At 43.2% G+C, this 260,567-nt stretch overlaps 1 protein-coding gene across 6 annotated transcripts; it reads right to left on the reverse strand.

The window, feature by feature from the left end:
• Positions 1 to 24,068: 24,068 nt before the first annotated feature.
• Positions 24,069 to 218,739, reverse strand: CHN1 (chimerin 1). Of its 6 annotated transcripts, XM_040971744.1 has the most exons (14): positions 218,578 to 218,739; positions 218,265 to 218,448; positions 160,845 to 160,883; positions 154,009 to 154,068; positions 142,013 to 142,040; positions 139,583 to 139,696; positions 107,288 to 107,576; positions 71,522 to 71,599; positions 49,167 to 49,251; positions 39,741 to 39,914; positions 38,963 to 39,040; positions 32,619 to 32,756; positions 26,646 to 26,751; positions 24,069 to 25,405 (listed from the first exon to the last, which is right to left on the reverse strand). In XM_040971744.1, the coding sequence occupies exons 2-14, from the start codon at positions 218,281 to 218,283 to the stop codon at positions 25,234 to 25,236; spliced, it is 1,380 nt and encodes a 459-aa protein (XP_040827678.1). In that variant the 5' UTR covers positions 218,284 to 218,448; positions 218,578 to 218,739; the 3' UTR covers positions 24,069 to 25,233. The 6 variants fall into 6 exon arrangements, with proteins under 6 accessions (XP_040827678.1, XP_040827679.1, XP_040827680.1 ...); XM_040971745.1 differs by lacking the exon at positions 71,522 to 71,599; XM_040971746.1 differs by lacking the exons at positions 32,619 to 32,756; positions 107,288 to 107,576; positions 139,583 to 139,696; ... (3 more) ...; positions 218,265 to 218,448; positions 218,578 to 218,739 and having other exon boundaries at positions 71,522 to 72,357.
• Positions 218,740 to 260,567: the final 41,828 nt, after the last annotated feature.

Consider the following 260,567-nt stretch of genomic DNA (forward strand, 5'->3'; position numbering starts at 1 on the left):
GCGCCACCAGTGTCATGTCTGAGAAGCAGAGCCCTGAGAGACACCCATGCCAGGGGAAGGACTTGGTTCCCCAAGCCATCCTTCCACGGGGCTCTTGCGCATCACAGGGTCATTAATGTGAGGTTTGCTGGGGACAGCCTGTACTTCCAACCAGGCCAGTTCTAGACCTGTTGCCACTCGTTCTAATGAAGGAGGAAGCACCTGATCCTTCAAATGTTGCCTCTTAAAATAACAAGCACCCAGAGGGGCAGGCATCTGGGCACAGTGGTTAGGGACATCATTTGGGATACCCCACATCCCATATCAGAATGCCTGGCTTGAATCTCTGATCCAGATTTTTTGTGAACCTGTGTCCCTAGAGGTGCTGGTGATGGGATGGCTGGAAAACTTGGGTCCCTGCCACCCACATAGGATGGAATTCCTGGTGCTGGGCTTCAGCTGGGCTCAGCCCTGGCTATTGTAGCATTTGGAGAATAAACCGGTAACCAGAAGACCTCTCTCTTCCTTCTTTCTCTCTCTCTCTCTGTCTCTTTTTCTCTCTCTCTCTCTCTCTTCCTTCTCTCTCTCTCTCTCTCTCTCTCTCTCTCTCTCTCTCTCTCTTTCTCTCTGTCTCTCATTAGCATGCAATTCTAGCTATGTAATTGCCCAGAGGCTGATCTTTGGCTTAAGTTTCCTGGAGTAAAAAATTTGGCAACGTGGAGGATTATCCTTTCGTGTTCTATTTTGGAGGCTGATTGGCAAGATCTTGAAGATCTTGTCTTTTGTTAGAACACGGATGCACCCCTGGTGCCTGGCCCTGCCCGTTTACAAGGCTGTGCATCCCTTTCCTTCCTAACCCAGGGCAGTCTCGTGTACCACATGCGTGATGACTGCGACTGTGTGGATGAAAATGCCTCCGCGGGAAGCAGACAGATCACCTGCCCCTGGCCAACCCCCATCTGGCTCAGGAAGGGCAAAGCTAGACTCAGGAAGTAAGCAGAGAGTGAGAGCAGGGAAGTCAAACTAGGTGAATTGGAAGCAAGAAGCAGGAAGGAGTGAGGGTTTGCAACCCCAGGTCCCAGAGACACAGTGTGTGTGTATGTGTGTGGGTGGGGATGTCAGTGCCACCGGCACCATTGTATGGATCCTGACGTCTGCCAGAATGGGAGGGCCAGGGCTGGCTCTGGCTGTCTGCAAAGGTTGGAGTAGGGATGCAGAGTAGGGCTGGGAAGAACTAGGAAGAATAAGCAGCCTGCAGTTAAGGGGCGAAACCCAGAAAGCCATGCAAAGCTCTGAGACCACAGCCACAGGTGCTGGCAGTAAGTGCGCAGCTCGGCTTCCCAGTGCAGGAGCCGCTGGACCGTGTGGCGTCACATGTTCAGGCAGACTCTGGGATCCTGCGAGGGCAACTGCATGCCGCCTGGGCTAGTGCAGCCTCTCCCTTGCCCCTGGCATCGCCCACAGTCTGAGTGGAATCCCTCCTCACCACCCTCTAACCACAGCCTTGGCATTGCCCTAGAGGTCACTTCCTCTGGGACTCTGGGGCCCTGGGCCTTGTAAATAGAAGAATGTCTCTGGGCAAAGGTTTGGATTTAAAAAAAAAATGGAGAGCAAAGGGTGAAATTAACCCACCAAATTGCAAAACACAAAATAGGCTCAGGCCTCAAGGCCCCGAGTGACCTTAACTGCAGTCCCGGCTGTCATCCCCCACCAGCCAAATGATGCTCTAATCACACCAGCTTTTCTGAGACGTCAGTGTCACCTCCACCCCCACACAGGATGTTAAAACATTTGAAGAAGGATTTGTTCTGGACCAGAAAAAGCCAGAGAGAAGTCCAGCAGGAAGAGGCCTGTGTCTTCCCCCAGGTGTGTACCAGGTGGCCCCGTGATGAGGGCAGAATGGGGGATGGGATTGGATTTTGTAGATGGCTGCTTCCTGCTTCCACCTCATTTGCCACGTTTCAGCCAGTGCTGGGTATTGGACTGCAAGAATCACAACTGTGCCTCGTTGCCTTGGAGGGGACAGGACAGCGGCCCTAAGGCACCTGATTGTAGCCAGCTGCTTCTCCCCCACTCCCCCAGCAGGCACTCCTGGGAGAAGGGGGAGGGCCGGGATCCTGCTTGGCCTCTAGTTCCACAGGAGGCACCACAGGCGAGGCATTCAGGGCCCATAATGTCCTTTGGTGCCTTTATCTGGGGCAGCTCATTAAGGTGGAGGCTAGGACAGTCCCCACCTGTGTGTTCCAGAAGACCATAATTAACAGCAAAACTTTTTTTTCTTCTTTTTTAATGTCATCACTGCCAGAGACAATCCCAATTAGCAGCAAAGTTAGCTCAGGGAACACAGAAATACCATGTTTTACAGCTACTCAGACCCTGGGCATGGCGACACCTCTGGGTGTTGGCACAAAGAAGGGGGGGCTCCAGCGACCACAGGGGCTTGGTAACCAGCCCCTTCCCCACCCCGCCCCACCGGACTTAGGGGATTACTGATCGAGGATCTGCTGCTGCCTGCTCCAGGCCTCTGGCTCTAGGGGTGTCAGTTTTAGTCTGAGGCCAGAGAGAACCCAAACAATCACCCAGGCTGAGGCCAGCACAATAGCTCACTTGGGTAATCTCCCACCTACAAGTGATTTGTATCCCAGCTGCTCCACTGCCCATCTAGCTCTCTGCTTATAGCCTGGGAAAGCAGCAGAGGATGGCTCAAAGCCTTGGGCCCTTGTATCCACATGGGAGACCTGGAGGAAGCTCCTGAGTTCTGGCTTTGGATCAGCTCAGTTGTGGCCATTGAAGCCATTTGGGGAGTGAACCAATGGTTGGAAGATATTTCTCACCTTCTCTCTGTAGATCTTTCCAATAACAATAAATAAATCTTAAAGAATCCCCCAAGCCTTGTTTCCAGAGGGGAAGGACCCAGGTCCCTTCTCCAAATCCCTGCGGGCGGTAAGAAACCCTTCGTTTCTGGGTGTGCATTACCCCCTCCTTCCTCTTCCTGGGGACCAAGGAGTGCCGGATTCCTGCTCCCCTGAGAACAAAGCAGACAAGGGAGGCAGTGTAGGTCCACACCTCCCTCAGCTGAAATCACCATCAGTGCCCAGCAGGTGCTAACAGCGCTGGCAGAGGGCCCATTGCCAAGGCCAAGGGGCAGGCACCACAGGATCTACCTGCTTGGTTTTTGACTTGCTGTCGAAAAGGGATCATGTTAAGGGATCATGTTAACTGGAAGGGTGCCAGGTACCCTGGACAGCTTGGTGGTGTGAAAGTTACCATAGAAGTTACCAGGATGGGTGGGCTTGATGCCACGGCTGGTGGGGCTTCCTCCCTGGCCAGTGCAGCCTTGGCCTGCATGTCCTCACTGGCCACCACTCCTTGTGCCACTCACTGGGTGGCCCGAAAGGGGGGTACTGCAGGGGATGGTGCAAGACTAGGAAGCATTTGTCCTTTTGATCTGACACAATATGTGCCTAACTGTGGTGAGTTCACTCTGGCCTTGGGCAAGTAGGAAGTGTTTGGAAGGAAATATGGTGGAAATTGCTGGAAGGAGAGCCCCAGGCCTGGGAGATTAGTTCAAACCTGGGAGCAGCTGAAACCAACTGGTCTGATTAAGGCAGACAAACCTGTGCTGAGTAGCTTAGAGGAACAAAAGGGCTGGGTGCTCAGCCAGCCTCACGGCACCGTCTGTCCTTCCTGGCAGCCCAGCCCCTGGCTGCACCCCATGTGTGGGGGCCGTTGCAGTCCCCTGGTGCTGGAACAGCTGCCCCCACAGCCCCTGCTGACATGGGACCCCACCCTGGGCTGCGGCTGCTCATATCCAGGTGCAGGTGGCCAGCAGGCCCAGGCCTGATGCGGACACCTCGCTTTCCAGACGGGAAGCTGCTTAGTGCTGTTTAAAATCAACAGTGGGCCATTCTGAAGATCAAAGGAAACGACGTCCTCCTCTCCCCTGGAGATGTACCCCCTTTCCAGTCGGCCAGTTGGCTTGTGCCCACACCTTGGTAAGTATCTGAGCCCATCACTACTCTTTCTTTTCAAGGCTGTAGCCATTAGGCTGTCTCCCTAGATTCTGTCTAGGGAGCAGAGAGTGGGAAGGAGCCTAAATCCAATGTGCCTTTGCTCTGGACAGTGTAGAGGGGGACAGAGAGGATCTAGTGACCAAAAACCATGGCCAACTAGTGACCAAGGCAAAGGAGGTTGCCAATTAGAAAATGTCAGCCACCTGTCAAAGTTCTCCGTCCCCACAGGTGCAGCAAATGCTCCACCAAGGAGTAGAAAAGCACCCCCACCCTTCCCCCGTGGGTCAAGAGGTCGGCTTCAGAGACACGCAGCCTGGAGCTGAGCTGGGCGGAGAGCCAACCCCAGCAAGGTAGGAAGCGAATGGAGTGGGCTTCAGAATGCGAGGAGGTTTTGGAAAAATGATTGCACGGCTTCTTTGTTTATCTCCTCCCCGGCTTCCGCAGTCGGTCTGTGAGCGAGCGAGTGAATTCAGCACAGGAGGAAGAAGCAGCACTTCCTCCCCCTCTCTCCTCCCATTTTAGGTGAGAGGAGGAGGTGGCATGGGGGTAGAGAGAAAGAGCTGGTGCGCTTGTCAGCTGCTGCGGTGTGGGGGCTGAGCATAGCGAATTTGCTCTGCGCCCCCACGCAGCGGGAACCCAGAAGCACCCGGAAGCACCCGGCTACTGCTTCATCCCATCCCCACTGCCCAGAAGGCGGGTTGGCCTTGGGTGCTGAGGGGGCCAGAAGCCCCTCACATGGTGTGATTGAGGAGCCCCCAGCCTGTGCGTGGAGATCTGAGTGCTGGTGCCAAGCCTCTGGGGGGGGAGTGCTGATCTCAGAAGCACCTGGTTGGAATGCAGTCCTGGAACAGTTGACTACCCAGTTCTCTCCCAGCTGGATGAGGAGATTGAGGGGTGGGGAGGGCGTGCCAGGCTAGGAGACCTGGAGAGATGGTCCCTATGAAGGTCTTGGATAAGAAGAAACACAGGAAGGATGTGATGCTGAAGGGCCTAGTGGCTTCGCACCTGGCTTCTCAGCTGTTTTTTAAGGCCTTCATGCTTCCAGCTCTGAGCCAGAGATGGAGAAGGGGTTGGAAGCATGGAACCCATTTATCCATGGGGAGGAACAATTCCAGGAGCTGACCCCAGGGACAAACCTACCCTTCCCCTTTTAATTTACTGTGTCCTTTTCCCAAATGCTTTGCTTTAAAATTTGGTTCAAGCCCCTATTGCTATGGAGACGAAGTACTTGGTGTCCAATTGGGCTCCTGTTGTGCTTTTTGGGAGGATGCTCGCCCAGCCTTGCTTCATTGGCCCTGAACTTCACTCTGAACTGCAGGTCTGTGCTCTGAGAGCATGCCTCAGGAGGTGAGCTAGGTCCCCTGGCGAGTGAGCAGCCTTTGGGGATGCGTCTCCCGGTTAAGTCCGGGGGCATCCCTGGGTTGTTTCCTCTCTCTGATTCCATGGGTCCCCGTCTCTGCTCAACTCAGGTTAAACATGACTGGAAGTGTCCTCTTGTACCCCCTCACTAGGAGCAGTCGTTTGCTCAGTACCCACGGGGATGGGGTTCCAGCACCCCATAGGTACCAAAATTCACAGAAACAAGTCCCTTAGGTAAAATTGTGTCATGTTTGTGGTATACTTGAAATCTCTGCCAGATTCCTTGTAATCCCTCATGCAATGCGAGCGCTATGGGCGTGGTTATTACGTGGTACTGTGTGGGTACGTGGATCCTGCAGGTTAAGAGAGGGCTGTCTGGCAAGGAGAGCAGCTCATAAAAGCTGGGGCCTGGTGGGCAGCCTGGGTGGAGTGGCTATACCTTCAGCAGTGCCTGGAGTGAGTACCGGCTGCTGCTGCTGTCTGCAAGACTCCACCTTATAGGACTGCTGGTGTCCTCTGTCACCTGGGTGACAGAATCCCCGCGGCAGTGTTGGCCGCTGCGCTATGCAGATTCTTTGGATGGCTTACCACCCCAGGGATGGTCACAGTTGGCGTGATTTTGCTTTGGGCACATTCAAGTTTGTGGCTGAGAACCAAAGTGCTGCCCCCTACCAATTGGCGTTGGTTCCTTTTTGTTGCCTGTTGGGCAGCAGGAGATGCCATGACTGGGAGGACAGGGTCAGGCCTGTGGAAGGGTCATTGGCTGTTTGAAAAGGCCTGCGTGGTCAAGGAGTCCTGGACCACTGGGCAATTTGGAGAGCTGAAGAGGGGATGCGGGGGTGAGTAACGGAGTGTGCAGGTATTGCAGTATATGTTGTGGTCATTTTTCCCCCTGGCTGCTGTAACAATAAGGTACAGAAGGTAGCTTACACAACAAATTCATGTTCTTTGAATTTTGGTAGCTGAATATACAAAATTGCAGTGCTGGTAGGATTGATTTCTGGGGAGGGCTTTTCCTCCAGTGCAGATAACTACCTCCTGTGCACAAGGAGCGCACACAGGTTCTGCTGTCTTCCTCCAGTATGCTTGAAATCCCCTCCAGCTTCAATGCAAGCGCTTTGGGAATAGGTGTTCCATGGCACTCTCTAGGGAGTAGTCACGGGGAAGCTTGGTGTGGATGTCTCACAGAACATCAGTCCTGGGGCCAGTGTTGTGGTATAGGAAGTAAAGCTGCTTCCTGCAGTGCTGGCATCCCGTAGGAGTGCTGGCTCATGTCCTGGATACTCCACTTCCTGATCCAGCTCCATGCAAATCACCCAGGGAAAGCATCAGAAAATGCTGAAAATTGTTGGACCTCTGCTGTACATGTGGAAAACCCAGAAGAAGCTCCTGGCTGGGGCCTGGTGCAGCCACAGCGTTTGTGTTAATCTGGGGAATGAATCAACAGATGGTTTGTTCTCCCTACCGCTCTTGGCCTTTCAATATTATCTGTTTTGTTTTTAATGATTATCATGTTGAATCAAGGCCCTGTGATATTTAATTGTCTCATTCATGGCTCTATGTCCAAGTGTAGTCACATTGGATGCTGGGATTTCTGCGTGCTATAGTACAACCCCAAAATTAGAGGAGTTACCAGGACCTCAGAACCAAGACTCCTTACCGGACTCCTAGAGCAGTAGAAGAAAGCAGTGCATAAAGCAAGGACTTGGGCAGCTACTGCTTTGCCAGAGTCCTAGAGGGTAAAGGTGGTGTGACTTAGAGTGGAGGGGGATGAGCAGTGTGTGGGCTTGTGTGTGGGTCTATGATTATTCCCCAGCACTCGTGGTCTTCCTTTGTTTTGAGAGTTATTGACATCAACACTGTGGTATAGTAGGCTAATCCTCCACCTGTAGCATCAACATCCCATATGGGTCCCAGCTGTTCCACTTCCAATCCAACTCCATGCTACTGGCCTGGGAAAACAGCAGAGGATGGCTCAAGTTTTAGGACCCCCGCACCCATGTGGAAACTCCAGTAGAAGCTCCTAGCATTGGAGTGGCCCAGCTCTGACCATGGTGGCCATTTGGAGGGTGAATCAGCAGGTGGAAGATCTCTCTCCTCTCTGTAACTCTGCTTTTCAAGTAAAAAATAAATCTTTAAAAGTTCCTTATTTGAAAAACAGAGCAATAAGAACCAGGAACTCCATCTGAATCTTCCACAGGGGTGGGACCCTAGTACTGGGGTCATTAATTGCTGCTTCCCAGGTACATCAAGAGCTTGGAGCAGATGTGGAGCACCTGGGACTTAAACTGGCAGTTTGACACCAGATGTTGGTGTTGCCAGTGGTGGTTTTGCCTGCTGTGTCATCAGTGGTCTTTGGTCTCTGATGGGAGACCAGTATACCTTATGGAAGATGTTTGTATGGCACAGTAGGCTCCAGCTTCTGGGGCCTCTGGCACGATTGGTTATTGCTTTGGGTTTCAAGTTCCTGGAAGATAGGCACACACTTGCACACTAGCTCTAGGGATGAGGAATGAGTGAATTTCAAGGCCTGAATTCCAGTGTCCAGCAGGGTCAGCCCTCACTTAGCAAGTTTAACCTTAGAAAGTTGACTTAGTAGCACAGTGAAGACCGAGGGAACTGCAGGTCCAGGAACAGATAAAATCTACATCAGAGTTATAGGCTGGGGCCTGGTTACGTGGGGATTTGGAGATGAGACACATTTTAGGCTATTTCATATGTATATCCGTAAGTGCAGATAATGTTAGCAAGTAGTCTTCTGATAGTAGGATGTGAATGAATTTTGTATTCTATAATTTCATAATTTCTGCATTAAGAATGTCATACTTAAGTACAGGGGAAGAAACCTGAGTTTTTAAGAGGAATATGGAGCCAGTGTTATGACACAGCAGGGTGAGCCCACAACAGTGGTATCTCCAATGAGCAACAGTTACTGGGGCCCTGCTACCTGTGTGGAAAACCCAGCTCTAGGCTCCTGGCTTTGGCATCTCCCAGCACTGGCCATTTTATCCAGTTGGGGAGTGAACCAACGGGTGAAAGATCTGTATCTCCTTTGTATTACTCTGCCTTTGAAATGTATAAAATAAATCTTAAAGAATATGTATTATTTTTTCTGTTTTAATTTGAAAGGCAGGGAGACAGATTTCTCCTATCTGCTGGCTCTGCAAATGCCTGCAATAGCCAGGATTAGGTCAGGGTGAAGCCAGGAATACAAACTCAATGCCTAAGTGCTTGAGCCATCACCTGTTACCTCCCAGGATGCATATTAACAGGATAACTGGAGTCAGAAGTAGAGCTAGGACTCGAAACCCCAGCACCCGGACATGAGATGTAGGAGTTTGGATCAAATGCTCACTGCTACACTTTATTCTACAATATGTAGAACTTTTCTAAAATTACATCCAAAATTGTCCAATTGCCCTTCTGCCATCCCGGAGAGAAAACTGAAGTGATGTTGAGGAAGGTTGTGATGCTTATTTCATGATTTTGTTTTAAGTGGTATTAAGTGGTGCTGCTCTCTTTTACTTGAAATTTGTAATAAGGTACATGTGCATTTTTGTAACTGAGCAGAGAAAAGGCATTGATAACCTTTATTGGCTTACACATACTTGCTCACTGGATTCCAATCTGGTCTAAACAGATTCTTTGCTACTGAGCAGGAGTCAAAACTCCTAGCTGGCAAGGCCAAGACCAGAACAGCTGACCCCAGCTTAGGTCAAGGCTGCTGCTGCTGCCAAGCCAGGATTGGGAATGGCAGCTGGTGGCTGGTGAGGCAGGGAGCAGGCTCAGCAGGAAGCAGAGTTTGCAGGAAACACTTGAGCTCCAGTTAACATCAGAGCCAGTGGCATCTGATGTGTGTTTTATGACCTGCTGGCTGCCTCTGTAGCCAGGTGGGGCTCTGCAGTTCACAGCTCCAGGGTGACACTAATGTGCTCTTGGTGGTGTGCTTGGATCTCCCAGAAACTGGGACAGGGGCTCCTGTAGGTTTCCTGGGGTACCTGGGACTGGAGGTCATCAAGATGAATGGTGTAGCTGTTAAATAATGGTTTTAAAATTTTTTTTAGCTGCAACAGAAAATAATTGGGCAGCCTTCCCTGTGTTTGTGGGTTGCAGGACATTTTTCAGCATAAGAGAGCAGGTGGTGGCAGGCATCTTCTCACCGGAGATCAGGGTGAGGATGACACAGCCTGGCCGACTTTCATGACCTTGCAGGAGTGAAGGTCTACAGATGCTGGCCCAGCAGTCCCTCTGTGGGGCACATGCTCTGGATCTAGAGATGTGTGTGGGAGGTCTGAACAGCTCCATTCCCAGAACATCCATGCCCATCAATGCTTATCACACCTCTGTCCCCAAGCTTATTGAGCTGTATGTATACACTGGAAACTTGCCATGGTGTGGTGCAACCCCCAAACCTGACGCTTGGTAAATGAAGCAAATTCAAAAAAATATTAACAGCATTATTTCATTCATGTAAATTTTCAAAATCAGCAAAACTCCACCATATTCTCTAAGACCTAAGTAATAAAAATGAAAAATCAATGTGATAGGAAATGACAAAATTTGGCATTAGAACTGAACTAAGGGGTGAAAGTTAGGGGTGGACAGGGACTCCTGGTGTGCGTGGCGGGGTTCTCCTGAACCTGGGGAGTGATGACCAGGTGTCTGCTTTGTAACTCATATTACACTGTTCAATTACATGCACTTGGAATCTATATTCTGTTTTACGATGAACTTCTCCGAAGGAGCAGGGAGGTTGCCCAGCCTCTACGTCTGGAAGTCACTACTTACAAGTCTAGACGTTTGTTACTGCAAGGACCCTTAGCAGCATTCGTCCAAGCCTGTGGCCAGGGTCATGAATCTGTGTGCTCTTGTTTCTTGAGTCCTATGGGATTAGTCTAATCCTAGATCCAGCCAGTGTATGTGTGTGCAGGGTGGGAGGTGGAGCAGAGAATGGGCCACTCTAAGAACAGTGAAGAGGCAGAACAGTGAGGACAGGAGTGGGCTGTGAGTTCCAGGGGTAGGATGTCCTTGGGGAGAAGAGACACAGGGAAGGCTTGTGAGAACCCAGAGCTGGAGACAGGAGTGGGAGGGCGAGCAGGGGTGTTGTGATGAAGGCCCCCCGTGAGTGAGTGGCAGAAGCCATGTATTGCTGAATACACAGTGGGTCAGGAGGGTTTGGAAAGCAGGATAGTTGTCCTTGCTTCTCACCTTGTTGCTTTTAAGTCAATTTATTATTAAATTCAGGGCTGCTGCCAGATGCCGTGTGTCTAAACAGTCTGTGGAAGGAAACTAAGACAATTCATTAATCAGATTTTCATTGTCACTAAAAATATTTGAGGCAGCTACCTGCTGAGCAAAGAAGTTTATTCTGGTTTTGACCTCTAGAAGTGAGCAGGCATGGGGCATGGTAGTTCAGCCTCTGGGAATGGCATCCTTGCTGGCACAGTCCAAGGTGACATAGGGCATCACTCAAGCAGAGACAGGGAGTGCGTATGTTTGTGTCTGTCATTCTGCTCTCTCCCTTTAGCTCCTGTTCCAGATCTTGTTATTGTACACCCTGGGAGGCAGCAGGCATTGGCTCAAACAGTTAAGTTCATGCATCTGATTCAGGTGACCTGGTTGGATTCCTGGCTCCCAACTTCAGCCCGGCCCAGTTCTGTTACAGGCACTTGGGGGAGCCCTGCCGGCCAATTTGAGAGGAGAAAGAATAAAGTTTGACTTTTAAAAGTTTTTAAATTATTAAGAGCTCCCATCCACTGGTTTATTCCCCAAGTGCCTACAATGGAGAAGGCAGAGCTAGAAGCTAATAACTTGGTCCAGGTCTCATGCAGGTATTGGAGATCCATGCACTTGAGTCATTATCAGCTACCACCCAGGGTGTATTATTGGGAAACTGGGATCAAGAGTGGGACCGGGACTCAAATCCCGACAATCTCATATGGTATGCAGGCATCCCAAGTGGGCACCTTAACCTCCAGGCCTGTCACTGGCTCCAAGAATGGGATAATGATCCATACAACATGGATGAACTTTGGATACAATTTCTCAGTGAAATAAGGCAAATGTAAAAGGACTAACATTACATGATTCCATTTATATGAGGTTATGTAGACAAGCATGTTCATGGAGATGAAAAACAGTCCCAGCTATAGGTAATTGTCTAGAATGCCTTGTACCTAGGCAAGTGTTAAACTGCCACGAGAAAAGCAGCCAGTAGCTGGTGGGCATCCTGGGCATGGTTGATGTCAATTTTGTGTTAACTCTATTGGTGTGCCAGCGTAGTTGGTTTTTTAAAGGTTCTGTGGGGAAGGCGGACCACCCTAGCCTCCAGGCGGGGTTGATGCAGATTGCTCAAGGAAGGGGTTCTGGGGATGTGTTGGAGTGGGAGCAGCTGAGGGCATGTTGACAGGGGAAGAATGACTTCTGGGGGCTTCCATGGACTGGGCCACTGCACTCATAGGTAGGCGAGGGAACGAAGACTGGTGGTTTGCAGAGGGGACCCCGGAGGGCATGTCTGGATAAGGCCAAGGCACCTGCCCACGTGGGAGACCTGGGCTGGGGTAAATAGTATCGCCTGCCACTTGCTGGCACACACAAAGCTGGGGTCAGGGTGGAGGGAGCATGCCTGGCTGGGCTAGGCCACAATACCTGGCCACACGTGTTAGAGTATGGGGTGGGCCACATCAGGCTGGACCACAGCATTCACCAGAGTATGAAAGAGCCAGATCTTGGGACAGATTCTGTAGGGGACTTGCGCACTCACCTCTGGGACTGCAGCACCCTCCAGTTTAGTGGAGAGCTGCAGGTAGTGACAGCAAAGTCAAGGTCAGTCTGCAGAACTCACCTGATGGAACACACCTCACTCTGGGAGCTGGATGTGGGAGGAGGCTGGCCAGGGCCAGGCTGTAGCACCTGCTGGCACATGCAAAGCCTGGGACTGAGAGCAGACCATGCAAAGCAGGGCTTCTACATATCTACTACATGTGGAACCTGGTATTGGGAACAGGCCTGGTAGGGCAGCTGGGGAAACTCCCCTGCTAGGCCATAGGCCCTGTTGAGGAGCACAAGAGCTGGGGCTGGTGGTAGGCCAGGCAAGGCAGAACTACAGCACTTGTGTAGGTTGGGTCTTCGGACAGGCTGGGCTTGGTTAGGCTGCACCACCTGCTGGCATGCAAAAGAGCCAGGACACGGTATGGGCTGTGTCTGGCTGGACTAGGTTGTAACATTCACCAGCAAGAGCTGAGAGTACAGGTAGGTCATGCCAGGCTGGATTGAATCACCTGCCAGTGTGTGTGAGACCTGAGCTGGGCCAGGCTAGGCCACAATGGAGCTGGCATGGTCCTAACTAGACTGCAGCACTAGGTGGTGTGCATGAGGCCTAGGTACTGCAACAGCCTGGGATGTAATACTCATCAGTGTATGAGGTTTGGAGCTGGGGCAGAACTGACCAGGCAGCTGCATCCACCAGTATGTGCAATGGCTGGTATAGGCAATAGACTGAATCTGATCTTTCATTGGCTGGTACACACTAGTCAAGTCTGAGGTCACGCCAGAAGAGGTTTTGTGGAGGACTCCCTGGCTGAACTGCTGGACTTGGGCCCCAGTCACAGGGAAAATCACAGTAAATGTGGTCTGCCCTTGGAGTACATATATTGGGACTGGGCCTCCTCAGTTGCTGATGACTGAGTGGTGGACAGCATGCTCAGATGCACAAGGAGACATGGCAGCCAGCTCATCTAGGCCAGCAGGGAACAGAGACCTCAACTGCCTCATCAGAAAATGGAAAGCAGAACAGGATGGGAAATTCTCCTGGCCAAGCTTTGCAACACGTTCTTGGGTCTGTGATGCATTTAGATGACTTGGTCAGCCAGTAGACTTTGGAAAGATTTTTCTTAACCCTGGGGCAATGAAACAAATAACTTGTCAGAACCATCAAAACCACCTAAGTGACACATTCAGAACACTATTCCCCACATGGGGGTCTCTAATTCTTCACAAAATGATTGTCCCCAATCCCCAGGTGCTAATGTAGTTTGACAGCAAGGAGCAGCCTCCTCCCCCTGGTCCCCTGAGGACACAGGAGAAAAGAAACAGAAACATTTGTCCCACCCAACTTCCTCCATATCTGACTCTCCCCACCCGATCAGAGGCCCACATGGGTGGACATCCCTTTCAATTATGTAAACAATATTAAAAATAACTACTCTTTACTTTTCAAATTTTATCAGGTGTTTGGGAAAAGGAATGGAAAATTTTTATTCTGTTATGATGGAAAAATCCTCAAGACTGATGGTTGCAGCCTTGTGAATGTACTTAATGCAATAACTGAAAGTAGTCAGAATGGTAACTTTCAGGCTTTGTGTATTATGCCACACCCCGCAAAGCCCACAGGGACTCACAGCACTGTTCCCAAATGCTGAGAGACTGGGGCTGTGGAGTCACTTGCTGAAGAACAGGAAAGGTAGAAAATAAAGTCCCCACTGAAGAAGAAACTGCTGCCATTGGCTTACCTTTAAGGTCTCTCTCCTCCTCCTGAGCTAGCACCTGGGAACGTGGCACAGGTACCCTGAATGAACTGGGGAGACCTGCCTGCTCCCTACCCGCCCCCCTCAACAAAGGCTGACCTGGAGCCTGCTAAAATGCTTCCTTTCATAGACCAACCTCCCCTGGAGGCTGTTTGTGAAAGGACTCAAAGATCTGCAACGCGTTTCTACGGGCACAATGGAAAATTTGCTTCGGGAACAGCTTGAGCAGAAAGCCTCTCATCCCCATGGCAACCATATTCTGCTGCGTCCATGCATCCCTGTGCAAAAAGCCTTGCTTCCCAGTTCCTGTCAGCCCATGTGTGGAGCCAGATGATACCGCCCACGACAGCAGAGGTGGCTCTGGGCTCTAAAAGCCTTTCCTGGAGGCCCACCTAACCAAGGCAGGGGCCAGTGCTTATTGCTTGAAAGCTAGGTGCTATCAGCCGAGCCATTGCGCAGGATGATGGAAGACCTGTGTGGCCTGTGCAAGGGTTTGGGGGTCCTGAGGTGAAAGGGTGGGATTCAAAACTGCCTTGTTCTGGCCATTGGGAGACTAGGCCCGTGGTCCTGTATCTAATAGCATCCCAATGCTAATAAGATCTTTAGTGCCTCCTTACTTGGGGTAGTGGGGTTTCTGTCATCTCCTCTTTGATCTCAGAGATCAAACACTTTTTGGTACTATTTCCAATAGCATTCAGAATGGCTAATGTATAAGATCACCTGCTCTGTCCTCAGTTTCCTGATGGCGCTCTTCCCCGAGTGTGGATGTGGTGATGTCCACACATCTGCAAAGGCCACCCCTGTCAGCTTTGCAGAGGTGAAGGGTGTGAAGACCTGCCCTGAATGTGAATCATGGCCCAAATCACTGCAGGTGCCCAGCACTGTCCTTTCCTGCAATGTTGTAAAGGCAGGCAGCTTTTTTTTTTTTTCTTTTTCCAAGCCTGAAATCTTTTTCCCAGGACATCACAGAATGCCTCAGGCACTCCGAGAACTAATTTTGACCTTTGGATTAGCTTTGATTGTGCCAGGCTTTTGGTACAAGAAAAACAGCTCTGGAAGAAAGGACCCCCTGTGTTGCCGATGGATCCAGGCATTTGTACTCTGCTCGCTCTTGTGTATGAGCAGGTCTGAGGGCAAAGGGAAGGCAGTTCCCAACAGGCTCAGTGTCTGAGCATCTTGGCTAATGCTAAAGTGGGCACATTCTCTCCTGAATCACGTGGAGGCTTCTTGATGCCCCATTGGAGAGCCAGCCAGGTGTACTGGGCACATGCTAGTAAGAAATTATCTGCTTCTTAGTATAGAGTTGGAATCAGAAAGAAGAGTGGCTCGTGATGTATAGAGAAAGCTCTGCTGTCATCCAAGGACAGTACAGTAGGTCTGGAATGGCCTGGATTTTGCAGAATGAAATATTTTGGCTTGTTCTGTAAATGGGTAGCAAGGCAACCTGAGAAAGCAGCAGCAAGCTGGAGTGGTGAGCCAGCAGGACCAGGGCGGGGCAGATGAATCTGTGTCCCAGGGACTTTGACCTAGGGGCCCCTTCTGAGCAGCCTCAGGTCATGCTCCCGTTCTTTTCTCTCCTCCCTACCTTTTTCTAAGTGACACAGTGAGCTACTTCCTGTTGGCAGCTTTGTTTTATCTTGCCACACCCAGCCAGAACATACAGACATAAATCTTGTTTCATTGATGTTCCCTTTTATTAACTTATTGACTTATATGAAAGGAGAGAGCTTCCATGTGCTGGTTCACTCCCTGAATGGTTGTAACAGCCAGGGCTGGGCCAGAAGCCAGGGAGTCCATCTGACTCTCCCATGTGGGTAGCGGGGGTCCAAGTACTTGGGACATAGTCTGATGATGCCTTCTCGGGTGCAGTAGCAGGAAGCTGAATTGGAAGCAGAGCAGCTGGGATTCAAACTGGCACTCAGACTGGGATGCTGTTGCCACAGATAGTAGCTTGTAACCCATCACAGCACAATATAGGCACAAGATGGTTCTTTCTTAATCACTACCATCACTAATATTAATGTGATTAATTTCTGGAATGAGAGTATTATGGAACACACTTGGAAAAATGAATGATCTTTGTCTTGTGTAGCCAGCCATCCTCTTTGCTTGACCACCTGTTTCACACACAAGTGGTTGGATATTAGAAATTCCGTTGATTTCTTATTAACTTCTCCAAGACTTGGGAGGAAATCGGGGGGTTCCAGTGAGGAAGTAAGGAGATAGCTGCCTTGGCTGAGAAGCTGTGTAGGTGCAGGATGGAGATTTCCTCCTGCCTGCTAGCATCACCATCAGGAGTAGGATTGGTTTTGTTAAGGTGTCATCCATGAAGCACTCCTAAACACAGCCCAAGTCAGGCCACATGAAAGCGCTCCAGTGGCTTTGCAAAGCCAGGGCAAGACAGCATTGTCACTGGCTGTGATAAAGTGGATGAGTGCCTGGCTGAGGGTATGGGGTGGAGGGGCTCTGAACAGCTATGTGTAGGTAGACAAGTAGATCCTAGCAAACTCACCCTCTCCTGTGCTTGGTCTTTCCTCCCTCCCTACTGGCTGGAAGTTGTCAAGGTTGTTAATTTCTCCTAAGTCATTAATGAGTTGGTCTAAGTCAATTTTTGCAAGCCTAATCGGGCAAAAAAAATGTTCCTAGAGAAGTAACATTAAACTAAGATTAAGAATTCTTGGTATGGAGGGATATCTGAAATAAAAGGCTTTATTGCACCATAACAGATGCTTAGAAAGGAAGGACCAGCTCCTGGGGCAGGTTTCTAGAAAATAGTGGCAATAAGACCATTTTTCCCATAAGTTGGACATGGAGCTGACAGTATTTTAATACAATGTGAGGAAGGAAAGCATTGTTTGCAATGAACCTATGTTGGCTTGGCAGGGGGAGGAAAGTCTAGGGGTGGCAGCACAGTTTAAGGAGATGTGGGTGGTTGGGTAAAAAGCCTGGACAACCCTGTGTCAACAGTGAGGGGTTCAAATCCAAGCTTCATTCAGAAACCCATTAACTGATTTTCCATCTCCTGGCCAACATTGTGGCACAACAGGTTAAGCTGCTGCAGCATCCTATGCTGAAGTGCCAGTTAGAGTCTTGGCTCCTCTAGTTAGGACACCCATCTTGCTAGTGTATCTGGGAAAGCAGTGGATAAATGCAGAAGTACTCGGGCCCTGTGGGAGACCCAGATGGAGCTCCTGGCCTAGATCTGTTTGTTGTAGCTTTTTGAAGAATGAACCAGCAGATGGAAGAATTTTCTCCTTTTCTCTGTTGCTCTGCCTTTCAAGTAAATTTCTTAAAAGATAAGCATTTCTTACCCATTCCATTCTCCAGCCCTGGTAATTAAATTTAGAACATGTCAGAATACTTCTTTTATCATAAGTGTGCGGGAAAAAAATCTTCCCAAGCCCAAGTTAATCCCTTAAATTTATGTTAATACACAATCTTGAAGCTTTGAGATGCTGACAAGCCTGAAATTTCCACAAAGGTGGAACTGATGGGGAGTCTCTCCCAGGCTGTTTGGATTATAAGGCCCTTTGCTCTGGAATTAACTGACTTCCCAGTACCCTACCAGACCACCTGCTCATAGAGCAAAACTAGGTTAATCAGGACTAGGGTGGCCAGAGAATGGCAGCATGTAAGTATCGTCTCTGGTTGCTAAATCAGAGGAGGGTTTTGTAGTATTGGTCCTTGACGCAAGTTGGTTAAGATGTGTCTATCAAGGCAGAGGATCTAATCACTTCAGACTAGGGAGTGCAGCAGAGCCTTGTGGGAGTTTGGCTAGGCGAGCTACTTTTGGTAAGCAAGCTCTTTGCTGCCTCAGGTAAACTCAGCTCCTGAAAGTACTTGTTGCAAAAATGCCTGTTGGTTCCTGGGCTTCTCTTCCTTGGACAACATTTCCTAGAATAAACGGCCATGTGACATCGACACAGGCGGACTCGGTTTTCAGGCTTCACAGCTGTGTCAGCTGGACGCACATTGTGAATCTGAGGCTGTCCTTTCAGAACCTGCAGGGTAATCGACATCAACTATCGCTAGATCCGCAGCAGAAAGGCCTTCACAGGGGTATTAACGTGTGTGAACACCCAGCTCACAGGCCAGGTATGAAACTCAGGGTCAGCCAGATAGTTGATGCTTAAATATCTTCTTCACGTGAAAGAAGGAAAGCAATGCTAGAGAGATAGTAAATGGTTATTAGGAATCCAGAAGACAGAAATTATTTGTGAACAATTTCCTGTGGGATTTGAGCCAGAGAGGAAGCCCTCCAGGTGTGGTTCACTTCCCATTCGTCTTTCTTACAATAGCGAGACCAGGTAGGGACAGAAGGCAGTTATGTTCTGTGTCTTGCCCAAGACCACAGGTAGGTAAGTGATCCAGAGAGCCTGTCCTTGAGCTTGGGTGGACACGGACCAGGTGAGAGGGGCCTTGATCGGCAGGCAGCACCTGTGGCCTCAGCCCGTCAAAGTGCCAGGCTTTGGGGTGGGTTTTGTTTCCTCCAATCACAGTGCTCAGAACAATTGACAGTTCTCATATTTGGTGACTGTTACTCTCATCAAATGCATTCTGAGCAATGCAGAATCCCTCTTGAGGTTATAGGATACTTCCAACATAAACTACTTATTGGGGGACCAAGTCCTTAGTTTAGTACCTGTTGGTTTTCATGGAGCCAGCCTATCTTCCTAGTTGAGAATTTTGGCTAATAGGTGGATGTTCTTGTAATTCATTCTTTGTGTGTATGTGTGTGTGTTTGATAAATTCCCATTTCCTTCCTCTAACATCTTAGATTAAGCCCTGCAATTTAGTGTACATTTTTAAAATTAAATCTTTTAAGATTTATTTTTATTGGAAAGTCAGACATACAGAAAGGAGGTACCAAGTGGCTGAAATGGCCGGAGCTGAGCTTCTCTGAAGCCAGGAGCTTCTTCCAGGTCTCCCACAGGGATGCAGGGTCCCTAGTCCTTGGGCTGTTCTCAGTTGCTTTCTGAGGCTACAAGCAGGGAGCTGGGTGGGAAGCTGGACTGCTGGGATTAGAACCAGCACGCAAATGGGATTCTGGTGCATGCAAGGTGAGGACTGTGGTCACTAGACTACTGCGCTGGGCCCAATTTAGTGTAAAATGTAAGTAAGAAAAGAAAGTACTGAGGATAGTCAGACTGAGATGGTAAACTGGCAGATGGCTGGAAGGGAAGTGGGGGCTGTGATTACTGAATATATTTTCTTATTTTTGGATTCTCAAAGCTCTGGCACTTGGGGGCCTGACCTTGGGGACAGACACTGCCTCCAGGAGCTGCCTAGTTCCTAGCAACAGCAGAGAACCCTGTTAGCACACTTCCAACATTCAAACCAGTGACTCACAACCAACATTCCCTCCTGCCTGTCACCCAGGCTTGGGAAGGGTAAGGAGCCATCCAACAGCCGACAAACCACCAGAATGGTCAGAGCAGTCAGTCCCACACTTTCGGTTGTATCTCCCTACCTCACTCACCCTTTCCCTTGAGAACCCCAAGAAAGCTGTGGCCTGTGCTCTGCCTCCAAACTGACCCTACCTGGTCCTTCATCATCTAGCTCTGAGTGCCTTGAGTTTTTTAGGTCTGTGAGTATAAACTTGTCATGATTGTCATTTCTGTCTTCTCATACTTACACAAACCTGAGTACATTCTATCAGCAACAGGATATAAAGTTGAATTTAATCAGCACAAGGGCAACTCCTGAGCATCCCCTGGGAAGCTGTCTGTTCAGGCCTGGCCTATAGAGCCATCAGTTTCACTGTCCTGTAGAAGGGACTCATGCTGTTCTAACATGCATCAAGGGGAGGACACCCTGGGCCTGTGGTTCCCAAAATGTTACCTTGGGACCAGCAGTGATATCACCATGGTTAGATGTGCAAATTCTTGATCTCTACTCTGAACTTAATTCATAAGTTCTAGAAATGGGGCTCAGCAAACTATTCTGCCAAGTTTTTGAGCTGGAGTTTATAGATGCTAGAGTTTGAAAACCATTATACAGAGCAGGGTAGTGTTGGAGAAGCAGGCTAGCAGCAGGCTTGAAGTTTTCCCATGATGGCTAAATTCATGCTTGGTTCTGTGGCTTGCTGATGATGGCTTCTGTTCCTAGAAGTCCAGGACAGAAACCTGATGCTGATGTAGCTGAACTTAACCTTTATGTGCCCATGCCCTCTCCCTTCTCACAGCCTCAATATAGTTCCACAGAACCTTGGACACATCATTCCTATTATTTACATTTCTTTGGTAAGAATGAAAATTCCTTCAGGAAAGTATTCACTCATGCTGAAACTTGCTGTTTTTGTCTGTAAAAGCTTAGGACAGTGCACAGGTTGTCCTCAAAGACACTTCAGGGGAAACCAGCTCCTCTAAGTTTGCTCTGCTGACAGTTGAACAATTTCTGTGTGTCGACGGCATCTCCGGCTTAAGGAGTTTTATCATTATAAGGCCTTTGTTGCTGACTGCCTTGAGTCTTCAGTTTCTACACTGTGATCACCTTTGCTTTGTAATATCCAGTGGTATGGATGGCTAAAAGGTTATGCTCTATAACTGGAAAACAATCCTAAGATTTCTAGCTCCATACACTGACTTTTTCTGTCACAAGGTAACCCAGAGTGTATCTCAGAAACAGTGCAACTCTCAGTACCTCCAAGGATTTACCAGAACTCCAAAAATGAAGTCAGCAACGTAGTGCCTTCTACCTTTTTGGTACTGTTCTGTGCTGTTCAACTGAATAAATAAGCAATATGAGAAAACATCTACAATGTGAAATGTTAGGATTAGAACAATACAACTCAAATCAGGACTTTCCTTAATTTTTTTTTTTTTTCGCTTAGCGCTCTCTTGATCTGTTTTAAATATACAAATGTCACCTAAGTCATAATCCCAGTTGTGACACATAGGACTAGTAAGATAGAAAAAAAATTAAAATTATGTTTGCATTTGCTGAGCAGTTCTGATGTCTCCGACTAGGTGGAACAGTGCTAAAACCAAACCGTGTTGGTTGTAAACCCTTCACTGATAAGGAGAGATTCCATATCCCACAAGAAGACTCTGGGTCATTAGGGTGAGACTGTTCCTTGTTTCAGAGTGACACCAACTGTGCTAAGAATTGACTGAAACAAAGGAAATGTGGCAGGATGTGGCAGGACTGACAGCATCGTGCAGCCATGTCAGATGCAGGGAAGTTGGGGGCCAACTGGTGAGTCCAGGGCAGAGGATGGTGGGCCTCTTCAGGCGATACTGTCCCCTTCAAATGACAACCACCCCAGAGGGAAAGCTAAGTTGTCATGCTTTGATGCTTCCAAACCAACTCACCCTGGAACCATATGAAATCACTTTCATGTCTGTCTCCATTCCTCATTGGTCAAATACACATCTAAGAACAAATTATTACACGGAATTGCAGGAATGTGACTTGAGAGCTCCCCTTACCAAGAAAGTGTTGTCTTGTAGCTCTCTTGATAACTAGTGCTGGGACTCACAAATGACAAGATGCACAATGAGAAGTCTAGAAATAATGATGTCAAACTGTCCTAGAAAGTTCCTTGAGAGCTGAGACTGATTGTTTTAAGCCCTAGCACAGTGCATGGTGCACAGGGAGCACATAGGAAATGTGGATTCAGGTCTTCTTTCAACTTGCATAGCATGAGGTCATTACCATGACCTCTGAGAATTCCCCTGAGAGACCCCAACAGTGGTGAACTCTTCTTAGCCTTCTCTTTCACCATAGGCCACAACATCCAAAGGCCAGAGTGAGTGACCCGGGCGTCCAGGGAAGTGCAATGTGTAGCAGGAGGGATGGGGAAAGGACACAGTTGCTTCACCTTCTTATAAGGAGATGCCTTGGATGAAATACTAAGGAAACAAACATAAAGACCTTAGTGTTACTAGAGGCAAACCATGTCATATAAACTTAGATTCCCATAAGAAGTTGACTTTCCAATGGATATGTTTTAGGTACCCTGATTTTTCCAATGTGATTTCAACTTTTTTTTTTTTTTTTGCTTCACAGACTTGCAAGTCATACCTAACTCTGTAGTGATAAGCTCCAAAGTATTTTGTTATGTGATGATTGGAACCCTGAACAAATTTAAGGGTCTCACATTTAAGCCCAAATAACCACAACAATTTCAGCAAGCATCAGTTTCCCACTGAAAGGCACCTTTTACATCCAATTCAGTGGTGTACTACTCTTGTCTGCTGGCCTCATTGGTATTAAAAGCAAAACAAAACTAGGAAGGAAAAACCTTTCATTTCTCAATTGTTCTTTTTTTTTTAATTGTCCTTTTTTTTTTTTTTTAAAAAAAAGATTTATTTGAAAGGTAGAATGCTAGAGGAATCTTTCATCTACTGGTTCATTCCTCAAATGGCTACAATGGCTTGGGCTTGGCAAGGCAGGAGCCTAGAGCTTTATCTGGGTCTTCTGCACCAATTCTGCTTTCCTAGGTACACTAGTTCTCATCCAGCTCCCTGTTATAGTAGCCAGGATACAGGCCAATGCCTATATGGGATGCCAGTGTAGCAGGCTATAGCTTTACTTGTAAACCTTCTCAGTAATTCTTTGAAAATCCTAGATGAAAAATGGAAAAGCCCTGGACACTTTGCAGTGAGGGCTGTGTGTGTGTGGTGGCTGGCCACCAGGAGACTACTTGGCTCCTCCTCCCCATCCTGCCTCAGCATAGAGGGCACTGACTTCAATTCTTCCACTTAAGAGAAAGGCATGGAAAAAATTCTGGTTATTTCCTGAGGGAACTGCCTTAAGTGTCTGGGAATTTTCTCTTCATTTCAAGGAAGTGTCACCCAACTGTCCCAGCATGGTCATAGCCAAGAATGTGTCCTGTACACCTTAAGGGCATGACCCACACATCCGACTCTTTAAGAACAACATCATGGTCCAGTACCATAGTCTAGGGGCTTAATCCTTGCCTTGCAACAGCAAGGATCCCATGTAGGCACCGGTTCATGTCCTGGCTGCTCTACTTCCCATCCAGCTCCATGATTGTGGCCTGGGAAAGCAGCAGAGAATGACTCAAAGCCTGGGTAATCCTGCTTAGGAGACTTGGAAGAAGCTCCTGGCAACTGGCTTTGGATTAGCTCAGCTCTGGCTGTTGGGGCCAGTTGGGGAGTGAACCAGTGGATGGAAGATCTATCTCCTTCTCTCTGTAAATATGACCCTCCAATAAAAATCTTAAAAAAAAAAAAAACACACCACCAAATAATCAACTACAGAAAACAAAAACAAAAAACCAAACACCAAAGGTGCTCTCACACAACTTGTCAGCAATAACCTTGCCTAAAGCCAGCCCCAGCGTGTGGTGTCTGTGATGCTGCGGGGACGTTACTCCCTCTGGAACCACACTTCTGCTCCAGGTGCAGTCCCTACTCCAAAATTCTGCTCCCCACTCCCTGCAAGGGCAGGGTGAGTATGCTCAGGTGAGGCATATTCCTTTACTACAGAATTTCTCCTTTAAAAGTAAGACCACATACAAGACCAGCAGTGAACACATGAAATTCTTCCAGGTTTACCTAACCGAGGGGCAGATTCACTGGATCAGCCCTGTCTGACAAATGTGTTCTATGAGTCAAAAGCAGTTGTGTCCAGTGCCTTATAGTGGCCTCCACTGTAGAGAGAATTTCCATGTTCTGTGAAACAAATCTTCACACTTCAGCAATTTCAATGTTTGGTGCTTTGCCTGAGAAGTGAGCTGGGGGACAACCGTTCCTGACTAAGCCACTTTCTCAATAGTTAACAGGAAGCATAGAGACCTAATACTTCCTACTTAGGGGCAAAACCAGGGAAAACTAAAGATTTTTCTATGTGCTTCTATCTGAGAGTCTCAAAAGGTTGGAAATATGTCTTCAATACTGCTTCACTTTGAAAAGCTGGCTGGAACTTTAGTTCTAGGAGAGTGTTGATTTGACACAAGGACACAGGTCCTAGAGGGCCATTAACCCAAAGCCCCCAGGGTGGGTGGTGAAGGTCCAGCCCTGGACCAGCGTGCAGGCATCCAGCTACAGACCCTTTTTCCAGTGCACACTGGAGCACGCAAAAGGATGTGAAAGAGTTACTCTGCTAGCTAGCTTCTTGTGCTGCCTACAGGAATTCCTGTTGACACCACCTCCAAAAGTCAAGAAAACATTCCAGATGTTGGCCAGGGCAATACAAGAAGAAGAATAAATCCAATGACTGAGTGTACTATTTCTTAGCACTTTATTTTAGGAGCTCATCACAAAACTGAACATTGTTGAGAGGCAGGAAGAGCATGTGTATGTTTCCCATCTAGTGTATACCCTAAATGCCTGCAAAGCCTGGCGCTGGGTTGGACTGGACTGGGCCAAAGCTGGGAGTCAGGACCCTCAATCCACATCTCCCATGTGGATGACAAGAACCCAACCTGCTACTTCCCCAGGGTTTTATTTTGGCAGAGAGAGAATAAGGCACTAGAGCTGGGTACCAAATTCAGCTATTCTAATACGGGACATGGACATCCTGACCAGTCTTAGCCAGTGGGCCAAGATCCTGCCCCAAAACTTTTAAATCAAGCCTAAGAGGTGAGAGGAAGCACTCAAAGTGAAGTAAATTACCAAACATTTTGTTTTTCCCCAATCTCAGTTCTGGGAGGAAAAACAGGTTATGAATTTTTCTTATTTTCCAAGGGCCAAATTTAATAAACACTTGCTGGGTTAAAATGCAAACCTAAGAACCCGAAACCCATAATAATGTAACGGCAAATGGCTCTGTGTTGTACATTTTTTATTGGTAGAGCTAATTTAATAAAGATAGCAAATCCAAGGACACATTTTGCTTTTGCTGGAAAGAAAGTACTATGTAGAGAACTAAGAGGAACTGAAAGTCAGCCATTTGTGAAGGGTAGGCATATGATGTGGTCTATGGGAATGCACAGCCAGAGGTGCTGTTTTATGTGTGCATGTTTGTACGAGCATCACAAACCCATGACACAGACCCCAAAGCGAAGTCACGAGAGGCTCACGGTGTGAAACATGCTGGGTTACAACCACAGACTACCCGGGACAGAGATGCGGTGCAGGTGCAGGTGCAGGTGTGTGGTTTCCTTGGCATGGGAGTTTTGTTGCCAGATAGGGGGACTAGTCATGCAATAGCTGGAGTTTCTCTTAACATGATAAATACCCAGGCTTACTAGAACTGGAAAGCATGTGTTCACTGTTTGACACGGACAGCTGAGCAGTGCTATAGAAACAATAGAAAGTTCCTTCATTTTTATCTGGTAATGTGCCCATACTCGATCCAAGAAATACTTTGGCTGTGGGAGCCAATTAAGTTACTATAAAACATTTCCTTCATCTGTAAAACATCTCTTTTTCCCTCAAATTAAAAGGTTAAAATAAAATGTCTTCATTTTTGATGAGCAGCTCCACCACCAGTCTCTGATATCGGATATCATTCAAGGCGGCCATCGCGTCCAGCTCGGGAGACCTCATGAGGGTTGGGCCGAAAACAATCCCAAGGTTCTCTGCATTCATAAGGTTCTCCTTTTCGTGCAGGGTCACTCTGAAAAACACAGAAGGGCAGCAGCACATGACTTCCTGGAAGTTGCAGGGGTCCTCCCTGAGCCTGAGAATTAGCCAAAGGCTAGAATGGCCAGGGTCCCACTTCGCACTCATCCTGCTGAGCTGTTTCACTGTATTTCCCCACACTTCAAAGAACTGGCTTTCTCTGGAATAATCTGAGCTCTGATGACGGTCAGGCAGGGTTCCTGGGCTGGGCTGTCCTGCCAAGGGCGCCTTGGTTACTCCGCTCCCCTCCCCCTCCACATTTGCCGCATCATTTACTCTGGGGTTTGCCGAATTGCTTGGGGAAGGCGGATAGTCATGGCAGTAGTGGGAAGCTGCTGGGGCTAAGCCACGGCATCAGGCAGTCAATGTTCATATTTTTTTTTTACTACTGCAGCAACAGGATTATTTGTTCTGGTGAGGACGACTTACATGCAAATGTGAAGCACTCAGATGGGAGGCTGATGATGCATGTTAAACAAAGCCTTTAGCTCTGGTGCTTTTAAAATGGGAAAATGTAAACATCTGTGAATGACTCAGATCTCACTGTTGGGAAGTCGAGGCTTAGGGCACACTCAATTATTTTCTGATTGGTTTTCTGTCTTGAAATCCTAAAACCGCTAAAACTTGGTCACAGAATTTTGAAAACAGCATCAATTGATAGAAACCAAGACTGACTCAAGGGAAATGCTATGTTACTACCCATTGCTTGGAAAACCAAAACTAATTGAGACATTTGGTTTTCCATTCCTCCCTCTACCCTGTATTTCATCACATTTTATGTCAGCTTTTGCTGATGGCAACATTAATTCAGTAATCTAAAGATCTCACAGAGCTCGAAGTGCTTGCTTTGAAGCAGAGACAAGGAAAGGAAAGGGAGATGTCTTGCCAGCTGCTTTGCTTTTGCTTTATGACGCAAGTGCCTTTAAAGCCCCAAGCATGTCCTTCCCACAGACACCGATGCGTGTCCCTGGTGTGACACCAGTGTTCCTCACGAATCTGCCACTGTACACCGGAACTGCAAATCCTGCTTATGTCAGAACCGTGTCTGTGGTCCCATCCCAGGGCAGGCTATTTTTAGTGTCCTTTCTCAACCCGTGCAGCGTCACGGGAGAAGGCAACACAGCTGCACGTTTATTCATTTCCTCCATGGATCACTTGTCCTGTCCTTCATGTGTTGTTGTGTGAGCCTTAAACGGTGGGATGCGATGGAGCAGGAATCCCAGTGTGTAACTTGCCTTTTTAGATGCGCCATGAGGTAGCGGAGGGTTTCGCAGTGAGCAGGGGGCAGTAGTTTCAGGGCTTCGTGAAGGGTTTCCAGCTGCTCATCTGGATCCATGATTTCTAAAAGGGAAGGCAGAACACCACAGAGAAAAACTTTTACCGAAAGTGGGCGCACATGGTACCCCACCCTCTGCTCTGTGGCCATCTGAAATGGGTCGCTCAGGTGCTTCCTTAAAGTCCCTGCCCAAGCTTTCGAGCAATCTAAGGGGCAAGGCTCGGGTTTCTAAAGGGGCCTTGCTTCAAGGCAGCAACAGTGCTCGCCTGGGCTTTGGTGGGGGGGCAATACTCAGCTGTCCTTGAGTTTGGCAACTGCAGAAAGCATATGTTAAATAGGAAATGTAACTATGAAGACATCCGGACACATGGACCCAGAGAATGACTCATGTTCAAGTGAGTTTCTCTTACAACACCACCGGCACACTTCAGAGATGGCGTGCCACTAAGATCCTCTGCCAGGCCCCTTCTGGTGACAGAATACAGGACATGCCACCCACTGCCATGTGACTCCTAGTTAAGGCTTATTAACTGACATTCATATATATTTTTTTCATTTTTAAGAATTTGAAATCTTGTATGTATATATCCTAACTATTTTTCAAACATGTATATGTTTTAGACCAGGATTTGCTATCATCCAATGGTTATTTAGGAGACTTGGCCTTAAGCACTTGGTGTTATCTATAAAAATCAGATCTGCCCTCGAAGTACAGGCATTTTCTATACTTAGGGTGTTCAGAATGCATTGCAGCCTGAGGGCAGTTTTAAGTGCGGCATGTGCTGGCGGGTTCCCTGAAATAGCTGTGACTTCCGCAGTGCAAGCTTTGAAGGGGAGGCATCTCCACTTGGATATTTCAGTTCTGCTGTGTTAGCCACAGACCAGCTGGACTGACCTGGCCTGGCCTTTCAAGGATGTGGAATCCACTAAGGTTACCTCTCACTTCTACAGTCACAGACAACACAGGCCTTTGGAGTTCTGTGCCTTCTACAGGAGCACCGCAGAGCATTCCTGCTCCATGCACACGGGTGCTGGAAAGATCGGGTGGGGTTTTGGGCAATCACAGCGGGACCCTGGGCTGGCTGCTCAACCATAATCAGGAGGGTGGGTAAGGCTGGGAAGGCAACATGTGGTTTAATGTAACATGTGAGGGGGAAAAAAGAGCCCTGATCTTCCTAACTTGCAAAGCAAACCAACTTGATGGTAATGTAATATACTCAGGTTAAGAACTAGCCTAAGATGAAAGGGACAGTTCTGTAGCACAAGCAGAACAGATTTGCTAAATTTCATAATGTGAATGGTGACTGCAGCTTTCTCATTCAAAGAAACCGATTTTACACATTCTATGCAAAGCTGCTTCATGGTTCTGGCTCATTTTTTCCCAATGAAGAACCTGTCATTTGCCTCTTGCTGTGATACATAAGGCATGGTGTCTGAGGCTTGGGTGTCTTTCGACAACGACAGGTTACCAGCCCAGGTGCAGTGCTCAGGTTCAAGGCTTTAATTTCCAGAGATAAGGGAAGGAAATTTCATTTGCTATGGAAAACTGCTACTTAGTTTTAGCACAGGACTAGTTATTGAATCCATACAATTCTGAAAATTGAAAACAGAGCAACTTTGCTGCCTTTTCAGCTTATACTACTAATCTTAGCAGGGAGAACCTTGTGATGAGTAGAAATGAAGGGTGGTGGGGGGGGCAAGAAAATAAAATGTGCTTCTCACTAAAGCTTGCTATCTACTGGGCGTTGACTGACCATGAAACCCCACTGCGTATAGTGCATCAGAGTGCAGCAAGTGCTATGGAATGGAAAAAATATCCAGGATAAGTAGGACTAGGAGTTCTGGAGTTGCAAGTTTAAACAGGGTTGTCAGGATAGGCCTGAGTGAGGAACAAAGTCTCCAGGAACAACCTGGAGGGAGAGAGAATAAGCCACGTGGAAGTCTGGGCAGGGGGAAGTTGGCTCCTGGCAGAGGATAGCTGTGCTCAGAACCCAGAGGGAAGTTTATGATAAAGTGGGGAACAGTGTCTCAGGCTGCAGGCCCATGTAAGCATGTGGCATTTACTGAAAGAACTGGGAAGAAATGTCATGAACTGACTCAGTTTTCACAGCTAACACTCCTCTGACTGCCTTGTGGAAGACAGGCTACAGAAGGACACAATAGAAGCAGAGGGGCAGTTAGAGGAATTATTAGAAAAATCTGGTGGAAGGGAAGATGAAGAGAGGTTGTTGGGCTCTGGGTAGATTTTGGAGGGTGCCTGGGACTGCCTGCCACGGGGTGGATGAAGAAGACAAGCATCCAGGTGGCCCTGTGGTGTTGGACTTAGGCCCCATGGAGGATGGGGCATCTGTGAACTGCAACAGGAAAGATGGAGCATGGGGGAGGTCAGAGGGGAGTCCGTCGGGCATCCCAGTGAGCCAGCTCACCCAGGGTCAGTTTGGTGGTCAGAAAGAGGACATCTGAGAAAGACATCAGGAAACACATGACATGCATCAGATACACCACAATCAAATGAACAGTCCTCCTGGAGTCTGTCACTCTCCTCCTTCCACTTCCAGAAGTGTTCTTGGTTCTTATCATAGGTTTGTTGGAGGGGATAGTGCTCCAGATGAAAGCAGCCGAATGCAGAGGGAGGCAGACGCAATGGCAAGCGTTTGGAGATGAGTGGGTATCATTGGCTGTTGTCAAAAGCGCAAGGCCTGAGTGTGGAGGAATCTGTCAGAGGGGGGTGGGGTGGAAGAATGCTGTTACATAAGCAAGAGGCTGCCATAGGCACTGTGAGAAAACAGACTTGTGTGAGAATTGCGACCTTCAGAGGAATTCCATGGGAGGAGATGCAAGACCTGACCTTGACTGGACTTCAAAAGATCTGTGCAAGTGGAATTAAAAGATGTTTAGGTTGGTGTGAAAATTTTTCAAACCCATGCATAGTTTTTCTCATAATTATGCATTTTCCATTAGTCCAAATGCATGGATTTAAACTTTTTGTACCCAAACATTTAATTTTCTTTTCCATGGACTTTTGCAAGTGTCCTCAAATGACCTTAGTAGTGTGAGGGGAAAGAAGATGGACAGAGAACAGACGGCATCTGAGGAAGGTCTGGGCAATGAGGACCTGGTGGGAACAGGAAATGAGCACTGGGGACTGTATCCAAGTCGAGTGGAAGGGCTCCTAAAGCATGTCCTGTTACATCTTTGAACAGGCTGTCACAAAGGAGGCACCTAGGATTCAGTCGAGCAAAAAAAAAAAGGGTGACTTGCTTCGTGGCAGGCGAGAAGAAAAGCCAGCAAACTCGCCTTTCCAGCATTCTCTCCTAGAAACTATGCCTTTGGGATGTAGGACTGTTGCTTTTTACTCAATCTGACTTAGCCAAGGCAACACACTGAGCAAGCCCTGTGGCCTTTCTAGGGTCTTCAGGGAAGACGGTTCGTAGGCTGCTTGCCCAGGGCAGATCGGCTAGGCTCAGGCCCACCAGGAGCTCTGGGTGGCAGAGCTGTTCCCGTGTGGCTGGGGGACAGGGGAGGGCTGGGTGTGCGGGCTGTCTCTGCAGCCCCTGTATTCGATGGCAGCAATGTCTATGCTATGGGAAGAGGAGTGAGGGAGTAGGAGTGGGCACAGCTAGACGTCTGCAGGGCACGGGCAGGTGGCTCAGCCCTTTGGAAGGGTTTCTGGCCTTTCCCCTGTGTGTCCCTTTTTTATTCCTTGTAGTCACTTTTGCCCCAAAAGTCTGTGGGAAATGCACATTAAAAAAAAAAACCGCACAAATTTTAAAGTTTCTGTGGTAAAAGACACTTCTTGAATTACGTCCCCACAGACTCCCTGAGATGTGACTCATGGTCACGTCTGCGCTTCTACGCTGGAGCCCGCAGGCTCCACGCAGACAGAAGGGGGCTTCAGGACATTCTGACTCTTGTTGGCCAGTGACAATTTTAAGAATTGATGATGACATAAAAAGCTGAAAAGCTGCATTGGGAAAGGTCCTCCAGCTCTTGTCTTCTCTGTGCATGTCTTCTGTTCCCTGCTCCGTCACATGAGGTAGGAAGTGAGGCTGAGCGGAGAGAGCAAGGGCTCTGACATTAGGCAGATGTGGGTTTGAATTCTAAGGCCACTTCCCATAGGGATGTGACCCTGCTCAATTTACTTAGGCTCTACAGCATGCACTTTCTAAGTGACAGCATGCATGTCAAGTGCTTCGCATGATCCGTGACACCTTGTACAGGTGCTTTCAACATAAAAGACCCTGCTCTTCCTTCAGCAGGCCCCTTCAAAAGACAGGTGTATCCACACATCAAAATAAAGATTCTACTGCTGCAAACACCGTGTGCAAGGACCACAATGATGCTGTCATTGGCAAACACCACCACCACAGGGGGATGTTAGTTTATGCAGACTGGGGTCTCTGGTACCACAGAACCCTGGGTCAATCTAGTTAACTTGCGTGGAGGTGGCATTTACACTGAGATATGGGGAAATTTCTTACGATGCGATTTCAAAAAGCCCTCTGAATCAGGGGTCTAGCTGATTTCTTAGAGGGAAGCTGTTTCAGAAATAAACTCACGTGAAAAAGATTTGAAAAAAGAAATGCAGGAGACTTTTTTTTTTTTTAAATTTCCATGAACAGGGAACAGTAATGAGACCTTCTGGAGGAGTAGGGGCCCAAGGGCCTGCGATCCAACAAGAGGCTTGGGTTTGGCCTCGAGGTGGTGCTGGTGCTCAGACCTTGCAATGAGTCGCTGCTCTATCCTGTTAACTGGGTGTCCATGGATCAGGTCTAGAGCAAACTCCATTCCCTGGCACTGTGGGGACAGCACACCTGTCCACTTGGTCTCAGTGCTCGAGACCGTGTATGGAAAACACTTCGCATGTGAGTGGTGGTTGCATTGATGCACTCTGGGGAGATGACATCTGTCCCATGAGACATGGTCTGCAAGTGCCCTTGGCCAGCTCCAGGGGAGGGGAGTTCTGTTCCTATGGGTGGGACCTCAACTTTTCAGGCTCTCTTGTTAAATCATTTGTGCCCACTCTAAAACCAGCGTAATCCTCCTGCCTGTTCTCTCCACACGACCCTGAGCTGACTTCTAAGCAGTCAGGGTTCCATGGAACTAACTACCAACATCTTTTTAACCAAAGCTCTGAAAGGGAAACAAAGTCAGAACAGAGAATATGTGCTACATGAGATTTTAAAGTCAAAAGGGTAAATCAGAGTAACTAAAGAAGTGATGTCAGTATGTAAAGACCAAGACAACATTTGGTTTTAAAGGCAGAAGCAAAATGACAGAAATAGCCCATCTTAAAAAAAAAAAGTAATGCCAACACTTAAAATCTGTTAAGAATTCCCTTTAAAAAAAAAAGAAGTGTGAATTACAGGTATAATTTTTGGCCGCATAAATAAAATTGGGCAAATGAGCGCTTTTCTCATTCTCATTTCAACCAGGATTGAGTTTGACATTTTGATCTAAAATAGTGCTAACTTAAGAGCCACGAGCCAGTGCCGATGTGTGCAATGTTTGTGAATGGTCTGTGTGAACCTGGACATGCACAGAAACTGATAAGAAGGCAGAAACTTCCAATAATCTGACAACAGATCTGATGTTTGCTAAATCTAAGGATTACAGTTCCTCTCATATTTTTATATTGCTTTCCTAGATAGTCACTAGTACTTTTCCGAGAGTGGTAAACCACATCTAAAGAGCAGGTGTCGGGTTTTTTGTTTCTTTTGGAAAACAAGGATGGGTACATCCTGAAAGTTCAGATGGCAGAAGTCAAATGGAAACTGCTAGAGAGGGTGAAATGCTTGTGAAGGGAACTGTGGGGACAGGTGAAGGGGGAATAGTTTGTAAAAACACATTAGAGACCCAGCAGGAAAGCCTGGAGGAGCAGCGACAGGGAGAGAGTCTGGTGGCTGCTGGGGACACGTGCATTCATACTCACTGGCAGACTCTATGAACTTGGGGTAAGCATCGTACGTAATAAGTGGGATTGGCAAATCTCTGAAGTACAGTTTCAGTGCGCCAGTGATAATGTTGATATCTTCATACATGTTCACGGAAATATCTGCTTTTTCACCATCTTTGGAGGATATTAAAGAAACACAAGTCAGCATCTGAATTCCCATCATTGTTAGTAAATGAAATGATTTTGTATACAGACAAACTGGAGAGATTACCAACACTTCATGATGCCCAGGAATGTCCAATTTCCTGTGAAAAAGCAACACCTTGTTTTGCATTTTCCTAGCTAAAGCTACTTAAATATTCTAATTACTCAAGGGAGAGGCAAGAGAGCATGCCTTCAACAATATTTTTCAACTTCCTAAAGCTCTTCCTATAGAAACTCAGGGGTAGGGGAAGATGCAAGATTGCATCTTTGTGAATAAACAGTTGGTGTGAAAGATAATACAGAGGTACTCTCAACTAAGCATCCTAGCACCATGGGTCCTCTCTGTTTTATCCCAGGCACTTTGACTCTATATCTTGAATGTGCCTGCGTGTAGGAGGTAGGGGAGGTAGAAAGAGGTGACCAAAAAAACAATGAAACACAACTTTAGAATGTTGAGGGGACATTCTAAAACCAGAGTTTACAGGTGCTGTGCCCTAGGACCCTCAGACAAAGGTGGCCTCCATCCGAAGTTTCCTTCTGCACTTGCCTGCATGCAGGACTTCGCTTGGTTCACACAAGTTTTCATCTACCGATGGTTAGTGTCTCCTCAGAGTTTGGGGAATGATTTCTATAGATTAAAAAGGTAGCCTCCTTATATGCACAGTTAGCTGAATGGCTGAAGTCTAAAATACTGATGACATCAAACGCTGGTGAAGCCAGAGGAACTCTGATTCATTGCTGGTGGGAAGGCCAAGGGTATGGCCCCTTTGAATGACACGTGGTTTCTAATAAAACTAAACATGATTTCCATATAATCCAGCAATGTATTCCAAGGCATTCACTCAAAAGAGATGAAGATGCATGTCTATACCTATATAGCGACAATCTTAGCAGCTTTATTCATAATTGCTAAAACTTAGAATTGGCCTTTGATACATGGACAAACTGTAGTATATCTATACACTGGAATATTATTCAGTAATAAAGAAATGTATTCTCAACTTACAAAGAGACTTGCTGGAACCTTAAAAGTCACCCTGAAAAGGCTCACCAAATATGTGATGTCAATTATAACCTAGAAAAGCTCAAATAGAGAACAGAAACCTAAAACTACTCAAGTCCATTAAAAACAAGGAAAGCAGCCACTTTGAAAATGTCAGTACTCAGCCTTTCAGACACATTCCACTGTGAACTTGGTCATCAGTGTCTTTCAGGGTTTTGCATTCTATGCAGTGGCAGTACAAATTGGGACAGAGTGCTTTCTGGAAGGAAAGGGCAATGTAGAGTCCTTCGGTGGGGACCTCTTCAGGGAACAGGGCATATACTGGGGACCCATGAACCCCAAGAAAGGGGATCAGGGCCCGAAGGAAGGTAGAACAAGCAAGGCAAGTCAGCATCATTTCTGTCACATTTCCTTTTCCCTACAACATGGCTTCTAAGAATCAAATCCCAAGTATCTTATTTTCTTCATAGGCTATGTGTCCAATTTTTGGTTTGAAAAACATACTCCTCATTCTCAGAGTCCAGCTACATGATGGGGCAAACAATCTGGAGGTTGGTCTTATCATTCAGATCCTTCTTTTTATGGTAAGGTAGTATTTATTGCATCTTAATCTACTCCTGTCATTGTAACTCCCTGAGCACCTTTCAGGGCCTTAGACTGGCTTTGGGGCCTTTGCATAGAAACCAGGAACCTTTGCCAGTTCCTGTTAATTCTTAAAGTTTCACTACAGTGAGTACAGATACTTTCTTGGATAAAGTTTCTTCTTAGCACCCTCACCTGCTCTGCTAGACTGTGACATTCTCCCATTGCTAGGACTCACCGTTTCTTTCAAGGAATTTATTAAAATACAAAAATAAAGACAAACACCATTTTCTGGTAGTAGGCCATGAGCCTTTCATGAATGCAAGGACTGCATGGAAGTGTACATGGCTGACCACTGTACCTAAGGAACATGGTGCTTTAAAGCAGCTGCATAAGACATGTTTGAGGAAATAAAATAGATTTTAAATATAGCCTAACGATTCACACTGTATGACTTGCTCTGTGTGCTATTATTAACCTGTTCTTTTAAATCCTGTTTTTAGTTAAAAAATACATTTAGATTCTTTTCCATCTGTTTCTTTCTGTTCTATATTCTAGATTGAATATCCAGATACTGCATTCTAAGCAAGGCTATTGCATATCAGCAGTCTAACATTTTTGTGCCCAATTGTCATTTTACATTGTGAACTTCATCTAGCGCAGTTAAAATGTGCTTCATTTATTAGGAGTTCTCTTCACCTCAGTCAACAAATCACACACGTTTCCTTGAAAGTCAATTCACACGTGTGTAAATACTGCACATCCTCGAAGAGAGGTCCTGTGTTTACGAGCTGCAGGGACGATGGATCTACCAGGGCAGCGAGCAAAGGCAGTTCAGACGCGAGCATGGTGCTGAGTGAGGCACTCACTGGACTTGGGCCTAAGAGCACTGCATGGGCAATGTGTTTTCTTCCAAGTTATTCTGCTTCTTAAAAATTTTGGCTTCAACCCATATGAAGAGTGTAAGCCTACCAATCCAGGCAACTCACATTTCCCTCTCCTCACTCTTGCCTTTGGAACCTACGAGCTCCTTTCCAGTTCTTACGTAAATACAGTGTTGTGAACTGTGTCAGCTCGCTATGTGCAACAGCACACTTGGTTAATTTTGTGTTTTGGCGCTTCTTACTCAATTTCCTTCTATAATCCTCACCCCTCTGTCTCTTGAGCCTCTACTAATCAGACGGACTTCAAGTAGGTGATTTGACATCCTTCCAAGGAGTTATTGGACCACTGTATTTTCAAATTCTATTCATGTATCTGAAAGGCAGAGTTAGAGGGAAGAGTGAAGAGTTAAGGTCTTCTGTCTTCAAATGGCATCAATGGGCAGGCCTGAGCTAAACTATAGGAGCGTCCTGTGGATCCGCTATGTGGGTGCAGTGGCTCCCAAGCACTTGGGCTATCTTCCTTTGCTTTCCCAGGTGCATTAGCAGGGAGTTGGATTAGGAAGTGGAGCAGCAGGGATCCAGATAGACTTAAAGCTTTCCTGTGTGAGGGAGAATATGTGGCATTGGTCTTTCTGTGGTTTATCTAATTTTACATGATGGTTATAGTTTGATCCATTTTCCTCCAAATATCAGGATTTCACTTTATTACGGCCAAAGAATATTCCATTGTGTATACATTCACCCTGTTTCTGGCCATTCACCTGCTGATGGACACCCAGGTTGATTCCATGCCTGGCTATTGTGAACAGTGCTGCAAACAACTTGCAGTGCAGGTGTTTCACAGGCCAACTGAGTGACCTTCAGCTCTATACCCAGAAGCAGGATCGCTGGATCACGTGACTGATTAACTTAGTTTTCTGAGGAAACTATACTTACTGTTCTCCATTATAGCTGTACTAGTTCAGTTTGTGTTCCCATCAAGAGCATGCGATTACTTTTTTCCTCTATCCAGCATGCCACTTTCTTAAGAAGACATATTTATTTGAAAGTCGGAGTTACAAAGAACAGGACAGAGATCCTATACCCAATGATTCACTCTGTAGACGGCCGCAGTGGCTGGGGCTGGACCAGCTGAAGCCAGAGGCTTCCTCCAGGTCTCCAACAAGCATAACAGGGGCCCAAGAACTTGTGCCATTTTCTGTTGCTTCCGTCTTCGTGCTACTTGTGTCCTTCCATGAGTACCTGAGCATCCTGCAGATCAGTCAGCTCTATCATTTCCAAACGGTGGCTCTTATGGGTGGAAGGCTTTTTCCTAAAGCATCTGGCAAGCTTCCAGTCTGTGGCTGCTCTGACTTGAGCTTCAGCTGCATGCTGAGGGGCAGCTGGGATCTTCCTCCACTGTATTCAGTGGCAATGGGAGCACAGCAAGGGGGGGCGATAAGGTTCCTCTCAGTCCCAGCAAGGGATGTGGGTCCTGGTGGTTGTTGGTGGGGGTGTGACCATGCCAGGCTAGAGCAAGTTTGTGCAGTTGCTTGTGCCCACCCAAATGGGAGTGGACGGAGTCTCTGTAAGGCCAAACCAGTGTCCAGGGCAGCCCTACAAATCTTTCTGGGAGAGTTTGTGGAGACAACTTCATGCCTGCAGAGTCAGGCTGTAGAAGCAGCCCAGGTCTTTCTGGCCTTAGGCTTCCCGTGCTGCCCTTGCTGAGTTCAGCACTCTCCCATGAACACTCACTGTGAAATGCAGTTAGTCACTCTTGGTCTTCCCTGTGGAAGAGGAGATGAACGCTTGGCATCTCTTTGCAGCCTTATTGGAGCATCTCCTGATGGATTGTTCACCATCAGTTCTTGATTTTAGAAACCTGTCACTGTCCTGGGATAAGGCTCAAAGACATTGATTTGCTTTCACTCACTCATCACATAAGTGCTCTGAGCAAAGGTACGACAGTATTGATGCTGGCCTGGTCCTCTAGGCAAGGGCTTTCTGCTAAGTTAGGGAAGACTCTCCCAGAGTTACTCTTTACCTTGATGTTTGAACAAAAAGTAAATTCCAGCAGTCCATGGATCCCTTCTTCTCGAATCTCATTATTTGAGGGTTAAGACTTCCAGAAATGATCACCCCCTTAATTCTTTCATACTTGTCTTGCTCTGTTTATCTGACACTCTGCATATACTTGCATGTAGGCAGAACTGACAGTTTGGTTTCCTTCATACTCTGGTTAATGTTCTTCATTGTCATTCCTACAAACCACTGCTGGAACACATGGGTGTGGCTACATGGAGACAAGATGAGCACTCAGGGAGTTAAAAAGTCTCATCTGTGCTTTCAGAGCACCAAAAGGTAGTCTTTTATTTTTAATGAAAGAGAACTGACATCTGCTTGAGTTCTGGAGTCCATGGGAGCATTCTATTTCTTTGACATTGTGAACTGTTTGAGAATTGTGGCCGGGGGCTGGGAAAGGATGTGTTGGTTCCTAGCTTCCAGAGAAAGTGATGCCCCTTGACATCCCATTTTGCATGGTTTCTGCATTATGTTTCTTGACTGATTTGGATCCAGCATACTGTTAATTCACAGTATTACTCTCCTCAAATGCCTGGGTTGGCCTAGATTTTTCTTAGGTCAGGTTAGTGAAATATTTAACTTACTTTTACCTTCAAATGGCTGTAAGAGGTTCGTGAATGGGAAAGGAGTGTGACCGAACTAGAAACAGACTTGCAAAAAAGGAAGGCTCTTTAAAAGATCACTACTCACTCTTCCATTTTCTGCATTCAAAACTGTTGCTTTTCTGTGGTACCAGCTTAATCTTGCACTTAAAACCAAGAGAAAATAGAGAACCATGCAAACAAATCCTAATGTAGATGTTGGTAAGAACAAAGTGTTAGATGCACTGAACTTGTCTTTGGCTAGGCTCCTCTTTCCCCAGTAGGGCATGACCTAAGCAGGGGTCCTCAACTCATCTCTGCTTTCTAGTTCTGATCTCCTGGCCGTGACTTGGTTCTCGGCTGAGTTGCACCTTGCGATGAGGATGTCTGGGAGCCATAGGACAGCAAAGCTGGGTGGGAAACTTGAAACATGTAATAAGATTCTACCTCCATCTCATCTTTACTCAATGCCTTTGGTAAATAGCATTGCTCTGCATGTCTTCTGGCAAATGATCCAGAGTTGGATAGTCAAATATTGATAATTAAATGTTACGCTTCTTTTTCATTCAGATTCTGAAATCTGACAACTGTAATACTTAAAACTAGCACAAATTAGCAACCACAAGTCCTTTAATTGGATATAAGAATCATCAATGAATGATTAAATAATGCAGAGGGGACCAAGTACAATGGCTCATGGACGAAATCCTTGTGTTGCACATGCTGGGATCCCATTTGGGTGCCAGTTCGTGTCCTGGCTGCTCCACTTCCCTTCCAGCTCCCTGCTTGTGGACTGGGAAAGCAGTGAATTATGGCCCAAAGCCTTGGGACCCTGCATTCACATTGGAGAACAGAAAGAAACTCCTGGCTCTTGGCTTCAGATTGGCTTAGCTCTGGCCATTGTGGCCACTTGAGGAGTGAATCAGTGGACAGAAGATCTTTCTCTCCAACTCTCCTTTCTATGCATCTGACTTTCCAATAAAAATAAATCTTTAAAAAACTAAATGCAGAAAATAATTTGATGTAGCAAACAGCATGACTGTCTTAACATGTAGAAGAACATACCTCTGTCAAAAGCCATCTTGACATCTTCAATTAGGTCACTGAATCCTGATACTCGGTACAGTCCTTCAGAGTTAAGACCTATAAAAAGTAAGCATGGGAACAAATTGGTTTCTTTAGAATTATTCCCTTTCTTTACATTTACAGGGCCTTCCCAAGCCAGGAGTAAGTGAATCTCAAAGAATGAGAAAATAGACATGTTTAGAAGCCTTTTCACACATTTTCCTAAAATAAAACAATTTCATTCACAGTTCTTTAATTCTGACCTTTTGTCACCTGAGCATTTATAATTTGGTTTATTCTGTCTAATTAAAAGCAAATATATTAAATCTTAAGGAAAATAGTTCATCACCTCAATTACACCATAAATTCTTTATGTAACAGATGACTCAGTTGAGCTTTATTAATAGGTTGCAGCAGTTTTTCCCAAGAGGGCAAGAATAATCAGGTGCAGTTGTGGCTTCTCCATGGAGAAGTCATCACAGCTTTGCTTCCTGGATGAAAGACAAACACTGGTGTTTGTCTCTACATGCCAGCCTTTGTAGAATGGAAGTACCAGCTATCAATATTTTTAAGTATATTTTCTACAATTGGTTAAATCTGCCTCAAAATCAAGCTGCTTGTGTTAACTAATGTTTCTCACTTGAGATACTTCACACTGGAAGCCATTTCCCTCCACAAAACTGCAGAGGAAGACAACGGTGTTGTGTAGAGAGGCACCAGGTCTTGAACTGGGGTGGGGGGCCCCGGAGTTCCAGAGCCCACCCTGGAGGTCGCTCACCTCTGGCTTCGATCTCCCTGATACACATGTCCACCACCATTGGCCGTGTGGTGATACGCGCTTTCACGAGCGTGGTCAGGTCACAGCTGTACACCTTCTTCACGTGCTTCAAGTCAGGTTTACAATCATTGGGGACCATCTTGGAACACTGCTTATGAACATTCAAGCCACAATCTGTGCAAAAATAGAGACAAAGATAGTCTGGATTTCGAGCCTCCTGGTGCGTGTGTTCTAGCTAAAGACACCGCAGCATGACTTTGGTTTTAAACAGTTAAGCCTCCAGTGTTCCTTCAGGGTAGAGAAAATTTTTCTCTCAAATCCTTGTTATAAGCTAGGAGACCAGAATTCTGTGTTGCTTCATCATTTTATTTGCTGTAGGATTGTAAGATACTCCCTCCCGTTACAAAAGTGCTTGGTTAAATGTTTCGATCAGATAGTATGATGCCAAAGAGCCAATTCTATGCTTTGTGCTTGTTCTCTTCAAAATTCATGTGCCAGGAACTTAATTCCAAGGACAAGAGTGTTCTGGGAAGTGCTTGGGACTGGAGAGCTCTGCAGCCTCAGCCCCGGCCTCGCAGGAGCGGCTCCCTCCTCCTGTGCCATGTGGGGATGCGGCAGGAAGCCACGGCAGGTCCTGCCATCCCGAGGAAGGACTTCTCAGACCTTGGAACTGTGAACACGTTTGTGTTCATTATTGACCACCCTGCCTGTGGAATCCTGTTGTGACTGCACAAAATGGACTAAGGTGGCTAATTGAAAATCAGTTTCCTGTAAAGTTATGTAAAAATTGTACTTAATGTGAGAAGTAATTCAGTATGTTTGCTAAGAAATACAAATCTGGATCCTAAAGTAACAGAATCTAAGACCCTCTTACAGCAGCGATGTTCATACTTAGGTCTATTTATAAGCCCTTCTACAATAGAAAAATTATCCAGTACCCTCAAACAGCTTTCAGGTATTACCTGTTCCCACCATCACTGGTCAGCAAGGGCTCACTAGTGCTGGGCATTGTCCAAGGTCTAGACATTTCTTATCTCATTTGAACTGGCAAAGTTCCATGAAATAAAACAGTTTTACAACTGAGCAAATCAGGTGCACTTTACCTCAATTTACACAGACAGGGGATTTAAGCTTTTGGGTGGTTTTCTATCTACTCAGTTTATTTGCTCTGTAATTTTGCTGTGTTATAAATTCTAAGATGTCAACATCCAACCATTTTTTAGTTACTATTTCGAGATAGCATTTTCCCCATTAAGGGAGCACTGAAACAGTTTAAATGGAATAGAGAATACAAATATTTGGTTAAATTAGAATGGAGCAATTACATGAAAGGATAAACCATAACTAATAATTCAACCAAAAGAAATGTAATCTTTGCTTTAAAAAGCACAACCCATTTGTCTTAAAGCTCGAGAAACATGATGTTGACTTCTTGCAAATCCAGTCTAAGTGGAATGTGTGGTTTATGTAAGGTCAGTGGTCTTAAGGAAACCCATGTGAGCATCGGGTAGGGCTGTGATGGTTATCCGGGGATCTGTGGGTAAGCCTCAGCTGTGCTTGCAGTTCTGGCGGAAAGGAGAGCATCCTAATCACCTCACAGAACTGTTAGGTTGAAGAATGAGACTGTGCATTAAGGCTTGGCATGTGGCAAACTGTTCGAGAAATGCTGGTGGTCGTCATCACTCTTACGACGTTTGGTCAAGCTTCACAGCTGTAGTTTAGTTACAAAGGGTGGTCACTAAACAGAGATGGGGAAGTAAGCCAGCACACCGATAGACTCCTTTATTCAGTACGTGCATAGACACTGCCAACTTGAAATAGGCTCACCCCACAGGCTGTAAGTTCTAAGGGAGGAGTCCATATGTACTGAGTACCGTCCATGTGCAAAGACAGGCCAGATGTAGGGGAGGAAGCTGCGTGTGCACATGTGTGAGCACTGGAACACCCTGGGAATGGCTACCTCCATGCTGACCATGTCCACACATCAGTGTCACTAGGGAATAATGGCTCCTTTGAGTGAGAGAAGCCTCTGGGGCAAAGAACTCAAGCCATGCTATCTGAAAAGATGCTCAATGATATTTCTTGATAGCTAAATAATGTCCAAATAAACTTGAATTCCTCTTGAAAGCAAATATTTTTGACTTATTTATAAAGCAAATCAATGGCAAAATGGTCCCTTCAAAGAGATAATAATGTCTTGGATTACCTCTTCAACTTTGGTTTGACTTTGAATGTATTAGCTGTGATTGTGAGTTACTCAACTTCACCGCACTTAATGCAAAGCAGAAATAATGTTTACTGGGGTTCAAGTGAGGCCTTAATGTTAAAATGCATAAAATGCTCATACATAGTAGATTGTTTACGAAGACTGTTATTGTTTAGAAGAATAAAAAAACCTTTTGAGAGACCTGTATAATGTGGTATGCTATACATGGTTATTTGTATGCCATGGCCATAATCAGTTAAGGTCAGAATCTAAGTTGAGCTTGAAGCCAGTTGTGTGTGTGTGTGTGTGTGTGTGTGTGAGTGTGTGAGAGAGAGTGTGTGAGTGCCAGGCCCCAAAAAGGACCTGCAAAAATGGGTCAGCAGATACTTCCATATTTACACTGCTCTTAATGCATTCAGTTTATATAAAGCTATCCCCAGGCATGAGGAATGTACCATTGCTGATTGCTCACACCACATTTGAGGAGCTTTTAGTCTCTTATTCTCCATCCCTGTCTGAGGTCCCAAAAATGCAAACATTAAATCTTTTTGCTATTGTCTTACAGCTCCCTGAGGCTCAGTTCACTTTTAAAAAGTATTTTCTCTTGCTTGTCCGAATTGGCTAATTTCTGCTGACCTCTCTGTAAGCTCACCCCTTTCCTCTGTTGTCTCCATTCTGCTATGGAGACTGCCACTCAGTGAGCCCATCTGACTATCATACATTCTGGTTCTGAAACTTCCTTTTGGCTCTCTTTTTAAACTGTTTTTGATTCCCACCCCCTCCATTTGACTGAAGAGTGTATTCGCTTACTGGAATACTTCTATATGATACCTGCCAACATCTATGCCATCTTAATGTTTCTTAGTTGCCTTTTTTTAATTTGAAAATTTCTTGGTTTGGTTTTTAGTAACTCTGACCTGTATCTTGGATGTTTTGAGTGTTATAAGACTGTGGCTCCTATTTAAATCTTCAATTTTAGCAGAAAGTCAACCAGTTTTAGATTTAGAACTCCATGACCTGGCTCTCTTTTGCAGACTGTGGCCCAAATATCAACCTGGTTTGCAAAGCCTTTGTTATGCTTACACATGGCTGTGGTGCTGGCCTCCCCTCCTTGTGTTACCCAAAGGGCAGGCCTCTAACCCCACTGCCCCCTTCTCTAGGGTGTATGTGGCAAGCAGAGGGTCCCAGCCTAGATGCTGCATGTAGACTACAAATTAGGTCTGGGCCCACAGACTTGGGGAGAAACATGTTATGCACCTGGCAGGAGGCAGGCACAAAGGATCATTCCGATGATGGTCCCAGTAGCTACTCTTAATGCAGATCAGGAATGAAAACAGGACTCTGCTCACCCACACGGGCCAAGAGGATGCTGCTTCTCCCATAGGGTAAAGCCAAGGGATTCCACATGACGACTTGACCGAATAGGGATGCTCCATTTTTACTGCTACAGGTAGGGCTGGAAGCCATGGGCTCTGCCTACAGACTCACAGGAGAGAACTAATCCCTTGCTTATTGCAGGGTAGGAGTGGGCAACAGGCTGCACCCATACTCTCTGCTTTAGCAACATCTGATGTAGAGATACAGCCTTTCTCATGGTGTCTACCTTGAGGTCAGAGGGCATGACTAAAAGTTCCCATCCTGCTTGGCTGTCCTTTCTCAGTGCTTAAACTAAGAAAAGCAGACTTTCTTCAGGCTGTATGTCTTTGCCTGTTGGATTTTAGGAGTTTTTGCTTTCGGTAATGCCCAGGCTGGGAAACACAGGAGGTAAAAATAAGTACATACATGCTGTGCCACTCCTCCCGCCTAGCCCCCAGAAAATCACCAGCTTGCCTTTTCTCTGATGTTCAAGCTTGAGGGTATTTTGTTAGAGTTATTGGGAAGAATAAAAGGAAGCATTTTTAAACATACCTTGTCCAGAAATAGAAGAACCTTTACATCGTGCATTAAGTCTGGCATTTAGTGCCGCTTCCTAATCTAATCAGGGCATTGATGTGCTGTTTATTTTACAGATGTACACACAGGCCGCAAACTCAGGGAGTAAGTGTTCATTTCACACATGACACAGAGTAGTGCTATGACTCCTAGTTACTTGGCCAGGAAGTGGGAGAGTTGAGATTCACTGGATCCTGGGTCCTGAGTCGCACAAGGCAGTACATGGTACTCGGAGGGGCTTTTTGTTGTTGTCTTTCTCTTTTCAATCTCTTATTCAGTAAGTGTACTGCATCCTTTATTACTTACATACACTTGGGTTTTTACAACACTTGCATTTTGCTCAAATGAAACTATTGCTGACCTGGTAGGACTTCTAAAAAGCAGTAATAAAACATAAGAATATACATATTCTTTCCTTATGTATAAACTCTAAATGGAAATCTGATAGCTAAACAAAAAAATTCGATGCATCCTCATATCTGACCATCTGAATACCACTTACGGTGTTAATTTTTTAAATTTTTATTGTAAAATTTTAATTTTATTGTTTTGCTTTGAGAGTTTGAAGTTTTCTCATTTTAAATATTGGTAGGATACTTAACTTGTGACCTGATGAAAACTAAAGTCATGGCTGAAGTCAGAGTTAGGTATTTAAAGAACAAATATTTTTAAGCATTATTTTATCTTGCATTTGAGTAAAACCGGACTATAGGAAATATATTTAATTTTACCAATAAATGGCAAAGGCCACATTTTTAGCAGGAATGCATATGAAGTCCCACAGAAGACCAAAGGAAGTGGCAAAGTCAGGAAAGCATCTTTCCATCCAGGGAAGCTCACAGTGGAGTATGCCAGCCTTGAGCTTGTTCTCAAATCTGCTGCTTCAAGGACTAGCAGTATATCAATGTTTCATTTTTCCATTAAGACTTTATTGGGTTTTCACATTTATTTATTAAAGTCATATAATTCCTGTGTGGTTCCATTTCTCCCAGAGAAGTCCTACACTGTGAAGGAGGGTGGGGGAAGGATGCTCATAAAACAGTCTTTCTCCACAGCTTGCTTTGGTAGGTCCTTTTTTGTTAGTTTTACAGCATGCTCCCAATCTCAGTTTCTCAAGTTAATAAGCAAAGGATAAATACATAGGAGGAATGAGAAAATCAATTCACATCTAGTCTGTATTTTCTCGGCATACTTGTTCTACTCAAACTACTAAGTTTATTCTCATTTACTAAGTCTTGATTTCTCTAAAGCACATTGATGCTTTATGTACTTAGGAAGCAATGGAAACCTATGTTTGAATGACCAGCTGATACTATTCTCTATTGACAGGATTATGGATGACAGTTATGCTCATATGTTTTGAAAGGCAGGACATTTTTCCTCCCAAAGACTTACTTACTTGAAAGACACTTTATGGGGGAGGAGGAAGTGAGAGAGAGAGAGAGAGAGAGAGAGAGAGAGAGAGACAGACAGACACACACACACACACACACAGCCATATCCTCTATTGATTCACTCCCGAATAGTCTGAACAGCCAGGGTTGGGCCAGGCTGAGACCAGGAGCTTCATCCAAATCTCACACATGTGTGGCATGGGCCCAAGCACTTGGGTCATGCTCTGCTTTCCCAGGCACATCGGCAGAGAGACAGGTCAGAAGTGGAGCAGCCAGGACATGAACTGGTGCTCATCTAGGATTTTGCATTTTCAGGCAGTGGCTTTACCTGTTATATTACCTGCTGTCTCTAAGACGATCACTTTTTCTATGAGTATTCATAATCTAACTAATTGGAAATATGTCTTATCTTTAAACTTCTTGGTTATGTTTCCCTCTAGAAATGCCATAATATGTGTTAGAAGTCACCATTTTCCTATGAAAACTTGCGAATACTCTGTTTTTCTGAGTATGAAAACACTGCTTTCAAGTAAAAGGAGCTGCTTGAAGCTTCTAAATAGCAGGACAGAAGGGACAGCTTATCTGTTGTTAGATTCAGTTCAATTCCTCATCAACTCTGCTAATGTAGTGGTTGGAACACCATTCAGTACTTTTACAAATGATTAAAAAAAAAAACCAGGGGGTGGAGGAGGAGGGACTGAGTGAGTGATACAAAATGGCTTCATCTAGCAAATAAAGCTTCAACATTCCTGAGATGCTCTCTTCTGCCTTGGGGATCTGAAGGAAGATAACTCCACCTCTTTCTGAGCCTACCATTTGCCTCTGGAAATGTCTTTACTGTTTGGCTAGTGTGTCAATTTCCTACTGTTGCTGTAACAAAGGACCACATAGTCTTGGTGTCTCACACAACATGTATGCGTGGTCCCACATTTCTTGGGGCTCGAAGACCAAATCCGTGTCACTGTTCTAAAATTGGGGCTTATCAAGCTGATGCTCTTCTGGGTGCTCTGGGTGGGGAGAATCTGTCTTCTACTATTCCAGCTTCTAACGGCTTCCTGCAGTGCCTGGTTCGTGGTCCCTTCCTTTTATCTTCAAAGCCAGCAGCATGGCATCTTCTCGGGCCTCTGCTTCTGACCTTCCATCTTGCCAGGGCTCTCATCCTCTTGGTCTTGTCTCACAAGCATGCTTGTGTGAACATACTGGGCTCACCGGAACAACGGAGGATAACGTCCATTATGGACATCTTGGCTGCATGACTCAGTCTACCACACTAAACACATTCTTTCAACTCTTCACTCTGTCCTTCTGTTTTAGATAAAGTAGATGGCTCAAAGGCCACGGGAGCCTGAGTCACTTTGTTCCTAAGAATCCACTGTCCTGTCAATCCAGACTTAACTAGTTGTCATAGAAAACCAAACTAATTTGAATCCTAGGCTTCCACATCTTCTCCCCCACCCCCAAGGGTAAACTGTGCTTATATTATGCATTAATCTGGTTCAAATCACGCAGAGCATAATGCTTCTAAGGACAGGATAAAACAGCAATGAAAAAAGTGTCCTCAAGGCCTTTCTCTCTATCCCTGACCTTTATTCTCAGAAATAGATGGAGGCTACTCATGTGGGTGGCTGCGAGGATGGGAGTGAATCATTTCCTTTCTCCTTTTTTCTCACACTATTACTGTAATAAATGTTCCAAAACATTTCTTTCAAACATGATTTGGGATTGCCACATATTACCAGACTCTTCCCAAGTGCTCTCGTAATAACTGACTCAGAATTCTTACTGAGCTGGTCTTCACTCTTGAAAAACATAAATGATTAGTGACAGTCATAAGATGTGGGATACGCTGGCCCAGGCTGTGTCAGAAAAAGCAAAGCCAGCTCGCTTGAGTCCCTCCTTTCTAGAGCAGGTGATCTGTGCTTTGGACAGGGCACTGTATGGGCCTCTGAAAAACCACCATGTCGGGTGTCCTATTTTAGTGAGGTTCTTCCTATTGACATTCTGGGACTGGACTCTGAGCTGAGGTTCTCCCAGGGGAACTCAGCACAATTCAAGTCCCTGCTTGTGGAATTCTTACCCCAGTCCTCCCTAGAGTGAGGAGGTACTTAGAGGGTCTGTTTGGAGACGATGCCTGGAGCCTCACTGCACCTTAGTGATGCCAAGAGAATAATTCAAACAAGAAGAACTTGGAACATTCAGAACGATGCATATTCCATCTTGCTATTCAAAGCAAACATAAGTTAGAAACTGGAAAAGTCAGATCTGACAGTGCTATGCATAATGGACAATAAAAATAATCCACTTAAAAATCATGTCACAAAAGAAACATGGGGATATAAGTAATGATAAATGACAGTTAACACAGTTACCACTTTTAAATACTTGATATACTTTTTTAGTGTAAGGCTCCATGCTAAAAACATGCGAGAAATTTTAATTTTACAAATTAAATAGAAAAGCCTCTAATGAACTGTATATTTAGAATTCAGGTTTTTCTTTTTAAGGCTATGACAGAATTTGTGGTACTTGGTAAATGGCTAGTATTCAATGCAGAAATGAATTTCACATGGTGCAAATAGCTTATTTCTGTATTTTGGTAAGTCTTAGATTGGGTATCTTATGTTTGTTCTGTTTTTTTTTTTTAGATTTATTTTCTATCAGAAAGGCAGATTTACAGAGGGAGGAGGACAGACACAGATTTTCCATTTGCTGGTATGCTCCCCAAATGGCTGCAATGGCTAGAGCTGAGCTGGTCTGAATCTGGGAGTCAGGAGCTTCTTCCAGGTCTCCCACCCAGATGCAGAGACCCAAGTATGCTGACTGTCCTTGGTTGCTTTCAAAGGCCTATTAACAGGGAATTGAATTGAATGTGGAGCAGCACTGCAGATAGAGGACTAGCCTGCTGTACCATGGTGCCAGCCCCATGTTTCAGATTTAACATCTCTGAAATTAAAGCTAAAATACCATGATTACATTTATAGAATGGATTTGGAATGGTCATGATCTCAAAACACCACAAAGGAAATATCAGTGATTAAGTGCTTTTTCAAAATTTGGTGATCATGTTGGAAAGATAAAATCACAGAATTTTCTTTTTTTTTTTTTTTTTTTTTTTAAAGATTTATTTTTATTATTTTTTCATTGGAAAGGCGGATATACAGAGAGGAGAGACAGAGAGGAAGATCTTCCGTCCGATGATTCACTCCCCAAGTGAGCGCAACGGGCCGATACTATGCCGATCCGAAGCCAGGAGCCTCTTCCGGGTCTCCCACGCGGGTGCAGGTTCCCAAAGCCTTGGGCCGTCCTCGACTGCTTTCCCAGGCCACAGGCAGGGAGCTGGAAGGGAAGCGGGGCTGCCGGGATTAGAACCGGCGCCCATATGGGATCCCGGGCGTGCTAGGCGAGGACTTAGCCACTTGCGCCACCGCGCCGGGCCCAAAATCACAGAATTTTCAAAAGCTTCAATTTCATGCCATAAAGATTTAGTGAGAACAATTCACTTTGACAAGTGGCCTTTAAAATTCAGTTTCCTAGGCAACAATCATAGGTCCCTGTAAACTGCATTGGTAAAAACAAAAATTTTAGTTGCTATAACATCAAAGGCAAGCATTAAATATAACTGCCTTACTTTTATCTTTTTATCAGACTTTTATAAAAAAGGTGAACTTGTCTCTGTGCTGACCAAAGACCAGATCCTTAGTTTGCTGCCCATCAAATGCAAGGAGGTTACAGGCAGATAAAAGCGTTCCAAAGTGGCAGCCTGCCAATCCCGTGCACTGTGTATGCCTGGGACCAAACAGGACCCCGCCTATGGAGCATGCACAGCAACACGTTTCATCCCCTGCTCCTCATGATTCTATCGCAGACTTGGTTAGACGCAGGAGGCTCTCTTACCTGCACATTTCACTCCCTGAGCAATGAGGCCCCACATGAAGTTGGCACAGTATTCACACCAGTGTGGTCCTCGGAATGTGTGGACCTGGAAAAAGAATGGAAGCCTGGTGAGGAAGAGGGGAGATGGATGGATGGATGAGGACACTGTTTGGTACCAGAGCTCTGACATACAAGCCACAGTGAATACTGAACATGAAAATGAAATATAGCTACATTTGGAACGACCCCAGCTGAGCAGAACAGTTAAACTTTTTTTCAGTCTGACTTCTTCTTATTCCCAGGAGCAGGAAGCTGGGTTGGACTCAAACCAGCACTGTGATAAAAGATGCTGGCATTCTACTCTAAGCGGCAACTAAACCCATTGTGCCATAATGCTGGCTGTGAAATACCTGCGCTTAACAATGAGAAGCTATGGGGCTGGGGTTGTGAGGTAGTGAGCTAATCCTCCGCAGGCAATGCTGGCATCTCCTATCAAAGTGCCACTTTGAGTCCTGGTTATCCAGCTTTTAATCCATCCTCTACTAAGGTCCTCGGGAAAATACTTGGGTCCCTGCCACCCATGGGAACGTATATGGAGTTCCTGGCTTCGGCCTGGCCCAGTCTTTGTTGATGCAGCCATTTGGAGAGTGAACCCATGTTTAGAAGATCTCTCCTTTCTTTGTCACTCTCCCCTTCGTTCAGAATATAACACATACATAGAATAGCATCATTTTAAAAAACACATAGAATATCTTCATTAAAAAAATATGTTGGCTCACATGAAAAGAATTGGAGAAGCAAGTAAATCCAAACCTCAAACATAAAGAACAGAACTACAGCTTTGAATAGTATCATACTGTCTGAAAATGCACTAGAAATAAAAGGGTGCATGCCAGAAGTCATCTGTATAACTTAGATCTACTTAAGATAATTTCATATATATGTACATGATTTCCTACTGCAGCAACGTGAAAACCATAAAATATGACTTAATTCCACTATGAAAATCTGCCAAAATTACTATTGCAAGTAACAAAATCCACAGCTAAGATTGTCATTTTACAACAATAGTAATATGTTGACTAAGACTTTGAAAGAAAATGAGTTTAAGGTAGTAAGTATGCTACAAACAGAAGATACAACATCACGTGTTCCATTTAGAAAAACTGTGAATTAAGTTATGACAGGCCACTAATACAAAATCCAATTTCAGAGATGTTGAGATGCAAAATGTATGTTAGAACAACTGAAATATGGTATATCAGCACTCAGAAACATTACTACTGGTGAAAATATACAAGTAAGGATAATTTGGAAAGCCTTATCATGGATGACTGGGATTCATTCTAGTAGGTGTGTGCTGTCCTGCTCATTGTTACCAAGGGGGCTTGAGTAGACTTGACATTGATTTTGAAAGTATGCCATGGGCCCAGCACAGCAGCCTAGTGGCTAAAGTCTTCTTCGCCTTGTACACGCTGGGATCACAGATGGATGCCGGTTCTAATCCCACCGGCCCTGCTTCCCATCCACGCCCTACTTGTGGCCTGGGAAAGCAGTCGAGGACGGCCCAAAGCCTTGGGACTCTGCACCCACATGCAAGACCAGGAAGAAGTTCCTGGCTCCTAGCTTAGGATTGGCGTAGCTCCGGCCGTTGTGGTCACTTGGGGAGTGAATCAGTCTCTCTCTCTCTCTCTTCCTCCTCCTCCCCCTCTTTGTATATCTGATTTTCCAATAAAAATAAATCTTAAAAAAAAAAGGCCGTAGTGCCATGTGTTTCTCCCAAGGAAAAGGGTCAGGGCTGCAGACCCAGATGTGCCTGGAGGCTTAGTGAAGCTCAGAGACTAAAACTGCAAGCAGAGGCCAAGCCCACCATCAGATCAGATACTCAGTGCTGTCTGGTTTGTCTGCAGTCCCATACCACTCTGATTGGAGACCATAACCCAGCACTACCAGTTACCTTATGATAGAACATCTGAAAGTCACATGGGGAGAGCACAGGCAGAGTGGATGGTGTTTGTTCATGACTCAATAGGGATTCTGGCAGAATGCCGAGTTCTGAGATGGTACAAGAGCAATGATGCCTCGCCTTTCTGAAGGTGGCAGTGGAGAAGGGATCACCTCATGTGACCGAGGCTCAAGAAAGGGCTTTAACCATCAGAGCCAAGTCCCGTGTTCTCTAGTTAAAACATACACCTGCAGCTCAGGAATCATGTTTCATTCTTGTGCAGTTTCTTTTTTTAAAGGTAAAGGTATTCTAAGTCAGCCCAGGCTGCTTTATTTTTGCTATTTTTATTTTTCAAAAAAGATTTATTTTTTTATTGCAAAGTCAGATACACAGAGAGGAGGAGAGACAGAGGAAGATCCTCTGTCTAACTCACTCCCCAAGGGACCGCAATGGCCGGTGCCAATCCGAAGCCAGGAGCCAGGACCCTCTTCCACGCCCCCCCACGTGGGTGCACCACCACGCCGGGCCCTTTCTATTTATGTTTAAGGCTGAATTAGAACTGTTCCATCCACTGGTTTACTCCTCAAATGGTCACAATGATTGGGGCTGGGCAAGGTGTCTGAAACTCCTTCCAAGTTTCCCACAAGGAGAGCAGGGTCCCACGTATTTGGCCTGTCCTCTGCTTTTGCAGGCAAGGAGCTGAACTGCTCACCAGTATTATAGGCAACACCTGATAACTTCGATTACCTTGGATATACACTCAGCAGTGGGTTGCTGGGTCATGTGGTGGTTGAACGTTCAGTCTGTGAAAAACTGACACTGCTTCCACAATGCCTGTACTAATTTACATCCCAGCCAGCAGTGGGCCAGAGATCACTTTTTTGATGCACGTGTTGGTCATTTGTATGAATTCCCCTGAGATTCCTACTTAGAGCCACGTTTCATTTTTTAAGAAGCATTTCCCTTATTTTTTCCCCCCCTAGAGGTCTCAGGTTTTCCATTTAGGTCTGAGTTGACTTTTGTGCATGGGGAGAGACAGAGTCTAATTTCACTCTACGCGCGGTTATCCAGTTTTCCCAGCGCCCTTTAACTGAGAAGACTGTCTTTGCGTCAATGTGTGTTATTAGCACCATTGTCCGGGTTCAGCTGACTGTAGACATGTTGGTAATAAGCCACACAAAGACAGATACTACATGATCTCATATTTGTGGAATCTAAAAACCAAGTTGATGTCAAAGAAATTGAAAGTATAAAGGTGGGTACCAGAGGCTGAGGACAGCAAGGGAGGGCGTAGGGTTGGGAAAAGGGATTACTGGATGTTACGCTTAGAACGCTAAAACATCCTTGCTTAACTATCACATAGTAGGCTGACCACAGATAATAAGTTACTGTGCATTTTTCTTTGTTAAATTATTTATTTGAAAGAGTTGGAGAGGGAGGGAGAGAAAGACATCTTCCGTCTGCTGGTTCACTCCCTAGATAACAGCAATGGTCAGGACTGGGTCAGGGCTGGGTCAGGAACAATCTAGGAGCTTTCTCTAGATCTGATGTGGGTGTCAGGAGCTCTGGCAGGTGGGCCATCTGGCACTGCTTCTCCCAGGCCATCCCTAGGAATCTTGATTGGAAGTGGAGCAGCCAGGATATAAACTGGCACTTGTGTGGGCTACTGACATTGCAGGCTGTAACCTTCACTGCTACACCACAACACATGCTGTATATCAAAGAAAATAAACTAAGACGAAGATGTAAAGGAAGGATTTTGAATGTCTTCAGCTTAAAAGTTAAATATTTGAGGAAACAAGTATATTTTTCCTGAGTGGACATTATCACATGATACCCCATGGGTAATTTTATGTTAAAAATTTCAAGACTAACATTAACAAATGTTTTGCCCTTCCTCACATACCACAAAAGCAAGCAAGCTGAGAGTCCTGACAGCGCATCTGCAGTTAGGAACAAGCGACAGGAATGGGGACTAGGACCTGGAATCGGCCAGGCACTGAGCAGGATTGCTGGGCTTGTAAGCATACTTCTGAGCTGCCTATCACTAAAATACTGCCAGTTCTTTAAGTGGGTAATTAACCTATATTTGAGCTTTATGTATTTTCATTTTACAATGTAGTTTATAGTATCAATAATGTTTACACTATCTACTCAACAGAGAAAAAGATACCAAACAAAACGGCATGACAGGAGTTAGAATAGTTCCTCAGTCTGGAGGATGTTATGTGAAGTAAATGGAGCAGTGTTGGTGTCTTTCTGAGCAGTTCTCACCTGACCAGTGGAAATTAGGACAGGAGAGCTCATGCTACTGAGGAGTGCAACTGTGGCTCCCAGAGGGTGGGGAGGATGAAGAGAAAGGGCAGTAGAGGGAGTGGATGGGGCCTGGCACCAAGGCCTAGTGGCTGAAGTCCTTGCCTTGAATGCACCCGGATCTCACATGGGCGCTGGTTCTAATCCCGGCAGCTCTACTTCCCATCTAGTTCCCTGCTTGTGGCCTAGGAAAGCAGTCTAGGATGGACCAAAGACTTGGGACCCTGCACCCGTGTGGGAGACCTGGAGGAGGTTCCTGGCTCCTGGCTTAGGATCGGTGCAGCACCGGCTGTTGCGGTCACTTGGGGAGTGAATCATAGGACAGAAGATGTTCCTCTCTGTACCTCTGCCTTTCAATAAAAACAAATAAATCTTAAAAAAAAAAAAAGAGTGGATGGCCTGGGTACAGGGCTGTAGTTAGGACTAGTATTCCCAATGAAAAGAAATATCTTGGAGGTGATGGATATACCAGTTACTGATGCAGTTAGCCCACACTGTCCCCCATAAATATGTACAGTTGCGTCCATGACATAGTTCTTCACTTGTACTGAAATCGAATCAGGTGATGTCTTCTGCAGACAATTTTACAGGCACTGATACATGCTGATATTTTTGTTTACCAGATGTGGTTATATTTGAGTAATTGGGCTTAGAAATGATTCATATCCTGAGGAGGATATATGCTAAGAAACAAACAGGTGGGGTATCACGGGAGGCAGGCCTGGAAGGGTTAACAAGAGGTACAGTGGCTTAGGTCCAAAACCCGGATCACCTCTGCGTCACCTCTGCCCAAGATGTCCTATACACAGCGGGCACAAAAATCTTCCAATGGTCGGCATCCAGGGAAAAGAACTGCTGTCATTCACAACAGACACAACTGATGCACCCATTATGGGAAACTTCCATGTGTCATTTTAAAACATGGCATTTATATTCTAAACAGCCCTCAAGTTTTAGTTCTTTTATTCAAGACTGTTACTACTTTTCTGTCTCCCTCACTTTTCTTCCGGTTCAAATCACTACTATTTGTTTCACACATATATATTATCCATTATATATATATAATTTTCCCCCCAGTTAACTTCAGAGGCTGAAATTGAGTTCCAGCTGCTGGCTGGCTCCCAAGAAGACCACACAACATTCAGAGATGGATGGGGTCAGGGGCTGGGAATTCAGAGTTTACAAATGTGGGGGGCAGGGAGTCAATCACTATTGCCACCAAGGGTCTGCACTGGCAGGAAGCTGGAATCTGGGGCAAGAGGCAGAGTGGGTGTCTTACCATTTCCTAAATCCCTTTGCCCTTATCACTGATTCTTTGACACGGACTAGGAAACAAGGTAACAGCATTTTGTCAGTATGGAATATATGGCAAGAAGATGTGTCATCAGACTTCCTTTTGAGAGCTTTTTGAAAAGGAAACAATTTTTGCCTTTTAATCCATTTCTTATCTAGGCTGATGGGCAGTGGGGCTTGGGGCATCTGTATGACATGTATCCTGTTGTTAGTTACTCACTTCTTAGAAACAAGCTGCCTTCTGCTGTCCATTCTTACTGTAAGACCTTCAAAAAGGCACGTGTTGGCTTTGTAAGGTGCGAGAGTGACCCATTCCTTTCGAAGAAGCCCTATCTTACCCTTATTTGATCTTCTGCTCAGTTTACAAAAAAGTGTTCCTTGGGAAAGGTGTTGTAATAAGACAATTTAAAGGAACCATCAAGTTTAGCATGGGACATTATTAGTAAAATAAAGGTCGTCCCAAGAAAAGCAACTTGGTAAGTGGACCACAGATGTTTTTCTAGGCCACCTCCCATGTTCTTGGTCTTTCCTAATTGAAATAGACAGAATACATGGTATGAATTGCACCTTAATGCACAAAGGGCGTGGTCAGCTACTTTTAGAGTTTCTCTTTGGCAACTGGAATAAAGTAACTTTATTTGCCATGGCAGTTAAAACTGCTTTTCACTTGTTCACAAGTTTTTGCAAGTTAATCACTTTCCTAAAAGATAAAACAGACTGGATTAATCCTGGATCCCAATATAGTCTCGTCCAATGAAGGCACTGGTTAAACCAGGATGAAAAAGACAGAGAGGGTGGGAGAGAGGTGGGCTGTTGAGGGGTCCATGTAACACAGGTCATGAGTCAGGTGTCTTCTGGCCGTGATGTAGGGAAAAACTGAAAGCACACTCATTTGGATCATCTGTTACACAGACCAAAACCCTGGCTTCCACGAGAAAATTAACACCCGCACATCACATGTTGGTGGCATTCACATCTCCAGCGTGAATGCCAATAACCACACCACACAAAATCCATCCTACAGGCAGATAAGGAAAAATTCAGCACTAGCATCATTATGCCTCCAAGCCAAAATATACAACCTTTAGAAACGAGCTTGAAGGAAAATGGTTAATGAGCATGTCTGCAAAGCCTGCTGCAAATGTAAGCCATGTTGCAGGTGATAAGGACATGAGAGGAAATGAAATTTTGCTTGGGAAGGTGGCAGTGACATTTCAGTGGCAGCTGAAGTTGGAAGCTCTGAGTCAGCTCTCCTGCATGGTATTGGGTGATGAAAGAAGAGAACAGATGAACACAATCAAAACAACAGCAACGTGGGTAGGCGGCCAGCTGGGCAAGAACACCTCCCACGCCAGCCCCCCAGGTATCTTTTTATCTGGAGGGCAACTGGAGTGCATTCTTTTAAAATAGGCAGTGCTACTTTTACTGAGATAATTTTCAGCATTTTGATTATTATGACATGAAATTTAGAATTTTAGTCCTTATGTTACCATTTCTATTAAGAGTATTTTTTTTTTTTTGAAGATCAATTTATTAGAGGGAGAGTGATACTCAGAGATCTCTTATCTGTTCGTTCACTCACTAGATTGCTAAAACAGACTGGACTGGGTCTTACCTAAGCCAAGAGCCGGGAATTCCACCCTAGTCGCCCATGAGTGTGGCTGTGGGCAATCCTCTGCTGCCTTTCTGGACATCTTGGTGGGAACCTGAATCCAAAGCAGAGTAGCTAGAACTCAAACTGGCATTCCAAATTGGTATCCTGGTGTCACAGCCCTGGCTTACCCCACTGTGCTACAATCTCAGTCACTTTAGTTGAATTTTAATGCAGTGAAAAGGCGATGCACAGCACTGGCTCTGCTCATTAGCACTGAATGTATTAAGCCAGAGGAGTTCACAAGGCAGTGGGGAAAAGAGGTACTTAAAGCAAGATTAGCTCTAGTATTAAGGCGATGCTTTCTTACTTCGTTCAGTTACATCCAGTCAGAACTCCTAGCTGCCTTTAAACTGCTGAAGAAAATTCAACAGGAAACAGTGAGATCTGGGTTCAGTTAAGAAATTGGCGCGGACATTCTGCTAGCTGCGACTAGTCCTGTTGTTCCAAAGGAATGGATGTGTAGGAAAGTAGAAGAAATGCACCAGGCAGTCATGGAGACAGCGCTCAGTAATGGTCCGAGCTGGTGAGCGCCAGGGTAGGAGGTGGGGCACAGCTGCTGGGATGCAGTGAGGGAGGCAGAGAGCTGGGCAAGGCATGCAGCTGCGCCACACTGATGGGCCAGGGAGAGCTCGAGTCAACCTCAAGTACTCTGCGGAGTGCGGAACATCACTTTCGATGAGAATGGCAGAAAATGCACTACCTGATGTTTCAAGAGGCAGAATGCTTTAACAATGAGAGCCACAAAAGCCCAACAGACACCTACCGGGCCAGACCACAAATGATGCCTTTTTAATTATGGAAAGTGACTACTGGAAAAAGCTGATATAATATAGTTAGACAGTAACACTGGTCTTATTTTAGTACCAGGGCAATACTGTAATTTAGTTCTGCTTCCACAAAGGTTTTTATTAACTGATGAATAATTTTTTAAAAGATTTGTTTATGGGCCCGACACGGTGGCGCAAGTGGATAAAGGTCCTCACCTTGCACGCCCGGGATCCCTTATGGGCGCCGGTTCTAATCCCGGCAGCCCCGCTTCCCTTCCAGCTCCCTGCCTGTGGCCTGGGAAAGCAGTCGAGGACAGCCCAAAACTTTGGGACCCTGCACCCGCTTTGGGACCCTGCACCCGCGTGGGAGACCCGGAAGAGGCTCCTGGCTTTGGATCGGCATAGTATCGGCCGTTGCGGTCACTTGGGGAGTGAATCATCGGACAGAAGATCTTCCTCTCTGTCTCTCCTCTCTGTATATCCGCCTTTCCAATAAAAATAATAAAATCTTTAAAAAAAAAGATTTGTTTATTTGTACCTTAATAAACTTAGATTATTAAAATTCAAAAAAAAGATTTGTTTATTTTTGTATTGGAAAGGCAGATGTACAGAGAGGAGGAGAGACAGAGATGATCTTCCATCCGATGATTTACTTCCCAAGTGGCCTCAACAGCTGGTGCTGCACCAATCCGAAGCCAAGAGCCAGGAACTTCTTTCCGGGTCTCCCACACGGGTGCAGGGTCCCAAGTCTTTGGTCCATCCTTGACTGCTTTCCCAGGCCACAAGCAGGGAGCTGGTTGGGAAGTGGAGCTGCTGGGATTAGAACCAGCATCCATTTGGGATCCCAGCATGTTCAAGGGGAGGACCTTAACCATTACGCTATTGCACTGGGCCCTAACTGATGAATAATAAGAGAACAGATTATTTCCGCTCAGAATAGTAAATTCACCATAATTCAATACAGGGCCTCATAAGGAGCTTAAATTTCTTTAATTCCTTTAAAAGCCACTCAGCCGTCCTTACTCCATGACTATGTGTGAAAGAAACATCTCTGAATTGCAGCTGAGTAGATGCAGTGCCAACAAGTCAACCTACCGGACATAACCACGTTAAGGTCAGAATACAGACCTGTGTTCCATCTATTCCAAGGTGGAAGAGTGACCCTTTATGTAGAAATATCTATTTGAAACTCAGGAATCAGAATGTGAAAACAACACTGTTCTTAAAGCAATCCATTTTATTTATTTTGGCATGTTGCCAAGCACAGGTTTATAACAAAACATATAATTGGTAATTAAATAATTTCCATTTCAAAATAAGGTTCTTCGAAGTATTACAAACTTGCAATTGTGTGTGACAGCTTATTTATAAGATTTATACTTTAAATGGCTCCTATTCTCCTGATTTCAAGCAGCAGTTATTGATGCTTTTGTTTTTGACTCTTCCCTTTTTAAAAGAGCAGGGACACAGAGCTTTCCTCTGCAGGTGCACCCCCAGACAGTCACAACAGCCAGGGCTAAGTACAGGAACCAGGAGCTCCTTCCTGGTGGGTGCCAACGCTCAAACGTTGAGACATCAACTGCTGCTGTCTCGGGGAAACTGGCAGGAGGATACCAGGGAAGTAGAATAGCTGCGATTCAAACCAGCACTCGATTATGGGAGGTGGGCATCTGAAACGGTGGCTTAACGGACTGTAACCACAACACCTGCCCTTGAGATAGCTTTACCTCAAACTGAACCAAGGGCGAGATTTAAAACATCAGATATCATCAATTAAACTATTTCTACCTTGAAAAAGTGGGTTTTATTAAAGAGGACATTCAAGTATCAGTACTAAAAAAAAAATCACAGAGGTCAATACTTCAAAATATCAGTCCCTTTAAGTTCTATTACACAGGCATAATTTAAAAATAAGACAATTTGCTGATACAATAAAAGCTACTTTACAATTTATAGCTGAATGACAGAAAATCCCTCTATCCAATTTCTAAATATGTAAACTGAACACAGGTAAAAAGTATTATCTTGGGAGCCACAGTCACTGTAAATTTATTTCTACACAATCAGGTTTTAATTTCTCTTAGCACTTCTTTAGATGACACTTTTATAGTGAAAGCTAACATTACAGTATGAATGGAAGCATTCCTACAATGCATCAAGAAAAAGGTTTGAGAAAATTGCACGGGAATTGTGGTTAAAACCTGTTTCAAACCCTGTGTAAGTGATCCTGGTTTTTTTTTTTTTTTTTGGATTTTTTTTCACTGGTCACTACTCTTACCTTTACCTTTTAATTTTCTTCCTGCTACTACTTGGTCTAATTGTTTTTGTAGTCTCTTAAGATGGTAGCTTTAGCTCACTGAATTTCTGATAAAAGCATTAAACTGTAAAAATTTTCCTATAAGCATTACTGCAGACGCACTCCAAGAACTGATATTGAAGGAGCTTAAGATATTTCATAATGTCTCTTGTGATTTCTGCTTAAATCTATGGGTTATTTAGCAGTACACTATTTAATCAGGTGGGAAAGTTTACATATATCCATTACTGATGGCAAATTTTTATTGTGGTAAGAGGATATACTTAGTACAATTTTGGGCTTTCTACATTTGTTGATGATGCTTGTTGCATGACCCAGAATAATCCACCATGTTCACTTAAACTATGAATATTCCATTAGGGTCAGATAGGATATGAAAGACTTAAACAGTACTAACCAAACAGTTTGCTACTTTATCACAGAATTATTGAAACCTTAGCCTATAACCGTTTTTTTTTTTCTATTTCATTTTTAGTTTGGTCATTGCTTCATATGTACCTGGTAACAAGGTTTAATATATAATTTTTCAACTGTCTTCTTGATGAGTTTTACCCTCTTTAGCCCTAGTAATATTCCTTGGTCTAAAAACTGTTATATAAATATAGTCACTAGGAAGACAGAAATTTTGCATCCACTCCTCAAATGACTGCAACGTTGGTTCTTTCGACTTTTAAAAAATTGTGTATAAGACCTGTTTCACTTATTCGTTACATTTGAAAGGCAGATAAATAGATGGAGAAAGCCTTTCATTCTGTTGCTTTACTCTTCAAATTTCTCCAGTCAGGGCTGTGTAGGGCCAAAGCCAGGAGCCTGACACTTAACCTGGGCCTCCCATCAGTTCAACAGGAAGGGATGCAGGCATGGGAGCCATCACCTGCCTCCCAGGCATTGGCAGTAAGTGGATTTGAATTAGTCACTCTGATATGGGATGTGGGGATACCTTAACCACTCTGTCCAGCACTCACCCCTGTAGATTTAAAGTGGAGTTTGGACCAAGATGTAGTTGTGTGCTTTCCACCAGTTTGTGGTATCCCATATACCCTAATAAAACTCAAGGTATTTTTAGTTCACATACACTTTTCACCTGCAGAGATCTGATGTGGATTGTTCTGAATATTTTCAATTCCTCCCTCTTCCTCCCCCCTCATCACTGCTTTTAGTCTGCTGTTGATTTTGGTCATGCTACCTGGGAATTGTTGTTACTTTCAAAGATAGAGAATGAGATGCAAAGAGTGAGCAAGAGAGTGACGGAGAGAGACATGTGGAAAGGTACTGGGAGAGAGAGGGAAGGAGACAGACAAGAGATCTATGTAGTCTGTACTAATCTGTCTAGATCAGTCTCTTCAATCTGCTGGTTTACTTCCTAGTGCAGTAGCCCAGAGTGGGTGAGGCAGAAGTCTGGAACCAGTAACTCCATTACTACAAAGTACTTGGACTACCATCTGTTGACTCCCAGATGTACTGGCAGGAAGGAAGCTGGACCAGAAGCAGAGGCAGGATTTAGTCTCAGACATTCCTAGTTCCCACAAGGAGTAGCAAACATTCCTTACAATATTATTTTTGAAATAATTCATTTCATTGGGAAGGCAGATAAAGAGAAACTTCTTTTGTCCACTGATTCACTCCCTAAGTTGCCACAGCCATAAGTACATCTTGCTACTAATACAGTGTTCAGTCATTGGTCTATTAGAATATTTCAATTGGTGATTGTCACTTACTGATGCAGAGGATATTTTTAATATGAACACACATACAATAAATTCCTTAGCTTTGAATAACAGCCATCAATACAAGTGAAATGTAGGGAGCTGGCCACCTCCGAGCTACAGGATAGGGCCTAGTTTTGAGCCAATCAGCACATCCCTTTCTCTAGATTCTGGCTGCTAATGTAAAGATGGACATAAAATTAACTTAGTGGACGACTGACAGGCCTAGAACATTTACTCAAACAAGTTTCTTTGTGGCTGACTAGCAGGTGGGGCCTTTCCTGTCACTACAGGCAGCTTACAAGTGAAGACAGAGTTGGGAGCTAGGGTTCTGGTGAATCAGAGGAAAATGCCCTTCAATGTTATTTTTTCTCACTGTGTGACACCATACTCTTTTTGCCTCAGCCAGCACAGGCTGACTTTCAGACCACTTGTGATGGAAGCTCCTTCAGTTGTTTAGGAAATGTTGTAAACACAATTCATGGATTCAAAATAGATTTAAAAATTAAGGCACTCTGAATTAGTTTCTCTGATCATTCCTTAGTTGTTGTATGATACTATCAAACTGAAGTGCCTCTGACAGGGGGACTCTTCATGGAGAAAGGGATGTAGTACTAAAAATGGCCACGGTATTCCCATGGACAGCTCAGATGTCTCCAATCTATAATAGACCGAAGGAAATCCCCCAATGTGACCAAAAAACCCTGGTTCCATGACTAAAATGAGTACATCCTTTTTAATTTTCATGTGAGTAACAACTAATACCCACCAGGGAGAAGCTATTTTTATACTTCAAAGAATATCAGAACACAGAAAATAAGCAACTAATGCAGTGTTCTTTAAAAGTGTAACAAGGCTGGGCTAGTGCTCCTGTATCTGTTTTCCTAGTCCGCCATGCAAGATTCTTCAGAAGAGAGAGATTAGGTAAAACGTGGTGCTTATCAGAAAAAATAATCCACTAAGGTTACTCAGATTCCAGTTATTTGTGGCAAGGCAACAGCAGTATGGTGTTATTTGGTAGCCTACATGCCATTTTCCTTAAGGTATGTACACATCTCATTGTTGCTCTTTGGGCTAATGAAGGCTATGATATTTGTGTTATATAGTACTGTTTTATATTTGTGTTGTATAATGAATGCAGATCAGTAATGGTAAGTTCATTCAAATATGGAGAACTTCACAGTTTAAGCAGTGTCAGAAGTTTTAAGAGTTATGTTGTGTACATATTCCTTAGATAAATGCCTTAACCATCCCATTCATGGTAAGATAGGCCCCACTCTTTAGTAAGATTGTCCTCTTGGGAATATTTACAAATAGGTCACCATTTGTCAATCAGGGTTTGAAAAACAGGCACATGAAATGCTGCATTTGTACATCTCTTGTATAAAACAGGCAAAACAAAAGTAACACACACCCCTCAGTTAAATCTTGAAAAAAGGAATGAATTATAAGATATAAAACACTATATACAAATGTAGTCTTTAGGCAATCACCATGCCTCAAAGCAAAGTTTAAAAGCTAATGAATGGACATATGTCCTAAACTGAGAACAGAACTTAGGATGTGGCTTGAAATGTGACAAAAACTGAATGTTATGTATAACGTTGTTTTAAAATCTAATTACATTGTAGAATGCCTAAATTAACCTCATCAACATACATATTTTGAATGTAATTTTTTTATCGGTCTATAATTTAAAATATATTTTATATAAACATTTAGAATTATTACTTCATTAATTTTTATAAGTTATAATCTTAACTTTCATAATTTTCTAAGACTTGAGACAGATTATTTTTAAAATTTTTTTTTATTGATTACATTGCATTATGTGACACTGTCTCATAGGTTCTGGGATTCCCCCAATCCCTCCCCCAATGGTGGATTCCTTCACCTTCTTGCAGTATTACAATTCAAATTCAGTCAAGATTCTTTCATTGCAAGCATAGAGTCCAGCATCTTATTGTCTAGATAAATTCAACAGTTTCTTGGGGAGACCATCTCTGGTCTGAAAGCAGAGCTGGCAGAATATCATCCTGATCAATTAAAAGCCACAACATAACATCAACATCAATTTACAACATTATGGAGTTAATTGACATGGTATTGAGTAACAAATATGTTTAAAAAAATGCAAGTTCTGAACCACATCCTGTGACTACTTCATTGACATTTCAATTTTAATTTATACACAGAACCGGTTGCTGTACACCTTAAAATGGCTATAGGGTACTATTCAGTTGTCTCGTGCCTATTTTCATTTTAGCATTCAGCAGTTTAGTGTTGAAGCTTAATTGATGAAGTTGGCAGATTTTGAGATAGTCTAAACTGGCTTATGACTAACAAGGCATATGTCAACAGTTGAAGTTCAGAAGTTTTAGGAGGGGTGTGCAGAGACATCTTCAATACCTTAGTGAGGAGTAACTAATCCTTGTGTCCTACCTATTAAGGCATGTGTTAGTCCACGCTGACCATTTCCTGTCTGGTTCTAAGCTTTCCTTGTTGTTCTCTATCTATTCCAATTTGTGTGTGTGTGTGTGTGCGTGTGTGTTTTGGAGTGGGGAGCTCTGGAGTGACCTGCTGGTCATTGCAAAATAGGGTGGGGATCCAAAGTTGGAACTAAGTGAGGACCAGAGAAAGCTCCTCTCCCTAGTCCAGAAGGGAGTTTACTTTGTTTCGGTGGACCGCTCAGGGCTCCTGGCTGATGACCTTGGATCCTGCAAGGAAGGATTTGGGCTTCTTCCATCCCATGTGGTAGATCCAAATGGGGGTGGATGACCTCAGAGTTCTTGGCCTCCGAAGGCATTCCAGTTCCCTGTGGTCTCCTTGGCAGTTGGGATGTAGTCCTAGGTGAGGATCCGGGAGTCCCCAGGGTTGGGCTACAAGCCTCCACTCTGGGGTCTCCCCCTACTTTGTGCATATGACCTGCTGTTAAGAGGTTGTCAGGATTGCTCTTGAATCCCCCTGTATGTCTTTGTAGTTTTACTATTGTCTAGAAGTTATCTTCTTGATAGGTTATACTTTGTCTTCCTCACACATTCTAAGGAGATGGAAGATTTCTCTGCTCTCCTTCCCCATTTCCAAGTAACATAGGGTCTTAAAAGTATATTAGGTTAAAAAAAAAGTATATTAGGTTTTACAATTCTTTGATGTAGATAGACTGCATTGCTCCTAACAATAGGAGGGAGTTACAAAATTTTGTGTTCCCTTTATCAATCAGGATATCAATTTTCCATATTCTTTTAATTGGCCTTGTTTGCTAGAAGGATGAGCAGAACCTTTGTCATGGGGAAAGAACGTTGCCTGGCTGCTTTTCTAAAACACTCAAGATACCATGTCAGAGATGGACACAGAAGCTACAACTAACTGTTACTCCATTAGGGCCTGGTTTGTGCCAGAGTAACTCAATCATGTTTCTGCCAAGAAGAATCAGGATTGGCTAGGGTAGTGGGGAGCTTCAGGGTCACTCAAAGTGACGTGACTACCCTCTACCTTGTTTTCAAAGGCAGCCCTAGGTAAGGACAAATGTACAAATCTCTATCCAAATGCAATAAAACAGGTTACTGGTCAAGGTATAGAAGTTGTACCTCAAAAGCAGAAAAAAAATACCTATTTAAAAAGACTTGATACTTTTCCAAAGATATAAATGGCTAATAAGTATGTGAAAAGAATGTTTATCACTAATCATCAAGGACGTGCAAATCAAAACATAATAGAATATTAATCTGACAAGTTGGATGTTATTAGAAAGCAAACCTGAGAGATGTGGAGAAAGTGGAGCCCTTGTACACTATAGGAATATAAAATGTTACAGCAACCATGTAAAAAGATGAGGGTACTTTATAAGTTCACAAGAAAACATAAGTGTATTTTGAACATCTCTCATACTTGCATTCTTTTAAAAATTCTCTAGCCTCATAAGATGGCAATAAATTGTTCGTTTTTTTTTTTTAAAGATTTATTTTTATTGGAAAGGCAGAGAGACAGAGAGGAAGATCTTCCGTCCGATGATTCACTCCCCAAGTGACCGCATCGGCCGATGCTATGCCAATCTGAAGCCAGGAGCCAGGAACTTCTTCCGGGTATCCCACACGGGTGCAGGGTCCCAATGCTCTGGGCCATCCTCGACTGCTTTCCCAGGCCACAAGTAGGGAGCTGGATGGGAAGTGGAACTGCCAGGATTAGAACCAGCGCCCATATGGGATCCTGGTGCGTTCAAGGGGAGGACTTTAGCTGCTAGCCCACGCCGCCAGGCCCAATAAATTGTTCTTAAGGTAAACCTTTGGTATCACCACTGTCAAAGACCACAACTATTTCTTAAAATCTATATTTACTCCTCAAGTATCACAACTTTTCCATGATAATGTTTTGTTTATCCAATTTGACGTTTTAAAAACTACTAGGAGGCTTGAAAAGCTGGAACAAAAATTGAAATCTGTGCTTAAAATCATCTTTAGAAAGTTGATACAAACTCAAAGCAGGGATTTAAAACTTTTTTTTGCATTAAACTAACCTTGCACATGTAAGCACATTTGAATAACATAACTGGAGGCAGTACCAAGGATAAAACACCAGTTTGAAAATAATTCCTATGAGAGCAATATGAATTCTGTTAGAATTGGAGCATAGGCAACATTGGAAAAAATGGTGAAACTGATGTTTTATAAAAATAGTTCCTCTGGGGCATGGTGCAGTAGAAGCCTTGTGGGCTGGCAGCCCTGCTTCCCATCCAGCTCTCTGCTTATGGCCTAGGAACACAGTGGAGGACAGTCCAAAGCTTTGGGACCCTGAACCCATGTGGGAGGCCCAGAGGAAGCTCTGGCGATTGTGGATGCTTGGGGGGTGAATAAGCGGACAGAGGATCTTCCTCTCTGTGTACCTGACTTTCCAATATACAACATAAACCGTACCTCAAATCAACAATTTACAAATGTATAGTTTTAGTAAGGGATGAGATGATGAAGATAAAGCCTGTAGAACAAACTTTCTGCTCGATGTGTATGCCTAAGACAAAAAGAAAGCTTTCAACAGAAATTTGCAACAAATATTTAAGAACTAGAGCAGAAACAACAGCTTTTTGATAGAATCCTGAAGATAAGCAGCAATCAAAGCTCATGGCAACAGTTTTAGTTTTTTAGATGCTTGATGCATTTCGCTTGGTGACTTTCTGGAGGGCCAAAAGATAGCATGCCTAATTTACAGTGTTTTGAGAAAGCCAGATTTGGAAGAAAACACTGAGGCGAGCTTAAATCCTTTCCCCATGACAAAGGTCCTGCTCATCCATCAAACAAAACCAATTCTGTAAAAACTGGAGGGGGAAATTGACAGCCATCCATCTTATAGCCCTGAATTACTTCTGTGAACATTGAAGGTACCCATTTTAACTGCACTGACATGCTTATGTTTACAGAAACCCGTTAGAGAGCTTAAACACCTGAAAATCACCATTGAACAAAAGTCTTGAACTTAATGGAACATGTTAAATATCCTATATTTTTAAATCTTAATTTTTTCTTCAAGTCCTTGCATGTATATAAACAAGAATCACATGAAATATTTTGCATTAATGTTTCCAATTGCGCTAATGATCTAAATTTGCACTTGAAATGTCACAATCAGTTCCAAAGTCATTTTGTGAAAGGACAGTGAGGTTGAGAGCCATGATGTTAGTAGTGTTAAAATGCCTGGAAGGAAGGGCACCATCAGACAGTTATGGTTCTCATTTCCAACAGCACAGACAGAGGTGAAAAGCAGATTAGTTACCTGCCATTTTTGGCTTTACGGTATCTTGTAAGTACTATGTCAGCTAGCAATGGAAACTGCTTACAGATGATCCTGTCTAATGTACTAGTCCCTCTCCATACTTCAACAGCTCTCCCCAAGTCTGAATGCCCTAGGGAGAGAGAACTCATGCTATACACTTGTCTTTGCTATTTTTGTCTTTTCTTCCAAATGGCCTACATTTAGAACTGAGGAGAATGTGAATGTGTGTGCATGTGTGTTTATAATAGAAATACATAGTTTTACTTAATCTCTTAGAAAAACATGATTTAAAAATATTTATATTGAACATCTCACATTCACAGCCATGGCAGAAACAGTGAAAAGTGATCGAACTGCAGAAGTTTCATTTTGTCACACTGCATTGACCTTCTTTTACAACACCACTAATTCAAAACAATTTTCAGCATTTAAAATGTTCACACAGGGTTGGGTGTTAGGCCCACCAGTTAGGATGCCCTTGCCTTACATCGGAGTACCTGGAGTTTTGATTCTTGGCTCCTAACTCCAGCTTCCCATCAATGCAGACCCTGAGAGGAAAGGTTGATGGCCCAAGTAGGTGGTTAACTGCCACCCACAGGGGACAGCTGGATTGAGCTCCCAGGTTTAGCATGCTCAGCCACAGACTGAGGTACCTGCAGAGTAAATCAGCAGATAGGAGCTCTGCTTCTGAAAAACAAAATGCTTAAAGATTCTGCAACAAATCGAAGATGCACTCAATTAATAGACACTTCTTAATCTACTAGTTATACATTTTACTGGTTTTGGGGAAAGGAAAGGAAGGTGGTATTGTGATGACTGGTGAGGATAACATAGGGAGGTGGTAGGCATGGTCCCTAAATATGACACTCTATGCTGTTAAGTCAGTTAAAAAAATGTTTTAAAATAGTTTTTCGAGTATCAATTTACTTTCCAAATCAGCATATTGAAATTTGTCCCTATATGGACTTAAGGTTTGATTATCAAACATGCAGTAATTATAATACAACACAATATAATTCAGAGAATTTCAGAACTGTAACAACTTAAAAATTAAATTATTGAACTATATAATTTATTTGTTGGTTAATTCCTAGTTATTCCCCAAACGTGAATCAGGTGCAGAAGCAGAGGGCTTGGAACTGCCTGCATCTTATGGCCACCCTGCAACTTTTCCAACAGCAGAGCTACTAGTCTGCTGGACAGGGCTGCCAGTTCTAGTAGCTTCCTGAATCAATACTTTTCCTAAACATTGTAGATTCATGTTGTAGCATTATTCTAATTACAGTATTATTTCTAGTTTCAGGATTTATTGCTTGCATAGTATCTTGGGAACATTAATTCTATTAAGATACTGTATCTTTCATGGCAATGCAGAAGTCAAGTACCTGAAACAAATCCAATTCTAAACTGACGTTTTATAATTCTCAAAACATTGAGTATTTGATTAGCCTAAATAACCAGGCTTCTGTATTATTAACCTAACCTTGAATTGATGAAGTGCCTAAGTGAAGCAACAGACTATGTGAAACATTTCCTAGGTGAATTTGGAAAGAGTTAAAAAGGAATTCACTGTGTCCTTTGGTGCATGAAAGATGCCACCACTCTTACGTAACACCTGACTCTGCCTGGGAGCTAGGAAAGAAGCAAGAGCTTCCTTCATCCCCCACAGTCACGCCAAGGTTCTCTAGCCACCATGCCCTCCACAGAGAAAAATGGGGTTTTAGGATCAATACATTCATTGGTGCCGATTCACAAGAAAAATACTTTAGGGGAGTTAGCAGTAAGGAGATAGTGTCTTCCAGGTACCTAGATGGACTGGCTCCAGAGGGGAGAAGGCGGGGTCTCCATCCCTGAAGCGCCTCAGCACAGGATGTACCTGGTGTGGGGAATGGGGGTGGATCCTGTGTTTTATTCTGATCAGTTTTGTCTTACTCTCCCTCTGGAATACTTAAAATGAAGAGACTGATCTAGGACACAGTTAATATTCACTAACTTATACTGACACCTTACATAATTTTGAAACAATGTAGTGCATTTATGTGATTATAACTTCCCTAAGTGATACAATTTTGACCATCTTTCTTATAAAAGATCATGTTATATAACAGCAAAAAACAAGCTGTCCTGTTTTTTGTTGTTGTTTCTCAGTAAAAGAAAAAAAAGAAGCCCCCAAGGCAGGGCCCACAGGGCTTCTGGGGTCTGCAGCGAGGTCCAGTTGATGGGTTGGCTTTCACCTCGAGCCTTTTCACCATAAGTCGAAAGCCACTCCTTTAGCCCTGAAACAGCGCTGCTCGGTGGTGGTGAACAGCTGGCAAATCTTATGTAACGAGGCTGTTCAAAAAGTAAGAGAAACCCGTATCGCAATGAGGCTGTGGTGAGTGGGCAGGCAGTTAGATGGAATATGCTTTGTTACTAACAGAAAATAGTCCCTGGCACGGCCACGTGACTCATTACCATCATGGAAATGCTCCAGGTTCTTCCCACAGAGTCTGAGCAGCAGCCCCTTCCGCACCACAAGCAGCGCCCTTCTAAAGGCGTTTGTGTGGGAGAAACTGCTCTGCCACAGATTGAATGGTTCTTGGGATGTTCTCGGAAGTCAAGTATGACTTTTCCCCCACCCGCTGCCTTTCTTTTCTTGTTTTTAATAATGCCACCACATAGAAACTCCTAATAAGATTTCTGACTTTCTTAGCACCTCTACAACAATATGTAATGTAATACTCTAACATGAGCTAAGAACTTTTTTAAACAGCAAGCTCTGGCTGTTTCACCTTATCTAGCTCCAAAGAAGGAAGAAGCCAACCATATTTTTGTGTGCTTTTTAAAAACAGTATCTGTAAAGCAGTCTTGAATAGTAGGCTAAGAGTCACAATTGGTCCAATCACATTTCCTGACTACAGGGTTCGTTCATTACAGTCATGAGTTCAATTAAAATGGAGAAATTATTGGAAGATGCAACCAAGAAAAAAAGACAATATGCTTTGTTATGCAAGTCCTTGAACAGGCCTATTACTATTGAACTAACTAGTCCAACCAACTTGGCACTAAAATGGCATCCTCAATAGGTCTGCTGAACAAATCAGAGGAGTACATCTTTGAAGATTCATTTCTAAAAGTATGCATGTAATTTCTTATTTAGGAAACCAAAGCAGCTGTTTGTGATCTAACACATATACAGCTTTAGATTTGCAAAAGGACTGAGGGTCATTTTCCTGATAAAAAGCATGTAACACCAGGTTGTATATCATGTGAAAAATACTCAGGCCTAGCAGCCTGCATGTATTTAGCCTTATACAGGAAGTAGGTAGTTAAAACTGGATATACAATTTTGGCTTTCTATTAAGTATTTCATCCACAACTCATCTCATTTTCCATCAATAATGGTTGAAAGATGTAATCATTACTATGTTTGAAAAAGGAAGAAAATGCTGTTTACTAGTATTTCAAGGTAAATCAATCTTTGCATAGGCCATATCTTTTAGAAACTTTCTAAAAAAATTATCTTTATCCTAAAATGATCTGATGATCATAAGGGTCTATTTCTCACTATGGAAAATGCAGAGCATATTGGAGTCTTGATATTTTAGTATCCGGGTAAAACAAATGCTGGTGTTGAAAAAATCAAGATGAATTGCAAATTCGAGATGAAATCACCTAGTACACAGCCTGGTATATTCTATATACTGAATCAGTGTGTAAAGCCAGTTTATTGAAGGTCAGAGTTTTCAACTATATCCTCTTTTGAAATTAACAGCAAAAAATTTTTTTTTGTTTTAACTGAAAATATTCAGGTCTCAGGAAATTATGAAAGTTATCTTAACTACTAAGAAGTTTCTACACAAATGCCAGCCCATCTGTGTATTAAGTGTAACTAGGTTTTCTTATGCATGACTTCACATTGTAGTTTCTGAATTAGGTTACAAAGGACAGAACTTCAAGGCCTTAACATCAGGCAAGAACTACAGCCAGCTTGAATACATACATCAGCCTCAGAGAAGATTTAAGTGCAGTTGATGAAATATATGAACACAACAACTTAAGATGAGACACACACAAGGTGAAAGTAACTTCTCCCAAGTGAGGAGAAGGTGCTAGCATCAACAGTAGTCCCCGGGCAGCCGTCCTCTTTTCATCACGGTCAATTCATTAACAGAGGAGAAATGACAAACTATGGGAAACGCAGACCATCTGCTACATCCAGATGCAACAGCACATACCTCTTGTAGCCAAAGCTTCTTACCAGAAATTAATAGAGATAATATCCAATTCACCCATGAAATAGCTGACAAAGGTATTTAGATATATTTGCATCACAAATAAAAAAAGCCAAAATCATTAAATGAGGTCCCCCACTTTTTCTTTTCTTACACTCAAGACAATCAGTAAGCACATATTGATTAAATATTAAAACAGTACTAGAGAAAACGGGGTTGGATTTCTGCTAGCTTCACTCAGCTGTTCCTTAAGTCAGATTGAATGCATCATTCTTAAATAGCAAGAACATTTTTGTCAAGTCATCCTAGTTTCAAAAAGACATCAGAAGGCATTCCTTTAATACTGAATATTTTAAGCAATGAGTACTTCTTATAAGAGCAGGCTAAAAACAAAATCTTCTTACCTTGAAATTGTGAACCTTTTCATATTTTGGAATTTGTTCATTTTCTTTCAGAGTTGCTCTTCTAACAAGTGATGTCAACTGCGAATAAGCAAAGAGTTTCAGAGGTTGCCAGATTGTCACAGACGACTTTTGAGAACCCAGTTTCATCCCCAAGGCAGCTATCAATAAATCTTGCTGACGGCCCTCTTGTTTTGATTTGTGAACTGCAGCTCTATTAGTTTTCTTCCCCGACCAGGACTCTTTGGATGGCATTTTGGAATTCACAGGGAAGCAGGAAACCCTATATTGATCTCTGTCTGTCGGTGAACTCTCTTCTCTGCTACCACATGAGCATTCTGCCAGCCGGCACAGACCTAACCTACAGAGAGCTGCAGAGACACCACGGGCAAGTGGAGGAGGGTGATGAAGCACTTCTCAGAAAGAGGTCGACTAACAAGGCAAATTCTTCTTTTTCCTTCTTCTTTTTTTTTTTTTTTAAAGGACTCTATATTTAACCTTCTGAAAACTCAGTCTGAACAGAAATAAAAAGAGTCGGTGCTAACATGCAAAACATTCAGCATCTCTTGCTATTCCTTTAAAAAAGACAGGCAATTCTGACAAATGATGCATTTCTAAAAGCTTCCTGCTCTATTCAATGTGTTAGTGTCCATTCTGAAGGAAAGATGCCTACATCCTGCCTGCAATCAGTTTCTTGCAACAGCCACCCCGTGAGGCCCCTGGCAGGGAGCGGGTGGAGGGAGGGATGGCAGCGAGGCTGGATTAGACTGGCCCAGGCAGGAAAGGCGAGGACCAATGGCAGTCAAGCAGCAGTGTTTAAGTGCTGTTCCCCAACTCAGTTTCTCCCTCCTCTCCTGTAAGATTTTCTTGCTGGCTCAAGGCAAAAGGGAGAAAAAAAAATTCAGTGGGAAGATAATGAGCAATGAATGAGTCATGCATTATTACAAAGAGGATTAAAAAAAACTATTTAAAAAAGACAAGGAACACACAGCAGCATCAGTTTTTGAAATGAGTTTCAGGTCAGTTATGAAAGCCTGATCTATATCCTTCATGTATATGGACTGAGGTTAACTAAAAGTCAGTGTTCAAGCAAAAACTGATGGGCAATTCGATAAGACGGAATGTTAATTTTTTTTTTCCCCACACAGGTTAGGGAAGATACAACAGTGCCAACACCCTGGAATGGTCATTGCGTCTACTATAGGTAGAGTGATTTTCCTGTAGGTCTACACTTAAAATTCTCTATTTGTAACTTTTTGTTGTTGTTGTTCAGAGGCACTGAAGCCAACTGGGAGTCAGAATAATCCCATAGGCCTGAGATGCAGCCTGTTTCCAGGGCACCCTTCATGGTTTTGTGTTTGTGTCGTTTACTGACATGGAATGGGAGGGAGCTGGGCGAGAGTGTCAAACCTAGCTCTGCCTAAGCACAATCCCATCTTTTTCACCAAGTTGCTATCAGAAGCTAAATCTTCCCATTTTGATTCCTGAACCATCACTGCCTGATTCCTCAAGGCTATAGTAATTAAGTTGAATCTATTAGTTTTGTTAAAAGGAATCCAAAACTCTGCATTTAAATGAATTTAGTCCATTTGCTAACACAAATATTTTCACCCATAATTCATAATCCTTAGGGATTATGTGTCCAGTGCATACTCCAGATTCATTCGGGCATCAAGTAGTGCCTAAACTGAACTAGTTGATGGAAATAATTGATCTTGGGTATATAATTTCCATCCAAGAGACAGAAAGTACTTACATCCACAGAAGTTCTAGTTTCACAACTTTGTGCTCCTATGATAGACAAGGTGCTCCATTCCAACAGGAAATGTAATAAAAAAGTTTACTTGGCCAGCCTACCTTACTCTAGCAAGTTTATATGAGGACTAAAAATACCAAGGTCAACCAACTCTTTAAACACGTACAACCTCAAGTGAAATTTATCCAATTCTCAGTACAAACCAGAAAAAAAAATTCCCAAGTCAAGCTCAGCCATGAGTGGATCACTTTTTCCCCCTCAATAATGTGTAATACCAATTTATAAAGCAAAAAAAAATCTAACCCGAGTAGCCTTTTTTGTTTTCCTGCATATGTCTGATTAAAGTCCCATATTAAAGAGAAACCCCAGGCTTGTTGTAGTTACTCTAAGTCAGCCACAAATAAAATTAGTCCTCCTAGAGGAAAGAGCGTTGTGGCACAGTCACAACATCTCCCATCAGAACAGCAACTCAAATCCTGGCTACTCCCCTTCTTATCCAGAACCCTTCTGATGTCCTGGACCCCGGCCAGCCATGTCTAACACCCAGATGGAGCTCTAGACTCCTGGCTTCAGTCTGATCTAGCCCTAGCTATTACTGACATTTGGGGAGTGAACCAGCAGATAGAAGATCCCTGCTTTGCAGCTTTTCAAATTAGTAAGACATTTAAAAGTATGTTCTAGGGCCCAGCGCGGTGGCGCAGTGGTTAAAGTCCTCACCTTGCACGCCTGGGATCCCATATGGGTGCCGGTTCTAATCCCGGCGGCCCCCTCTTCCCATCCCGGGACGGCCCAAAGCTTTGGGCCCCTGCACCCATGTGGGAGACCTGGGGCTCCTGGCTTCGGATCGGCCGTTGCACTCATTTGGGGAGTGAACCATCGGATGGAAGATCTTCCTCTCTGTCTCTCCTCTCTGTATATCCGCCTTTCCAATAAAAATAAAATAAATCTTTTAAAAAATATGTTCTAGCTGAATAATTCAGAAAATTCCTAGCCAAATGCAAGGGAACACTTTGTCACTGAGAAGTAAAATTGCCTATAGACCCTGTAGAGTTGTGCTTTCCCAAGGAATTTTTCTACTTTGAAAAATGTTTAATTACTCTCAAATAGTGATGCACTCTTACACCTTCACCCACATTTCTGCATTCACTTTGGAGACCTTGCAAATCACCAGAACTGCTAACTCTAGGACATTAGGATGCTAATATTCCTTCCAAATTTTAATTTTCAAATAAATACTAGTCATGTTTACATTTATATAACTATGATCTATGCTCTTAGTTACAAACTGTTAAGTACTCAGTAACAAATTATAGGCCCCCCAGATAAACACTTTACGTATAGAATTCCGTTAACTCCACAGATAAACCTAATATTATCCTCATTTCATAGCTGAGGGAATTGAGGCCTACCGAAGTTAGCCTCCCCACACTGCACAGCTGGCAGCAGGTGTGAAAAAGAAGAGGGAACTATGGAAGTCTGAGTGGCATTTTTCATCTCATTTTACCCATTACTCTACTCCATTCAAAATTTCTGTTGTGTTTATTTTCACCTAATTAGAGAACTATCTTTTTGCTGATTCACTCCCACAAATGTCTACCAGAGCCAGGACGAGGTCAGCAACTCAGGAAATCCATCTGGGCTTCCCACACGGCTGGCAGGGGCCTACACACGGGATGCATCAGAAAGAAGCTGGACCAGAATAGTTGGAACTTTGACCAGCAATCCTATATGGGATATGGCATCCCAAGTAGCAGTTTACTCTGTTGAGCTGTAACACAATCTCCTGTACAGTTTTGTAAAGGAATAATAGTGACATAGCAATAACAATGGATGGTAGGAAGAAGTCACAGTAACTTGGGTCCTAAGATCTCAGGTTTAGCTTGCAGCACCTGTGATTAAACTGCAACCCTTGGGCCTGGCACTATAGTGTAGTGGTTAAAGTCCTTGCCCTGCATGTACCAGGATTCCATTGGGCACTGGTTCATGTCCCGGCTGCCTTACCACCCATCCAGCTCCCTGCTTGTGACCTGGGAAAGCAGTAGAGGACAGCCCAAAGTCTTGGGACTCTGCACCCATGTGGGAGACCAGAAGAAGCTTCTGGCTCCCGGTTTCAGATCCGCTCAGCTCTGGCCATTGTGGCCACTTGGGGAGTGAGCCTGCAGATGGAAGATCTTTCTCTGTGTCTCCTTCTCTGTAAATGACTATCTAACAAAAATAAATCGAAAAAAAAAAAAAAACCACCACAAAATAAGTAAAATTCCGCTCTCATGGCTGCATTCAAAGTGCCCTCCTTCAGGAAGCCTTTGGTTAGGTATGCTCTCAGCTGGGAACCTCAGAGTATTCCATTTTCCATTAATTATAACACATATTAGTCTTCTATTTTTTATCTGTGTAGCTAGTTATATAGCATTGAGTGAAAAAGAAACTAAGACAACTATTTTTACTGTGGGGTTACAGAATTTTCAATCAGACAAACTGATTCTTGAATGTTTTGCTTTTGGAGATTTGCTTGGTGGGTGCCTAGGATACCTGATGTATATAGTTTATGGATTACACTGTGCACCTGAAAGGTTGCTGAGACATTCAAAGATGATGACATGTGAAAGTGAAGTCACTGTTCAATCAATCTGAGCATTCTGGGTATGCTGTGCCAAATGCTAGCAGTGTAGGTATAAAACCCAAGTGCCTGCCCTCGAGGAGCCTGTCACCTGCCTTTGGGCTACACTGCCCACCCCTCTGTACTTTGGTCTCTGCACTAGTTCATGTATTTGAGCTTGAGTCTTGTTTCTTACAAAGGAGCACAATGACATGTATGTTGGTTGGGGCTGTCCAGATCACCTGTGCATGATGTCATCACGCAGTTGTCCTAGGTATTGCTCAAACCAGCCGAGAGGCATGTGGCTTGCTGGTCACTTTGCGGATGAAAAAACAAGCTCACGGGGTTACCTGCTCAAGATCAAAGTGTCAGAATGTGGACACACAGACCTGAATTCATGGCTTAACTGCAATACCTGACAGTTCTTTCTACTAATTTCTAAGGAAACTAACGGGGAAACATGAAGTATTAGAAATACAGCACCTCTTCTATCCTGGCTCAATAAAACTGAAGAAAATGACTGCATTGAGCAGAGGTCTTAACTGGAAGGGTACATATTACAAGGCTGTTCTTGAAATACCACCAAGTTTTAAAAAGATTTATCTGAGAGGCTGAGTGACACACACAGTGTTCCCATCTGCCTACAATGGATAAATCAGATAGAATTCTGAGCCAGGAACTTGATCCAAGTCTCCAACATGGGTGAATGACTCTATGCACCTGAACCACTAGATCAAACACCTACCCTCAGCTATATGCTGACTGGGAATCCTGGCCTGTTTTCAGACCTGATTCCACTCATTTCTCTCAGACCCTGTAAAGGAACACATCCACTGTTCTATAAATAAAGAAATTTCCACTGACCCTACTTTCTGTCTGTTCAGTAATAATTCTGCATTGTGCTGAGGTTTCTCAAGTATAATAAGAAACTCACAGGTTCCACAGCCAGACACAAGTGCTAACTTGAACCTTGTCATTTCTGTGGCCTACCCGTGGTCAAGCCACTAATTTATTTTGGTCTTTGTCTCCTGAAGTATAAAGTGTAGCTAAAGCTAAATACAATACAGAATTGTTAAGAATTAATAGGTGGGAAACGTTCTGCCTTATTTCTGGCACAGAAAGTCATTAACCAATGAGTTTCCAGATGATAATTTTTGCATCCAAGCACTTACATTTCCAAGATCAGGGTTAGTATTATATGATTGAAGACACTGCCCTATGTTATAAGAGCTTCAAGTAGAATCGTAGCCAATGTTCAGGGACACTACAGAAGCATTACTATTTGGCAATTTTTACCTGACCCTGCCCTGGTAATTTCATAGTTGAGAAAACACCTACATTCAGGCCAAGTCATCCCATTAAATCCTGCTTACAATCAATTTATTTACATGAAGGACAACTCCTTTTGCCCAGGCATCTGGTCTAGTACAGAGGAACAGACTTAAACCAAAGAAATAAGTCCCCAGCTGCTGAATGTGAGGGTTTTAAAAAATGTTTTTATCAATTTTTTTTAATGTAAGCCTCTAGGAAGCTGGGAGATCTGCAATCCAAACAGCGCCCTCCTTTATAACATGACAGTAGCATGATGCTTCAGTTAGCTAAACTAAGCCCAGTTTCTATCCAGAAAGTACCACAGACCCATGTCCCAACTGCCTTGGGGCTTGGGGATGATCAGCATCTGGATTAACTCTGGGGTAATTAGAGTTCCTGGTTTAGAATCAGTGAAATTCTGAAAATTTCTATAAAATGCAACAATTGACGGAAAAAACAAACATTTCTGAAACTTCCAATATCAAGTTATAACTGAAGTTTTCTGAGTCCAAGCAAATTCAATGCACTCTCAAGAACAGATTACAAGTCACAGGATGAAAGAAGGAGTAATTAGTAACCAATTTTTTCCTCAATTAGCCAAGAATAGAGGGATATAGACCAAAGTATGTAACAACAGGTCAGCTTCCAACCAATAGGCACTGCAATAGTCGGAGCTTTACATGTATGAAGCAGTTTAGCTGTCATAGAATCAATAAGATAGATATGGCAACTTATGGTTTACAGGTGATGAAACAAACTCAGAGGAAAAGTTTGGGCAAAGGTCTGTAACCAGCACTTGGTGAAAAACAGGACCCGAATCCAGTCTATATGATTTTAAATTCTCTTTACACTAGACTACACTGTCTCTCATATCTATTGTTAACAGTCAATTTCAAAAAGTTATCATTTGAATAAATTTCTGGATCAGTTATATTCCAGGGCCTCTGAGATCACCAGGCATTTTAGTACTGCTATATCTGAATTTATAGTATCTGCCAGATTCAGCACTTACTCAAGATTTCCAAATGTATTTTAAACCAAACATTAGAGACTTCTGTATCAGAATTCAAATTTCTCAAGTTACATTGGGATAAACTTTAATGTTGCATACGAAGTTCTTCCATTCTGCTATGGCTCTAAATTTTTATGCTACTGGCAACAGTCACATCGTAATTCCTAAGTCAGTTTCACCACACAGTCCCTCTAGCATTAACATAATGTCTATCTAAATGAATAACAATACCCATCAATGCATTCAATTCAGTGTATACTAAATTACAGCATCTTAACACTACCACTACTAAACCTTGAATACTATAATGTGCTCCATGACAAAGTCATACACAGTAATATTTAAACATCTAAACATAAGACATTTGAAAACACAATGCAAACAAGAAACTATAGCCCTGGTATATCCTTTCAAGAAACAACAGAAATATGACAAATTCTTTGAGACAGTTTTGAGAGAGCTTTTCACGCTAAGTGAACCTCACATCGGGGGGAAGGGCCATAGTGCTTCATTTATCCAAATCACAGCCAGACTAAACAAACTCTATCGTCCTCTCTACGTTTTTAATAGAAATTCAAAAGGAAAAAGAAAGGCTCATACTCATTGAGTTCACAGGGAGGTCCTAAAAGGATCTGGGTCTGTCTTTGTGAGAAAAGCCTCTGGCCTTACAGTGAGAGTTTCCCCAAGGTAGTTCTGGCAAATTTAAAAAGGGCTTTTGTCTGGCCCTCAATTTTGTAGGCTCAGAAACAGAATTTGTCAGCACCTGGAGATTTTATCTATTTCTAAAGGGAGACTGACTGGCAGAATCTCAAGCTCAGGAAACTGAGAGGTAGAATCAGAATGAGAGCTGGTTAGTTTGCCATGAGACAGAAAAAGACATTACCATCATGAAATGGGTAACCAATATGCTTTTTTTTTGGGGGGGGGGTTGCTAACACACCTATGGCTGGAAATCCCCTCACACCCCAAATTAGGAAGTTGGTGAGAACAGAAGCAGAACCAGTGCAGTGGGCTGATGAACTGAGTATTTAATGACAGAGCTAAGACATGTTGAATTCTTAATAATTAGGCTAGCTAATGGATGGGAATACTCGGCATCAATTCAGCACTCCTACCCCAAGAAGTGAGTGCTTAGATGAGCAAAGCAATAACTTCCTTTTTAAGTCTCTTTTCAGTATGTAGTTGTGATTTTGCATATCTCTGCTCATAGTCTTTTTTTCCATTTGCAAATTCTCAGAAGGTGGTATCCCTGATATATTAATAATTTATATAAGTGTCTGCAATGAAGAAAGGGAAGAGGCTGTCTTACCCTGAATTATGTAACCTGTGTTAATAATTAAAAATTACGTAATCTTGTCTAAAACTTCCCAGTACACATGGGGATACTGGCAGTGATGGCCAAGAGGATCATCCTAGGAAGAAGCTCTGATTGATCTCCATGGCAACTGCCTCTCCATCCCTCCACCCCCAGTCACCAGCTGACCCTGAGAGGCCACATAAGAAGATGGATCATAACATTTAGGCTTTTTATCTAACTTTTGATAACTAATACCTTCCAGACTTAATCATGATTACTCCTTTCTAATCATGTAACTGGTGAAATTAGAAAGGCTCTAACACTTCTGCAATAAAGACTTTACATCCAGAACAAAACTCTCGAATTGGAAGCATTTCCACTTTTTCAAAAAAGCTTAAGAGTTTTAATGTATATTTGAAAAAAACGCAACTGAAAACCAGGTTCAGGTTTACAGAGTCGGAGTATTTTCAGATTTTAAAATGTCAGATGGGGTTATTTCAAGTTACTGCACCTCAGTGAACTTCTGCACTCGCCAATTTAACAGAGGCTATCCAGTGTGCCAGAATAAAAGCTAAGCATTATATTTTTAGTTTTTTCATCCCTCCAGTGACTTCTGTTCATTAGGTGAGGAGGAAGCCTACATGATTTGGTTACTTAAAAGACTTGTTAGTTATTTAAACTCCAGTTACAAATACCAATTTTCTATATCTGGCAAAAAAAAATTTGAATATTTAAACTAATTTATTAAAAATTCATTAAAGATAAATGTTGACATGATATGACATACATTTGTGAAATTCTTTGAAAACCTGTTCTTATTATTTGGAAATGGCAATAATGGCCTGAAAGCAAGAGATTGAATTTTCACAATTTGGGAGCAGTAAGTTAATTAAGTATGAGCAAAAATCACAGATGTATTAACCATATACCTCACTGCCAGGCACTGACATTTAAAAAAAATTTACTTATCTTGAAAGGCACAGTTACAGGGTCAAGAGAGAGAAAGATATAGAGAGATCTTCTGTGTGCTAGTTCACTCTCCAGATAGCTGTAAAGGCCAGAGCTGCGTCACACTGAAGCCAGGTGCTTCATCTGGGTGTCCCTTGTGGGCAGCAGTGTCCTAAACACCAGGTTTAGAAGTAGAACAGTTGCGACATGAACTGGTACTGCCATGTGATGTCAGCATCATGAGAAGTGACCTAACCTGCCATGTCACAGTGCAGGCTCAACTTGTCTCTTCTTTGGAATGACACTTCTACTCTGCATGTTATTCACTCACCCTCACAAAAAGTTTAAAAAGAAAAGGGCTGTCATGAGACGATTTCTGAAACTTTTATTTGATCATGTCCACAGCATTTCATTTGATGCATTTCCATTAATTCCCACTCCTAATGAACTGGACAAAGAAGGTTAACAATCCCAAACTTAGACTTTTCCCCTCATGTAAGAGATAATCGATACTTTTTAAAAAATGAATATACTGTATCATAAATGGAACTGAACATCTTCAGAGTGACTTGAGCGGCCAGTGTTATGACTCAGTGGCTTAGGCTGCTGCCTATAATGTCAGAATTCCATTTGGGCACCAATCAAGCCCTGGATGCTCCACTTCCAATCCAGCTCCTTCTACTATGCCTGGGAAAGCAGAGGAAGATGGCTGAAGTCTGCTCCTGCCACCCATGTGGGAGTCTGGGATGAAGTTAGAGGCTACTGGCTTTGGCCTTGCTCAGCCCTGGCTCATATAATTCTGCCTTTCAAATAAATTTTAGCAACAAAAAAAGTGACTTGAGGCATCTGGACACACTGTACAAGTGAGCAACAGTGCATTATAGAAGATGACACAGACTGACTGTAAAATGGGCAAATCTGAAGAAGAAAAAGATGAAAGGGTGACTTAGCATCTGTTTTATAGTATAGTGGCATTGAATGGTATTGAGAAAACCTCAACGTATTGATCTTGTCCACAAAGGACAGGAAAAAAGGAGATAATTTAGTAATGTAAGATCTAAGTTGACAAAGTCAATGCTACGTAAGGTTATCCCTCCAGCTGAAGGTAGTGCTTGAATACCTTTTTCAGCAAAATACTGCTAACACCAACAGACAGCACACAGGGATGGGCAGGCACCCTGGGGTATCACACTTGTTTCATCTAAAAACGTTTTTAATTATTACTTAGTGAAGTTGATGTTCTAGGAGACTATGTTGTATTTCTCTTCAGGCTTAGTGTATCTCTCTAACCGCAGAGAGATGCATTATCTTGCTTCAGGAGAACAGGCCTGGGTGCCTTGAGGACATGTTAGAAAAATCTCTTCCATTCCTAGGCCTGACTCTATAACATGTGATGCAGCATTAAGTAATGTGTGAGATATGGTTTCATAATCTTTTTCTAGTCCTACTTTACAGTAACTTCAATGACTGCATTCACCTGCCATTTGGCTTTAAAAAAAAAATCCAGGCCTAGTCTTTACACTGACCCCAGAACAGCAGCATTTATATGGAGCTCTGCCACCTCACTTTGAAGAAGAAAACAGCCAGGGGGGCTGATCATCAGAAGGCAAAGCCATTATTATGGAAGGCCAGGCCTCCTGAGGATGTACCAAGTCCTCTGTCCATTTGCTGGGGATTATGACTGCTGAACATGATGAAAAAGACTATTAATCCTAAAGAAAGCTCAGGTGTCCAAAAGTCCCAGGACCATTAGCCAGCAGAAATGTTCACATTGAAAATGCAGCCCCCAGTTCAGTTCTAACATTGGAGAAGTGAGGTCAGCTGTGGTAATTAACTTGTGGCATTTTAAAAGCCCGTTTCATTATTCTGATGGTAATGGGTAAGGTGACAAGTTGATCTTACTTCCCCATAGGCAGTCTTTTGTCAGAAGTCCAGCAGGGCTTCAAGGCGAGTTACTGGGCAGGTTGCCTTTCTGGTGTTGTTTGTTTTGCACTGGCATTTCCTGTTTCTCAAATAAAAGGAATCAACATCTCTAACCAGTGAAGTGAGACAGTAGTCTCTTGAGCAACGAATTAAACTGTCTGTACCAACAGGTAATTAAGCTTTCCATTAAAATCCACCAAACGGACATATATAATTTACAAAGTAGAAAGCCATCCTCATCTCTTGGGTAGAAAATTAATGAAATTATGTTCATAACGGAGATTCCATATTGGCCAGTGCAATGAGTAGTTATATAATTACGATGTACTTCTATTTTAAAAGAATACAACACGGTCCCAGTGCAGTAGTCTATTGGCTGAAGTCCTCACTTTGCATGCACCAGGATACCAAAATGGGTACCAGTTCATGTCCCAGTTGTTCCACTTCCCTTCTATATCCCTGCTTGTGGCCTGGGAAAGCAGTCAAGGACGGCCCAAAGTCTTGGGACCCTCCACCCACGTGAGAGACCAGAAGAAGCTCCTGGCTTCGGATCAGCTCAGCTGCAGTCATTGTGGCCACTTGGGGGAGTGAACCAGCAGACAGAAGATCTTTCTGTCTCTCCTCTCTGTAAAATCTGAGACTTTCAAATAAATAAATAAATAAATAAATAAATAAATAAATAAATAAATATTTAAAAATAAAAACAAATGCAACACTAAAAAGATATGGACTTGGGATATTGGACACATGGCTTGAGAAAGCATAAATATTTATATACTCCACAAAGTTTCTACATGAAAATCTGAAATGGCCAAAGTATACATGCATAAATCTAAGTTCTCACAGATTTTGTACAAATTTTTTTTATTGAATATCTACTATGGGCTTTGGACTTTTAGGCACCAATGAAATTTTAAATTTTTCTAAGGGCCAGATATTAAATATGTATCTCTAAGAATATGTATTTATTTGAGAGGCAGAGAGAGAAACAGTGAAGGAAAGAGAGAGAGAGAGTAGGCGCTCCCATCTGGTTCACTTCCTAAATATACAAAGTGGCTAGGAATGGGCCAAGCTGAAGCAAGAAGTCGGAAACTCAACCCACATCTCCCACATGGGCAGAAGGAATCAATTACTTAGGCCATTACTGCTGCTTTCCAGGATTTGAATTAGAAACTGGAATCAGAAGCCAGAAATTGGTAATAAGCCCAAGTACTCCAATTATAGAACATGAGGACCTTATTTATTTGAAAGGCAGAGCAACGGAAATTCAGAGAGGGAAGGGAAAAAGGAGGGAGGGAGAGAGGAGATAGAGGAGACAGAGATATCCACAATCTTCTGGTTCACTTTCCAAATGGCGGTAATAGCCGGGTCTGGGTCAGGGCGAACCTAGCAGCCGGACACTCCATCCTGGTCTTCCACAAACACTGTGGCCTCCGCTGTTGCCTCCTAGATCCATTAACAGGGAGCTGGATGTGAAATGGAGTAGTTGGAACTAAAGCCAGTGCTCTGATATGGGATGCCAGAGTAACAAGAGGCAGTTTAACCCGCTGTAGCATAGACTGAGCCCTATAACTACAGTCGTAATCTGTCCCAATTCTAAATACAATGTGTAAATTTCAGCAGGAGGTGTAGCAAAATGACAGTCAGTTAAGATTCTCCATCAGTCACCTCTCCACAGAAATGCCAATTTGAACAATTACTTGCATTATCATATGAGAGAGCACAGTGACTGGTTTGCATAGTGAACAAGAAGGCAGGAAACCCAGTTGCCTGTGTCACTCACTCCTCCCTGATTTCCAAACAGCACAGCAAGCAGACAGATAATCTAACCCTCGTCCCACTCACCCTCAGTGGGACACAAGTCCAGTCCTTGGTGCCAAGTCTACCAGAGTGAAATCTAGTGCCAGGCCAAGTTCCCAAGTCCCTGCCCCCATGCCAGTATACGTGAACTGAGGCTCTGAAGTCACGTCACCCAGGTGGCCAAGGCACGCTGTCACCACTATGTCTCCCCATTTTGGGGGCAGCCCAGGCTGGAAGATGACTCCACTCACCAGAGAGCAGGGGAGGAAAGCGAGAACTGTGGAGCAGGGAGCTGTGCCATGGCTCATGAAGGGGACCAAGCACAGAAGAGCTGCTACCCCACTGCTGGAGGGACCTGAACCAAGAGGGACTTTGCTTGGTGGGAACAGGGCAAACAGGGAGCCCTGGCCACAAACACCTGAGGTCTTCACCACTGGAGAAGCATGTGGCCCTCTCAGGCTGTCTTGTCTGGCGGTTGCCAGGTCACCACGCTGCTACACCACCCCTCAGAAAAAGCCCAACACACATTTCCCTCCCCTTTCACCCTCCTGCCTCCTACCACATGCAGCCTTGAGACCCCGGCCTCTTTGGGTCCTGCAGCAGCAGTTCCCTGTAAATCCACAGATCCTGGGGGCCACCTCAGCTCCCTACAGGCCTGGGAAGAATCTGATGGCACATCTTGAAGGCCCTCAGAAAACAGGTGACTGTCTGCCTTCCTGCAGTCCTAGAAGCTTGCCCACTTGAGTACCTCACATTGGGAAGCAAGTCCTCAGCCCTGAGCATCTGGAGCCTATCACAACGACGGGAAACTGATGAATAGCTCTACCTACCCACAAGACTCCAGTGAGCATGTGGTTCCCTGAGAGGTAACTGGGTAACCTCGCTCACTCTCCATTCTTAGTGGCTTAGTCCACTGAGGCCCCGTGCAGACAATGGGCCCTGCTCATCCACCCATGGTCCCAGGAAGAAGCGGGCAGACCTCCCTGAGCAGGGTGACTTCCGGAGGAGCCATGTTGCCTCTGTAGGCCTCAGATACTGACAGGTAGCGACTGATTGGGCACAGTGGGGTGGCCCTTTGTAGTGCTGTGCTGCACACTCCTGAGCCTAAAGGAGCATCTCTACATTCACGTGAGGCATGGAGAAGGATGCGAGGCACACACCCACAGCTGAGTACACCATGCACAGAGCTGCTAGCCAGTCTGCCCCACCCAAGAGAGCTCTGTCTTAAGTGCTGATGCGATCCCACTACTCCTTTGGCCTAGGCTCCTGAGGCATTCTGAGACACCATCAAAGCTTATTATAGCTGAACAAGCTACAAAGACACTACACTAACTAAAGCAAACAGAGCATATTCAACCAACACTCTAAAACAGACTGCCAGCAGAAAGTTCTTTACCATGAAAGCCACTCAATAAAACTGATAAAAGTAACTGCCTGACGCAGCAGCCTAGTGGCCAAAGTCCTTGCCTTGCATGCACAGGGATCCCATATGGGCGCCGGCTCATATACAGGCTGCTCTGACCTGGGAAAGCAGTCGAGGATGGCCCAAAGCCTTGGGATCCTGCACCCACGTGGGCGATCCAGAAGAAGCTCCTGACTCCTGGCTTCAGATAACTCAACTCCACTGCACCAAATGGGGAGTGAACCAGTGGATGAAAGATATTTCTATCTCTTTCTCTCTATATATCTGACTTTCCAATAAAAAATGAGCTTTTCTTTCTTTTTTTTTTTTTTTTAAAGCAACTGATCCATTAGATTCTTAACATGCGACACAGGGGCACAAAAACAAAGCAAAAAACTAGGTAACATGATATCACCACAGGAACCTAGTGATTCTGTAATAATGGAACATAAAGAAATGGACATCTAGGGCCCGGCGCGGTGGCGCAAGTGGTTAAAGGTCCTCGCCTTGCACGCCCGGAATCCCATATGGGCGCCGGTTCTAATCCCGGCAGCCCTGCTTCCCTTCCAGCTCCCTGCCTGTGGCCTGGGAGAGCAGTCGAGGACGGCCCAAAGCTTTGGGAACCTGCACCCGCATGGGAGACCCGGAAGAGGCTCCTGGCTTCGGATTGGCATAGTATCGACCCGTTGCGCTCACTTGGGGAGTGAATCATCGGACGGAGGATCTTCCTCTCTGTCTCTCCTTTCTGTATATCTGCCTTTCCAATAAAAAATAATAAAAATAAATCTTTAAAAAAAAAAAAGAATTGGACATCTAAGAATGCACTAATACAATTCAAACAGGATAAATTGAAGGAAATCTAATGAGAATAGAGAATATGGGTAATTCAATGACATAAGGAAGATAATTTATGAAATGAGAAACTTAACAGCAACAGAGGTAATAAAAACACAGATAAAAAAATTAGAAGAAAGCTTTTGAGGCTTTTGCATTGTTCCCATTCCAGAAAAACAACAGATGAGAAAAGCTGCAGAAAATCCATTCAGTAAAATAATCGGGAAAAACTTTCAAATCTTAGGAAAAAATGGGAACAATCACGACCCAGAAGACCAAAGAACCCCGACCAGCATTGACCAAAGCAAATCTTCTCTCGGTATACTGCGTATATTGTCCAAAAAACGTAAAACGTAAGAATTCTAGAAACAGTGAAAATATCAACTCAATGACTGATTTAATGACTGATTTCTATGCTGAGAAAGGTCAATCCAGAATAATATACCCAACAAACCTACCACTTAGAAGTGAAGGAAAGATGACTTCCCATAACAAGAAAAAAGCTATAACCACCACGCCACTCAGACAATAAATGCTTAAGACAGTCCTTAATTGCAAGTGAAATGACAAGAACCACAAGCATGAAAACACACTCAAATTTTTACCCCATTTTAGTTCCAATACTAAAATATGTTCTAGAAGAGGCTGCATTTATCCATAACACTTATATTTACACCTCCTCTCACGGGCTCCTGGGAGTCAACAGGGAACTTCTACAAGGTAGTTCATAATCACTTCATAGTCTTTCAGATTATGCACTTTCCTCCTAAGTCTGCTCAATTTATTCCTTTCATAGAGTTCAAACAATTTTAAAAGTTTTTAAAAACTAAGGTTTTTAAAACTGAAGTCAAGATTTTCTGTAAAATAATCTCAGATCCAGTAACTAGACCCTAGGGTTATCAGTGAGTATTTTTAATTACTACAATATGTTGCCTAGAACAAGCCAAATACAGAGGAAGGATGTTTATTCTGGCTCACGGTTTTGGAGAGGCACAGTCCAAGACTGGGCAGGTGCATGGGTCTGGCTGATCAGTGAGGCTGCAGGATGAGAGTGACAGAATACGTGCAGAGGAAGGACCATGAGGGAAACCTAGAGGCAGAGAGAGGGGTGGCCCAACTCAGGTTTTTATAACCAACCCCACAAGGTTAACTTCCAAGGGCACGACCCAGGTGACCTAAGGACCTCCCATGATCCTGGACAGGATAATTGGATCAAGCCTCTTTGCTCATCAGTCCATGACTTTGAGATTTAGCCAACTGGATCAGTTCAGGAGACATACTTCAAATAACAGCATCTGGTAAGGTTCTTCCCCTCTCTCAATACGTGAAACTGGAGTGATCTAGTGTCTAAACTCCACACGGTTTTTGGGAAGATGAGATAGTATGTGTTTAATATATATACAAGACAAGACATTTAGTACCTAACATAGGCAGGTCTCAACACTCTCAAAAATGAGTTGATCATTTGTTATTGATACTGTTACTCTTACTTGCTTTGTTTTGTTTTTAAAAGGCTCATTTATTGTGGGACTGGTACCATGGCTCAGCAGGCTAACCCTCAACCTTCAAGGGCCAACATCTCATATGGGCACCAGTTTGTGTCCTGGCTGCTTCCACTTCCCATCCAGCTCCTGGTTTGTCCTCTACAAGCAGCAGAAGATGGCCCAAGTCATTGGGACCCTTGCACCAGTGTAGAGCACCCAGAAGAAGCTCCTGGCCTCAGATGGCCACATTACTCCAGCTGTTGCAGCCATCTGGGGAATAAGCCAATGGATGGAAGATCTTTCTCTCCCTTTGTCCTTCTGTAAATCTGTCATTTAAATATGAGTAAATACATCTTTTTTAAACAAACAGATGTATTTATTGTTTTTGAAAGGCAGTGTTGAGGGAGAAGGAAAAAGAACAAGAATGGTTCATTCCCCAAATGGCTGCAATGGCTAGAAGCAAAGCCAGGAACCTGGAGCTTCATCTGGGTCTCACACATGGGTGCAGGGGCCCAAGAATTCTACTAGCCTTCCCAGATACACCAGCTGGGATTGGATGTGGAGCAGCCAGGATCAGAACCAGGATTATAATATGGGATATTGTTGTCTGAAGCAGCAGCTTGATGTGCTACGGCATGGTGCTGGCCCCCAAACACTGACCTTATCACTTAACAATACAGGAGTCTACTCTAAAATAATCCATGGAAGAGTTAATAAAGACACATTTATTCTGGTGCAAAAATAATTGGAATTTCATAGTTTTTCACAATATGTATTTCATGAAGTTTTGGAAGACCCCTCATACTTGCAAAGTAGGTAATGAGTAAATGTCAAAAGAATGTACAGGAAGATTCCCTACCACATTCCCCAAAGTTTCCTGGAATTGTTCAGACTTACAGGTGAGTGCCTCCCTGAATGGTTCCAGTCGCCTGCCCCTGTGCTAAGAATAGATTGGGTGCACAGAAGAGGTACAGCTTCTGTCTTGTAATTACATTACTAGAAAAGTAATAGTTATTCTTAAGTACAAGGAAGAAAGGCATTTTAAATATTGCTTCCTCATTTCACAGCCAAAATGTGTGCAAAATATGAATGCAAAACCTGTTAAGAGGCAAAATTTGGGATAACAGGTATCCTAGCAACGTAGCTGACTAAAAGAGACACTGAATTAAAAGCGTTTGCTGTACTGGGAGAATATGTGCCACCTGAAGAAGGAAGGCTGCCTGGGATTCCTAACCATGGCCTTCAGCTCCAAAGACAGGGACTCACTGTGGTTTAAATTAATCTGCAGGATCAAAAGAACTATTACTGGAGGAATAGTGCAAAGTACCATAACATTTTTTGTATTAATAAAACCCTCTGCAATAAGGAGTCCCAAGAAAATGTGGAAACAAAATCTGGGCAGTAGCTATCATTAGGAAGACTGTTTTAAAAGTTGGATCATCTTTTCTTTCAGAAATTCAGACCCATACTAACATTACAAGATGAAATTGCCTCTAGCATTATTTTCAAGTGCATATCTAAGTAATCTCCCCATTCAAAAACTCCAAGCTGCCTGTTCTTTGGCTTAGTTATGCCTCTGCCTGTGGCACCAGCATCTCACAAAAGTACCAGTTCAATGCTAATTGCTTGAGCAGCAGAGGATGGACTACGTCTTTGTGCCCTGCAATCACATGGGCTTTGGGCCCGGGCCAGTTCCTGCTGTTGTGGCCATTTGGGGAGTGAGCAAGCAGATGGACGATCTGCCTCTCCTTCTCTGTAACTCTGCTTTTCAAATAAAAATAAGTAAATTTAAAAAAAAATCCTCTTTAAAACACAATAGATGAACCACATTAGGATATTATGTATAAGGTATTTGGAATCTGGTTATTTTTTATTATTATTATCATTATTTTTTAAAGAATGAGCCCCAAGCTTGTCAGGTATTTTTTTTTTCATGAAGATTCATTTATTTTTATTGGAAAGGCAGTTATACAGAGAGGAGGAGAAGAGACACAGAGGAAGATCTGTCCATTGATTCACTCCCCAAGTGGCCGCAATGGCTAGAGCCAAGCTAATCTGGAGGCAGGAGCCAGGAGCTTCTTCCAGGTCTCCCATGCGGGTGGCAGGGTCCCAAAGCCTTGGGCCGTCCTCGACTGCTTTCCCAGGCCACAGGCAGGGAGCTGGATGGGAAGCAGGCCCGCCAAGATTAGAACTGGCGCCAATATTGGATCCCAGCGCATTCAAGGCAAGGACTTTAACTGTTACGCTATTGCGTATTGGGATCTAGTTATGAGATAAGGAAAAGTATTGTTCGAGCTGCAAGCTTAGCTCACTGAGTTTCCATGAAATATCATTTTTTTATATGAAAGAATAACAAGTTTTTGTTATTCAAATTTGAATGTTTGGCATTTTCTAAAGAAATCAATGAAGTGAATTTGCTACCTTAAGGAAATAACCAACAATCAATGATAAAATTCAAAACTTTCAAGAGAAAATTCAAGTTTTGGAAAAGGAGCATCTTGTATCCTGAACTTGATGGATTCCTATTACTTAAATGTCCTCTATGATATTAGAAAAATGATTTTGATACATAAAATGTGCCAATGTCTGCAAGAACTACATAACTCAGAAAATCAGTATTTTCCAAATGACCAACGCAGTATGGCAACAAAATCCTGCATAGTTGAAAGACCCACTCAAAGGATTTCAATGTGACAGAATAAGAAATGGTCAGTGGCAGGACTGCAGATTCCACATGGCGATAGGTATGGCTATCACAGAAGAGTACCTACAGTTACCCAAAAGGGCAGTAAGTATCCTCTTTTGCAACTGCATTATTTCCATGAAGCCAGATTTTCTTTGTATGATTTCAGCCAAAGCAACCAATCATTACAGACTGAATACAGGAACTATCACAAGAATCCAGCTTTCTTAATATTAAACTATATACATCAAAGAGAATCCTACTCCACTGCTGGTGGGATTGCAGACTGGTGTAACCACTATGGAAGTCAATATGGAGAATACTTAGGCAATTGAAAATCCACCTGCCATATGACACAGCAATACCACTTTTAGGAATATATCCAAAAGACTTGTTACATGAGAAAGCAACATGCACCCCTATGTTCATTGCAGCACAATCAATAATTGCAAAAACATGAAAGCAACCTAAATGCCCATTAACAGAGAACTGGATAAAGAAACTGATTCATCTAATCCATGAAATTACTTGGCTATTTAAAAAAATGAAATACAATTGTTTGTAGCCAAATGGGCTGAACTAGAGACCATTGCTAAGGGAAATGATCCAATCCCAAAAGGTCAGATATCATATGTTTGCCCCACTATAAGATAATATGACATCAAATCTAAAGATTTTACCTATGAATTCTACCTCACTGCACTTGGTAGTTATTTGTACCCTCCATAAGACCTTGAGATGTGATCCATTAATCAATCATTCATAAGAGACTGACTACTTATAATCACTTGAGATTGTCAATGTCCCTTTTATCACTGTTATTGCTACTGCCCATAAGTAACAATGATCTAGTCCTTACTGTACTTTCTTAGGGCCACATGGGACACACACTGGCATTCATTCCTACATCAAGATGTTGGTCACTCTTTCACCACCCTACCACCACATTGATACCTTTGTTATATGTTCATCAACTTCATGTGGATAAAGATTAATTTTTTTCTCCCGTGGTGGGATGTACTCAAGGGGATGCATAATGGAAGTGCAGTGCAAATTAATATGTTCGTAGGTGGAAACAGAAGTATGTCCCCGTGCATGCAGTACAAGATGAACTCACAGCAAAATGGCTGATAATGTCCTACATTGTTGGGAGACACCCCAAATTCACAAAAGCTATCCATTGTAAGACTGGAGGGTAGGACAAAGAGGAGGGAAGGGCACTTGGCGAGGGTACCTATTAAATGGTGTCATAAAACGAGTCTTAAAAATTCTGCTTTTAAATTTGTGTTTCATATGCTATGGTTATCTTAATGCTATGTTTAGTTGTGATCCCTATTGTTTTTATATATCTTTAAGATTTTTGTTTTAATTGACAGTAACAGATAAAGATATAATTAAAAGCTCTTTGAAGTTTGCTCATTTTACAAGTCTAAGTGGGTCCTGAGTATAAAACGTCAATCATTTCATTGATGAGAAGCGTGATTGCACTTAACTCCTTAATAAAAAGTTATCACTGCAAATTTTAGATATTCCTCTTAAAATTTATTTTGTACTAAAATTGCACTTTTCATTTTCCTCTTATTGTTTAAAAGTATTACCACTAGCAATAACATCTTTAATTTTCTTCAGTGGCTATGAGGTGCTAATCCTTATTCATTGTTGTTGATTTCCCACTCCTGAGAGATTAATATGGAAAGTGATGAATTGTCAAATTGTGCTTAAAATTCGAGAGGGTTTTGTTTGTTTGCTTCTGATTTTTCTTTCTCCTTCTAAATTAAACTCTCTACAGTAAGTTTTATATACAGTCTCTAGGGTAATGATTTGAAAAGCACTTCAACTGCCTTTAAAAAAAATCTTGTTTATTTAGGAAGTGGCTGTCAACTCAGAGGTCTTTTGTCAGTTTCAAAGAGCCAAGTAACTTCTAGCATTGACAATGAAATGCTAATGAACACTTTGAAGGCTGAAATGATGAGAACCTGAAGCTGTCAACATGAATTCAAATCCACTGTTGAAAACATGACAGTATGCTGACTGATGTTAAGAATAATAAGTGTGATCTACTTTGTTACAAAGTATAGTTATCAATAAATTTCAGTTCTGTGCAGATAGATCCATGTTAATCACCTAATATGGTTCCATCATAAAAATTTTGATTAAATTTACCCATACCTCATTCTACTAAGCATAACGCTATTTATACTAACATGTTGAATTACTGTCAGCTTTGCACCTCTATGTGCAATTTTACATTATCACTGAAGCATAAATCCCTTTAACTCATTTATTGATTCTATGAAAGGAAATACCGATTTTTAAGTTGGCTCTGTGAGAAGGGAAGATTGAATTTAAAGAATAGTGTGTGGCATAAGCTATCATAAAAAAAATTCTGACACTACAGGAAAGGATATGTTTATTTTTCTATATTTAAAATTCATTAGCTGTAGATTTCCTATTCTGTAAGTTGGAATATTTTTATTCCAGCTTTGGAAAGAGTTTATCTTAGAAACCGAACATCACCGTTGTAGCTCTAGAGTGACAAGTCTCCATGGGTCAAGACCCATCTGACTCAATCTTCAACTTTTTCTGGACAATTACGGGAGGGTCTAACTTCTACCTTTTGAGTGAAGTCCAATGACTTCAGAGAGTGTTCCACTGAGTCTAAATCCTAGCATCGTCCAAAGTTCAGTTTCCACGATGATGGTCAGTGCTGTGTGAATTTACTCTCAAAAATAAAGGACAAGCTATTAAAACTCACCCCTAGAATTCCTTGATACTCTCCAGAGCCTGTCACTTCCAAAGATCCACAAACTATTACATTTAATACTCCTTCTTACAAGACTGTTGTAAAGATTAAAGGAGATAATCTGGGTTCTGTTATTAATTTTACAACCCTGGAATACATACATGGGGGAATTAGAAGAGGCCTTCAGTTTCAGAGGCCAAAGGCAATCACTTGACTGGCTCAACACTTAATCCTAGTCTCAAAGCCAACTCTACTCTGAAATCCACATGTTTTAAGCTTGAAATGATTTTTAAAATATTTATCTTTGGGGCCAGTGTTTTGGCTCAGTAGATTAAGTTGCTTTGTGATGTTGGCATCCCATATGAGTGCTGGCTGCTCCATTTCTGGTCCAACTCCCTGCTTCTTTGCCTGGGAAAGCAAATGAAAATGGCTCATGTACTTGGGCCCCTGCAACTCGCATGGGGACCTGGATGGAATTCAGGCTCCTGGCCTTGGCTTGGCTCAGCCTTGATCACTTTTGCAATTTGGGATGTGAATAACTGGATGGGAAAAAGCACCATTTCCTTCCTTGCTCTCTGTAACTCGTTCAAAAAAATCAATCAATCTTAAAAATGACAATAGAAAAATAAATACTGTTAACTCTACAGATTTTTTAAAAACATGTAATTATTTTTAATCTACCTGAAAGACAGAGAAATTGAGAGAAAGAGTGAGAGGAAAAAAAGATCTGTCATTGCTGGTTTGCTCCCCAAATCAAAAGCCAGGGATGTACCAGGCCCAAACAAGGAGCCAGAAACCCCATTGTAGGTCCCTGCCTGAGTGGCAGGAGCTTAAGGACTTGGGCCATCATCTGCTACCTCTCAGGATGCTCTAGCAGAAGCTGGGTTGGATGAGCACAGCTAGGGCCTGAACCAGCACTATGATATGTAATACATTTGGCCCAAATGGGGCTTAACCTGCAGGGTCACAATGATTGCTGCAGCATACTTTTTTTTTTTTTTTTTAATAAAAATCCGTCAGTTATTTGTTTGAAAGGCAGAGCTAGAGAATCTGCCCTCAGCTGGTTTATCCCTCCCCCAAATGCCTGTCATCAGCTGGGGTTGGACCAGACCAAAGCCAGGAGCTCAGAACTCCACCTGGGTCTCCCATGTGGATGGCAGGGCCTAAGCACATGTGCAATCTTTTGTTGCTATTCCAAGAACTGGATTAGAAGTAGAGTAACCAGGATGCAAACTGGTGTTCATATGGGATGCCAGCATTGTGGGCAGTGGCTTCACCCACTATGTCACAGACAGCCTCAATGCATAAATTATTTTAAAAAATTAGGAAAAGAACAGCATAAAGAGATCTTCTGAAGCAGATACTATGGATTACTACAAAGCCTGGACCAAGCATATGAGACTACATAAACTCTCTTAAGAATTTTATACTAAAGAAGATGATAAAGATTCATTGCTACTTAAATACACTGTTCTAGAAAGATTTAGCTTAAAAATTTAAATATTTTTACATGAAAATAAAAGTGAAATATACTAAATTGTTTTAGTATAATATCACTATAAATGTTAAACAGAAATCAAAACAATGCCTTTGTAGTAACTATTAGCATCATTTTCGCATGAAAGCACCTCTCATTAGTAAAGGCATTTTGTTGGGGTCAGGGGATTCTCTGACAGGGAATTCACTATTTACACTGAAACAAGCAGTAATAAGGCTACCATAGCCACAGGACAGCAACACAGCTTTGTTTCAATATTAACTTCAGTTAAGCTTTCTTGTTCACACTGTGGAAACCTTTTCCCCTTGGAAAAGCTCCTTGGGACAACAATGTCCCCCATCAGAGTGCCATTTCTATTTCCAGCTACTGTGCTCTGGGTTCAGCTTCCTGTTAATGCACCCTGGGAGACAGCACACTGTAGCTCAATGCCTCGGCCCTTGTCACCACGTGGGACTCCGGGGGACCCTTGTCACCATGTGGGACTCCAGGGGACCCTTGTCACCCCGTGGGACACTCTGGGGGACACATGTCACCATGTGGGACTCCAGGGGACCCTTGTCACCATGTGGGACACTCTGAGGGAGTTCCCAGCTCGTGGGTTTGGCCTTGTCTATTTATTCTTCAATGTTGCCAGCATTTGGAGAATAAAATAGTGTCTGTAAGATCTCTCTTTTTTCTCTTCTTTTAATTGGATGAAAATATCTGTTTAAAAATTCACATCATTAATTTATAAACTTAAAAGTTTTTTGTTATTTTATTCCAAACTCAATATTAATTTTTTTTTTAGAGCATTAAGTATTCTGGAAACAAAATCTTTGAACAAAAAATGCCACTGTGTTAGAATAAATAAAACCCTGAATCTTTAAGTTGTATTAAAATGGTATCGGTCTAATCCTAACTTGAACTAAGCTGAATAATTATATTTACTTAATGTTCTGTTTTAAAAGGCTTATTTAAAGATGATTTATTATAAGACACAGTGAGCAGGAAAACAGATCACTGGGAAGGAGTTACAAAAGAACAAGATGTTCCAGAAAAAGGCTCCCTTCTCTATATCCCAGTTTCTTCATTTTTCAAAACAGTGAGGATCATCTTTAAGCTTTTTAAAAAATTTTTGGAATACAAGATTCAGAATTAGCTTTATGAATCTATTTATGCTTTTTCGTGTTCAGAAACAGGCACTGGAGCTCCAATCAACTATTTAAGAAATATTTATAAAATGAAAAAAACGTTTTTAGGATTATGTACATAAACACTGGAGTATTACATGTATCTCTCGAAGGAAATAAACGTGCTAACATAGTTGAAAGGGTCAAATAGTGAATAATTCCCTTTCACATTAGCTTGACAGATTGTTCATCTAGTGGTCCACTCCCCCCAAAAAACACAATAGACAAGGCTGGGGAAGACCAAAGCCAGAAGCCTGGAACTTCATTCCATATTGGTAGCAGAGGCCAAGCACTTGCACCCTTTTATGCTGCTTTGTCAGGCACATTAGCAGGGTGCTAGATCTGAAGAACAGTCTGTACTCTGGTTGGCACTTACATGGGATGCTGGTATCACAGGCGTGCCTTAATCTCTCTGGTAACGCTAGTCCCAAAACATATTTCATAATAGAGAAAAGATGAAGGAAAGGAACAAAACAGCAATTTAAAAAGCTCTTGTCCCGACACAATCAGTGGCTCCTGTGAAAGCCAGTGATAGATCTAGAATTTGCAACCAAAATTAATGACTGTCGGGAGTAATGGGATGTTTTACATCTTGGTTGCAGCAGTGGTTTCCAGGTTACATACATTTGTTAAAACTAAAAAACTGGAGTGCTAGTGCTGTGGCACTGCAAACAAAAGCTACCGCCTGCAGTGTCAGCATCCTGTAAGAGTGCTTGTTCGAGTCCTGGCTTCTCTAGTTCAGATCCAGCTCCCTGGTAGTCTCTTGGCAAGAGCAGAAGATGGCTCAGGTCCTTGGGATCACACACACACACACACACACACACACACACACACGAGGCAAATCTGGAAGAGACTCCGGCTCCAGGCGTTGGCATGGCTCAGACCAGAGCACTGCAACCACTAGGAGAATGAACCAGCAGAGGGAAGCTCTCGCTCAGTCTCTCTCTCTGCCCCTTCCTGCCTCCCTTGTTCTTTTCTTCTTTCCATCTCTAATTCTTCCAAGTTAACAAAAAAAAATTTTTAACTAAAAAAAAAAAAAGAATGTAGAACTTTGTTTTTTACTACATGAAGATTATACTTCAGTAAAGTTAACTTTAAAAGTTTCTTGGAAATAGAGATATAAGTTCTGAGAGTTTCCTCCATTGTAAGAGGAAACAGAACTCTCTCAAGTATAGGATGGATTTCAGTTTTTCCTCTCACGGTGAACTTGGTCCGTAGTAGCCCAAAGGAATTCTAAAGTTCACAAGCCAACTACACTCAGAAAAGGGATTCCTTCCTGCTGAGTAGGTGAAAGGGAGGTATAAATCCCTTAATGAGGCAGTAAGCAATCTATGGTCTGTATAAAAAGCTGCTTTGGAATGAAATTTTACAGTAAAGGTGACCTTTTACCAAACATTGCTGATAAATAAGGACAAGATCCAGCCCAGTGCAATAGCGTAGTGGCTAAAGTCTGCCTTGCATGTGCCAGGATCCCATATGAGCACCAGTTCTAATCCCAGCAGCCCCACTTCCTATCCAGCTCCCTGCTTGTGGCCTGGGAAAGCAGTCGAGGACAGCCCAAAGCCTTGGGACCCTGCATGGGAGACCCAGAAGAGCTCCTGGCTCCTGGCCTTGGATTGGCTCAGTTCCAGCCATTGCTGCTGCTTGGGGAGTGAACCATAGGATGGAATATCTTCCTCTCTGTATATCCGCCTTTCCAATAAAAATAAATAAATCTTAGAAAAAATGACAAGCTTCAAAAACTTATACTTTATCAAGCAAAGTCTTTAAGTTGGATAAGATGTACTAGACAGTTTTAGAAGCTCTCTAGAGGAAACTGGGGTTGGTGTGGTAGCTTAGCATGTCAACTCCCTACCTGTACCGCTGGCATCCCATCTAGGTTTGCCCCTGTGAGATGGCTTTTGTAACTGATGTGAGCTTGGGAGTTAATGTTATTGATAATGTCCTGGTGAGTGGGCATTTAACTACATACAGGAGTACAATTAAGCCCATGCCGTTTCTGGACACCTTACTGTGTGCCTACCCATTGTCCCAGAATCTGGCCCAAACATGTACCATGTCTTCTGGCAAATGGCTTGATAAGAATCTTACAAACTAATGGAAGTGATAGGAGTATGCGCTGAAACTGCTATGGCAAAAAATATAGTTACTGTGACCCTAAAGGCTAGCTTGTCCTTGCAACTCTTTAGAGCCTAGAAAATGTAGCTGTTTTAGCTGTTTTTATAATTTTTTAACTGGAGGAATTATAGCATGATTTTATTAATATCATAGAGATATGCTTTTGATTATTGTTTGATTGTTTATGGAGATAAAGAGCCTATAATTGTAGGGGGACTTAATGTTTGAAACTTTTGGATTTTTACGTTTTTCCCCTTGTGAAATATTTCTTCCATTAAATGATGGGCAATTTCAACTAATTAGTAATATTAGTATTGTTAATTAGCATGTGCCTTGGCCTTGGTGTCCTGGCTGTCACCCAATGGCTACTACTGAAAAATGAATAATGGCTTGCTTTGAAGAAAATGATTATGGTATCTTTAAGAGCACCTGGTTGACCACGAAGTAAAAAAATAAAACATCTGGGCATACCCACTTAGTCATGAAGTAAAAATAGATCGAACAATTGTGCAGAGGCTTGTGATGTGTCTGAGTAAATAAAAAGGATAACTTGCTTGAGCCGTTACAAGAGGGCACCAAGAGACAGCATCCATGTCTTTGTTTATCACCGACTCCACGCACCCTTCCCCAGCTCCGAACTCGGCTGGAACTGGCCTCTGGCACATGTCTGCTTCACTTGTGATCCAGCTTCCAGGAAAGCAGTGGAGAACAGCCTGGGTCCTTGGGACCCTACTTCATGCTAGAGACATAGAGGAAGCTCCAGGCTCCTGGTTTCAGATCAGCTGCAGCAGCTGCTGCTGCCATCTGGTGAGTGAATCAGTGGATGGAAGAAATCCCTGTCTCTCTTCTCTGTATTATCTGCCTTTGAAATGAAAAAATAAATCTTAAAGAAAAGGGAGCGCTGGTGCAATGGCTCAATTGGCTAATCCTCTACCTGAAAGTGCTGGCATCCCATATGGATGCAGGTTCATGTTCTAGCTGCTCTACTTTCCATTTAGCTCCCTGCTTGTAGCCTGGGAAAGCAGCAGAGTATGGCTCAAAGCCTTGGTACCCTGCATCCATGTGGGAGGACTAGGGGAAGCTGCAGGGTTCAGATCAGCTCAGCTCTAGCAGTTGCAGTCACTTGAGGAGTGAACCAGAAGATGGAAGATCTTTCTGTCCCTCCTCTCTGCAAAATCTGCCTTTCCAACAAAAATAAATCCTTTTTTAAAGAGGGAATTTTCTTTGATTTACTCAAAGTACTGGGAAACCACAGTAAGAATAATGTAGCAGTGTTATTGCCCCTGTTTCCACAAGAGACGGATTCTGACCCAACTCCCTGCCAGGATACTGAAGTCCAAGGGTGCTCAATTCGCTCATAAAATGATATTATTTGTAGATAAAATGTACACACATGCTCCCATATGCTTTCAACCATCTCTAGATTATACATGATACTTAATATAGTATAAATACCATGTCAATTGTTGTGACACCGCTCTGTTTAGGTAATATTAAGAAGAAAATCTGCACATTTTCAGTACAAACTTTTTGTACTGAAAGTGGCTGAATTCCATAAGTGTGGAACCTGCAGATATGGAGGGTCTACTGCATGTCTAAAGAGAGAAATATCAACAAATGCCAGATTAGCAGCCATAAAGGCTCACTGTAACATCTTGTGCAAAGAATCTAATGATTGAAATATACTGCTGAGGTCTGGGCATTTGTGATCAGTATTAGTAAGCTGAAAGAGGCCCCCAGAGAGTGATGCACTAATTTCTGAGATCATATAAAAACAATAAAGTTCTCAGGGACATGGCTGCTCCAATCCTGAAGAGGTCCAAAGACCAGCAGAAAAAGAAGTAATGTCCAGAAAAGAGAAATATTGTGGATCAAACGTGTAAGATGAAATCACCATTCCAAACCACTGCGCATGCGATCTAAGGTAAGGATCTGCTGCAGCTGGAGAGCGACTCCTTGCAACTGCTCACGATGCGGTGGGAAGCAACATGGCAGGGTCGGCCCACTCTTGGATTGTCTTATCTGGCTTTGCAGCTCCAAAATGGTATTACTCTGTTAAGGTAATCAGAGTTGATATATGTTTGAAAGGTTTAAATGCTTGGAGATTTTTACCACTAATTATTATTTCCCCACCAGAATGCTTAGGATTCTGAAACAGCAACTGTGAAAGAACTTCTAATAGTTTCCTTCCCAGCTCTCAAATCAGCTGTTTAAGAGTTAATTTATTTCTTCCATTGGTCCAGGCACAGAAATTTCCCAAAACTGCAACTGGTTTAGGGAATGCAATTTGGTCTTCTGTTGGCCTGGTTCAGTGGAGCTGAGGAACTGTTTATCTTCCATCTTCTTTCCATCTGGTTGTCCCTAATGGCTTCCAGTGACTAATCGTTTCTATGGGCGATAAGCTGGAAGGACAGAGGAGATTCACATAAATAACTTCCTGGCCTCCATTTGTATTTTCTTCAATCATTATAGCCTGGGATTCTCTGTGGCTGGGGTCTGGAGGGTCTCACATGACTGACAGCCATGAGCCTGAGGAGATGCCCCTGGCAGGCTCGCTTCTGTGAACACATGTCCAGAGAGGTTCATCCAGCCACCACCCTCACAGTTTTTTTTTTATATCAGATACTTCACATGTGCAAGAGAAATGACCCTCTCTATCTCCCAAGGGGCAACTAAGGATTCTGAGTTCTTAAAGGGAGCATTACACATTACTGAGTCAAATTGAATTACTATACTTATGCACTCTTAGGACTAACTTCTATTAGGGCTTTGGACTTGGTAGAATTAATAAGGTGTACTTATTTGTTTATCCATGTAGTTAGTCAACATTTATTTAGACAGAACTCAAAGTGGCGAAAGAGAAGTGAAATAATATTGAGGGGTGAAAGCCTTGAAACGGGGGTGGAATGCCAGCGTTTCATGATAATTTCTGATCCATGATTTTGAGAAACATACAAAAAGTAGATTTACTTATCTACAAAAGTGTTGTTTATGACCTGCTGGGACATTACAGCAGCAGACTCAAAAAAGATGTGAGTTCAACTTAGTGTGTGTTGAACCCCTGCAGCACTGGATGCATGATACAAACAACTCTCAAGGTCCTGTTCAGTAAACAGGTAGAAATATCGAAACATTAAAATGTGCCTTTTGAGGTGGACTTCTACTCTATATGTATGTTTTTCTTTCCAAAGCCCAGCCTATTTCCTTGCAACTAGGAGACATACAATGAATGCTGAAATAAATGCAATTAACTCTGATTAGAGATCAGTTCAGGGAATGAGAGAAAAAATAGCAATATTCCCTGCCTTGCTCTTGTTTAAAATCCCAAGACCATGTTTAAATAAGAATGGATTGTTTATATGCATAGCTCATGACGCACTAAAGTACAAATATATTAAAGACCAAGGATGGACACTGGTTACCCATCTGGAGTTAAAAAATAATAGGGCTTAGTGGAACCTGGAAAGGCCTTCAAGAGTTCAACATAGAGCACATGCTCAACAAAAGGGCACAGGCAGGCACAGCCTGTTTTCCTTATCATACCCTGGGAGAGCAGAGTTACAGCACTGGTCCACACCAACACTGAAACACCACTGTCAGCTTGACCAGTCATTAGCCCATTACTGGGTAAGAAGACTTGCTCTCACATTAGAGACGGGAGTAGCATGTTATTATTGTAAGAGCAACTCCATGTTCTTGAGGCAATTAGGAACCTTTGGATACCAGCTTGTGAACTTCAAGCACAATTCAAGTACTGAAAACATGGATCATGAAGAGAAACTGAATATGCTGTTTCTAACAAAGGCTGATCAGAAATATTCAGATTCTGAAAGGGCAGCTGGCTGGTGACTGCTCTGATCCCAGAAAGCATTACACTGGGTTCACCAGCATGATCTTAGTACAAAAACTCATGTGTCTCCATGCCAGTGCCATGGTATCCATAACCCCCATTTCGGAGACTGGGGCAGACTGAGATGTAGGGAGGGAGGGAGAGGGCTTGCTCAGGCACACACACACACAGAGGAGTTAGCATTATGGCACAGCAAGTAAAGCCACCAATTGCAACACAAGCATCCCATTTGGGTGACGGTTTGTGAATCACCAGATACAAGATTTCTGTTTTTTTCAAATAAATATCTTAAAAACAAAACGAAATAAACCACATGAAGACAAAAATACATGCCAACCATGAAGGCCTTTTTCCTCAGGAAAGATGCTTACAGAAGACCAGCCCATTATCAGAGATTCTGTGCAGAGGCTGTAGTCTTTCAATGCGAATCGGTGACCCTGTACACATGGAAAGGCCTATTCACCCTGGAACAACTGATCCTAACCTTGAAAAGAAAAAGGAAAAAAAAACCCATAGGGAAACCTGGGGATGTAAGTTTGACCAGAGGGGAGAGAGAGAGCAAGGTAGACAAAGAGAAACGAGAAAAGGGAGCACAACCTGAGAAGGAACAAGCAACACTGGAAAAAAAGGCCTGGAGGACTGGGAAGGTACAAAATAAACCAGCACAGCTCTGCAGCTCGCTTCATGCCGCCCACGCCTCTGGCAGTGTTCTTTTATTCAGGATTAAAGTATGGCTTTCCTGCTGATTTCTCCATAAAGATTAACTATTTGGATCAGATAATGTGTTGTGCATGTATTTTTTTAAGCAAACTAAAAACATCTATAATGGTTGCTTTGTAAGAGACCAAGCCAATTAGCAGACCAGAGGCTGCTCATGCCCTTTCTGACACTACACAAGACAAAAGACAGCATTTAACGAAGGTGAAGAATGTCAAAAGCGATGGCAGGTTTTGGCAGTAAGTACCCTGATCACACTTCAACTTCAGATTTCACGAGTTTTCCTGTAGGCATGTTGTAGTCTGGCAATCCCTAAAAAAAATCTTTAGAAAAATCAAAATTTTAAATGTATTGTTTTATTTGAAAGGCTGAGAGAGAGAAAAAGGTATCGTCCACCTGATAGTTCATCCTCCAAACACCTGTAACAGCCAGGGCGAGGCCAAGCTGAGCTGGAACTCAACCTGTGCCTTCTACCTGCGCGGCAGGGACCGAAGTACTTGGAGCTGTCTGTCACCTGCTAAGTCCCACCAGATGGAAGACCTCTTCCTGCATCTGCAGGAAGCTAGAGCAGAAACAGAGCTGGGACTCCAACTCGAGGGACGTTCATATGAGACAGGCATCCAAGCAATGGCGCAACTGCTGTGCCACATGGAGGTCCCAGAAAAAGAAATTCACATGTAAAAAAACGTTCTTAGTGATAAATAGGCTAATATGTACAGTACTGTATTCATTCCAAACTTATAAAGCAAGAAAAAGGTTATGTTTATACACACAGTCATAGTTCTTAGCTGTTAAAGTTCAACAGAACCAAACACTTTGGGCCCGGTGCAGTGGCCTAGCGACTAAAGAACCAAACACTTCATTTTACACACTTCTGCCACCAAAGACATCTTTTCTGATGTGGGACAGGCTGGGAACTTAGGTCACTCAACCCAGAAGTAGACTTTCTGCCTAGATTGAAACTTCTGGTTTGGATTCTCAGACCTCTGGTTCTTGGTATGGCTTCTGAAATGAAAACCATGTGTTTTATTTGACAGTTTATATTTTCTAAATCCTGAGTTTGGGGAGATTAATACTTTTGAGTATAAAATTATCATTAGGACCACAGAATTCAGCCATGCCATCCACTGAGATAGACATTTACTACCTGGAACAAGAAATCACTCAAATCCAATTCCAAGACAAATTTCAAAAAGTAACTGATACGGTTGGGATCTTGCCTGCTCTGGAGTGCTACATCAAGCCATTTTAGAAGAAAAGGTACTCTGACTTGCCAATGTGCTACAATTTTATGAATAAAATGTACCACAACTTTTTTTTTGTTAGTTTCTAATGAGTATTTCAAACAAACTAAATGACTTAAGATTGATGAGAAAAATGCACAGCTATTATTTCAAAAAAGTATTTCTCCCTCACAGTGGGCCACAAGTAATTCATCTGGATTTTACTTTCTGTGGCTAAAAAACTCCTCATATGGTCATAAAATAATTCTGCCAATTTTTCACAAAAGCCTAGATACAAAGCAGCATCTTAAGTACTGCAAAAGCAACCTAAAACACTTGGAATTCTCAAAATTCAATTTTAAATAAAATACATTCAAAGATTATTTGGTCCAAAATTTTCCAAAGTCATCTTCAGGATTATTTTTCCAAAAGGTTCTTACGAAAAGGACGTGATTCAAATAAGTTTGGGAGTATTCTTGTACCAAAATCATATGAGGTCATGAGCAAAACTGAGGCCTACATGAAAATTATTTCAAAATCTAATTTTTTGGGCTGGCACTGTAGTGTTACTACAGTAAAGCCACCACCTGTGGTGCCAGCATCCCACATGGCTGGTGGCTTGTTTCCCAGCTGCTCCACTTTCAATCCAGGTGTCACTGTCCTAAGAACAGCAGGAAAAGATGGCCTAAGTGTTTGTTCCTCTGCCACTCACAAGAGAGATGTGCAAGAAGCTCCTGGCCCTTCTCTGGCCATAGTGGCCATTTGGGGAACAAACCAACATATAGAGGATCTATTGAACTCTCCCTGTATCAAGCTGAGTTTCAAATAAATAATTTTAAAAGGAATCTTTATCATACCTACATGGGTGAGGAACCTGTTTTGCAGTATTTATTAAAATCACATGAAATTAAAGTTTTGTAGGAAACTCCTTATCTCAAAGGAAGAAATTCAACTGACTAGCTGATTGTCCCAAGGTCCCACAATTAATTGGTGGACAACCAAAATGCACCTGGTCTTTCCAGACCTCAGACCCTACTTGAGTTCTGTTTTCAGTCCTATACCCTCTCTCTTACAGTGCTTAGACGCCATGAAGGGTCACAGACTGTAAGAAGCACATCTGTGGATCATCTAGCTCATTTCTCTAGATGGAGAGATACACAGAGAAACAAATCAGTTTGCCCAAGATGACATATGGAATCCATTGCTGTAACAGAAACTAGGACCTAGTTCTTAATTCCAACACTAGTAGTAACTTCTACAACAGGACACTAACTTTAGTAAATCCAATACTTTTTTGCCTCTGAAATGAAGTAATCATGGTCAGGAAGGGCTTTAACTAGTAAGAACCCACTACAAAATTTATTAAACCATGCTTGTGTCAATAGTTTTTTTTAAAACAATTAAATATAACTTTTTACTTACAAATGTCATCCACTGTGACAGGGAATCAATGTTTCAAGCTGTTCAACAGGTCATCATCCCTGTCCTGTTGGATGACACCTGTAAATAAAATAAACCTATTTTTGAGTGAGTAGATTTTAAGCCAATTAGATGTAAAAAGCATGCAGCTTAAAACAGAGTAATTTTTAAATTATATTTTCAATGCAAATTATTCTTAAAATGTAATTTCTTAATTATGTACTACTAGTCTCACACACACACACACACACACACACACACACACTGACTTTCCGGTGCCAGCTCTTTCACTGTAAATAGCTATCACTGGCCACGAGTTCAAGGGAATCCAAGAAATAGGACCTGTAATTTTTCCAGAACTCACTGGGAATCAGGCCTCCTCAGGCTAAAGGTGGGCACCTGGCAGTATCTGCCTGGGTCTGCTGCCTCTGTGGATGCCATCTCCACTCTGCAGGGCGGACATTCAAGGCCCTGTGAATGACAGCCTAATGTTAAACAGCTACATGTCTGCAGCTCAAGTCCCTTGGTGTGGAAAAGTATGTACAGAACCCATTAACAAACACTATTTCTAGTTTGATCAACTTTGAAAGACTGCGATGTACACATTTTAAACACTTCACAAATGTTTACAGAATATTCTTGTACATCCAACTAGAATATAATGCCTACATTAAATATTTACATTCAAGTATTATTTTCAAATGCATAGATGAAATCAACAAAGATTCAAAAACAGGAACTAGACAGTAGAAGGACAAAATCAAATACAGTCTGCATTTAGGTTTCAGATTCTGACTACTTTTAAACAAGATTTGTGGTTCTTAACAAGTATATGAAAACCCATTGTTCACAAATTTCTTACTTTATTGCTTGAAATAACAGCCTCTCTGCAGCCACAGAAAACCAATCTAAGTCTGCCACAAGCTAACATTTGACTGGGATAAAAACTGGAAGTAGCTTAGGATACAACTGTAAGGTAACATAGCAACTTCAAAAACATTACTGCCAAATTCGTATTGAATGCTTACCAAATGCCAAGCATTGTGAATATTTTACACTTACTATTTCATCTCATTCAATCCTCCAAACAATTTATTACAATTGTACAAATAATACAATCTAAGCATAGAAAAATTACATAATTTGCAAACTAATCTATTTTGCTTTGGAATTCAAGCTCAAAATCTACTAAATTTCTTTATTCTAGCAACTGAAAGTTCTCAAAATATAACTGTTCCTATTGGAATATGTAAAGTTTCTCCAACGAAATCCTACACACTATCAGAAAAGTCTCACGTTTTCATGGTGGGGGATAGGGGAGACAATTTTCAAAAACAAAATCATCTTAATGCCAAAGAATTAAATCTTTTGATGACCTAAAATCCATCACAATGAAAAGATAACAACTGAAACATTTAAATTGCATAGGTGAAGACGAGTAGATTCACTGACTCGTTAACTTGTTAATAGTCCGTAAAGGTAGAAGACTGACTGATTACTAACACAGTATAATCATCAATAACAGGCTTAACTGAATCAATTGCACTGTAGAATAAATAAACCTCAGTAAACCGTAGAACTATTTATAGAGAAAAAACACATCAACTTTACAAAAAGCAAAGAAGTAATTTTGATGGATAACATGATTACTCCTTAATTCATTATAAAGTAACAGCTTTTTTTTCTTAATTGTAAGTTATGCTTCTGACCAAATCATCTGAACTCCTTTACTAAGGGCCTTTCCCTCTACCCAACACATTTTTACAATTATGAAATTGATAACATCGGAAACAATTAGGAGCACAGAAATATACCTGTCATAATTCAACTAAAGAAGCAAAACTTAATACCATAGAAAGTAGACATAGAAAACTTGCAGGTAATGTTTAACGCACTGTGGAGAAATCAATCGCTTTTGGCAACAAATGGTTTTCTTAAAAGGAGCCAAACAGAAAAAAGATAAAGCGTGGTTTCATAGTAGCTTACCCTTTTCTCTGACACCCCATCCTGGCCTGTAGACTCTTTCTCATCCTGTGTCTCTTTCAGGACTGCCATATGTTTTTTGTATGCTGGCTCTCTGTTTAAGGTTGTGTATCCTACGTGCTCATAAATTGGGTTTATCGTCATCTTGGCAATGTATTCTGCTGCCTTGGTTTCAATATAGAGAGTAATCAAGCCATCAGTCACCAGATCGTGGATGGACTCAAAGCGTTTCTCCCCAACAAAGTGCTTTCCATCGTAGTAGAGCCTGAAGTTTCTGGTTTGACTTCCAAATCTGCCTCAATGAAATGGGAAAGATGTTTTTAAGAAAAGTAAGCAAGTTAATTCTTTCTGGAAAAAAGAAAAAACGATTGCATTGTTTATGTGTGTCTTCTTTGTTTAAATAAGCTGTGGCTAATCTCTGAGAATTGTCTGGAATATATAAAATTCAACTTTTAAACACAAAGACTGCACTTGCAATAACTATGGATAACAAGCCAAAAGCATGACTACCCTAGAGAGAAAATTTTTATCTTTAAGCCATTTCATCATGCCTGCAGGAAAAAGAGGAAAAGAAACTTTCTCTTTTATGAAAACACATTCAATATTCAATTGGTCAGTTCTTAATATATGAAATTTTCACATTAACATTTTTTTCTTCAAATTTATCACAATAAAAACAGTCAATGCACTTTAGACCCCAGCATTCATGCCTCTTAATGTTGAAGTTTCATTTAGGCTCACTAAAGTATGCCAGTAACCACACACAGTGGAGCCAACTCCAAAACCCAAGCCACGCAAGGCAGGATGGCATAGAAACACATTTTCCCTCCTTCCAGTCTCAGCCTTTTACACAGTCTTTTCTGTGTGCTAGTTAAGTGTGAGCAAGAGATATTCATAACATACATTACATAGAAGACATTAACTCTCAGACTCCAGGAATTCTGTTTACAATTTTCATGATTTGACCCACTTTAACAACTGGAGAATAATGCTTTCCTTTTACGGTGGTTTCAGTACTTTGTTTCCCCTAACAATCTCAGAAATGGATCTGAGTTGGCAAATCCAGCACCAGCGCCCCTACAAGAAGACGCAGGCAGAAAGTAGATTAAGTTCAAAGAAAGCTGATGCTGAAAGGCACAGCCATCTCCTGAAGGCAATCCAAAGGGATCCTAAGTAAAAACAATCAACGAGGATTTGTTTCATCATTAAAACACAAAGATTAGAGATGAACTATAATAACTGCTGTTCAACTGTTAAATGGGACAGTAAACTTGTTATTTAACAATCTGATTCTGATACAGGATATCTAGAACCCAAAGTACTCTCCAAACTGATCCAACACATTATAAATACAACCATTTTTTCAGTTCCTTAAAAACAATCAAATTTTTGTTTACATTTAGGTAAATAACTATAATTAATCAATCCTCTCTGTTCTCCATTTTCCTGTTATGTTAAACACACATTCCTCCCAAATAAATTTTATTTAAGGCTTAAGTTTTCAAAACAAAGCAGGCAAAATTTCTCTGGCAAACCCAAATATGAAAGTTTTTACAGTTTCAAATTCTACTTTTATCATCTTCCTTCCAGGTAACACACATTGCCTACAATCAAGAAACACGGAAAGCCACTTTGCAGTTTTCATTAGGCCTGCACAACAAGCAGCACAGCGGGAACTCCTTGAAGTCTTTTATATTTCATCTCTATCAGAGGCATTTCACGGACGGCCCAGGCCATTTTACTGCTGCCGGGGCTTCTGATTTCACAGAGGCTATGGTGCTGCAAGGCAATCCATGCAGCGGACAGCAGTGCTAGTCCTTTGTCAACTCAGCTATATTCCATGATTTGAGAACCAGAACGAGCCCATGGCAAGAAGGAGAGCTGGGCTGAGCTGGTCTCCCCTGGTCTGCTAATGGTCTGACTGGAAATCTAGCTTGACTTGCTTCCACTTTCCAAGGAGTTATTCCTAGTCTCTCCAGGGAATGCAGATCTGACTAGTTGGGGGGTGGGGACAGGGATTGAAGTCTGTCCACTTTGCTTCCTCACTCAGTTATGCAGGAAGGGATTCCCAACACAGTTTGCAATTCCTCTTCAGCCTGCAAGGCTGCTCCAGTCTTGCGTTCCAATCAAACTTGCAGCCTTTGGGGAGCTGATCAGATAACTAAAGTCACTCACGGTGTGCTTTGATTAAACACATCCTCAAAGGACAGAAAGAGAATTTCCATTTTGGAATTAAGATTGACTTTGAAAAGAAAAATAAATTGCATGATTTTTACTAAGAGATCTGAAAGATTTCATTGCTATTCTGAGTTGCACTTTGATTCAGAAGTTGTGTCAGAAACAGCACAGACCACCAAAGACTTCTCCACTTCCAGGATTTGATCTGGAAGGCACACAGGTGGATTGGGAAGAGGAGAGGGACGACTGAAAATCTTTGAGAAAGGTGAGCTATGGATTCTGTTCTATGAGAGAAGAGCTATACAAGGGATGGTGCCAAACCTCAGAGCAAACATCGCTTCCTCATAACAGCCTATGGCTTCCAAACTATCACTGATCAACAAATATTTAACAAAACACACAGGTGCTGTGCTCTGTTACGTATTCAATAGCTGATAATAAAAAATCCTGTTCCCTTGGAAACACCGACGGAGACCAAACATAAAAACAGGCCAATTCAAAGACATGAAATTTTGAATTCTGAAAAGGTCATCCTCTGACTTTTTCAAAATGACTAACAAAGATGGGTATAACCTTGCTCTCATGTAAAAAGCTACCTTTTTGCAAAATGGCACCTAAAATCAAGCAAACCCAAGTATTTTCCTTAGCCTATGAAAATCCAGAAGCTCACTGCTTCTTCGGCTCTCAGGGCAACAGCTATGCTTCTAAGGTCTCAGAGCTGCTGCTCTGTCCAAGGAGAACACCCCTGCATTCCTGAGACAGGGGTTAGCAAAGAGCAGGTAGACAGGAGTTCCACGTATCTAACAAGAACTCAGGCTTCCGCAGCAGACAGACAGGAGCCGACATGCTGGATCCATCTCTAAGACTGGATGAGCTGGGGAAAAAATATCACTGTTCTGATTTTGCATTTAAAAAGTAGGAGTAATGTTACCCAAGCCCATATAGTTCTGAGAATTACTATCACTCGTTAGTCAAAGCTAAATATCTAATGGGCTTAATAAATGGTAGTTTGGCTTCTTGTCTGGTAATTTAGTCCTTGCAAAGAATAACAGAATGAATTGCTAAACAAGAGAACAAAAGATATTCAGTAAAAACACAAAGGAGATGTCTGAATAGGTAAGAGACACAGTGATTGTACACGGTCATCTCTGTACTGGTTTCGTTTATAGACCACTGAAGTCAAGTAGAAATATCTAATTCTTCTGGATGTCCCTGGGTTAGTTCATACTTCTTGGTTAAATAGAGTGGGCCTACAACAGAGTGCCAAGTGGTGGTGGCTGTGCTGGTGGGGACAGGAGAGGGAATTTCCACAGTGCTTGGCAAATAAAGTCACTGAATCTGTAACTGTGAAGGGTCAGTAACTTCACTCATACTGAATGTAACACATATTTTAATGGATCTAATGACAACTATTGAAATCTAGATTGCAGAGTACTGATTTATAAAACCATTAAAGTTAAACTTCCTTTCCTGATAGGAAAATTTACTTTTGGACACACAATTCTCACCGAGATAAAATTCAATCAAATGCAAAAGTGCTTTCTCAGGACAGGTGTTCAGCCTAGCCGTGAAAATGCCCAGTGGCCCCTCACCACAGTGCCTAGTTTGATTCCCAGCTTCTGATCCTGACTCTGACTTGCTGCTGCTGAAGATGCTGGGCAACAGTGATGAAGGCCTGATTAACGGGGCTCCTGCCATCCCTGGGGTTGAACTCAACAGTTTCCAGGCTCCCAGTTGGTCTCACCCAGATGTATCCAGGCCCACCACTGTGGACATTTAGGGGCATTCTCTCTGAGAAAGAGAGACAGACAAGGAGAGGGCAGGAGAATGACAAAATCACCATATTCTCTAAACTCATACTATAGTTAACAAAGAGGAAAAAGCCAAAAAAAAAGAAGGGGATAACATGCCTGAAACTACTACTGTTGTACATAATTACCACTTTCTAGAAAAAAAAATCTTTTTCCCCAGTGATTCCATGTTTTGGTTTTCATATTTTAAAAAACTGTTTAATGCTGTGCCCAGTTGCATTCCAATGAATTTGAAAATATATAATTCTAATATCTAGCTTCATAAAACAAACAAAACCCTTAATATCACCCTTTCTATTTTTTAGCAAATGAATTGTACTTACAAAAAATTCAGTCTAACGGCAGAAAATAATAAAAACATATATAAAGAATTCTCTTTGTAATTTTACTTTACTTTCTCTGAAACCAAGAATTAGTTTTGACTTGAGGCCAAAGTAATTTGGAAGTATTTCTTCAAAGAATGCTCCAAGCTAACAGATGTTTTCTGTTAGTAAATAGAAAACAAAATACATACAACACACTTGTCTAAGCTAACACTAAAATGTTGAAAATACTTCCAGAAACAAAAAATTTTGTTCACCATAAATATATATTTGTGTAGTTTTGCCAAAGAAGCTACCCTGCTGGTGAAACAAACATTTCAAAAATTCTTCCCTTCATCAAAATACTATTGGAAGAAATAGTATTTTAGTTAAATAGTTAAAGCAAAGACAAGAATATGATGAAGAAATCAATTAAATACCAAAAAATTAAACGAGATGGAGCCTATGAATTAAGAGAAGGGTAAAAAAGAGGATATAATCCTATGAGATAAGTTTAAAAAACTTTCTCCATCTAAAACTTTTATAAGGATGTGAGTTTTATTTATCTGGCAGTTTGGATGAAAAAACAAAAACAAATATTTTGGGAAATGTCAATTCATTTCATTGGACAGACATTTCCTTGGCAGAGTTCAGATCATTTTCAGTGAAGTGGTAAATCTAGTAAACTTGTAAAGAAGGTACCCCGAGAAGGCAGAACCTCTGCAAGAATTAGTGGGAGGATTAGCAGAAAGCCTAAGGAGCAGTCTGACTCCCCCCCCCCCCCCCCCCCCCGCCCCAACTTCAGCATAGCATCCCCGGCTAACTACACCTGCCACGTTATGGCAGAGTTCAACTCTGTTCCTTGCAAGCCCAACACAGCGTAACTGTGGGCTGCGGAACATTAGGCAGATGTACCCTGAAAACAGGGAATGTTTCAAACCTGAAGATTGAGACTTCATTTCTCTTGAGCCTAAATTCTCAAAAGGCTTATACCTGTCCTGACAAGAGACTGGAAGATTCTTCTCTAGGAAATCTGATCAATCCAAATGAAAAGAACCAAGACCCTCAATTCCATACGGTATGCTTCATCATACTCGTAGAACTATCCATCAACTCTTAAGTGCCACATACACTTAAACACTGGCACACAGCACCTTGACATCTGAAGCCCTCCTGAAAGACAAGAGTACAGCAGTCAAGTATGACTGCTGTAACAAACACAGCAGCAAACAAACCATGCACAAGTTGCATGCTCAAAACTAAAAGTGGGATGTTTCACATTCTAATTCTTCAATAGAATTTAGCCAAAAAATATTAGGATGCTATAAAGCTAACTGAATATGTAAAACAAAACAGGTAGAAAAAGGGATATAGCATAAATTTTATTTTTTAAAAAGATTTATTTTTATTGCAAAGTCAGATGTATATAGAGAGGAGGAAAGACAGAAATATCTTCCATCTGATGAGTTACTTCCCAAGTGACCACAACGGCCAATGCTGCACCAGGAGCCCTTCCGGGTCTCCCACGTGGGTGCAGGGTCCCAAGGCTTTCGGCCATTCTTGACTGCTTTCCCAGCGCACAAGCAGGGAGCTGGAAGGGAAGTGGAGCTGCCCACCAGCAGGGAGCTGGATGGGAAGTGGAGCTGCCAGGATTAGAACCTGCACCAATACAGGATCCAGGTGCATTCAAGGTGAGAACTTTAGCCACTAGGCTACCAAGCTGAGGGCTGGTTGCTCTACTTCCAATCCAGCTTCCTGCGTGTGGGAGATCCTCACTGTATCTCTGTCTGCCAGCCCCTGTGGGGCTTGCCTAACTGAGACTTGAACCTGGCCTGTTCACTGGGCATGCAGCTACAGCGATAGCGGTGGGCTCTTCCCCAGCCTCTCTGCTCTGCTCTTGGACAAGCTGTGCTAGGACTTTCCTGATGAGTAACTGAGAAGTTAATGCAATCCTAATTCTGTTCATCAGCCATATGTGATGAATATGCCCCGAGGCACAGTTCTCAGTCCCAGTCCGGGTGCTAGTATTTGTGCACTCCTCAATCTCACCTGCCCCTGGCTGGAAACACAGCTTGCACTCCCACAAGCAGAACGTGATCTCTGATTGGAGGGACCAGACAGACAGGCCATCCCTATTAGCCAATTGTAATGATTGCTGGGTAATGTTGGGACTGCCCCTCTGCCTTCCCCCTTTTATTTCCCTGTAAATTCTTCCCAATTAAAAAAAAAATCCCTCAATGAAAACAAATCTTCAAAAAACAATCCCTCTCCAGTTTGTTTCTGGCGGTTCTTGCGGGCGGAAGAACGGCGTCACCTCAACCATCCCTGGTCTTGGGACCTGCTGGTCAGGAAAGACATGAGACTGTTGTCGTGTTTGGGAAGGCAGTGGATGATGGCCCACGTGGTTGGCCCTGCCACCCATGTGAGAGACCTGGATGCAGGGCTATTGCTTTGACCTGGCCCTGTCCTGGCTATTCAGATCATTTGGGGAGTGGGCCAGAAGATTGAAGATCTATTCCTGTCTGCTGTTCTGCCTTTCAAAAAAGTAAAATTTTTAAAAATCCAAACATTTTAGTAAATCTTGAATTCTGGAGAATTGATTATAACCTCTACTATCACGCCCTAAGCATTTGGCTCCCAAAAGGCCTTGTAAAGGATTCACTGGCCGAGTCCTCTAAGCTGGCCAACTGGATGGAACAGCAGCAAGACCTTTTTAAAATGTATGTCATGGGCCCGGCAGCATGGCCTAGTGGCTAAAGTCCTCGCCTTAAATGTGCCCCAGGATCCCATATGGGCGCCGGTTCTAATCCCAGCAGCTCCACTTTCCATCCAGCTCCCTCCTTGTGGCCTAGGAAAGCAGTCGAGGACGGCCGAAAGCTTTGGGACCCTGCACCTGTGGGAGACCCGGAAGAAGTTCCTGGCTCCTGGCTCCGGATCAGCATAGCATTGGCCGTTGCACTCACTTGGGGAGTGAATCATCGGATGGAAGATCTTCCTCTCTGTCTCTCCTCTTCTCTGTATATCTGACTTTCCAATAAACAAATAAATCTTTTAAAAATAAAATAAAATGTATGCCACAATTTCATCAGGTTACTACTGTCTTAGTGGCTATAATTAAAAAAGTGATAATCACCACAAAATAGATTGTCATGGACAGAGTGGTAATGTTGTCACATGAAACCAAGAATTTATATTGGGAATAAACACATGGGTATTTCAATGGATTCATGAAAAACAAAATTTACAGTTTATATTGATGTCAAAAAATGCCATAAGTTACACAGAGCATCCAGTAACCAGAGTTTGAATCTAGGACTACTTGGTTGCTTTTTATTTTTATTTTATTTGAAAGGCAGACTTCCCAGAGAGAGAAGGAAAGACAGAACTGTCCTTCTACCTGCTGGCTCACTCAACAAACGGCCGCTTTGGATGATGGATTTGGGTAATCTTCCACTGCCTTTCCAGGCCATAAGCAGAGGACTGGATCGCAAATGGTGCATCAGGACACGAACTGGCACTCGACTGGAAAGCTGATGCTGCACATGGAGGATTAGCCTGAGATGCTACTGCACTGGTCCCAAAACACCTATATTAATGTAAAATCGCAAGACCTAAAAAAGGTCAGCAACACTGGCTCTGCCCACAATTAGCCTACGTCTCTTTTAGAGCCACAAAGGAATGATGAGCATTTGTCTGCCTAAACAGATCCTCAGACTAAGTGGTAAAGAGAATGAAAACTGCCTTTCTGCATTTTCTTATTTAAATACAATAAATTAAATCACAGGGGACATTCCAAATCTCTTAATTTATTATCTAATGCAATTTTACTGAATAATCCTGGAATATGCCAAGCACTGCACAAAGCTCAAGGGAGCTAAAATCATTAAGACCTCACTGTTTCCCTGGATGACTTCAGTTCATTTTTACATTCAAAGGTTTGTTTGTTTTTAATAAAAGTGCTACATTTTAGATAGGTTATTAATGGGATAGCATTTTAAGATCTTTCCAGATAGCAAGTTAATAATCATATGATCAAATGGACAAGACATAGACATACTCACATACAACTCTGCATATGAGGCATCACTCCTAAAAGTCAAAATACCTGGCAGCAAACAGCTATCTGAACTCTTGGCAAAAATTCTGAAAACCCCAGCCAGAGGGGTCAATCTGTAGCTTGGAGAATGACCACAACTGAGAGCAGAAACACAGCCAAAAGCTAGGGCAACTGTCTGAGACAAGAGCAGATGGGGAACAGGAAGCGGTGGGAACACTCATCTAAAAGGTTGACAGGAACCATAGGGTAGTGAATCTAGCCTGCGGAGGCATTTACAGATCTGTTCCATTAGACTCAGGGAAGTGAGGGTGACTTGAGGGGGTGGAGCACAGCAGAAAGGAAAGAGAAGACTGTATTTAAGAAGATTAAAGAAAAACATCAACCTTGACGAGTACTGCGGTAACCACTTAAGAAACTCCCTGCAAGTGCCCAACCCACAGGGACACAGGGCAGGCTAAAGAGGCATTTCCCTGTCTCAGCAGTACCCGTCCCTGAAGCTGGCACGCTTTACCCCTGACTTCCCAGGAGTTTGAAGAGTGCAACATGCACCTGCATTTTCAGCTTCTGGAGGGATTCCTGAGGGACTGGTCTTTTGTTTCCCTACCGTAGAGTGCTACATCTGGAGTCTGGGAGCAGTGGAGAGTGAGGAAGGCAGCTTGCAGCAGCAGAGAGCAACTGTAAGGTTGTAAAGCCAAGTAACAGTTCAGCAGAAGGTGCCCAGCTCACGGCTGCTCTCTCAGAAGAGAGGCAGAAGGGCAAAGTGGGCATTTGGTCTCCTGGATTTTCAGAAGGATGCTTAAGGGAATAGTACCTGTCTCACGTGATTCAGGAATGAATTAGGGGAGGGGATGCATGGTTGGCATACAGCAATCCCTCAGTTTCCAGACTTGTTCCAGGTTCCCTTTGGATACCAACATTTGAAGATACACTCCAGTCCTTTATATAATAAAATGGTGTAGTATTTTCAAATAACTTATACATATTCTCTCACATACCTTAGATTTGCCTTTTGATTACTCAGGGTTACCTAATACAATGCAAATGCTTTGTCAACTGTAATCACTGCATCATTTAGGGAAAGACACCAAAAGCCTGTACATGTTCCATACCCATGGAAAAATTATTTTTTCAGCAATTTTAGGTTCAGTTGATCTAACCTGCACATGGGAAATCCAGACATGAAGTGCTTACTGTATTGCTGCAAGCTCCTGAGAACAGAAGAGGGAATGGGGCAGGCAGGCTGTGCCAGATGCCTACAGAAGCTGCAATACCAGACAGCACAAGAGAAGAAACTTCAGAGTTCCTGAAAAGGAAACAGGCTGATTTCTGGAACTGGGAGATAACAGTTACAAATCCAGAGAAACAACGTCCCCTTAAGAGGTTTTGATGTTCGCAGTCTTTATATAGCTGGTTAATGGAGGCTCTTCCCTGTACCAAACCAACCCAGAAAGATGGAAGGGTGGTTGTTTTATCAAATACATCAAATTCAGGGAAAAAAAAAAAACCAAGAAGATTACAAAGCACATGAAGACACAGAGAAACATAGCTCAAAGACGGGAACAAGCTAAATCTCTCAAAAATCCATCCCAAAGATATAAATATTCTTTTTTAAAAAAGATTTATTTATTTATTGGAAAGTCAGATATACAGAGAGGAGAGACAGAGAGGAAGATCTTCCATCCGATGATTCACTCCCCAAGTGAGTGCAACGGCCGATGCTATGCCGATCCAGAGCCAGGAGCCAGGAACTTTCTTCCGGATCTCCCACAGGTACAGGGTCCCAAAGCTTTGGGCCAGCCTTGACTGCTTTCCCAGGCCGCAAGCAGGGAGCTGGATGGGAAGTGGAGCTGCTGGGATTAGAACCAGCGTCCATGTGGGATCCTGGGGCACATTTAAGGCGAGGACTTTAGCCACTAGGCCACGCTGCTGGGCCCAGATATAAATATTCTTAAAAGACCTGACAAAAACTCAAAGTAAATGTTTTAAAGAAACTCAACTTACAAGACAATATGATTAACAACTAAAAAAGAAAAAATTTATGAAAAGGATGCATGAAAAATGGTATCAATAGAGGTGGAAAGTGTGTAGAAATTCTATAGCTGAACAATACGATAATCATATGGAAAAACTCACTCGAGGGTTCAACAGTAGAGAAAAAAATAAGCAAATTTGAAGGCAGATCACTTGAAACTATTTAGTCAAAGGAGCAAAGTGAAAAATGAATGAAGAAAACCTAAGGAACTTGAAGGGATACCTTCAGGTGGACCAATGTATGCACAATGGGAGTTCCAGAAGGAAAAGCAATAGAAAAAGAGACAAAGATTATTTGATGAAATAATGGCTAAATATTTCCCATCTCTGAACAAATAGACAACACAATTCAAGAAGCTTAAAGGACTCTAAGCAGGAAAAACATAAAGAGGCCCACACTGAAACACATTTTAATTAAACTGCCCGAAGTCTTTAAAGCAGCAATACAAAAGACAGCTAGTTCTAGATGAGGAATTTATATTTTGGAATTTGGAAATCAGTGGAAAAAAGCTGGATATCAGGCATTTATATAGAGATTTCATAGAGGGATAACAGTGAATGAAAATGATTTAAAAAAAATACTGAAAGAAAAAAAAGTCAGAAATCCCACTAAATTTTCTACAGAATGCATGACAAATCCTACAGACCAGAATGAATGAAATGATACATTCCAAGTGTTAATAAAAACTGGCAACTAACAGTACAATATCTACAAAAATGCACTCAAAAATGGAGGAGAAACATGGATTTTTCCCAAATTCCCACATAAAATAACACCGAAGGACTTCAACAACACCTGACTGCCCTGGCCAAAATGGTACAGGGAGTCCTGAAACAGAGCTCAAACAGAGCAGCTGAACTTTAAAAGAACATGTAAAAATATAAAGCTCTCTGTTTAATATGCAGGCAAGTGCAGGTATAGAATTCTCAAATATTAAAACTGTGGGCATTTTATACTATTACAGATGACTTAGTGGATATGCAATATGTAAGATACAATTTGTGTGTTATCAGTAAAAGTACTGAAGAGATGTGAAAAAGTTTTGTACATAAATTAATCATCTTAAAATAATAATACTGCAATATATATATTCATTTTTAAGAATTTTTCATGACTGTTCCATTAGCACAAGGATTTTGTCACCCCCCCATCCTATACCCCACTGTTTTCTACCATACTGTTAAAACAGGATAGTCATTCAGCAACAATCACCATCGAACATGCTGCTGTTTAAGTTATCAGGAGATGTAAAAAAGCTTTGTACATAACTCAAATTATTTACTTAAAATAACTGCAATCGGGCCTGGCGCGGTGGCGCAAGTGGTTAAGTCCTCGCCTTGCACGCCCGGGATCCCATATGGGCGCCGGTTCTAATCCCGGCAGCCCCGCTTCCCTTCCAGCTCCCTGCCTGTGGCCTGGGAAAGCAGTCGAGGACGGCCCAGAGCTTTGGGACCCTGCACCCATGTGGGAGACCCGGAAGAGGCTCCTGGCTTTGGATCGGCATAGTATCGGCCCGTTGCGCTCACTTGGGGAGTGAATCATCGGACGGAAGATCTTCCTCTCTCTCTCTCCTCTCTGTATATCTGCCTTTCCAATGAAAAAATAATAAAAATAAATCTTTAAAAAAAAAAAAATAACTGCAATGTATTTTACCTTTGCTCTCCACTAGCTATAAATTTTAAAAAGTCCGGAACAGTATGTCAGAGAAAATACAAGAATCAGAGCATGTGGCTACGAAAAGGAAAAAACTCATCAATGAGATAAAAAAAAAGAAAGCGAACAGACAAAATAGCCACAAGACAGAAAATAATAAACAATATGTAAACGGTAAGACATTCCCTGTTGGTAAACTCATTTAAATGTAAATGGATTAAACTTTCCAGTGGAGACAGCCACTGAATGTATAAAGCAAGCTCTTTGTCAGTGCCATGGCCCAGTGAGCTAAGCCGTACCCTGCAGTGCTAACCTTCCACTAGGTGCTGGTTCAAGGCCCCAGCCATCCCACATTACACACAGCTTCCTGCTAATGGCCTGGGAAATAGCAGAGGATGACCTGAGTGCTTGGGTCCCAAACCCATGGCAAAGACCCAGATGAAGCTCTTAGGTTTGGCCTGGCCCAGAGCTGAATGTCGTTGCCATGTAGGAAGTGAACAGATGAAGATCTGTCTCTCCTTCTGTAACTTTATTTTACAAATAAACAGAAAAACAAAGAAGCACATTGCAATGGTAAGCTGCCTACAAAATACATTAAAGACCTAAATGGAAAATGCAAAGCTTTAACTCCTAAAGAAAACAAAAAAAGCTTCACCACATTGGAATGGACAAGTATTTCCTCGATATGACACCACAGCACAAGTAACAAAATAGACATTAGTGTACCAAACGTAAAGACATTTGTGTGCAAGAGAAATAATCATGGAAGAAAGAATTTGCATACACTACATTGGATAAAGGGGTATTATTCAGAATACCCACAAGAACTCTTTTAAATTTTTGAAAAGGCAGATCACATTTATGGAGAGGAGGAGATACCGAAAGAACCTTTGGTGATTCACTCCCCAAGTAGCAGCAATGGCCAGAGTTGAACCAATTCAAAGCCAGGAGTCAGGAGCCTCCTCTTGGATTCCCACACGAGTGCATGAACCCAAGGCCTTTGTCCATCCTCTACTGCTTTCCCAGTCCACAAGCAGGGAGCTGGATGAGAAGTGGAGCAGCCAGGACTGTAAGAAGCAACCAAATGGGATCCCAGCACTTGCAAGGTGAGGATTTAGCTATTGAGCCATTATGCTGGACCCACAAGAACTTGTTTAACATTTATTTTTATTGGAAAATCAGATCTACAGAGATAAAGGAAAAACAGAAAAAGATCTTCCATCTGCTGGCTCACTCCTCAAGTGGCTACAATGACTGGAGCTGAGGCTGGTCTGAAGCCAGGAGCTTCTTCTGGGTCTCCCACACAGGTGCAGGGACCCAAGGCTTTGAGTCATCCTCGACTGCTTTCCCAGGCCAGAAAGCTGGGAGCTGCAAGGCAAGTGGAGCAGCTGGGATACGAACTGGCATCCATATGGGATACTGGCACATGCAACGTGAGGACTATAGCTGCTAGGTGTTTTAATCTAAAGTCCATACTTGATTATGATCATTTTCAAGGTATGATGGTACCTATCATCTTTCTCCAACATTGTTAAAACAAAATATAATTAAATTAATTTTCTAAAAAGAAGCATAGGATGACATTTGGCTGTGTCAGTGTGGACAGTTTAAATAGGAAGTACATGAACTCAATAGGTATCTTCCAATGAGAGCACTTTATTAGTATATCTGTTAAAATATGATAATTAGTCCAACTCAGTATCATAAGTTGCTTTTACAGTTTTTGGAAAGACATGCAGACATTATTATGCAGAACTGCACATTCTATACATCCTAGTCATCCTAACCATCTGCAAAGTTGTCACGACATGTAAAGATAACTACAGTAAACATTTATGTAACCTGCAATTGTTACATGTGTTGGTGCTTCTAGCTTTCCCGTTTCCATTTGTCACCATACTTAATTTTTTATAAGATTTATTTATTTTTATTACAAAGTCAGATATACAGAGAGAAGGAGAGACAGAGAGGAAGATCTTCCGTCCGATGATTCATTCCCCAAGTGACCGCAACAACAGCTGGTACTGCGCCGATCCGAAGCTGGGAACCAGGAACCTCTTCCGGGTCTCCCACGCGGGTGCAGGGTCCCAAAGTCTTGGGCCGTTCTCGACTGCCTTCCCAGGCCACAAGCAGGGAGCTGGATGGGAAGCAGGGCTGCCGGAATTAGAACCGGCGCCCATATGGGATCCCAGCGCGTTCAAGGTGAGGACTTTAACCGCTAGGCCAGGGCACTTGGCCCACCATACTTAATTTTGTTTACCAATGTATTTTCATAATCTTTTTGTTCAAATGTCACAACACACTAATTAGTTTGTAATGTATATCACCTGATATATATAATACACTCATCCTATGCTTTTCATCTACTTGTGATATTAACAAAGTATATATGTGCATATATGCATACCTATGAAAGTTCAGATTATATATGTACATATATATGTGTATATATGTGAAACTTCAAATTATATATATCTATGTGAAACTTCAGTGAAATGGCTTGTGAATAAACATAAAAACAGGGGAAGGGAAGTAAACATAAAAACTTATAGGAAGGGGTCATATATGACAGCCTAATGGCTAAATCCTCGCCATGCATATGCTGGATCCCATATGGGCACTGGCTCCTGTTCTGGCGGCCCCGTTTCCCATCCAGCTCCCTGCTTGTGGCCTGGGAACACAGTTGAGGGAGACACAAAGCCTTGGAACCCTGTACCCATGTGGGAGACCTGGAAGAAACTCCTGGCTCCTGGCTTTGGATCGGCTCAGCTCCAGCTGTAGAGGCCATTTTGGGAGTGAACCAGTGGATGGAAGATCTGTCTCCTCCTCCTCCCTGTAGATTGGATTTTCAATTAAAAATAAGAAAGGGATGCCGAGGAGGGATTTCTTTCCGCTGTCTAAACTGGTATATTCTGGAAAACTCTAAAATTGGCGGCTCTGAAATCTTGGCATTCTGGCAAAATCTGTAAAAGTCTGGATAATGATTTGGAAACTTGTACTTGTTCCCAGTCAAAATGGAAATCCCACTTTCCAAAACTAATTTTAAAAGCAGAATTATTCATGAAATAAGCAATATCTTAATCATTCTGTATACTTGGCTGAGTTTTCATTACTTTGTATTCTGTAATCTTAGAGAAAATATATTTATGCTTTTCTGTTTTGTCAGAACAGAAGCCTATTCTTCAATGATTGGCAGATAAGCAAGATCAATATTTGCCTTAAGATAATGACAGAATCATCTCAGAAAATCTTTGTTTTACATACATTATATACATATAAATGTATATATGATTTCTGACATTTCTGAGAGGTTAATTCTATTGGCAAGGTAATAAGTACAAACACTCCAAGGTTTAGTTCTATGCAGTAGAAGAATACCCCATCTTCTAAACTAGCTCATCAAACAATGGACTTTCTTCCACCCATCCAGTGGTTTGTGTATGTATATACCATCATATTAGAAACAAACCCTTAGGGCCCAGTGGTTAAAGTCCTTTCCTTGCACACACCAAGATCCCGTATGGGCACCAGTTCGAATCCTGGCAGCTTTCCATCTAGCTCCCTGCTTGTGGCCTGGGGAAGCAGTCAAGAAAGCCCAAAGCCTTAGGACCCTGCACCCATGAGGGAGACCCGGAGGAAGCTCCTGGCTTCCATTGTGGCTTTTTGGGGAATGAATCATCAGACAGAAGATCTTCCTGTCTCTCCTCTTTTCTGTATATCTGACTTTCCAATAGAAATAAATCTTTAAAAAAACACAAAAACCCTTAGCCTAAACACACACACATGCACACGCATGCACACACAAACTAAAATGGAACTGAAAACTGGCTCAATAAGATCATTCGGATAACCTGGAGAAAACAGCCCTTTGAACTAATTCACAATCTATTCTCTTCTGGGACCACCAATAAAAAGAGTGCTGTGATGACAAGAGGGGGAGGGAGGGGCAAAGAATCAACTTCGGGTATTTTGTTACATAAATGGCAAGACTTCACAACCTGCGGAATCATATGAAAACCCAAAGGCGACTGCTGAGCCTCCTAACACCCAAGCACTGCCCTCAACAGCAGAAGCCTGGGTTCTCAGGTGGGTGCCCGACTCAGGACTGCTGCAGAGGCAGTTCACTCTTGTTATACTGATACTTTCTTCTGTGAGATCATGCCTCTCTGAGTACAATATACACATGTTTTAAAAGTGCCATGACAATTTTCTTCCCAACATCTGCTGTCAGCTATCCTTATCTAAGAGTTCCACCATAATTACAAAATTTTTTTAAAAAAATATGCAAGCCAGAAATGCCTTAAAATTTCCCATTTCTTGAGTATTACCTTCTCCAAATATGCTTTTATCTGTATGTTATACATGAAAAATCAAGAGCAGAATTTTAGTTGTTTTTATGGGGACTGTATCCATTTGGAAAATTCCCAGAAAATCCTGAGGAAGCCACAGAGCTTAAACATTTCTTGGCAAGCCAGTGGGATCAGCTTTGTTGATTTCTACACACTCCCACCATCTTGCAGCCTTCTTTAGGTTTTCAGTTGAAGGCAGTAGGTCTTTCTAGGTGAAGCTTGCTAACAAAAACATTTTGATACCTGTGATGGTCGGGTTCAAAAGATGACAAAATACAAATTTAAAAGAGTCACAGTGTATAGAAGAATCACTGATTTGAAACGAACAGCAAATGAGGCCAGCATAGTGGCTCAGCAGACTAATCCCCTACCGGTGATGGCGCCAACATTCCCTCATGAGTGCCAGTTCATGTCCTGGCTTCCAATACAACTCTCTGCTTATGGCCTGGGAGAGCAGCAGAGGATGGTCCAAGTCCTTGGAACCCTGAACTTGCACTGGAGACCCTTAAGATGTTTGGATCAGATCAGCTATGGCCATAGCAATCACTTGGTGAGTGAACCAGTGGATGGAAGAACTGCTCTGTAAGATAAGCCTCTTGAAAACACATCTTTAGAATGAGCAATTCTACATGAATCAAAACTTGAAAATAAAAATATTAATGCGCTATAATCCTCTTTGTGTGCCCATGAACAAAATGTGGAGTTTGTAAAGATCAGCCAAATACAATAGTGACAACAGCAAGCTGCATCTAGTCCACTGCCAACTCTGTTCAAAAAACAAGCTAAAAATTGAGTTTTAAATGGCTATGTAAGAATCTGCATAATCTAATATTTCTCAACTGGCATGCAAAGCCTAACATAGGTACTACTGCATTCTTTCCAACACCTGAACTACGTGATCATATCTGTTTTTCCATTTTTGTTTTTTGAGAAAGAGAAATAGAGAACTAGGTCACCCCCCAATTATCCACAATGATAGGACAACTGAAGTGGGAAGCCAGGAACTTAATTCAGATCACCCACATGGGTCCCCAAGGCACAACTCCCTGAGTCTTCACACCACCTCCCAGGGTCAGCTGGCAGCAGGAGCAGGCAGCAATCACTCGCACACTCTGCTTTGGAACACGGACATCTCAGCCTTAGGCCAGAATCCCACCAGCTAATCCTGCCATTTTGATGAGTATTAAGGAAAAGAAAAATAAACACATCTTTCGAGCAGGAGTTTGTCAACATCAACAGCAGTATAATGATGATAAGAATAACCCACCCCTCCCCTCCATAACTGGCAAAGAAAGGACTACCTAGACTAAATCTAAATTATTGAGTAATCATTAACTAAATACACTTCCTACTATTCTGTATGGTATTCTGTGATGTAAGATGTAAGATAAACAGTGAGAAAAAATGCTTTATAGAAAAACTATCAGCTTTTATTTGTAAGTTATTTAAAAATGAAATTATAAGCTTTCAGTCAATGTTTTTCAAAATGATTTATATTGTTCAGCCCAGAAAGCACTAACCCTATGATTTTTTTGTCCTAGGATTTAATTTGAAAGGCACAGTTAGAAAAAGGACTATTTTCCATCTATCTGCTGGGTCATTTGTCAAACTAGCACTGGGCCAGTCCAAAGTCAGGAGCCAAGAGATCCCTCAGAATCCCCCATGTGGGTGGCAGAGCCCAATAATGTAAGTCATCTTCCACTGCTCTCTCAGGTTCACTGTAGAGAGATGGGCTGGAAGTGGAACAGCCAGAACTTGAACCGGCACTTGCTTGGAATGTCAGCACTGCAGCATATAGCTTAGTCCATTTGTGCCTCAATGCCACTCAAGATTTGTCTGTTAGACTGATTTTCTTTTAGGTTTATACATTTAATTTTCAAGACTACCATTAATTCATTTTGGTGTCATATCAGTGTTTCCTAAGTTATATTCTACACAATATTTTCTTGAAAATATTTATGTGAGTCAGGGAAGTAAGACAAAATCAGTTTGGGTATTGAAGCATTCCATGTGCCTATCCTGGGAATATTTTTGAAGTCCCTGAGAAGTCCCACAATAGAATGGAATCAACACATGTATACAAGAATACTGCAAAAGTCCACGAGTAGTTTTTTCATAAAACTACTATTTTTTACAGCTTTCGAAAATATCTTAAAGATTTTTATTTTCCTTTATTTAAAAAAGCAGAGCGACAACAACTGAAAGTTCCTCCATCCACTAATCCATTCTCCAAATGCCTGTAACTGCTGGGGCTGGGCCATGTCAAAACCAGGAACCCAGAATCCAGCCCAAATGTCCCAGGTGGGTGACAGGAACCTTATGCACCCGAGTTACCACTTACTGCTTCCCAGGGTGCATGTCAGTAAAGAAAAATAAACACATCTTTAGGAACATCAGTATAAACTTGGTAAACTGAGTCAGATGTGAAGGAACTTGGACTGAAACCAAGCCCTTCAATATGGGATGAAGACACCTACCTGGCAATGCCAACTGCTACACAAATACCTCACTCTAAGACTTGAAACTTATTTGTACCAAATTAACTTGGCTTCTGTGTGCAATGTATGACTTTGCTTATCTTTAAATTCAGTTTTATTTGAGAGACAAAGAGCTCTAATTCACTGGTTCATATTGCAAAATTAAAATATTTCTCTGTCAGATGAATAAAAATAGGAAACAAGCAGCTTGCCTTGGCAGGTGATAGACCACATCTGACCCTCCACTGGCTGACTCACATCAGAGTCAAGTCTGAGGACATCCCAAACGAGGTTTCTTGGAGGACTCCCCAACTAGAACGCTGGACTCAGACTCTGGTCACAGGGAAAATCACAGGATGTGTAATCAGACCTTGGAGTGCATAGATTGAGCCTGGGCCTCTTCGTTGCTGATGCCTGTGCTAGTGGACAGCATGCCCAGATGCACACAAGGAATATGATAGCGAGCTCATCAAGGCCAGCGGGGGACAGATGTCAACTGCCTTGTCAGAGCATGGGAAGCAGAAGAGGTTGGACAGTTCCCCAGGCCTAGCTTTGTAGCATGTTCCTATGGATGCACTAAGGTGGACTTTGTCAACCAGCAGACCTTGGAAAGATTTTCTCAACCCTGGTGCCACAAAGCCAACCACTTCTCAGGGCTACGGAAGCCACCTAACATCCTTGGAACACTTTCCCACATCAGGATCTCTAGGGTATCAAAGGACCATCCCCCATCCCCAGGTGCAGATCTAGTTTGACAGCAAGCAGCAGCCTTCTCCCCCTTCTCTTCTGCAGACACAGGAGGAAAAAAGACTAAAATGGTGTCCCAGCCACCTTCCTTTATACCTGACCCTCTCCACCCTAATCAGAGGCCCACATGGGTATGCATCCCTCTCAACTATGTAAACATGTTTTAAAAAAAGTAAAATCAAGCACCTTAATTGTAATAAATGGTTGCATGCATAAAATATACAAAATTTACAAGACAAATGGACATGGACAGGTTACTAAGAAACTGTAGCAAGCAACCTTCTGCATGTATCCATGATTCCCTTTGCTGTTTTGCTGCTGATATCAAGAAAATCAAACCAATGGTTAGGATAAAGCAGCAGCATTCTTGCCAAGGCCTACAGAAAGCAGATGGCCCAGTCTCATTTGTTCACTCTCCAATTCCTTCCTTCCCAAAGCACACCTTTCTTTTAGTTGAGAGGCACACGTCTGGCTCCTACACCTTCGCCTGGACTGCCTGTCTCCTCTCATCTCCTCTCCTTAGTTCATTTCCACACAGCGTTCAGATCTCCCACCAGACCTGTCTGTCTCAGAAAAGTCCCGACCCTTCTGTGCTGAGATGACCCCTCCCCTTTCAACGGAGTGGTCACAGCTCTTTGTGCTTGCCCTTTAGGTTTTTAGTTATTATTTGTAGGACAGTTTCATTAAAGTTAATCCTTTGTCGAGCCGATGATAGTGCCAGTGATTATTTCAATTTGCTTATCCTTGCATCTCCCGCACACAGAAGACTACCACTACAAATTTCTAACAAAGGAACAACAGGGGCCAGTGCTGTGCTGTGGCAGACTAAGCCTCCGTGTGCAATGCCTGCATCCCAAATGGGCACTCCACTTTCGATCCAGCTCCCTGCTTGTGACCTGGGAAAACAGCAAAGGACTTGTACCCCTGCACCAACAGGGAGACCTGCAAGAAGCTCCTGGCTCCCAGCTTCAGCTCAGCCTGGCTCTGCCTCTTGTCATTTGGGAAGTGAACCAGCATTTGGAAAATCTCTCTCCTCCTCTCTAACTCTGCCTTTTAAATAAATAAATAAATCTTTAAAAACAGCAAAATAGCATTTGCCCTTGGGAGCAGGAAGGTTGCAGATAATAATTTTCTTTTTCTATCTTTCTGCATTTTGTTAACAAAAACTAAAAGTTTATGGATGGGGCCCGGCGCGGTGGCGCAGTGGTTAAGGTCCTTGCCTTGCACGCCCAGGATCCCATATGGGCGCCGGTTCTAGTCCTGGCAGCCCCGCTTCCCATCCAGCTCCCTGCCTGTGGCCCGGGAAAGCAGTCGAGGACGGCCCAAAGCCTTGGGAGCCTGTACCCACGTGGGAGACCCGGAAGAAGCTCCTGGCTTCGGACCGGCATAGCATTGGCCGTTGCGCTCACTTGGTGAGTGAATCATTGGACGGAAGATCTTCCTCTCTGTCTCTCCTCTCTGTATATCCGCATTTCCAATAAATAAATAACAAAAAAACAAATCTTTAAAAAAAAGTTTATGGATGAACCTAAATTTAAGCTAATAAGTTATGATATATGAAAATCAGAGGTCCAAAAATAAAAACTAAAGGTAAAATTTGGACTTAGGAGAAATTAAAATAACAAACTTCCCATATATCTATTGACATGGAAAATATTCATGATATGCATCTAGAAGGAAAAAAGCATACCATAAATAGTGTACCTGGCATGAAATCATTTCCAACACTCCAGAAAGTGCCAGGATTTCATACATCACAGTTTAACAGCAATTATCTCTGGGCACTGGTACGAGGCATGATTTTTCTATTCTCTGTGCCTTCTTACACTGTTAGTATTTTCTGTATTAAAAATACATGAAGAAAGAAATTCTTATCAAAATAGCTATCTCACCCTAATCATTCATAACATGGTTCCACCTGCAGCAGAGTCTTCAGGAACACACCCATTTTTTCAAGCATGAGTGATGCCTTATCTTAACCTACCAACTCCCTACTGTGCGACATCAATTACTCTATGCAGTTTGTTCTATTAAAGCACATCTAACCCAGAGGGTGCCTCCTATAAACTGAAAATATTACAGACACCGAAAATCCTTCATCCAAAAACAGAAATGCTCCAACATGGAAAGGCTCTGGGCCACAAGTGAAAAAACTCCACCCTGCCCAGTGCGACAGGCAGCAAGTCAAAATGCAGGTACACACACAGAAACAACTACATAAAACTCCCTTTAAGCTACATGTTTAAAGTGTTTATGAAACATGAATCAATTTCAGGTTTAAATTTTGGTCTCACTCCAAGATATCTCATCATGTATACGCTTACATTCTGCAATCTGAAGAAATTGTAAATTTGAAACTGGTCCCAAGCATTTTAGAGATACTCAATCGGTACCAATAATGTACTTAAAGACTGGCACAAACAATGTGGTTTGGCATTTTAAAATCACTTATGCTATCCTTTTTTATCAGTATCAATTGCTGATATTTCAAACTACTAAATTCTACTGTCATCACACGTGTTATCACCTGATCTGATAACCAGAAAATTTCCCAGAAAGTGCTTCATAATTTTAAGAACAGGAAAAAAAAATCTGAAAAATTACTCTGTAGAGCGTTATTTTCCACTTATTCCAAACACTACAACAAGAAGGCTTGCAGGAAATGAAACGAAACCATGGTAACTAGCTAAACCTATCATGAGCTATCAGATCAGAACACATAGTACATTACATGTCAACGCCCACTACTGGCATCATCTTTTCCCAGTTCTGTTTGATCCTTATTCTTAAACCAAAAAAAAAAAGCTATTAACCCATTTTCATATTCTAAAAACTATAAAGCCCTTTGCCAGCATGTACTATGAGCATAAGGTTTAATTCAAGAACCCTTTGGCCAATTTTACTTTAAAAATGGACCTACTGTCCAAGATTCACTGAGAATTATTGGTTTACTGTAATCAGCATATTTATATTTCTGATTTAAATGTACTTAACCATTTTCTAATGTTGTAGCAATACCTTCTTTATGCTAAATCTTAACATTAAGAAGATTAAGTTATGTTCTCACAGGGTCCCATGCTTCATAGAATCTCATAAGCATTCTGAGTTCAAAGCAACACTATTCTTTTTAAAAAAAAGATTTCACTTATCATTTTTATTGGAAAGGCAGATACACAGAGAAGAGATACAGAGGGATTTTCCATCCACTGGCTCACTCTCCAAGTGGCTACAACGGCTGGAGCGGAGCTGATCCAAAGCCAGAAGCATTCAGTCTCCCATGTATGTGCAGGGGCCAAGGCTTTGGGCTGTTCTCAACTGCTTTCCCAGGCCACAAGCAGGGAGCTGGATGGGAAGTAGAGAAGTCAGGACATGAATTGGCACCTATATGGGATCCCTGAGCATGCAAGGCCTGGATTTGACCACTAGGCTATCACACTGGCCCCAAAGAAACACTATTTTAAGTCACAACTGTAGTTGAGTAGCCCTGTTTTACCACTGTGTCCATCCCATCACCAATCAGCACCGTCATCACAGGCAGTACAGCCACAATCACAGGATCTGCCTCAGGATGTTCTTAAACTATTCATCACCCAGCTAAACCAAACCAAGAAGGCAATGATGGCTTTTGCAGGCATTCCTGTGTTTATTACAGAACTGTGCACCCATGCAGATGATACAGTAAGCCTCTGCAAAGACTGAGGATCTTCTGCTGTTATGAACAGTCATTTCCTAACAACTATCACTTAAAAACAAATACATTATATGGACATGCCATAAAAAAATCATTGTGCATTTAGGCATGATGGCGTTCAGGAAGGTCAGATAAGTAATGTGGATGGTATTACCCTAGGGAATAGAAAATAAAAGCAAGTGGCAGGATAGCACAATAGCTTGTTAACATAGTTAATTTTGGCTTATTTAGACTTTTTTTTAGTTACATTTATGTGTTGCTTTCGCAATAAAGACACAATAAATTAACATGAATGCCAATCTGCTACTGTTTTTCTGGAGAATTACTATTTTTCTTTGACAAGCTATCCACATTTACTATAATTTTTAAATACGTATGATTACCAGGTTACTTCATAGTAAACTTCAAGTATATTTACCCTGCCAGTGGCAACTTAACTGTTGAGGATTAGCCAGAATAAGTCTCATTCTTCAATGCTTTAAACAAAGTTTTATCTGATTTTTAAAATAATGTATTGATAACTTTAAAACCTTAATTAGAAAAATGTCACTGACTATAAAGCTAAAAGTTTACTCTTGTGTCACACCCCTTGTCAATTTATACAAGATCCTGGATGTTTTATTGTTTGGGGATGCTGTTTTTAACGAGCTGTCTTCCTCTGCTTCCTAGCTTTTTTTAATCTTAGACAGTTAAAAGCTGCTTTTCTCATCTGTAAAATGATGCTAATACAAGTATTTTACAGATGGGCTATTCTGCGATTGAAATTTGAGTTTTCTAACCTGATGCCATCAACAAGAGGTTATAGGCTTCAGGGTATCAAGCCTGTTCAGTCCCTTTCAGAGGCCAGCAAAGGACAAGCATAATGAATATCTAAGACCAGTTATGAATGACCATGATAACCCCTCACTGATTTAGCTTAATGTATTGTTCAAACACATCTCTTGCTATAAGTCCTTCAATATGATGGGAAACATTGAGAGGTAACTCACATGAAATGTGTACCAAGATGCCTGAAAAGTAAATATTCAGTAAAGGTTAGCTGCTTTATTTACAAAACTTTTAAGTCCATCAAAACACGATTTAGGTGTGCCAAACCATTCCCAGAAAAGTAGTCAACATATTCTGGGGCTGTACCTTGTTATTAAAAAATTACCCTTATTAAGAGACTAATACACCCAATGCACCCACAGGTCAGAGTCCAGTTCACCTTTGCAAAGCAGACAGAGCCAAGTCATCCCTGTGACAGAGGTCCTGTGAACTAGCCCTCTCAGGATCTGAAACTCATCTCGAACCTGAAGGAAATATTCCAGGGACTTTGCCTTAAAATCCATGGCTTATACCTCAAAAAAAACCACACAAACAAACAAACAAACAAAAACCAAAACCAACCAACCAAAAAAAAAAAAAACGGTATTCTGAAATCACATGGTCAGCTCTCCTGTATCTTCTGCTTTAAATCCACTGCTATACATACATACTTTTGAGAGACAACCGAAGTTGGAATGGACAGAGTATCACTGAATTAAAACTGAGGTGATGTCAACAATTTGAAAAAATGAACTAGTACTTAAGAGAAAGGTGCAAAGTAAAATTACGACAGTATTTCATATACTCTGTCTATATCCAAAAAGACAAATGCTGATAAAGATGTGAGGGAACAGAACCTTCTTTTGTCGATAATGGGACTGTAGTGGTATAACCATTTTGGAAAACAAATTTGGTTGTTTTTTTAAAAGATTTCTTCTGGGACTAGCACACTAGTGTCCTATGTGAGCATCGGTTTTTGCCACTTCCTACCTGGCTCCCTGCCTACAGCCTGGGAACGGCCCGAGTTATTAGGCTCCTACACTCACGTGGGGAGACCCAGAAGAGGATTCTGGCTCCTGGGCTTAGGAACAGCTTAGCTCTGGCCATTACAGCTGCTCGGGCAGTGAACCATTGGATGCTAAACTAAAAGTCACTAAATGTTTTAGTGATTTTTCTTTCAGACACTCCTCCACTTACATAACTTTAAACAGTATCATACTGCACATACTGTTTCATGTGATTTTTCTCAGATTAATATGGAATATATTCTTTCAGAATTTCTCAAATAGAACCTTTTTAAAAGAATATATAATTTATTCTAACATGCTTCTCATCTTCAGAATATTATTTTCCTGATCACCATAATTAAAACAATTTTTAAATAATTTCTACTTTGATGTTTAGCACAAAATCTATAGGGACGAACAAGGACTCTAAGACATTTTGGAAGATTCACCCAAGTCTGTCTTGAATATTCAGATACAGGATTTGGGGATTAGTCAAGATTCTTGCACATGTCACCTTTTCTTCTCCCACATTGGAGAAGCTAAAATGAATCAGATTAACAAATTTCTCTGGGTTTGCTAAATTTAGAGTTAACACTTCTCCTCCAACTGAGCCCTTTAAAATCTATAAAATAACTTGAGACTTTTAAAGATCATTTTCCCTTGGGGCTGGCGCCATGACACAGTAGACTAAGCCTTCACCTGCAGTGCCAGCGTCACTTATGAGCAACGGTTCAAGTCCTGGCTGTTCCACTTCAGATCCAATTCCCTGATGATGGCCTGGGAAAGCAGCAGAGGGTAGCCTAAGTCCTTGGGTCTCTGTACCCATGTGGGAGACCCAGAAGAAGCTCCTGGCTCCAAGAATTAGACTGGCTCAGCTTTGGCCACTGGGGAATGAAACAGCAGATAGAAAACCAACCAGCCTACCTATCTACCTAACTCTCTCTCTTCCTCTCTCCCTCCTCTGTATCACCTACCTCTCTCTTCTTCTCTCACACCCTCTGTATCCCCTACCTACCTCTCTCTCTTCCTCTATCCCTCCCTCTGTATCGTGGTCTTAGCTTCTCTCCAATTTTTCCTTTCAAATACAAATCTTTTAAAAAATTATCACTTCTTCATACCCAAAGGGAAACTGTTTACTAAATTAATTATTTAAGTAATTCTAAAAAGCTTAGCTACCATCATCTTTTCAACCCACCATTTTATAGCTCCAGCGATGACCTCTCCAAACTGCATATGTCAATATCACGGTCTTGCATTAAACTTTTAAAATCTATGCATGGCTTTTTCAGAGTATTCATTTTAACGTCATGGAGATGCCCTTACTACACAAAGATTGCGAAAATTTTTTGCACTAAATTAACTTACATTTTGATTTCCACTGTTTGAAGTACTCTCATATTAATCAAAATAAGAATATCTGTGTGTTCAAATCATTAACATAATTAGGTTTACTATATCACTTTTAAAGCATGATTTGCTTAAAAGTTTGCTTGAAAAAAAATTTTAGCCAAGTTTTTCAAATACTATATGTAAAAGAACATCACCAAAACATTCCACAAAACTCTGATGCATGGTCTTGCATATAATTTTCCTTGGATCATATACTTCATTGTGTTACTATTTACCTAAGGTAACACTGGATAAGTTACTATAATAGGAAGTTGACTACGACTGAAAGATTTGAAGAATGATACTACAAGCTGATATTCCTGTCTCACATGACTACAGCCTACACTGTTGACTGGCCACAGTCAACTGCCCAACTGGTGTACATGTCCCCTCCCGCCCTACTGCCAGATGTTAGTCACCAAGTCCTTCCAAAGCCTTATCCTTCAGAAGTAGTTAGCCCTGTTTCTCAGCTCTAGAAGCAGGTGTTAGGTGAGTCAACAGTACATTCATTTCACTACACAAGTAGGGTTCAGAAACGGGGATCCCAACTGACCCTATTAGCCTAGAAGCAAGGATGCACACAGCATGCCATGGGATGGGTTCCCTCAGACTCTCTTGCCAACCCTAAGTAAGGAAGTGTATAGCTCTGATTGCTGTGGCAGTCACTTTCTGACTGCAAGGGAAAACAGCCTTAAACTAACACTGATGCATACAGTGCCCACACTGAAACCCAACAATCATAAGGCCTTCATATTCAACATCCTGATCATTCATGCTGCTAGTACATTTCTCTAGTCATTATTACATATTTCCTTTAAAAGCTTACAGTTAAGCCAACAGATTCTCATTACTTTGTGCATCAGAGAATACTTGCAGCTGAAAGCCCCTCAACTGACAGAGGACATGATTTCTAAGAGTGGGATGCTGTGCTCACAGACTGGATCAAGGTCTCTTGTGAATTCCGAAAAGGCTCCATACCTAAAGTAAGGCCAGGAAATAACAACTCAAGGTTGTCAGATTCTGAAATCCATACTGCAGCTTCATTTCCAATGTTCCAACGTGAGAGGAGACAACTGCAATTATTTTGTGATCGAATTTTTAAAACTTCAACTGCTTATTCTCTATTATCTTCCTCTTCTTTTTCAATCTACAAACTGCACTGAAAGGATTAATATATGACCAACACTTCAAATGTTCTCCTTCCAATATCTAAGATCACATTTCACCCCAGAATCAATCAGTGTTGACAGGTCCAACATGTCATAACAACATGTAACTTTAGTCCTATGTCCTAGTAAATGTGCAGCACTACCATGAAGAGATTTTATAAAATATTTCCAGTTTGAACAAAACTCATGCAAGTGTACCTTATATTAAATGGATGATTTAGGAGGAGTAACAGTGAGAATCCAACGCTCAGCTGTGAATCACCAATTTATACCATCCGATAACACAGGAAATTAACAAGCTTTAGGATGAAAATGCCATGAATATATTTCCTGAGTCAGTCAAGGCCTTAGTACATTTAAACCAAATCCATTAAATAACATGGAAATTTCTGATAAAAAGTGAAAAATTATTTCTGAGTTCTTATGGTTCTACTTACACTCAGAAATATTTATATTTTATCAGGTATAATGGGGAGGATGAGAAAACAGATAAACATTTAAAACATCATTTCATAAGATCATGCTTATTACCTCTCCACTAATCGTTTTACCCTTTTTTTTTTAAACCTTTTTCAAGAAACAAATGAAAATTCTGAAACATAATAGTTATCTAAAAATCAGAACTCACTGGATGGGTTTGACAAATTAGAAGACAGTAACAGAACTAGCAGATAGGCGAAGGAAAATGTCCAACCTGAACCCAACATTTTCCTAGAGAGAAGAATTGTATCATACTTTATGAAATATATTTTTAAAAGGATTATTTCCCTTACTACTGAAAACCTTATAAAAGAACACTTTCAACATAAAAAAAATTTGTTTTGGGTTGGGCCATAGGATTTATCTATTTGATAGGCAGTGACAGGTCTTCCATCCACTGGTTCACTCTCCAAATGACCACAGCAGCCAGAGCCAAGCCAGGCCAAAGCCAGAATCCAGGAACTCAATAGAACGGCAGGGGCCAAGCATCTGGACCATCTCACACTGCCTTCTCAGGCACACTGGGAAGGAGCAGAAGAAAGCAGAGCAGCTGAGATTAGAGCTGACACACATTTAGGATGGCAGTGTCACTGGTTTAACCCACAGTTCCACAATGCAGGCCCCTCTACCAAAATCTTAAAATTCCTCCAGTATACTTATTTGATGTCTGCTATGTCAGTTCAGGCTACTGCTAATCAAAATGCCATAAAAAGTCAACACACAGACAACTCTGAAATTCCCATGAAATACTTCATGAATCATGATCCAATGGCTAAGATAGTGCCTTTTCTTCACCTGTGTGATATGCACCCCTCCTCACCCAATACCAGAAACACTCACCAGATAAGTCATGATTCCTGAATGAAGGATCAACAGAAAAGCCAGTCAGAGCCTGGTCTAAACTTCAGGTAGACACAGGAAGAGGGAGAAAACACAGATGAAAAGCAAAGGAAGCCTTACCCACAGGAGACCTGTCATGCCATGCCCTGGTTGCTGACTGCAGAAAGCTAGTGCTGGTTTGGTGTAAGTGTAATACACACTCCCCTAAACACCACCTCAAGGCATACACAAAGCTCATCAGGGTGGGAGCAAGACCCTGCAAGCAGAGGATACATGCCAGTGTGAGCAAGAGGTATGTCCTAGCAAACACGGCAGCCTGGTCAACCCTACAACCTTACAGCTACTACATCAGATTGTAAGGTGGATCACTAATAATTCTATACAGGATTCATTAGAAGGAATGAGATTGGACCAAGGGATTCTTTCAAAAGTGTTATTGAACTAGTCCAGAAAGCAGCCTTTTCTAACAGCTGGAAAAAACAGGGAAATTAAGAAAAATACTTAAGGAGTAATATTGTTGGGTATGTGAGATGAGTGTAAGAAAAAAGTCTTGTGAATCAATAGATAATATAGGTACAAGACCCAGGGCTGTCAAAGGCTATGAAACGGTATGAAATACAAAAGGTAAGGTATGGCTCCAAAACACAAAAGCAAAACTACAGGGTGGGATTACAAAGTTCATATTTTTTTTAGTATAAAATGTTAAGCAATTTTAACATCAAAAATATGTATTTGATATAGGATACTGTAAGAGGCTCAAAATAACAATGCTAGAACCTACACACATTTTACTAGAGATGAGGAGAAAGCAGTGCACAGTAGATAAGGCCTCCATCTACAGAGTCAGCATCCTGTAAGGCTGCTGGTTTGAGTCTCAGCTGTTCTGATACAGCCCTTTGCTAAATGGCATGGGACAGCAGCAGAGGATGGTCCGAGCCCTTGGGCCCCTGCACCCACGTGGTAAGACCTGAAAGAACCTCGTGGCATTGAGGATCTCTGGGAAGTAAAGCAGCAGATGAAAGACATTTCATTATGTCTCTCCTTGACTCTCTGCAGTTCTTTCAAATAAAATAAGTAAACCTCAAAAAAAAAAAAAAAAGAAACAAAATGATTTCCTGGATTTTTTCTTGTGGCACTGAATAATAGTGTCTACCAGTTAATAAAGTGAACAGAACTATTAAAGCTTATTTGGGAGTAAAAGTGACGAGCTCAATTTTGAATTTATTAAAGTTGAGGGATCTACTGAAGAATTGAAGTTTAAGGATTTATTGCTAATTTTAGAGGCCTTGGTCAGCACGATAACTGCATAATGAACATAGATGGCCGGAAACCAATCTGGCCATCCCCACATTGTTAACACATTACATGAAAAACCAAACAAACTGACATGAATTGGAAAAATCATCACTGAAGCTGGAGTGTCAGGAAAGAATACATTTATCAACACAAACTCAATTTCATATTCTGCTTGACACTTTCCTGCCTTACATCTACTTTAAATAAGGAAAATACAATATTTCAGCACATGAATTACTCATAATGCATATGCACAAATTCTTTTACCTATTACCACTTTTTCACTTTTTACTCATTATTGTTTCTTTCCCAAGCAATATTTTTAGGGAGACACTCAACAACAAAGGCTGCTATCCCCCATGCACCTATGAACTGAAAATACTCCTCTCAAGCTAATGGTTAGTATTCTCCAATTCTTATTCCAAGATTTGCTAGATCACAGTGGACAAGAAGTGATTATTAAATTGAAAGTTGTGAGTTAAATGCAACGGGGTAAGAAGTTGGAAATATTGGGTGTCAGCCAGGAAAAACAATGTGATGTCCACCTTACAAAGTGACAGGCAGTATAGTGTGATGGAGACCACTCAAACTTTGCAATGAGGCAAAGATAAGCTCAACTTCCAGTTATTATATTTATGTGTGATCTTGAAGAAAAGGCAGAAAAAGAGGGTGTTGTGAAGGATTCTGTCTCATTGTATACCGCTGGCTGTCCCTTATTCTGGTCTACCAGCCTTTACATGAAAGCTTTTCTACCCAGACGATGAGATGACCAGACTACGCGGAAATGCAGCGCTGCAGATTTTTGGAATAACTTTAAAATTACTGAATGTCAGAATAGAAAGGTGTCAAAACTAACATTAAAAAACCGTAGTCTTTGAGTCCAAGCAGTGATAAAACCAAAAGATAATTCAATTGTTGGGCCAGATTTTCTTTCTCCTGGATACTTCAAGGTAAACCCCAAGACTAATACAATTAAGTCACAGAAAGCAGAGTGACAATTTATAATTTGCTATAGAAAGCTAACTTCCCATGTTATCAGGAAGAATAACACTAAATCTTGTGGACAAGAGCAAGTCTAAGTGATCTCAGAGAAGGAATGGACATGTTAGTCTCAAAAATGAACATATTTCTCCATCTTTCATTCTTACCTTTCAAAAGAATTTATATCAATTCTTTTATATCAATCTGACCTGTTTCTTAGGAAGTTACTACATGTTCGGAAACTACATGTTTCCAAAGAACAGACAAATGTATTTATGAACAAATGAAGGCATGAATAAAGTTAACGGAGAACGATTCTAAACCTTTGGAGAGGCAGCAAAGCAGATCAATTCAAAACACACTCAGAAGCCAGAATGTCTGGGTTTAAATACCAGGCCCACAACTTACTAAATATATGTCCTTGACCAGATGACTCAACTTCCAGGTCCTCTACTTCTTCACCTTTAAAGTTTCGGATAACTTTACAGAGTTGTTCATGAGGATAACCAAACTATTGTATTCTTCTTGCTATTGGGCTATTATTGCTGGCTCAGTGGAAATACTTGTCTGTGGGCACTGCAGTCTAAGGTTAAGATTAGCCAAAAGGACTGAGCAAAGTCCTATGGACAGCAAAAGCACAGAGCTCCCACCCAAGAAAAGCTGCTTCAACAAAGAGGCAATCCAAGAGAAATGACCTTGGGTTTGGCTTTATGATTTAACAAAAGACTTTTCTTTCCTATTAGTCTGTTGCCTTATTTAGACATAGATGGAAGCCAAAACAGTAAAACAAATGAGAGAAGGGATAGAACGGGATGGAAGCAAGCAGCTATAACAAAAATGCTTTGGAAGTTTTTCAACTCTTAATTACTGCACACTACCATTCATGAGGCATTTTTAAACGGTCTCAAAGCTATTAAAATGGTGATTAGGTCCCAAATAAACAAGAAGCAATTCAATTAGATGTTGGATACTTTAAAATTTTTAAGGGGGTTTTACATGCAGTAGAGCTGTAATTGCAGGTCCAAGACCAACCTTAAAGCCAAAGTGTAGGTTCCCGGCTGCCGCTGGCTCTCTCGGATGAGATAGCTCCCCTCAGCCACGCTCAAGAGCTGGTCAGCTGCTTCTCTGGAGATCATGCCGTGGAACCTACGGAACACAAGCACAGCACTTGGGTTTAACTGTGCTTATGTTGCTCTCTGCTGGGCCACTGCCCAGCTTCTTAAGAACAGATCAAGGTCGAATCCAATCTAGTTCTCAACCTCCAAACCAATCAAAATTCACATCCACTTCAGGAAAGCCTGACCACCACTCTGTAGAGAAGACAGCTCTCCCCTTACATAGCCATTTGGCCTAATGGGCTTGCTACAAAACAATACACAGAAATGTCTCCCAGTTCCTTCCTTCTCACTAGTGGCATTCCTACAAAATTTGGCTCAACTTTATGCTGACAATTTTCCGGAACTCTGCGTAGTCCTTAATTGGCATGATCACCCAATAATGTGCATAATCTGCATTACTGAATTCTCAAGCCAAAAGCAAATAACTGAATAATTGGCCTTCAATCTTTGCTAAAATCTTATCTTTGATTACCAAAGAAAAAAGCAGAAAGAATAAATATTTTAACCAATAACATTCCTCACACATGCCTGTTATATTCACCTTTAACAATCAGACATAAAGAATGTGAAGAAAAAGCCAGTGGTAATACACTACCCCAATATATACTATGTATTCATTATTTTGAGCTCAAAGTGCTTGAAAAATAGCAAATGGAGGGAGAGATTTTATCTGAAATCTTACATCTGCCTAAACACAGAGCTTCTAAAAGAACTCAGCTGTCACCCATATCCTCTCTGGGAGTTTGATCAAGCTTGCAAAGATTGTTACAGGAAAAGAAATTGAAAGTTCACATCTTACACACTCTGGTCACAAATCAGCATACCTCCTTTTATTCTTCTAAGGGTCCATTCATTTTTGCTATAATTGTTCGCTCTTTCATAAGTGGTAAATATCTCTCTTTGCGCTACTAAGCTCTCAATTCTCACCAGATTTTTAAAAAAAATCTTTTCTATGATAGCCTTGTGTGGATACTAAAACTTAATGAGTTTATTTGGTTTTCTGTTATTCTGCTCATTTTGTCATAGATCTAACTTTCAAACCTAGCTTGGTACAGGGAAAAATCTTTCCTCACTGCTTAAAAGGAACCCCAACTTCTTGCATGAATGAAACAATAGTCATCTGAATCTGGAATTATACACTTATATTTTAAAATATACGTATTTTTATTTACTCATCTTAGAGGCAGAGAGACATGAGTTTCCATTGTTGATTTACTTCTCAAATACTCCCAGTGGCTGGGAGGCAGAAATCTGAGCCAGGAACCCAGGGACTTGAGTCAGGAGCTACAGAGCTAATCTAGGTAGTCTAGGTAGTCTAGGACATGGGCACCTTAACTACTCGGCTTGAACGCTCATTCAGTGCATGCAATTCTGTAGACTGACTTCTCTGCTTAATCCTTTAATGAGCATTTTTTTCAGGTATCTAAATGTAGGCTAACCTGAAATGACATTTTAAGGTCCTGAAATGGCATATTAATAACTTACGAATCTTGTAAGGAATAAGTGGCAATTTTCTGACATTCTTTCTAATACAAATGGCTTGGTCTCCCTAAACTCAAGCTTCCTTGTTAAGATTTATCTACTTCTCTGAAGGGCAAAGTACACAGAAGGAAAGCTGGAGAGAGACAGAGGGAGGGAAGCCAGGAGCTTCCTTAAGGTCTCCATGTGAGTATAAGGGCCCAAGCACTTGGGCCACCTTCTGATGTTTTCCCAGGCACATTAATCATGGAGCTGAGTTAGAAGTGGAGAAGCCAGCAACTGGCACCTGCATAGGATGTTGGCACGGCAGCTAGCAGCTTTTCTGGCTATGCCATGATGCCACCCTCAATTTAAGCCTTAGAACAACTCACAAGCAGCCAGCATCTAACCCAGTGGTTAAGATGCTGGTGAGGACATCCGTATCTCCCACCACTTTCCCAGGTGCATTAGCAGGGAGCTGGATAGGAATTAGGGCAGGCAGGAACCAACACCCATGTGGGAGGCCAACACCACAAGCAGAGGTTTTATCTGCCAAATCACAGCGCTAGCTCCCTGATGTTTCCACAGATACCTAAAACACATGCACACATGAAAATAGTTTCTTCAAATGTATTCAGGATGATTTACATCCTCAAATGGCTTGCATCATTAACATTTTTCACATTCATTTTTCCATGCTATTTCCTTCATCTTTATATTTGTTTATTGTATGTATATTTTCATCACTACATAAAACCATTATATCTAAGAAAAACACATATGAAATTTAAATACTTCCTTTACTTTGCTTTTATTTTTACTGCAAGTATTCATTTGCATCTTACATATGCCAATCTATACACAGTTTCTGATAATCCATACTTACTCTCTTCCATAATACTTTGGTCTGTTTTCTACCTATTGGAAAGAAAAAGAAAAGTAGATTTGTAAAAATGTAAATGTGCTGAACATAACATTTTGTATATGTGGCAAACTATAGCACTTTTTGAAAACAGGACTGGAATTATATTCCTACTCCTAACAGTATCTTAATTGCATCATCTGAACTGATTTGTTACTCTCTCTAGACTCATTTCTTTCCTTTTTCACTTTAAAGGCAGAGAAACAAGAGGCACAGAGGAAGAAACTGTCTTTCAGCTCATTCACTCCCCAAATGCCTTCAAAGCCAGGAGTCTAGAACCCCATTCAGATCTTCTGTGCATGGTAGGGACAGAATCTGAATAAAGCAATCCAGCATGGACTGTGAACAACTTAACCACTATATCGAAAGTCTGCACTCCCAACCTGTTTTATATGTCAAATGCTGGACACACTAAAAGGCTTATATTAAACTAAAACTTTATAGTTCTCACATTTAAAGACAATGAAAAATGCAGCACTTTATTCAAGAAGTAAAATAGATTTTAAAAAAAAGCTTGATGTCACTTCTCTGTCACAACAGACTAGTTTTTCTCCAATCCTGTTACCATCTCGATATAACCTTGCCCTCTTCTCCCATTGGCTCTTTCCTCTCCTCAGTAAATCTCCCAGATTCTCACACCACTTATGCATGCTGTAGCTAAGGGAAGTGCCAGCAGAAGAGATTCTGAAGCATTTTCACTGGAGTGCACAAGAAGATACAGCACTGCCTCATCCACTCAAAGACAAAGCCTTGACAGGTGTTTTTCCTTCTTTGGGGAAATATCACTGCATAAGACCAAAATGGTCACGATTCTTTTAGAATTCACATTGCAATGGTGAAAGATGTGCAATAAGTTTTTTAAAGAATATCAGGAGAAAACAGGAAGTGGTAAGGAAGACAAGAATGGGTAAAAAGGGAGTTGGGTGATCAGGAAAGGCTGAAATGACATTTAAACTGGTACTGCAGGACAAGAAATCAGCTCTGTGAAATCAAAGGAGCAAAATAAGCTTGTCTCTAGGAGGTACTTCAGTGACATCACAATCCCCACCTAACAAGTTCTTGGTGTTTGATACATATTTTGACTGTATTTAAAGGTCATTTAGTCATCACAGTAAGACAAGATTACTGTGCTTCATACTGATAAGACAGCATTATCACTGTCAGTTATTCTTAGGGTCAAGTTTGCCTTTAGTTTTAATTGAAAAAATTGTGTGCATATATTGGGACCAGCGTTATAGTACAGCAGATTAAATTACCAGTATCTCATAGAGTCCCAGCTGCTCCATTTTCCAACCCACTTCCCCGAGAGTGGACTAGGAGAAATGGTTCCAAACACTTGAACTCTTGCACTCAAGTGGGAGGCCCTGAAAAAGCTCCCAGTTTCTCTCTGGCCCAGCCCTAGTCATATGGTCATTGGCAGAATAAACCAGTAGATGAAAGATCTTTGTCTTGTATGTGTTCTTTTCTTTCTGTAACTCTGTCTCTCAAATAATCTTTTAAAAAGCTTATGTGACAACCTAAGAAACACATTTTAAAAGATTTATTCATTTGAAAGACAGTTGCAGAGACAGAGGGAGAGGCACCCTTGAGAGAGAAGCAGTTCCCGGCTAACAGCCTTGGATCAGCTTAGCTCTGGCCAATGAGATGCCTAGGGGAGGGCACTAGCAGATGAAAGATCATCTCTATCTCTCCTCTCTGTAAAAATTTGCCTTTCAAAGAATAAAATAAATCTTTAAGAGAGAACTTCCAGCCACTGGTTCACACCCCCAGATGGCCACAGTGGCCAGAGCCAGGTCAGTTCAAAGCCAGGAGCCATTTCTGGGTCTTCCCAATGGATGCAATGGCCCAGGAACTCAGGCTATCTTCTGCTGCTTTCCCAGGCACATGAGCAGAGAGCTGCATCAGAAGTGGAGCAGCCAGGTCTGGAACTGGCACGCAGGGAGTATGCTGGGTTTGCAGGTGGCAGCCCTGTACCACACATACTATGCAACTATGTTTTTCCTCATAGAATGGTAGAATGGCCATTCTCTTTCAATTTAAATCTTAAAACAATTCATAGTAAGTATGCTCAAATCATGACAATAAGGACACCTAAGTTTGCAATGAGCTATGTAATAATGTAACATATATATACATATTATGTGTAGAACTTGGTGTTTTGATATATATCAATACTGTCTGTTAAAAAAACATACATTTCATATCCCATCATCTTAGTTTTATGATCAGAAGCTTTCAAAGCTACTTGAGGCAATTTTCAGGTATTAACTACAGTAGCCATGCTGCATTAATTTACTCCTCCTGTTTCAGTAAAACTTCGTGTTCTTCAACCATTATCTCCCCAATCCCCATCCCACCACTACTTTCCAATACAGCACTTTCTATTCTCTGCTTTTAGAAGTTTGGAATTTGATTCCACATCTTAGTGACATCATGCAGCATTTATCCTTCCATGACCGGCTTATTTCACTCAATAGAATGTTCCATAGGTACATCTTTGTCCTACAAATGACATGATTTTCTTTTTTAAAAGCTGCATCCAATCTGGAATATACAGCACTTGAGGGTACTACAAAAACTGTTATAAAAAAGTAGAATTACGGTTGAGTATGATAGGCTAGCAGCTAAAGTCCTTGTCTTTCACACACCAGGGATTCCATATGGGCACTGGTTCTAATCTCAGCTACTCCGCTTTTCCAGCTCCCTGTTTGTGGCCTTGGAAAGCAGTTGAGGATGGCCCAAAGCCTTGGGACCCTGTACCTGCATGGGAGACTTGGCTGGAAGAGGCTCTGGGCTGCTGGCTTCAGATCTGCTCGGCCCTGGCCATTGCAATCACTTGGGGAGTGAATTAGATGGAAAATCTCCCTCTCTGTCTCTCCTCCTCTCCGTATATTTGACTTTCCAATAAAAATTAATAAATCTTTTGAAAAAGCAGAATTAAAAATTACTCGGGCCCAGTATGATGGCTCAGCGGCTAAATCCTGACCTTGTAGGTGCCAAGATCTCATCATGGGCACCAGCTAATATTCTGGCTATTCCACTTCCCATCCAGATCCTGGTTTATGGCATAGGAAAGCACTAAAGCATGGCACAAAAACTTGGGACCCAGCACCCACATGGAAGGCCTGGAAGCTTCTGCCTCCTGGCTTCAGATCGGCTCAGCTCTGGACGTTGTAGCCATGGGGATTGAACTAGTGGATCTTTTAGTCTCTCCTCTGTAAATCTGGCTTTCCAATAAACATTAAAAACAAATATAAAAAAAATTAGAAAGGATTTCAGTGCAAAAACATTTCTGAACACTGTTATGGAAGGTATGTGATAAAAAAACTTTAATATTTCAAGTGTATATAAACACAATATTTCAAGTGTATATAAACAGAACTCTTCATTCATTTTCTTTATCTATTCATTCACAATGGATCAACCTCCACTGATTCCATAACTTGGCTTTGCAATAGTGCTATCATGGATATGGAGGGTAAGATCTCTCTAACATGCAGATAATTATTCTCATGGGTATATAGTTAGTAGTGCAACAGCTACATCATTCGGTAGTGAAGACACAGCATCAGGAAGTTGGGTAACTCGTTCAAGCATCAAAGTTGGGTAACTGTTCAACTAGTAGAGTTCTATGGAATAGCAAGAAGGGTCTAAACCCTCTGGGTAATTTACATTGACTCATCTAAGTGAGGCTGAATATGGCAGTTCCCATAGCAACTTAAGGCCTGTCTTTTGGGTAATCATCTCCCTCCCTCAGTTCTGCCCACAGCCTAGCTCCCATGTCAGCCAGATATGACAATGTTTCCAGGAAATTTTAGACAATCATTAAAATGAAAAAAAAAAAGCTTCAGTGAAAAACTACGGATGACCTATATCAATTCTTATAGTTTATCAGATTCTAGTTAGCACACTTTGAGTTACTGCAACTCTCATGCTGTAGGAAACTGACAAATTTCTTTCACATTGGTTTATTTCTCCCCCTACATTTAGTGAAAAAAAAAAAAACTAGCTTTGGCTCCACGTGCTTTTCAATACTCCTTGGAGCCCACAATATAATGAAGCCTACAGCTTGTGATGAGCACCACTTTGAGACCTAGCTGCTCTATTTCCAATCAGCTCTCTGCTAATGTCCTGGAAAGCAGCGGAGGATGGCCCAACTTGGGTTCCTGCATCCATGTGGAAGACCAGGAAGAAGCACTGAGCTGTGAGTTTTGGCCTGGCACAACCCTGGGCCACTGTGGCCATTTGGGGAGTAAGCCAATGGTCAGATCTCTCATCTCTATGTAATTGTCTTTCAAATTAAAAAAATCTTCATAAACATTGCTTGAATCCATATAAATTTGTGCTGTTGTGACTTTGCTAACTGTAACATCTGCCTGAATTACAACTTCCTCCTAGTGCTCTCAGGTCTAATGAGTGAAAACAAAATTTTGACACATGTTTAATACAGTCAGGATTTTAACTTTTAGTAACAATTAGACTTCACCAACTCATCCTTCACAAACACTTTGTTGTCACTTGATGTTGTTCTCAGATCATTTATTATCTTCTCCAATTGTGCTCCACCTGACTGGCCTTACTCCATAATCTGTTCGTAAAACTCACCATTAAAAATAGGCCAGTTGGCCTGGTCCCTACAGCTATAATGACTGCAATACTATTTTTAGGTACAGAATTTAGAGAGTGGGGTCACACATTTGCTGGACAGCAAAATTCACTTTTTAGAGAAAAATTCAGTTTAAACTTAAGAATTTTAAGTTTCTAGGGTATTAAATGAAAAAATATTATTCAGAAGAACAATCTAGCAGTGCTTATCCTTCTAAAAATGTACAAAGACTTAGTATTTACTCCAGAGGGAATCCTTGCACACGTACATGTAAGAAACTTCACTTGAGCACTGTTTGGGGAATTTCTACCTTTGTGTACAACTACAATGTCATGATACACTTAAACAGCAGGATGATGGGCTTGGGACTGTTGCTACAGGGGGAGATATAATGTGATTATATGGGGGAAAGCCGTGAGGTGGAAGAAATGGGGGAATGGGGAGGGTGGAAGGGAATATCCCTGAGCCTATGGAACTATATCATGGAAAATTTTTTTAAAAAGTTTTAAATTATATCAGAACAGATAAAATAGGCAGATAAAAAAGTAAACACATGCCACCAGGGGAAAGAACAGGCATGGTATGAAAACACAGTGCAGGTGTACGGGGAATATGGAAAAACCATTAGGACCTACCACAGAAGGTATTAGGTATTGGTCAGCTTTTCATGACTACAGCAAGTTATCTGAAGCAGGCTATTTTACTAAGAAAAGAGGTTTATTTTAGTCCATAGTCTGGAATATAAGGTCCAAATATCATGGTGCCACCTCTGGCAAGGGCCCCACCGGCTGGACCATATCTGGTGGGAACATGTCTGGATCTCTGTCCTGCCTGTGGCGGTCTCTCTCCATTTCCTTAGAGAAGCACCAGGAGCCAGTCAGGCTCCACCCTAATCATCCAATCCAGTCTGATCACCACCAAAGGGCCCACATTTAATCACCATACCTGGAATAAGTTTCCACCTTTTTAGGATCATTAACATAAGATTCTGGAGACAACATTCCTTCAAGAGTTTAGGAGGATAGTCAAACTGGAGAATATGAATATAGGCTATGGGATAATTTTATATATATTTTTTTCAGGTAGTACATAAACCGAACACTTTCAAGTATCAAGTTGTTGTTGCTTGTATTGTTTTCTCAGAATAGCTCACTGCTCTGTAGATTGCTAGTGGAAAGAGCTACACATTTGGGATTGGTTTCCTATGATGATGGTTCTGAATTAAAGTCTACTAAATCAGTGAACACTTTAAAATAATTTCCTATATTTTTAAAGTAAGGTAGGACGAAAATGGAGAACAATGAGGAAGAAAAGGAGGACAAAAGCTGTTGCCACTGCCTCATGACTTAGAAAAACAGTCATATTAATTCTGTATATACACTCCAATATTTTAAATCAAAATTAGCAATAGGGACTGACATTGTGGCAGCGTGGTTTAAATTGCTCTCTGCAACACCAGCATCCCATAAGAGCACCAGTTCCAGCCCTGGCTGCTCAGTTCCTGTCCAGCTTGTTGCTAATGTGCTTGGGAGCATACATGATCACCCAACTCCTTGGCCCTCTGCCATACGTGGAGATCCAGATGAAGTTCCTGACTTGACTTTAGCATGGCCGATAGCATTCATTACAGCCATTTGAAAGTAAGCCAGGGGATATAAGGTAACTCTTTGTAACTCTGCCTTTCAAACAAAGAAAAACAATCTTAAGAAGAAACAGAAACAGAAATATCTTACAAGTCTCTCCTTAGAAATTATTTATCAGGGCCTGGTGCAGGTAGCCTAGTGGTTAAAGTCCTCACCTTGCATGCACTGGGATCCCATATAGGCACTGCTCCTCTTCCCATCCCGCTCCCTGCTTGTGGCCTGAGAAAAACAGTCAAGGATGGCCCAAAGCCTTGGGACCCTGCACCTGTGTGGGAGACCCAGAAGAAGCTCCAGGCTCCTGGCTTTGGATCGGCTCAGCTCTGACCACTGCAGCCACTTGGGGAGTGAACCAGCAGAAACAAGATCTTTCTCTCTTCTCTCTAAACCTGCCTTTTCAATAAAAATAAATCAATCTTTTTAAAAATGTGCTTAAATCTGCAATTAATGCAGGGACCAGGAAGATGTTATAAGCCAGTTCAAAAGACATTCTGGGGGCTGATACACTAATTCTCCACCTGCAGTGTCAGCATCCCATATGGACACCGGTTTGAATCCCGACTGTTCCACTTCCAATCCAGCTCCCTGGCTTATGGCCTGGGAAAGCAGATTAGGATGGCTCAAGACCTTGGGACCCTGCACCTTCATGAGACAGCAAGAAAAAAGGTCCTGGCACCCAGTTTTGGTCAGGCCCAACTCTGGCCATAGCAAGCATTTAAGAAGTAAACCAGCAGATGGAAGTTCTTTCACTCTGTCTCTCCCTCTACCTGTAACTCTTTCAAGTAAAATAAACAAATCTTGATGAAAAACAAAAAAAGACATTCTGAAGAACGACATATCTATATATCAGAAATTTAAGATGAACGTGCAAATGGAAGCAAAATTGCTTCCACAAATAGAACACATCTCTACTGGTCAAGAGAAAATGTGTGTGTCCATAAATGTTAACAGTTACATACAAGCTAGAGTTGCACAATAGCTCAAAGAATGAAAAACTAAAATCAGATGTGCTACTTGGGGACAATGCATAGACTTCTACTGAGGCACACAGTTCAGTAATTTTAAGTTTCTCATTGCATTTTATGCCATGGAAATATGCATACAGCATGAAAATTATCAGTGTGGATAATATTTGGGCATCAATAAATCAAGAAACACAAGATGTCTGAAACATTAAGAAAGTGCAATATGCACCCAGTGAAGGAATAATCCACATAGAGCCAGTAATGATTTGTAGGGAAATGAATAAAATGAGACTCAAAAATGCTACTGGATTTACACAGGTTATAATCTATTCCCCCAATAGCAGTTAAACAACCAGGTATGTCTCTTCCTACCTCTTTCTGTAGCATTTTCCATTATGCTTAGAAAGAAGCTTTAGCCACTAAGAAAACAACTTGTTTTCACTGTGTTCTAGTCATTCTCCAAGAAAACCACTAATCCTCACAGTATGCCAGGTGTAACTCTCTACTTACTATCAAATCTTAGTCAAATAAGGAATATTTGGCTTAATGAGTTAAAAAAAATAGTTACTCAACTTAGCAAAGATTTGTGGGTTTTTTCTTTCATCAGTAAACTGCACTGGAAAACAATGTTAGTTTTACAAAACAAATTTCTTTGCATTCAGTACTTTTCAACCTTAGATTTAAGTAGCATCTAAAGAGAAGGGGTTAACTAATAGAAACTACCAATATGAGATTTTACAGTTAACCAATAAAGTAAGTATTGTGGGAAGTTATGCTGGTGATCTTCATTTCTATAAACATCTAAAAGGTGTTACCAATTTTACTCTCAAGCATCTTACTCCAACTGTTTGTGAAAATGGCTACCTTTGCCTGACTAGTATGGATATCTGTCTCTCTGGGGAGTGGTGACATACTCCAGCCTAACCTTGACACAGTTCAGGGAAAGTGGTCATGGATATTTAGAATGTGCCTTCCGTGGGCAGCTACTTTATTCTGGCACACAGAAGGCCTGAGTGTCCAACCTTCTCTCAGAGGAAACATTTCTAATGACCAACAACCTTGTGGCAAATGTCTGACCTGAGTAGCATTAGTCCATCCAAGATAGCCAATTTCTGGGAGAGGTCTAACAAGGGGACTAGTTTGGTCTGGATATGTCAGTGAAGCAAAATGCAGAGAAGGAAGCACAACAAAGCACATGAAATAGCAGAAGCAATGTGTAACTGACAAATCCCAAGAAGAGGTCAGCATCGCTCACAGGGACAACAGGAAGGGGGAACATTTGGGACGTGCAGGCTCCATCAGCAGATAGAATGTGTGGGTGAGGAGAGAGGTGGGGACCTTGTACTAAATTTTCAAAATCTATGGTTTTTTTTTTTACACAATATGCATCTTTCATAAACTTTCTGAGGAATCTCATACCCATGGATTTCAAAAACTTTTCTGAATCAAAATGTTCCAGGATCATTTTGGAGCTGCCAGGATTCAGGTGAGAGCTGTGAGATTCAGTGCAAGAGTGGGAGAAAAGCACTGTGGTTTTGCCACCATTTGTCTCTATATGCTGACCCCATCCACAGTGCAACTGCTGGTCCAGGGGAACAAAGGCTGTCAGGCTCTGCTATCTCAAGTGCTGCGATGATGTCGCTTACCACTTGTAACACGCACTGCAGATGGAAGGCATTGTTTGAATGCTCAGCGACACTTTTGAATTATTGAAGCCAACTATGTACTGTCAGTCAAAAGCCCACTTTTCTTCCCATGTTTTACTTTTGAAATGGTCATTTTTCATTTCTGTTTAAAATTCATTTGTAGCAAGCTTTTGCATTTCAGTGTTGATTATACATCCATTTTGAATATAAGCTGGACTCTTAAACCAGAAATACAGCTTCTCGTGTTTCCACAAACTTATGAAGTAATTTGTGTTCCCTTTAAAATGGAGTACTTTAAAAAAAAAAAAAAAAAAAGCTCATTGTACCTCCCATTCAATCACTTAAAAACTGAAGACTTCATTAAGTACTTATTATAGGTCAAGTACTGTTCAAGGCACCTAGGAAGTCCTGGTAAAACAAAACAGACCAATAACTCTCCCCTCCTGGGAGCCAGTGCTGTGGGACAGCACACAAAGCTACTGCTTATGACACCAGCGTCCTATGTCAGAACGCTGCTTCTTCAGGTGTCAGCTGTTCTGCTTCCAAACCAATTCCCTGCTGATGCACTGAGAAGGCAGCAGAACATGGACCAGTATCTTGAGCTCCTGCAACCCACATAAGGACCTGGAGGAAACTTCTGGCTCCTGGTTTCAGCCTGGCTCACCTCTGGCTGTTGCAGCCATTTGGGAAGTGATGGAAGATCACCATCTCACCTTCTGTCTAACTCTTCAAAGTAAAAAAAAAAAAAAAAAAAAAAAAAAAAAAATTTAAAGAATTTAGATGGCCTTTATTTCAGAGAACCACAGTCATGGGCTTCCCTTCCCCAGGCAGCAGAAAGGACAGACGTGAAGGAATGAGCTGCAGAGGAAGAAGAGCCCAAAGTAAAAATTTAATCTAGGGAAAACGGGACACCATGGAATAATGAGTAAAGCTCATGGCTTTGGACTTCCCCAGATCAAGCCATTGCAGCCATTTGGGGAATGGCCCACTGCATGGAAGATATCTGTCTAGCTGTCACTAACTCTGCCTTCCAAATAAACAAATAAGGAAGTCACTGGTAACTTTGCTAGAGGGGTACTTTCATAAAATCCTGATGGGAGTAGTGATAAGAGAAAAGCAGAAAATGCAGGACTGGAGATACCCAGTAAAGAAAACACCTTTTAAGCATGAAGGGAGCAAAGAAACTGGCAGCACCTCCAGTGCAAATTCAGTACTATAATGTATGTCTTAGCTTTGCCTCACTCCCCAATTATGTTCCCTAATAATTATGGCTCTTCAAAATCCAATTTTCTCTATCTTACATTACATATTAAATAACTTCAAGGCTACTACACAAGAACAACTACCAACGACAAATCTACTGTGTGTGGCTAAAGATTTTCTTGCAATTTTTAATGTTTATTTGTTGTGAAGATAGAGTGATAGGGAGTGAGACACAATGAATGTTCAATCTGCAGAGTCACTCCTCAAATGGCTGCAACAGCCATACAAGCCACGTCAAAGCTAGGAAGCAGGAATACCATCAGGCCTCTTGGCATTACTGGCAGCACTTGGGAGACCTGGAAGAGGCTCCATGCTCCTGGCTTCAGATATGCTCAGCTCTGGCTGTTGCAGCTGCTTGGGAGTGAATTACGGATGGAAGATCTTCCTCTCTCTCCTCTCCGTATATCTGACTTTTCAATAAAAATAAATAAGTCTTTAAAAGCAAACAAATAAACAAGCACAAATGAAATATGCATTGTGGCAGTGCATTAAGCTGCTGCCTGTGACTAGACATCCCCTGATAGAGTGTAGGTTTAAGTTGGCTGCTCTCCTGCTGATCCAACTACCTGCTGATGTGCCCTCTTTTGTGCTTGTTTTTGACCTGAAAATGTTTTCCTCTAACTTTGATCAGGGGCTAGGGTTTCAAAAATTCCGTACAACTGGAGTCATATTTACAAGCTATTTAAGTTAGGTGGGTATTTTTTTGGTGATTATGGATTTGCTAAGCTCCATTTAAGTTAGCTTTTGTGTGATTATTAAGTTCCTTTTTTCACTTGCTTCAGTTTTAGGGTTTGCTTCATCATTTTTTAAATTTTGAATATATGTAAATACACAGTTCAGGAGTCACAGCCACACATACAAAAGCCTCTCCTCAGGGAAATCCCCCCCTCCTCCAGTACCTCTCCCCGACATGCTACCACTGGTCTCTGGTCTCATCCTTCTTCTCCTTCACTTTTGCAAAATTAAACTATGTTTTCTTATTTTTCTATTATTTATTACAAAAGGACCATACTTTCCATCAGGGAATAACCTCCTATCAGCTCACGGAAATCTTCTTCACTCTTTTTCCTAGTCTATACTAGTCAGTCAACGCCTAAAGATTCAGATTTTCTCCAAAATTCTGCTAATAATCCTAAAGTGAACGTCTTAGTGAAAGCATACATTTTTCTGTTATTTACATGGGCAACTAAAAACAATCTGCAACTTGGACTGGTCGATCAAAGGGTAAACCCAAGTATACAGGCATAACAGAACTGTGAGGAAGTTGCACCATTGCCGTCAGCAGGACATCAGAGTGCTTTTTCCTCCTAGGTTTACCAATTCAGTATGTTCCCTTTTTTTAACTTTCGCCAATCTTTAAGATGTAAATCACATATGCACAAGTTTTAATTCACACTTATTACCAATGAAACTGAACATCTTTTCCTGTACTGTCTCACATGTCATAGCTTTTTCTGGTAAACTACTCATGTCTTTCTCATTTTTTAAAAAAATCATTATGTAAATCTTTTAATGAAAATCAAATTCAAAATGAGATCTGTTAATTTTAAAAAGGAACAATACATAAAAGGACAATACACAAATTAACTGAAAAAGAATACCTTCATCAGTTACAATTACACCATTATCTCCTATGCTTTGTGCCAAAGAGATTATTTCCCTGAAAAAGTGGAAGCTATGTCATGTGAAATGAATGTTAAGAAAAAAACATTTAGGTAACAATTTTATGATGCTAACTAGAATAAATGGTTAGCCCCACCGATAACAAAGCCACCAAGAAAGGTCAAAGTCTGTGAAACAGAAACCCCACAGGCCTTTCACCATAATGATTGCATTCCACCCACCTCACAAGTACAGGTAACTCTCCGAGGATGAGGCGCTTCCTGTTGCAGCTGGTACACTGTGAGAAGTCAGAAACAAAGGTGTCAGTTTACCCGATATCGGACTTAGCTATGTTTCTGCAATAACAAAAGGCTGCTTTCTATCTTCATGATGATGTTGGTACAATCCTGTTTGTTATGAACGAAGCGAAGCAAGTAAACTCAGAGTCCATGGAAGTCCAGGACAAGCACACAGACCGCACAGTCCACCGGAGGGCCTGCATCTTACAACACATCAAGACTGGACACTTAGCTCCGTCCTCCAGCACCTGCTCATCCCTTCATTACTTCTTTGCCTATCTCTGATACACAGCAATAATGTTTTTTTTATATATATAGATATATGTACATATACATATTTTAAGGTAGACGTGAAACTAAATTTAGGATTTGTAGGCTAAAAGTAATTCTTTCTCCCATGTTTATGTTGCAAATATCTATCTTCAAAGATCATCACCGCTAAAAAAAAATTGTGAACATAAAGTTACCACCACTTACTCAGTGCAAACAGAAAAAACTCGGATACCAAAATAACGTGCCAAAAGAGTAGATAATTTTTAAGAGTATGTGAAAATGGATCTGTGGAAATTATACTATAACCTCCTTCAAACCTTATTTCACACTTTCTAAAATGAAAAAAAAATGAACAGCACGTGCAATTGTTAAGAGAAAACGTGTGTTTGCATGTCCAAGTTTGCCTCTTGAAGTTTGTTTCTGTATATATCAAATCATATACAATTGAATTAAAGTTAATCCTATCCTTAAACATTACAGACATTTTGTCACTATAACATGAAACTACCTGGATATCCAGGACTGTCAGGTAATGAATGATTCAGATTTAGGCTGGATGTCACTGTGCAGACTCTTCCTTTGACCACAGTCATTCAAATAAATCATGTGGAGATGTGCAAATACATATAACCAGACCATATATTATACGGACACTAAGACACAATTACACTGATTATGTATATGTGTGTATACATTTAACACATGAATACTGAAAACATACAGATACACACATCAGTGTCCCATACATCCACACATACGGCTTGTGTTATTGTGGTTAAGAATTTCATCTTCAGGTCTGCTATGGTAGCCTAATGGCTAAAGTCCTCGCCTTGATCCTCCAAGATCCCACATAGGAACTGGTTTGTATCCCAGTTGCTCCACTTCCCTTCCAGCTCCCTGCTTGTGGCCTGGAAAATCAGCAGAGGACTGCCCACGGCCTTGGGACCCTGCACCCGTGTGGGAGACCTGTAAGAAGTTCCAGGCTCCTGGCTTCAGATTGGTTCAGCTCCAGCCATTGTGGCAACTTGGGGAGTGAATCATTGCACAAAAGATCTTTCTTGCTGTCTGCCTTTCAATAAAAATATTTTTTTACAAAAAAAATTTTATCTCCTGAACCAAAATATATGAGGCCTGAACACTGCAACTCCATCAATTTTGCAACTGTGCCTTGGTTTTTATTTATCTGTAAAACAAAGGTAATAACAAGATTTTCTTTATAAATTACTATAAGGATTCAATAATTTTCTATTTGTAAAAGGTCAAAAATCGTCCCTGGTACACAACAAAAGCTCTTAAAGATGATCCTGCAGCCGTGTGGGAGACCTGGAAGAAGTTCCCGGCTCCTGGCCTTCAGGTAAGGGCAGCATTGCCTGTTGTGGCCACCTGGGGAGTGAATCAGATGGAAGATCTCCCCCTCCGTCTTTCCTCTCTCTATATATGTGACTTTGCAATAAAAACAAATAAATCTTAAAAGGGGGAGGGGGCAATGAGAACATCCAGTTTTGTTATTTATAAAGTGAGGACAAGCCAATTCTCAGTGATGTCAGAAGTCTTAGTGAACTCTTCCTGTACATAAACATTCCTGAGAAAGGCAGTAAAATATGCTTAGATATGCATAGCTCATTATGAGTTACTTTACCAAAAACATTTATTAGAGATGATGTAACAGAAATTGAGACGAAGAAGGGGAGAAAATGCTGAAATTAAATGTCTGGCCCTCAGTGAGATTTCATATATATCACTCAAAAGACATCTGTACATGTCTGTCCTCTTTATGAGGAACCCAAACATGATCTATAAGCCGAGTCTTCAGCTCCAATCCCCCATATCAGTAACTACTGGGTGAACGTTCAGCCCCCATTTTTGGTTAAGTTAATGGGTCTCAAGATTAGTTGCTGTAATAACAAAATGCTTTGGAAAGTACCATCACCTACAAAAACTTATTCTGAGAATTGGATGGTAATGAACAAGAGTATTAGTTACCATAGAATATTAAATGCTTATTTTGATTGAAGCATCTGGTTGTCAGAGGTGAATACACACAGATTTGATAAGCAAACATTAAGACAAGACAATATGGGGAGGGGAGGCTTGCTGTGTGGCATATCTTGCTAATCTCATGGCCTGGAAGAGTAATAGCAGATAGAAGAAGTCATTGGGCCCGCTGTACCCATGCGGGAGACCCAGAGGAAGCTTAAGATGGCTCAGTTCTGACTGCCATGGCCATGGGAGAGTGAATCAGCAGGGTCCAAGGCTTTGGGCCATCCTCCACTGCTTTCCCAGGCCACAAGCAGGGAGCTGGACGGGAAGTGGAGCTGCCAGGATTAGAAACGGCGCCCATATGGGATCCCAGCGCATTCAAGGCGAGGACTTTAGCTGCTAGGCCATGCCGCTGGGCCCTTTTTTTTTCTTTAGATATGTGGGGAAGGTAGAAAATGCCAGACCAGGACACACCACCCTGGCTGCCAGAAGGGAGTGCTGCAGATTGCCTGGGTAAGGGCTCTGGGGACGTTTTGAAGTGGGGGCAGCTGAGGGCATATCTGGCAGGGGAGGAATGACTTCTGGGGTCTTCCATGGACCATCCACTGCACTTCAGGTAGGTAAGAATGGTTTAGAGGGGGAAACCAGAGGGCATGTCTGGGTCAAGCCAAGGAACCTGCCCTCACAGGACATCTGGACTGCGCTAAACAGCAACAGCTGGCGCACCCAAAAGCTGGAGCATGATGTGTATGTGTAGGTGGGTGTGGAGAGATGCCTGGCTGGGATAGGCCACAGTCAGCTACCTGCAAGTGTTAAGAGTAAGGGATGGGCTACATCAGGCTACACTGAATTACCCACCAGTATGCAACAGAACCATATCTGGGGGAAATTCTGTAGAAGACTTGTGGGCTTGCCTCTGTGGGGTTGCAGCACCCACCAGTTTATGTCAAGAGCTGGGGGGGAGGGGTGGTAACAAGCTGAGCCAGGCTCAACTACCAAACTCATCTGACAGGAACCACATTACACAGATAGTGAGCAGGCTGGGTGGGGCTAGGCTGCAGCACCCACCAGCACATGCAAAGGCTAAAATGGAGAGTAGACCATGCCAAGTAGGTTCACAGCTCCCACTGGCAAGCATGGGATCCAGGGCTAGAAACATGACTGGTAGGGAAACATTGGGAACTTCCTTATTAGGCCTTAATAGCTGTTAAGGAGCACAACAACTAGGGCTGGGGACTGCCAGGCTATGGCACCTGTTACGGAACTGGACTGGAGGCAGGCCATCTGAGCCACAGCACTCCCTGGCATGCTCAAGAGCCAGGGCTGGGAGCAGGCCTGAAAGGGGAAACTTTGGGACTCTCATGCTGAAGTCAGAACTGGGTGTGAGTCATGCGAGGCTGTACCATAGCACCCCCAAGCGTTCCTGGCTGGGGAATTGTGGGCACTCCCCTGCTAGGCTGTCCTTATCACTGGAAAGCACAAGAACCAGGGCTAGGGACGGGCCAGCCTGAATAAAGCAATAACTCCTATTAGCATACATGAGGGCCATGTCTGGAGATGGGATAAGCTGAGCTAAACCACTGCATCCATGGGTATGCCCGAGATCTGAAAGGGATGGGTTATGCCACAGCAGAGGCTGGCATGTACAAATACCAGGGCTGGTGGAGGTTATTGGGGGCCATTCTAACTAGGCCGCAGCATCCACTGTTGTACATAAAGATCAGGTCTTTGGAGATCTGGCTGGGCTGGGCTCTGTCTGCAGCACTTCTTGCTTTGGTTCATGTGAGATATGCAGCTGAGGGGGAACTGACCAGGTAGCTGTATCCACCCATATGTGCACTGGCTGGGGCAGGTGACAGACCGAACCTGACCCTGTACTAGCTGGTGCACGTAAGTCTGAGGTCAGCCCAGGCGAGCTTCCCTGGGGGACTCCCCAGCTACACTGCTAAACTCAGACCCTGGCCACAGGGAAAAATCATAGGATTTGTAATCAGACCTTGGACTGGGCCTCCTCAGTAGTTGATGCCTGCGCCAGGGAACAGAATACCGAGACGCACACAGGGGACATGATGGCCAGCTCGTCTAGGCCAGCAGGGGACAGACGTCAACTGCCTGCCTCATCAGAGGATGGAAAGCAGAACAGGTTGGACCAAGTTCTGCAACATGTTCCTGGGTCTGAGAATGCACTATGGCAGACTTGGCTAGCCAAAAGACTTGGGACAGATTTTCTCAACCCTGGAGCAACAAAACCAGCAACTTCTCAGAACTATCAAAACCACACAAGTAATACCCTTTGCGCACTCTTCCCTCACACTGTGGTCTCTAAGGTGACATCAAATAGCCATCCCCTACCCCAGGTACCAGTGTAGCATGACAGCAAGGAAAGGCCACCTCCCCATACTGCCTTGCAGACACAAGAGGAAAAAAAGAAAATTAAACATTTGTCCCACCCAGCTTCCTCCAGAGTTGACTGCCTCCATTCTAATCAGAGGTCCACATGGGAGTGCATCCCTCTAAATTATGTGAACAAAACTTAAAAATAAAAACGTAGAAATAAGTCACATATAAAATATGAAGAGGGAGAGCCTTGAGTATTTTATTTAGAAAAAAATAGCAAATTTGGGTGCAGGTAAAATTGAGCAAAAGTATCATTAAAAAATTACATATAGTTCAAGGTCTATTTATTTTAGGCCATTCTCTGGAAATTTAGGCAATTTGAACTGAACCTCAGTTCAATTTTCAGCAGCACAATCATTAAATGATTTACCAAACATGTAGCAACTAATTTAGAGGACACGTGATTAAGGTACACATTTTAAAATCCATATAATTACTCTCTGTCTCTCCTCTCTGTATATCCGCCTTTCCAATAAAAAAAATAATAAAAATAAATCTTTTTTAAAAAATCCATATAATTACTGCAACAATTTATTGTAAGAATGAAATATTTATGTTTGCTCATTGCTTAAGATTCACATACTTTTACTGTAGAAGATTAACAACAATTTTGTAATAAAAATTCATATGGCTATTTTTAAAAGGATCTTTACACCTGGCTTTAACATATTTAATCATTAAAATTCCCTGATTCTTAAGTTTTCTACATTTGAAGGTCGGATGTTAAGAAGTCTATTTCATTAATATCTTCTATGTTTCTATTATTAAAATGACAGTCAAGAGTTCCAGAATTTAAATCAATAAGAAAACTATAAAATTCAGGTACAGAATTGTAATTAAAAAAAAAAAGCAAAAACAAAAACCTGTTACCAACTATAACCCTGACTAATAAAATTGTCAAAGTTCAAGTAGTAGTTACTGTAGGGTATGAAGACACAAAAAATGTAAATTGTATATACTATATTTACTAAGCAATATTTTCAAGGGAAAAAAAATCACTAACAGCCAGGGGCTTCCTAAGTATTCTTACACTTAAAATGTGTAGAGCACAGAGCAAAAGGGGAGGAAAAATAAAAAACCGTAACCTGCAGGGAATTTTAAATACACTTCTAGTCAGTGAGACCACGAGGTGAAAATTTTAAAAGGTCAAGACCCTATGTGACTTTCCCAAATTCTTTTACAACTACACCCCACCCCCCGGGGAGTTTGGGAAGAAGACTGATATCAGCAGGGCAGGGAAGACATCACGGGAATATTTTCAGAGACTATTCATGTTCACTTGCTATAATTAGTCCAAAGGGGCGACCTATTCAAATAAATTGTTGTTCTGGGAACATAAAAACCAGTGAGAATCTGAATTACTGTTCTTATTTAAGTCAGTAAATTTCAGCAACTTCTAAACATCAAAATTTAGAGGGACTCTCAACACACGAAGATGCCAATGATCTATATTTACAACGCAGCTTTCTTAGACTGCTTGCCCGACTCCAGTGAAAACACACACACACACACACACACACACACACACACACACACACACACATGGTACTGTTTCCTCACTAGGACGTGGTTTTTTTTAACCACTCTATATTAACCCTGTTTCTACTCTCAGGGTTATTTCTTTACAAATAATAGTTTTCTAGTCTGTAAGAAAGGAGAAAATAAAGCATGAAGAAGTCAGAGTCTGCCAAAGAAATATTTATCTTAATGTGAAAGCAATCATTACACACCGCATATCCTTGCCTCCTTCCACCCATCCTATTGAGATAGCCTCCTCATGCAACACTCATATAACCCTTGTTTCTAATAAAGAATCAGGATCCAAATCGTTGGTTGTTTGTCTTGTCTGTGAATCTGTTTCATCTGCCATGTCTAACCAGTGATCTCAAGTTCTACTTCATGGAATTCACCCAAGCTCAGAGGGGACAGACACACCCCAGCCACGCAAGCTACACAGTTTCATGCAACTAACTCATTCTGCCACAATTACTTCTTCTAGGCTGTTCTCAAACTTTAGAGTTTTTCAATAAAGGATACAAAACAGAATTTTTATATCCAACAATCCCAATGTTTTTGCATTCGTTATAAAGCACTATAACCCCAGAAAATTTATTTGGATACTCACGGTAAGACTTCCAAACAGGGGGTCTATATTCATCTGTATCTGAAAGAATAACATTAAAATTAGTGAGTACGTGTAATTTAAGTATGATGGCTTAATCATTAATTCACTTAACATATATCTACTGAGGCCTACTTGCTCAAAGTACTATGGTAGGCACACAAAGGCATTAAAGGTTTTTTACACTTGGCCCGTTTTTAGAGTTCAGTTCTACAAGGATGTTCAAGGACAGTTACTGTAATTAATCGCTTATCGCAAGAAAACATCAAGGTTCACTTTTCCTGTTGGCCTTCCTCATCGTCAAGAGTCAAGGGCAAGTTTTTGTTTCTTTGGCTTCATGGTATTTCTCTGAAAGATCCTTGACACTACTGGAATTTTTCTGTTTTTGGACCAACCAATTGGAGAACAATCTGATTCGTTGTAAACATGAAGCATTCCTCTATTGCTGCCACACTAGGAGTTTCCAGGGGAAGTGGTATTCATCAGGAGGCAGGGAGCAGAGTAGCAAGTTATGCCCTCAGGACGGCCCTCCTACAGCCTGGACAATCTCTACCCAAAATGAGGAACACCTCAGTAAAGGGAAACACGACTAGGGATGCACGGCCGACCAGCGATGAACACCTGGTCCCTCTGCTGACACATGTGCAGAGCCGAGCGAGAGGACGTGTGGGGGCAAAGCTGAAGGGGAAGGAGATGCAGGAATGGGAAAAAGAAGGGCCAGTGTTGTCTGTCTTCTCATTAGCACAGCAAGGCTGAGGAGTAACTTGAGTGGCAAAAAGCTCTGCCCGTGGGACTGCGCAGCCAAAGCAACAGGCACATAATTTTCTAGTACGGGGGCACACATTATCAAGATGCTGATTAAGTGGCTGACAGTACCCAGCAAGAAGCCAACAGGAATCTGCTCCTAAAAATCTTGGTCTCCAAATACACACAATATCTGGGAAGTTTATCAAGAAAACTAATTATATCATTCAAGAAAATGGTTTATGGATGCAATACGATTTGCTCCGAGTCACCAACTTTTAAAACTCAGTGTCAGGACTAGCACAGGAGCATAGCAGCCTGCGGTACCAGCATTCCATAAGTTTTGTGTCCTGGCTGCTCCACATCTCCTGTAGCTCCCTGCTTGTGCCCCGGGAAAGCAGCAGAGGATGGCTCAAATCCTGTGCTCCTGTGCTTACATGGGAGATCTAAGCAGTCTCTGGGCTCCAGGCTTTGGTTGGCTCAACACAGGAATTAAACTAGCACACGGAGGACCTCTCTGTTTCTCCTGTGAAATCCACATTTCAAATAAAAATAAATCTCAAAGAAAAAACACAACCTCACACTTTGCAGTGTTACTGTAACTACAAAAGTTAAGTCAGAGGCCTGCAGCAACATTATTAACAGACTTTAGGGCTACTACTGTAGCACAGTAGGTAAGGCCACCATCTGCCATGCTGCATCCCATATGGGCAGCAATTTGAGTCCCAGCTGCTCCCTTCTCATCCAGCTCCCTGCTAATGACCTGGGAAAAGCAATAGAAAATGGTTCAAGTGTTTGGGTCCATTCCACCCACATGGGAGACGCGGATGAAGCTCCTGGCTTTGGCACGAGGAGCTGGCCATTGTAGCCATCTCTGGAGTGAACCAGCTGATGAGTGATCTGTCTCTCTTTTTTTTTTTATTGTTGTTAACATTGTATTATGTGATACAGTTTTTTTTTTTTAAAAGATTTATTTTTATTATTTTTTATTGGAAAGGCGGATATACAGAGAGGAGAGACAGAGAGGAAGATCTTCCGTCCGATGATTCACTCCCCAAGTGAGCCGCAACGGGCCGATACTATGCCGATCCGAAGCCAGGAGCCTCTTCCGGGTCTCCCACATGGGTGCAGGGTCCCAAAGCTTTGGGCCGTCCTCAACTGCTTTCCCAGGCCACAGGCAGGGAGCTGGAAGGGAAGCGGGGCTGCCGGGATTAGAACCGGTGCCCATATGGGATCCCGGGCGTGCAAGGCGAGGACTTAACCACTTGCGCCACCGCGCCGGGCCCAATGTGATACAGTTTTATAGGCACTGGGGATTCCCCCCCATCCCTCCCACACCCCTCCCCCCATGGTGGATTCCTCCACCTTGATGCATAACCACAGTTCAAGTTCAGTTGAGATTCGTTCCTTGCAAACACATATCTAGCATAAAGTCCAGTGTCTTATTGTCCAGATAAGTTCAGTGGCCTCTTGGGGAGACCTTCTCTAGTCTGAAGATAGGGCTAACAGAGTAAAGATCCGGTCAGTTAAAAGCCCCATCAAAACCTCAGTATCAATATACAACATTATGGAATTAATTGACATAGTATTGGGTAAACAATATGTTAAAAATAATGCAAGTTCCATTCTTCGAAACATCTGGGTTGAGACAGTATCAATGACAGGTTCAAAAAATAACCAACAACCAAACAAAAATTACAAGTTAAATCAAGGCAAACATGTGGTATCTAATCTTTTGGGATTCGCTCATTTCCCTTAGCATTATAGTTTCCAGTTGGGCCCATTTAGCCACAAAGAACTGCATTTTGTTTTTTTTAATAGCTGAGTAGTATTCCATGGAGTAGATGAACCAAAGCTTTCTTATCCAATCTTCTGCTGATGGGCATTTCGGTTGCTTCCATGTTTTTGCAATTACTGATTGTGCTGCTATGAACATAGGGATGCATGTTGGTTTGTCGTAAAACAGGTGTTTTGAATATATTCCTAAGAGTGCAATTGCTGGGTCATATGGTATGCAGATTTTGAGTTGTTTGAGTGTTCTCCAGACTGCTTTCCATAAAGGCTGTACCAATTTGCAGCTCCACCAACAGTGGAGTAGGGTTCCCTTTTCCCCGCATCCTCGCCAGCAAGCGTCGTTGGTGTTCTTGTTTATGTGGGCCAATCTAACTGGTGTTAGGTGGTACCTCATCGATGTTTTAATTTGGATTTCCCTTATTGCCAGGGAGCTGGAACATTTTTTCATATGTTTGTTTGCCATTTGGACTTGTTCCTTTGTGAAATGTTTGCCCATTTCCCGTGCCCATTTCTTGAGTGGCTTGTTTGCTTTGGTTTTTTGGTTGTTTTGAAGTTCTTTGTATATCCTGGAAATTAGCCCCCTACCGCCTATATAGTGTGCAAAGATCTTCTCCCACTCTTTCAAAGTAAGTACCTAAGCCTTAAAAAATAAACGGGAAACTTTAAGTCATCTGGATGTTGCTTGGCACCAGAAATATTAAGATGTTTGCTTGCAGAATGTTTATATGAAAGATTACACAGATGGCAAAATGAAGCGATGCAGCACAGCTGGTTGTCGTTATTCATGGTTGTTGTAACCTCATATCTGAAACAATTAATTCAGGAGGAAATGGCTGAGCCACTGCTGCTAGGGTTCAGTTCCCAGGTGCTTCTGGCCACATTTTCATCAAACAATACAGAACCTTGTTTTATGTTATTTCATTAACACTGAACTCAGAGTGGCACAAGAACTCTTACCTATGTGAAGCTCAATTAACACAAGTATTTTCTCCATAAAGTATGTTACAAGCTTTTCAGGTTGAGGAATAGCAGACAGCATTTTGGTACTATCCTTGGGGCCATTCTTAAACAGCGAAACCCCAACAACAAAAACAAAACACACACACACACATACACACACACACACACAAAAAAAAAAGGAAAAGAAAAAAAATGTGGCATTAAATAGGCCATGAAAAGCATAATTGTTTACAGGGTGAGAGCTCAAACAAGAAGGCAGAATACTGCCTTGTTTGACCGCCGCTGGGACCGTGCAGGCCTCATGCCTCAAATTTGTTGCTGTTCTTTGGCACAATTTGTGGCACAATTTGTTCTGTGCCACAAAGTCTTTATTTATGGTTACAAATAAATGCTAACAGGCAAATTCATTAACATACAACCCTCCAATAATGAAAACTGACTGTAAATAGTAAGCTATTATTTAGGAAAGCTGCCTGCTCAGGTGAGCAAATACAGCCCTAACTTAGTGACACAGATGTTCATACGAGTTGCCATTGCTGGTGTGTTATGTGCTTTGCAGGATTAATTAGACGGAAGTTAGTCTTAAACAGAAGAATCCTATCTCGGGCTGGCGCTGTGTTGTAACAGGTAAAGCTGCCACCACCTCCACCACAGGCATCCCACGTGGTCACCAGTTCTTGTCCTGGTTGCTCCATGGGCCCATGCACTTACACATGGGACCCAAAAGCAGCTGCTGGCTCCAGACAGGCCCACCTCCTGCTCCTGCAGCCATTCACGGAGTAAAGCAGCAGATAGAAGATATCTATTTCTTTCTCTTAACTGCCTTTCACGTAAAGACATATTTTTAATAATCAAGTTAATTTGCATTTTCCACATGGGAGACCTGGATGGAACACCCTAGCTCCAACATGACCCAGCCATTTGGGAAGCACAACCACAGATGGAAGATCTGTCTAGCTATTTCTTCAGATTATATATATATATATAGCCCTTCTTCTGTGCCTACCTTACCTTCCCCCATCTCCTCTTTCCTAATTTTCAAATAAATATGTGTTTTTAAAAGAGTCCCGCACACCGTGACTTCCAAGTTTGTAACTACCCCTAACCCTTCACAGAGCCTGTGCAAAGTATATGGTAATAGGACTAAAGCTGTGATGTAGCTGGTTATGGTTCAAGACTTTGCTGTTCCACCTTTTTTTGTTTTTTTTGTTTTTTTTTCTGTCCCATTTTCAATCCAGCTCAATGATATTGTGGCTAGGGAAGCAGAGGAGGAAGGTCCAAATGCTGGTGCTCCTGTGCCCACATGGGAGACTGGGAAGAAGCTCCTGGTCACTGATTTTGGTCTGACTCCAGATTGTGGCCATTTAGGGAGTAAACTAGTGGACTGAAAACCTCTGTTTTTTTCTCTCTGTAAAATCTGCCTTTCAAGTGAAAAAAAAAAATCTTAATAAATTTGGGGCCAATGTGGTGACATAACAGGCTAACCCTCCAGCTACAAGGGCCAGCATCCCTTTTGGGCACCAGTTCGAGTCCCAACTGCTCCACTTCCGATTCAGCTCTCTGCTTATAGCCTGAGAAAACAGTGGAGGATGACTCAAACATCTGGCCCCATGCACATAGGAATCTGGCTCTTGATCAGCTCAGCTCCAGCCATGATGGCCATTTGGGCAGTGAACCAGTGGATGGAAGACCCCTTTGTATCTCCTCCTCTATCAAACCTGCCTTTCCAATTAAAAAAAAAAAAATCTTTAAAAAAGGGTTTGAAATTATGATCGTTGAGGAACTCCTGCCAATAGCTTTGGTCTTTGAGGAGTCAAGAAAATAAGCTAATATTCCAGTCCTGACTCTGCAGCTCTGAGCCTATAGCTAAACAGGGCTTTCTTAGAGCAATGCTAATTGATACTGATACATGATTTCACAAATGTTGCTACCTCTGAATCTTAATTCGGTATTGACTGACTTGAGAGATGGTCTGAGAGTGAGTGTGGGTTTCCACTCCCAAAATACTCATAAGAAGCAGGCCTGGGTCCCGCAGAAATCAGGAGTCAGAAACTCAATCCATGTCTCCTAATTGGGCCATGGCAGGGGCCCAATTACATGAATCAAAACCACTGCCCCAGGGCCCGACGCGGTGGCACAGTGGTTAAGGTCATCGCCTAGCACGCCCGGGATCCCATATGGACACTGGTTCTAATCCCAGCAGCCCCGCTTCCCTTCCAGCTCCCTGCCTGTGGCCCGGGAAAGCAGTCGAGGACGGCCCAAAGCTTTGGGACCCTGCACCCGTGTGGGAGACCTGGAAGAGGCTCCTGGCTTCGGATTGGCATAGTATCGGCTGTTGCGCTCACTTGGGGAGTGAATCATCGGACGGAAGATCTTCCTCTCTGTCTCTCCTCTCTGTATATCTGCCTTTCCAATAAAAAAAGTAATAATTTTAAAAATAAATCTTTAAAAAAAAAAAAACACTGGGCCCGGCGCGGTGGCGCAAGTAGTTAAAGGTCCTCGCCTTGCATGCCCGGGATCCCATATGGGCGCCGGTTCTAATCCCGGCAGCCCCGCTTCCCTTCCAGCTCCCTGCCTGTGGCCTGGGAAAGCAGTCGAGGACAGCCCAAAGCTTTGGGAACCTGCACCCGCGTGGGAGACTTGGAAGAGGCTCCTGGCTTCGGATCGGCATAGTATCGGCCCGTTGCGCTCACTTGGGGAGTGAATCATCGGATGGAAGATCTTCCTCTGTCTCTCCTCTCTGTATATCCGCCTTTCCAATAAAGAAATAATAAAAATAAATCTTTAAAAACAAAAACAAAAACAAAAAAATACACTGCCCCAAACAGTTTGTATTAGCAGACAACTAGATGCCCATACAGGGCAAAGGCATCCTTATCAGTGCCTTAAGTTGACCAAAAGTCCACATCCAACTCTTAATTTCTTCATGGACTAAAATTATCACTTAAAATACAAACAGTAAATTGTTGTGAGGATAAAATTAAGTCCAAGCTACACCCTTAAGATCCAAATTCCTAATAATGTGCACCCTAGAAGGTCGATTATGGTCCCAAGTAATTGAGTTGTTGACATCCACGTAGGAGACCTGAACTGAATTTCAGGTTCCTGACTGCTACCTGGCTCGGCCCTGGCTGATGTAGCCAGCTGGGAGCAAACCAGTGGCTCTGTCTTAAGGTTCTTTCTGCCTTACAAGCAAAATGAAAAAAAAATTAATAATGAAAACACAGTATTATTGTAGTAGCCTCAAGCCACTGTTAACTAGTTCAGCACTATTCTCAAGGGCAAGGAAGAAACAGACAGGGATGGATGGAAGAGGGGAGACAGGCTTATTCCATCTATAAATTTACTCCCCAAACGGCTGTAACAGCTAGGACTGGGCAAGGCTGAAGCTAGGAACCTCAAACTCCATCCTGGCCTCTCACACGGGTGGCAGAGGTCCAGGTACTTGGGTCACCTTCTACTGCCTTCTCAGGCATACGAGCAGGGAGCTGGGCAAGAAGTGGAGCAGCTAGAACTTGAACCAGCACTCAGATGGGATGCCAGAAATACAGGTGGTTGTTTAACATGCTGAGCTACAATGCTGTCCCCTTGATGCATCTATTCAATTACAGACGACCCTATTGCTGCAGTTCACAATCATGCAATCTAATAAAACTAATCTTAAGCAAACTGCCAACAAATGCTTGGAGAAAAACTTAGAAAGTTTTAATAGTAACAATTGTAACTATTAGCAACATTTAAGAGTACAGTTTTGGTTTTGAAAGTCCTTTCTTAGCCATCTGTTTTTTTGCTCGAGTGCCAGCTAGCTCAACCTTTCTGGAAAGCTGCTGGTGACATACCACCAGTCTTTAAAAGTGTGCAATATTTTGCTAAGTAAAATACTGTTCAGAACCAAACACCTAAAAATTAAGACAGTCTTTCTTATGTTTAAGAGTAGAGACCTTCAAACATATTGGCACAGATTTTTCTGTTGAACACAAAGCTTCCCAAATGTTCCCTTAGTTAGATGTGGTTAGGCACCAATGGCCTCCAGACCTGAGGATGGAGAATGGGAGAGAAGGTGAACAGCTTAGGGCACTATGCCTCAGCTTGAGAAACAGAACTAGTTGTCAAAGCCAAGGAGATCAAGTTTCCAAGATCCTAAGTCCCCCTGGGAAAAAAGAAATTTCATCTCAATCTTTGATCTCTGAGATTCAAAATTACAGAATTCTGGGCCCAACGCAATGGCTAAATTTACTAACCCTCCCCTTGCAAACACCAGGATCCCACATGGGCACTGGTTTGTGTCCTGGCTGCTCTACTTCCCATCCACCAGCAACCTGCTTCTGGCCTGACAAAGCAGTAGAGAATGGCCCAAAGCCTTGGGACCCTAAATCCACATTAGAGACCCAGAAGTTCCTGGCTCCTGGTTTCGGATTGGCTCAGCTCCAGCCATTGCGGCCATTTGGAGAGTGAACCAGCAGATAGAAAATCATTGTCTTTCCTTCTCTGGAAACCTGCCTTTCCAATAAAAATAAATCTTTAGAAACTACTTAAAAATTCTGTCACAGAAGATACCTATCACCTAAAGCAAGTTCCACTGCCAAGAGAGAGACTCAAACTCAACAGACTCGAAGGAGGATGAACTGAAACAGACAAACTGGGGCCACACAAGGGGCTTCTGCTTACTGAGGAGTGGTTCCAGCACAGTCCCAGAAGGATGCTGACAAGACTGGTGACACTGCCTCCCCAGGACGTTAAATCACTGAGTGAAAAACAAAAAACTACAATCCTCATCTCTAAGCAGGGTCACTACTATGACCTGGACCATGGTCTGACCAGAACAGAAACCTAGCAGCAGAGACAGGCAACCATGAACAAACATTGCAGGGTTGTTCTCCAACACCAATAACAATGAGTAAAAATAGTACACCACTGATTTATTAATTTATTTGAAAGTAAGTTACAGAGAGAAAAGGACTGACTCTACTGACTCCAACCCCAAGGTGTTGCAATGGCCACAGCTGGACCAGGCTGAAGCCAGGAGTTTCATCCCTGTCTCCCATGTGGTGGCAAGGGCCAAGCACCTGGCTGATTTTCCACTGCATCTTCCAAGCCAGGAGCAGGGCGCTGGCCTCAAAGTAGAGCAGCCAGACACATACAAATGCCTATACGGAAGCCTGCATCACAGATGCCTTCAGCTGCTACACCACAATGCCAAACTCAATCGACTACGGTACTGCGGTTCTCTTTTTGGCATCTGCAAGATGGGGTAACTCTGGGATAAAACAGGCCTCCTGAGACTGTCCTGAGAGGAGGTTAATTGGATTTCCTGCTAAAAGGGACAGTGATAAACAGAAAAATGACAGTGTATTTGATCGCTGAATTTACTTAACAAGTGATATCAATTCTTCCTGCCTATTGTTTGTCACAGTAGTTCTACTTTTAGGAACTTATTAGAAAACAGTCAATTAAGGATGTTTAAGAAATATTAATACAGAGTGGCCACTTGGCACAACTGGCTAAGCCAGGATGCCCACATCTCATATCGTATTGCCTGGGATTGAGTTCTACCTCTACTTCCAATCCAGCTTCCTGCTAATGTACCTCCTGGGAGGCAGGAGATGATGCCTTAAGTACTCGATTCCCTGCCACCCACATGGCAGGCCACCCAACCACAGCTCTTTTGGGCACCTGGGCATCTTCAGCAGACTGAAGATCTCTGTCTCTCACTCTGTATCATTCTGCTTTTCAAATTTAAAAAACTGTAAAAAATTAAACTGTAAGTTTCAGAAACCATCAGTTTTTTTAAGAATTTTTGCCAAGAACAGTTGAACAGCTATGAGCTAAAATAAGATTTAATAAAATAAAAAGATATTAACCTATGCATTTAATCAATGGTGAAAAATCCCTTATAAAATATATATGGGAATAATACCTTAAACTACATTATAATTTATATTATTAGGACTATTTAGACACTAAAAAGTGCTCATTTAATAATTGATAAGATTACATCTTTAATAAATTTTTAAATAATGGTTACATGGTTAATCAGGGTGAGAAGTATCAAGGTTTAGGGAAAATTGGGTGAATTCATTGCTTCCAAATTGGCTATTTCTTCTTATTGTTTCTAGGGGAAGAGGAAAGACAAAGGGGGTAACCACTCATGACTTTCCACATGTCCCAGTACCCAGGGACGAGGACGTAATTCGAGGGTTCTGTCCAAGTGGTCTGGGTAGTTCTGAAGTGCTGCCAGTTTTACTGATCTAAGGATGAAGCCACCCTCCATGGCACTGGCTCCATTCACTGAGATTTTTTGCTGTTGTTTGTTTGGGGTAGTAGTCCAGTTCATTAGTTCTGATCTTCTGCTAGAGCACCAAATGAGCTGCCATATTTTCCTTCTACAACAGGGTCTGTGCCCACTGCTCCACCTTTTTCATGAAGTAGAGCATGTTCCTGCAGGCGAGTCCAAGTACCTGGGCCAGGTGTCCCAAACATCCCCCACCCGTGGGACTCATGAACCCAACATCTACCTACTAGGCGGGCCCCAGGGTCCAGGAAAGATTACATCTTAATATCTTGATTCTTAGAACATTTTTTAAATTTATTTATTTTTATTGGAAAAGCAGATACATAGAGTAGAAAGACCAAGGAAGGTCCTCCATCTGATGATTCACTCCCCAAGCAGCCACAGTGACCAGAGCCATGCCAATCCGAAGCCAGGAGCCTAAAGCCTCTTCCAGGTCTCCCACGCACGTGCCGAGTCCCAAAGTTTTGGGCCTCAAGCAGGGAGCTGGATGGGAAGCAGGGCCACCGAGATTAGAACCAGCACCCATATGGGATCCAATGCATTCAAGGCGAGGACTTAGCCACTGAGCTACTGTACGAGGCCCAATTCTTAGAAAACTTTAGAACATTATCTAAATAAATCTTTATGCCTTCTCTAATGAATCCTATTTTAATTTAGTACATCCACAGTTAAAAATGACCAACCTATGAAAACCAAAAATATTTTCCATTACAGTTTTATCTTTATATAAGTACATTTACATCTTATACATTCTGGTTTATTGCAATACTTCTCTGGTGAGGTTTAAAATGGCTTAACTTTTTACTTTAAAAGATAAATAGTACATTCTGGAAGAGATTAGAATGTTAAATTTAGGGTATTTGTTGTTTTAGGCTTAAACCTACAACTTTTAAACAAAAAGAGTGGGGGTTTTCTCAAAAAAGCTAACTTTTAAAGAGAGATTTATCTATCTAAAAGGCAGAATCACAGAAAGAGAGGGAGAAACAGATCAAGAAATCTTCCATCTACTGGTTCACTCACCAGATAGCCCCAACACCCAGAGTACCAGGCTGAAGCCAGAAGCCAGGAGCTTCCTCCAGGTCCCCCACATGAGTGGCAGAGACCCAAGCACTTGGCCCATCTGTTGCTGCTTTTCTTCAGGCTATCAGCAGGAAGCTCCATCAGAAATGGAGCAGCTGGGACATTAAATGGGATGCTGGTGTCATGGGTTGTGGCTTTACCTGCTATGCGACAACACCAGCACCAATTATGTCCCATTTCAGAGAAAATGTACAAGAATATAAAAATTCAAGGACTAGGAGTTGGCAGTTAGTCTAGCAGGTAAAATGCAGGGCAGGATGAAGTGACAAAGCTCCTGGGTTTCCCAGCCACCGAAGCACCAGGGGAATGAACCAGAGAATGGGAGCACACTCTCTCACAGGCAAGCTAACAAAAAGCACATGTTTAATATTTTAACGCACATTCATTTCAGATTTTGCAAGAAGAATAACATTTATAGACAACAGAAAGATGTTCTCTTCAAATCAAAAGAGGTTCACCTTTCAATCAATAGACAGCAGACTCCCTGTATTGCTTTAATCCCCAAACACCAGGCATTAATGATGAATCCCTACCAGCTACTGCTAATGGTTCTGTACGGACACACCAAAGTAATGACGCGCTCATTGAAGTCTTTTAGAAGAACAGAGCATTTAACAATAAAAACCACACACGCACTACTTTTAATATCTGGAAGAATGGCGAAGAACATGACCCAGGTTTCTTACTCTAAAAGCAGTCTGTTTCTTAGAAAATAATTCATGGTAGCACACCTAATTCTAAACTAAAGAACAAATGAAACAGATTTGCTGAAAGTTCTACGGACTTCACATCCTGACTAAATTTTTCTAGAAAGTGCTTCAAAATGTGGAAAACAAGTCATTTCAACTAAGATAATTAAAATTCACCCTGCAAAGTCATGGCTGAATGAGGTCAGTTCAATCCACCCTTTGAGGCAACAAAGTCACTGAAAACTACTCCAGATTCAGAACTGGTGTGTCATGATTCAACTTGGACAGACACATTTTTAAAGCCAAAGATAATTATTTTTAATTCTTTAGAGACTAGTGACCTAGAACCATTAATATGAGAGGGCAGGCTTCCTGAGGCTGTGCAACCTTGGGTATTCACATGTTGTGTCAAGGACTCCAGAAACAAACATTCTTGCCAATGCAGTACCCAGCACTTAGTTGCCCATGAACCCACCATCCTGGCCAAACAGAATGTCCTCAATGAAACGGGAATCAAATTTGGAAGCTTCTGCTGTGTAAAACTCAGGCTTGGTCTTTTATTAAAGACCTAAGCAAAGCTTCCTCTAACCATCTTGGCAGACCTAGAAAAACAGACTACAACAAAGTCCTTGTGCTTACTAAAAACTTTTCACTATGCTCTTAAACAAAAAGCTTATACACAGCAACTGGGTCACTCAGCCCCATCCAAAGGTAAAGGGTATCATTTTCCAGCCTGCTATTTCTTCTAAACAGTCAGTTGTATTTCTGAGGCTTCTTCCTTAAAAGATTTGGTAATTTCGATAATGTTGGTACATTTACATGATGCCCTCACATAGAACGACTTAGGCAAGGGTTTTTAAAAGGAAATTTCATGGGCCCGGCGCGGTGGCGCAAGTGGTTAAAGGTCCTCGCCTTGCACCCCCGGGATCCCATATGGGCGCCGGTTCTAATCCCGGCAGCCCCGCTTCCCTTCCAGCTCCCTGCCTGTGGCCTGGGAAAGCAGTCGAGGACGGCCCAAAGCTTTGGGAACCTGCACCCGTGTGGGAGACCTGGAAGAGGCTCCTGGCTTCGGATTGGCATAGTATCGGCCCGTTGCGCTCACTTGGGGAGTGAATCATCGGACGGAAGATCTTCCTCTCTGTCTCTCCTCTCTGTATATCCGCCTTTCCAATGAAAAAATAATAAAAATAAATCTTTAAAAAAAAAAAAAAAAAAGGAAATTTCATGATGACATTTACCTCTTGTCAAGCCTCTCAATAAAAATCTCAACATTCTCAGATGGCTCCCATTGACATTTGGTTGGTTACATTAATACACATGCACACATACAAACAGCCTTTAGTAACATTTTCTGAAGCCCTTTACCTTCCAAAAGAATAAGACCACAAACTTTGGGGGTTGCTCTACAGGCTAATCCTTCACCTTGCAGCATAAGTGTGCCTCAGCACGAGTTCATATCCCGGATGCTCCACTTCCCATCCAGTTTCCTGCTTATGGCCTGGGAAAGCAGCAGGAAATAACCCAAGTGCTTGGTTCCTGCACCCATGTAGCATATCTAGAAGTTCCAGGCTCCTAAGTCCAGATCAGCTCAGCTCTGGCTGTTGTGACCACTTGGAGAGTGAGCCAATGAAGGGAGATCTTTCCTTGTCCATTTCTCCTTCTCTCTGTAAATCTTTCAAACAAAATAAATATTTAAGACACACACACACAATTTCAACAATGACAATAAAATTTCCCTGCATCTCACATATTGAAAATTAAAGAGTGCAAATAAATTTTATATAGTGCTTGTAATTCAACCTTGAAGGTATTTGCCATGTTAAATACACTTTATCACAATAACGATATATGTGCCTGCTAAACATTTTTTCTAAACCGAACAACAGACTGAAACTATCTACAGCACTTGAAGATCCAACCGTTAGAAGAAGAATGTAACTGCAAGATACTATTCACAGAATTTTAAACACAAGTTCTGGAAAACAACCAACCAAAGCTCTACTTTTAGAGGAGCCATTCACGGTCAGTCAGCTAAGCACTCTCAGCAGTGCCCTCGCCTTCTTCAGCAGACATAGTACGTGTTCTACTTGTTTTCTTAAAGGACACACCATAAACATTTTTTCCTTCATTCTTATCCATGCTTTCGGACAAACTATTCCTAACGCAAGGAATAGTCTCTTCCCATATTATGGTTTTACAGCAAGGACCCACTTGAATTCTTGCCCTTGAAGTAGCAACTGACCATCATATTCTCTGGTCCAGGAGTCTACAGTGTTCAGGGGCTTATCATTACGTGCATTGCTCTTGGACGTGGACTCATAATAGGGTTCCCCAGTAGCAACAATCAGTACGCCATGTTTCCAGCAAGCACTAGAACCTCCCACTCTTCTCTACATGCATGTTTCCAAACCTTATCAAGAGAACAGGCACTCAGAAAACAGGCTACACCAACTTTCACATGCACCTACAAGGAAGTAACTGACACAAACAGAACACAACACTCTTCACCTTCTCATTTTGTAACTTTTAAAATTCTTTTAAAATTGGATCGCTGGGAATACCAGTTACTCAGCAAAAAAACAAAACAAAACAAAAACGAAGCAAGTGGATCTGACAGAGAAGCTTACTGTATTCCAAGCTACAGACCCAAATGCAAAATAAGACAACTCACAGCTGCAAGGGAGAAACCAAAGTCAGATATGAAAATCATGCTGTAAACCACAAATAGCAGAGCTGGGTAATTCAAAGCACATGCTAACTGTCCCAGAGTATAATAAAGTGCTTGGCATGATTCAGTTAACTATGCCCTGACCGCACATGACAGAATAGGCTGCCAAGATACAAAAATTCTTTGGAAATGAGAACTTGTGTTCCAAATTAATAGGAACCTGTTTTTCTCCCTCTCAGAGCAAAACCAGGGCATCAAAGACCTGGGGTTGTCAAGCCACTTGCCAACACCTGCATCCCGCAAGTCCTAAAATGAACACGTCTCCCAGCAGTCCCCACGGTGTGGGGACATGAACAACTGCAAGGAAACAGCAATAAAGGCCCACATTTTCTTAGGTATAAATTTCAAATACTTACAAAGTCCAAGTATTTTTTTTTTATTGTTTTTTTATTGGAAAGGCAGATATACAGAGAGGAGAGACAGAGAGGAAGATCTTCCATCCGATGATTCACTCCCCAAGTGAGCGCAACGGGCCGATACTATGCCGATCCGAAGCCAGGAGCCTCTTCCAGGTCTCCCACGTGGGTGCAGGGTCCCAAAGCTTTGGGCCATCCTCAACTGCTTTCCCAGGCCACAGGCAGGGAGCTGGAAGGGAAGCGGGGCTGCCGGGATAGAACCGGCTCCCATATGGGATCCCGGGCTTGCAAGGCGAGGACCTTAACCACTTGCGCCACCGCGTCGGGCCCCAAGTATTTTTTCTAACTCATTTAGCAGTAAACCTTGGTTTGACCTAAGCCTGAAAGTAGTTCTGTAACTATCATTCACTTGATGGCAAAACCTCACCTGAATGAATGTGAGAAAATTTAGTCTTAAATTATCTGAACATAATGAATTATTCATTTCACTACATAAATATTTACATGGGTTTATAATGACAATTGCAGACACTGCTGCAGCTGCTACGAAATACACTATGTACAAAGTGGCATAGATTTCAAAAAGTAACAGCTTACACCAAAATAAATCTTTTGAAAGGAAAAAGTGACAGAGGGAAGGAACACCAGAGACATCTTCAGTCCACTGGTTCACTTCCCATATTACTGCAATGGCCATGGCTGAGTCAGACTGGAACCAAGAGCCAGGAGTTTCCTCTGGGTCTTTCATACTGATACAAGAGCTCAAGCAATTGGGTCATCCCCCATTGCCCTCCAAGGTGCATCAACAAGGAGCTAGATTAGGAGTGAAGCAGGGACAGCAACTACTGCACAGCAGGCTAAGCCTTTATGTACAGTGCTGGCATTCCATATGGGCACCAGTTTAAGTCCTGGTTGCTCCATTTCCAAATACCCTGCTAATGCAACTGGCAAAACACTGAAAGATGACGCATAATGCTTTAGCCCCTACCACCCACATAGGAGACCTGGAAGAAGCTCCTACCTTCAGACCAGCCCAGACAAGGCCACTGTGGCAATTTGGGAAGTAAACTAGCAAATGGAAGATCTCTCTCCTTTTTCTGTAATTTCATCTTTCTAATAAAAATCAATTGTTAAAAGTGGAGCAACCGGGACCTGAATCAGCACCATATGGATGCTAGCATCACAGGTAGCTACAGCACAACTCCAGTTCCAAGGAACATCTTTTAAATCCACTTTCCATTAATTCCCCGGCACACCCTCATATATATGAAACATATCTGAAATTTGAAATATTCTGAACCCAACACATCTCATCCCCCAGGGCTGAGGACAGGGACTTGAGTTTTGCTACTGCTGTTACTCTTTATGGGTGATCATGTTAAAACATACTCCCCAAGACCATGTTAGTCTATCCCAAGGGCCCCTGTGAGACTTAGAATGCAACTGCTTATGGGCTACTACCATGGAGGCCCAGCATGATGGCTCAACGGCCGAATCCTGACCTTGCAAGTGCCAGGACCCCATATGGGCACCAGTTTGTGTCCTGGATGCTTCACTTCCCACCAGCTCCCTGTTTATGGCCTGGGATAGCAGTAGAGGATGGCCCAAGTCCTTGGGACCCTGAACCCATGGGAGAAGCTCCTGGTTCCTGGCTTCAAACTGACTAATTTCTGGCCTTTGCAGCCATTCGGGCAGTGAAATCAGCAAATGCAAGAGCTTATTCCGTGTCTCTCCTTCTCTCAGTAAATTTGATCTTTCAAACAAAATAAATCTCAAAAAAGATATTATGGGCCTGGTGACGTGGCCTAGCGGCTAAAGTCCTCGCCTTGAATGCCCTGGGATCCCATATGGGAGCCGGTTCTAATCCCGGCAGCTCCACTTCCCATCTAGCTCCCTGCCTGTGGCCTGCGAAAGCAGTCGAGAACAGCCCAAGCCTTGGGACCTTGCACCCGTGTGGGAGACCCGGAAGAAGGTTCCTGGATCCTGACTTCGGATCAGCATAGCATCGGCCGTTGCACTCACTTGGGGAGTGAATCATTGGACAGAAGATCTTCCTGTCTCTCCTCCTCTCTGTATATCTGACTTTCCAATAAATAAGTAAAAAAAGATGTTATGGACATTCCTTGATAACATTTTAGAAATACAAAATTTAGGATTCAGCTCCCATCTGTGCAACAGAATTGGTGTTTACCCAAGAGCAAGTGATGCACACACATGCCGAGTTTTCAGGTGCACTAGTCCACCTGAGCCCAGATGATCAGTCCTCCTAGTTCGCTGACACATTGATGCTCTGCCCCTTGCCCACATTCCTCCAGACTCTGCAGTTTCCTTATTCACTCAAACACATGAGGGCCTACTTCCACCTAATTGTTTCCTTGTCTGGAGTATCCTCCCCATCCTCCTTCCTCACTTTCACCTTGGCTTGCTTTGTCACATGCTTCAATTTCTTAGTCTTTGAAGTTTCCCCAACATTTTAAAATGTTCAAAATTCAACAACATGTCACATGCTCATTGACATCCCGCCTTAACACCAATAGCTAAAACACAACATGCTAGGCTCCTGTGTTGGTTTTCGTTTCACCCACTAGAGTGGCAGCTGGTGACAGCATCGATTTTTTCGTTTTGCACGCTGCTCTATCTTCAGAGCCTGGAACAGCAACTGTCAGTTTAGTTTGTGGACACCTGTCAGCTGCTGAGACCATCTCAGGGGCATGCAAACTATCAAAACTTTTTTTAAACATTTGTTTTTATTTGAAAGGCAAATCTACAGAAAAAGAGAGATGTAAAGAGATCTCTACCCTTGGGTTCATTCCCCAAATGGCCGCAACATTTAGAGCTGTGCTGATCCAGAGCCAGGTCTCCTGTGTGGGTGCAAGGGCCCAAGTACCCAAGTCATCCTTCATTTCTCAGGTCATCAGCGGAGAGATGGATCAGAAGTGGAGCAGTCAGGACATGAATCAGTGCCCAAATAGGATTTTGGCAGTATAAGGTGAAGGATTATTCTGTTGAGCCACCATTCTGGGCCCATCAAAACTATTTTAATAGTAATATCAGGAAGCTATTATCCCTCTCACTGTACTGACATTTGTACTGGTGTAGCCAATGCTATGGTGCAGAAAACTGATGCCTTAGCAAGAAACATAACGTCTAACAAACTCTTAGTTGCCACTGTTTTGCGTAAGTGGTAGCAACAAGCACAAAGAAGAGAACAGATCCAGTTCACCCAGGGATGTTCCAGATGCAGCAATCAACTTCGTTGTATTAAATCTTGACTCCACAGAGCGTGTCTCATTAATGTTCTGTGCAGCACAGAAGCACACCCACTGCAGTCGGAGTGATGGGCTCTTGTGAAATCACCATCACTGTGAGCCGCACCAGCTGCCATCTTCACTGGTACCATGTCCCCTGGAAGCAGGACTGACCACGACTAAGCACATGTGGACATGTGATAGACATATATAATGTAACTTCTTTAATTTTTGAATTATGTGGTACAATTTCATATAGACTGGGATTCCCCCCCCCCAACTCAAACCCCCCAACAGATTTTCCCCATTTTACTACAGTGGTATAGTTCTTCATAAGGAATCACAATTCCATCAGTCTTGTTTAAGTTTCCCCCGACATTGCTGGTACAGACAATGTCAGACAGTCCAGGATCCCTTTGTCTTCACACATCCAACAGTTTTACTGGGAGTCCATCTTTTGCCTGGAATCAGGGATGCATGTTGCATTATACCCCCACATCTGGATATGGCAGACCCCAGTACTCTATCACTATACACTTTCGTAATTGAGTAGCCATGAAATAAGGTCAACAACTGGTATGAGTTGAACAACAGCCTCAACAACAAATTACAGCACCATGAAAAAAACGCACCACTGAGTAACCAACACCTGGGTGACAAAAAGAAAACACAAAAGTCTCTTGGGAATAATGATGCCACCGTGCAATCCATGAGCAAGCAATGAATTTGAGAAAAAAAGTATTTGGAATAAATGAAACTGAAATAAAAAACATCAAAACCATGTGGTAGATATTTTCAAAAAATGAACCAAGTGAACTTGTCACTTCCATAAGAATATCTGACAGCATGTATTGTCAGCCAGAAAATTCAAGCTTTCAACTGAGAAATCATTTTAGGAAATTTATCTACCACCATCGGCTTCAGTCTGCAATATTTGAAGATTTTTCTGATGAGATAGGTGGTGATATTGAAGACAATTTTTAAATATAGTAAGATTTGTTCATATTTAGAAGCTCTGGGTAACTATATGAGCTAAATATCTTCTGAGTGACAGTACAGTATCGTAAATGGGTAAAGCATCCACTCACTTATATAATGTATACTGCTGTGGTTTCAGTCTACACTTCAAATAACTTAAGAACCTAAAACTTGGGCCAGGCACAGTAGCCCAGTGGTTAAAGTTCTCATCTTGCACGGGTCAGGATCCCAGATGGGCACCAGTTCATATTCTAACAGCCCCCCACTTCCCATCCAGCTCCCTGCTTCTGGCCTGGGAAAGCAGTAGAGGATGGCCCAAAGCTTTGGAACCCTGTACCCACAAGGGAGACCTAGAAGAAGCTCCTGGCTCCTGGCTTTGGATTGGCTCAGTTGCGGCCATTGCAACCACTTGGGGAGTGAATCAGACAAAAGATATTCCTCTGTCTCTGCTCTGTGTAAATCTCACTTTCCAATAAAAATTTAAAAAAAAAAGAACCTACAACTTTTCAAGCTTTAGGTAGTATCAAATAAACAAATATCCACACTACCAAAGAATCAGAATAGTTCCCTCTTTTTCATCTGCTTAAATGCACAAGGCCAGATCTCCTTCCTAAAACTCAAAACTTTGTAAGAGTTAACTGAACAAAAGAACCTAATTCTTTTGCCGGAAAGTGATTAAAAAAAAAAAAATGTAAAAGAACAATGTACTCACCCTTTCTAAACGTGTAGTTGTTTTCACAAGATGTAATCTGTTTTAATATGTAACGGACTTATTAACTAAGTATCTTTAATTAGAACTAGAACAGATACCATCTAATCCAATAGCATTACTCCATAGGATTCTCATTATATGAATATAAATGTGCTCTGAGACTAACCAGTGTGACAAGTATTGGCCTTAAAAAACGGAGGAACTGGTATGGTGGCACAGTAAGCTAATCAGCTGCCCTGTGGTACCAGAATCCCACTTCTGATCCAGCTCTCAGGATTATGGCCTGGGAAAGCATGGAAAATGGCCGAGAGGTCTTTGGGACCCTGAACCCACAACAGAGATGGGGATGAAGCTCCTGGCTGTGCCAGGCCAGCTCTGACCATTCTGCAGGAAAAGGACCAGCAGATGGAAGACCTCTGTGTTAACCCCTCTCCCCAGAATTCTTTCAAATAAATCTTTAAAAAAATAAAGTAGGAAAAGGATGCTAACTCAATACTAATACATGGTGTCAGAAAATACTGTGTCCCATGTTGAAGCTGAACACATCAAGTGAGAGATCGAAATTATATTACGCTATCAAGAAATTAGAAAACTTGAGTTAACTATGCATGTAGAGTAACAAACAGAAAAACATAACATAGCAAAAATGAAGTTAAAACACACTGTTGGGATCCAGAGTGATGGCTCAGTGGTTAAATCCTTCCCTGGTATGCACCAGGATCCCAAATGAGCACCGGTTCATGTTCCACTTCCCATCCAGCTTCCTGCTTATGACTTAGGAAAGCAGTAGTGGCTCAAAGCCTCGGGACCCTGCACCCTGGTAAGAGACCTGGCTCCAGGCTTCAGATCCCATCAGTTCTGGCCATGGTGGTCATTTGGCAAGTGAACCAGCAGGTGGAGCATCTCTGCCTCACCTTCTTTCTGGAAATCTGTCTTTCCAAAAACACAAACAAAACACCAGAAAAACACAGTTCTGGTGTAATGAGTAAACCTGCTGACTGCAACTATGTGATCCAGCTGTTCACAAACCTGGGAAAGCAGAAAATGGCCCAAATACTTGGGTTCCTAGAAGCAGCTCTTGGCTTTTGCATAACGCAGCCGTAGTATTGTGGCCATTTGGGGAGTGGACCAGTAGATGGAAAATCTTTCTCTGTCCCATTCTCTAACGTTGCCTTGCAAATAAACAAATCTTAAAAAAATTAAGATGAAGGCAACCATAAAAATCTTATACTATGCAAAGGTTGAAAAAGAATCACCAATAATCTCATGTTTTACTGTTGTATCTTCATTTTTACATCAGTGGATAAAGGAAAATTAATGAAGGCTTTCACATCTTTTCTAATGACTCGGATCATCGTAGAACTACTTTAGCCTCGAATGCTTCACGTCTGCCACAAATTCTTGCACATGGAGTTATCAACATAAAAGCCGTTAAGTGTACAAAGAGAAAGCTTGGTGACCATGTCATGGTTATTTTCCACAATTACTAAGCTGCCATCCAAGCTCTATGCCTCTTTTCTATCCTAGCCCACACACCAACATATGGTATGCACAGCTGCAGTGACTGGACATTTTGTTGCATCAAATAGAACATGAGACACTGTCACCAAGTATTCTAGAATCCACAGATCTTCTTGCATATTAGTGGACCATGTCAGACTGCTGAAGTCCGATCACAAAACATGGTTTTGTTTGGAAGGTGCAGAAATTTGAAGGAAAAGCTGACAAAATAGACATCAAGGTTAGGAAAACCAAACATTGAAAGTTCTGGGATATTTCTCTATGACTACACAAGACAAGAATGCCTGGGCATTTCCTTTCTGTGTGCTCAACAGAGAGAGGAGTTATTCTTTACTTCTTCTGCTAGGTTAATAGGAATTTCAAGAGTGGCCAGGAGAGTCTGCCTCACTCTGTGCAGCCCATTTTGGAAAGGGCAACAGTTAGGAGTACAGCTCTGGGCCGGGCGACGTGGCCTAGCAGCTAAAGTCCTCACCTTGAATATACCTGGATCCCATAAAGGCGCCAGTTCTAAGCCCGGCTGTGCTACTTCCCATCCATCTCCCTGCTCGTGGCCTGGGAAAGCAGTCAAGGACAGCCCAAAGCCTTGGCACCCTGCACCCATCTGGGAGACCTGAAGAAGTTCCTGGCTCCTGGCTTCAGATTAGCGCAGCACCAGCTGATGAGGCAACTTGGGGAATGAATATGGGATGGAAGGTCTTCTTCTGTCTCTCCTCCTCTCTGTATATCTGACTTGGCAATAAAAAATAAAATAAATCTTTTTTTTGTAAAGTAGAGCTCCAAAGACAAGCTTAATGGCTAATGTTTGACATGCTCAAACCCTGCATCAGAGAGCCTGGGTTAGAATCCCTAAGCTAGCCCGCAGTTTTAGCTCCCTGCCAATGCAAACCTTAGGAGGTGGTGGTGATAGCCCAAGGCATTTCCACATGGGAGATTTGGATTAAGTTCCCAGCTTTAGACTTCAGCCTGGCTTCAATCTGGGCCAGTGCTGGCATTTAAGGGGATAAAGCAGTGGATGGAAGCTCTTTCTCCCCATACCTCTCTATTTTCTACTTTTCAAATAACTTAATTTGTTTCTGTTTGTTAATGCGGGAGTCCTGGGCTTTTTGGAAAGCTACCTTTACTAGCACTTACTAGCTGTGAATCTGACCCTGAGCAAGTCAATGAGTATTAGCTGTTACTATCGCTACAAAAAAAAAAAAACTAGATTCCTAAGGTACCTGACATTAAATTTCTCCAGAGAACAAGAGATGTCACCAGAAATATCCTGACGTACCATCTTTAGAACATCTGTGACAGCATAACCTAAACTGCTTACACAGTAGCATTCCTTTTGTCATTCTGCAATGTACATTCCCTAAGCTACTATGGCATAAATAGGCAAAATCAAAATACTTCACAGAAAGTGTTGACCAACTGGATTCCAGTCAATACTTACCTAACATTTATACAGGCACTCGTGTATGTACGAAAGAGATTATACAAACACACACACAATCAGGAACACAACACAGTGGAGAAATAGGTGCTGGTTAAAACCATAAAGACATGAGTGAATCCAAATAGTGTATGGACATCAGTACAACTTTATAGCAAAAACTCAGTGAATTCCTGGTAGCTAATGGCAAGCAGGGACTAACATGGAAGTAGACTACTTAGATCTCTCAAGATACCTACTTTAAAGAATTTTCCGGTGGAATCAAGATGGCACAATAGGGTAAGGACACATTTAAACGGACGGAAAAACATTTAATCAGGATGAAGCAGACAGGACATATTCAAGGAAATAGGAGAAGACAGAACAACAGCAGAGGGGTACCTGGAGACTGACAGACACAGGAAAGCAGCAGACACAACGGTGTGGTGTTGCAGTGACTGATACTCCAGCAGCATTCAGCTAACAGCAATCTGAACTCCACCAGCAACCAGGCAGGAAGGGACTTTCACTGGGAGCTTGGGAGGTGAACCCAGATAAAGAACTGTCCATCCTGCTGGTCCATTTGATTTTACCAGGAGCAGAGACAGAGCAGCAGATCCCAGACAGGCAGCGCAAGAACAGTGTGGATTTCACAGCCCAGTCAGCCCCCTAGAGCTGAATTGGGCGCCATTTTGCATGAGGACGCAAGGGCAAGGGAAAGGACTGAGCATGCAGTGAGCTGGAAGTGAAACTCATTTCTGACTCAGTGAACTATATCAACATGGCATTCTACAGGTTCCACCCAAGACAGGTCTGGGTAGCCCTCAGACCTGATGGCCAGCAGATCAAGAACTATACTGGTGGTACGTCAGGAGCCATTTTGTACACTCTGGCAATAGCTTTAGGACTGCAGCAGACAACAGCGAACTGCACATGTGCTGATCTCGTGAGAACTCACTGAGTTCAGCGAATTGCACTGGCCTCACAGGAAAATAATACCAACTATGGCATCGTACAGGTCAAAATAGGTCCTTGTGGCACCCAGACCTAACGTCCAACAGGTTCCGCAAGATCAGCACCACCAACAACCTAACTAGATAGGACATCTGGTGTCTCTAATCCTGGGACCTGCTCCAACCAGAAATGGGAGAATGGTTGCAGAGACAACAATGCAGCCTCAGCATGGTATCACAGGAGGAGGAGATTGGTGAGCCTGGAGCTGAGTCTGTGGATGCCACAGTGGAAATCTAACATAAGAACCCAGACCTGGAACTCACTGGAGGTTGTGGCACAAGTAGCTACAAGCAAAAAGTCGTGTACCAACTGCAATAAGCAAAATCGCATTGTAGACCTGTGGGTGGCACAGCTTAGAAACCTGCCCCAAGGAGAAAACTCTGCTAACCAGAAGTGAAATTACCAAGAGCAAAAGACAAGACAAAGGCACAATGAATAATACTAAAAATTCCCCTGCAAAGGAGCAAAACCCTATGCCAATCTCAGAGTTAACTGAGGAAGAATCGAGAAAATGGGGAACACAGAATTCATAAGACTCATTTTAAAGATTCTGATAAAAAATGAGAAGCAATACAAGAGTTCAAAGAATTTAAGGAAGCAATAAAGCAAATCAAGGCTGATATATCAGAAATTAAGAACACAGTAGAGCAAATTAAAAGTACAGTAGACAGTCTCCAAAATAGAATGAAGCAAAAAGAAGAATCTCAGATTTAGAAGATATTTCCTGTCACCAGGGGGAAGCCAACAAAAAGCTGGAGGCAGAGCTGGATCAGGCCAAAAAAAGTATTCAAGAATTGAAAGACACTACTAAGAGGCCTAATATAAGAGTTATGGGAGTCCCAGAAGGTGCAGAAAGAGAAGCTGAGTTTGCAAATGTATTTAATGAAATAATCAAGGAAAATTTCCCTAATCTGGAGAAAGAATTGGGAAACAACATCCAGGAAGGGCACAGAACTCCCAACAGGCTTGATCAAAAGCGATCTTCACCAAGACACATGATTATCAAGCTCTCTTCAATTGAGCATAAGGAAAAGATCCTTCAATGTGCACGGGAAAAAAATCAATTGACATATAAAGAAATGCCAATTAAACTCACAGGAGATCTCTCACAGGAAACTCACAGGAAACTCTACAGGCAAGAAGAGAATGGACTGACTGACATATTCCAGATTCTAAAAGAAAAAAAATTGTCGACCTAGGATAACATATCCAGCAAAGCTTTCTTTTGTCTTTGAAAATGAAACAAAATTCTTCCACAGTAAAGAAAAGTTAAAACAATTTGCCTCTTCCAAACCTGCCCTACAAATGATACTTCAAGATGTTCTCTTCACAGAACAGGAATAGCGCTTACCAAAACCAAAGGCAAATGGGAAGAACATCCCAGTAAAATGACAACAGAAGACTAAACCAATGAACAGCCCATTCCTAAAATTACAGGACCAAAGTTCCAGCCATAGTAAAGTACATAGTAAAGTCTGAATGTAAATGGCTTAAGCTAAATCAAACGTCAGACTGGATTAAAACACAAAAACAACATCTATTTATTGTCTAGAAGAGACACACTTTAAAAATCAGCGGAAACTATCGCATGGATTTTGTTGTTTTCTGTTAGTTTCATCTCTTCAAAACACTTTCTTCTGATTAAATCATTTTAATGACTTGTAGATCATACAGCAGCATCATTTTCTTCAAGTAGGTTCTTGATTTTCATCTCTTCAGCTACACGTTAGGCATTCTGTAGAATGTTATTTAACTTCATAGTGTTAATTTCTTTTTTCTCCCTGATGTTGATTTTGTTTTGTGGCTCTTCATTTAAGGGGGACTGTCATATCTAGTAACATGTCATTTAACTTCATGGTGTTGTAAATTTCTATTTTTCTCTTTATTGTTGATTTTGTGTTATGCCTTTTCATTTAAGGGGATGTACAGTAGCTGTAAAATGGAGACTAACATCCAGATGTGAGGATACAATGTAGTAAGCATTTCTACTTCCAAAGATGGACTTGCAATGAAACTGTGTGCTATATCTTGACAATAGGATGCTGGACTCTCTGCCATTGTCCATGCCCGCAATGATGGACACATGACTGAGTATGGAGAACTATATTTTAGTAATGATATAGAGGAACTAGGTGGGGGGAGGGAATGGAGAGGGGATAAGAGAAATGCTAGGAGCCTTTGGAACTGTATCATAAAAAGATAATAAAATGTTAAAAAAAAATGAAAAAAAAGAATTTTCCAAAATGTCCTTATTGAAAAACACTTATTCCCCATTTTCATTGTAAAGATTTAGAATACTGTGTCAATGTCAAACATTTCGCACAAGATTCAAGTTTACCATAATCAAAAGGATAATCTGTTTTTTAGTATCTAAATAGTCATCTTTTACCTCCAAACCTGAATTTAGAGCTTTTTTTTAAAGACATTTTTATTGGAAAGTCAGATATACAGAGAGGAGGAAGAGAGGAAGATCCATCCATTGATTTACTCCCTTTATGACGGCAACAACCACAGCTGTGCTGATCCGAAGCCAGGAGCCAGGGGCCTCTTCTAGGTCTCCCATGCGGGTACAGGGTACCAAGACTTTGAGCTGTCCTCAACTGCTTTCCCAGGCCTCAAGCAGGGAGCTGGATGGGAAGTAGGGCTGCCAGGATTAGAACCGGCACCATTTGGGAACCTGGCGCAGGCAAGGACTTTAGCAGCTAGACTACTGCACTGGGCCCCAGAGCTTTCTAGTAAGTATAATTATTCATGATTCAAAAAGCAGTCTGAGTGATTTATGTCACGCAGCTGTGAGCAAGTATTTTGCTTAGAATACTGTCTGCACGCTTTAGTGCACTCACATTGTCAGACTGCCCTCCAGGATGCTGAGTACTAAGGCCTGGAAAAGGTTGGTGTCAGCGGAAAACGAAACAAGTGCCATGTGATTCAAAGCAGCATCAAGCACAGACAAATGACGGCAGTGGAAAAACACTGTCACCCGCTTCTATCAGTCTGTGTGAAAGAATGACGTGCCTCTAGTAAGACAAAATTAGTGTACCACAGGAAGACAGAAATAAAGCTTTACAATTCACAAGTAAAATTGTTTTCGCACGTGCTTTTAAATATTTGACATGTCCTTCAAATGTGACAGAAATATGCTTATATTCAATATATGTCTAGCAACAATAAGATAGTCGAAAATAAAGCAAAGAGTAATGCAACTTCAGATCATTAACATACAGAGGTGATGCTGCTTTCTTTCAGGCATATTCTACATTCAGGGAACAAATGAGTTTGATAAAATTCACCTCAGATAGTACATTGGCAAACTTTGTTTTTAAGATTAATTTATTTCAAGGAGTTACAGGGAGACAGAAAGATCTTTCATCCGATGGTTCACTCCCCAAATGGCCATGAGAGCCAGAGCTGGGCCAGACCAAAGCCAGGAGTCAAGAACTTCAGTCTCCCAGATGGGTGTCAGAGGCTCAAGTACTTGGGTCATCTGCTGCTGCTTTCCCAGGCCACTAGCGGAGAGCTGGACTGGAAGTCAAGCAGTTGGGATATAAACTGCTGTCCATATGGGATGCCAGCATCGCAGGCAATGGTTTTACCTGTTATACTACAACACTGGCTCCAAAACTTTTTCTATAAAATATCAGACATGTATTAGGCTTGGTAAACCAAATACTGTCTCAGTTACCTAACTCTGCCTTGTAGTAGGAGAGCTGTCACAGGCGTGTCAATGAGTAGACATGGCTTTTCCCAGTGAAAATTTCTGGCTGACCTGCTGACTCCAGACCCACGGTGTTGTCATCTGATACTTCACATTGATCTCTAAAGTTATTGCCAGCCCTTCTTCTGATTTACCTAATCACCATGGGAAGTATTCCCCTGTCAAAGTGTTTCTCTATGCCACTATGGGCTGAAAAGAAACTACATTTCCACCATCCCATGCATGCCAGTTCATCTCCTGGCTAGTCCACTTCCAATCTACCTCCATGTTAATGCATCCAGGAAATCAACCAAAAGACAGCCCTTTTGGCAAAGAGGGTAAAACCACTGCATAAAATGCCGGCAGCCCATATGGATGCTGGTTGAAGTCCCAGCTGCCCTACCTCCTATACAGCTCCCTGTAACGGTCTGGAAAAGGTAGCAGAAGATGCTTCAAGTGTTTGGGTCCCTGACATCCACATGAGGGACCCAGATGAAGCTCTTGGCTCCCACCTGGCCCAGTTTCCACTTGGAAATTGCAACCAGGGGAATGAATCCACAAATAGAAGATCAATTGATTTCTCCAATTTTAAAATAAATCAATAAATCTTAAAAATAAAATGACATCCTTCTCAGTATGGGGCTTTGAAAACTACACAGGCCAGATGCCCAGGAAGCCAGTCCTGATTGAAGTTAAACCTTTCTGCAAGTCTACAAAGATGATTCATAGTTCCTCCTGAATCACATCAACATACCCATTTGCAAATAATACTTCTAGGCTTCAAAAGTAGCTCTGATCAGCTCCTATTTGCTATTACTTTTGGTTCCTTTTGAATGTTAAAATATAATACATTCAAGCCTGGAGGCATGGCCTAGCAGCTAAAGTCCTCGCCTTGAACGTGCCGGGATCCCACATGGGTGCCAGTTCTAATCCCGGCAGCTCCACTTCCCATCCAGCTCCCTGCTTGTGGCCTGGGAAAAGCAGTCGAGGACGGCCCAAAGCCTTGGGACCCTGCACCCGTGTGGGATGCCCAGCAAAGGTTCCTGGATCCTGGTTTCGGATCAGCATAGCATCAGCCGTTGCGCTCACTTGGGGAGTGAATCATTGGACGGAAAATCTTCCTCTCTGTCTCTCCTCCTCTCTGTATATCTGACTTTCCAATAAATAAATAAATCTTTTAAAATATATATATATAATACATTCAGAATTCAAATACAACTAATAAATTTTTTGGCAGTGTGGAATATTGAAGTGATAAGCGATCATTTTAAATTACTTTTGCAATCTAATCTTTCTAGTCTGACCAAACCAGTAATTTAAATGTTCTCAAAATGCCCTAGAAAACAAAAATGATAGCCAAAGCTCCAGGACTCTAAAGAAAAAGTTAAAATCCAGGTCAGTATCTATCAGGTAGAATTGCACTCATTCACTTATTCAAACATATTAAATATCAACAATGGATGGGATCTACAACTACATTCTATGGAAAAATCCCTAAGGTAACAGTACATACTTGAGAATTACATCTTTGGGTTGAAGAAAGGCACTTAATTATCTCAATGCAGTGTGGGGATACAGGTGTTAATGCAAACCAGAAGGAAAGCTGATTTCAAATCTAAGCTTCACCACTCACTATTTTTGATGAGCAGTCAGCATATTTTACATAGGTTCCAAGCACTCTGAAAATAACATTATCAATTTATAGGAAAATGAGAAGTATTATCACTATCGATACTCTTACACAGAATATTTTCCTTTAATAAATATGAGCAGTGGAAATTTTTCTGAATTATTTAAGTCTATAGAAGAGGGAAAAATTAACAGGACTCAAGTCAGAATTTTGGTCTTCTACTCAGCCAGGAAACCTGGCTATTGACTGGCTCACTGCCTGTACCTGGGGTACAAAGCAATATTTAGGATGCACAAAGGGTTAACATGGTATCTCTTTGTAATACCAAATTCCTGCTAAGACTTAAAATTGAGAATGTTGTACTCTCCATCTGACTGTTTTCTATATGAGGGTGGAGAGGTTGGGAAAGCCCTAGGAATAGTCAAGTTTCTATACAAAAAGTTAACTGGACCTGTTGCCATTTTTATGCTATCGGGATATTATTCTTTGTCAAATCTGAATGAGCAACAAAAAGTCATGTCTGAGTAAAGGATAAGGTGAAGAACACTGACCAACACAACCACCTCTGCTATCTCTACTTCATCACAAAGCATACAGGGCATGCAAGATTTCAAAGAGAAAACTTTTCACTCTAATAGCCTGTGGTTAGTTTGCTTGTTAGTCTATTTACTCGAAAACTTAAATCAAAAACCCAAATTCCCACAGCCAGTTCAACTTCCTACAACTGCGTTTGATCAAGTATTTGTTTTTAAACGTCCTATTCAGTTCCATTTCTCTACCACTGTGAATGACATAAAGAAATGCCCAGAGTCCTATTTACACATGAAATTTTACAGTGTTACTTGTCTTTTAAAATTATGGCTTAAAACTTTCTAAATCAGAGTACAAAGTTCAAAAATTAAGCTTAAAATTACAGTTGGGGGCTCAAATATTGCAGAAGAGTGAGAAAAGCTGGCAGCAGCAATGCCATCCTCCTGTTTGGGAGCTGTTTTCAGTCCTGGTTATACTACTTCTGATCCAAGTCCCTGCAATACGTCTAGGAAAAGCAGCTCAGGATGGCTCTAGGTTGGGGGCCCCTGACCCCCACGTGGGAGACCCAGATGAAGATCCTGGCTCCCGACTTCAGCCTGGCCCACCGCGGCCATATGGGGAGTGACCCAGCTGATGGAAGAGCTCTGTCTCTCTTTCTCTTGCTCTCTGGAATTCTATCTTTTCAAACAAATAAATCTCTTAAAAACAATACAACTAGATCACTTCAGAGGAAGTTGCTTTGGGGATCCCTCCAACTGAACTGCTGAACTCAGAACCCCAACCATGAAGAGAAGTGCAGGTTCCACGGTCTGACCATGGAGTGCAAGTGTCAAAGCTGAGCCTCCTCAGTGGCTCAGATGGAGCAGTGGACAGCATATCCAGGTGCACATGGAGGATACAGCAGTCTATCGGATCCTGCAGAAGACACATGGAAACCACAACAGAGGAAAGAGGACAGAGGACAGAACAAATCAATTAACCACTGTAGCCATGTGTTGGCAGTAAAAATCTGGGCAAACAGAGACTCTAAGGTAGACTATGTCAGCCAGTGCATTCCAGAGAGATTTCATTGTGCTTGGAATGGTGAAATTGGCAGCAATTCAGAACAGTTGAATTACCAAAACCACTTCAGCAGTGCCCTTGGAGTATGCCCCACATTGGGGACCCTGGAATGGGTGGGAAGCTGGGTGGGGCTTCTCCCTTTATCTCCCCCCTTCTCCCAGATACATTAAAAAAAAAAAAAGAATGTGGAAACAATGGTCTGACCCACTTTCCTGTAGCCCTTGACCCTTTGTACCCTAATCAACTGTATAAAGATCAAGATAAAATAATAATAATAAAACAATACAACTGGAAATACGAGTAATTTTGAAAAGGAAATTCATGCCTGGCTTCCTAATAGCGATTAGAATGCTGTTTTTTCTCAAGCATAATTCATGTGTTAGTAATCAGTGACAGCAGCCATCTGAAAAGCTTAAGATCATAAAATGCAATGGTTTTTAAATAGGTCGGGAATTTGGGCCTGCATCTACAACCTGGTATCCTGCGTGTTAGAATATGTAAGCAGAAAGGAGCAGTGAAACTCCTGCTATTCCAGTGATCCGGCAAGCAATTTTGAGGGGAAAAAAAAAATCCTCAAAGACAATTTGCAACTCAACATAAAACACATCCTGAATAGAAACAAACTGACAAGCTCAAACCAATATGCAAATGTAAAAAATGCTGCAAGTGTCCCTAAAGGTCAGAATGAGAATTATCAATAATGTGGCTTGTATAATAATGTATCATACTGTACATGTAGTTTAATTCTCACCAGACAGAAGGAAGAAAGGTGTCATCAGTAAATGACATCTTGTGCAGAGTCCTTTTTAAAGGAACAGTCTTATGGTGCAACAGATTAGGGGGTACCCAGTGAGGCCTGTACCCCTTTTGAGTACTGCTCTGAATCCCATCTGCTCCACTCCCGATCAGCACCCCGGAAAACAGCCCAAGACAGCCCTTGGGTCCCTGTGCCCACGGGGAGACCTGCAGCCGAGTTTTAGGTTCCCAACTTCAGCCTGGCCCAGCCTCAGCCCTTACAGTCATTTGAGAACTGAACCAGCAGATGTAAGATCTGTCTCTGCCTCTCCAATTGTACCTTACAAAAAAAAAAAAAAGAAAAATCTCAGATAAGCAACTAAGTAAGCTAATGTGGCCCTTTCAAGTTAAATGTATCCTAACAGTTTCCTCTTTTTATTTTGTAAAAAAAAAAATTATGCAGACATTATTTTTCTAAGTATCTGATGATAAACAGATTTGAGATAAATTGAAACATTCACAAACTTTGGGCTACAAATACAAGATATGCAAAATTGGGCCCGGCATAGTAGCCTAGTGGCTAAAATCCATGCCTTGCACACCGGATTCCATATGGGTGCCTGTCTGTGTCCTGGCTGCTCCACTTCCCATCCAACTCCCTGCTCGTGGCTTTGGAAAGCAGTGCAGAGTGGCCCAAAGCCTTGGGACCCTGTAGCCACATGGGAGGCCCAGAAGAGGCTCCGGGCTTCAGATCGGCTCAACTCCGATGAGGAACCCGACATTCACAATCCCAACCACTAGTTCATGGCTTATTGCTACTAACAAAGGGTGTGAGCTCGCAGGCCAAACTTGAATAAAAAACCATCCTTGTGCGCTTGCATCCACTTCAGACTCCTGGTGACTTCTGGGGATCTCAAAATCTGGGTACAACACCGGCAGTTGCGGCCACCTGGGGAGTGAATCAGCAGACATAACATCTTCCTCTCTCTCTCTCCTCTTCCTCTGTAAGTTTACCTTCCCAATAAAAATAAACCTTTAATAAAAAAAAAATGTGCAAGATTTAAAGGTTATCTGGATCAAAGCCCCCAAGAATCCCAAGTCAGTCTATGGCTCACAAAGCCATCAACTTTTCCCACTAAAAGCATTCCTTTAACAAACACTCTGAGACACAAAAGGATTGGTAACTTCGGAGTAAGTGTTTAATTTTCCATGTTAACTGACACAGCTACTGGAACATTATCTGGATCGCCCTGGAAAAGTCTCCAAGCTACTGGGCATGCTTCCTGCTGTCTGCCTAAACCTCTCACAAAGCAAGGGAGAAACCCTGCCTGTTTGTGGGCACCAACAGGGAAAGCTGCACTGAATTCAAAGCCACCCAAGTCAAGGATGAATTCATTAGGAAAGCAGTAGTGACATGTAAAGCTGTATTTAGAATGGACAAGTCATGGAACACCGTAACAGACCCATACCAATTTCTGTGAGGAGTTCCTATCTGTTTGTGACCCGGAAATGCTTCCTGCCAGTCCCTGACCGCTGTCATCCCCTCTCCTCCACCTTCAGGGACAAGTGTAACAACATGTAGGCCAGGTTCCTGCAGGTCATCTATTCTGGAAGCGCCAGCACATACCGTTACCTGCTACTAATATCCCTCAGCAGTTTAAAATACAGCTTATTCAGGAAACACTGTGGTCATTTTTAAGTTTAAAATGTCAAATATATTTTAAAAATGCAATGTTCCTTCACATATAGTTTTCTACCTCTCAATGACATTTAGAAGCATGTTTGCTAAACTGGATCTGAATAAAGATTCCAACTTTTCCAAACTGGGGGAGGAGTGAGTGGGGCACACCACACATGGAAGTGATTTATTGTGTTAGATGTCAGATTAGTAACATCTGAAGCCAGCAGAACTGAACCGTATCTGCAGGCGTTGCGTGGGGAACATCTGGATGCTGCAAATGTTTTCTTTCTTGACTGACACAGCTCATTTAATAATAATAATCTACTAAAGTAAAAATTTCTGTATTTTACCTATTTACTGACTTGGATATTTCAACTATACTAACACATTGTATATTTTTAGGTCTGTCACACTTTTAGAATTATTTTCAAATGGAAGGTGACTAGATAAGTGACTCTGCAATTTCACTGCTCTAAGTACAACATTGGACCACAAAGTGAAGCAAAATAGTATGAGACTGTGGAACTACAGTAAGAGCTTAGAAGTACTGAAGTGTGCTAATATATGAATCTAGAGAATAGTGTGTTAAGCAGTAGGTAAATACTACTAGAGTGAGGATAATAAGAAATAGTACTAGAGATTAGTATTAAGAAATAGTTCAGGCCTGGCGGCGTGGCCTAGCAGCTGAAGTCTTGAACACACGGGAATCCCATATGGGTGCAGGTTCTAATTCTGGCAGCCCCATCCAGCTCCCTGCTTGTGGCCTGGGAAAGCAGTGCAGGACGGCTCCAAGCCTTGGGACCCTGCACCCACATGGGAGACCTGGAGGAAGTTTCTGGCTCCTGGCTTCAGATAGGCGCACCGGCCATTGCAGCCACTTGGGGAGTGAACCATCGGATGGAAGATCTTCCTCTCTTCCTCTCTGTGTATCTGACTTTGTGATAAAATAAATCTTTTTAAAAAAGGAAATAGTTCAATAATAAATGAATGTCTAACAATAAAGAAAATAAAAATGGCAAAAATATGTGTTAAAAGATAATAGTAAGTGATTACAGAGATTAAGGTTAAGAGACTTGGATGAATAATAGTAATTAGAATATAGGATAAATAATATTAGAACGATGTTGATCAATTGCTAAGCTAACCAATAAGTTTGGCCTCTGTAATAAGTGCTTCGCTTGCTGCAAAGGGGAACCAAGATAAAGCCATGACAGGCCTCAGGCAGGCCTCGGACAGGCGAGGCCTAAGTTTCAGTCCCTAGAATTGAGGTACCAGCTTCCCCGAAGTGGGCCGCCACACACCTAACAGAGTTGACCAATCAGAGGAGATTTCAAGGGTCCCTAGGCACCAAGTGGTCATGGTGATAGAGGTTGACCACTGGGGTGGGCACTGATAAAGAGACTCACCACCAGAATGGTCATGGGCAATTAAAAACTGACCAACCACAATCTTGCCAATGCCTGTTCATGGAATCAGTGGCCCATCCCTGGAACTGCAGCCAAAACCCCATGTGAACTATGTGAAATGTATGGCCGGGGTCTTTGTCAAGACTCCACTGTGGTGGATGAGACTTGGACCCTAGCACGCTAGCAATAAAGTTCCTTTGCTTTTGCGTTATCTCATGGCGAACTCCTCTGTTCAAAGCAGTGGGATAAATTTCGGACTCAACAATGGCACTTGCCATGGGCCCAAAAGCCCAGGAGTTGCTACACAAATTTTAACATGACAACAGTTAGAGGTTAAAAGAAAAAATAAACGCAATGCATGTTGAGTGTAGAATCACGCATTCAGAAAATAAAAAACAATAAAACAGGTCCAGCAACGAGGCAACTAAAAACAAATAATTTCTCAACAACTGTAGACACATGCATTTTCACAAAGGGTAATGGAAAAGCTCAAGGAATAAATTTCAGCTTGAACTAATTAACTTTCACTTGGTCTCAACTGTGGACTACAAATTTAAAAAAAAAAAAAAGGGATGCATTTCCATTGCTTGAGGCAAAAAGATTTAGCAGGTTTGTTTTTTAGAAGCTTCGTATAATTTAATTCTGAAAAAAAAATAACCACAAGTAGGTATAATTGGAAGTGAAATCTTTCATCAACAGAAAAATACAGCCACTTTTAAAACACAGTCTTGAGCCCAGATTCGGAAAGAATCGGCCCAGTGTGTTGCGTGTCCAACGCCCCTTCCATCCACGCCTGCATTTTATTTCTCTGACCAATGTTCAAGAAGTTCCACAGACAAGCAATTGATTTAGCTCAAACTCAAGGTTTGTACGAATTCCATGGAAAGCACTGAACTTGAAAGACGTTTTGTTTCACAATCTTTTAAAAGGAGTTCCTGTGCAAAACAATGTGATGCAAATGACGGCAACTCAAAGCAAACACTAACCCCTCACACAGGCCAAGGGCACGCTGACACAGCCGTGGCTCACCAGGCAGCCGCCTGCACAGCACTCACCCTGCGCCACCAGCACATGCCGCAATTGTTTCAAGAAAGAAATCTTTACTGATTCTTTCCTCACAATAGATTCTTTCATCACCAAACCTCCGAAGAATGGGAGGGGGAGGCTGGAATGAGTATTTCCACAACCTTGTAAAAAAAAAAAAGAAATGCTTGGTTATAAGCTTAAATTTTTTTAAAGGTTTTTACAAGTCTGACTCAGTTTAACAGAAAACTTTCTTTTTATTGTTTTTATTCCATAACATGTAACTTATTCCATTGCTTGACTCAAACCGAATTTGGAACATGTGGCTCTTCCCACTGAAATTGACAAGATTTTACAAAGCAATACAATCCCAGCATAACCTTCACATTTTATCTTCCCTAAAGTAAACAGTGAAGCAAAAAAAAAAAAAAAAAAAAAAAGTGCTAAAGGCGAAATTCAGATTTTAGCCCTTTGCAACTCATCCTGGGGAGATTCCTCCAGTCCTTCCTTACTGCCCCATCCCCTAAGTCTCAGACACAAAATTATGAATTCCTAATTATCAGAGTAAGAGATTTCAAACTACATTCCAAAGATAACTCCTTGGTTTGTGTTTTTTCTAGGAAATAGCACAATTGCTTCAGAACAATGATTAATAGCCATGGTCCTTACAAATGTTAATGTCCATCAACCATGGGCACAGGTCTCATGTCTCATAAATCGCATACATTCATCAAACAGCAGTGTTCAAAAGGGAAATGGAGAGAAGTCCTTTGTATCAGAGATTCCAGTGTGTTTTCAAAACTGCCCACTCTTTAACAAAGCATCTTTGCTCCTATCCCAGAAAGGAACACTTTTTTAAATGTTACGCTGAAGTTCATTCACTGTAAAGAGTCCTGACTCAAGTTTCTGGAAATCTAAACTGGCATTTTAAACACAGCAAATATTTAAATGCTTTCTTAAACGCTGCCGGATATCCTTAAGAAGTAGGTTGGCAAGTGCCACCTGGTGGACACTCTCGAAAATGTTTTGACTTTATCAATAGTTTCCAGAAAAAAAATTATAGAAACAGTCTCAACAATAAAAACATACTAGTTTATTTTAAATAAATGATTGATTTTCTAGGGTCCAATTATCAAAATCAACTGCATGGATGATTTTGTTCAAGTCCTTCTAAAGCACTTGAAATGTTTATGGCCAAACCATTACAAGTAATTCTCACATGAGTTTCAGGAATGAGGCTAGAAAATCTGCTAAGCAATGAAGAGAATGTGACATACTAAGGGAAATTAAAAAGCACCAAATTCCAGAGAAATCAGGATGATTCTCCTAATTTTGGAGTATAACATCAAGGCTACTTCAGTGCATCCCCAAAAAGGTACTTTGTTTTTCTTAAGAACTAAGCCAAAACAGTTATCAAGAACTTTAAAATATAGTGGAACTAAGGAAAAGATACATGCATAGAGTTGCTGTGTTTGTATGTGCCCGATGAGCAAAACCCAACAAATTAAGAGATAAAGACACAAAGGCCAATAACAGGAAAAAAAAAACCCCTAGGGCCGCAATGCTCAAGCTTTGTTCAGCCTCTGGGAAAGTGCAGCTTTCTTTCACTGAGCATGATTTTGTATTTACAGGGCATGGCCACGCGTCACAGGCTCAGAGTGCAGGTCCTTGCTCACACTACTGCGGTCAGCTTCCACCTCCTGCTTTACCTTGAAGAACCGGAGACAATGTTTCAGCTTTTACAAAGTATTTTGATGGTAACAGTTTCATATTTACACAGCTTCCTAGATCCAGTTAGGGGCAGTTTATCTAATCAGGGCAAGAGAAAGCAAATGGTAATTAGGGTGACGATGGTCTCAGCTGAGCAGCACCAAAAACAAACACACACCTCCAGAACAAAGCACACGCTAAAAAGAATATGCCAACACATTATGCAACTTTGCAGTGAGAGTAAAGCCGGCCTATGAGCACTGGTACCAAGCGAAAGGAGATGAAAGGCCAGCTGGGTCACTGTGAAGCATCTCTTGGAGTGAGGACAATGCATCCTATTCAAAACACACAAGTAAACATGGAGAAAGCAGAGTATCTCAGTCAACTACCTCTTCCAGACACCAGCAGCGTCCCATGCTGGAGCCCTCAGGCTCCGCGGCTTCCCGCCTCACGCCTCCTCAGTCCAACTCAAGTGTCATCCAGACGAAAAATCAGTCCTCCTGGGTACCACTCCAACAGGACCAAGTCAGCAGTTACCAACCAGCGCCTGGAGTTGCCTACTTCCAGTGCAAAGCTGTGTCTTCTTTGCACACATTACTTTTTTTCCCTGCCCCCTCCCACTGACCCCAGAGCTTTTCTAAAAGTCTAAGTTACCAACATTTACAGCCAGGAAATTCCTCAACATTCCTGATTGTTAAGAGTCCAGCTCCAGCCGAGTTCAGAGCTCGGGAAGGGTGCGTGGAGTCGGCGATAAAGAAAGACACAGACACAGACACTTGGTGCGTTCTCACAACAGCTCAAGAAAAAGCTGTCCTCTTTGTTTACTCAAAACCCCTCTCAAGCTTCTGCACAAGCCACTATTCTATTTTTACTCCAAGACTAAGGGGGCATGTACAGACATTTGGTCACTCCGTCTGCACTTCAAGGCTAAGCAGGTGCCCCTAAAAATAATTCTGCAAAATACTGTATCCATATTCTTCAAAGCAAGCTATTATTTATTCTTCAACAGTAGCCATGGAGCAACAGCCAGGACTCCAAGGCCAAGGCACATGCAATTACCTGCTAATCAGTAGTACATACCTACCACATTTTTATTTCTACAATTCACCCATTATTTAATGGGAAAATAGGTTACAAGGGAAAAAACCTAAAATCTAAAACAGAAACTTCAAACGTTAAATCCCCCTACAACTATAGACTCCTACAGCCCCATAAACAATAAAGCAATAATCAAAAGCACTTTTCTTTAAAAAAAGCATCCTTAATTCCTCTAACTAAAAATTATAAAAGCAGCTAAAACAGTTACATTTTCTATGCTCCAAAAATTGCAAAGACAGGCTAGCCTTTGAGATAAAAATAACTATATTTATTGCCATAGCAGTTTCAGCTCTCACTCCCATCACTTGCATTAATATTTAGGATATATATCAAGCCCCTTCCCAAAAGGTGCGTTACATGTCTGGGCCAAATTCTAAGGCAATGGCTAAGTACCCAATAAGGTGTCCAAAAATGGCATGGGCTTAATTGTGCTCCTGTGTGTAAACTGTCAAAGGCCCACTCACCAAGACATTATCAGTGACGTTAACTCTCAAGCTCACATCAATGGCAAAAACCTGCAAACACTGTCTCACAGGGGCAATGCCTCAATAGAACACAGATTTCTTAGTGGGGAGCTTGAGTGTCCATGCAGTCAAGGGGTGAAACAGCGTCAAGGTGGTCAGAGAGACTTCCGCCAGGCCTTGCCAAACAGTTGGAAGCTCCCCCCCCGGGGCCTTGCCACACAGGGGAGCTGTTCTCTTCACACCCTCGTGTCATCCACACCCACTGCATGGACCCCAGCAAGGGGTGGCCCCAATTTTTTTTTTAAGGTTCTCTATTTCCAGGGTGGAGGGAAATGAAAAGAATCACACTGTGACATCCAAGACCATGCCTGATGACATCCAGAGATATTTCACTGCCAAGGTTCTGGCCAGCTTTCTCAGAAATTCCCATTTCTGCCGCTGACTATGGCAGCAATCCTGGAAGTGCCTGCAGTTCATTTGCTTTGATATGCATTGTTTTGCAAACTTATTTTTATTTATCTTAAAAGCAGAGTTACAGAAGTTTTATTTATTTGAAAGGAAGAGTCAAAGACAAAAGGAAAGGAAGAAGGACTTTCCACCTGCTGGTTCTCTCCCTAAGTGGCTACAACAGCCAAGGCGGACGCCAGGAGCCTGGAAGCCCATCCAGTTCTCCTACATGTAGCAGGGATCCAAGCTCTTGGGCCACCTTCCACTGCTCTCCCAGATACCTCAGTGGGGAACCACATCAGAAGCAGGGCAGCCAGGTCTCGGACAGGCTCACACAGCATGCAGACAAGGGCTCAGCCCTCAGAGCCACAACACAGTCCCTCATCCGCATTCTGAAATGCCAGACAGAGAGCTTTCTGCTTTGCTTGGTTCTGATCAAAAGAATGGAAATCTACTCTAGCTGGACACTTTCCTTTAGGGAGAACATTACAAATACTTGGAAGAAAACAAGGGGTAAATATTATTCTGGCCAGGTCTAAGTTGGTTTAAGATTTGATCATGGAGGCCCAGCGGCGTGGCCTAGCAGCTAAAGTTCTTGCCTTGAATGCGCCGGGATCCCATATGGGCACTGGTTCTAATCCCGGCAGCCCCACTTCCCATCCAGCTCCCTCCTTGTGACCTGGGAAAGCAGTCGAGAACGGCTCAAAGCCTTGGGACCCTGCACCCATGTGGGAGACCTGAAAGAAGTTCCTGGATCCCGGCTTCAGATTGGCACAGCACTGGCCATTGCAGCTCATTTGGGGAGTGAATCATTGGACGGAAGATCTTCCTCTCTGTCTCTCCTCATCTCTGTATATCTGACTTTCCAGTAAATAAATAAATCTTAAAAAAAGAAAAAAAGATTTGATCATGGGACTGGAGCTGGGAGGTTGTAAATTAAGTCTCTGCCTACAGTGTGGTTGAGTCTCAGCTGCTCCAGTTCCAGTCTGGGAAAGCAGCATAGAACAGCCTAAGTGCTTGGGTTCTGGCACCTCCACAGGGAACCTAGAAACAGCTCCTGGCTCCCGAGTTTGGCCTGGCCAGCCTCAGACGTTATGGATATTTGAGGAGTGAACCAGTGGATGGTAGATCTGTCTCCCTGCTCCTGCCTCTCCACATTCCCCACAACCTCTCTTAGGAGCTGATGATGCAGTGGGAGCTGATTCTAGCTGGTCCTGGCTGCTCCACTACTGATTCAGCTCCCAGCTTGTGACCTGGGAAAGCAGTAGAGGATGGCCCAACTGCTTGGGCCCTGTAGTCATAATGGAGACCCAGAGGAGGCTCCTGGCTCCTAGCTTTAGATTGGCTCAACTTCAGTTGTTGTAGCCATCTAGGGAGCAAACCAGTTAATGTTAGTTCTCTGCCTCCACTTCTTTCCATAAATTTGCCTTTCAAATAAATCTAACAAATTGTAAATGAAATGAAAAAAAACTGAAAAAAAAATTTGCTTATAATGTCAATGGTCTAAAACTTCTCACATCTGCTACAACAGAATTAAGTATACATTTTGCAAGAATCACTAATAATTTTTTCTTAACGTTTGATAAGTGGTTACTTATAGTGCACTAACAATATGTTAAGTTGTCTTGTGATAATATGACAGATATATGTTATAGCACCTTACTCGGGCCTATAAATTTTTAGATTAAGGCACTGCAAGATAAAATGCAAAGCCTATTAAACATTATCATTGATTTAAACTCTTTTAAAAAGAGTGATAAATATAGCATTAAAATACCAGTTCAACCAAGGTATCAGCATTAACAATGTATGATTTTTACAATTAGAAGTTTCAGATAGCTATAACTCAGAGTAGATCTGAAATATAGAAGATTAGGATTTACAATAGCAGACTTCAGTTCATTCACAGTATTTAAGACTTTTCAATTTTATTAATGTTTATATTTGTGACAGTGAGAGTGAGAGAATTACCTTCTTCCTTCTAGCCGATTCCCTAAATGTCCACCTTAACTAGTGCTGGGTGGGGCCAAAGCAGGAGCATGGGACTCCAGCCTCATCTCCCACCAGGTGCATGGTCCATGCCACCAGGGTGGCAACGATTCAAGCTCTTAAACTACCTATCACCTGCTGCCTCTCAGTGTGCACCTTAGCAGGAAGCTGGGTAAGAAAGTCAAGTAGCGGGCCTGGCACAGCAGCGGATAAAGTCCTCGCCTTGCACATGCCAGGATCCCATATGGACACTGGTTCGTGTCCCGGCAGCCCCGCTTCCCATCTAGCTCCCTGCTTGTGGCATGGGGCAGCCCAAAGTCTTGGGACCATGCACTAGGGTGGGAGACCCAGAAGAAGCTCCTGGCTTCAGATCAGCTTAGGGAGTGAGCCATCAGACAGAAGATCCTTCCTCTCTGTCTTTTCTCCTTCCTGTATATCTGACTTTCCAATAAAATAAATCTTTAAAAAAAATAATAAAGAAAGAAAGTCAAGTAGCTAGGACTGGAACCTAGCAAGCGCTCCGATATGGGACGTGAGCATCCCTATAAATGGCTTAACCTACTGTGTCACAACACCCAACCCTACATTAAAATTTCTAAGTTGTCCATAAGATCATATGCTAAATTGAAAAGCACTGTTCAGTTGTGGCCATAAAAAGCTCCTGTTTTATCTAATAGATGAAATTCACCACCTCTTAAGTCTTGATCTCTTGTGGGGAGCGGGGTGCTAAAGCCGCTCCTGGGATTGGGAAGGGCCGTTGTAAGATGGCAGCTGGCCCAGGGCCACGGGGTGGGGTTGGTCTTGCCAGCAGGTAAATAGGAAGTCACAGGGATAGGCTAATACCCTCGCTATCATTACGTCATTGCTACTGGCCTATCAGATAGCGCCAAGTGGACCCACGGGAGAAGTGATTAGTAGAAAACTATATAAAAGTAGCACGAAGATGGACGACAGGACAACTGTGACAGACAACAGACAGACACATGAAGACAGACGAGAAAGACTGGGGGGCGGGAAGAAGGGTGGCGGAAAGATGGCCAAAGAAGTGGGGAGGAAAGCTAAGGCCAATGGGGACAGGGCCAGCAGAGAGAAGGATTTAAACGCAGTCACTTTTAGCAGTGAGCATGCCTCGTTGTTTTAGTGTCGCCGCTGCTGGGCGGCGGGCAACACTCTCTCAAGCAAGGGATTATTTTTTTTAAAAGATTTATTTATTTATTGGAAAGTCAGATATACAGAGAGGAGGAGAGACAGAGAGGAACATCTTCTGTCCGATGATTCACTCCCCAAGTGAGCACAACGGCCGACGCTATGCTGATCCAGAGCCAGGAGCCAGGAACTTCTTCCAGGTCTCCCACACGGGTGCAGGGTCCCAAACCTTTGGGCCGTCCTCAACTGCTTTCCCAGGCCACAAGCAGCGAGCTGGATGGGAAGTGGAGCTGCCAGGATTAGAACTGGCACCCATATGGGATCCCGGCACATTCAAGGCGAGGGCTTTAGCTGCTAGGCCACACCACCGGGCCCCAAACAAGGGATTAATTAAATGCAGTTTGACTGTTACCAAATGCCTATTTACATTTCAAAATAAAATGCATCAACTTTAAAAAAAATTGTTCCTTGACATCTAATTATAGCAGAAAAAGTATACTGTAACAACTGCATACTTATTCTTAATGTATCTGCTAATGAAAAAAATCTACTCTGGGACAGAACTTCTTAAAATAATCTCGTATTATTTTAAAAATACACCTTAACAAACTTCCCTCTCACCCTGACAATGGAGAGCACCATTACAAGATATGAAAACTCTGGCCATTTCCTGAGAGTTTTATCACTTCCAATCAACTGAAAAAAAATCTCCAAAAAAGATTTAAACTTTTTCAAATGCTTCTGTTGTCCTAAAGGTCACTCAGACAAAAGGGGGCAGTGGGGGGACTTTCTGAGAGTGAAGCCAGGTGACCCTGTGAGCTGAATGAGATCTCAGCACAAGTTTGGGGGTGTGTAGTGGGAGAAAGAACCTCCCAGGACCAGTGCGTGCAGTCACTCCTCCCTTCCGACCTGACGGTGGTGGTTGTTGAGGAAGGGCCAGGCAGCCGGCCACGGGAGCACCAACAGAGAGCAGGAGCTCCTCTCTCTGGAGAGACCTAGGCATAGCAGGCAGGGACACAGCCCGAGCAGGCCGCCAGCAGCTCTCCAAAGATGTGCGAAGCCATCTGCGTGGAAAATTCCAAAGGATGAGCTTCTAAGCATTCTGTGCGGCTCCCTACTGCAGAGCAGCGTTTGCTCCCTGCTTCCTTTTCAGGACTACGTTATAATTCACCTTGTTGCTTTCTCTCGTCCTTTAGAAATAATCCATCTCTGAACTTCAATTGAAACAATGGACAAGCCCAGAAAATAACTTCAAAGAATACAGCTTGAAAGTTTAATTGTAACCATTATGAAGGGGGGAAATATGAGCTGTTTCTATGACTCTCATCTATAACTACACATTCTATACACATATATAGGCAGTCTCTTGAACATCTGAGTTCAAGATCCACATCTGAGGTCAACAAATCCCATCCAAAGCAGACTTAAAAGGCATTATTAGAAAAGCAGTTACGGGAATATCAAAGTCAATGTTGCCAGTACTTTTCTACAAGTAAGTGAAATACAAACAGTGAAATATCCAATAAACCACAGACTTCACGTTTGTTTCATTTGTTGCATCCTACTTTATAAGAATCAGTTTAACATTTGCAGCATTTCCTGGAAAACCACGACCAGTATATACTTTTTGGTCCCCTGCTCAGTAAGTATAGCATTCAGCATTGTGACATAGCAGGTAAAGTTATCACCCTGAGCACTACAAATTAAAATGCGTGCTGGTTCAAGTCCTGGCTGCTCCACCCACGTGGGAGACCTGGAAGCTCCTGGCTTGAGACTGGCACAATGCCAAACTTTCTACCCATTTGGGGAGTGAACCAGTGGATGGAAGATCTTTCCTCCCTGCTCCCCAACCCTTTCTAACCCTGCCTTTCAAACAAATTCACACACACAAACCCCTAATGTTTTCCCTTCTATTTTTAATTTTATGATACAATTCCATGGGCTCTGGGATTTCCCTTACCCCCTCCCCCAAGTCCCTCCCACCACTGATTTCCCCCATATTATTACAAAAGTATAGATGTTCATAAGCTGTCATAGGTCCATCATTCAGCTCTGTAAGTGTATCCTGACACTGCGGGTACGGACAACGGCAGAGAGTCCAGCATCTATTGCCAAGACATATCCAACAGCTTTAGTGGGAGTCCATCTTGGATTTGGAAACAGGGATTCAAACTGCACTGTATCTTCACATCTGGATATAACAGTCTCAAATCAGAGGGAACACATGGTATTTATCCTTTTGGGATTTACTTATTTCACTGAGCATAATGACCTCTAGTCATTACATTAGACCATTTGCAAATGGTCGAATTGCATTCTTTTTAATGACAAGCCCCTAATTTAAATGAAGCAATCACACACCCCTAAAGTATGGCTGACCTACCAAGCTCTGACAGCCCCCAGCATTTTTCACATTTTAGATCTCTCCAGAAGGTTTCACCTCCAGTTCAATACTGGACAGCTGGAAACATTAGTGGCCAGCAAATCAACAGAGATTAACCAGCCCTACCTGCACACACTCCAGCCAGTGTCCCTTTTCTGTTGAAACATCCTTTTAACTGTTAAAACAAGATAATAAAGGTGTATAAATCCCACCTTAACTTAACCAGCAACTTTTGAAGTAGTTATGCTCACAAAAGCAACGAATCCCAAGGTAAATGGTCCATGTTGATGCTTCACATGCATCAACAATGTGGAAATGTATGCATTTCCTCCTTTAGAGGCTGAAAATAGGTAACCAGGCAACACAACGAGCACGTGAGAGATTCTAGGATGTTAGCCACTGCTAGCCTGGGAAAAGCATCTCAAAGTAATAGAAAAACTGAACAAACGCTTTGTATTTCTGCCCTGAAAACTAGAGCAGAATCATGATTTAAGAAATACTTATTAACAAATCAACCCTAAGCACCCAGTATGTATGAAGAATTTTTCTAAGTTTTAAGTACTGTAAACATAGAAATAAGAAATTACTCTTAAAGAAACCCTCAGCCTAGAAAAGACGAGATATACATAGAGGGAGTATGAATGGAATGGAGATTCACAGATACAATGACAATGCAGAAGATGAAGGAATTTTTTTGATGCGTGGCAGGTATGCGTGTTTGAGAATGTGGAGGCAGAGGGTTGTACTGAAATGAAGAACAATCGAAATGGGAATAGAGAGCAGACTTTGAATTCAAGTCCCCGCAAAGGCCATCGGCATGAGTAAGCAGCCGAATGGGCACTGAAGGCAAGGGAAGCGAGGAGAAGAGAACTGACCAGGCCTGGGAGCAGCTGGAACGTGCAGAGTCTGCAGGGTCTGTGGGAAAGCCTGGCAGCGATGTGCAGCCCTGGACCGCGCTGGGGATGCAGCCTGGGAGCCATCTACACAGCCACACTCTGAAGCCCTGATATTTCCGAGTGACAACAGACATTCACCCAGGGCAAGCACCAACACAGCACCAAACAGAGGAAACTAAGCAGTAACAAGGGACAGGAAAAGGATGAACACTGGAACAGATCTCGAAAAACAAGAGGCAATAAAAGCAAGATTGACCTAAGATCAAATATGTCAAACAGTGAGGCAGGTTCAAACATGAAGACTGAGAAAAAGCCACTGGATGCAGGCTGTTCGCTGACAGCACACCCCAAACAGCAACACAACTCAAGATGCTCTCCTTGTAGCTGGTATCCTCTACACCTCTTCCCAACCAGGCCTTGACCGTGACTCCGATCCTCAGCATGACCGACAGCTGTGTTAGCATGAAGTTGCCAAAGCAATTCAGGGGAAATTACTCCTCAGGGACACCTGATCACTTGATAGCCAATCAAGTCCACTCCGATACCTTGATATATGATCACTCTGACCTGCCCCAGCAAGAAATCTGTTACCACAGTGAGCAGGAATTCCCCCATACCCATGAGGTCTCCTCCAAGTAACCTTTGACCCACCAGAACTCCAGGACTGCCGGGCTATCAGTTCCTACTTGTACTCAACCTTGAGTTCAGTCTCTCTCCGGCTATGGCAATAGGCTGGACACCTTCACAATCATCATCAGTAGCATCTCCCTTGCTGTTTTAGCAAGCACAAGTTTCTTCTTCAGTAGCTATCACCTCTCTTATCACTAGAGATGAATGACATCCACAAACACCTCCTAATGTATGCGGGGACTCTGCTCTGTGGCACTGCAAGTGGGAAATCCCAAAGCAGGCAGGGCAGGCTGGGGGCAGGCAGGCTGGGGGGGCAGGCAGGGGCGGGAAGGCTGGGGGCAGGCTGGGGGCAGGCTGGGGGCAGGCAGGTGGGCAGGCTGTGGGCAGGCAGGTGGGCAGGCTGTGGGCAGGCAGGGGGGAAGGCTGGGGGGAAGGCTGGGGGGAAGGCTGGGGGGAAGGCTGGGGGGAAGGCTGGGGGGAAGGCGGGGGGACAGGCGGGGGGACAGGCGGGGGGACAGGCGGGGGGGCAGGCGGGGGGGCAGGCAGGGGGAAGGCAGGGGGCAGGCTGGGGGCAGGCTGGGGGCAGGCTGGGGGGGCAGGCGGGGGGGATTGGCTGGGGGTTGGCTGGAGGGGCAGGCGGGGGACAGACGGGGGCCAGGCAGGGGGCAGACGAGGGGGGGCAGCGGTGCGGTACACAGACTGCAATTTCCACTCACATAAAGGTGGCTCCTGACAGGAAACCACAGTCCAGAGAAAGCTTTATCACACGGAATCATGAAGAGTGGTTATAATGACAAAGAGAAATAATCCAGGGACAAGCTAGTGATGAGAGAAAAAGTTAAGTTCTATGTTTATTATATTTTATCTTTTTATACTGTATCTTTTTTTTGGAAAAAAGAAAAAAAATACCCCAAATTCTTTCTGAAATAAAGAGAAACATTAGTAACAAAAATTTCCACTGCTCATTTGAAGATGTGTTTAAACTGTTATGGGTTGAATAAGTCTCCTCAAAACTCACGCAGGTATTAAAACTCTGTTGTCACACTGTTAATGGCTGATGGATTTGGGGCGCAATTGAAAGGTTGTACAGGCTCCCCCGGAGGTCTTCAGGTCACTGGGAACATGTACTCTGAGGATGGTTCTTGTAAGAAATTTGATAATTTGGCCCCAGCACAATAGCCTAGTAGCTAAAGTCCTCATCATGCAAGCGCCAGGATCCCATATGGGCGCCGGTTCTAATCCTGGCAGCTCCACTTCCCATCCAGTTCCCTGTTTGTGGGCTAGGAAAATAGTCAAGGACAGCCCAAGTCTTGGAACCCTGCACATATATGGGAGACCTGGAAGAAGTTCCTGGCTCCTGGCTTCTAATCAGCTCAGCTCCATTCGTTGTGGCCACCTGGGGAGTGAACTAGCATAGGGAAGATCTTTCTGTCTTTCCTTCTCTCTGTAAATCTGACCTTCCAATAAAAATAAATCTTAAAAAAAGAAATTTGGGGCCCGGCACGGTGGCGCAAGTGGTTAAGGTCTTCGCCTTGCACGCCCAGGATCCCATATGGACACCGGTTCTATCCCAGCAGCCCCGCTTCCCTTCCAGCTCCCTGCTTGTGGCCCGGGAAAGCAGCAGAGGACGGCCCAAAGCTTTGGGACCCTGCACCCATGTAGGAGACCCGGAAGAGGCTCCTGGCTTCAGATCGGCATAGTATCGGCTGTTGCGCTCACTTGGGGAGTGAATCATTGGACGGAAGATCTTCCTGTCTCTCCTCCCTGTATATCCGCCTTTCCAATAAAAAAATAATAAAAATAAATCTTTAAAAAAAATTTAAAAAAAAAAAAAAGAAATTTGACGATGTGGGTTCCAGTTCTGCTGAGGCTCTCCTTTGTCTCTGCCCTACCGTGTGATCCTGCCCTGCACCTGCCATGACTCGCCTCCATCAACGCCTGACTGTGCGGTGCCTGAGCCTGTGTCCTCCAAGTGTGAGCTGAAATAGGCCTTTTCTTTCTCAGACATTTGAAGATAGCTAATGCACTTTGGTTAACAGGAGTATCTGCTCTTCTGATAACTACGAAAATTAGCAGGAATGCTCATGTAGCACACAAATTTGTTATCATGAAAGACTGTACTCTTTATTTTCAAACCTCTAAAAGGTTATGCTAGCCATTTTCATAGTGAATTGCCATTCAATTTGATTATGTTCCCTACTGGGAGGGTAAAACATGAACAAATCAAGCTAATTTATGTACAGTTCCTTTGTACTACTGAAATGAAAATGAACAATAGTCTAATGAAGTGGAATTTCTTATCTAATTATGCCAAATAATTTAGAAACATCTGCTGGCAGTGAGTAACATTATAGTTAAACCTGAGAAAACCTGCTCCCAAAAGATTTCCATTTTATTTAAGCGTTTGTGAACTTGCATTTGGGGATTCCGTAATACAGTAACAAAGCAAAGGATAGCTAGAATGACACATTCGCTGGATTTTAAAAAAAGGGGGGGAGGGTATCCAACATTCACCTGAACATCTGCTGAGTGGCTGGTTTGCATCAGACACTGTGAACGCTGTTAAAGAAGATACAGAGAAGCACCTGCAGCTTTCCCATTAGGCAGCGTCACCCAAGGAGGAGGCAGGAGGATGTAAATGACCTATTAGATTATCACAATGTGACATGCACTGGACAGAATTGGCTAGCGCTTACATGCAACGAAGGACACAAAAAAGGATAGGTAACATAGGAAGGCTGCCTAGAAGAGGTGACTACTGAAGTTGTCACACAGGGTATATGGAGTCAACTAAGGGCAAAGAAAATGCAGGAAAATGATGGCAGCAAGGGGACACTTAGCGGAATCCTGCCTGGGATTTGTACAGCTGAAGTACAGCTCAAAGGCAGAGATGAGAGAGGTGGTCAGACAGGCAGGCAGCTGCTCTGTCTTCAAAGTCTCTTCTGCATGCTGGGGAATTTGGACTTAAGGGCAACTGGGGCCACTGCAGAATTTTAAGTAGAGAAGTGAACTACTGATGTAATTTTTTGAATCTTATTTATCTCGAAAAGAGATACACAGAAAGAGATGAAGGGAAGAGACCAGGACAAGAAGGGACTGGGAAAGAGAGCAAGAGAGATGCCAACCGCTGGTTCACTCCCCGGGTACCTGCAACACCTGGAGCCCAGCAAAGGCCAGGAGACAGGGGTTCGATCTGGATACCATGTGGGTGGCAGGTAACCCATGTGTTTGAGCTATCACCCGCTGCCTCTCAAAGACTGCATTAGCAGAAAGCTGGAGCCAGGAGTAGAGCTGGGACTCCAACTCAAGCACTGCTGACACGACACGTGGGATCCCAGGCAGTATCTTAACTGCTACACCAACCGCCCATCCCAAACTAACTAGCTTCTGAGAGGTAAGGTTTTAATTCTAGATTCTCATATAATAAATAATACCAAACAAAGGCGGGAAGAAGATCAATGAAAGCAAATACTTGATTCAAGGCTGTTTGCAGGTGTGAATACAGTGATTATGTGTCACAGACACAGTTACATTTATTCTTTGTTCCTTCATGTATTCACTCAACAAACTTGGGGCAGTACCCACTGTTTGCAATCCATCGAGTTTAGATTTCAAAACACATTTTCACATCATGAGGGTAAAGGGTCATAATTCTGGATTATTCTGGATTACCTCCCAAAGGACACACAAGTATTGCTTGCCATGGGATGCAGCATCGTTGCCAGGACTATCACAGCCATGCACCTGCTGTGCACTCCGAGTGACCTGAACCAGGTCTCTTCCTCCAGAGCACTCGCGCAGTCAACAATGACACATGGCACACACAGAGCCACTCATACAAGCAAGCTGCACAAACACTTTTTCTTTCCCTTCTTTAAAAGATGCACTTATTTGAAAGAGTTACAAAGGAATGGAGACATAAAAATTTTCAATCCATTGATTCATCACCTAAGTGGCCCCAATGGCCAGGTCCAATTCAGGCCGAAGCCTGAAGCTCTTCAGAGGTAATCCATGTGGCTGGCAGGGCCCAATCACGTGGGTCATCCCCACCGCTGCTTCCCAAGCAATTAGCACACAGCTGGATCAGGAATCAGCATCCACATGAATGCTGGCATGAGAAGCTCAGGTTTACCTGCTATACCACAATGCTAGCCCCCAGAAGCACTTTTGCTACTGGGTTAACAAGTTTATTAAAATAAATGCAAAGTTCAATTAGGTAATCCATGTTAAAATTCTTAGACTGAAAGGAGCCAGCCAGTATTGTGGCACAGGTCAAACTGCTACCTGTGGTGCCAACTCCTTGCTAATGTCCCTGGGAAAGTAGCAGATGATGGTCACCCACCTGGAGAGACTTGAGGAGAGTTCCTTACCTCTGTACCCATGTGCGAGATAAACTTCCTGGCTTCAGCATGGCTCAGCCCTGACCATTGTTTACCACCTGGGAACTAATCCAGCAGTTGGAAGATCAACCTCCTTCTCTCCCTCTACGTAACTGAGGTTTAAAGCAACAGATCTTACAACAAAAAGTTCATGAAAAATAACATTATGCTTACAAAGGGCTACAGTTGTGGCTCAGCGCATAAAGCCACTGTTTGCAATGCTGGCATCCCACATAAGCACTGATTCGAGTCCCAGCTGGTCCACATTTTTAAAGATTTGTTTGAGAGGCAGATTTTATTTTTTAGACATTTATTTTTATTGGAAAGGCAGATTTACAGAGAGAAGCAGAGACAGAAAAAGATCTTCTATCCACCGATTCACTCCCCAAGTGGCTACAACAGCTGAAGCTGAGCCAATTAAAAGCCAAGAGTCAGGAGCATCTCCCAGGTTTCCCACGTGCATGCAGGGTCCCGAGACTTTGGGCCATCCTCTACTGATTTCCCAGGCCACAAGGAGGGAGCTGGGTGGGATGTAAAGCAGCTGGGACACGAACAGGTGCCCACATGGAATACTGGTAGAAGGGGAGGATTAGCCAATTGAGCCATCATGCTGGGTCCTGAAAAGCAGATTTTACAGAGAGAGAAAGAGAAATAGAGGTCTTCCTTTCACTGGTTCACTCCCCAAATGACCACAACAACCAGACTGAGCTTCTTTCAGATCTCACACAAAATAAAGCCATCCTCTGCTGCTTTCCCAGGCCATCACAGAGCTGGATCGGAAATAGAACAGCCAGGACTCAAACTGACTCCCATATAGGATGCCAGTGCTACAGGGCAGAATTGGCCTGCTGAGCCACTGCATTAGCCCCACGGCTGACCCACTGTAATCCAGCTCCATGATAATGTGCCTAGGAAAGCTGTGGAAGACAGCTCAAGTGCTTGGGCCCCTACACCTATGTGGGAGACCTGGAATGATCTCCTGAATTCAGACGAGCTCAGCTCTGGCCATTGCAGCCCCTTGGAAAGCGAATCAGTAGATGGGAGCTCTGTTTCCTTCTAGTTTTGCCTTTTAAATAAGCATTTAAAAACAAAAACCTATGTGCAGATTCCGAAACTGTACCCTAACTAATCTTTTAATGCCATCTTCCCACAAACTTTAAGTAATTACCTCCCTATACTACATATATAAATATCTGGAACAGAACAACTAATATATATCTGGCACATACTAGGCACTCAACGAATACTCATCTATGTTGGGCACTGGCTCCCCAAGATCCCATACAGGTGCCCAATCATAGGTTTGTCTCTCTGTCTTTCAAAAGGCCTCTTGCATCAGGCAATCCATGTCAGAGCACCCAGAGTTAAGTCCTGGCTCTCCTCCTGATTTCAGCTTCCCACTAATGCACGCCCTTGGAGGCAGCAGGTGATGGCTTCAGTCCCTCAGTTCTTGCCACTCATGTGGGAAACCCGGACAGAATCCTGGCTGTTAATTTAGGCCTAGCCCAGTCCTAGCTATGGAAGATGTTTGTCTTTGTCTTTCAAGTGAATATAAACAAACACCTACCAAACACGCAAGTAAACAAATCACAAAATAGAAAAACACAAGCCAAGCCTCAGCTGCTACTTGGCAACAGTGCTCCTTTTTAATTTTTTGAAATTCAGAGCAACAGAGAGGAATAGACGGATGTTCCAGCTGATGGTTCATTCCTCTGCTGGCTACAACAGCCGGTAACCGAGAACTGCATCCTGGTCTCCCACATGGGTGGCAGGGGTCCAAGCTCTTGAGCCATCTTCTGCTGCTTTCCCAGACACATCAGCAGGAAGCAGATCAACCAGGACTCAAATGATGCTCCAATATGGGATGCTGGCATCGCAAATGGCAGTTAAGCCTGCTGTGCCACAATGCCAACCCCTAGCATGTGTTTTTAATATTTGATTACTATGCTTCCTCCTATACTCCCTTCTTAGTTATGAGCCAGTAACTAAATAAAACACCTGCCACTTTCTTTTATGGGGTAACTGCCCCCCATGAAAATGCTTGCCCTGTTCCACCACTAAGAATTCCAGGCCAGGGGGCTGGTATTTGGTACAGCTGTTAAGCCTGCCTGCCTCCCAGATCACAGCACCCAGAGGCCCAGCTAAACTTTCATGTATACTCTGGGAGTTAGCAAGTGATTGCTCAAATACTTCAGATACTTGCCACCCTATGGGAAATTTGAATTTGGATCTCCTGTCTTCAGCCTGGCTACTGTGGACATTTGGGGAGGTAAGCAGATGCCGAAGACAGGATAGTGTGACTACATTTTACACTGTAAAGTCGTACACAACAGAAAAAAAAAAATCATGCATGCCTGACAAAAGAGTTATAAATACACATTCCTCCATGACATCTGGAGGAGGTTCCTGGCTCCTGGCTTCAGACTGCCTCAGCTCCGGTCGTTGTGGCTGTTTTGGGGAGTGTAAAACGTCAGACGGAAGATCTTCATCTCTGTCTCTCCTTTCTGTGTATCTGACTTTGCAGTAAAAATAAAGATTTTTTAAAAAGTAAATGGAAAAGATACATTATGGAAAAAACTACACAGACTTCAAAAATGTTCAGAATTATCTTTTAATTCCATGTTTCCCAAGAACTTTCACAATCTACACAGTGCACACGTAATACACAGTGTGTCGCTGGCATTGAATCTTAGAACAAGGAGAAAAATGTAAAAGTTTCAGGAGTGTAACTTTAAGAGATTCATTCATTTTTATTGGAAAGGCAGACTTCAAGAGGAGGAGACAGAGCTCTCCTATCTGCTGGTTCACTCCCCAAGTGGCCGCAACGGCCAGAGCCGAGCCCATCCAAAGTCAGGAGCCAGGTTTCTCATGCAGTGCAGAGTCCCTACGCTTTGGGTCATCCTCCACTGCCTTTCCAGGCCACAGCAGGGAGATGGATGGGAAGTGCAACAACTTGGACACAAACCAGCACCCATATGAAATATTGCCTCATTCAAGGAAAGGATCTAGCCATTAGGCTATCATGCCAGACCCTCAGGAAAGGGACTTGTTAAAGAGGAGAGAGAGAAACCAATTTAAAACAAAGGGAGGTAGCAATGTTTGGCTAAATGGTTAACAAGAGTGTTGGGAGGCTACAGCCTGGCCCAGCCCCAACTACTGCAACCATCAGTGGGTAATCCAACAGGTTCAAGATTTCTGTGCCTCCCCCTAACTTTCAAATAAATAACTTTTAAAAATGCCCAAATGTAGGTGTATCAAAGTAGTGACTGATAATGTACAAAGATAATGAAAAAGATTCTTTGGCAGAAAGTCTAATAAAGAAACCATAAGAGACTATAGTGAAATCCACTGTGAAGTATTAGAAAAGATCCGGGGAGGGCAGTGGGTACAGCAGGATAAGTTGCTGCTTGCAAGGTCAACAATTATCACAGAGCTGGCTTGAATCTCAGCCACTCAGCTTCAGATTCGGCACTTAGCTAATGTGCCCGGTGAAACGGCAGAAGATGACCCAAGGACCTGGGTCCCTGACATCAAAGCGGGAGATCAGGACAGGGTTCTCCTGGCCTTGGCTTGGCCCAGGCTTAGCCATTTCAGCCACTTGGGGAGTGAATCACCGAATGAAAAAACCTGTCTCTAGCTCTTTCAATCTGCCTTTCAAATACATAAAGTCTTTACAAAATAGAAAGAAATGATCTATGGAAGTACAATGTTTTCCAGGTCATAAGAGAAAAGAGAAGTGGGTCAGGGCCAAAGCTAACTCTACCCGAGAAAGCTGACAGCAACATTCAAGGTTCAGCTAGGTTGGCTGGAGGCATTCTCAAAGCCACAGCCCCACTAAGCTGTGCTGAATGACAAATTCATGCAAGGGATGATCTAGGAGACTGCTTATACATCCAGCTCCACCAATTAGGCACCTGCTGCTGTGGCCAATCAGGTTATTCTGCCGCATACACAGCTCAGAAGCCCTAAGGCAGACAGGATAGGACTTTACTGGATAATAGCAATCCATAGAGGACAAGCCCTCCTTGACTGGCAAAATCTAACAAAGTTTCTGTGGAATGAAGTAGTGAGCGCCTTAAAGGCAACTGCTATCGTTCTGGAAGAGACAATGGAGTCCATTAGAATGAGAGCAAAAGGAGCCAGGGGCCAGTAGAAGAAGCTTGCTGGACAAAGAGCAAGGCAATGAGTGTGAACTACCTTGGGTTAAGTTCTGCCCATCCATTTGAAAGGTAAGAAAAAATGGTCACTTGGGCCCGGCGAGGTGGCCTAGCGCCTGAAGTCCTCGCCTTGAATGCGCCTGAGATCCCATATGGACACCGGTTCTAATCCTGGCAGCTCCACTTCCCATCCAGCTCGCTGCTTGTGGCCTGGGAAAGCAGTTGAGGACGGCCCAAAGCCTTGGGACCCTGCACCCGTGTGGGAGACCTGGAAGAAGTTCCTGGCTCCTGGCTTCGGATCGGCATAGCATCGGCCGTTGCGCTCACTTGGGGAGTGAACCATCGGACGGAAGATCTTTCTCGCTGTCTCTCCTCCTCTCTGTATATCTGACTTTCCAATAAAAATAAATAAATCTTTAAAAAAAAAAAAAAGGTCACAAATCCTTGAACCTGTAGATACATAGTTTCAACTCCGACCTAAGAATAGACTACCCTGGAAGACTGGTTCTGATTCTTCTAATTAAGATTAAACAAATTGACACTGTAAGTGTCATTTCAGGACCAGATATTTAGGCTGGTGGTTAAGAAACCCAGGTCTCGCACCACCCCGACACCGGAGTCCCACTTTCCCGCTCCGGATTCCAGCTCCTGCCAATGCACACCCTGGAAGCTGCAGGTGATGAGGGCTCCAGTAGCTGCCTCTCCCACCCAACTGGGAGACCTAGACTCAATTCCAGGAACCTGGCTTTCTCCTGCCTGCTGTGGCTGCTAAGTGTAACAGTGTAAGAGTGCAAGAGTGTAAGAGTGTGTGTCTTTTGAGAAATTAAAGTACAAAAATTGTAAAACATTCAGACATGATTAAATAAAAGTCACAAAATGGGAGGACACATTGCTAGCCTCCAAGCAGCAGGTACTGCCTCCTGTGGTCAGCTCCTGCCCCAGGTGGGAGACTGGGAGATGTGTACTGGATTCTCTCCCTGCACTGACCAAACCCTCAGTGGGAGCTTTCCCTCCCTCTTTCTGCCTCTGAAATAAATTAAGGAGAGTGGGGCGGGGGAGCGCTGTTGAAGGAAAGGAAATTGCCTTTCCAACAGGCAGCCCAATGATTGATGAGTGGTCTACAACTAGACTTGCACAACAGCTGCTGCTCTATCACTACTTACTAAATAGCCTCTGCACACACGCATGCTTCATTTTCACCAAAATGAATCCTGCAAACTAAACCCCCACAAGTGAATTCGTGTGCCTTCTGTAGGTTGGGGATGGTTCCTGGTGCTAAACTCCAAGCTCAAGCTTTCCACCTCCACCTCCACAGGTAAGTATTAACTAAGGGAGGAATCCTTTGAAAAGGCCATTTTATGTTTCATTCATGTTTCACCAATTTATGTTTCATTCATCAGAAATGCCAGTATGCTGAAATAGGATAACTTGTAGATGTTACTTTGGGAAAAACAGAGCAGCTTTTCAGGAAGCAAAATGAACTGTCATAAACAGTGTGAAAAAGCATCCTACTTTTGAAAATTTTTAAGCACACACCAGCTACAACAGCTTCCTCCAACGAAATGGTCAATGATGCACATCCACCATAACTTCCATATCAAAGATTCCATTTAAGGAAAAAATGTTGCCACTAAATAATGCCAATAACATATAATTTACTGGAAAACAGAGATTGTATTATTTTCCAAAGAAGAAATATCTGCCTTCAAGTAGAATCAACATCCAGTAAGAAACGCCCCTTCTAGTAAGACGAGTATTTGGGCAGGATGAACATTGCCCAGACTGAAGATTTACAACAAAAGGGTCAGGCGCAAGACCTCTGGGAGAGAATCTCTTTGGGTCCAACTTAAATTTCGAAAAATACTATGGTTCCGTCAAAGTAGCCTCCTGATCCCAGTGCTTATTTCACCACGTTGAAGCAGTGAAAAATCTAACATCTCAGGTGCGTGCCCATGTGCTTCATCCAACGACCGAACTAACATGCAGCTGAAAACTCGATCCTGTGCGTGACTTTCTGCAGACACCAGTTACACATTTACTCTGCCTCTCTGAAAAGCCAAATCACACCCCGAGCTTTCCAGGAGCTAGGCAGGTACATGCGTCCCGAAGTCCGCTTTTGTAAAGGAGGGAAACAAGCTTTCTTTCATTCCTTCCCAACTCACGCCATCGCCGACAAGGAAAAAGCATCTAACTCAACCCCTGAAACACGCTTTCCTCATCAATCAGTTCTCCAAAAACGTTCACCTGGTTATCCGCCAGGAACAAACTTTCAGGGGTCTGTTCTCGTTTGGTAGAGCAAATGTTTTCCATTTTAACTAACATTACGTTTAAATTGTTTCCTAGTTCCAATGGAATATGCCCTATGCAAAAAAAAAAAAAAATTCCAAGAATCCAAGAGGAAGCAACACACGCATATGTCAAATCCTAGGAGGGGACGTCTTATGCTGGGGATGCAGACATCTTGAGGAAAATAAACTTTCCGAGACCTTTATTTACCAACTTGGGAAAGGCAGGCTTAGAAACAATCAGCCAAGTTCACTCTTAAGTTGGCATTTTAGAAAACAGTCGTGCGTTTGCAAAATACGCCGGAGCCCAGACTCTGCCCAGCCCAGAATTGGCCAAGGGAGCACACGCCCATCGGCCCTGCCTGGAGAGGAAACAATGGAAGAGGCGCGAGGGAGCGAGCCCGGCGCTCCGGGCGCCCCAACTCGGAGGCTGCGGCTCGTGCCCGCCTAGCCCTGCCGGGGGACCCCGGCTCCCGCCCCGTGCCCCTCACCTCCAGTCCTCCCGGGGCGAGGCCCACCTGCGGCGCGGGGAGCGGGCTACACTTACCAAACAGGGTCAGGGCCATTGTAAAGGCGCTCGCCGCCGCGCCAATCCACGCGCTCCTCCCAGGCGGGCCGGAGATCACCGCACCGGCCGGACGCGCTCACACCTCGCCTGGAGTGCGCTGCCCGAGGGGCGTGGTGGCGGCGCCGGCGCCCGGGGAGGCTGCAGGCCGGGACGCGGGGAACCGCTGCAAGAAAAAGTTATGGACGCGTTATTGGGCGCACCTGGGCCAGGGCAGCCCCGCTAGCCCTCGGCGAGCCGGCACTTGTCGCTGCCATCTGGCGACGACGCGGAGCGTGCGCGCGGGCGGCGGTACCTGCGAGGCGGGGAGGCTTGGCCGCGGCGCGAGGGCAGGCGGAGAGGCGGCGCCGCACTGGCTGCGGCGGGGAGCGCAGCAGCCTCCCAGAGCCCCCGGCGGGGCGCGCTCACTCCGCATCCCGCGGCCTCGCCGACGCCATCTTGCGATAGCGTCTCCCACTAGCCGGGCCGCCGCGCCTCCCCTTTAAGGGCCGCCTGGCCCAGTGCGTTCCCATGGCAACGGGCGCGCGCGAGGGCGCGCCCTCAGCCCCCACCCTGGCCGCGCAGAGCGGCCCGCGACCCCGCTCAAGGTGGCCACCCGGAGCCCGGCAGGGCGCCGTGCGTTTCAGGCAAAACACCCTACGCCCCCCCCAACCTCCACCCCCCACCGGCTTTCTCTTGAATGGGATGAGAGGAAGCGTAGAGAGGGAGAAAAACGGAGTTGTTACTCAAAAGCGGAAGCGTCGCTGGAGGATGCTCGATGGATGCCAGCGCCCGGGCCGGGTCGTGTGGGGACCGGGTTCATCTGAGGATAGATTCCAGCTGCTGGAATCTTCGGGGTTAAGCGACGAGCCCACAATGTGAAACCACTGGCCCTGGGGCGGAACCAAGCCAATTATTTCTCCTCAGGTGGTTCTGTGTGAGGAAACGGGAGCCGCTCCTAAAACATCTAGGATTCCCTAAACCCTAATTTGCTTTCCTCTACATTGAACCTGTTTGCTACCCCCGTCTCAGGAATACCCAGGACTGCTCGCTGATGGGCGCCCCTCCTTTCCCCCTTTTGGGTGGATCTCACAGTCCCCGGCAGCGTCTGTCCTCAGCAGGGCTCCCCCTGCACTCTGCCTGTGCCTCAGTCAGTGAGCAGCCCTGGCATGTCCGTCAAGAGGTGTTCTTGCAAAGCCACCGACTTCGCGGCTCTCGGCTAACGTATTCAGAAAGTCCGTATTCTCCAGTGGCTGTTTGTTTCCTGTTTAAGACATTCCTTCTTTTTTCTTTCTCTGCTTAGGGAATTGAAAACCTTTTGGTGTCTAATCATGTGGATTTTCCTCTTTGCTTCTCATTTTTTCCTACAGGCATCTTTCATGTTTTAGTCCTCAGGTTCCCTAGTGTCATTTTTCTCTCTTAATTTTCAACTAAGTCTTTTCAGGATATGCTGTGGATAGCTTGTCTTTGATGTATTTGAGGAATCAGATTGTTCTGAAAAATGAGAATTCTCCAGTAAGAACCACAGTTCATTCATCATCATTTCCCCGCAGACTCAGCATCAGAAGAGAAAGCTGGTGTGGAGGGAGGAGCCAAGCCTTTTGTTTCAAATCAGTTAACTCGAAAAGGGAAGAAACGGGAACATAATTCAACGCGAGTGGGCAAATAGTCAAGATGTGATGTGCTTGAAAATGTCCAATATAAAATGGCTTTCCTTGGGCCACTAATATTGAAGTATATCCTGAAATTCCTAGCATTTTCTATCTTCTACGGGAAAGGACTGGAACAGCCTTTTTGCCCATAAAAAATGATACCATATTGTTCATGAAGATAAATGAGAATCCCAAGCAGTCTGCGCGGGGGGGGGGGGGGGGGGGGGGGGAACAGAAGTCCCGAAGCAAAGCCTGCATGTGTTATCAGCCCGTGGCCTTCAACCTGGGGGGATGGGCGCTGGGCTGAGGAATCCAGCTTGGCTTGGAGACTACAATGAAAACAGGTGTCTCTCTTCCAAGACAAGTGCTGTACACACACACACACACATACACATACATACATACATACATACATACATACATATTCCCCACCACTGCATGGTCATCGTGGACCTTCAGGAAACCCAAGTCCATACTTAAAAGCCTACCTAGGATGTTCCTTATGGTCTCACACAGCTTGTATAATTTTTTTTAATGCCCTTTCACCTACAACTGTTGAATTTGCAGGAGGAAGAGACCAAATGCCCCAAGTAACACATTTAAAGCTGAGGGTCCAGAGACTTAAAGCTGTCCACCAGCCCCGTGCACCTATTCAGTGGCAAAACCAGCACCAGGATCTGCCTGACCACCTCCCCACCCTCCAGATTTCACCAATCAAGAGCTTGAGTGATCTGACTTGAAAGAGAAAAATCTGCTTAGAATTAGAAGCACAGTGTTTGATCCTCAGCCATTTCGGTATGTTTTGGTCTTCTTAGGGTTTAGGAAGTCGTGTTTGACTCCTTGAGTTATTATTCACCTGCTCTTCTGCCGGGAACTTAGTGTCCCATCAGACTAAGAAAGCAAACGTGGTTTTCTCTCATTTTAAGGAAGCTCTGTTGGGAGAAATACCAGAGTATCCAGGCTTGCTTGCTACAGCTCAGCTTGCTGCTATTTTTTCCCCGTCCCTTGGGGCTGGGCCCAGGGAGTCAGAAGGAATTAAGGCCCCCCGGACTTGGCCTCACCCTCCTATTGTACAAGGAGGCTTTAGCTAATGGACCGTTTTCCATTCCCTAGTGGTGTGACCACACAGAGCTACTCCTGGTGACAACTATAGCAACCTTCCCTTCTTAAGTACAAAAGTCCTAGGTGCTCCCAAACCCCAAACTGCAAACACACACACACAGCCCCCACACACATCCGTGTTTAGGGGACTATGTGGTTTGATGCTCTGACAAAGCGATGTCTCCTGCCAGTACAGAGACGAGTATGTTCTTGCAAATAGCACTGACTTCTAGAATATTGCATTATCCTAAGGAATAGAGAGTGTGCTGCTCTGCTCAGCTGGAAATAAAGCAATAACCATTCAGCTACAGATTCAATGGGAGGAAGGGCGTTCACCGCTTGGAGGTGATTATTATGGCTGGTGACTTCGGTTGTTTATAAAAGAAAAAGGCAAAGAATGAATTCACTTTTCAAAGCATTTGTTTCCATTCAAAGCTTTAATTTTGTGCTTCCTACACAAGTGTGTGGAAGAGCCAGATTTGTTTGCTCTGTTACTAATTAGTTGTTAGGTTTTTAAACAAATGTGTTCCTCTTTCTGGGTATTATCTAACTCATTTGCAAAATAAAAGGACTGTGTTATTTCTAACGTTCCTTTTAGGTTTATCTGTCATTCCGTGGTGTTTTTAAATCGCTAAATGAACTGCACATAAAAGAAATCTTCGTTTAAATCTTTAATATATTAAATGTGCTATTGTACCTGTAGTTCATAAATACCCAATGTAATGCAGTCCTAGCTTATTAAAGCAACTTCATCTGCAGGATGTTGTGCTAATAATGTTACATGCATTACACGGAGAGCGGCCCTCTTCAGGTTCAGTGGATCTGAAATGAAAAGTATGTAGCCAATAATCTAGTCCAAATGTGCTAATACAGTTTTTCATTTTTACATGAGGTTTGTTACCTAAATAGAGCCTAGACAATCCTTTAAACATTGTTTTTCTCCAATTTAAAATCATGACTGATCACAAGTGTTTTGGATTTTCTTTTTGTTGCTCCTTTAGCTTTGCTCCCATTGGTAAACATTGATTTGTTCTTCAGTTTTGAATGAAGCAGAAATTAATGAGATGCTTTCTGCCTCATAATAACAAGTTAAAATTATGGCGCTTTATCATGTCAACGCAGCTTTAAGCACAAGGATACCAGTGCTATTAGCACAACTGTCAACACACAGAAGTTTGCTATTGAAGAAGAAATGAGCCAGTTACATATTGGTTGATGTTATACAATCATATTCTACTCATCAGCTTCACAATTTAGAAAGTTAAAATTCTTTACTAATTTACAATGTGTCATTCTTCTATCCCCTACTTACCAGTTGAAGTATTTGTTTTTACTGTATGAATTTGTGTAAAGTGAATTCAGTCTGCTTTAATGATGTTTTCTTTCAGCACTGAGTCTAAATGAATTTTTTCTCTCCTCCTTTACCTCAAACTTTCTGAATTAAGGCCTTACAGATCATTTCAAGACATTTGATGATTTATAAACAGCACTTTTACATGACAAAGCCATATGCATGCAAGTAACATTTGCATTGAACATAAGATTGGAGACCATAAAACTACTTAGGAAAAAATTGGCCTTTGGGTATAAATTATTATTTAGGAGAATTATGTTTTATTGGCCACCAGAGGGTGCCTAAATTATATCCATAGGAATAACACTGGGACTCAGAAATTAAATAATACTCACTTTAAAAATACAAAAAGACATCGCAAGATATGACCCATATGTCCATCAGTTCTATAGCTTTGGAGTCAATTTTTATTGATTTTTGCTTTTACTTCCTATGCCTTTGGGGCCTAGTCTAGAAAATCCATGTCCATTCCAATGTCCTGAAGTGTTTCCTCTGTGTTTTCAGAGACCCTGGTCTCATATTTAGGCACTTACTCTATTTTGAGTTGATTTTTGTATCTGATGAGATAGGTGTCTAGTTCATTCTTCCGTACGTTGGTATACAACTTTCCTAGTACTATTTATTAAAGACTGGCCATTTTACTGCACATGTTCTTAGCAGCTTTGTCAAAGATCAGATGCTATACTGTACAGGTCTACTTCTAGGGTCTGTATTCTACCCCATCAGTCTAAGGGTCTATTTTTATGCCAATATCATGCTGCATCAATTAGCGTAGCTTGTAATACATTTTAAAGTCAGGTAGTGCAATGCCTCCTGCTTTGTTCTTTTACTCAAAATTACTTTAGATATTCAAGATCTTTTGTGGTTTCTTATAAACTTTAGTAGTATTTTTTATAGTTCTGAAAAAAAATCATTGGAATTATAATAAGAATTGCATTGAATCAGCAAATTGTTTTGAGTCATATACATTTCTATTTTTAAGATCACTTTGATTGGAAAGGCAGATTTACAGAGAAGGAGGCACACAAAGAAATATCTTCCATTTGCTGGTTCACTCCCCAAGTGGTCACAACAACTAGAGCTAAGCTGATCTGGAGCAAGGAGCCTGGAGCTTCTTCTGCATCTCCCACATGGTTACAGGATCTCAAGGCACTGGACCACACTCCACTGCCTTTCCAGAGCACAAGCAGGGTGCCTGATGGGAAATGGAGCATCCATAACATGACCAGCCCGTATATACATCCCGGGGCCTGCAGCCAGAGGATTAGCCTATGGAACCATCATGCCAGACTCAGTGGAGGGGGGGGGGGAAGAAAGAAAAGAAAGCCTCCTGGCTGTTAGGTCTGAAGGTCACCTGAACCTATTTTGGGTGGAACCCATGGGATGCCACGTTGGTGCTATTTTTCCTGTGAGACCAAAACAATGTGTTGAACCAGATGTGAGTTCTCTCCCAGCTTAGTGCATATGGAGTTAACTGTTATTCCTCCAGCACCACCACTCCTCCACAATCTTTTCCTCAGTACTCAAAATGCTGCCCAATGTGGCACTGGTGGGTGTCTGGGCCTGCTGGCCATCAGTTCTAAAGGCTACTGGGACCTATCTTGAATGCTGTCTGAACTGTTTTCCCTGTGGGACCGAGCAACGTGTCAAGCCGGAAATGAGCTCACTCCTGGCTTAGTGCATGTGCAGCTCACTGTTATCCCTCCAGACCACAGTTTTTTCCTCAGTACACAAAATGGTGCCCAGTGTGACACTGGTGGGCATACACCCTTTTCTGCACCCTGCTTGGACTCTGCCACTCTGCTTTTGCTCATAGTCGAATTAAGCAAATCGGCAGGAGGGGCAGAGTATGCCTGGGTTTACCTCCTGAGCTCCTGGTGAACTCCCCTTCCCCCCGGCCACTGGCAGTGCTCTGATTGCCAGCCCCTCGCCACTGCTGGGCCATCTGGTAATTGCAACACCACTCTGCCACGGCTGCTGCTTCCTCATGGCCATGGATCTCCCCAGGTGTCCTTCTGCCATCAGCCTGTCTTCTATTTCCCCGGGATCACTGCCTCTCTGCTTCTCCTTGGCCAACGATGTGCCACCTCTTTAAATGTGTCCTTACCCTATTCCGCTATCTTGTTTCTCTCAGATTTATACTTCTCATTATAAAAATCTTTCACTTCAGTGAAATTTATTTCCTGCTGTTGTATTGTACTGTATTATGTAGTTATTAAAGATGTAATTGCTTTCTTCCTTGTCTCTTTTTTAAAGGCTTGCTTATTTTTATTGCAAAGGCAGACTTACAGAGAGGAGAGACATAGAAAGATCTTCCATCCACTGGTCCATTCCCCAAACAGCTGCAATGGGGCTGGGCTGAGCTGGTCTGAATCCAGGAGCCAGGAGATTCTTCCAGGTCTCCCATGTGGATGCAGGGTCCCAAGGCTTTGGGCCATCCTCTATTGCTTTCCCAGGCCACAAGCTGACAGTTGGATGAGAAGTCACCAGTCAAGACACAAACCAATGCCCATATGAGATGCCAGTGCTTGAAGGTGAATTCGCCTGTTCAGCCACAGCATCAGCCCCGTTTTCTTTCTTTTTTTTTTCAGGTAATTCCCTGTTGTTATCTAACAACATTACTGATTTTGTACGTTATCGTTGTGCCCTGTAAATCTGCTGCATTTGTCAATTTGTTCTTAGCATCTGTGGTGCCGTCCCTGAGGTTTTCTGTGTGTAGTGTCATGTCATTTGCCTGCAGTGACTTTGACTTTGGCCTTTCCAAGTTGGAAGTTTCCTCTTTCTTTTTCTTGCAGGATCGCCTTTCCTAGGACTTCCAGTATTATTTTGAATAAAAATGATCAAAGTGGGCCACCTTGTCTTGTTCCAGATACTGGGAAAGCCTCCAGATTTCCCCCCCTTTCAATCTGAGGTTAGCTGTTGGCTTGTTAACTGTAACTTGTTTTTTTCTTGACTATTTGGATAGAGGTTTTAAGATGAGGGGATGCTGAATTTCATCAAATGCCTTTTTGGCTTCTGTTGAAAGGATCATACTGTTTTTCATCTTTTATTGGTGTCTTGTATCACATTTATCAATATACATATATTGGATTATTCTTGTATTCCTAGGATAAATCCCATTTGATCCTGGTGAGTGAACTTTTAAAGAAACTGTTAATTTCAGTTTGCTAGTTTTTTTATTATACAATTTTTGTATTTATATTCATCAAGGACTTCAACCTATACCTTTCTTTTTTGCCTGATTTGGATTCATGTTGGCCTTAAAGAATGAATTTGGAAGAATATTCTTTTCTTCAGTTTTTTAAAATAATGTAAGAATTTTTTTTTTTTGATGCTTCCTTACAAGTTTGATGTGGGGCCATTGCAGTGGTGCTATGGGGTAATTCTTCACCCTGGAGCACTAACATTCTATATGGTTGCTGGCTCCTATCCAAGGTGCTTCACTTCCCATCTAGCTCTTTGCTTATGACCAGGGAAAGCAGCAGAGGATGGCTCACATTCTTGGACCCCTGCATCCATCTGGGAGATCTGGAAGAAGCTCCCAACTTCCAGCTTTAGATCAGCTCACTCTGACTATTACAGCCATTTGGGCAGTGGACCAGGAAATAGAAGGACATCTCTCTCCCTCTCTCCCCGTCTCTTCTCTCTAAAAATATGCCTTTCAAATAAAAACAAAATAAATGTTTAAAAAGTTTGGGATAATTAAGCAGCAAAGCCATAAGATTCTGGATTTTTTTTGGCTGGGAGATTTATTATTATTATTATTATTATTATTATTATCATCACTGTGTTAATGTCACTGTTCGTTATTGGTTTGCTTAGGTATTTTAATCCTCATGACTCAATTTGGCAAAGTATATAAATCTAAGAACTTACTCATTTCTTCTAGGTGGGTTTTGCTGTGATCTAATTATCCACAGCGACTGCTAACAAGCCTTTGTGTCCCTACAGTGTTTATCACGATGTCTTCATTCTCAGTGCAGATCAGTCTTTTCAAGAAATACACTCCTCATTACATTATTTTTTCTCTCTCTCTTTTTTGATTTCTGTTTATTTGTTTTTCTCTTATTTTTAAACTATCATATATCTGCGCTCTGAGTTTCACCATTTCTTTCCTTCTGCCAATTTTGAATTTGCTGGGACACACAGCAAGTCTAACATATTTAAAAGAATAGAAATTGTATCAAATATATTTAAAAGAATAGAAATTGTATCAAGTATCTTTCCTGATCAATTTGGAAACCATACAACTATACCAAACTTCATATTTGGTTTGAGGATGCAAATACTCCTATTTTACTTTTTTTTTTAAAGATTTATTTTTATTATTTTTGTATTGGAAAGGCGGATATACAGAGAGGAGAGAAAGGAAGATCCTCCATCTGATGATTCACTCCCCAAGTGAGCACAAAGGCCGATACTATGCCGGTCCGAAGCCAGGAGCCTCTTCTGGGTCTCCCACGCAGGTGCAGGGTCCCAAAGCCCTGGACCGTCCTCGACTGCTTTCCCGGGCCACAGGCAGGGAGCTGGAAGGGAAGTGGGGCTGCCGGGATTAGAACCAGCGCCCATATGGGATCCCGGGCGTGCAAGGCAAGGACCTTAACCACTGCGCCACCGCGCCGGGCCCTATTTTACTTTTTATATAAGGGACTTAGCATCGAGAGGTTCTAGTACCCAGTCAGTTCTGGGAGCAGCCCTCTGTGGATAGCATGGAGGACAGTACATTCTATAGTAGCAGAAGACATTCCAACCAAAATTATAGTAAAAGGGGAAGTGTTATGTGATCAGACACAAATATGGAAATGCATATTACTGAGGAAACACTGTGTTAGATATGTTTATAGGGGTCCAGTGCGGTAGCTTAGTGGCTAAAGTCCTCACCTTGCACACGCCAGGATCCCATATGGACGCCAGTTCTAATCCCAGCAGCCCTGCTTCCCATCCAACTCCCTGCTTGTGGCCTGGGAAATCAGTCGAGGATGGACCCAAGCATTGGGACCCTCTTGGAAGACTCAAGAAGAGTCTCTGGGCTCCTGGTTTCAAATCGGTGCAGCTCTGGCCATTGTGGTTACTTGGGGAGTGAGTCAACGGGTGGTAGTTCTTCCTCTCTGTCTCTCCTCCTCTCTATATATCTGACTGTACAATACAATTAAACAAAATGAATGTTTCTAGAACATATAAGTGCTTGGGTGTGAAGGGAAGAGAAATTGGAACTCAAGATCAGAAAGAAAGTCTTCCTTGACCTAGGATAATTATTTCTTTTTAATAGCTTAGTACAAAAAGCAAATCTGGTTTCATAGGTAATAGAACCGCAGATATTACTCTGTATGCCAAGTTAGACTCTCCTAAAAGTCACAAGTCTGATTTTCTAAACATTGTGATAAATTTATTCTGATACAATGTCAAAACGGCCATTGATTTGGAGTGGTCATTAAAAGAGGCAAGTCATGAAAAAGGCCTCTTTTTAATTTGGTTTGAACATGTACTTGTAAAGAACAATCTTTTAGAATTTTTGGAAAAGTCTTAAACATGTTTTCAGATACACACTAGTGGTATAGCAACGGAAAGTTTTTGTTCAGAGCTATAGTCGTAGTCCGGTGCTTTTAACCCAGCATGTCAGTTCGGGTGTGATTTACTGAGGTCATCAGGCATGCCTAATGCACAGTGCGGCTAAATGCCTATTTAACTCGAGCAGCTGGATTTCTGCCAGATTTTGTTTTCAAGAGGAGATAAGGGGACTTGGCTGCAAATCAAATCTCCCTAATATGGCTATACTATTGCTGGTTAATGTCGATGTCCACAATAGGGATGAATCATTCAAGCTGATTACACTGTCAGTTAAAACTCAGCAAAATATTGGTGATCCCTGAGTGAGACTTATGCGATCTCTAACTAAATAACAGCTGAGAGGGGAAATGGATTTCCAGAATGAACGGCAATCTGGAGGCCCTGTGTTGTGGCATAGCATGTAAAGCTGCCACCTGCAAGGGGTGGGGCTGATGCTGTGGCACAGCGGGTCAACCCCTAACTGGGTTAAACCATGGCTTGCAATGCCAACATCCGATATGGGCACCAGTGTGAGTCCCAGTTGCTCCACTTCCGATCCTGTTCCCATCCTGGGAAAAGCAGTGCAAGATGGCACAAGAGCCTGGGCTCCTGTATCCACGCAGGAAATCCAGAAGAAGCTTCAGATTCCAGGTTTCCACTGGCCCAGCCCCAATCTTTGCAGTCATTTGGAGAGTGAAGCAGCATATGGAAGATTCTGTCTCTCTTCTATGTGCACCTATGCCTTTAAAATAAATAAATAAAAAAAAAACCTACACAAACTCTTGCCCTGCAGGGACCAGTTCCTCATAAATACATTGATGATTCACAAAGTTGTGAATGCAGGTTAGGTCAATCTTATAATGTCTTCACTTTCAAAAGAGACATCTGCTGAGCAAACCTAAGCTAACACAAGGAGAAAACATCAGGAGAATATCAGTTTAACACTCCCAGACCTACTACTGTCCAAAACGACACCAGATGTGACATGAGAAGCTGCATTATTCTGCAGGGACGAGAACGATGACGACATAGAACCAAGCCCTGGCGTGTAAAACCAACAAAAGATTGTCAACAATGCAATGGATCCTTTGTTTCAAGTGCTCCTCTACACCAAAAATAGTGCTGACCAGGTCATGAGAGTCACTGCTTGGTGCATGGGCAGGGAGTAGTCAGGTGACCTGGGCACCAGTGCGGATGAAACTGTTAGCACAGTGCCTACTCTGTGAGCTGATCACTGGGTGCTCACTACAAGCACTCGAGACGCCTTGGACTGTGGATTTCTCATGGCAAATCCTGGTGTCACTTGTTATTAAGGTTCTGTTTTCCAGCAATTCATTTTTGATTAGTAGAACCTTTTCGGGTATACACAGACACACACTCACACCCTTGGATTATCGTTGTAGGCTAACAACGTAAAGCACCATAAATCCTTATGAGGAAGTCCATCATTGTTTTGTGCTACCTCCCTAGACCTTCTAGAATGCCACAGTGTATCTTGAAAAAACACTAACCAGAAGAACTTCAACTCTCACTACCTATGTGACTTGGAATAGGTTTAAAACCTTTGGATTTGCATTTTCTCCTCTGCAGTCAGGAGGAACCATCAGTTAGTTTTCAATCCTTTCGTTGCAACAGATAGAAAACTTAAATAGCCTTAAAAAAAAAAAAAAAACCAAAGGGACCTTACCTGCTCTGTAATGGAAAAAGCTCAGACTCACATTGAGTTTTAGAGAAGGCTAATTCAGCATGTCCTGGGGACCTACTTTCTCTAGTCACTATTTTTGTATAGCACAGGCTCCCCAGCTCATGGCTCCCCCAGACCCTCCCTTGTGATAGCACAGGAACTTCAGTGTCTACATATTACATGGTCCCATCTCTGACCAAGGGCAGAGTCTTGCACAAGTCCTGGGATCAATCTCCGACACACTCCTGTCCCGCCTCTTCCACTGCCTGACATGGGCCATGTGCTGATCCATGACTCACGTCTGTGGCTGGGGAATGGGGTGATGCAGGCCAATCTCATGTCATCCTGAGCCCGAGTGGATTAATCATCTTAAGCCTCAGGGTTAAAGTAAATTCTCCCATCCATCGATAGCCACTGAGTGACTTGGGATTGAGGAGGGACTAGACATGCAACGGGCTAGCACATAGCTGCCTTTAAGGGCTATTAAGTAAAATACAGAGTAGACATTTAACAATAGACAGGCTAAGCCACCACTTGGAATGCCCATGTACCATAGGAGTGCCTGTTTCAGTCCCATTTACTCCACCCTTCAGACCCACTTCCCTGCTAACGTACAAGGGAGACAGCAGGCTCTGGTTAGAATATTCGGGTTCCTGCTACCTATAAGGGAGACCTGGATGGAGTTCTTGGCTCCAGGCTTCATTCTGGCCCACACCCATTTGGGGATGAACCTATGGATGCAAGATTATTTTTCTCTCTCTCTCTTCTCTTTCCCTCCCACATCGTTGCTCTGCCTTTCAAGTATATAAATGAAAAAGAAAAAAAAAATCCAGCAATGAATCTTGTTTTCCTCTGCCATGTACATTATCTGTTTCAATAGTCAGTAAAAGTCAAATTTTCTCTGATGGTAAGGACTCAAGTATTGTGACAAGCTGGCCCTTTAAAAAGCAATTTCTTCTCAATGTCAGAGCCTGGCCTTCCTCTGTTAACCTCAGAGAGATATTTGCTCCCCAAGCTGTCTTCAGTTATGCTGGCATCACCCACCAAAACAGCCTGTCCGAAATAAAGGTTATAATTTATTTTGCGAAGTGTGTTTTGACCAACTGATTTTATTTAAATCATTTTTGCTTACATTTTTCAACTTCAAGATAATTATGTCTTTTAAAAACCTAATGGATTCAAGAGCAGGGGAATCAAATGTTACATGTTTAGGATTTCCTCGGAGACTCCATTTGGTTCCAGGTCTCATTGTACATGATGAACTATTGGGCTCTATAGGCGTACACTTACATATGGTGATATGCAGGGTGGGTAATTATTAATTATGTCCATAATTGGTCTGATCTCAGCATTGAATTACATGCTGAGCAGGAGTCTAGCTGACACAGATAATTAAAAAGGAATCACAGCTTTTCCTTGTATTTCAAAAACATTGTTGTGGGTACACAACGTGGTCCACACTTCCTCCTCTGCCACCCCTGACAACCATCCTGGAGCAGGGCGCTCTCAAAGCCCCACCTGCTGTGGCCCTTCAGCCACTGTCACTTTCCCGCTTCTCCCTGGGTTTCATTAGTGAGATTCGTCTTCCGGCTATTTCCTTTCCTAATCTTCTGCCATTTCCTAATGGGCTTTCAAGGGAAGGACCTTTCTCTCTCCACTCCTCCTGCCCCTTGGCTCATGCGCTCTGCCCACAATCCTCACTCTACCACCAAGTATGGTGTTTTTAAAATCACAGACGTCACGATAAGAAAGATGGTCCTGGCAAATTTCCATTATATTTCCTCCCCAGCTAAAACTAAGCACCGGAAATGCTTTGCATTGCACCGTTTTCATCTGACTCTCACAGCAACCCTACAGGTAGGACTTGATCCAGAACTCCTGCCCCCACCCGCCAAGGCATGCTTAGCCAAAGCCCACCAGCTCTCCACAGGGAAGGGGTTCTCCCAGATGCACATGGGCATATTCACACATACTGGCAGAGTGTCCGCACTGCACACCTGTCACCGTAAAAGGAAGCTCATCACTGTAAAGCAGTGTTGTGCTGCAAAAACTTGAGTTTAGGGTTGATGCTTCCAATGGACTCCAGGTGAGAAATAAAACCTCGAGTGCTTCGATTAAGACTTTCACTGATGATAATGTAGTAGGAATTCAGGCAATACATGAAAAATGGAATTCAAAGACAAAACAAACAACCTTCAATTACAAAACATGGTATATACGAACTCAATACTTTGCAGTGCTTTGCCTCAAGATGTTTATATGTGTATTTTGGACAGGCAAATTGAAAGAAACAGCTGGACTGGCATTATGGCGTGGCAGGCTCATCTACTTGAAAGTGCCGGCTTCCCACATGGGCATGACTTCATTTCCTGGCTATTCCACTTCTGATCCAGTTCCCTGCTTGTGGCCTAGGATCAGCAGAGGATGGCCAAGAGCCTTGGGACCCTGCACCCATATGGGAGAGCCAGAAGTTCCCGGCTTCAGATCTGCTAAGGTTAGGTAAGCCATGTTGGCCATTTGGGGAGTGAACCAGTAGATGGAAGATCTCTCTCACCTTCTCTCTGTAACCCTTTCAAGTAAAAATAAAATAAATCTTTTTTTTTTTAAAGAAATAAGCAGATAATTGGAGTAAGAGAAATTAAAAAAAAAAATTGCCTGGGGAGTACTTAGCCTGGCAGTTAAGACACCCAGCTCCCATCTGGCAGTACGTGGGTTCAATGCCTGGCTCTGTCCCGTGACGGAAGCACCCACTGAACGCAAACCCTGGAAAGCAGAAGGTGATGGCTCAAGTACTTGGGTCCCTGACACCCAGGCATGTGGGAGTCACGGATACAGTCCTGGCTCCCAGCTTGGACCCAGGCCAGCCCTGTCTGTCACTGCAAGCATTTGGGGAATGACACAGCAGGCGAGAGCGCTCCATGTCTCCCCTCTAGTTGTTGTCTATGTCTCCTATGTTTTGTAAATTAAATGCCAGAGGAGAGTTAACTGCAGCTGCTGTAGCTCTAAAGCTCTCTGGAAAGTAGCCACTGGTGGGAGACAGCTGGTTCTGCAGCAGAGGAGGGAAAGAAGGGAGAGGAAGAAGGGGAGGGCGTCCCCCAAACCTGCTTGTGCTTGGACCTTCAGGGTAGACAGCGACAGACACTGCTCACCCCGGGGTGAGAACAGTCACGCATAGATTCCTCCGCAAAGAGTGACAGGATGACACACTTAGCACTGAGAAGACAGATTATTTAAAGCTGCCCTCTGAGGTAAAACACACAACTTCCTGGGGTGTGCTTCATTGTCCCCGTGACTGAGTCCATTCATAACTCTCGCCTTAGTCTGACTGCTGGGTTCCTGCAGCACGTGGAGGGCCGGGCACCTCCTGTGCAGTGGAGGAAAGCCAGCTGTCTGACGGATCGTCTTCCTGTGTTTCTTCTGAGGAACAATGGGTTTGGAGAAAGATGACCTCCGGAGTCAGGGGAAGTAAAGCCATGAGACGCGCGAGCAGAGGCCGGGCATCCGGTCTGCCCGCAGCCCTGCCCGTCCCAGTGCCCTCAGCCCTCCTCCCGCGCGGTTCACCTCCGCCCTGCCCGCCGCAGCTGCCGCCTGCCTCCTGCAGCCTTTCTCCGAACGATGACGTCAAGGCGACGCCTTCTACCGCTCAACACGCATTTTTATCCCATGATTGATGAGACGGCTACTCTGCTTCCAATTTCCCATAAGGAAGAGTGGGGGGCTGCCGGGCTTCCAGCAGCCAGGATCAGGTAGGGAGACTCCCCGGAGAGAACACTGATCTGGAAGTTTCCATACGCCAGGCTCGCCCCCCACCCTCCGCACCCTCCCTGCTGCTGGCCCCACAGGGCTGGAAAAGCCAGAGGTTGGCAGAAACCTTCAACCTTTACTTCCAATTTCCAAGCATGGGTAGTCCATGTCAGGACAGGGAGGCTAAACCACCACAAAATGATGCTAGGATTTAGTTGAGATCTTAAAAAAAAAAAAATCATTGCACTTGATACTCCTTCCATAAAGCACCCATCCTTCTTTTAACTCTAAGAATTAACCAAGGGCGGCTCTCCATGCATTTTATCAGGATTATTTGAATTGTCAATGCAATACACATTTTGCGCACGCACGCACACACACACACTTTCCATTTTTCTAGCAGTGGGGTCCTTAGCTCAGTTACAGTGGGGGACTGGTGTGGTTTTGTTTGTTTCCCAGCAGATACTCAGCAAGTGTCAGAGGAAGGCCGGGATGGACGCCACAGGATGGATGCTGTGGGCACCCTCACTGCGCCATCGGTTAGGCTGCTGCCCTGTGGAGGCTTTTTTTTTTTTTAAAGATTTATTTTTATTATTTTTTCATTGGAAAGGCAGATATACAGAGAGGAGAGACAGAGAGGAAGATCTTCCATCCGATGATTCACTCCCCAAGTGAGCGCAACGGGCCGATACTATGCCAATCCGAAGCCAGGAACCTCTTCCGGGTCTCCCACAAGGGTGCAGGTTCCCAAAGCTTTGGGCCGTCCTCGACTGCTTTCCCAGGCCACAGGCAGGGAGCTGGAAGGGAAGCGGGGCTGCCGGGATTAGAACCGGCGCCCATATGGGATCCCGGGCGTGCAAGGTGAGGACCTTTAACCACTTGCGCCACCGCGCCGGGCCCTGTGGAGGCTTTCATAGAAACACAGAGGATACCGAGAACATTCTGGGCCCTGCTCCAGGCAACGTTTGGGCAAAAAGCAGGAAGTCTCTGCTTGGAGTGTGGAGGCATGATACAGGGTGAAGGGCACCGGGCTGTGAGCCGGCTGATGAGAACTGCCATGTGTCTGGCTTCTCCCTGTTGCGTTTGCTTGCTGTTCAGTGAAATGAGCTTTACAAAATCAGGAGAGATTCTTCTGCATGTGAGTTTCACGTCAGTTAGATGTCCTTAACTGACATCTGATGTTGCTTAACATGAATGGTCTTTGTGCAGCCTGCAGCAAACGGCCCTTTTAGTAGAAGGTAAAAAAAAAACACCTTTTGCTTTCTTTTTAAAAAACTCTTTGTAGTTTCTAAAAAATCATTATTCTACCTGGCATGATAGCCTAGTGATTAAATCTTCACCTTACATGACCAGGATCTCAAATGGGCACAGGTTTGTGTCCTGACTGCTCTGTTTCCCATCCAGCTCCCTGCTTGTGGCCTGGGAAAGCAGTCGAGGACGGCCCAAAGCCTTGGAACCCTGTAACCGTGTGGGAGACCTGGAAGAAGCTCCTGGCTCCTGGCTTCAAGTCAGCTCAGCTCGGGCTGTTGTGGCCACTTAAAGAGTGAACCAGTGGATAGGAGATCTTTGCCTTCTCTGTAAATCTGCCCTTCCAATAAATCTTTTGTAAAAAAGATTTATTTATTTTTATTGGCAAGTTAGATAAACAGAGGAGGAGAGACAGAGAGGATGATCTTCTGTCACTCCCCAAGCGACTGTAACGGCCGATGCTGTGCCAATCCAAAGCCAGGAGGCCAGGAGCTTCCTCTGGGTCTCCCACACGGGTGCAGGGTCCCAAGGCTTTGGGCCGTCCTTGACTGCTTTCCCAGGCCACAAGCAGGAAGCTGGATGGGAAGTGGGACTGCTGGGATTAGAACTTATGTTTATATGGGATCCCGGCATGTTCAAGGTGAGGACTTTAGTTGCTAGGTTACCGCACCAGGCCCAAAACAAATCAATCTTTTTAAAAAACAGACAACTCCCGCCCCCCCCCCCAATTATTCCACATGAAACATTCACAAAGATATGTTTGTGAAAACTATGGCTACTCTCTCTTCAAAAAAAAACTAGCATCCATGAATGTTTTCAGTTTGTTCTTTGCAATATCTTCTCTGATCTTTAGCTACGATACACACAAGCATGCATTTGCCTCTCTCTTCCTCCTGGAATTGAAACAATTACAACAGGTGGCCTGTGGGTGTCGTCTCCTCTCCTGGGGCTGCTTGGGAGGGCCAAGGATGGACAGTTGGGGACTAGACAGAGTTACTTTCTGAGGATCACAACATAATGTTGAAGCTACAAGTTCATGGAAATGACCCATGACCCCATGGATTAAGAACTGAGAAATCAGTTCAGAGTGAGAGATGCACATAAGGATACAAGGGGCCTACAGCACTGGTGCCCCATGTAGGCGCCAGTTCGTGTCCCGGCTGCTCCACTTTCAACCCAGCTTCCTGTTTGTGGCCTGGGAAAGCAGCTGAGGATGGTCCATGGGCTTCGGTCCCTGCACCCGTGTGGGAGACCCAGAAGAAGCTCCTGGCTTCAGTACTGCTCACCTGGGGAGTGAACCATGGAAGATTTTCTGTCCCTCTGTAACTCTGGCTTTCAAGCAAGTGAGTCTTTAAACAAATAACATTTTCAAAAGAAAGGAAATAGACAAGAGAGAGGCCTGCAGTACCTGCGTGTCAGTTTCAATGATCCCCGGGGCCTGGAGGAGCCTTCGTTTCCTCCAGCATCTGGAAGTTGGGCTCATCCTGTGCAACATGTGCTGGGTGCCCATCCCCTGGATGCCAGGGGAGTCTGTGGCTGATGGCACTGCCCTGGCCTAAGGGAGCTACGGGGACAAACATCCCCCACCCATGTTTTGCACAGCCTATATCTAACCACAGATAGGTTGACCTGTGGGCATTCAGTCTTGCCCTGCCCTCCCTCCCTGATAGCAAACAACTCCAGAGCTGCCTGCAGACTGATGGTTCAACTCTGGCCTTCCTCACTTCCGGTCCCCTCACTTCTTTACAGGGGTTGATTCCAACAGCATTGCAAATCGGTGCAAATGCTTGTCTGCAGCAGCTTCCTGGGGAGATCTGATAGAAGCCCAGTGGGGGCAGAACTGCGGTATTTGGCTTAAATACCAAATGCCCCATAGAATGCATTATGGTTTATAATGCATCGCAATAAACCACTCCACCGCTATCGCTCAAGCCAGCTAAGTGGCTTCTTATTTGCAACTGAAGTGTAACTAATAAAGTCTTTGCGTAGGATCCATTTCTTGCAGTAACAATGGATGTTACTCAGGGGATATATATTTTAAGAGTTTGGAATTGTAATGCCACATGATGCTTCTGAGCCGCCACATGGATATACTCTCCGGTTCCAGTACCGCACAGTCACCGTCTTCTAGGACTGTGAATGAGGTTTGTCCCCACAGGAACCATGCTGTGGCTTGGCACTCAGCAGAGCAGCCTGCAGCGCTGGCAGGCCCGCTGGCTGGCGCTTAGGCTGGGGAGAAAGATGCTGGGTTAGCATCACCAGACAGGTGGTCAGAAGGTAAGCCGGAAGCTCCTCTTGCTCTTCCTCATGCACACACTTTTCTTTGGCAGGCACCATATGTTCTGTCTGCTATGAGGTCCTCGCCGTAAGACACATGGCTTTGGTGGCCAAGTTCTCACACTTCTAGAACTGTACTCCCGAAGGAAGCTCTCGCGGAAGTGCCTGTTCTCAGGTAGTCCTGACCTTGTCGCAGCCCACGTCACAGAGGTGAAGGGACAGATGGGACCCAGATGAGTCCACTGTACTGCACACCAGACAGGAGTGGCCGGCGGTGCAAGGGGGAAGTGTCTGTTGACGGACAATAGTCAGGGCCGCCCTCCGGAAGACTCTTCAGCAGAGGCTGTAACGTAGTGAAGGAGCAGGGAGAACCGGCCTGAGGCATGAGCGGAGCAGGTGGGAGGGCAGAGGTCACCCTGAGGCCTGTGGCCCCCTGTAGGTGCCATGGAGGCACCTGCAGGGTGATGCGTTCTCACCAGTGGTTTAACAAGTGTCCCTGGGCCTGTCAGGTGGCCTAGCAGCTGAACTCCTCACCTTGAATGCACCAGGATCCCATATGGGTGCCAGTTCTACTCCCATCCAGCTCCCTGCTTGTGGCCTGGGAAAGCAGTCGAGGAAGGCCCAAAGCCTTGGGACCCTGCACCCACATGGGAGACCTGGAGGAAGTTCCTGGTTTCAGATTGGCTCAGCTCCAGCCATTGCGGCCGCTTGGGGAGTGAACCATCGGATGGAAGACCTTCCTCTCTGTCTCTCCTTTCTATATATCTGCCTTTCCAATAAAAATAATAATAAATCTTAAAAAAAAAAAGGTGCTCCTGTGGGTGTCAGGCCTTGTGGTAAAGACTTGCACGTTCCACACCCAAGTTCCTGGATTCTACTGGCTCTGGCTCGCTGGGAAGCAGCAGGGGATGGCTCAGATCCGTGGGTTTTCGCCACCTCTTGGGGGGCTTCAACTGAATTCCTAGCTCCTGGTTTCTGCCCTGAACCAGCCACTGTGGGCAGCTGAGGACGAGACATCTCTGCTCGCGTCTCTCACATGAGCCAGGGAGAGAAAGAAAAGGGAGGGGCGGGGAAAGGAAGAAAGAAAAGGTGCCCCCTAGTGGCCGAGTTATGAAAAGGCTATATTGTGGAGGTAGGATTGGGTTGGAGCCCAGGTGGGAAATTTTGCCTACCTAGTAGGCTGGCTATAGTACTTCATTCGTGTGTACTTGCATTTGGATATTTTACATATAAATTATTTATTGCTTTTCTTCTATTGGGAATGACCTATCTTTGCTGATTTCCCTATTTACCTCTTTTATGGATTTTCAATGATATTGAAACTACTTTTTTTTTCTCTATCACATGCATACTTCCTGTCCCTAGTTGTTCTCTTAATTTTATGTTTATGCTATTGTTTAAAGATTTATTTTTACTAGGAAGGCAGATTCACTGAGAGAAAGTGGTACAGAGAGAAAGATCTTCCATCAGCTGGTTCACTCACGCCTTAGGTGGCCACAATGGCTGGACCTGAGCCAATCCAAAGCCAGGAGCCAGGAGCTTCTTCTGGGTCTCCCACGTGGTTACAAGTTTCTAACCATCCCCCATTAAAGCAGTGCAGGTCTCTCACGCAGGTGCAGTGACCCAAGGCTTTGGGCCGTCCTCCACTGCTTTCCCAGGCACATTAGCAGGGAGCTAGATGGGAAGGGGAGCTGCCAGGACTGGAACTGGCACCTATATGGGATGTCAGCCTGCAGGCACTGACTTAACCTGCTATGTCAAAGTGTCAGTCCCAGGGTTTCATTGTCAAATCTCATATAGTTAATGAATTTTGCTTCAATTAAACCAGCTCCATTTTTGGGTAAATAAAAAAGCCTAGTTGGGAACAATCATCTTGGCAAAATATTATCTAAAGCTATATCATGGAATTCCTGAGGTAAAATGTTCTTTAAGTTAAAAAAAATTCTTAGGGCCAGTACTGTGGATCTGCAGCATCAGCATCCCACATGGGCGCCAGTTCATGCCCCGGCTGCTCCGCTTCCCATCCAGGTCCCTGCTTGTGGCCTGGGAAAGCAGTCGAGGACAGCCCAAAGCCTTGGGACCCTGTACCTGCGTGGGAGACTAAGAAGAGGCTCCTGGCTTCTGGCTTCAGACTGGCTCCCCCCCTCTGTGTCCGTCACTCTGCCTTTCACCCTTTGCACCTTTCATCTTCAGGCTGGCCCTCTGCCACAGATCGAGCTCAGCCACACGAGACCCTCGAGGCACGACCCAACTAGAGCATCTTCTGCCTCCGCTTTCCCAAGCTGCTCCTCCTCTGCTGCTCTCTACACAAGCACCTCGCTTTTCCCGTCTTTCTTCATCTGACACGTCGTTTGTTCACACTCATGGCTCTGATGTGGCCACCCCCAAGTCCTGACACCACTGACAAGTGGTTCAGTATCTCCGTGCTCCAGCCACATTTTCTGCAAAAAGGAGCTAGTGAACTCGGGCCCTCTGGCACACCGGCCAGGCCGGGCCTCCTTGCTGCTCCTGCATGTTCACACGGGCTGTTGCAAGAGGCACAGGATGCCAGGGGATCACCATGCGGGGCTGTTCTCAAAGGGAACGGAGGCATCCACTGAGCATGTGCAATAGGAATGCAACCCACATTTGTTTTATCCTGATTTTTTTTTTTATGGTTTTAGACTTTCCATACATCTGAAATCAATTTTGTGTAAGGTATACTTTTTTTTTTAAAAAAATTGTCTTCTCTGCTACATTTTATGGGAAAAGGTTAGCCAGCTGTACCCCAAATTAAATAGAATAAAAGAGTTGAGCTTGTGCCCAAATTGCTGTTGAAACAAACCAGATGCCTTTTATCTAGATCATTGGAAAATATCTGGCCAGCCAGCGCTATTCAACGCTATTCAGCGCTATTGATCCTATTGGCAGAGACTTCTCTGACTTTTCTGTTATTCTGTCTTCCTTTTATTATTACAAATAAAAAAAGGAAACAAGCCAAAGGATAGAATCAGAAACACGGGCTTGCTCTCCTAAGCATGTGTAAATACAAGGAGACGGGAGCCACCACGAGGCCATCGTGGGTGTGAAACGCCCTGGCGAAAAAGCCGTTGGCGCAAAGGGCCAAGTTCAGCTTCAGGTTGACCAGGTCCTGGGCATCGAGGGGCAGCCTGGAAGGTGGCTGGTTCCTTACACGTACTTGCACCCGTCATCATGTTGACACCTTGACTACAAACGATCTGACAGATAAATACTGAAACCACCCATGGAGGCGGCGCAAGATGCCAGCTGGGCAAGACATGCCAGGGGAGATGCCAGCTCGAACTCACCCCCTCTCCTCAGGAGGCCAGATGGCAGGTGGCAGTCTCTGGTCAAGACACCTCCAGGAAAGCAGGGAGGAAAGAGCGAGGGGTCATGCTGCCCCTCCCCCAGCTCCACGCTGCCACGCTCCCCCATGCTGCCTGCTTAGACTTAACCAGCTTTGGACTTAAAACTCTGTGTCAGGCACTACATTAAAACCTGATGACAGGCACGCTTCCAGCCAGTTACCTGCACACGGAGGTTTTTCAGACTCTCTTTATCCAAGCGGCCAACCCTCCCAACCTCTAACAGACGAGGAGCCTGACTGCAGCTGCTGGGAAAGTCAGTATGGGGCTTGGCCTTGGAGCTCAAGACTGAGTCTCTGGCATAACCTGGCACTGGGTCAAGCTCAGAGGCCTCCACCTCCAGGTCAGGGCTCTAACATGAATCCTCAGGCAGCTGTTTCCCCAGGACACAACCTAGGACCGGGCATTAGTCTGGGTTAGGGCACCCTCTAGTGCTCAAATAGTGACAATGCACCAACAGCCAACTCGCAGCAAGCCTCTGTTTAGAGCACCATCTAGTGGTGGCAAAATGGAAATGTCCGCAAACTCCAACAAGAGGACGGAAAAATAGCAAAAAGCCCCTAGTTGTTCATTGCTCACGTTGACATCACAAGCCGAGAAGCACCAGAAACTTTCCGGGAACAATGACCTCACCTAGTGAACAACGTAGCACTATGGAAACTATTTACAACAGAAAAGGTAAAGCAGAAGAAATAATAAATAAGCTGAAGATAGGCTATTTTTGAAAACACAGAGGAGACAAAGAGAAGTGAAAAAGCCAAAGGGAGAGTTTAGAAGAGCATTAAGAGAGAAAATATCTGAGTTGCGTGGGTTCAGGGGAGTTGGGAGTGTGGTGCGGTGGAAGCCTAGTCAAAGCAATTGTGACTGAAAACCTTCGAACCCCAGAAACATGTCAGTTCAACCAAGTCGACCCTAAGACAGAAAACCAAGCTTTCTGAGGCTAAAGAGAAAGAGGGGCCTCTCAAAGTGCTGGGAGAAAAGGAACAAATGACAGACTGCCCTGATGGCAGACTTCTCCAGAGAAAGCTTTCAGGCCAGGAAAGAGTGCGATGAAAGAAGAATCTGCCGGGAATGCCAACCAAGCTGTCCTCCTGTTTCAGGGAGAGACGTTTGCACACAAGCAATCCTCCAGAGTTTACCAACGTCACACCTGACCTGCAAGGTGCTCTACGGGAGTTCTTCCAACAGAAAGACAGTAACAGACAGAAAGGAAAACACAAGATAGAAAGCTCACTGAACAGAGAATCCAGAAATGATTCTCCAGCCCTGCTCCAGCCTCATGTGAACGCCCTCTGCGGGCAGCTACAGAGGGGGGCTCAGGGAAGCGGGTCCCGACCGAACATGTAAGCGGGACACCCAGATGGAGCTCCCTGGCTGTCGAGGGTGTTTGAGGAGAGAACCAGCAGGTGGAGATATTTCAGTATAATTTAAAAAAATAAATTAGAGTAGCTCAGCAACTGTCTCAACACATACATAATTCTGCGTGATACAAACCATGTTTTGTATATAAGCAAGCCTGCTATGTTGTGATGCAATTTATAAGACAGGCATAACTTAACCCAGGGCGTGGGATGGAAGAAGAGAGGTGTTATCGTCTCTCCCCCAGTTCTTTAGTGGGGAATTTGTAGAGAAGGGTTTTAGCAGCCCTTTAGAAGTGCAGTGGTGCATATTAAGCAGTATGACCTGTCGCGTCAGACACAGATACAGTAAAACTGTGACCACAGTCAAGATAGCAAACTCCTCCATCATCCCAGAATGTCTTCATTTGTAATTTCTTTCTCCAGCTGCTGCCAGCTCTCATAAAGCTATTGATTTCCTTCCTGTCAGTATACAGGAGATTAACACTCTATTAGTTTAATAATCTAATGATTATGTTACTTTGCCTTTTTAAATAATTTTATATAAATTGAGTCATACATTAATGCTTTTGACTAATTACACTTATTTCATATTTACCAGCGCTGGGGTGTGCTTCAGTATTCACAGGGGTGTTTAGAGCCACACCAATTTAGTCATCTATTTACTTGTTTCAATTTTGAAAGGGAGAGCAAGATAGATCTTCCACCTGCTGATTCACTTTCCAAATGCCGGCCAGAGCCAGGGCCGGACCAGGCCAAAGCCACGAGTCCCAAATTCAACCCGGGTCTTCCAGGTGGGTGGCAGGGACCCCAGTCCTTAAGCCGTCACCACTGCCTTCTCAAGCTGTGCATTTTCAGGAGGCAGGTCACAAGCGGAGAAGCCAGGACTCGACCCAGGCACTTTGATAACCCAAGTGGCAAATTAACTGCTGCACGAAAGGCAGCCCCTGCTACTAACTGTGTGCGTGATGGAGTCGAGATTGAAAAAAGACCTTGACTGCTTTCAAGAGACGATAAACTCACTCGCTCAGGTATGAAGAAATGCTTACCTTCCCTGAGAATCTGTTTCATGCCAGGCATTTAACGAAGCCCGTGTTCTGGCTCAACTGACTAGTCATGAGATGGTCTACCAGAAGTTCGTGTGACTGAGCTCCTGGGACCGGGGAAGGGCTTGGGATGAGCTGACCCTAAGTTCATTTTGAGTTAGTCGAATGGTGAGGCTGTTACAAAACTCTGAAAGTCAAAGACTATGCCTTGCCAGGAGTGGTGACCTGACGGGGGAGATGACAATCCTGGGGTCCTTGGCATGGTACTCACCATGTCATTTGCTGAGCCCTTGGACTGGCAGGAGGCCCCGGACCAGACAGAGAGCAAGGCTGCGACGCTGTGGGATCTGGGGAACAGACCAAAGCTGGCAAGACACAGCACAGAGGGAGGGACAGAGCTGGGCTGCAAGATGGGAGGGGGCTTGCACACATGCACCTGACCCCCCAGGAGCCCGGCCAGGGTCAGCTCCTGCTCTCCAAGAGGACGCTCCCCTTGCCCTGTGCTGTTGGAGCTGATGGCCCGAGGGCAAAGCTGCCAGATTTTTGCCTGGACTCCTGCCTGCAGGACACCTCGGTCACACGCCTTCTGGGTCATTCTGTATTTTTAAAAAGATTTATTTTGATGGCAAAGTCAGATATACAGAGAGGAGGAGAGACAGAGAGGAAGATCTTCTGTCCAATGATTCACTCCTGGAGTGAATGCAATGCCTGGAGCTGCGCCGATCTGGAGCCAGGATCCAGGAGCTTCCTCCAGGTCTCCCACGCAGGTGCAGGGTCCCCAGGCTTTTTAGCCGTCCTTGACTGCTTTCTCAGGACACAAACAGGGAGCTGGATGGGAAGTGGAGCTGCCGGGATTAGAACCGACGCCCATATGGATCCCGGCATGTTCAAGGCAAGGACTTTAGCCGCTAGGCTACAGCGCCAGGCCCCATTCCGCCTTTTAGAACCACATGCCTCTGGGGCGTGTGTGTGTTTGCTTGGATTTCAACAAGGCTAACCAAACACTAGCAATGAACTATTGTGAGGTTGAAACAGCAAAAAAGCAGCAGCAGTTGGGTGTTTGTCCCAAAAGCTCCAGGAGAAAGCAAAGGCTCCTGGCTGCCTCCCTGGGTGGGTGGGCAGGCCTCACATGAACCCACCTTGAGGCGGGTGCCCATGCAGTTCAACTAGGGGCCACGGAAGGGCCCAGAAGCAGCCTTGGCCTTGGACTGTGGGATGCTCAGAGGATGCTGTGTGAGATCTGTCAAGCTGTTGCTTTTCATTTCTGTCCTCTCCCCTCAGCCCCGGAGGCTCAAAAGGCACCAGCAGTTTCCTCTCTCTGCACATTTTTTTTCCCCTAAAGGAAGTCACCAGATTGCTCCCAGGGATGTCAGGGGCTAAGTGGGCTTGCACAGTCAGCCTAAGGGAGGGGACATGATTCCAGCATCAAACTCCTTTGTTCATTTACTGTGCACTGAAAGTTGTTTCCATTGTCTTAAAATGAGGATTTTACTCTCAGCCCTTGCTTCTCAATGTTTATTTATTTGTATTTCATTTGAATGTGAGAGAAAGAGAAAGGAGAAAGTTTCTTATCTACTGGTTCACTCCCCAGATGCCTGCAGCAGCCAGGCCCAAACCAGGTCTCCCTCTGAGTGTCAGGGACCAGACTATGCTGGGGCTGGCTGCCCCCCTCCTGGAGTGCGCATGAGCAGGGAGCTGGGCCAGCGGCAGAGGGGCTGGGCCTCCAGCGAGGCCCTCTGGCACAAGCCGTGGGCACCCCAAACAGCCACAGGCCCAGCCACAATGCTCATGTGTCAGATTTATCTTCATTCTGTAAACCTACAGAGCCTCACGAATGTCTTCCTGTCCCAGTGTTACTTGTTACCAACAGAAAACTAATCCCCAAACAAAAGTGACCAGGCTGCAGGTGCCTGTTTTCTCATTATTACTTTTTTTTTTTTAACCATAGAAACAAACACCTCTACACCAACACGTCTGTGTAGTACATCTCCCTGTTTGAATTCACAATGAATAAGAAACAGACATGGCGTGATGGTGAGAGCCGCTGGTTTGGACATCGACATTCCATGTCAGAACAGCTGTTCCACTTTAAACTCAGCTCCCTGCTAATGTACACCCTAGGAGACAGTGGATGATGGCTTAGGTGGGCCCCTGACAGCCTGCGTTAAATGCCAAGCTCCTGGCTTTAGCCTGACGTAGCCCTGGCTGAAGCAGCAGATGGACGTCGTCACTGCCTTCTAAACCAAATCAAAATTAAAAAACAAACACAAACAACAACACAGGAGGCTCCTAGCACAATGATTAAAGACATGAAGGATTTCTATCAAAGGAAAAATGCACATTTTAGGTAGTTAGTTTTAGATCTACAAACTTTTATTTATTTTTAAAAGACATAATATGAAAGGGAGCAGGTGAAAGAGGAGACAGATGGTTATTCTCCCTTCTGGTTCACTCCCTAGATGACCGCGACAGCCAGATCTGGGCCAGGCTGAGCCAGAAGCCAAACATGTCACCCTGGCCTCCCACATGCACAGCAGGGGCCCAAGCACACGGGCCATCCTCTGCTGCCTCCTCAGGCCACTAGTAGGGTGCTGGGTTGAGAACAGAGTAGCAGGGCTTGAACTGGCATGCCGATAAGGCGTGCTAGAATCTCAGCTGGCAGCTGAACCTGCTGCACTATCATGGCAGTCCCTATGAAATGTTACTTACAAATGTACTAGATTTAACATAGCACAGAGGGTTCAAGATGCTGCCTGCAAAGCTGGCATCTGCTATCGGAGTGCCAGTTTAAGTCCCAGCTGCTCTACTTCTGATCCAGTTCCCTGCTTAGGGCTCTGGAAAGGCAGCAAGAGATGCCCCTAGAGTTTTGTCCTTGCATCAATGTGGGAGGCCCAGAAGATGCTCTATGCTTCAGGCTGGTCCAGCTCTAACCAACACAGCCATCTATGGAGTAAACCAGTGAATGGAAGATATCTGTCTCTCTTTTTCTCTCGTTCTGCATTTCATTTTTTTCATCTTTAAAAAAGGTTTCTTTATTGGAAATCCAAGGAGAGAGAAGGGAAGGCAGTGAGATTGCGAGAGGGGGAGAGAGAGATTCCACGCTCTGCTTCACTCACCAAATGGTTGCATCATTCGGGGCTGGGCCAGTTTGGAGCCAGGAGTTTGGAGCTTCTTTGGGGGTCTTCCACATGGATGCAGGGGTTCAAGCACTCAGGCCATCTCCTGCTTCCTTTCCAGATTCTTAAGCAGGGAGCTGGATGGGAAGCAGAGCAGCTCCACTTCCATGCTCCCCTGTTTGTGGTCTGGGAAAGCAGTGGAAGACAGCTCAAAGCTTTGGGACCTTGCACCTGCACGGGAGACCCGGAAGAAGCTCCTTGCTTTGGATCAGCTCAGCTCCAGCTGTTGTGAGCACTTGGGGAATGAACTAGCAGATGGAAGACCTTTGTCTCTGTCTCCTTCTCTGTAAAACTGCCTTTGCAATAAAAAGGAAATCATTAAAAAAAAAGAAAGAAAAAGAAAGTATAGCAGTCAAGACTCGAACCAGTGACTGACCATAAGGGATACCAGCACTGCAGGCTGCAGTAAAACCTGCTATCCTTCAATGCTGGACCTTCTGCATTTCAAATTGAAAAAAATCTCTGAAAAATAACAGAAAAAATTGTTTTTAACTATGAAATGCCCTGACAATAGGTGGTAATTGTTAAAATTCCCTCTGAGTAATTCTCAGACCATGGAAAGAGTGGTCTTCCCACTCTGGAAGTCTCCCAGGCCTTAACTGCTACCCAGCCTTGCAGTGGTGCAAAGCATGGATTAATTCACTGGCAATTGGCTCCCATCTCTCTCCCGGTCTAACTTTGTGGCCTATTCTGCTGGATGCGGCAACTGGGTTAGAGGATTTGGGGTGAGACAACAGACGGGCTGAATATAAAGACCATCAGTACAACCTGTAGCCAATTCATTTTTAATAAAGCTCTTCAAGCTCTTCTGTAGACCGAGAGCATGGGGCGACTCCATGTGCTGTTCCTGGCTGTCTGGAGACCCAGGGCTTCTCCAGGCATGGTCCTTGAGCCTCTAGCATCAGTGTCACCTGGGAGTGACCTGCATTTAACAAGTTCACAGGGAGTGGGAAGTCCAGGGTCAGTGCCCAGGTGTTGCCCCTGAACAAGGCAAGTGGCTCTAATTGACTCAAACTCTTGGGCTCCAATCACAAGGAGTGTATGTGGATTGGGGTGGCAGCTGTGAAATCACCCAGGCTCTACATTTACTGTATTTAACCTAGGTGTACACACACTCTCGTACGCACACACACACACCAGCCCCTCCACCCCCAAAGCTGTTTGGAGCTCTGCTTATCCTGGTGAATGGTGAAAGGACAGTGGGACCCAGGGGCAGCACTGTGGTCTCACTAGCACTCTTGAACCTGATGGAAGGAGGCTCATCCACGGTAAGGACAGCCAAGGAGCTCAGCCTGCGGCAAGAACCAAGGTATGGACAGAGCTGCTCAGCAGCGACTTCGTCCCCAAGCAACGGCCTCTACACATGCCACATCGTGCCTGGCATAGCTCTGGATCGTGGGGCACAGCTAACAGGAAGCCCAGAAGTGAACTCCAAAGGGGCAGGAAGACGGGAGTACTAGTGCTTTGAGGTGGAGAAGGGAAAGCAAAGGAAAAAAGGCTGTGGAGATTAAATTCAGCTGATTGGACACACGTATCAGGCAAGAGAGAAGTCGCCGCCAAACTGTGCCGGACACAAGCAACGCGCAGGCCAACCAGCACCCTCTCCTCTGCTGCACGTGGCCCGGGGATGGCCTTGCCAGTGGGCCACGGCTCTGGCAGCCATCAGACCATGGTTTGGGCCACAGGGTGAGGTGAAGCCCCCTGAGAGCCTGGGTGTCAGTTGTTCTCAGTCTCAGAACCAAAGTAATTCTTGGCCTCGTCGCGGAGGTGCCTCATATGACCTTAATGCACAAAACAACACTCACCCGTCTTCCAGGCTCGCGTGCGAGGGCTCCAGGAGCTGCCTTCCGGGTGAACTCCCCACCCTTGCCGCTCTCACTCAGACCACCAGCTGCAGCTTTGGCACATGCGCCCTATCCCGCCGACTGCCAGCTGTCGGCAATTGTGAGTCCTATCTGGCGAATGCGCAGTCACAGAGAACTGGGAGGGGAACGCTGTCCGGATGCCCAGTCGCTCTTCCCCTCCACGCAGCCCCCAAGGTCTCATGGAGCTGTGACTTTGTTGGAGTGCTCCCCACGATGTATTTTCTAGGTCATCCCTGTCTAGTTGAGGTGTCAGTCAATTTGAAATCATTCTTGGGCAGGTGAGTGGTACTTCTGTGTCAGGCCGGCAAGCAAAAGACAAGGAATCCCTGGCAGCTGGCCTGGGGTGACAGTGACTGGTTTAGGTGTGTTCTCTGAAGAACACACATGCCTGACAGCTCAAGGAAACCAGCGCCAGATAGAGGGGAGGCCTGCAGGGCCCGCTCTCCCACCAGAGGAAGGGAATGGGTTCCTTCTGACCTGTTTGAGATGGCCTGCGATGGCTGGGGCTGAACCTGTGGCCTCAAGCTGGTGTCTCACACAGTTGGCGGGAACCCAGTGACTTGAACCATTGCCTGTTGCCTCCCAGGGCACACATCAGTAGGAGGCAGGTGACAGGAGTCAGAAGTCGGTAGCTAACCCAGTCCTCCAACATGGGATGTGAGCATCTTAGCTGGTTATAACTGCTAGGCTAAAAGGCCACTCTGCTCGTCTTTTATAATTCCATTTTCCCATGACCTTGGTCAAGTGCCCTTCTAAGGATATCACAGAACATAAAATAGGAGTGGAGCTTGGCCTTCTGGGGGCAGAGCTCAAGGGTCCCCAAGAGAAGGGTTGGGCCTTTCACTTGAACCCCTGGTTGTTGGAAATTCTCAGTAAAGACCAACTCACAACCAGTCTCAAATTCATCAAAGTTTGAGCTTTACAAAAACTGATTTTATTTCTTACTATCTACAAAGTACTTAAGTTTTTTGCTACTCCCAACTGTTTACTTTCCTTACTATTCTTTTTCTCAGAAGTATGTTAGTTCTTCAACTAGGAATAAAACTAGTTCTTACTACTCAAAAACAAAAACAAAAACAAAAACCATTCTTGATCCTCTACCTACCAAAGATGAAAACGAAGAAAAAGCAAGCAAGCAAACAAAAAACAACCTAAAGAAATTGTCACAGAAACCTTGTTCTGTTACTTTCTGGGTGACCTCAAGAGAATTATTTTTATTTGTTCAGAGCTTCAATATTTTCATTTGCAAAGTAAAAGAAATAAACAACCTGCTTTGGGAATTTGTTGTGGGGATTATAGGAGATGGTTTGTGTCGAGCATTCATTACAATATGTGGAATCTTCTTGCTTTGGAGGCAGTTACATACCAGATGCATTCTGCAACAAGGTGTAGTGTCAGTGAACAATGGAAGAGTATGGTGAATACGTTGAACTACAAAGACGTGGCTGTGTATGTGGCAAGCACCAATAGTTGCAGATTGCCCCAGACCACGCATTTGATTAGGCTGTGGAAGTAAATAAAATACCCAGGAGGGGGCAGGTGCCTAACCTGGTGGTTTAGGCACTGGTTACCTATGTCCCATATCAGACTGTCAGGGCTTGAGTTCCAGCCCTATATGTTGATCCCAACTTCCTCCTAAGTGGGACCCCAGGATGTAGTAGGTGATGGCTCAAACTAGAAGGGGTCCCTGCCGCCCACACTGGAGCACTGGACTGATTTCCTGGGTCCTGGTTTTGGTCTAGCCCAGCATTTGGGATGAGAACCAGCATATGAGGGTGGGTTGTCTGTCTCTGTCCTTAAAAAAAAATCTTTTTTTTTTTTTTGAGAAGAATGTGTCGCACTCAGAGGCCACCAAGGTATGCCAATGTTTAATGGGGAAGCTGAATGGCCTGCAGGGGGAAAGGTCAGGAAAGTGGGATTTCTTAGACATCAGGATACAGAGTTACTCCAGTGAGAAGTGAATGACCACATGAAGTGGATGCTGCAGGGAGACCCTCACAAGCAGACTCCACATAGTAAAGGAACGAGCAGCTGATGAGAAGCTGAACACTGCAAATGCAGACATCTTTGAAAAGAAGGCTGGTTGCAAGGGACAATAAGGTTGCAGGGTTTTATCTGCCTGCTCTTTGACGTTACCAACATGAAATCAAACCAATACACCAACCTCTCCCCAAATATGTGACCTCTTTTACTATTTTGCTGTTAAACTTACAGTGATCTGATACAGTAAACTGATAAGACCAATTCTTCATTTTAGAAGTATTTTTAACCTCCACTAGGTGGTGCTTTGTTCGTTGAATCTGAACTGAACTTTCTTTTGAATCCTGTGTCAGAAAGACGCAGAAAGCAAGCATGCTGCCTGCTGCAGTTCAGTCTTAATATTTACTAGGTTCAGTTCTCCAGTCCAGCCATAGTGTCCATGAAAAGTGCATTTCTCAAGTGTTCTACCTTGCTCTATTTGGTTAAAAGTGAAACGGAAATGTCTACGTATTTCCTTCTCTCTCTTTAAACAAATCAGGAGATTGGAATGATGCGAGAGACAAGTTTTGAATAACAGAGAAGTATAAATCTTCACTCAAGTCATAGTTTTTTAAATCTGTAATTCTTGTACTACTATTTTAAACTAAAAATATCCTGCTTTAAAAGTCAAAGTCTTGTAAAAAAAAAAACTACAGATACTGTTGGCATTTGTCATTCCTTGTTTAAGGCAAGTTGCTTTGGAAAGCAAGAGGTTCATTTGGACTCACAGTCCGAGGTCAGGTGTCCTTGTTGGCTCAGCACTCTGTGCCTGGCAGATGAGCAGCTGCATGCATGTGTAGGGACACACAGCCAGCCAGGAAGCAAGTTGAGAGGCTGGGTCTAATCCTCTCCTGAGAACTGTCAGGGCACACCCCAGGGCCTTAGGCACCGCTCACTAAGGCTATCTCGGGAACACCGTAACAATAGCAAGCCTCCATCCTCTCAACACAGCCAGCATTATGTCTTTGGGAGGAGTAAACATCTACATGAGTTCAGGAGTCCAATCTTGTTCAACCTACAGTACTTACCATATCCCCTTATTTAACACTTTCTAGCATTGCTGCACTAGATAAAGCAACTCTTCTGCAAGTTCATTAACAAAATTCTTTTGCTACAAACCAAAAGTGGGAGGCAGGTGTTGTGGTGCAGCAATTGAAGTGACCATCTGGGATGTGTGCATCTCATACTGGAGTACCTGGATTGAGGCTCATCTCCTCCTGTCCGTTTTTGGCTAACCTCCATGCAGGTGGCCAATGGGCTCCTTCTCCCACCCACATGGCAGACCTGTACGGAGTTCTTGGCTCCTGGCTTTGGTCTGGTCCAGATCTGGTTGTTTTGGGGGCATCTGGGAGTACCATCAATACCGGGCTCTAAAGGACCACTGGAAGGCAAGAAAAGGAACAGGGCATGGGTGACTTCTTCCATATTTGCTGGTTGTCCTTGACACATCGCCCCAGCCACGGTCCTGCACCCCAGGAGCATCATTTGGCTCCAGGGATCAACTTTAGTTGGCACTTACTGTATGAGCTGCAGTCTGAATGTGGGATCCTGTGTGCTGGGCCTGCAGATTCTGCAATGTCAATCTCTTTGCTTTGTTCCCCCAGTTCCAAGAGTTTTGGCTACCTCCTGCAGTTCTTATCTCAGTTTAACCTCAAGGTGTCTGCTTTGATTTTTCAGTCTTCACACATGTTTGCCTAATTACCTATATTCTTCATTTAAGTACCTAATATGGCTTCTGTCGATCTGATTTGGACCCTAAGTGATAATCACTTTGCAGTTGGGTAGCCACTAAAAAGTCTATTGATATTTAGGAAGAATGAACATTGGGGACAGCTACAAGTGTTCAGAACTGAGTGAGAACTTCAGTTCAATTACTCTCTCCCTGTACACCATGGCATACCTTTCAAGATCAGTTAAAATCATCTTGAACTTCTGTTCTAGATCACTGAGTTTGGACTTTATGCTTGCCATATTTTAAAAATTCTTTAAACTGCTCCACTTAAACCCAGGGTGGCATATCAATCATTCAGAGTTAACTACACATTCGGCTACTTCTTTGTTTCCCCCTCACAACTCTTTCTGATATACAGGACTTCCTATTTGATGAGTTATAGATTCTGTTTTTTCTTCTCTTGGCAGATTTTTAGAGGCAATACATATGTCTTCTAATGAATCAGTACATGTGGTACTGGTGCCATGTGATATAATTAAACATAGGGAGAAATGAACAGAGAAGCAGTGCCATTTTCCCATACATCTGGGGGTAGCACAGTTGGACTATGTACATCTGGACCAGGTCCTTGGCAGGGAGCCCTCACATTGCCCACATATTTACACCTATAGGGAACGGAGGAGCAGGGAGGGCAGACTCAGTGGATAAAACATGGGGCTTCGTGGTTAAGAAAGATGAAGAAAAAGATGAATGAGTCTCTGGAGCTTAGCATCTGATAGTACCTGTTCTACTTAACTACCTGACACCTCAGGAATGGGATTTTTGCTAGGAGGTGAGGAAATGAACTCCACAGCTATTTGGATTTCTAGTTGCTTGGTGCCTTTTACAACAATGTACAGAAGACAATGTGCTGGCATGGAACTCTTAGGTCAGAACACTGGCAACATGACTCAGATCTCACTGGGAGTTTCTTATGTCCCTGAGCACTGATTGAGATCTCACTGATGCCTGGTTCCCTCCCCCTACCCCTGCACCTGCTCAGAGCATGCCCTGATTTCTCCATGCTGCTGGATCCATCAGCACAGTGGTGTTGGGTAAAGGCTTCACATCCAATCATCTGGATTGATTCTGACTCTGCTGTTGAGGTCACCACAGAACCTCAGTTACTCAAAAGTTTTATTGTCTCTTCCATAACAGGTAGAGAAATAAATATAAGAGTTATAGACACACAAACAGAAAGTTTGTTACCTGCAAGATTAATATATAAAAATATATTCAGCTTATCAGACCTCCTTCTTCTCCCGACATCTTCCGTTCTCCTTTCCCCCCCACTACGTTCACTCATCCCATGTCTCTGTTGAAGACCCCGCGGGCCGGGGCATTCCAGCTCTATCCTCTTGGCTGGGTCAAGCTACACAGCAAGTTGTTGGTTAGACAGAGATGACATTGGTAGTCTCTGAGTTACAACACTGAAGGGCTGGTTTGGGATCTTCAAGAGTTCAAGTGATGTTAAGATGATGATAACTGATCAGTTTGCATACAAATATGAAAGGGAATGAGGATCTTCTCAAAATGTGATGCCTGGAAAGTCAACCCACCTCGACACTTCTGATATCTGGGGCTCGAGTACAAAAGGAGAAAAATCAACTATTTGCCTTAATATTTTACAGTTATAAGCCACGCTAACAAACTACACTGTCTAAACCTCCTACCTTGATAAATGTATTTCTTAATGACAAAACAACAATCACATTGAACTAGTTTTCATGACTTAGTCACCCTAATAGCAAAGATGACTATTTGAAAATTATTGCATGTATTCTAGATATTTTAAGTTTCAAAATTTTCTTACATGAGAAAATTAGGGATACATACTTTGTAACATGGGATATATTTACTCTTCATTTCAATATCATTACTAGTCAAAAGATTTTCACACAACCCCTAATAGACTAACAGTCAAAACATCAGGGCTTAAAAGTAAGCACTCAATGTATGCATCATTTGAATACATTTTCACTAAAAATAGCTCAAGTAAATAAGTAAATAAAAATCATTATTTCCCAAAACATTATTTTCTTCCATACTAGGAAAACTACCTACGAAAGGTATAATAATCTTACTTTATGAAAAGGTAAAATAACAATATCAAATTGATAAATGAAAATCATTTAAAAATAATTTTAATATTTTAGGATTAGAATTAAATGTTAGCACTTTTAAATTTTTATTGCAATTCTAGTGTTTACTGTCTATCTAGTTGTCATTATGTCAGGACTCATTTTGAACATATTTCTAGGGTTGGCATATACAGATTTAAGGGTCCTCTGAATTGTTATATCGCAAAATACTTCTTAGGCACCATGCACATCCTTCGATGCTAATATAAACAAACAGAAAAGAGAAGAAAACGACCATGACATAACTGGGAAATTATATTTTGGTGAATAAGAATCCATTGTGATTTAATTTGTATTCTTTCTTACCTAAGATCTTCCATACCCCATGAAGTAGAATTTATCTCTGAGACTGCTGGTGATGCAGCCCAAAAAACTCATCTCTCTCCAATGCTGTGTCTTTTTGGTTTGATGGTACATGGAAGATGGAGAGAACTTCTCTGGGGACCAGGAAGGGAAGTTACTAGAGCTGGCCTTTGCTCCCTATTGTCCTATGAATAGAATACATTTATTTATTCAAACTGTTGCCCCTATTTTTTTCCCCCTCCAAGTCCATTTGTAATTTAAGGTGAAGTTCAGATATAATCTGGCTTATTTTCTACTTTCCTGAACTTAAATCTATTTTGTAGATTGTTAGGCTATAATTTCTTTTCCTATCAGATGTGTAACAAATACACAATCTTTCCAAAAGGATCCTATTTGCTCTGTATCAGTGTCTAACACTTTAGCACACAGTAGGCATTTATTGACAAAATTCTTAGTTTTCAGGGCTTTTTACTGAACCAATGCTCATAAGCATCTTCACCAGTAAGAGAAGCATGAAACTGAAATTAATTTATTTTTTATGGGTTAAGAATTCTGGTCAAAGACTTACCAGGAGAAAATGTTAATGAGGGTAAAAATGTTAAATTATAAATGATTTTTAATTATACATGCTTATGTATTTCTACAGTTATAGCAGGCACACAAATCTACTTAATGCAAGTTCTTAAATTATTAATCAATGTCATTTTCAAAAATAGGTTATTCCTTCTGAGGCACTCACAAAACCTCCACGGATGAATGCTGTACTGCTCAGTCTCTTGCTACTTTAATGAGATGACAGGGAGGAGCTCCTTGGGGAGAAGTCGTTTTGGCTCATGGTTTGGAGGTTCACAGGTCAAGACCAGGCCCTCATTAGTCTGGTATCTGAGGATGGAGGCTAGTGAGGGTGCAGTGTATCTGGAAGGGTAAGCTCATGGTGAGACTGGAAGCACAGACGCCAGAGGCACACTCTTCCTCCATACCTATGAGTCTCCTTCTAGCCACAGTATCCCACCCCAACAATCCAACTCAACCTCATCATTTCCCAAGGTTCCACTTTCAGACACCATCATTTCATGAAGTACCATCCTTCATCCATGAAGACTTCAGGGAGTTAAGACTTCAGCACACCGGCCATTGGGGGATGCCCAACATTGCTCTAAAATGTCAAACTCGGTGATGCTAAGGGGCATCCTAAGCCAGGCAGTAAACTTCTACCTCATCTTGAATCTTCACAGGTGCACCAGGAAAGATAAGCCTGCCCACTCCTGTGAACCAACTGAAGACCTCAAATAACTTTTCAGAAGGCATAAATAAATAAATAAATAAATAAGCCTATGTTTTTGTCATAGCAAGGCTGCTGCATTTTCTCTGGTTACTGCAAGAAGCTAATTTAAAAATCCTGGTCTATAGTGCAGGCCAACTTTTACACTACAATGCCCAAAGGGTTAGAAACAATCGCCAGGCCTTGGGATATATGACAGAGCAGAGGAGCATGGGCAGTGATGAGTGGAATCTGTCACCTCAAACAGTGTATTCACTGAGAAACAGTAAAAATCTTACGTTCAGGCTAGACGGTTTTATAGTGTGCACAGGGACAGTGCAGCAACACCTACTATTTGGGAAACAAAATATATTCTTCCTTCTTAAAGAGCATTTGACTTGAATTTTTTCCCCCAATTTTGCTGATTGGTAAACCTGTCTGTTTCAGAATCTGATAACTTCTCAGAGTAGTGATGACCATGGAGGGGACAGTGACTGAAAATTCTCCTGTTCACAAAATAGAGACACTAGATAAGAGATTTCCAAACTTCGGGTAGGCAAAGCTTCAGCTCTCGAGCAGCAGGAAGTAGATACAGAAGTACGGTAAATGTACATCCTTAAACAGTCCTTTAAGATTAAGGGGTGGAAATCATTGAGGTGGTAAGGCAGTGAGAGTAGGGTCAGGAGCTGAAAACCACACCTCTCCTCCCCATATAATCCTATCTGCCTACCTGTCAATCAAATGACCCCTCTTCCAGGATGTGACTCTCCTGACTTGGCCTGGCCCACTCTATGCCTGAACACAGCCCATGTGTGTCTGTGATTTCCTAGCCCTCCTTTCCTCCCTCATCCCTCCCTCACTTCCTTCTACTGGAAACACAGATCAGATTTAGGGATAGAAGGAGAGACAGAAAGATCTTCCATTTTCTGGTTTACTCCCCAAATAGCTGCAATGCCTGGAGCTGAGCCGATCCAAAGCCAGGAGCCAGGAGCTTTTTCTGGGTCTCCCACCTGGGTGCAGGGGCCCAAGGCCTCGGGCCATCCTCTACTGCTTTCCTAGGCTAAAGCCAGGAAAAGGAGCAGCTGGAACACGAACCAGCACCCAAATGGTGCAGGTGCTTGTAAGGTGAGGATTTAGCTATTGAGCCTCTTTCTCACCTTTTAAATAAACTTTATCATTCTATTTGAAGTTCAAAACTGTTCCAGCTGCACAAAAACAAGCTATGCACTTCCAAGATATAATGATGGGGCAGGGCTCGGCGCGTTAGTGTAGTGGTTAAAGTCCTTGCCTTGCACGTGCTGGGATCCCATATGGGTGCTGGTTCTAATCCCAGCGGCCCTGCTTTCCATCCAGCTCCCTGCTTGTGGGAAAGCAGGGAAAGGACGGCCCAAAGCCTTGGGACCCTGCATCCGCGTGGGAGACCCGGAAGAGCTCCTGGCTCCTGGCTTCAGATTGGTTCAGCTCAGCTCCAGCCATTGCAGCCACTTGGGGAGTGAACCATCGGATAGATCTTCCTCTCTGTCTCTCCTCCTCTCTGTATATCTGACTTTGCAATAAGAATAAACTAAAAAAAAAAGGATTAGTCCAGATGAAGCCAGCCTGAGATCCCAAGGCTTGCCTCCTGTACCATGGGCATAGTGTGTTGGGCTGGCTGACATCCCTATGGCTTGAGAGCCCTATCCTTGTGGCTTTGCTAGCTGTGGCTGACACTATGGTTCCAACAAGTCAGAATCTCACCCCTCCGGTTCCACTGGGTGTTCTACTGGTGAGGGCTACGCTGCAGTGCACATTTCTACTTGCATTATCCTAGCAGAGGCTCTTTCGTAATCACTGCCCCTAAGGCCCTTCTCGGGGTTCCATTTTGTCCAAAACATCCTCTGACGCCTGAGTGAGGGTCTAAGTCCCCATTTCTAATAGAAGTTTCAGTTCCATGTAAGCCTTCACCAACGAGGTCTTCACCTCCTGGCTCTTCATCGTTGCAGGAAGTCAATAGGAAGCACCTCATGGACCAGCGTGCTGGTGTATTAAGTTAATCCTCCATTTGGGTAGGAGTATCCCATATGGCATCAGTTTGTGTCTAGCTACTCCACTTCCGATCTGGTTCCCTGCATGTAGTCTGGGAAAGTAGTGGAGGATGGCCCAAGTCCTTGGGCTCCTACACGCACGTGGGAGACCTGGAAGAAGCTCCTGGCTCCCAGCTTTGCACTGGTTCACCTCTGGCTGTCATGATCATTAGCAGAGTGAACCAGTGAATGAAGACCTCTCTCTGTTTTTCCTTCTGTCTCTATCAAATTTGCCTTTCAAACAAAAATAAGTCTTTTTTTAAAAAGCAGATACCACCTTACTTCTAGAGTTTTCTCTATGAGTCTGCTTTCTGTTACTTCAACTAAAATACCAGAGGAATTACTTGGGGAGGAAGAGGTGTATTTTCACTCACAGTTTTGGAGGATCAGAGTCCGAGGTGAGGCCTCCATGCTTCAGCACTTTGCGAGGCTGGAGGACACAGCAGGTCACATGGTAAGCCAGGAAGTTTCACTTAAGTTTTTTCAAAAATTAAATATTTAATTAATGTTTTAATTGGAAAAGTATATAGAGAGAGGAGAGACAGAGAGAAGGATCTTCCATCCACTGGCTCACTCCCCAAGTGGCTGCCACAGCCACAGCAAAGCTGACCTGAAGCCAGGAGCTGGGAGCTTTTTCCAGGTCTCCCATGTGGGTAAGGGTCCCAAGGCTTTGGACTGTCCTTGAATGCTTTCCCAGGCTACAAAAGCAGGGAGCTGGAAGGGAAGTGGAGCAGTTGGGACATAAATGAGGATCCATATAGGATCCTGGGGAATGTAAGGCAATGATTTAGCCACTTGGCTATCATACCTGGCCCTCACTTTGCCTTTTATAATTAACCCTCTGGGAAAAATTCTGGACAACTGGCCCTCTTTCCCCCATTAACCACTAATGTTAATTCATTAGTTGTTCATATAAGACTTAGAAGGGGGTTGATGTGGTACAGCAGTTAAGCTGCCATCTGACATCAGCATCTCATAAGAGCAGGGTTTCAGTTCTGGCTGCCACCTGTTAAGTGTCAGGAAAAGTAGCAACAGATGACCCAAGTTCCTTCTGACTCAAATTCTGGCTGCTTTACTCCAGATGCAACTCTCTGCTAACATGCCAGGAAAAGCAGGAGGGGATGGCCCAGGTCTTTGGGCCTCTAGCACTGACAGGAGGTCTGGACACAGTTCTGGGCTCCTGGCACCAGGTTGGCCCAGCTATAAGATTGAGGCCATAAGGGGAGTGAACCAGTAGATGGCTCTCTCTCTGTGACTCTGCCTTTCAAATCAATCTTTAGAACACATACACAATTTCTAAGGCTTTAGGGATCAAGTCATGGTCCAACAAATGGGCCTTTATGGGCATCCAAAATATTACCAAACGATAATAAATCTGACACCTAGCAATGAAAATGACAACAGGAGCTTATCTTTTTCTTCTGTCATCCTTGCACAGGGTCATGTGCAAAGCCCTTCTCAATCTTAGTGTATCTGCTCCTGAAGCGAGCATGCGTACCTCATTTTCAAATGGCATCTAATGTCACCTTTTAATAGATGTACTCTCATCCATGAAGAATTGCAGCCAGTTTATCTGAACTGGAGAAGACCTGGAGAGCTCTGTTCAGAGAAAGCTACTCAGGCTACAGATATGGTTATTTATGATGCAGCCGATTGCTTCACGGTGCTGGAAGTTACTTCAGGAACCTCTAGCTGTGTTGAATACATTAGAGAACACAGGAGGTATTTTACTAAGAATTCAGCCATTTGGGGAAGTCAGTAAGTATGTGCTGAATATTTTTTTCTAATGCTCAAATTATGATGAGCGGATGGTTAAGTTTCCTTCTCATTTGAGCTGAAATTAGACCTGATGATAATGAATTTAAACAAGCACATCTAGAAATGTACAGAGGAACTATCTAACTTTTAAAAATTCCATAGACACAAAAAATTACTGGTGGAAGGATAAACAGATGGTAAGGAACTGACATAACGTAAAGGGTTGATTTTTGAAAATTACAACATTGATAAATTTTTTCCTAAACAATACAATGCATTTATTATATAATTTTTTATATAGTTATATAATGCATCCATCTCCAATTATGAGACACAAGTTACAGATAATGCTATCAACTTAGATGCTTGCTAACTAACTGCATTAGGTCGTTTTGGCTTCACTCTTCTGTTGGGCTAAGAAAAACTTCTCTCCTTGACTTATGTTTGTCTGCTTTCACAGAAAGTAAAATGCATCGCAAAATTAAGTAGAAAAAGTCCATTTTCATTTGACCTAACATGGGAAATTTAGAATCACAAATACTTTGTCAGATAATTGAGGAATGTATTAAAAAGCTATGGCAATTGTTTTGTTTTAAAAATCTCAAGGAATGAAGTATTCAAAGTAAAATTTAATGCAACATAGAGCAAGCAAAGGGATTGTGACCATGATGAGGTCAAATAAATTCTTTTCTCAAAAAGCTATTGGGAGAAGCTGGATTACCAAAGGAAAGAAACATGCCATCGGCCCATTATGAAAGAAAAGAACCCTTCTAGCTTCATTGTTGTAACATATTTGATTTTATAATTAATCTTTGATTTCATTCTTTTGAACTGCTATAATAGAATGAAACTGCACTTTCCCTCCATTTTTAAAAGTAGGTTTCAAATACTGTCCTGTTCTACTTCAGGGAAGTCCTTTAATTCTAGGAACATTTTCACTGATTGTGCTTTTCCTATGGCAATATTTGTAACATACGACTTACCTTTAAGTGGCAGAACTATTTTTTCTTCAGAGAGATCTTTTTTTTCCTACATTTTCCTCCCACATAGGATGACGGTTTTCTAGGATCTTAATGCTTGGCCTATTAGCACATGTTTTTTTGATCTGTAGTCACTGGCAATCTGGAAAGACCTATTTTTTTTTTTTGAACCATGGAAGAGAATTATGGACAAAGTTTATTTGAATTTAAATGTTCTTTCATATATACACAAGATTCCAACAAAACAGTAAAAACTCACTTACCTCAAAATTAAGTATTTCATAGTCAAGTTAATCTAGAGAAAGATTTAAGAAATATGCCTCCAGAGATGTCTGTTAGAACTACTTGTTTTAATAACTCTAAGTTCTCTAAGTATTTTGTGAGTGGATTGTGCCTGTATTTACCTAAAATGAAGACCTACAGGTAGATGAGATTCCCCCATAATCATATTCTCAAAAAGAAAGTCAGTCATTAATCTCTACCATCTTGTCCATGTGGAATTAGCAAAACTACCTTTTTAAAGAGTAAGTGTATACCAGAGGTGGGGGACAGTGCTCCTGTTCTAGGAAACAGGTCAAACAATAACAATGACTTTTTTTTTCCAAGTGTCCACTTGTTGAATCTTGTTTGTTATACAAACGAATCAGGCCTGG

Source organism: Ochotona curzoniae, unplaced genomic scaffold, assembly GCF_017591425.1.
Source record: "Ochotona curzoniae isolate NIBS_2020 unplaced genomic scaffold, NIBS_Ocur_1.0 contig_2210, whole genome shotgun sequence".
Lineage (NCBI taxonomy): Eukaryota > Metazoa > Chordata > Mammalia > Lagomorpha > Ochotonidae > Ochotona > Ochotona curzoniae.

Excerpts from the sequence above, each read along its gene's own strand:
- CHN1 (XM_040971744.1), bottom strand. Across the intron at positions 142,041-154,008 it reads TACCTGTACTTGTGAGGTGG|AAAACAGACCAAAGTATTAT; the intron begins GTGGAATGCAAT and ends TCCAATAGGTAG. Across the intron at positions 26,752-32,618 it reads CAAGTTCATAGAGTCTGCCA|AAATCATGGATCCAGATGAG; the intron begins GTGAGTATGAAT and ends CTTCCCTTTTAG.